This window comes from Astyanax mexicanus, chromosome 4 (genome assembly GCF_023375975.1).
Source record: "Astyanax mexicanus isolate ESR-SI-001 chromosome 4, AstMex3_surface, whole genome shotgun sequence".
Lineage (NCBI taxonomy): Eukaryota > Metazoa > Chordata > Actinopteri > Characiformes > Acestrorhamphidae > Astyanax > Astyanax mexicanus.
Genome location: NC_064411.1, coordinates 45,756,335 through 46,044,692, shown reverse-complemented (window position 1 = coordinate 46,044,692; position 288,358 = coordinate 45,756,335). Strand labels below are relative to the sequence as shown.

Here is a 288,358-nt window from a genome sequence, read left to right as displayed (position 1 = left end):
CCAGATTCTGTTGGGTACTTGTTTCAGATGGTTTAAGATGGTCTTTGAAGGTCAAGACGGTTGATAACTGGTTATTTGGTTGAAAAGCTGGTCAATCAGTTTGGTCATTGCCTACTGGTTGTTGAGCTTGGTTAGGTTAATCATGGTTGTAGACAGAACCATGCAACACGGCAAGCAAACCAATCAATTGCCTAGGGTTCAAGCTGGCCTGTGGCCCCCAGACAACGACTGGTTATGAATTGAATGCAACATCAAACTGTGTGATCACGCTTTAAATTCTGTGATGGTCAATGCAGGAAAGTACAACCACACTGTTATCAGAACAGTTGTCAGCCAGATTAACGAGCAATTACTCTTGTTTTGCTAGGCTGAACAAACTTCATAGAATATTAGCCAAATAATTTTTTAATCGCTGAGAAAACGATTGAATAAAGTGAAAGAGTTTCATTTTATCTCCAGGTTAAATGTGCCAAACAAGTTGCTCTAGGTATATATAGTATATTAAGTATGTGACCTTGGTTAAGGAAAGCTAAAGATGTTGTTGCTGGTCAGCTTTTAGCCTAGCTCCTGCTAATTTCCCCAAATTTGTTTTTTTTTCTGTCTTACTGATCAAAACATAAACCACTACTTTCCCATCTGATGTGAGTTTAGCTTTAGTTTGGTAGTCTAGCAGTTGAGAAACAATGAAGTGAAGAGATGGTAAACTTTAGCATCACTTCATGTTAGCATTTTTTTAAATGCTGGGAGTAAGTATTTCTGGTTGTGTGCTGAGTTGTGGTCTGGTTGTGTGCTAGTTCATGTGAAGCAAGCAACCAGCAAACTGTATTCCCACAACAAGTTTGAAGGTGATGAACTGCTCTCCAGTATCAACAACACTGTTTAGCATTTTCTTTGGAAGAAGGAACAACAGTGTTTGAGATTCACAGCTTATACAGCTTATATACAGAACATGAACTAAAGGATAAATACGATTTTTGTAGTTATGTAAATCTAATCTAATCTTTCATCAATATTATATGCACCATTCGGCTGAATAAGAATGATAGGTGTTATATGATGGAGATGATAAGAACTATAAATAACAGCAATTTACACCTTGACTTCTACTGTTAGTAGCACTGTAACCTAGCCACACTTTTGCAAGCCACACCTCACACATATTTCCGCACACACACTATTCCTGAGACGAATGATAATTTCAAGCAGCTGTCGAGGCTTCAGTCCTAGTCATCCTCTCCTCAACACATGTTCCATCTACAGGGACTTTTCATCAAAGGCAGCAGAAGCCTTTCTGCTCCTCACTTTAAACATACCGTCTTCATCATTCTCAGACAACAGCAGCAAGCGACGCTCATCCTGCTATCAATTACAGCTGAAACCCGGGGGAAAATGTGATTATAAACATGATAGAACACTAACCGATTCTTCTAAAACATCACAGACGATTAGAGAAGGATAATTTCTTAGTAAACACTGAGGGTATGAAAACTGGTTGTAGATTTGTGTAAGGAATGAAGATGATTCTACTGTATCTGGTCTGAAACAACAGAAGGTCTACTGTGGTAGAATTCCCTGCTGTTTATGGGGCTGCCTCGCCATGGACCAGTCAAAGTGTTCTGGCTAAACGAGTGGAGGGAATGGGAGGCTTTTGAATAAGATTTGCTGGGCAACTTTGGTGACTCGTATCATTCACCATTCTTACCTTCCTGCATTCAATTTGCCAGGTCCATTGGGTCTCTTTGTCTTATGTATCACATGGATTACCTATGGAAGCGATGGCACTAGAATACACTGTGTGATTAAGACCAGTTGGAAAGGGGCCACCTGCCATGAAGAAGAAGGTTGCTTGGTCTATTGGTTCCTCTTTTTTTAATATTTTTTTTCTAATTTTCTCCCATTTCTTCTGCCCAATTAAACTAGGCCAATTGTCTCACCCATTCAGCTGCTAGTCAGCTGTATATCTGCCACAATATAATTCCACAACACAAGGTGGTTGAAGACTAGCACATGCCTCCTCCGACAGATGTGAACTCAGCCACCACCTCTTTATGCGGAGCAAGTGCGCAGGGACTCTGGTTCTGATACATCAGCTCACAGACGCCTTGTGCTGATCGACATCACCTTTGGAGTGATGAGGGAAGAGGACCATCTACCCACCCAGTGAGAGCAAGGCCAATTGTGCACTCTCAGGGCTTCAGCAGCTGATGGCAAGCTGCATGACCAGGATTCAAACCAGCGAGCTCCCGATCATAGTGGCAGCACTTTGCCCGATGGACCATTCAGAGCCCGTATTGGCCTCATTTAGTAGAATAATGCTTCCTGCTGACACTTGTTTGGGAATGGTTTGAGAAACATAAGTGTATGAATATGGGTTAGATAAGCCATTGACTGTGTATATAATATAGAGCTGTCAGCCATAACATAAGCACCACAGGTGAAGTGAAAAACACTGACTGTCTTCGTCCACAGAGACATCCAGAGTTTTCGAACATGATGTATTGATAAAGGAAAAATGGACAAGCTGAAAGATCTATGCCACTTTGACTAGGACCAAACTCTAAAACATCAGGCAGGTCTTGTAGGGTTTTTTCTGGTATGCAGTGGTCAGTATTATACCCAAATTTCACCCAAATCTCAGATATGCTTACAGATTACAGGACTGCAGTGATCTGCTGCTACAACAGGACGCTTTTAGAGGTACCACAAAGGGTAGCTACTCTATATAAGCTAAGTACTGCTGTAAACATGCACTTTCACACACATTTACTGTGCCAAAAACTGACAGGAATTCCACGTTTCATGCAGTGATTGGTTGGAACACATGGTCATTGTTGGTCTCACTGGATGTTGGAGCTAAATTAAAAAAAAGTGAAAAAATAACAGATTGTTATTGGATCAGATGAGCATATGTTGTGGTAATTAAAATGCCTGTATGCATGTGCTTTTAAACCACTGATCAACTTTTTAGGGTTTTTTTTTTGGCAGGTCTTTTCTCTCCGTCTGTCTCTCCTCTCCAGTGGACAGGGTGTGGAACTGTCGACATGGTTGCTTGGCCCCGTTCGCCACCTTGGACAGATGTTCAGGGTGTGCCGTGTCATGTTTTGAAAAACACAGTGCTCTGCCAGGGAGACTAATTAGAGTAAAAGTCAGGTGGGGGGGCTGGCTGGCTGCAGTAATGCAGATGAGATGGACATCTAATGAATTCAAGACTGACCTATAATTTTATATCATTTTGTTGATGGAGGGTTTGTTTATTGGCTTGTAAAAAGCATGTTATGTGTCCTGTAGGAAAATGTTTTTAAGATGCCGTCTACAGAATTAGTGTAGAGTCAGCGGAAATGGTTTTAAAGTGCTGTTTCTTTAAAAAGGGCATCACAATGTACAGGGGTTGGACAATGAAATTGAAACGTCTGGTTTTAGACCACAATAATTTATTGTCCTGAAGGACAGTTTTGGTGGAAACAGGAGAGTTGAGGTGCACATTGAATTCTGCGTCCACAGTTAATCCTGTTGGATGTAGTTCGTCCTTCTTGGTGGTATACTGACATTACCCTGGATACCGTGGCTCTTGATGCATCACAAAGACTTGCTGTCTTGGTCACAGATGCTCCAGCAAGACGTGCACCAACAATTTGTCCTCTTTTGAACTCTGGTATGTCATCCATAATGTTGTGTGCATTGCAATATTTTGAGCAAAACTGTGCTCTTCCCTGCTAATTGAACCTTCACACTCTGCTCTTACTGGTGCAATATTGTGCAATTAATAAAGATTGGCCACCAGGCTGCTCCAATTTAGCCATTAAACCTCCCACACTAAAATCACAGATGTTTCAGTTTCATTGTTCAACCCCTGTATTTGTCAATCAAAACCACAAAACCAGCCTCTCTAAGAAGCTGGTGCTGCTTCTGATTTTTAAGCATATGATGTGGCACTGCTCAAAAACTTCTAAAAAGGCGTCAAAATGACGAGTCTTGCTCTTGCCTGTATTCCCGTCTCAGCCCTGATCCTCTGTGTGCAGGGTGGAGGTTTTATCCTCTTTGTTAATGCCCAGAAAGATGCCCGTCATGCCAGAGAAGCTCCACTGAATTATTCTGCTAATGCTCTCCTGCTCTGTGTGGTTCAGGAAGACAGCCAGTTCCTCCACATCAGCACTTTTTGTCCTGTTCCAGACTGCAGAAGGTTCACAGACAGTGCATCGAGCCACACTTAACTCAGGCTAAAGACTCACACTGCCCTCATTACACCTTTAAGGAACACGGATGTGTGTGTATGTTTTTTTTTCACCCTCTCTCTCTCTTTCCCTCTCTCTCTCTCTTCCTCTCTCTCTCTGTTTTTCCCTCTCTCTCTCTCTTCCTCTCCGGTGCCTCATCGACTCCTCGGCTTTGCTGGCGACAAAATGCAAATCCTGACATTCAGGACTTGGCCTTAATTCTGCTCAGCTCTGCTGCTGATGATACAGGGGGGTGATGTATAGGCCCCAACCCCATCCATTTACCCAGCCAGCCAGCCAGACAGCCAGCCCACCTCTCCGCCTCTTCCGTACTGCGCATCCGTTACTCACCACATTTATTTATTTATTTATTTATTTCAAAAAGAAGTAGCAGGAGAAAGTTTTGCATATCAACGCGAACGAGCACGGGGGAGGTGAAGACTGCGAATGAGTGATTTATGGAACTAGGCCAAGAGGACAACAAGAAAACAGAAGCAGAAAGAAAAACTCTCGATCTCTGGGGGGAGGAAGTGGGGGAAAAAAAGGGGAGGAAACGAGGGGCGGTGATGTTTAGGTCGGGAGGAAAAGCTGGAAAAGCGGTCCGGTAAATTAGGTCTCGCCTTTATCCGGCGATACACAGTGAAATCTCTCATTTATCAAAGCTGTCCAAGATGGAAATATTGGCCTAGTTAGTCACATACATGCATGTGCATGAGTAATACTGCCCCGAGCATCACGGTGAAGAGCAGTAATTAAACTATTGAGAGAAAGAAAGGGAGAGAGAGACAGGAAGAGAGGGAGGGATGGATGGAGAAAGAAAGTGCAAGAACAAAAAGATATATAGTCAGAAAGAGAGAATTAGAGAAAGAGTGACAGAAAGAGAATACGTGAGCAAGGGGGAAAAAAAACTAAGAGTGTTAAGAAAGGAAAACAGGAGAAAAAGAAAGAAAAAAGTTAGAGATACCAGTGTTCTCAAGTCTCACGCTTTGAGCGTGTGACACACGCACCTCAGCGAGTTCATACGCTCACACATGGTATTTCTCATGCTTGCAAATCCATTGGCTGTATATTATAATGTACTCTCGTTGAGCCAATCAGAATATAGATTGCTCTGTTGTTAGGCAGACCTAGTCAAAGGGGTTGGAGTTTCAGCCAGGGTGTCAGGCGCGAAGAACTGTCCGATTCGAAAGTTCTGAAACACACGTCGGTGAACAACTTAAGGAGAACAGCGGCAACACCCAAACAAACCCCCCCCACCCTGGAGATACATAGAGCAAAAAATGAGACAAATAAATGAAGAGAGAAGAAAAAGAACTGGGGCAAGAAAGAAAGAAAGGAAAATAGAGGGAGATTATGGGAGTTACAGATATATGGAGAAACAGAGATGCAGTGAAAACAAATAGAGAGAACAAGGATAAAAAAAGAAAAAAGAATGAGCAAGAGGTGGAGAAAAAGAGATGTAGGAACCTAAAGACAAAAAGGAAAGAGAAACAGAGGGAGTTACAGAAAAATAGAATAAAAGAGACAAAGGGATATAGTGAGAGAGAGAATTTGAGTAAGCGAGAAAAAGGGTAAGAGTAATGAGTATAAGAGTTAGGGAGAGTAAATGAGATAAAGAGAGTGGAATGAAGAGAAAGTGAGAAAAGAATAAGAGAGAGGAACAGAGAGAATGACCTAGCAGTAGAGAGAGAGAGAGAGAGTGTAAGATAAAGCAATTGTGATGAGTGAGTCAGTGAGAGAGAAAGAAATGAGCGAGAGACACTGAGAGTAAAAGAGAGAGAGAGAGAGAGAAAGAGAGAGAGATGGATGAACACACTGCAGTGTACATATGTTATATGTGTGTGTGTGTATTTATAGGTCTGTGTGTGCATACGTGTGTGTGTGTCCGTGTCCACAGACCACACACCGGAGGAGAGTGTCCTTGGGATGACCTTTCCTCAGCTCCCAGACACAGACACCTCATCACTGATGCAGCACACTCAGTGTCTGCAGAAAGCCAGAGGAGTGTGTGTGTGTGTGTGTGTGTGTGAGAGAGAGAGAGAGAGAGAGAGAGAGAGAGAGAGAGAGAGAGAGGGAGAGTGAGTGACAGAGTCTCTGGGCAGGGGATAGGGCACGTATTGTTTTACTCCCATGTGTAACTGTGCTAGTCATCTCTTTGCACCAGTTTGGCACTGCCTGTGCGAGTGTGTGTGTGTGTGTGTGTGTGAGGGGAGGGGGCTGAACACACCAGGGAAGCTGCTCATGCTCTGAGAGAGGCTCATCCTGAATACAAAAGCTGTGTTTTATAGGTCATCTGCTTACTTGGGATAAACACAATCTTCAATCTGCGAAAAACGGCACCCATTCAGCACCATCCGCACCTATTCACCTGCTCTATTACCGGAACAGCCCCGGCATTTTTCATCTAATCTCTGTTTGCCGCGTCTGTATCATACTGTTAATCACCAAAGACAAGTTATTTAAAAATAGCATGTCTATCAGAGTTGTTAATAAAGTAAAAAAAGTCAAATCAGTAAAATCTAGAAATCTAACCTGCAGTGTAAGTGTCTGAAGCCTCCTGTGCTGACTGTCGGGTTGCAGGGACAATTTTAGCCAGATGCTGCCGCTCACAATCATTACCACTCACAGCACTGTCCACTGTGGGTGGTAATATAATGTATTGCCAGTACACATGTGACACTGTGGGTTGAGGAAGGTTAAATACCCACACTCCACCTACTACCAGGCTTCATAGAGCGAGTAGGAGAAAAGAGTGAAAGATGGAGAAAATTCAAAAAACGGAAATTAGAAAAAAAGAAAGAAAGAAAGGGAAAGATGGGTATTATGCAAGTAACACATACAGCTCTGGAAAAAAATAAGAAATCACTTCAGTTTCTGAATCAGTTTCTCTGATTTTGCTATTTATAGGATTATGTTTGAAAAAAATAAACATTGTCGTTTTTTTCTATAAATTACAGACAACATTTCTCCCAAATTCCAAATAAAATTATTGTCATTTAGAGCATTTATTTTCGGAAAATGAGAAATGGCTGAAATAACAACAAAAAAAGATGCAGAGCTTTCAGACCTCAAATAATGCAAAGAAAGTTTTAAGAGTTCAGAAATCGATATTTGGTGATATTTGGTGGTTTTTAATCAGGTTTTAATGCATCTTGGCATGTTGTCCTCCACCAGTCTTACACACTGCTTTTGGATAACTTTATGCCACGCCTGGTGCTAAATTTCAAGCAGTTCAACTTGGTTTGATGGCTTGTGACCATCCGTCTTCCTTTTGATTATATTCCAGAGGTTTTTAATTTGGTAAAATCAAAGAAACTCATCATTTTTAAGAGGTCTCAATTTTTTTTTCCAGAGCTGTATATATGCTTCCAGTTTTGAACAACAGTTACAAGATAACACCTCACAACTTAAACAGTTGGGAGTGTTGCTATTTTACTGCTTTTCCATTACTTTTAGCATGTGAGTGTGTTTTAACTGGTATTTTAAGTGTCCTAAAAATACCAGAATAAAATGTACTCAAAATTTCAAATTTAATATTAAACATGTTTTGTTTGGACATATTTTGTCCAACTGTTGACAATCATCCTGAGGAAAGTGACCTAAAACTGTCCAAATTACCCAAACTCTTACTGTTAAAATGTTATATTTTTAATAGAAAGTTCATGCATTTAAGCATAAGACAATAAATATAATTTACTCAGGTCATCCAAAACATCTAACAGGAACTGACTGTTATTTTCTAAAAACAATTTATTTATTCAATGTGATTTAATCAGCTCGATACAAAGGAAACAAAAAACATGCAAAAAGAGTCAAAGCAAGAACAACTCCTGGTCGAATGCTCTCGATTTTTATTGCACAACAAGTAGTCATTTTGTAAGGAACGCTTTGACAACATTGCTACTGACGGAGCAGGTTATTGAAAAAGACAAGTAATGCTTAGTACCAGGAGCTTTAGCACGTCACCGCCATAGACATCACTCCAGATCAGCCGAGGCCCGAGCGTCCACTCCGTAGATATATCAGTCATCAGCGCTCATGTAACAGCCCACATTATTCCACTTTACAAGCTGCAGCTGACCTTGCTGTAGGGCTGCCATCGCTTTGACTTGCTTTCATCTAAAAGATCAATGCTAATGGGGGAGAGGAGAAGTAAGTGAGATGCTTATTGGAAATGCTGGAGAGAAGGAGAGGAAATGAGGGGGTGGAGTTCACTGCTGCGCTGCAACAAAAAAGGTCGTCACATCATTTACAAGAAAGATGCAACGGAACTAAATAAAAAAATGGATTTAAATTGAAAATGGCTGCAGAAATCTTGCGGTACAAAAACTACAAAAAAATGGTGGACCTGATGCAATCACATCAACAATGATCAGAATCATGAAGGAATTTTCCAACATGTTGTGGAATCCATGCAATGAAGAATTAATTATCAGAGCAAAAGAAGGCCTAACGCTGCATTCACATTGGCAGGTGACATGTTACCCGTGTCACCCCATGTTTGTCTCTTGTGGGTGTGTTTGCCACTGTTCATGCTGTGGTGAGTGGGCGTCTAATGGCGTGGCCGATTAGCATGCTAGCAAGCTACTTATCAAGCTATCCACAACTTTCTCCACGCTTTATTTTTCTCCAAGTTGCCTCTGTATTTGTGAAAAAATGCATAAAAAACAGCAGCTATAAGCCTCTCTGGCATCTTCAGAACCACACTGCTGGGATATGAACTAAGTAAGGTAGGAACAAAAAGTTCACAGAGCAGAAGCTGCAGAAATGAATTGTCGCCTGTCACTTTGTCACCTGCCAGTGTAAATGCAGGGTAAATCAGGATTAGTGTTATCTTTCTATTAAATTGATTAATTAGTGTATATTGTCGCTGTCCATTGGAAAACAAGTATCGTCAAAACAGCTATTTTACTGGAGAGAGGTAAAACCATTCTTAACATTCAGTGGAATGTAAAAAAAAAAAACAGATCTGAAATATACAGGTTGAAACATTAGAAATGGATATATATATATATATATATATATATATATATATATATATATATATATATATATATATATATATATAAAGTATGTATATATATATATATATATATATATATATATATATATACATTTATATACATTTATCAAGTATTTTTAATTAGGTGTAAGGGACAGTTTGTGATTTCGTATTAAGTAGAAAACTAAAAATTGACATTATTATTATTATTATTACTTACTTTTTAGAATTTTTTAGACTGTATAGCAATTATATAATCTATATAATGCTAATGTTGTGGAGAAAAAAAAACACTGAACTTTCTAATTGCCAGTCAGTAAGCCAATAGAAAAGCATGCTTGTTTCAAAACAATCCAGCCTATCAATACTGGAATCATTCCACCCTGCCAATGTTTATAACCCTAACCAGCACTACCAGCACCACACATGACTCATTCAGAAGAGACCACAGTAACGCAACAATCCCTGCAATAATTACATCACCCTGCCTCTCATTCGAAACCTAACCCCATACAAATAGTGCTTTGATTAGGTTGTTCCATATTGAGCCAGGGGGAAGCAGGGGGCAAGGGAAGGAAGTGGCTGTGGATTGGAACGAGGCCGCTGTAGCCCAGTGCACTTCAATCAACCTCCACAAGAGAGGGATGACTAATATCTGCACAATGCGGCGCGTGAAGGAGTGCTGAGTGAGAGTGAGTCTGCATGCATGCAAACACTTACACACACACACACACACACACGCACACACACACTCTCTCTCTCTGACACACATACCTACATACAGCTGATCATGACTCTGCTTAGAATATCAGGATTACTGCAGCAAAGCCATCGCTCTTCCTTTCCCAGCCACTGCAGCAGCAGACAGACTGACTGACAAGACCAACAGCAGCTTTAGATAAGGGCTGTCACGATTCTGGAATTTTGGCTTTATATCAATTCTGATATTTGTGGCATCATAACGCCTTTACGCCAACAGCTCCTGTGATCTGATCTATTCAACAGTCGCTTCTCCACAGGCTTTTGAAGTTCATGCCAGCTGGAGTGCACACTGTTATAGAAGCTTAAAAAGGCAAAAGGGGCACATCAAATACTAGAAGAGTGGAAAGGGGTGGCACTACTGTCTAAGTGCTGGCCTCATCATCTGGAGTTTTGACCCTAGTTTGTTCCCCGGTGGTGCCACAGACATTTGAGACTCTCTCTGGGTGGATAGGGTGTCCCCTCCTTGCTCTTATCACATGATTTCAATGAGTGCATGTGTCTGATGTATTCAGGGATGTTTCAAGGCATTTACTAGAATTGACTGCTAGGCAGGTAGCTAACAGAAATATTACCCATACATTTTGTTGCTAGCCTACCTGCTACTAAATTACACCATTTGCAAAAAACATGTAGGCATAATTTATCCAATGTAAATTATCACTTAAAGCTGTCTTGTTTTTTTCTGGCTTTTTGAAAGATAACTCCATCGCTTCATGGTTGCTAAAGTTTTATATTTTGCCAGCTGCAGAAATCACAAACCTAGCTGGCTACTGTCAGCAACTAGTGGGAGGAGCCACTTTGAATTTGGATTCTGATAACAGTGTTGCTGTATTTTCTTTCATTGGCTATCACAGAATTTTAAAGGGGCAATCACACAGTTTGTTGCTGCAATTCATAACCTGTTGTTGTCTGGAGCCACAGGCTAGTTCGGGGCCCCAGTCAATTAATTGGTTTTCTTGCCTTGTTGCAACAAGACTGGATGTAACAGAACTGGTTATATTCACATTACCAAGTGATTTAAGTGATGTCAAATTTGAGATTTTCTCTTTTTTGAGTAACTTTCGCAGATACGTATCAGATTCACGGAAATGCAACATAAATTTGAATGGATCTCTTCCTGTATGCATGTGATTAATGATGTTGGTGATGGATGCCAAAGTCCTTATGTGGAAGTCATTAGGAACAAGGTTAATTTGGCTATATAGAAAATGCAATGTTAGCCTAAGCTTTAATGGTGTTTAATGGACCTTTTCATGTTTCGCCTTCAAATTTAGCATTCGGTATTAGCATTAAACTAAACTAAATTATCGGAATGACGAAGCTCCATCCAGTACCTTTGGGAAGAATCTGGGAGATGGGAATAATTGAGGTGGAGTGGTGATCATCCAACATCCTGACCTTATTAAATCTTTGGTTGATGAATGCAATCAAATCCTCACAGTAATGCTGCAAAACATCTAGTAGAAAGCCGAAACAAAAGCAGGATAAACGCCTTAATAATACCCATGATTTTTATTAAATAACCATTACACAGGTGTCCCAAAACTTTTGTCCCTACAGTGTATTTAGTCTCACGTTTCCATTTTAAAATGTTATGCTATGGAGGTTCTAAGGCTCAAAGCTATGCAGATTTGCAGCCAAAACTAATTTTGCCACTGTGAACACATTTAAGTACGTCTGGCTACACTAGTCTGGACATTTTCCACCTAAAAAACCCAAACCCCTCAAAAACCTCACTAAACCTCTGCTAAATTCTCTCAGAAGGCCTCGCTAGCATTCACTTAGCCTCGTCGAGGTCTTAGCTGGGCTTGAATCAGCAAAAATAGACACAAATCCAAAGTCATTTCATGCACCGCAGCTGAAGAAGCGCTTAATCTGACATGTTTTAAATCAGCGCTTGTCTGACTGGGCAGACTCACTGCCGTTGGTTCTGGTTCTTCACTTTGACCAGCAGTGAACACAGAGTAGTTCCTGCAGCTGCAACAAAAAGAGAGAAAATAGAGTTTAATAGGAAAGACAGCTATGTTTTACTCAGTTATGCTGGCGGAATGTATGTATTTGCGCTAGAGACATTAATGTGCTCTTTTAAGGATGTGTTGTACTAAAACAGTTGTACTAGTATTTAGTGCTATAAGGCAGGATGAATCCATATAAATATTCAGCACTATACTACTGTTAGTTTTGAGTTAGTCTGCAATGTAATTGACTGAGAGTCATTTTACAAGTACCGATATTGCATGATAATGGCACTCTGACTAAATATATATATTTTAATTTTAGTCCTTGAGTCATTGAGTGCGCATATCTTCAGTATTAACAATTCTTTCAAATTTTTAAGAACAACAATGCACAGCATGGTGTGTCTGGCGACTGCCACTATGATTGAGAAATCGCTGGTTCGAATCCTGTTTATGTAGCTTGCCATCAGCTACCGAAGCCCTGAGAGAGCACAATTGGCCTTGCTCTCTCTGGGTGGGTAGATGGCGCTTTCTCTCCACATCACTCCAAAAGGTGATGTCGATCAGCACAATGCGTCTGTGAGCTGATGTATCGGAAACCGAATTGCTGTGCTTTCCTCCGAGCGTTAGCGCCGTGATGCTATTTGGTAATGCTGCATCAGCAGCAGTTTAAAAAGAGGCGGTGACTGAGTCTTGTGCTAGTCTTCACCCTCCTGGTGTTGGGGCATCACTAGTAATAAGGGGAGTCCTAATAAGTGTGTTGGGTATTTGGCCATGTATATTGGGAGAAAATGGGATAAAAAAAAAACATACAAAAAATAAATAAATAAATGGTGATAATGTATCTGTGGTGCGACTGCAATAATACATTCAAGTTTTATGCTACAATGTGAGATATTGGCACTGTTGTACTATTCTTTATAACTCTAAACTCTAAAGCCTGCAGACTCACGCCCCATGACCACAGTGCCCCAGAGCTAATCTCACATTATAGCACTCTCCCTCATGTATTACTGCCTAATTAAAACACACAACAGAATGTACCATCCTCTGTAACATTACCATTCTCATATCTAGGAAGAGCTCACCATCTGCATTTTAAAGAGAAGCGCCACAAAAACGAGCAGAGATCTAACAAGGCTTTGCTGCCACTCAGGGGCTTTTGGAACAAACAAAAGGCCAATTAGCCCTTTGCTAATGCATTTCAGTGTTGTCAACATTTCAAGGGAATTCTGCGCTAATTGCAAATCTCCAATAGCGGACGACTTGATGCACTGCAGTGAGAAAGTGAAGCATTAAAATGTGTACATATCATTTAAATAGATAATAAACACACAAAGAAGTTTGTTTCTATTCATGGTTATCCTCAAAAAAGGTCAGAAGAGTCAAAATCACAACTTTTTATGTGGAAAAAAACATAATTGACTTGACACACCAAGAGACAATAAAAGCTTCATTCAATAAAGCACATCAAATGATGGAATGAGTTGAGGACTGGTGATGTTTAGATGTTTAGACGCACAGCACTTGCGAGAAACTGTGGGATAGTGTTGGTGGGAAATGTGAAGAGTAGTCTGTGATCAGCAATGAAGAATGTGAGAAATTTTGAAGAAAATATGAACAAATGTAAGAATGCTGTGATCAAGCAGTCATTAGGACCAGAGAAGGACCTACAAAATACTGATATACTATACATATACAGGGTTTGGACAATGAAACTGAAACACCTGTTATTTTAGTGTGCAGAGTGTGAAGGTTCAATTAGCAGGGTAAGAGCACAGTTTTGCTCAAAATATTGCAATGCACACAACATTATGGGTGACATACCAGAGTTCAAAAGAGGACAAATTGTTGGTGCACGTCTTGCTGGAGCATCTGTGACCAAGACAGCAAGTCTTTGTGATGTATCAAGAGCCACGGTATCCAGGGTAAGGTCAGCATACCACCAAGAAGGACAAACCACATCCAACAGGATTAACTGTGGACGCTGTAAGAGGAAGCTGTCTGAAAGGGATGTTCGGGTGCTAACCCGGATTGTATCCAAAAAACATAAAACCCTGTCTGTCCAAATCACGACAGAATTCAATGTGCACCTCAACATTTCTGTTTCCACCAGAACTCTCCGTCACCACAATAAATTACTGTGGTCTAAAACCAGGTGTTTCAGTTTCATTGTCAAACCCCTGTATAAACTCATTTAGGCATCATCCACATGTATCTTGATATTTGATAAAATATAACCATTTCACTTTGTTATGGCCTCAAATTTACACAAATACTCTGTTCTCGTTATTTTTTGTGTGAGCAAAACGCAGCTTTCTGAAAAAATTTGACATCAAGATGTTACCTTGCTCCTAATATTCTGTTTTTTTTTTTTTTCTTGGCAGAAGATGTGCTTTAGTTTTGCATTGTATTAGGTCTCCTTTAGCCGTTATGCTGTTTCTTAATAAACTCCTAAAAGACTCAATATAGTCAAATGTGGTGTTTTTACAATTTCTCTTTTATTGTATGTGCTCAGCTGATGTCTAGCCTTTTACAGAGGTGGGTTCAATTGCGAAAAAGCGCCAAGCCGTCTGGCGTGATGTCTACGGACCGCAACAGCAGCTCCACCGCGAACCGGCGTTCAGGTGGAGCCAGGCATTTTGGCAGGTGCTCCCCAATGTGCATCCCAGCAAGTCGACTCAACCCCGTCGCACCACAGGCACAGACAGCGCATGCTGTGTCGAGGGTTCAGGACAGACATGAATGTGCAAGTCGTCATCTCCCCACGTGGGGAAGATTATGCTGGATTATTCATTTTTCATTTGCTAACAACTATTCAGCAGCTATATTGTACATATATTGCAAGGTAAAAAACGAAAAGAGAGAAAGAACACATAGTTTGCAGTTATTCTTTTACAGAGCCACGTACCACTGAAATAGACTATGTGGAAACTAGGTATACTAGGCACTAGGTATGTACATTACATTGTGCATTGGGGCACACTGTAAATACGAAAAAAAAAATAAATAAAAAATAAGGAAAAATACACTTTTTTTAGAACTGAAACAATAAGTACCCTGATTTACTAAGAGACATTTTATACCAAGGCATTTGTACTGTTTACATCCTGTACGGTGACAACAGGACCTTTCGGATGATGGTACTTCCCAGTAAATCGTTCATCTGTGAGTTCGGCCAAGCTGACTTGGCCTTTAGTGCTGCCCAAAAGAGTTTTTTTTTTTTTTTTTTTACATTGTATTTTTATATTATATATTTATTTTTTTTGTCAGGGACTTCACATGAGCTGAATATGAAGCTTACAGTAGTAAAACACAGAGGGCACTACTATTACTAAAGTGTCGGCTTAAAGGAATACAACACCCAAAACTAGCACTAATTGTAATGCTAATGCTAAGGCTAATAGCATTACGCCAATGAAATTCTTCAAGCAGAATACAATTGGTAGTTTAACAGCAGCATTCATTTGTTATTAGCCACGTTATGCTGGATTTTCAGTGGTGGAACTTTAATTGTGGTGAAACTTCTATCAGAACCAATAAGACAATATTAAACCGTATCAGTGCAAGATATATATTTCAGTGGTCAAACAACTGAGAAGACGATAAATCAAATGGATGGTCTTTGGGAATAAAGCTGCTTATTTGCAGGTAAACAGTTACAGTAGCTTAACTTTAAAGTTAGCTTAGCTGTTAGCGCACTTGCCAGCTAATCAGAGGTGAGTAGCTACTAGTTATATTTACTTAATTACAAGTAAAATGTTATCTATGATTTGAATGTCCTACATTTATTTTTTAGGAATCAATTTATGTCAGATATTTGGCAACACTTCAGTTTGTCTTACTTGTTTAAATTTAAATGAATATATAATAATATTGAAAATTACATGACTTTTATATCTGCTACAAATGGAAATCATTTGGATGGAAGTCATTTAATCTACATTTTAGTCATTAACATTCATTTATTAAGTAAATAATTGTATGTTATATGTATTCACTTTTTAAGTCTTTTGTGTTATAGTTTATTGTGTTACACTGGTAACTAAAGTAAGTAAAAGTAACTTTTCTGTTAAAAAAAATAGAAATAGGAAGCACAGGAACTAAAAACTGTAGTTTATATGATATTTTTGGCCAAAATTTCTGTTAAAATGCCTAGTGTGAATGGGATATGGGCATTTATCATGTTTGCCACTTTTATTTATTATTTTAATTAAAATGAAAAAAAAAAAAGACAAATTACATGACTTTTATTTCTGCTGTGGATGAAAGTCTATTTTGAAGTAATTTATTCTAGATTTACTCATTCATTTTTTGTTTTATATAATAGTCAATTTATTCTTTTGTTAGACTATAATAATAATTATCTGTAGTTTATTTCAGACCAAACTGAAAAAAAAACAATAACAGAAGCTAAATGCTAATAGAAGCTAGCTGCAGTAAGAAGCTCAACAGTAATTGTATAGATAAGATACTCTGTTAGATAAAAAAGATTCAGGACAGGATATCATCTTACTTTACTTTACAGTTTAAAGGAAAAATACTTTTATGTCACTGAAGTAAGAATCCTAAGGCTAAATATGAGTTTAGGCTAATCTACCCACCTCTGCAGCTAATTTACAGCTAGCCAAACTAGCTGTTTATGCTAGCTAACAGCTGTTTACATTCTGTTAGCCTAGCCTGCTGTATCATAATCTGCACAGTTAAGTGATGAATTTTCTCTTCTCCTGGCTTAAAGAAGATGATTAAAAGATTAAACAATAGGCTAAATAATAGCTAAAGTACATATATACTTATATTTAGCCAAAATTTAGCTACATATTGTGGCTACAAGCTAGTAGATAATCTTAATAGCTTGCTAACTTAATAGTAAGCCATTTCTGAAAAAAAAAAACAGCTAGCTAACTCAATTAGACCATCAATATAACCAAACTTGACCACACTGGTTGACCATAATGACTAAATTTGAACAAAATAAAACAAAATATTCTCTTTATAATGATAAAGGACTGTTTTTTGGGTGGTTTTATCTGGATAAGCATATTTTTTACACTTTCAACTACTTAATAAAAACAGCTTACCCTATCCAAACCCAGCTAGCAGTAAAACTGGTCCTTAGCTGGATTTTCCAGCTGAGGCTTGTTATTATTTTGATACAATATTAATATTTAAGCTTTAGATGCCAGTTTGGGGTGTCGGATTCCTTTAAGCCTGGTTTAGGAGAGTTTATATACCATTCACATACCTTCCACACAATCCTCTCAAGTCATTCCAGTAGAGCCAAAATAGCAGCTTAAATAGGGCTTTAACTCCATCATATGTGCATGGCTACAAAAATAAAAGAGTTTCCAATCATTTGCAGTAGAACTCCAGTGACACACACAGCAGGTATTCATTCATTTGGTTCATCTCACTCACAATACAGCTGTCAGCAGGCTGTGGATCCACTGTAGACACTCCGGAGGAAGATAACACAGTTCCCAAAAGCAGTCTTGCACTGTGATTTGCTAACTTGTGGCAAAAGGAATTAGAAGTGCAACAGAACGGAAAGCTGCAGCGTCCAGGCGAAAAGAACAGTACAGAGTGTATCATTCCTGTGTAATTAAAGACAAGCGATAGACCGACAAAAATCAGCAATCGAGTTACACGGAGCCCAGCTGGACGGTCACCCTATCTCACGCCACTCTTCCTTTGATTCATTTGATCAAATGATCACATTACTGCTGGCAAATGGCATCGTCAGCTCAGGAGGAGCAGAGATGGGCTTTTTAGTTGGTTGTAGAGATGATAATTGTGCCATGTGACGCTAAAGCTATATAACTAGGTGCAAGACAGCAAAATCTTTCGATATGACAAACACGATTAGAACAGTCAAAAAAATATATATATTAAAAAATAAATAATAAAATAAATAATGCTGCGTTCCATTTGAGCTTAGATTGCTGGAATTACCTAGTTCCAAGTAGGATATTTTAACTGGAACATTCCTACAGTTCAGATTTGATTCCCTGCTTGCAAAGTTCAGAATCCAAGATGGCTGCCTTACACATTAACAGCAGTAAATGGACCAGTATTGCACAGTTTTATCACTATCATTTGTGTCCCATTAAATCAGCTGTTTCCATGCTGTGTGGATGTGCAAAATATGGCATATTGCGTTGTTATCAACTGCTTCGCTAGCAGTGCTAACCAGTGAAAATGCTAACAAGCCCCAGCTTTCGACATCCAAGATAAATGGAACACATCATATTCATGATAAAAATATATACTAGAGAGGGACTGATAATAAAATATCAGCACTGTTGTTGAGCAGAAACAGCTTACAGGGATTTACAGTGCTGATTCACCTCACTCACTACCGAGCTGCCTTAATATTATCATATTTATAGTTTCATAAAATTTCATATTCAAATCATCATAAAACCCATTAAAGGTCAACTTCATGCAGCCGTAAGGAATGTGACGACTCACTCGCCCTCAAGGGGGCGCTCACAGGAGTATCGTATCCATATCATGTGCTTAGATTGATTATTAATTGGTGTCGTCATGCAGTTTCCAATCTAAAACCTAGCCTCCAGCAAAAAGGGGGAGTGGTGGAAGTAACACCGGACATTAAAAAAATAAACGTATTTTCAAAGTATTTATCTAATTAGCATAATCGAGAGTTGTTCACCACAATAAACACTCAGCAAAATACACACGCGTTCCGTTTTGCATGAATTAATATGCATCCTATTTACATGGCAGTAATTGATATTCATTTTGCTGTCATAAAACGCCAATTTAGGCTTACATTTTCAAACTAAGTACACACCTATTGCCGTCTGAGATCAGTTTTTTTTCTTCTTCTTCTTTTTCTCGTGGATCAAGTCCTTCCCTTAGCTAACGATGCTACTCAGACTCACACATGTTAATTTACATTATCATATTTACAGCTGTCAATCCAAGTTCAAGTGAAGTAAAAAAGAAAAGAAAAGAAATAAATTGCAGCAGTTAACTATGAAAAAAGCAACTACGTACTGTAAGGTTAAGGTGAATCTTCTATATAAATCCATGGCGACATATCCGTCCATATCCGTCACAACCTCGTCACAAAATGCTCTTACGTCTACAAGTTAAACCGCTCTCGGTTCGGGGATGTTTCAGTTAAAGTGCAGAACATTGTAAATACTGGTTAAATTGCACAAATAATGGGTCAACTTCAAGTCAGCAAGTCAGTATAATAGAGTGTAACAATTTTTCAAAAACTTTCAAAATAAAATACAAATATTTGATATACCTTTTCAGGAAATGATGCTGGAATAAAGAAAATATGTTTGTTGACCTAGAACATATATATATATATATATATATATATATATCTTAATCTGACCTCTGCAATCAAATATAATGGGCAGTTTTCAAAACTTTCAAAACTTTTACAAATTTAAATACCAGTAGTGACAGCCTTGCAAAAAAAAACAACTAATAAACCTATTTTACTGGGTTATGTGAAGGTCAATTAAAAAAAACTTAATTAATTCAGTTTAAATCACTTTACAGATTTGTTCCCCCTTTTCGTTTGCACCTTGCTACGCACCTAATGAAACAAAACATGAATTCAATACTCCTGAATAAAGTGTACACAACACAAAATCTGAGACAATAAGCAGGATATAGCATATTGCAGTATAATATTGCATGTAATGATCAACGTGGATCAAAAAATAGAAAATAGCACAAGTTGAGTCTTGTTTCAGACATATTTTCTTTTGGTTCTTCTTTCTTTGTTGCTACCAGTGACTGACGAAGAGTCATTGGTCTTCATTAGTGCAGCTTCGGGGGGGCTGCAGAGTATTGCCTTTAGCCATTGTGAACAGATCCATCAAAAATGCCCAGCGAAACAACACTTTACAAAAAAAAAAAGAAACAGAAAAAAATATAGGTGTTTCACTACAGTGGCTTTGCGCTCTCTTGAGAAAACAGATCAATGAATAAATAACAGGCCTCCATGCTCCTGCTCTCCCACACAACAGACACACACAAACCATGTATATGGCTTCTAAACTCGGAATCAAGGCAGTTAAATAAATGGCGATTCTGTTTGACTTGTTTTTCTCAGTTGACACAGACACAACCAAACTTTGTGTTCAAGCTCAACTTTGGTTTTTGAGTAGATACAATGAAGATATTTACTGTCTCTTTTCTGTTTTTTTTTCTCGTTTATCCTATTTACATATTGATGTAAGATCGACCAGCGGTCTATAATACTATTTTTCATTGATATTTTACAAGAATATGGACAGTTAATTAGTTTGCTACAATTATAGCTTATACAGAAAAAAGGACACTCAAAACACTTTTGCAAAGCATAAAATTTCATCATTGTCATCTGATGCAAGTCCCTGATTTTTCTTTTTTTTTTTTTTTTTGAAACTTAAGTCCCAGCTCAGGCCAGATTGCATTGTATGGACTCTACAGAGTATGCAACAGTAACACACAACAGAATTTCCTCCTCAACCCTCTTCGTAACAAAGAAAGCAAGGGGACATTAGTAGCTGAATGCGAAAGTGACTAACTACACGAGCGGCGCCGGCTAGAAACATCCCACCCGCTTCAATCTAGTTACAGTAGCAATGTTATATCTAGCAGTAATAAGTTTAGGTCTGATTACTTCCCCTTTGGTCCCTGTCGTCAATTCCACTCCCCCTCTAGCAGAGGTTCTCGCTAGAGTACGGGAAAACCTCACTTACAGAACTCAGGGGAACAGAATTCATTGTGACTCACAATCGTGCTGTCATTACAACGTGAATTGCCAGTGTTCAGGTCAGAGGTTTGAAGACAGCCGGGATCTAGCAGAGTCTGTTTCGGGGAGGCTAACTATTGAATCTTTCTTGTGCACTATTGGGTCGAGATGACCCTGTCCTACAATTCCTGCTCCACTGACCACTGGAGGGGTACCCGCAGGGGGCAGAGTGGACGGGAATACAGGTCCTGCTGCTGGTGTCTGGTGGGACAGTGCCACTCTTTGAGGCACGGCACTCCTAACTCCAGAAGGCCCAGGAATGGCAGGGTGAGGGACTTGTGGTGGTCCGATGGATGTGGAGGATACATGGGTTGATGGTGGTGGACTAGGGCCCACAGTTGTCAGGCCATCCTGGGGAAGGGAAGGCTGGGATGCAGACAAAGCCCGGGCGTCCTGGCTCAGGCTGCCCCCCTGCTGCAAGGAGTGAGCACTCTTTTGCGGGGATGCTCTTGTGGGACTGGGCACGTGCTGCTGGATGAGGGACAGCTGAGATCCTGTGCGGCCTCCCATGGGACTACAGCCGTACTGGAATGTCCGTCCACCCATTGCTGCTAACGGGCTCTGCACGGGCGGGCTAGAAGTAGCTGCAGAAGCGTAGGCACCCCCTGGAGTCGGGCCAGGCGTCTGTACCTGCATGGGGGAGATGGACACAGGGCTGGAAAGGTTTTGGATAACCTGGAAGCGACGCACCATTCGAGGCGACTGCAGCATGCCCTGCCCCACCAAAGGGCTGGCCATCTGGGGGCAGAAGCTCATGGCCACTGCTTGCTGGAGAGTGGCAATGGCAGAGGCACCCTGGGATTGGCCCGGAGGGGCAAAGATACCTCCAGGGATGGAAGGTGTCATGGACATTGCTCGTGGACGTTGGAAGTCCACCAGCTTTACCATCTCGCGGTCGTACTTGACGATCTCCTGGATCATCTCGTTCTCCTGGTTGTTGAAGACACCCGAGTTGAGGTCGTGCTGTACTTTGTGCATCAGGATGGAGTTCTTCTTACCTGTTGAGGAAGGAATAAGTCAGCAAGGAAGGCTGGCACAGCATTTTCATTCGCACTCTATTTAATAAGGTCTCCTGGAAAACCAATGATCTGCACTTTTTTTTCCAATTTCCAGGCACTAACAGACCTAATTTGTACATTTTCTTCACTGTACTATTTTAAAACGCTTAGCGCTCTTACCCAAGCGGTCAAGCCTGTCGATGGCAACAGTCTCGAAGGCTCTCCTCATCATGGGGTACTCCTCTAGCACCTCGTTGAAGTGGTCCACCGAGAGCGAGTACAGGCGGCAGTATGTCTCCGCCTGAACGCTCGCTGTTCTGCGACCTCGTGTCAACAAACAGATTTCTGCCGGAGGGAGAAACACACAACACACAGCCACAGCAACACACACACACACAAACACACACACACTGCAACTTTATTTGCATCTGCTATTTTACATAACACTATAAACTTTCCCATTTAAACTGAGGGCATTTTCAGATGCTCTCAAAGTCCTTAAGCATTCTAAAACTGGGAATAAACACATCAGGAGCTTAGCAATGAAACGGAGGCGGTTTTAAAAGCATGAAAGATGAGCAGACAGTCCAGCCAGAGCTGACAGTTAAATAGGCTGCACTAAATCAAACTCAGATGCTTTAGAAGCCATAGACGGCATTGTGCAGTCGAGGATTATGATCTTGGTAACCATTTATGAAGTATAAATTCATTTAGGGTGAAATTCGTCTGTAAGAAACAATGGTTCTTGTTTGGTGGCTTGATTTTCGAGGTATGTTCACTGGCTTAGATTGAACATTTAACAAGATTACTGCATTCTGCATTGTTTTTTTCCCTGAAAAAATTTGAATACAGTCAAAAACGAGCTTGAAGGATTGTAATGAGCTTCAATGTCTACGTTTGAGCTGGGCTTGTTGAAACTAGCACTGGCTGGGCTTAGCATTACACAGTGTGTGAGACTGAGGTGATTTTCCTAAAAGTTTCTTAATAGTTCTGTAATTTGCTGAATAGTTTTCTTTATTATTTACTAGCCGTGTTTAAATACTGCTGAGCTGAATCCCCCCCCCCCCCCCCCTCCTCCTGACAGAGGTTCAGTAATGTTAGCACTGTTAGCCTCTTTGCAGTGATAAAGCGTGCTGCTTATCTCCTCCCTGAGTGACAGGAATGTTCCAGAACAGGCTGTCTGCATTACACACGCTGGTCACCGCATAAGCAGCCACCTCCATCAGTCAGAGCCGACTCCAAGTCTGTGCTCTGAATCAGTTCTGGATCAGCAGACGCAAACTCTAATATCCTCCTTCCGGGAGGCCGCGGCTAATTATAGACCACCCCGTCATTCCAAACCACTCACTGTTTGGTCTCATTCATCAAGTCAAGAGGCGATATATATCACGGCATTTCAGTCAGAAACGAAGGCTCAGATGAATGCCCCACCATGAACACACAGCCACAGATCCATCAACAGCAACGCACACAACAGTTACTACTGACTTTATCTCAGAACACTGGTATTTTCTTCACTTTTTTGGCTTATTTGTGTATCGTTCTATATTTTGTTAGTATACTTAAGTTAATTTCCCAACATTTTAACCTATTTCATCAAAAATATGAAATACTTGTCTTAGATGTTGGCTTCTTATTTAAGATTGTGAGCTATTTTCTGTAGATTCTGAGATTTTTTCAAAATAGTCCCTTATTTTCTCGAAAGGGATTTTTTTTTTAAAACATTGATTTCTTTTTTTATGATTTATTATTATTATTAATATTAAGAACTCTCATGTCTCATAATTCTGAAATATTTTGTAGTAATAATGATTTTAAGAAAATCTTATATTAATAATAAATAAATATATATATATATTTCAGTTCATTCAATTCATTTTTTGACTTATTTTCTCAAAAATTCTGATTTCTCACATTTTATTGTAATATTGAATTTTCTCCAGATAACTTATTCCTCTGAACTATTTTGTAGAATGAATGCATTTTTTAACTATAATAATTTCCCAACATGTAAGATTTTAGGCTATTTTCTTCTCTTTTTTTTTCTTTTAGAATTTTTTTTTTCTCAAAATACTTATTTTATAGATAAAATAACTTTTGTTATTTTTAAATACAACTATGCAACATTACTGACATATTTTCCTTAAGATTGTGTCTTATTTTCTTATGTATTGTGACTATTTTTTAAATAATCATGACAACAGAAAGAATATATATTTTTAGTAAGCAACTTTTATCTGTTAACTCTTCAGAAAACAATGTCAGATAGTGCTAGAGGCTTGTGGATTGTAGTTATATTTTATTGGTCTCTTCCTTTATATTTCAATACTACAGAATGTTCAGATATTCAAATGGAATAAAAAATACATTTTCCATTATCTAAGGTTTTTAAAATCACAACAGCTAAATACGCAGTCCCACAGTCACGCACGCACGCATCCACGAACAGCTTAACCTGCATCAGGTTTCTGTCCTATTGTTATTTTGCATAGCCCCTGAGACCGCCGCCATGTGCTGTAAGGGAAGAGAATCGCTGCTACTGATATTTCTCCCATGATCCTGTTCAATATCTGTCGGGCTGGACCCCCCCCCAGGGGAGGCCTTTCTACCTCCCTTTTAACTCCAGCTACAGACGGCATCTGCTCACTCGCGACCTTTCCAAGGTCACGCTCTCGCTCCCGCCTGCCCGCTGCGGCTGCGGAGCGCTGAGTCATGAGGATTTTAAAGGCACAGAGGGATCGTCTTGCACTCCTCAGCAACGCTGAGCACGCTCACCACTCACAACTTCCACCAGTCAGAGCTGTCTCCAGATCTCTCAGCAGACTCGCAGCCTTTCAACCTGTGTTACATTTCAAAGCCTGGCACCATTTTGGGAAAAACTGAGGGCCTTTCCAGCCTCTCCATGTATCCTATTCCTCTTCAGCTTCGAGATTTAATACACCATCCATCACACCTACCAGTTAAACCAGTATCCTTATAGTGTAACCTTATAGTTAAAGGGGAATTCCACTATAAATAAATGCGTAATCAATCTTTTGGAGTGGTTTGGTGAGAACTGCTCTGTTTTTAGAGAAAAACACCATCTCACCTTGAGGCTAGGGATACACCTAAATGAAAATCTGCTACTAAAACCAAACACAATGAAACATTTGATAAAATTCTGAGTATTGAACATGGTATTTATTTAATTTGCCATATTGTTCACCATTTTATAAATAAAAAGAAATTATAGCCAAAATGTGGTTTTAAAAAATCATTTTAAACCCATAATTTAAAAATGTCTCATGTAGCTGTAAGGCTAGTTTAGCTAGCTAGCACTAAATTATAGGTTACAATCATTATAGGTTATGCTGCTCAATTATTTAATCATTTGAAAAATATATATTTAATGCTTAACATTTTATTATCACAGGGGATATACCAGCAGCAGTGCTATTGTAATCATATATTTACGTTCTAGTCAAACATGTAATTAGCATTAGCTTGGTTAACTTGCTCTCCCCGGTAAGGGCAAGTTTAGTTCTAAATATACCTAATTAGTGCTATTCTAATCACAAATGTATTTAAACAAGAAAATGTTGGTTATAATTGTACCTCAGTAGTGTTATTCTACCCACAAATGTACTTAAACAGGGCATTTTAGTTCAAATATATACCTCAGTAGTGCTATTTCTTATCACAAATGGATTAAACAGGGCATTTTTTGTCATAATTGTACCTGAGCAGTGCTATCCAAGTCACATGTGAGTCCCAAGTTGAGATAGAACATATAGGCTCTATGTTTTATTAAAAAATGACACAATAAAACAGGACGCAAATGAACATTGTACATGCATCTCAGCTAAGAGTAGCTAGCTAGCCAGCTAATTTGCTTCCTCAGGCTGGAAATTGACTTCAGATAAAGTGAATATATAGGAATAGAAAGCGTACTCCGTATTTTGGAGTTTCCCCAGAGTGTGGGCTCACAGTCAGATTAGATGCGGAGTTTACGGCAAGACAGTGAATATCACCACAGCCCACAGAATGTCATACAAAAATAAAAACACATAGACTCATTCTGGGAATTTCCATAACCACTTGGCTTTTACCACTATGACCTGATTTCCCGAATGTCAGAGGTCCCTAAAAAACCCTGTGCTTTTGGCACCCGTTGACGGCACTCGATTACAGCATGTCACCGGTGCTCTCATGCAATCTCTCTTTCAGCCTGAGCCTGAGGGTCTGTGGGTGGGCTCCAGCTGAAACAGGCTGGATATTTTGCCATTTACTGTACAATAAACTCATCACTGCTTTCCAAATAACAAGGCTATAATTATCAAGCGAACATGTCAGCGGAGCCCGGATCGTCTCGGCGAAATCATGCTTGACGCTATCAAATTTGACAGGGGGGCTGGAGACGAATTACCGGGCTCTTTAACATCTCCAGAAAGCTATGGGAGGATCTGCGAGGACATGCACTTAAATATCAAACTCAATTTAACTCCGCTCTAATTCCATCTCGTGGATACGAGAGGAAAAGACCAACAAGGTCACGCAAAGCAAAGCACCTTAAATCGTGTTCCCAACGTCGTGGGGGTTTAATTAGAATTTGGGCACTTTAATTAAAGGTTGTGACAGTTTAATTTGAGCCTGATTTAGGCAGTTATGAAAACAGGTTAATTTTCTCAGGCGATAAGAGACCATACCTCCGAAATAAGAGCCGTCCGAAAGCTTCATCCCTAAGGTTCCTTTGGTGAGGACGTTGACCACGCCGTGCTGGATGAAGTACATCTTCTTGCCGATGGTGCCCTCGCGGATGATGTAATCTCTGGGCTGAAAGACCTCAAAGCGGAGCTTAGTCAGCATGGCTGTCACAAAGTTGGGCTCGGCGTTGGCGAACAGAGGCATGGAGGCCACCAGCTTCCGGCAATTGAAGTTCACGATTTCCTGAAAGAGGGAGAAGATAGATGATGATGTTATTTCATTTTGAGTATGGGCTCAAGCAAATAAAATGCAAACATACTTTATGTAGCAGAATGACTGTGTTATACTGTATTATACCAAATATAAATGTTATATGAATGTTAGGGACATGTTCTAAAATATAATGCATGGTAAAAGTTTGCCTGTTTTTTAATATTTATCTGTAATTTCAATAATGTTTAATTTTTACTGTTTTTTTTTTCTTTTAAAAAAAGGTAGTGTCTTAGATGTTGGCTTCTTACTTAAAGCTCACCTTCCGCGAAAATCCGATTTTTCTTGTTTTTTGTGGAATACAGTAGGTCTCTCCAAGTTGAATGTGTACACCTGCACATTAAACTGTTTTGCAGCCGCCATTGTCTGCAGGAGCTAAGCAAAGAAATCCCCCCTCCCCCCCTCCGAAAAACTATTTTTTTAACATTTAATAATTACATTATACCTAATTTCTATGGATTTTTTTTTTTTAAATATTGACATTTTTTAGTTATTTTGTTAATGATAATAATGTCCTGTCTCATAATACTGACATATTTTGTTAAATTAATGATTTTATTTTAGGATTTTGAGAAAATCTACTTTTGTAGAAATAATAAATACATTTTAAATCATTTTTTTTCTTATATACTCAAAATTCTGATTTCTCAACACTAGCATATTTTCTGCAAATTTGAACATTTTATTGTAATAATGAATTTTCTCCAGATTATTTTGCACAATTTAAGTTGGAAAACATACTGTAGCCTTTTGTAGCCTTTTTTGGGCACAAAATATGCAATAAACCAAGGCTGCTATTCAAGTTTAGGCAAATTTCCAAAGCATCTATAGAAAAAAAATGACAGTTTATTAGTGTCCGCATCAACTACAAATTCCTAAAGATTTTTCTAGCATATAAGCACAAGTGTGTAGGCTCTGTGTTTGTTAACAGTGTGTTTTTACATGTCACACATCCAAAAAAGCCTGGTGTCATGGTGTAATGGTGGCTGGTCGCTGTCTCTGGTGCTGAACAGGAGGGACTTCTAGTTGAGCATCCAAGATACAGACAGGCATTAACCCAGCATAATCATAGCAGGGCTCACCAGAACTCAACTTAATCCACTCAATTCTTAATTCTCCAACTTCAGCAGGCAAACAATGCTTAAATATTAAGAGTAAAATAAAAAAAAGATATAAAAAATAAGAATCAACAAAGTATTGCCAAACATAATATCATGAAACATGTAATATATTTATATAATATAAATATTACATTAATACATCAATATGACTTTGACTTGATTAGAAAAGTAATTTGATATTATTATTAAATTAAAATTGGTCAGTATAATGCTACTTAAATGTTAAAGTAACATTTATTCTCACATATATTAAATAAAACAATTGTTTTAATATAAATTAATTATTATTAATTATTATTTTTATTAATTTAAATACATCTGGTTACAATGTAATACATAATAGTATGTAGCCCCTAATTGGTCTTTATTAATCCATCAATCAATCAATAAATCAATCAATCAATCAGTTAGTCAGTCTAGCTACTCAATTTAATGACTACAAATAAATACAAAAGAGTAAAATAAGCTAAAATCTTAAAAAGAAAACAAAAACAAACATAATCAATTTATATTAAAATACATTCAGATTTTACTAATAACAAAATAAAATAAAAATGTAAAATCAGTCAAGACAACCTAAGATAAAAAAAATTAAGCTAAAACAAACTATTAAATATTTAAAATAAATAAAAAATAAAATACAACAAAAAATGTAAATAAAAACAGTACTAATAAAAGTACAGGAGTTTAGAAGAGGATGAATGAAGGCGCAGCAGCAGCACAGAGTCAGGCATGTGCTCTGTCTTCACATGGATCTCTTCGTACAGCGCAACACATTTGGTTGTCAGCATCCCTTTATTGTTTTGGAAAGTGAGAAGACAGCGGGGGCAACTGTAGGGGCCTCTGGGGGCTGTTTTCCCGTGGATGTTTACACACACAGACATCTATACTAACTCCACCACCCCCACCACACACACACACACATGCTGTCTCACCTCTCTGAGCGGCTCATTCAGCTCCTCCAGGATGCTCTCCTCATCAAACATCTTGCCCTGGTAGCGATGCTCATAGTAATCATGGATTTTTTGTCGGAAGTCTGCCGGAAGTTTGTGAAAGGACATGTACTGCTCCACTTGTTTATACTGAGGGAGAAAAACACACAGAGCAGGAGTGTGAGGCAGGCTTTAAAACCTTACTTTCACACACACACACAATCAATCGATAAATCAATCAATCAATCAAATAACCATTATTAATAAACAATTATTTACACTAAGAATATGTATCGAGGGTAAAAGTAGCCAATAATTATACAAAAAAGTGATGAAAATTTAAAATTAAATATATATATGCAGGGAAATAAAACAAGACCTTTAAATTCATAAAATCATAATCAGAAAAATAATATATAGAAATTAGGCAATAGTAAAAAAAATAATGTTTTAATATTAAGGGTAAAATAAATTAAAAAAAGATAAAAAAAAAATAAAAAGTAAGTACCAGTACCAGTAATAAAAATGTAAGATAATAAATCAGCAAATTATCATTGATAAAAAAGAAAGCTAATAAATGACAGATTTGTATACATTACTGTAAGAATTTGATTGCATCCAGCAACGACAGCAGCATTACTGAGGCCAACATGTTAAATAATAATCAACCCACATTATTCCCAACTCTTTAACTCATCCCAAAGCACATCCAACCAACTTGTTGGTTGTTTCACCCATTAAGGTTATATTTATCTTTGTTTAAAACCTTCTCAGTTGATGTACTAAGCTTGATCAAATTTTGCTCAGCTGTTAAATATGGTGGTGGTAGCATCATGCCTTTGGGCTGTTTTGCTCTTTAGATTGTGTAGGTAGAATAGTATAGAAGAAGGAATGCCTCAGAAATCTTGATCAAAGTCAGGTGTTCCAACAAGACAATGACCTCAAACATGTAACAAAGGTGCTGCAGAATGGATTAAGTTGGCTTTTAGAATTGGCTTCCTGGCTTCTCAATGTTCTGACCTTAACCCTATTAAAAATATGGGGCTGTGCTTAAAAGTCAGGGACTGAATGTTACTGGTGATTTGCCAAGATCAAGTCATTAAATTAAGTACACCTATTCAAATATCTAATCAAAATTCTTCCTAAGCTTGCTGAAAAGGTTCTGGTTAAAGTAACAGTTTGTAAGGTTTTGAATAGAATGGTTAGTTACACTGAGAAAAGTGTGAAAAGTGCTTTTTAAAACGTGCATTGTGGTTTTGTCTCCATTCAGAGCTCAGCCAACTCTCCTTAGTGCAATGTTTCAGTATTTCTATGGTTTAACAATGCATGAGTGAGCAGACTAAGACCAAATCTGGCAATCTAATACCCTCATGTTCGCAGTTGATCTTGTACCAGCACCATTAACAGCACCACCAACAAATTACCAGCATTTTTGGGGAAGCCTTCCACTTTTCAACTGCTTTCGAAAAAAAAAAAAAAGCACTGATGTTTGATTACTTTGATATTTACACATACATTACATGCATTGCTCTGGACCTTCTGGATTTTTCAACTTGGTTCAAACCAAATATCCAAAATAGCAGGTGTGAATGGTGCTGCAAAACCAAAGCTAATTAGTCCAAAAGTACACAATGAATCTGAATAACTAAACATCAAACATTGATCAAACTTTGGTCTGAACTTTTACCAGTCTTATAAAACCCAATCCACAGCTTTTCTACTATGATTTCACAACTAGTATTCAGGTAAACACCTGTGTGGACAACTGTGTAGTTTCTCTTTAAGGTAGCTAAGTTTATTATTTATAAGATGTGTTCACAAACTCTTAAACATACAGCTCTGGAAAAAAGAGACCACTTAAAAATGATTGGTTTCTTTAATTTTACCAATTTGAAAACCTCTGGAATATAATCAGGAGGAAGACGGATGATCAAAAGCCATTGAACCAAACTGAACTGCTTGATTTTTTGCACCAGGAGTGGCATAAAGTTATCAGTGTGTAAGACTGGTGGAGGAGAACATGCCAAGATACATAAAAAAAACTGTGAAATTTATAATATTGATTTTTGAACTCTTCAAACTTTATGTATATGAACTTGTTTTCTCTGCATTATCTGATGTCTGAAAGCTCTGCATCTTTTTTTTTTTTTATTTCAGCCATTTCTCATTTTTTGCATATAAATGCTCTAAATGACTATTTTTATTTGGAATTTGGCAGAAATGTTGTTTGTAGTTTATAGAATAAAACATCAATTTTCATTTTCCTCAAACATATACCTATAAATAGCAAAATCAGAGAAACTGATTCAGAAACTGAAGTAGTCTCTTAATTTTTTTCTAAAGCTGTATGGTGCATTCTGAGGATTGTGGTTAATATTCAACCTGTATATTAGCCATTGCCTGTTTTGTTGAACCCAGACCAGCAAAAACAGAAAAAAAAGTTGTGCCAAGAAATGATGACTGTACCATGCATGTGGCCTTGTTTTGTGGAGAGAAATCATTCATGTGGAGATAAACATAAAGTACATCTGCACTGTAGTGAACATCTTTCCTCATCTCTCCTGTGGCCATCATCCCAGTTTGTAGCTCCACCTGTAGCCCTGGATCTGATTTACTATTTACTATTTACAGTGTGTGTCGGATTACAATGTCATTTTTATTGGTACATATTACACAGTGTGTAACACAACATGCCAGCCGTCTCTTCATGGGGTTGTAGAGGTTCCTAATGGTGTCCTTTGATAATCCACCCCATGCAGCTTGAATATGCTGTAGATTTTGCTGTCGGAGTGTAGTGTACGAATGAAATCCCACACATTTTACTGATGGGACAGGCCATGATATAGTATCTGTGTTGTCTTCAAGGCAAGCTCTTGAGATGGCAGCAGTATATATTCAGAAAAAAATGGGCCACTGGTTGCAGGACCTTATTAACATAGGGTTGAGCTGTCAAAATGCCTGTAATAAAGACCAAAGGTCACTAGACATTGTACAGAATTGCCTCCCACACCATAACACCAGGCCTTCTGGTGTCTCATAAAACCCACAAATATTTAAACTTTTTTTCCTTTCTTTTTTACTGATGTACAGTACAGGCCAAAAGTTTAGAGACACCTTCTCATTCGATGCATTTTCTTCATTTTTATGACTATTTACATTGTAGATTCTCACTGAAGGCATCAAAACTATGAATGAACACATGTGGAGTTTTATGTACTTAATAAAAAATGACCTGGCCTCCACAGTCACCGGACCTGAACCCAATCCAGATGGTTTGAGGTGAGCTGGAGCACAGAGTGAAGAAGGCAAAGGGGCAACAAGTGCTAATAAACACCTCTGGGAACTCCTTCCTTCAAGACTGTTGGACAACCAATTCAGTTGACCACCTCTTGAAGCTCATTGAGAGAATGATGCCAAGAGTGTGCAAAGCAGTAATCAGAGCAAAGGGTGGCTATTTTGAAGAAACTACAATATATATATATATATATATATATATATATATTGTTATTTTACCATTTTTGTTAAAGACATACAGTAACTCCAATCCACATGTGTTCATTCATAGTTTTGATGCTTTCAGAGAGAATCTACAATGTAAATAGTCATGAAAATAAAGAAAACGCATTGAAAAAGAGAGGGTGTGTCCAAACCTTTGGACTGTACTGTATGTTAAACACTAATTGTTCCCCTTAAAAAAAAGAAGCTAACGGTATGTGTCCACTATCACTTTTCTTCAACGCATTTAGCAAGATTTTAAGATTTTAAATCAACCTCACTGTGATCTATAGCTCTATAAATCCATATTCCTCCATTTTTAGCTTCTCGTCTGTGGTAAAAATTGCCTGTTCTGTGTGTGTGAGGCTGAGCCTGAGGTTCTGAGGTTCCCTGATTGGCTGGATGCCGGAGGGCGGGGCTGTGGTCAATGAAAAGCAATCCAGCATGCACCGCGGCATGCAGCGGCTCCCTCCATTGAAATGAATAGGATGCGTCGAGGTTTAAGTGCTAGTGGACATGTACCGCAAGACTTGTGAGTTCTAACCCCATAGTTGCACTGCTTTGCCATCAGCAGCCAAAGTCTGAGAGAGCACAGTTGACCATGCTCTCTCATGGTGGATGTATGGATGCACTTTCTTTCCTCGTCACTCCCACTGTGGTGCACCTGGCTGGCAAAGGCATCTGTTAGTTGCCTGGTGATGCTGCTTTCTATAAACAGTTAGAAAAGAGGAGTTGGCTGATTTCACATGTATACGATATCTGAGGAGACATGTGCTTATTCTGACGCTACTAGTGTTTTGTAGTGTCAAAAGCATTGCAAGTGATAAGGGGACTTGTACATGCAGACATCCCAAGTTGCAAAAGTTGATTTCAGGGAGGTCTGTCGCCTGTGTGCACGTTTGTTTGCAGTGCACTCTTGGGGCACTCGTTCTGAATTCCAGGAGATTATATGTGACTCGCGGGCATCAGGGAGCCACTACCGAAATGCGGGAGACTCCCGCAGCTTCAGGGAGACTTGGTTTGTCTCTACATGATACGACAACTTTAAGCCCAACCCTGACCTTAACCTCAAAAACCTCGAAAGTTTTAAAACACATAACAAAACTTTAGTTTAAAGTATGTTACCCCCAATTTTTCTCTCGCATTCAACAAAGTCAGCACCTGTTCCACCTGAGGATGTATGAACACACACACACACAAACAGCAGATGCAGCACTGCTGGCCTTATATGGTATCATTAACTAATGAGGCAACCATCCCTCAGACGGGGCTATTTGTAGGGACAGAAGGAGAACAGCCATGTTCTAACGATCTATGTTAAAAAACCTGTGAGAAAGGAGGTCACGTCGAGCTCCGGTATTCCTGAGGGATTAGATTAACTTTGGAGCAACACGTCCCCCTCCTGTGAACTAAAGTAGCTGACCTGAGCGTTTGTGCTGTACCTGTGCAGAGTTTGCAGCTTTTGCTGAAAGAGTAATAACTGCTACACAAAGGCCACGCCAACCTCTGGCACCACTGAGGAGGTGAAGCATTAACCTTAAAGCAACATGTACGCGTCCTGTGAACAATTACTGCTACCTCCCGCCGTCTGCTGACATAAAGGACTGTGAAGGATCTGTTCGGGCTTTAGAGTTACCTGTGAAAAGAGGAATGAGCCCAATATAAAAGCAATGAAACCTCAAGGGGCCTTTGCTTTACACTACATCTGCTAGGAACTAGTGCTAGTGACATAGTGACTTTCGCCATTTCCTATAGATGATAAAGAAGGCTGCACTGAGCTGTAGGAAATGTGGGTGTTGTCCACTGTGGGTAGTAATGCCTACTATATACTATGACATATTTCCAATACAAATGGATAGGATGGGATACTGCAGATTGAGGAATTTTAAAAGTCCACACAACTTTGAAATCTTCAGAAATGTCCCAGTCATCTGGCACTTGCTCTAACTCCAGTAATTCAATTTAGTGTTCAGTCTTGCTTACAAGATAACACCTCATAACTTACACAGGTATTGTCATTCCCAAGCTGATGTAACACTTCATGATCAATGTTTCTTCTAAGATCAAGCAAGCTAAAAATAAAAGCAATTGCCCTAGACGCCATAAAAGACCCACCTTTGGTGCTGATGCTGGTTTTGGATCCTTGCCTTAAGGATTGACCTGCATTCAGCAACAAGACCATTAATGTGGTCAGGTGTGAGGTGCCGCTGATGTTGGACAATTATTTCTGGATCATAATTGCCAAACATTCCAAAGAAACTGAACAGTTACCCCTGATCCAAAGCCCAATTCTGGGAAGCTTTCTACCAGCTGATGGTCAGCCTACGGCAGGGGTTGGCAATAGGTGGCCAGCGGGCCTGAAACATCTGGCCCGTGAGATTGTTTGAACTATAATGAATGTTAGTGGAAAAAACACAAAATAAAATGCTTCTCCGGCCAGCGTTTGTTTATATCCCTCCCCTATGTCTCTGTCGCGCGAGGCGTGACTTTAGTTTCCGCCTGTTCTTGGGCTCCTGATCTCCTTATGAGGGCGTTTTTTTTTCTGGCTGTGTCCCAATTCACTAGCCAGGGCAGTGGTAGTGTATTGGACCGCGACCCAGATGACACGGGTTAGAGCCCTCGTGAGGAGCAGTGTGTTTATTTTTTATAATTTTTTCCTTTTTTCTTGCGTTTACCTGCTTTAAGATCAACTGTTCTGCAATTGGGTTCAACAACCATCTGGGCTGGAGAGCTACTAGTCTGTAACACTTTATCCCATTACACTTCATTTTTTTTGTGGGCTGCCACGTAATTGTGGACTCCACCCAAATCCACAGCATTTCCATGATGATTATACAACTAGTGTTCTGGTAAACACCCGTGTGGACACCAGTAGGTTCTCTTTAAGGCAGCTAAATTCATTGAATATAAAAAGTGTCCACAAACTCTCAAAGATGTGGTGCATCTGTAGATTGTGGCTAATATTCAACCTGTACACTTCAGTTGTGTTGAACCCAAAAAAAGTTTTGTCAAGAAATGATGACTGTAGCATGTGGCCTTGTTTCCTGGAGCTCACATGAAAGTGGAATCATTTATGTGGAGATAAAAATAAAGTACATCTGCACTGTAGTGAACATCTTTCCTCATCTCTCCTGTGGCCATCCTCCCAGTTTATAGCTCCACCTGTAGATTTACTATTTACAGTGTGTTGGATTTCATTTTATTTGTAACACATGTAAAATTGAAAGATGTCAGACGTCTCTTCATGGGGTTGTAGAGGTTCCTAATGGTGTCCTGTTATAATTATATAATATAACTTGAATATTCTCACACATTTCCTGCAGATATTGCTGAAGGAGTGGAGTGTTGATAGCATGTATTAATGACATCCCACACATTTTCAATTGGGAATGGGTCTATTGATTTGACTGTTTCTAATATAGTAGACAGTGAGTGGAAGCACAAGGTAGGTGTTTCTAATAAAGTGGCCAGTAAGAGAAAGCACAAGGTTGGTGTTTCTAATAAAGTGGCCAGTGAGAGGAAGCACAAGGTAGGGGTTTCTAATAAAGTGGCCAGTGAGAGGAAGCTGTAGGGTGAAAATCCATGATGTACATACAGAAGTGAAAAAATAACTATATCAGATATGTCCTATGAAGGTGTTTCTAAGAAGTTGGTCAGGGAGAGAAAGAACAAACTGTTGTGTTTCTGATAAAGTGGCAAATTAGTGGAAGAAAAACAAAGTGGCCTGTTCCCTGAGCTGAAACATTTCACAGCTCCATCTGTACAAGTCGTCTCTGGTTTAAATATGAATCTAAAATGGCTTAACTACAGCACCATTAAGCTGCTCTCCTTTTTTAACAAGACACGCTGATTGATGAGTATTGCTCTGGAAAAAGAAAGCAGGGCAGTGATGGCTCAATAGCTCCCTGAGCCCATTGATGGCTAGGTAAAGGTAAATGTGTTTAGTGGCTGACTCAAGGGGAAGAGAGTGCAGAAGAAGACAGGAGAGAGAGCAGGAGACGGACGGACGGATAGAGAGAGAGAGAGAAAGATTGACCCTTCTTCATTAAGGCCACTTGGCTGGACTGATAGTCCTCAGTGTGACGTCAAAGAACCAGCCCAGCCTGCTCGATCTCCCCCTCAATTCATACAGCACTGAATCCAAGCGGAAAAGAATAAGCAACTGAACCATTTACAGACAGGCGTGAGCAGGACAATATGTCATTTTCTGCAACGCTTCCATTTCCGTATGGATTAGCGGCTTAGCAACTCATTCCAGGGTTTCAGCGGTGCACTCGCAATGAGCTGAGGGGAAGCTTTAGGGGGAAGTTTATTACTCTTCTCCTATCGGTTGGACTACAGATAGCAGCAGACCTCGGTGCTAATGTGATCATTTTCAACAAGCTTTGGACAAATTAAACAACAATAGAGTGCACTTATGTCCTTTGCATATTAAAAGCATACTTCCCAAAAAGCAGAGGATTAGCTAAAACTGTTTGTCTAGAAGAGTAGAACTGGTTGATGTTATTCAAACCAACTGCAGGTGAACATATCCAAGACCAAGGAGATGGTGGTGGACTTCTGTAGCCTTGCAGCCGGTCTCCATCGAGGGGGTTGCTGTGGAGACAGTAAAGACCTACAAGTACCTTGGTCTGCAGCTGGACGACAAACTGTACTAGTCAACAAATACAGACACCCTGTACAGGAAGGGACAGAGCCGGCTCTATTTCCTGAGGAGACTGCGGTCTCCTCAGGAAATATCTGTAAGAAGCTTCTGCAGATGTTCTACCAGTCAATCGTGGCCAGCATTCTCTTCTACGCTGTGGTGTGCTGGGGAGGCAACATGAAGAGAAGAGATGCATCATGGTTGGACAAGCTGGTCAGGAGGGCCGGGGCAGTGGTTGGAGTGGAGCTGGACTCTCTGGTTACAAAAGCTGAGAGAAGGACAATGATAGTCACAAACTTCACACCACCGTCATGAAGCAGAGGAGTGTGTTCAGTGGCAGACTGCTGTCACAGAGCTGCACAACAGACAGACTCAGAAGATCCTTCATTCCGAGAGCCATCAGACTCTTTAACTGCTCCTATCGGGGACGAGATGCTGCTGCTGACTGAGTTTAACCCAGTCACACCACATGGACATTATTCAACCACCTAATTATTTACACTAACACTTCCCCAACCTCACTTACATTCAAGTACACTTTACTCATGATTGAGTATTCACATATTCACATTCACTTTTTAGAACTAAACTAAAAAACAAACTAAACTAAACTAAACTTTAGAACTATTTGTTATAGATGCGTATTTCTATCTATCTATCTATCTATCTATCTATCTATCTATCTATCTATCTATCTATCTATCTATCTATCTATCTATCTATCTATCTAAATACAGTACAGGGGTATCTGAATCCCTGGAGAGTTGTAAAATTGTTCAGTTAGGTCATTATCAGCAACTGGAAAATATGCAATGTGTACAGTAATGTGTGTGTCTGCTGGGAAACAACAATATGGATGGTCACACAGTATCAGAATATGTGATTCATTGACTGGGATTTGTTGGGCTAAACCTACAAAAACAGACATACTGTCACTTTGGCTGAGGCCCGCAGGAATATCCATGCCGCAAAGTTGAGTCACTTTGGCAGCAACCTAAGAACACATCTGAGCCACACATGCACATGCACGAAGTACATTCCTTGGAACAAAATGTAAAAAAAATTGCCTCATCAGTGGGCCTGAGAAGTGAGCTGAACCACGATGTCCAGTACATCAAAGCTCTAATAGTTTTCCAGGCCTGCTGCCAAACCACACTATGTCAAGGCTTAGATATTTCCACATGCAAACAGCCCATATCACGGCTCAAATGTTTTCTGACGCTTGCTGGCAAAGCTTTAAATCGTAGCTCAGTTGTTTCTGCAAGTTTCTGTGGAAGTGAATCCTTATTATGGCTGGATGTCAATGGAGTGACTCTTCATTGTGGCTAAATGTTTTCCCAAGCTTACCACCAAAGTGATTCCTCATTGTGGCTTGGATGTATCATGGGCTTCTGCCAAAGTGACTCTACATCATGGCTTGGATGTTTCCAAAAGCCACTGTTGAAGTAATGCAACATTGTGTCTCGGATGTTTCCACAGACCCACTGCCTTAGAAACTTCACATAATGGCTTGGATGTGTCCATGAGCCAATGCTGAAGCAACTCAAAATTGTGGCTTTATTAGCTTTCCCAGGCCAACTTTCAATTCAAGACTACTTAATGGCTTGGATGGTTCCACAGGCTTCTACGGAAGTGACTCTATGACTCTTCTTCATTGATGAATGTATTGTAAGGCCTGACACTAGAGCGACTCTACATTGTGTCTCAGATGTTTCCACAGGCCCACTGCCTTAGAAACTCCATTAAGTGGCTTGGATGTTCCATGAGCCAATGGTGGAGCAATTCAAAATTGTGGCTTGGATGTTTTCCCAGGTCAAAATCCAATGCAAGATTATTTAATGGCATGGATGGTTCCACAGGCTTCTGTGGAAGCGACTCTTCAACTCTTCATCATTGATGAATGTATTGTAAGGCCTGACACCAGAGCAACTCTTCATTTTGTCTCGGATGTTTCCACAGGCCCACTGCCTTAGAAACTCCACATAGTGGCTTGGATATTTTATGAGCCAATGCTGAAGCAACTCAAAATTGTGGCATGGATGTTGTCCCAGGTCAACATCCATTGCAAGACTACTTAATGGCTTGGATGGTTCCACCGGTTTCTATGGAAGTGACTCTATGACTCTTCCTCATTGATGAATGTATTGCAAGGCCTGACACAAGAGCAACTCTTCATTATGCCTTGGATGTTTCCACAGGCCCACTGCCTTAGAAACTCCGCATAATGTCTTGGATGTTCCATGAGCCAATGCTGAAGCAACTCAAAATTGTGGCATAGATGTTTTCCCAGGTCAACATCCATTGCAAGACTACTTAATGGCTTGGCTGTTTCCACAGGTTTCTATGGAAGTGACTCTTCAACTCTTCATCATTGATGAATGTATTGCAAGGCCTGACACTAGATCGACTCTACATTGTGTCTCGGATGTTCTTCCAAGCACACCACCGAAGTGACTCTTCATTGCGACTTTGTTGATTTCCCAGGCCCATTGTTGAATCGACTCTACATCGCAACTTGGACCAAGATTTAAAACAACTTAAAACAACTTAAACAACTCTATGTTTGGGCTTAGATGCTTTCCTAGTCCCATCGCCAATACAACTGTACATTGTGGCTTGGGTGTTTTCTTTTAGGCTTGCTTCCAAGGCAACTCTACAACTCGACTCAAATATTTTCCAAGGCCCCCCAGTCAGAGTGACTTTGACATGGCTCAGAGGTTGTGCTAGACCTGACACCATAGTGACTCATCCTCAACTTGATTGGTTTGCCAAGTCTGCCTATTGAGGTCACTCTACATCCATTGTAGCTACATCTGACGTTCCCCAGAATAGTAATATCTCTACATCAAGACTTGGATCCCTCCAATGCTGGAGACTGGAGTGACGGTCTGTAGACTGTATATTGTGTCTACTTTCCTTCAAGCTCATACAACCTCTATCTAGGCCATGTGACTTGGTAAATTTGAGATATTTCTAGGTGTCTAGCAATTAGGTAAGTAAATGGAATTTGAATAGTCGATATTAACATGCAGTTTATTTAAGTGAGCTAAAAGTGTAAATATTTTGTTACTTCTAGTGTGTAAAAAAATCATCTTACCTCCTAGTGTGTATGTGTGGGTGTGTGTTTGTCTGTGCTTTGTGTGGGTGTGTGTTTGTATAGTGTTGGGTGATTTATAGGTGTGCCAGAGGCCAGGCTGTCAGCAGGATTATAGTGAGATGTGTGGTGGCAGTTAAGCTCAGGGACAGTGGCTGCTGCTCCATGTCAGCCCCCGTCTGTCTGATTTACAGCACAGCTGCACATAAACACAGCACTCAACAGGCAGGAATACAAGCGTCAAAGCACACATTGCTTCAGCAAAAAATAAATATCTCCACAAATCCCCACAAACATCCACTTTGGGGGGTGAAGATTGATACGGGCATGGTTGAAGCCCACCATAGATGCATAGTAACAGTAGAATTCAGTAGAAGTTAGTCACCTACTGGCCTTTCATCATTGGTCTGTTTCTGACCACAGTAGTGCCCTTGACTGGATATTTCTGGATGGTGGATGGACTCTTAACCTAACAGTGACACACATACAAGCCCCAGCAACACCACTCTGCCTGATACACTTATATCACTATTACACACACACACACACACTACTGTGTCAGTGCCATGTCAGTGTCACTGACACTGTTATATCGGGAAGAAAATATCAAGTCAACAGTAGTCGTGTGTAGAGGAATGCAGTATAGAGGGAGTTGATAAATTGACCTATCTATGATGAAGACACAAACGCATTCAAGCAACCAATGTGAGGAGGGCTGACCTTTACTGACTGCTGGCAAAAATCCCATCTTTCTCTAGTGTGTTGTGTGTATATACTATACACACCAATATAGGACACTATATGTCCTTAAATACTTCATAGATACAGCTCTGGAAAACAAAATTATGAATTCCTTTGATTTTACCAAATTGAAAACCTCTGGAATATAATCAAGATGAAGATGGATGCTCACAAACCATCAAACCATCAAACCAAACTGAACTGAATTTTTGCACTAGGAGTGGCATAAAACTATCCAAAAGCAGTGTGTAAGACTGGTGGAGGAGAACATGCCAAGATGCATGAAAACTGTGATTAAAAACCAGGGTTATTACACCAAATATTGATTTCTGAACTCTTAAAACTTTATAAAATATGAACTTGTTTTCTTTGCATTATTTGAAGTCTGAAAGCTCTGCATCTTTTTTGTTATTTCAGCCTTTTGTCATTTTCTGCAATTAAATGCTCTAAATGACAATATTTTTATTTGGAATTTGGGAGAAATGTTGTCTGTAGTTTATAGAATAAAACAACAATGTTCATTTTACTCAAACATATATCTATAAATAGTAAAATCAGAGAAACTGATTCAGCACCTGAAGTGGTCTCTTAATTTTTTTCCAGAGCTGTTTCTCATATATATATATTGCAAAAAATGCACAATTTATACCAAACAATGACTAATATATTTTAAGCAATATTGCAGAGTTTCCTTGAGCATTTGGATTTTTCAGCAGCAGCATCAGGCCCACACTCCCTTCTCTTTCTTAAACCCTAGTAGGGTTGCATATGGGAGTGCTGCTGTGCACAGAGCTGGCCAGCAGTGAGGGAGAGAGCCAGCAAGGAAAGGCGACAAACAGCAGGTTAAAGTTCATTTTATGTCCTGCACACAAAACATTGAATGAAATAAAGCCTGTACAGGGCTAGGCTAGTAAGACAAGCCAACCTAATATTATTTGTAAGTCGCTTTAGCATCCACTAAATATAATGTAATGTAATGTAATCATGGGGCGCCGGGTGGTCCAGCGGTCTAAAGCGCTGCCACTATGAGCTCATGCAGCTTTGCCATCAAGCTTTGCCATCACGCTCAGAGGGAGCAAAATTGGCCTTGCTCCCTCCAGGTGGGTAGATGGCGCTCTCTCCCCACATCACTAAAGGGTGATGTCCGCAGCACAGGGCGTCTGTGAGCTGATTTATAGGAACCAAGTCACTGTGCTTTCCTCCAAGCACGCTGGCAATGCTGCATTAGCAGCAGCTCGAAAAGAAGTCCTAATGAGTGGGTTGGGTAATTGGCCGTGCAAAATTGGGGAGAAAATGAGAAAAATTTGAAATAAAATTATATATATATATATATATATATATATATATATATATATATATATATATATATATAAAAATGTAATGTAATCATTAATTGTAAATGTCAAGCATGACCTCCGCCTCACGGCAGCAACAGCATATATGAAGATGCTGCTAATCTAAAGCTAACGCCTTAAACCTCTGAGACCGTAGCACAACCGCAGCCTCAGCCGCAGCTCAGGGCATAGAGTTTTTAGCCTCGAGTGACTGCTGCTCTTTCTCCACACTGCACAAAAACGGCAAGCCACAAATAGAGAGCGTGTAAAATGGGCCTAGGAAATGTACAGCCCCTCGTGGTGACGGATCATTGTACGCTGAGAGAGGGGTAGAGGATGAGCAATGGGACTGATCTATAGAGAAGGCCATGTGGGTATTACTAACGCCCCCAGCGTGACCTTCACTGCTGCCTCCAGCTCTGTCAATGGGCTGAGAGAGAGAGAGAAAGAAAGGAAGACATAAAGAGTGAGAAATAGAGAGAGTGTGAGAGATGATCAAAAAACGAAAAAAGAGATGGAGGAAAGAGTAGAGAGAGAGAGAAAGAATGAAGAAGAAGAAGAAGAGAGGTTGTGGAGGCCAAACGTCTCGGAGTGAATAATTGAGAGGAGGAAGCATCCCTGCAGCTCTGAGCATAACACTCTTCCTCAGGGGCCACATTATGCTCTTCTCCTTCCCCTTGAGCACCAGGCTAATGCTAATGGCCCTGCTGACGTGACATTGCATGTGTATTACAGCCAGGGCTGGAAGGGGCGATGAGCCTGGAAATCTTATCAATGCACCATTGAATGAGTCATTTTTCGAACCCTGAAGAAGTAAATCAAGTAAACTTTTGATCCGGTTTGGTTTACTAGCTCGGCTAGTGGGCCAGCGGTGCATGTTGGGATAGAAAGACCCTCCTCTCTGCACCCTCAGTTCTCCACAGCATTGTGCTATAAATTAATATTGTTTCAAAAGTTTTATGTGTGCTTATTGTTCGAAAAGCAAGACGAAAAAAATATATATAGCATTTACGCTATAACCAATACTCAATGTTCCATATTCAGTATTCACTATGGAAAAAAACTCTAATTCATTGAATTCAGGTGTTTCATTCTGTCACAGTTCCTTCCTGTCTGTATTGTACCAGCTGTAACGTTTGGTGGAGGAGGGATAATGATAAGATACAGTTTTGCTCACTTTCATGGCAAGTGAAAAAAATGAAGAAAAATGTGCATTTAAGCTATTTAATGTATTCAATAGTGAAAAATCTCCAAAATGAATAAAAATCTGCAAAAAAAACTGTATTTGGCCAATCAGAACCTCATATCAATACTAGAAAATGTAGTAGATAGGCTTCCCTGGACAGTAGAGACAATTACTCCAACAAAATCAGAAAAAAAAACTCTTTTAAATACCCTTAATTTCAGAAGAAACACTGAATATTGCCCCAATACCTTTGTCCATATAGGCATTTAATTCTTACTCTGTGTCAATAGTATCCCAGCCAATCACACATTGTCATGATCTTCCAAAAACTGCGATATTTAGGTGAAAATAATGCTGGTAGATTTTAATATGACACAATATTTAGCAATATAATCATAATACCTGTATTTTGTCTCTATCTTTCTGCCCTACAGTGTGTATGTGTGTGTGTCCAAGCAAAACAAATGCACATCAAACGTACGAAATGCTACATTCAGAGAAAGCTGGTCTTGCTGAGTTTGTAGAAGAGCTTATATAGCTGCAGGTCATTTGAAATTTGAACAGTGAAAATGCTAATGTCCACATTAGTCTATCCTTCACTGCCCTCAGGTAACAAAGCAGGCTGAGGAAATGTAAAAAAAAACAAGAGAAATAATATTGAATGACTCCATTTTGTTCTTTTTCAGTCTGTTTCTCTCTCTCTCTCTCTCTCTCTCTGTGCAGTTCGCTAGTTGTGTGAGATTGAGTATCCCCAGTGAATCTGTTAGGGACACAACACAGCAGGCTAAAACTTCCCTCTGTAAACACTCACACACACATTTGTTTGCTTTATACAGTGCCAGGCTGTGCTGTAATTTGTTTTTCCCTCTTATTTTGGCTTTTCTTCTTTATGGAAAACTCACCCCCACTGCCTTTTCCAACATGGCCTGTTGACAAGCAAATCATTCCTAGTCTAATAAGGCCTAAATATTCTCCAGTTCCAGAGAAAACAGAGTGTATTTAATAGAGAGTATATTAGTAGCAACAGAGAGCTTCATAACAAAAAGTCTGTGGCCAGTAAGTATGTGTTGACTTAAATGACAAGGCTCCAACCATCATTTTTCAGCAGGATAATGCTTGTCCACACACAGCAAGAGTTTCCTAGGAATGTCTCCAACAGATCGCAAGACTTTCTTGGTCTACCGGGTCACCATGTTTAAAGGTAGACAGAGCTGAAGCTGGGCTGCAGCAGAGCCGACAGTGTCTCGTCAGTTAAACAGCTTACAGCTCTGTTTACCAAGCTAGTTAACATTAGCTATCTTGTGTAAGTAACTAAAGGTTTACATCGAAACTCCAGTGGATTCGGTGTTTTACAAAGACCATAAATATACCGGCCAAGCCACACTGAGAGTCTGATGTTAAGTGAAGTTTAGGGGGTTAACTTTACCTAGCACTCTATATCTATATCTATATATATGCTATATCTTTATAACTAAGGCTGCATCTCTGAAAACATTTTGTCCTTTGAGTTTTAGAGCTGTAAAATTGACTGTGGGGGAGGCAGGTAGCATTCTCTGCTGCAGTGCTCTTAGCCAATCATAGGTGATATGTTTTCATTTATGAATATTTAGAACCCACTGATCCAGTGAATTAAAGCAGGCTTATACAGAAACACTGGAGCACTTTTTCACAAATGGCATTCATTCATACTAGAGGCCACAACTATACATTTTAAAATGAATGAAAAACGATGGAATGATACCTTTAACACATTAATAATTAATGCTACATATGAAACTGCTATTCAACCTCCATTGTCTGCAGTAGTATTTATTTTATATTTTTTCTTCTTTATGGATGCCTAACCCTACCCCCTCCCCAGCACTGCCTGTAGACAAGCAAATCATTCCTATTCTAATAAGACCGGAATACACTCTAGTTACAGAGAAAACAGGTGTGTAGGGTGTAGAGCAGTGATGGAAGTCTCACGCTATATTGAAAACGCTCTTTTGGGAAATAAGCATTCAGAACACTTGTGATTGGGAAAAGATTAAGTAATACAACATGAGATGGCAGTATGCTATCAAGAGAATAGTGTGCTGTCAGAAGAAATAGGGCCAGTGAAATAATGTAATGAAATATGTCCTGACTTAAATCAGTTTCTTCATATGAAGGACTTCCAGAAAATAAAATATTTTAGCTGGTGGAAACAGTTATTTCATATTTGTAACCCTATACAATTTATTTCTGGTGGTTAAAAGTGCAGGACAGTCTACTAAGATGTGTTTAATAGTTAATAGAGGAGTATCACAGAATTGGCAGGCTGGAGCACGTGCACCAACCAGGAGGTGGCGCTGGGTAAGAGCAGCATGTCCAATTTGGCTCCTAGTAATGATTGTCTGATCTTGTCTATTAAGGAAGTCCATATTGCATTTAATATTAATGATAAGGGATATTTCATACAGTTTATTTTGTGAATTACTGGACCATTCATCTTGGCATTTTTCTTCTACAGTGAACTTAGACTAGATTGTGGGCATCCGTAATAGGAACATAGTTTCAAGTGAGTTCCTGGTACAATCCGGGTTAGCACCTGAACATTCCTTTCAGACAGCTTCCTCTTACAGCGTCCACAGTTAATCCTGTTGGATGTGGTTGGTCCCTTTTGGTGGTATGCTGACATTACCCTGGATACCGTGGCGTCTGATACATCACAAAGACTTGCTGTCTTGATCACAGATACACCAGCAAGATGCACCTCTTTTGAACTGCTTTGTGCATTGCAATATTTTGAGCAAAACTGTGCTCTTACCCTTACTGTTACGCTGAGGTGTGATGGAGGAGGAGGACGTAAGTGCAAAGATAATCTTTTATTAAATAAACAAAACAAACATAGAAAAGAAAACAGATTACATACACTAAGACTAAGACTGGGGTAAAGACTGGGATACAAACACTAAGATACACGGCTAGGCTACTAAGGCTAAACACTATAAACAGGATACATGGTTAGAGATACTGACTAGGATGCACAGACTAGAAAACACAAAAGACTCGACACAGCACGTACAAACAGAGGGGCTTATATACAGGAGGAACACCTGGGCAGGGCTGATGAGGGGGCAGGGCTACAGATAAGACACAGGTGAGAACACTGATGGTTAGGGCAGGGCTAAGACGGTGACAGATACACAACAGAAACACGTGGCTGTGAACATATGACAGGAAAACAGAGGGGAGGAGCACTAGGGAACAAATGAGGGAGAAACATAACACAGACATGGGCTAATATGTAACATAACCCCCCTTCAACGGCGCCACTGCCAGGGGCGCCGAGAGAGAGAGGGAACAGAGGAAGGGAACAGACGGGACTAACGACCGAACAGGGGCTGAGACTGGACATGAGACTGGACACGAAACGGGGACAGGACCTGGAACGGAGACGGGACAGGGGACTGGACAGGGAATGGAAACTGGACAGGAGACGTAGACCGGGCAGGGAACTGAGACTGGGACTGGACAGGGGGTTCAGACTGAACAAACGACTGGACTGGGGACTGAGACTGGACAGGGAACAGAACACAGGGCTGAGACTGGACACGGGGCTGAGACTGGACAGGGGGCTGAGACTGGACAGGGGGCTGAGACTGGACAGGGGGCTGAGACTGGACAGGGACTGGACAAAACTGGACAGGGGAACTGGAACCATAACAGAGACGGGGACAGAAACAAATACAGTGACTGGGACGGGAACAGAAACACCACCGGGGACAGGAATGGGAACAAACACAGACACTGGGACCAGGACAGGGAGAGACACGGGAACAAACATTGGTGGGTGCCCAGGACCAACAAAAGTCCGTGGGGACAGCCTGGGCACAGCACTGGGGGCAAAGTCAGGAGGCCTCGGAGCAGGCCGGGAATCACGGGGCTTGGGACCAAACATTGATCTGGGAGTAGGCTTGGGGGTGTACAGAGTTCTGGGAGCGGGTACCGGGTCAGGAGCAGTGGGTACCACATGGGTGGCAGGCACTGCTGGTGCTGGAGCTGAGGCTGTAGCAGCGGGAGCTGCTGGTGCTTGAGCTGAGGCTGTAGCAGCGGGAGCTGCTGGTGCTGGAGCTGAGGCTGTAGCAGCGGGAGCTGCTGGTGCTGGAGCTGAGGCTGTAGCAGCGGGAGCTGCTGGTGCTGGAGCTGAAGCTGTAGCAGCGGGAGCTGCTGGTGCTGAGGCTGTAGCAGCGGGTGCTGCTGGTGCTGGAGCTGAGGCTGTAGCAGCGGGTGCTGCTGGTGCTTGAGCTGAGGCTGTAGCAGCGGGTGCTGCTGGTGCTTGAGCTGAGGCTGTAGCAGCGGGTGCTGCTGGTGCTTGAGCTGAGGCTGTAGCAGCGGGTGCTGCTGGTGCTTGAGCTGAGGCTGTAGCAGCGGGTGCTGCTGGTGCTTGAGCTGAGGCTGTAGCAGCGGGTGCTGCTGGTGCTTGAGCTGACGCTGTAGCAGCGGGTGCTGCTGGTGCTTGAGCTGAGGCTGTAGCAGCGGGTGCTGCTGGTGCTTGAGCTGAGGCTGGAGCAGCGGAAGCTGCTGGTGCTTGAGCTGAGGCTGGAGCAGCGGAAGCTGCTGGTGCTTGAGCTGGAGCTGAGGCTGGAGCAGCGGAAGCTGCTGGTGCTTGAGCTGGAGCTGAGGCTGGAGCAGCGGGTGCTGCTGGTGCTTGAGCTGAGGCTGAGGCTATAGCAGCGGGTGCTGCTGGTGCTTGAGCTGAGGCTGAGGCTATAGCAGCGGGTGTAGCTTGAGCAGGCGCGGCGGGTGCAGCTTGAGCAGGCGCGGCGGGTGCAGCTTGAGCATGCGCGGCGGGTGCAGCTTGAGCATGCGCGGCAGGTGCAGCTTGAGCATGCGCGGCGGGTGCAGCTTGAGCAGGCGCGGCGGGTGCAGCTTGAGCAGGCGCGGCGGCGGGTGCAGCTTGAGCAGGCGCGGCGGGTGCAGCTTGAGCAGGCGCGGCGGGTGCAGCTTGAGCAGGCGCGGCGGGTGCAGCTTGAGCAGGCGCGGCGGGTGCAGCTTGAGCAGGCGCGGCGGGTCTAGGAGCTCGTGACCTGGGAGTAGGCACAGGAGCAGAGGCTGGACCCCCAGGCACAAGAACTGGGGTAACAGCGGGCACAGAGTCAGAGGCGGCCGGGGCCGCGGGAACTGGGTCAGAGGCGGCCGGAACCGCGGGAACTGGGTCAGAGGCGGTCGGGGCCGCGGGAACTGGGTCAGAGACGGCCGAGGCCGCGGGAACTGGGTCAGAGGCGGCCGGGGCCGCGGGAACTGGGTCAGAGGCGGCCGGAGCCGCGGGCACAGAGTCAGAGGCGGCCGGAGCCGCGGGCACAGAGTCAGAGACGGCCGGAGCCGCGGGCACAGAGTCAGAGGCGGCAGGAGCCGCGGGCAGCGCTGGTACAGAGGCGGCGGGAGCCGCGGGCAGCGCTGGTACAGAGGCGGCGGGAGCCGCGGGCAGCGCTGGTACAGAGGCGGCGGGAGCCGCGGGCAGCGCTGATACAGAGGCGGTGGGTCCTGCTGCGGTGGAGGCGGCTGCCACCGCGGGCTTGGAAGCGGCTGGCTCAGCTGCCGAAGACGCCGATTCAGCGGGAGCTGAGAGTGCGGCTGCCGCCAAGATCCGGACAGATTCAGCAGTGGGCGTGGTTGTAAACACCGGACCGGAGCTTGCTTCCGGAGCCGGAGTCGAAGATCTGGAAGCCAGCCGGGCTGGTGAGCTGGAAGCCAGTCGGGCTAGAGAGCTGGAAGCCTGCCGAGCTGGAGTGCTGAAAGTCGGCCGGGCTGGAGAGCTGGAAGCCGGCCGCGCTGGAGTGCTGGAAGTTGGCCGCGCTGGAGAGCTGGAAGCCGGCCGCGCTGGAGAGCTGGAAGTCGGCCGGGCTGGAGAGTGCGGTGAAGCTAACATGCTAGTTAGCTTAGCTGGAGCTGGGCCGACACTCTCCACCCCGCGGAGAGGCGCCGGGAGCGGTTCATCCCCCCGAATTAGCTCCGCGAGGAACCGGAGATACTCCAGGTCCGCCTTCCTCGTGGCATTCCACTTTGCTACGTCCATTTAGGTCGAGTCTTATGTTACGCTGAGGTGTGATGGAGGAGGAGGACGTAAGTGCAAAGATAATCTTTTATTAAATAAACAAAACAAACATAGAAAAGAAAACAGATTACATACACTAAGACTAAGACTGGGGTAAAGACTGGGATACAAACACTAAGATACAAGGCTAGGCTACTAAGGCTAAACACTATAAACAGGATACATGGTTAGAGATACTGACTAGGATGCACAGACTAGAAAACACAAAAGACTCGACACAGCACGTACAAACAGAGGGGCTTATATACAGGAGGAACACCTGGGCAGGGCTGATGAGGGGGCAGGGCTACAGATAAGACACAGGTGAGAACACTGATGGTTAGGGCAGGGCTAAGACGGTGACAGATACACAACAGAAACACGTGGCTGTGAACATATGACAGGAAAACAGAGGGGAGGAGCACTAGGGAACAAATGAGGGAGAAACATAACACAGACATGGGCTAATATGTAACACTTACTGTGCTAATTGAACCTTCACACTCTGCTCTTACTGGTGCAATGTGCAATTAATAAAGATTGGCCACCAGGCTGCTCCAATTTAGCCATGAAACCTCACACACTAAAATGAGTTTCAGGGGTTTCAGTTTCATTGCCCAACCCCTGTAGATGTAGAATGTAGAATTCTTGGCTGTAGAGTTCTCTGTCTGCGGCTAGTGGTTTGTGGATAACTTGGTGGTCCGTGTTTAAAGGTTCCAGAGCTTGGATGCAGGACTTTGAGTCATGACTTACGTATATCATCAATACATTTACACATAAGTTTAATCCATTCCAACAACTATATTAAGATTCTTCACTTATTTTTATATTATATATTATTTTTATTTTCTTGCCATCCTCTTTAAATATGCCAAAGATTCCCTTTTTCCTGAGCAGTTTTAAATGCACTATATGGCGTCACAAGGGCGCCACATTGATCCCTATTTAAAGATTTTCTAATCCCGCAGCAAAAACAAAACACTTCAGTTAGGCGGTCAGCCATCAGCTAAGTGGAAAATGTGGAATGCAGTGTGAGTCCGCAACACAGTTAAGCCTTTAGCGTGGAATAACTCAAGCCTGTGCTGTGTGTGTGCATATAAACAACTGTGTGAATGTCTTAGTCTGGCTAAAAGCACTTACTGTGTGGACTTAAAGGTGTTTATTTTTCTGAAAAAGACAATTACAGTGGCCTTATTAGTATTTATACCCCTTGAACTTTTCCATATTTTGTCACATTACAACTACAAACATAATATATTTCATTGGAATTTAATGTGAAAGACCAACACAAAGTGTTATACAACTGTCAAGTGGAAAGACAATGCTGCATGATTCAAAACATTTTTTACAAATAAAAAACTAAAAAAAGTGCAGTGTGCAATAGTATTCAGCCCCCCCTGAGTCAATACTTTGTGGAACCACCTTTTGCTGCAATCACAGCTGCAAGTCTTTTAGGTTATGTCTCCACCAGCTTTACACATCTAGTGACTAATATTTTTGCACATTCTACTTTGCAAAACAGCTCAAGCTCAGTCAGATTAGATCAGTGGTTCTCAAACTTGTTCTATAATTCCCCATCTCAGAGGAAAGGGAAATTTCACTCCCCACCTGTCCCATTACAGACCTGAAATTGAACCCCAGTCTCCCACGTGGTGGCTCACTGGCAGGCTCACCGTTATCCACTGCACCACACCAACCACCAGAATTTTGCAGCAATCTGTACTGTGTGGCTTTTTTTTGGTCATTGTGTGTACAAAAAATTTAACTAGGCGATATGACCAAAACACTGATTTAAAAACATCAAAAACACACTACTGCAACAAAATGAAAATTTTGAAAATGAAATTTTTCTATTGCATTTGATATGATGTGGCACACCCCTATTGAGATATTAAAAAATACAATAATTATATTACAGGATTAAAGTAAAATAAATGATACTGGACAAATGTAATCTGCCTCTAGTAGTAATATATATATATAATGGGAAATGAGAACAGTGTAATTTTTTCTTTTGCTAAAAACAGCAACAAAGTAGTACCCTGATGTGATAATTAAAATGTGAGTGATGTGGCACTATATTTCAGGGTATAATATCGTTCCCAATATTCAAAAATGTTGGGGATTATATTGCGTATGATAGGATATGGCACACCCCTAATGAAAAATGCCTTATTTACCTCAGTTACTGCTTAATAATGCAGCGTAATTTAATCAGCAGTCAGATATGTATTAGCTACTGTCCAGTTAAGACTTAATAAGGGCTTAACAAATCAATTAATAATAGATTTCTTTTTTTCTGTTATATAGGCTTTTTCTTGTATGTATCTGTATCTATTCTGCTATACTGTGTGTAATACAGTATCACAAGCTAAACTCAATTAAAGCCCAGGTACACATTCCTATGGCAATACCTCAAGCATTTTACTTCACAGGTGTGTGTGTGTGTGTGTGTGTGTGTGTGTGTGTGTGTGTGTGTGTGCATGTGTGTGTGCATGTGTGTGTGCTCATGTTAGCCACATGCTAACCCTCCTGTTGCTCTGTTGCAGTGGCCTCCTGCTGGAAGAGGAGCTCATCTAATTTGAGGCCCCTCAGAGCTCGGTGTGGGGGGATGTTTAATTCATCCTTCCGAGTCTGGAAGAAATCAGTTCATTATAATCCTGAGCACAGCTTTAGCTGCAGGCGGACAGGCTGAGCCCAAATCGGCCTGCCCCGGAGCTGTGCTCTGCACTAGCACACGCCCATACTTTTTTAAAAAGTTCAAAAAGTTAAAGCTGTCAATATCACGAGGAACTTCTAAGCCCAGGTGCTAATTTAATGCTGTCTTTAGAAGGGAACAGGTAAGCTAACTGCTACCTAGAAGAATTATCTGACTGAACTTTGAACTGACACTGAAGCTAAGAGGCTAATTGAGCAAATTACAGTCATTGTCGCAAGTTGCACCCAGAAGGAAGTGTTGGACTGCAGTGCTATTTAGAAGGATGATAAAGGTTAACAGGAGCAATAAATGATAGAAATAGACAGATATTGAGTTACGCATGTTTGTAACGCATGTGTAATAAAACATGCCAGATGTCTCAACATGAAATTGTAGATTACTAAACTTTTGATCCCAAATGGCGTCCTGTAATACATCCCATGCAGCTAGCTACAGTTCCTGCAGATTATGTTGTAGGTGTGGAGTGTTCATAGCATGTCCAATATCATCCCACACATTTCTCAATCAGGAAAAGGTCTAGCGAAATAAGAGACCACTTAAAAAGTATGAGTTTCTTTGATCTTACCAAATAAAAAAATAGCTCTGGAATATAATCAAGTGGAAGATGGATGATCACAAGCCATCAAACCAAGCTGAACTGCTTGAATTATTGCACCAGGAGTTATAAGTGTATAAGGATACCCAAAAGCAGTGTGTAAGATTGGTGGAGGAGAACATGCCGAAATGCATGAAAACTGTGATTAAAAAACAGGGTTATTCCACCAAATGTTGATTTCTGAACTCTTTGAATAATGTCCTGTAATGGTCTTTGGTTTAAAGCTTTAGCTGGTCTATCTCTTTACAATTCAACACTCATCAGTGAAGTAACATCAGGAATAGTAAGTATTTTACAACAGTCTCTCATTATGTAAATAGCTGTCATATCTAGGGTCACTGTGGTGGGTACTGTACTAAATAATGCAGTAATGCTCTGTGCTAATGAGGGAACTATGGTTCACCATTTAGAAGCAGCTAAAAGAAGTTGAGGGTAACACCTTCTTCATAGTGTGTGAAATCCGGAGGAAAAATTATTGTAGCATCACTAGGAGGCCGAGAAACATGACTGGACCATAAACCTACTGAGCAACTGTATTTCAACCAGTAGACAGTAGGTCTCTCCTAAAATGGTGGCTAAACCAGTGGAGACTTTTATCCACCATCCACCACAAACTCAGGAGTGTGAATAACGATTCACCAGTAGAACCACTTCAAAAAAATTAAGCCCACACATAACCTCAAACAAATCAACATGAAACCCAAAAGTAACCCCACCTAAAGAAAAATGGTATTTACCAAGCATGCTGGGAGTTATTCTGTGAATTCCTAAGCCCTTCCACACACAGTGCCACCATAATATTATTTTTCTACCATAAAAAGAAACCCTGTCTGTGCTTCCAACTACAATTTCAAGGCAAATGGACAAGATGACCAAACACATCACAGAAACTGGTGTTATCTTGAGGACATTTCCCTACTCATCTGAGGGACTTCATCACTTCAGATTAGTGGTGATGAGCTTCCTGGCATTTAAGGCTCTGTGGCTGATTCACACCCCGAATATCATGGAACTCATTAAAGTAACCACGCAGGAAAGTATGGAGGTGTGAAGTTGGGTAGTGTGAAACTGCTGGAGGTGGGGAGGGGTATTATGACCACTGAAAGGTACTGATAGGTGATGAAACCTTGGTTTAGATATGTGACTAAAATCTGTGCTGATAAACTGAACTTTATGATACACAGAAGTCAGAAGTTTTTTTTCTTTAACCTCAATCATAAGAAAACACAACCTCAGGGCCTATACCAAAACCAATAGACCCTACATGTTTATCTTATATATACAGCTCTGGAAAAAAATAAGAGACCACTTTAAAATGATGAGTGTCTTTAATTTGAACAAATTGAAAACCTCTGGAATATAATCAAGAGAAACATGGATGATCACAAGCCATCAAACCAAGCTGAACTGCTTGAATTTTTGCACCAGGAGTGGCATAAAGTTATCCAAAAGCAGTGTGTTAAACTGGTGGAGAAGAACATGATGCCAAGATGCATGTAAACTTTCATTAAAAACCAGGGTTGTTTCACTAAATATTGATTTCTGAACTCTTAAAACTTTATGCATATATGCAATAATGCATATTTGCATTATTTAAGGTCTGAAAGCTCTGCATCTTTTTTGTTATTCCAGCCCTTTCTCATTTTCTGCAAATAAATGCTCTAAATGACAATATTCTTATTTGGAATTTGGGAGAAATGTTGTCTGTAGTTTTTAGAATGAAACAACAATGTTCATTTTACTCAAACATATATCTATAAATAGCAAAATCAGAGAACTGAAGTGGTATGTTAATTTTTTTTCCAGAGCTGTATGGAACTTCTGCAACTGTAAGTCCTTCACATTGTATTGTATTATTTGTTTTAACACTAGCTTTTTAAAGACCCATCTATTAAAAGATTATTTGTTTTTTATTGTAATTTTACCCCATTTTTAAGGCCAACGGATTATCCAATCCACGGTTAATTTTCCTATAAGCTCCACCAATGCTCCCCACAATAGAAGGGTGTAGACCAGCAAATGCTTCCTCTGACACATGTGAAGTCATCTACCACCTCATGGAGGAAAGCACCAGATCCCCAGCACCAATACAAACAGCCAAGAGACACCACTGGGAATAATTTGTGAGGGGAATTGCCATCTACCCGCTAAAAGAGAGCAAGGCCCATCGTGTGCGCTCTCTCTCTCTGACTCCGGCTGCTGATGTTGAGCATCATTATCCAGGATTTAAACCAGCGACCCTCCTCAGATCACAGTTACAGTCCTTCAGACTTGCCATAGATTTTCAGTCCCCTAAATATTTTTTATTCTTCCACATTCTTTCACAAAGTGGGTCCTCTAGGCATTACAATAAAAATAAGCCTTTTTTTTGACATTTTTATTAATAGAAATACTGTATATAGTTTAGGGTTGTGAACTCACCGGAGGTTACGCTTTTATAGTTTTGTCACAACAGCTAGAAGAGGCAATCTAGGTCATGCTCCAGCAACACTCTAATAGGCCTCTTGAGGACCACTACTAGAATGCGGGGCCGCATCCCCCGGGTTTTATTCCTCCATGCTGTTTAAAGTAGCCGGTTATGGCCGGATACGTGCTGCGCATTTTTCCCTGAAGCTCCGAGGCCAGTCTGTTCCTGGGAGCTGAGCTGATCCACCTTTAGTGCACATAAGTCATTCAAGTATTGACAATGTTGATTAAATATTGAAACGATTAAGAGCACGGCTCACTACAAGCAACCAAATAAAGGCCCACAGCCAGTGCGCAGGGACCTGTGGGATCAATAGGCTATAGGATGCTGTGTATTTTTAGCTGTGTGTGTGTAGACTGGAGTAATGGCAAGGGGCCATATTAGACAAATGGCTAGAAATGGAGGAAAAGAGGTGATAAGCGATAAGAGGAGATGTGGCACATGGAAGACAAATGACTGCTGGGGGTTAGCAATGGGGAGAGAGAGAGAGAGAGGGAGAGCAAGAGAGAAAAAACTAGAGAGACAGAGAGAAACAGCCAAATAGAGAGAGAGAGAGAGAGAGAGAGAGAGAGAGAGAGAGAAAGAGAGAGTCATTCTTCATGTCTGGCTCCTCAGGCTGTACTGTACTGGACTGCAGCTGCTTCTGAAAAAGCCCACTGGACCCACACATGGAGCTTACAGAGTGGAACACTTACTGCTCCAAGCAGCCAGAAGTAGTCCGCTCCAATATTTTCAGTCTGAGCAACTTGTGCGCTCACGCAACAATTTATTCCTTAATTTTTATCCAGAATTATCTGATTTCTTCTGACTACATATGTCATGATGATTCAAATTTACCAGCAAGTATTTGGCAATACCTGAGCAACCACCTGAGATGCCCCTAGGGTACTGGGGAAAATGCCTAGTAACAAAATAACAAGCATTCAACAACATTCTGTAACCACTGAGCAACACTATAGAAACCATTCGGGATACCAGAGCAACCACTCTGCAATATTACTATATCAACCTCTAAACAACAGCTACCAACAATACCACAGCAACAACCTAAGTAATTACCCAGAACACCATAGCAGGAACATTAAAGCCACATTAAAGGAACCACCTACAATACCAATGCAACAGCCTAGCATCACTGTCACATACACTTAGCAACCACTTGCTGATACCAGAGCATATACCCTAGATACACAGCCTCCCCTAACAACAGCATAGACACCATCAGGGTTACTGTACAGTAACTGCTTTGCAACCACTATACAACACAACAAAAAAAAACACTTAAAATCTATTTGTTAATGGGCACCAAGTGGTCTAGCAGGCTAAGCGCTGCCACTATGATCAGGAGATCAGCGGTTCGAATCCTGTTCATGTAGCTTGCCATCAGCTACTGGAGCCCTGTGAGAGCACAATTGGCCTTGCTCTCTCTGGGAGGGTAGATGGGTAGATCTTCTACCACACACATTTCCTCCGAGTGCACAGTGATACTACTAGGCAATGCTGCATCAGAAGCAGTTCGAAAAGAGGTGGAGTCTGATTTAAATGTATCGGAGTAGGCATGTGCTAGTCTAGAGGAGTGATAGAGGAGTCCTAATGAGTAGGTTAGGTAATTGGCTGTGTAAGACAAGAGTAAATGGGGGAAAAAACTAGAAGTAAAATTATAACAAAATGCAGTATGTCACTCTGAAAAAACGGTTCATAATTAATTTCTGTATCATGTCTTATTTTAAATGGTTTAGTTCAGTATAGTTGAAAAAAAACTGTATTTCTACATGCTGTAATAATTAAATAATAGAACACTGATAGATCACTGGGCAATAATGTATAAATGTATTTTGTTGAACAGAACAATGCATCGTCTTCATTTATTTTAAACATTTAGCAGATTTCTCTGCTGAGCACCTGCGGGAGGTCAGCATCTCTTCAAGGTTTATTCAGCATAAACCACTGCAGCTCCAGCTGAACATCGGCCTCACCGAGAGAGAGCCGGAGACACTGGATCGGAATTAGATTACGAAATGAAAAGGATCATCAAAGTGAAATTTCAATTTTATCAGTATTGATCGAAGCAGAACCTCAGTAAAGCACATTAGTTACTGTGAAGAGTGACTCAAGGGTCACAAAATAAAATAACAGAAACAAAACGGTAAATGGATTTCGACGAGAAGTTACTACAAGCTGCTGCCCTGTCCGGCCTGCGCTTCTAAAAATAAAGGTGTTACAAAGGGTCCTCTGAGTTATGCAGCATCTTAAAGTTTAAGAGTGTGCTGTAAAACCTACTAACCAATAAAATACCATACCATAAAGGAGTGGTTGGAGTGAAATAAAATTTTAGGCCTCTTTAAGGCCTCTAGCCTGGATACAATATGAAATATGATTGGGCATGGACATCCATATGGCATCCTCCAGCACATTTACCCACAGATGTTGCAGCTGGGTCTGTAGATCCTGCACACTTTTAGGTTGCTGAAGCTGTCGTCCCAATCTGGTCCTATAAATGCTGGATTGGCAATAAATCTGGTGACCATGCAGCCAAAGGAGGTGTTGCAATTTGGTGGAGAACTCCGGGTTTTGATAAATAGCACACCTCCATTCTTCCACAGCATTCCGAGATCCAGAAATCTTAACAGATTGTCCAAACACCCTTTAGACTGGGTGACATGGGGCATAATTTGCCCAGAGAAATAGTTTTTTCCACAGTTATTCAGGCTCATTATTCATGGCGTGGATTGCCTAGTGTGAGTATACCCTTAGTCTAAAGATGCACCGCCTCACAAATCAAGTTTTTAATCTCAACACCACTGCAAATAAAGGTGATGGACAGCTGGTTGATGGAGAGATGGCCTCGAAGACAGCCAACTGGTTGAAACAACCATCCAGCTTCTCTTAGTCTAATGATACACCCCTCACAACTCTGTCAGCAGGGTAAACAGTCTTCATGTGCTTTGTAGAGGCATGTCTAGCAGTCAACGAGCTCTCACCAGGAAGTATAATACTTACGAATAGCCTGTAAGAGCCTTTTATAGGGCAGTAAGAAAAGCAATATTATGCCCTTTTGTGTTTTTAGTTAGACCACACCTGTCATCATTAACGTATCTGCCAACATATGAGACAAGACTACATGTCAATAAGTATATATCACTTGTTTTTATATTTATTTAATTGTTTTAAAAAAAAAATTTACTATTATTTTCATTCTCTATGAAGGCTTTATGAAATTATAATGAACCAAGGTTTCGATTAACAACATTAAAATTTAATCTAATATTTTGGTTTTCTTGTAAGAAAAGGATATAAAAGTTACAATCATGACAGTTTGCTTGGCCAAATCTTCAGGAAAGAGGAAGTGAAGCAGATGAAGATTTTCTCTCTCTCTCTCCAGTCTACTCTAATAGATCTGACTCGCCCTCACTCTTTTACGATCCAATCTGTTCCTCCGTCTTTCGTATTTACTACAGACATCCAACACGGGTTTATAGAGGCTATAAAACATCCCAGCACACACATGCCCACACACAAACACACTCACACACTCGCACACTCGTCCAGACGCATCCAGACAACAAGTTTACGTCATTTCATGAGAGATTTTTTAGATACACAGATCAGTTCTATTTTCACTGTGCAGTTGCAGAATGATGTCATTGTGAGATATACGATGTTTGTACAGCTGCTTTAGTCTCCTTCCGGTCTAAAAACCCTTACAGTGAAGAACCATTAGCCTACTGTTACTAAGGAAATTCTCTGAGTTTCCCTTAAAACTGGATTAGTGCATTATAAAAGTGCCAATGCAGAAACGTTGTTTATTTGAAAGCGTAATTTTTGCATTCAAAGACAAGAGAATTGGATGGTGAGGTCTAGTGAGATACTGGATGATCACCATTAAAAATTGGATTTTATTGGATGGAGCACCCACCATCATTCCTTAAAACACAGTTCCACTGCTTCACAGCTCAATGCTGGAGACTTGGGGGGCTTTAAAATTCCCTTTAGCCCACTACTGGTATAAGACAGGGTGCCAAAAGATTCATATTAATCTGCTTATAGGCAACACCTCTCTACAGGGACTAGTTAAGATGTGTGTATGCACAAATAATTGGAACATAGAGAGTAAATACAGTTACTGTTGCTTCCAAAGTTTAGGCCTCTAGCAACTCACTCAATTTGTACACCCACCCACCCACCCACCCACCCACCCACCCACACACACACACACACACACACACAGCCACACACTGCAGTAGGTCAAACACCTGAAGGAATCACACACAGTAGACATAATCGTTTAGTGCAGCATATGTGGAGGGACGGGGTGGTGGGGTGGTACAAGTGGTGCTGTGTACGAGTGTGTGTCACACTCTGTCTCCAGGCACTGTGTGTGTATGTGTGTGTGTGTGTGGGTGCATTCTCAACCTTGCCTTTACACACACACACACACACTAACACAATGCAGTATAAAATGACTTTCTCTATATAAGGCAGCTTAAGGACACTGCAGAGCGGTTCCCCCATATGAATGATAAGTTCCCATAAGGCACTGCAGCAGTGTCCAGTGGTGTTAGCAGTGAAAGGGGCTGATTAGAGGGACTAAGGATACACTCTGAGGGAGATCTGATGACTCTGTGAGCTCAGAACTTTCCGATTCCCAGAGTGAACCCTTAACAGTGTGCAGTGTAAAGCGTTATGGATTAAGGGTTTTTACACTTTCAGCTCTTTCAACAGATTTTATTGACTTTTCGTCTGCGACTTGTCAGCCAGAAACAATAAAAACATATATTTTTCTAATATATTTTCCTTTATTCTATTTGCTTCTGTGGTTTTATGTACCTAAAGCAGTTGAAATAACAGTAATTTCCTGGTGTTTTAGTCAGTGATGGATCTAGCATTTTTATGGGTGAGGGACCATCAAGGTGCTGCAAAAGTACTATTTTACCAGTCACACCATGTTTAAAGTCTTTGGCTTTGAGAATCTCTCGTTTGCTTCTACATGTGTATAATCTTCTATTTAATACTTTTGTGTAAAACTATATGCATAAAATAATCCCCTTTCCAAATTTGCATGCATTTTACTGTACATAGACAAATACTCTCAAATGCACAGAACATTTTTAATTTTACATTTTTTAATATATATATTTTTTTTTTCAGCCTTTTTAATTTTTCACAAATAGTGCTAAACATTAGTGTCCTACAATAGCTTTAAATACACTGGACATTCCTTTTTGGCTCATTTGCACCAGTAGTGTTTGGGCACAAAATTGCATCCACCTACAATCAGAATCAGAATTGCCTTTATTGGCACATGGTGACAAGTACCAGCGAAATTAGCCATCAACCCATCCATACAGGACAGAAAGACAGGGTAAGCTGCAGCGTGCGAACGAGCTGCCATCCCTATAATCACGATAACCTGTCTCTGGTAAAGGACAGATCAGTGACAGGACAGGGACACTTCAGGGGGGGTGAGCAAATTTCAGCTGGGGCCAAAGCCTCTCTGGACACACCCCTAGAACTGTCAGTGGTTTTACACTATTTGAGACATCAAAAAGATGCAAAGCTTGGGGTATTGATTCGGTGCAGGACATGCAGAGTTTTAATTAATTGCTACATTGCTATTTTTCGCTCTTTGTGGAGTCTATTTTCTCTGACATTATCACTGTCCCTAAACAGTATCACTGTAAGAGTTTTGCATTTTGACAGCAATAAATTAAATTAAGGCCATATTGAGACCACAGAAAGCTACAGCGGACCTAATGTGGCTAAGTTACTTCGGCTTGCATTATTATCCTAGTCCTGTACAGCTTAAATCGTTCAGCTGTTTAACAGACAGTTTGTGAGGAGGATACTGAGTAAACTGATAGTGAGCATGATAAGTGATGCTGTACGTTGTATCTCATTTAATTGATGTGAGTAGAGGGTAAAAACTCTTAATTAGTCTTAAACTGAGCATTAATTGGCTCTCCCTGATGACACACTACGCTATTGAGATTTATTTATCTGCTAATTGGGGGATAGATCGGTATGCGGAGTGTTGTTCTGTATTGGTATGAAACACACTCAGTTTATTATATCACATATAACCTAATTTGCTGTCTCTGCTGACTTCAACCTCTATGGGTTACAGGAAATTCAACATCCCCTCCAACACATTTAACATTGCTAAATGTCCTATAAGACGTTTTTTCCTTATATTAAATTGCTAAAAGAGAATAAAAGCCAGCAGGACAATGTAAAATGAAATAATGCTGATGGTCCCCTGTCCTCATTTATTCACTGTTAGCCACGTTAGCAGTTTTGTGCTGGAGGCTCCTTTCAGAGAGCAGTGCTCCCTCTCAGCAGATGAATGCTCGTCTTTGGGTGTCGCAGCACCGTGAAAAAGATTGGGTTGCAGCTCTAAAAGCTGAAAGGAAATGCCTGGTGCAGGATGTTTCCAGCAAAGGTGTGTGTGTGTGTGTATGGGGGGGGTGTCTTGTGGTTGGGGGGTGATCTGCACTCCTGTAATAGTCACCTTCAGCAGACTAAAGCACTGAGAGAGAGAGAATTCCCCAAAAACCAGCTCCAGAAATACAGTCTACGGTACAGGCAAGCAGGCCACCACTCCACCCCCACATCCCCTATAGCACTCGCTACCTCTCTCTAACTCTCTCTCTCTTCCTCTATCTCTCTCTCTCTCCCTCTATCTGCTCATTACACTGCTCTCAAGGACACAGCCATAGTTTACACACACACACACGCACACACACACACACACACACACACACGGACGCACAGCCTACGTCACCTTCAAAAAGGACGTTGGCAGGACACTGATTTGCTGCCTCATCAATTTCAGCCAGACTGTCCAGTGAGACAGTGTAATTTCACATGGCCACACACACACACACACACACACACACATATTTCATGAGAACAACCCCAAGAGTATTTTAGCACACACCCAAACACACAAGGCCGTTCTGTGCGTCCTCCACTACGCATGAAGCCACACCCTCTTCACATGATTGAGCAGCATTCCCGATATTCCCAAGAACAGGAACGTCTCAGCACATCTTTCCATCTCTCTGCTGCCTGGTAACAGGACTGTGATTGGACAAGCCTGGTCAGCGTGGTCACTTTGCTGAAGGTTATAGACACTGTTATGGTTAATAACACTAATAGGACCCTACATCCAAAGCCAGTCCCACTTCAGATTATTGTCTTGTGTATTTGTATTTCCTGCTTAGCAACAGGACAATGATTGGACAAGCTTATTAGGTAGCATTCCAAATATTCCACATATTCTTTCTGTATGGTAACAGAGCAGTGATTGTCCGAGCTTGGTTACATTGCCAGAGATTGTAGACACTATTAGGGTTAATAATGCCAATAGTACACTACACCTAAACCCACTGTCACTTCATATTATTGAGTAGCATTCCCAATATTCCCAACAAATACAGCCCCTTCAGCTTTTTCACCATTTTTACCTATTTGAACAGGATTGTCTAAGCTTGGACAAATTTGTCACTTTGTCAGAGGTTATCGATACTATATCTAAAGCCAGTCCCACTTCAGATTATTGAGCAGCATTCCAAATATTTCCAAAGACTGGAATTGCTTGTGTATTTCCATCGTTCTGCTCGGTAACAGGACAATGATTGGACGAGCTTTGCCAGAGATTATAGACACTATAATGCCTAATAACTCTCTCACTTTACATTATTAGGTAGCATTCCAGATAATTCTAAAATAGGACTAAAATTTCTCATTGTTTCTTTCCATCTTTCTCTATGGTAACAGGGTAGTGATGTCTGAACTTGGTTAGCTTGGTCATTTTGCCAGAGATTGTAGACACTATTAGGTTTAATAACGCCATTAGTACACTACACTTAAACCCACTGTCACTTCCCATTATTGAGTAGTATTCCCAATATTCCCAACAAATACAGTCCCTTCAGGTTTTTCACCTTTTTTCACCAATGGTAACAGGATTCCAAGCTTGGTCAAATCGGTCACAACAGTATATCTAAAGCCAGTCCCACTTCAGATTATTGAGCAGCAGTATTCCAAATATTTCAATGACTGGAATTGCTTGTGTATTTCCATCTTTCTGCTTGGTAACAGGACAATGAATGGACGAGCTTTGCCAGAGATTATAGACACTATCAGGCTTAATAACCCTTGCACTTCACATTACTAGGTAGCATTCCAGATTTTCCTAAAATAGGAATAAAATTTTGAATTGTTTCTTTCCATCTTTCTCTATGGTAACAGGGCAGTGATGTCTGAGTTTGGTCAGCTTGGTCACTTTGGCAGAGATTGTAGACACTATTTTGGTGTTAATAATGCCAAAAGAACACTACACCTAAACCCACTGTCACTTCCCATTATTGAGTAGTATTCCCAATATTCCCAACAAATAGAGTCCCTTTAGCTTTTTCACCATTTTTACCTATTTTAAAAGGATTGTCCAAGCCTGGACAAATTGATCACTTTGTCAGAGGTTATAGATACTATATCAGTGAAGCTGGCCCCTCATATTATTAGAAATGAAATAAAAATATGTCCATTGGTTAGTGCTGCGTTTGTGCTGGTTTGTGCAGCAAAAATTAACGTTTGTGCTGTTATCGTTTTTGAGATATTAAACATTTAATTTTCTGACCTGTTATGTAACCCAGCCCCTCATTTGTGGCCAAATCGCACGAAAGTGGTCTCATTGGTTAGTGCTACGTTTGTGCTGGTTTGTGCAGCAAAAATTAACATGTGTGCTGTTATCGTTATTGAAATATTAAACATTATATTTATTACCTGTTATGTAACCCAGCCCCTCATTTGTGGCCAAATCGCACCAAAGTGGTCTCATTGGTTAGTGCTGTGTTTGTGCTGGTTTGTGCAGCAAAAATTAACGTTTGTGCTGTTATCGTCATTGAAATATTAAACATTATATTTACTGTTAACCTTATTGAGATATTAAACATTTAATTTCTGACCTGTTATGTAACCCAGCCCCTCATCTGTGGCCAAATCGCACCAAAGTGGTCTCATTGGTTAGTGCTACGTTTGTGCTGGTTTGTGCAGCAAAAATTAGTGTTTGTGCTGGTATCATTATTGAGATATTAAACATTATATTTACTGTTATTGACATATTAAGCATTTAATTTCTGACCTGTTATGCAACATAGCCCCTTATTTGTGGCTAAATCGCACCAAAGTGGTCTCATTGGTTAGTGCTACGTTTGTGCAGGTTTGTGCAGCAAAAATTAACGTTTGTGCTGGTATCATTATTGAGATATTAAACATTATATTTACTGTTATCATTACTGAGATATTAAACTATTTAATTTATTACCTTTTATGGTAAGGCCAGATTTCATCAAAGTGGTGTTGTTTTTCTAGTGCTGTGTTTGTACTGGTTTGTGCTATTAGAATAAATATTTAATGGGTGGCATTATCCAGCCCCCCAATACAGCCCAAATCACAGTGGTCTCATTCAGCAGTGCTGTAAAAATAAATATTTCAGGTATTTTGATTATTCAGCTACAGGAAAAACAATATTTATTTACACATCTAATAAAGCACAGATGAATGTCTTCAGGTGACATGACTGTTCATGGTAAAAACTTATTTACCATGGTAAAAATTGCTCCTGCACTTATGAAAGCATATATTTAACAGACTGCCATGTTAATGCCTTTTAACCGGGCTGAGTGCCTTTTTGTGAGCACTAACCACACTGATAAATGAGGGGGGCTGGGTGATGTGTGTAAATAAATATTGGGTAATGCCACCAATTAAATATTATTTTATCTAATAACTCTCATAACTAAACTTGCACAAACATTTATTCTAATAGCACAAACCAGCACAAACACAGCACTAGAAAAACAACACCACTTTGATGAAATCTGGCTTTAGATGAGGGGCTGTGTTACATAAAAGGTAATAAATTAAATAGTTTAATATCTCAGTAATGATAACAGTAAATATAATGTTTAATATCTCAATAACAATAACAGCACAAACCAGCACAAACGTAGCACTAACCAATGAGACCACTTTGGTGCAATTTAGCCACAAATAAGGGGCTGTGTTACATAACAAGTAATACATTTAACGTTTAATATCTCAATAACAGTAAATATAATGTTTAATATCTCAATAACTATAACAGCACAAACGCTATTTTTTGCTGCAAAAACCTGCACAAACGTAGCACTAACCAATGAGACCACTTTGGTGGAATTTGGCCACAGATGAGGGGCTGTGTTACATAACAGGTAAGACCTATTATGTTAAATATTTCAATAACGATAACAGTAAATATAATGTTTAATATCTCAATAATGATACCAGCACAAACGTTAATTTTAATGGAAATATTTTTATTTCATTTCTGATTATATGAGGGGCCAGCTTCACACCTATTCAATATTTTTTTCCTAATAAATTAAAAACGAAAACAGCACAAACACTAAATTTTGCTGCACAAACCAGCACAAACGTAGCACTAACCAATGAGACCACTTTGGTGCGATTTAGCCACAAATAAGGGGCTGTGTTGCATAACAGGTCAGAAATTAAATGCTTAATATGTCAATAACAGTAAATATAATGTTTAATATCTCAATAATGATACCAGCACAAACACTAATTTTTGCTGCACAAACCAGCACAAACGTAGCACTAACCAATGAGACCACTTTGGTGCGATTTGGCCACAGATGAGGGGCTGGGTTACATAACAGGTCAGAAATTAAATGTTTAATATCTCAATAAGGTTAACAGTAAATATAATGTTTAATATTTCAATGATGATAACAGCACAAACGTTAATTTTTGCTGCACAAACCAGCACAAACACAGCACTAACCAATGAGACCACTTTGGTGCGATTTGGCCACAGATGAGGGGCTGGGTTACATAACAGGTCAGAAATTAAATGTTTAATATCTCAATAAGGTTAACAGTAAATATAATGTTTAATATTTCAATGACGATAACAGCACAAACGTTAATTTTTGCTGCACAAACCAGCACAAACACAGCACTAACCAATGAGACCACTTTGGTGCGATTTGGCCACAAATGAGGGGCTGGGTTACATAACAGGTAATAAATATAATTTTTTATATTTTAATAATGATAACAGCACAAACGTTAATTTTTGCTGCACAAACCAGCACAAACGTAGCACTAACCAATGAGACCACTTTCGTGCGATTTGGCCACAAATGAGGGGCTGGGTTACATAACAGGTCAGAAAATTAAATGTTTAATATCTCAAAAACGATAACAGCACAAACGTTAATTTTTGCTGCACAAACCAGCACAAACGCAGCACTAACCAATGGACATATTTTTATTTCATTTCTAATAATATGAGGGGCCAGCTTCACTGAGGTAGCCAGTCCCACTTCAGATTATTGAGCAGCATTCCAAATATTTCCAAAGACTAGAATTGCTTTTGTATTTCCATCTTTCTGCTTGGTAACAGGACAATGATTGGAAGAGCTTTTCCAAAGATTATAGACACTATTAGGCCTAATAACCCTTGCACTTCACATTATTAGGTAGCAACCCAGATATTTCAAAGGCCTGAAATGTCTCAGTGTTTCTTTCTATATTAATCTATGGTAACAGGGCAGTGATTGACCGAGCTTGGTCACTTTGCCAGAGATTGTAACACCAAAAGTACACTACACCTAAACCCACTGTCACTTCATATTATTGAGTAGCATTCCCAATATTCCCAACAAAGTAAGTCCCTTCAGTTTTTTCACCTATGGTAACAGGATTGTCCAAGCTTGGTCAAATCGGTCACTTTGTCAGAGGTTACAGATACTACATCTAAAGCCAGTCCTACTTTAGATTATTGAGCAGCATTCCAAATATTTCTAAAGCCTGGAATTGCTTGTGTATTTCCATCTTTCTGCTTGGTAAGAGGACAATGATTGGATGAGCTTTACCAAAGATTGAACACACTATTAGGCCTAACAGGGCAGTGATAGTCCAAGGTTGGTCAGCTAAGTCACTTTGCAAGAGATTGTAGAGACTATTTTGGTGTTAATAACGCCAATACTGCACTACACCTAAACCCACTGTCACTTCATATTATTAAGTAGCATTCCTAATATTCCCAACAAATAGAGTCCCTTCAGATTTTTCACGTTTTTTCACCTATGTTAACAGGATTGGCCAAACCTTCTCAAATTGGTCACTTTGTCAGAGGTTATAAACACTATATCGAAAGCCAGTCCTACTTTATATTATTGAGCAACATTCCAAATATTTCCAAAGACTGAAATTGTTTGTGTATTTCCATCTTTCTGCTTGGTAACAGGACAATGATTGAAAAAGCTTTGCCAGAGATTATAGACACTATTAGGCCTAATAACTCTCCCACTTTATTAAGTAGCATTCCAGATATTCCTGAAATGGGACTAAATGTCTCAGTGTTTCTTCCCATCTTTTTCTATGGTAACAGGGCAGTGACTGTCCGAGCTTGGTCACGTTGCCAGAGATTGTAACACCAAAAGTACACTACACCTAAACCCACTGTCACTTCATATTACTGAGTAGTATTCCCAATATTCCCAACAAATAGAGTCGATTCAGCTTTTTCAACTTTTTTTTTTACCTTTTTTCTACTTATGGTAACAGGATTGTCAGAGCTTGGTCAAATTGGTCGCTTTGTCAGAGGTTATAGACACTATTAGGGTTAATAACACAGCAGTACAGCAATTGAAGCTAATTCAGTTCTAGCAATCGTAATAACGGGGTTGATGCTGCCAAATTGACCACTGTGGCAACTGGACAGCTAGGCGCTGAAAAGAAAACTGGCAGCTGGCCTTTAGCAATAAGTAATCAGCACTGACAGCACATTAAAAACAGTTTTTTGGATATGTTATAGTAAATCAGCAGATTTTTAATGGTGCAGGAACAGTGTATAACTGTGACTGAAGTAGTTTGGCAGTCTCTCAGTTTCCCGGGGCACATAATTTCACATTTTGGGTACTAAAAGAGCAGATGTTTATTCTGGTCCCCAGTCAGCAAGACACCTGGTTAACTATAGGTCATGTTTCAGATACAGCTGTACATTTAATCACTAACTCAAATGCACTCCATTATGAACGTGAAGTAAAAGAGAGAGCTCTTCGTAAGTAATGTCTTTGAAATTGCTCTAATCACAGGCTGCATTTTTGGCCTTCAGTTTGGAACAGCCTAGATTTTAAAGCTATAGTCTTGGATTTGAACACAGCACATGTCAAGATCAGGTCTAATGGTAAAGTCAATTACACTCAGAATACTGAAGAAACCTGACATTAATATTAAGTCCACAACTGTTATGTTAACTGAATGTTAACATGTTGTGTTCAATAAAACCATGCAAACATAAAACATAATATAATGTTTTGTGTGGTATTACTTTAAGCAGACTGTGTTTGTCTATTGTTGTGACTTAGATGAAGATCGGAACACATCTAATGACCAATTTATGCAAAAATCCAAGTAATCCCAATGGGTTAACATACTTTTTCTTGCAACTGTAATTAGATACAAACATTATAATACTACTGCGTTATCTAGTGTTGATGTGCTATGCAGCCATCTTGGATTTTAAACTCGGGGGTAAGGCTGTCCTGACTTTCCAGGTAGGAAATTTGATTTGTAGGAGTGTTCCAGTTGAGATTTGTACTTGAATCTCAGATATTTTTGCATACATTCTCCATAAGGCATTCATAGTGCTAACTGCTGTTAAAGTAGAAGCTTTCAATAAGTAATCAGCACTGACAGCACATTAAAAACAGTTTTTTGGATATGTTATAGTAAATCAGCAGATTTTTAATGGTGCAGGAACAGTGTATAACTGTGACTGAAGTAGTTTGGCAGTCTCTCAGTTTCCCGGGGCACATAATTGTTAGCTACATTAGCCTTGTAGCAGCAGGGCTTTAAACACTTTAGGCACCAAACAGGCCTCGGATGACTGACTACACTTGGTCAGAGGGGGAAATTGACATGATTCTTTTCATGTTGGGTTTCTGTAGTAGCCTCTGAACCGGAGCTTTCACTGTTAGAAAGCTGTGGTGTGTGTGTTGTGGCAGATATGAATGATTATGTCTCGACAGAATGTTTAGTTTAATCTTTGCCTCTGCAGTAACCGGACAGATTGAAGTGTCAGTCTAAAGTCTATTAATGTTGCTGGGAGTGAAAGCAAGAGATAGAGCGACATGGGCAGATAGCAGATAGAGAGAGAGAGCGATATTAGTCTTACGGGGATTGCACACTAGGCTGGGCGGTGTTAGAAGGGGCTGAGATATCTCCAGTGTCCTCTCAAGGACTGCTATTCCCCGACTACAGCAACAACAATCAGCTCCAGCCCATTGTCCTCAATTCACCCAGCGGCTACAGTGCAGCGCGAGCTTCAATGGAAAACTGACATTGAATTAATTGACTGAAAATGAAGCGCTGCTGATATGAGGCAGGAAATTTCATAAAGCGTAATGAATGTACCGAGCTCCAGACAGTCTGATAGTGTGCCGATTGAACAGCTATGTTATTTGAAAGTACGAGGAGTCTCTGTAAGGTGCTATCGAATATGATTTCAGGAGTGTTTTTATTGATTACCTTTGTAAACTGTGCAAAAACATACAATTGTGGCTCGTATGCTTGTTTACCCGTAGCAGATATTGCAGGAGCACTGTACTATTTTGGGAAAACATGAATGATTCTGCTAAACTATAAATAGAATCTATTATTTATAACCACGGGTTTGTTTGTGTTTACTGGGACTACACTCAAGTTGTCACATATACACACACACACACGTTGCGTTGGCACTGAAAGCTAAGTAATTACACCTGTTCTTTGTTTGATTGTAATTAGAGTCTGTGTAAAAATGGTAGATGAGATTTGTAGCTCTTGAGAAACCCTTCATCCAGGACTGTAATGGGTTTGCTGCTTTACTAAAGCATGGGGAAATCAAAAGCAAGGCCAATCCAAAAGCATGGGCTCTGCAAGCAGAAGTTGTAGATCTTTATACAGCAATACAGAACACTATTCTATGGGTATTCCTTGGTCCTATAAGTGCTTAAAGGGGAACTCTGGTGTAAAATGGACTTTTTGTTGTAGTAAAAACATGATAAAAAGTACTTACCTTTGATAATTAGCACACTTTCATTTTTCCAGAGCGTTCTGAGCTCCAGAAATTTTAACAGTTTGTCCAAACACCATCAAACATCAGACTGGGTGACAAGGGGCATAATTTGCCCCGATACATTGATTTTTCTACCGCTATCCAGACTCAACGTAGCTCCACACCTCCTTGCTAGAATCTACGTAGACTGCATAGTGTAGCAGCCGGCGTCAGGAGTAATGGTGGCGCTCTGAGCTGAAGCTCGGGTTATGGGATGTAAACAGTGTTTTTAATAAGAAGCTTCGTGTGCACTTTTTAGGTTATTAATGCCTTGTTGTAAATGTCAGGGCTCTCCGGATTATATCAAGGAGGTGTGAAGCTACTTTGAGCTGGATGACAGTGAATCTCAGAACGCTGTGGGAGAACTTTTATCATGTTTTACTACACCAAAAGTCCATTTTCTTTGCACCGGATTTCTCCTTTAAGTGGCGATCAATCTCAAAACCAGGCAGGCCGAGGAAGTGTTGCAATTCGGCAGTAATATTCCTTGGGGAACCTTTGCTGCTCCTGCTAAAAAAGACATGCTAAAAACTAGTGGTGACAAACTGTTGAATTCGATGTCTCCTCAGATCATCACACCAGCAGTTGGTAAATTTTGTTGCTCCACAGCAAAAGCAGGCTTGTTTTGTTCACCTCTATAGTCAAAGCTGACCAACAATTGATCCCAAAAAGAACCTGGAGTCATCGCCAAAGACAATAAGGTTCTAGTCTTTAGGGTCTAGGTTTTTCGTTCACGACACCACTGCGGTTGGTTGACTGACGGTCAGCCTAGATGTTGAAAAATTAACCAAAACGAATATTCTGCCCCTTTTCAGTCCACTGACCATCTCTCACCAAGAGGTACACTATCCAAAAGTCACTCTTTATATAGGATCTCCAAAACAGCAACTTTACAGTAGAGAGAAAAAAACGTTCTAAACCTTCTAAACGTTCAATGAAAGTCAATGTAAAAACTTTAGTTTTGTAGTTTTGAAGAAATTCTATTGGTCCATTTATCAAGAAATTTTAACACAGTTAGAGTATTGGTTTGTTGAAAAATTGTAGTGATCTAAAATCGACAAAAATAGAGATACTTGCTTTTCATTGGACATCGACAATATAATTCTCTTACCTTCTCCTGGTACTGGCGTCGTGAAGAGTCCAGTGATTGGATGAGGGCAGTGGCGTGGCCGATGAAGACCGCATAGCAGGTGGCTCCCACGATCATGCTGAGCATGGTCAACCAAATATCGGACAGACTCTCTGGGGCCTGCCGACCGTAACCTATACACAGCATGTGACTCATGGCCTTAAACACAGCAAACGAGTACAGCTCACTCCAAGTGTCATTCTGCAGAGATAGAGAGAGAGAGATGGTAAATGCAAAGGGATTTTAAATGTTCATACTTCAGAGAAATATGGAAGTGAGGCTAAAGGCTAAACGCTATTTACATTTTAGTTTTTTAGCTAGGAAGAGGCTCAGAGAAGGCTCAACCATTTGAAACATTGCTGCTTCCTTCAGTCAGCCTCAAGCTTTACCCCTTTTAAAAGAACGTCAGGTTTGTTTTTAAGTCTGAGGCAAAATAACAGGATGGTAAATAAGCCTGTAAACCGTATCTGAGCATTTTACACCCCAAAAAAAGTATATATGTAGTATTAGTGGTGTAACATACACATCACACCACAGTCTGGGACATATGTGAACTCTGGTTAATTTGAAGGTTTATCCATAACAGTGTGGAATACAGTTTTAAAGGAACTATTATTTTTCACAGTAATAATCACCGCAAAATGAAACAGTGTCAAAATAAAAGTCACTAATACAAACAAACAGGATGTGTAAAAATAAACGGCACTAATACAAACAAATAGTCTCTTTTAAAGTAAAAGTTTCTAATACAAACAAACTGTCCGTGTCAAAGAGAAATCGTTAATTCAACTGAACAAACAGGCTGTGTCAAAATAAAAGAAAACCAATTAACAAACAGGCAATATTCTTCTTTATGTAAATTTTTTATATGTTATTTTCCAACTTTTTGTAATTCTATTTTCAGATTCTTGCTCATTTATTTGAGTTAATTTGTATTGTTTTTGACACCGGAGGGGATTGTACCTTAATTTCGTTATACTCTATTCTATTCTATATTAAAATTAAAATCACTAAACAAAAATGAACTGTCAAAATAAAAGTCACTAATATAAATGAATAAAAGGTAACACGATTTACTTTAAAACTGAAAGCTTTTCTTTGTTGATGATCCAAAAAATGATGTGATCCAAACTCTAATTCAATCTAATCTGTGAGTTTTAAAATCTGTTATACCTCTGATATTTTTACATCAAATTTTTATAAATTATTAATAGTGAAGGACACTGTTGTTGATGCATAGACCTTTATAATGATTGTTTCATGTAAAAGCACAACATGCTTGAGATTGAATAATATCAAAATATTAAAATGTACAGCTATGAAACATGTTAACAATTTTTTAATTCTCCAACATTTCCAGCAGCATTCACTACCATATGCATAGTTTTAATTTGAAATGTACTGTAACTAGTCAGGTAATAGTAATATTTATAGCATTAGCCTGCTACTCACTTTACTGGTTATATATTTACATTTAATTTCAGCCTATATTAAAGTCTTACATTCTTACATTACATTCTTACATACTACTTTCCCTGTGTTGGTTTTAGGATCAGTCTGTAGAGTAATGCTGGTCAGTCAGTTTGTGCTGATGGCCCGCAGTGGAGAGCCTGTCTCCCGCTGTCCCGCTCAAACAAGACACCATTAAATCTGCCCTTTTTAAAATGCATCTGTGGCCGACACGCACTGACACCCGGATAATTCCCGAGGCAAGATTAATTACAGACGCGGCCGTCCCGCACTGCCCAGAACTCCGCCTGAGGAGACAGAGCAGCGCCCACTGTCCTCATCCAGACCCTCTCATCATTAGACCCTCAGACCGACAGTCAGACTGAGCTCTGTGTGCGTTCAGCAAATCCTGCCAAGCTGCAGAACCGTCGTCACTGTGAGGAGGGGCTGATTATGAAGGTTTTGCAAAGAGACTTCCGAAAGCTTCCCGAATCTTGTGGATGAGGTAACGGGGAGCCCGGTGATTGTGGGAAAGCTTGGAAGGCTGGTGGAGGTCAGGAGGAGATGGATGGATGGACGCAGGGCTGGAGATATGAAAACAGTGGAGTGAACAGAGCTGAATAATAGATGCAGTGTGAGCACTTAAACTCCAAAATAGAAGTAGCAGAGAGTCCTGGTGGGAACCGCTCACACTGAACACACACACCCTGACACACACATACACACTGAACACACACACACGCGACACACACACACACACGCGACACACACACACTTTTATTTTCCAAATATAAGTGAGATAATACAGATAGGCCCATTCCCTTACAGGGGGCAGGTATCAGGGCAGAGTGTGTGTGTGTGTGTGTGTGTGTGTGTGTGTGTGTGTGTGTGTGTGTGTGTGTGTGTGTCACTGACCACAGCACTAATGTACATCAGGCAAACAACACTCACAGGTCAGGAGGAGATAAAGAAAGGGAGAGAGAGAGGAAGAGAGTGTGTGAGAGAGAGGAAGATGAAGACTGAGAAAGAGAGAGAGAGAGAGAGAGTGAGAGAGAGAGATTAACCTTAATTAACCTCCCCACAGCTCTTTCTCTCTTTCTCCCTCCTCCACTCCTCCACCTCCCTATCTTTCTCCATCCTCTTCCTCTCTCACTCATTTTCTCTTTCTTTCTCAACCCACTCTCACTCCCTACTCTTTCTGTCTCTATCATCTTCTCCATCTCTTTTCCCTCCCCCTCTCTTCCTTACACACTCTTGTTCTCCCTCTCTCTCACTTTCTTACAATCTATTCATTTCCTCCTTTTCTCTTCCTCTCCTTTTCACCCCACCTGCTTTGCTCATACACAATTACACAGTTTCTCCCTCCCCGTCTCTCCTGCTCTCTCTCTTTCTTTACCCTCTCTCTCACTCCATCTTCTCTTTGTCTCTACACTTCCCTCTCTCCCTTTCTCTCTCTCCCATCTCAGTCTCTCTTTCCAGCTCTCTTTCTCTAACCTCTTTTTTCATCTTTCTCTTCCTTCTCTCCTCCAGCCTCCAAGCCACTCTCCCTATCCATCCTTATCTCCAATTCTCCCCTCTCTCTTTCTCTAACCTCTCACAGACTCCTTTTCATATATCTTCCTTTCTATCTATTCTCTCCAATTCTTTCTTAACATTCTCTTACTTCTTCTTTGGTTTCTGTCCTCCAGTCTACATTTCACTCTATTCATCTCTTTTTCTGTTCCTGTTATGCGTCTCTTATCCCCTTCTCCTTCTCCTCCTTCTTCTCCTCTCTCTCTCTCTCTCTCTCTCTCTCTGTTCTCTGTACACTTCCCTTCTTCCTTTTCTCTTCCTCTCACCTTTCAGTCTCTCTTCCCCTTTTCTCTTTCTCTAACCTCTCTAACTCTTCTGTCCCTATATCTTTCATTCTCTTTATTCTATTATCTCCTCCAGTCTACACTTCAGTTCTCTTCATCCCTACACTTCACTTCTATTCATCCCTTTCTCTTCTGTCTTCCTCTCCCTTTATCTCTCTATCTCTGTTCCTGTACCCCCTCTCTCATCCCCTTCTCCTTCTCTCTCTCTCTCTCTCTCTCTCTCAGTCTCTCTCTCTTTCTCTCTCTCTCTCTCTGGTTGTATGCAGAGTGTTCTCAGAGCCTGACTGAGCTGAACACTCCTGCGTGCCCAGCGGCCGATAAGCTGCACAAACATCAGCCCAGCAGCCGGACCGCTGTCCGCTCCAATCTGGCCTGTTTACTGCGCCTTATCTGGAGCGTCCAGAGCTCCGCCTCCATTCAGCAGCACCGGACACTCTGTAATATACAGCTTTAATCTGCAGGAGGACAAGCGCTGGGCCTCTCCAAAAACAGCTTCATTTCAGCAGCACACACTGTATCACCTCCTTCTGCAGTAATGACACGGACACCGAGCGCTGTGTGTGTACACACACTCCCCGTCTCAGCCTGTGTGGGACGAGTTTAAATAAAGAACAAACGTAAGTGTGAATTATTAGGATTTTACAGGCGGTAAGGAGCTCGAGGCATGACCGTGTGCTTATTTTTACCTTAAAAAAGGGCCTGTTTATAGAACATGCACTAAATGTCCAAATATTTATGGAAACCCCTCTGTCTGAGGTGAACTTCATTAGAAACTGCACCTTTTTTCTATCGTTACTGAACATCAACAAATCAATCAAACAGACCCAATCAGTCTTTTTTCTGTTTGCCTAAAATCTGCACACAGATTGGCTAACAGCGAAAAAACCATCTACTCCTGTTTTCGTCCAGTATCCAACCAATGATCACTTTTAATTTTGAATAGTGCAACGTTAAGTTTAATGAGCTCTTTTTCACAAGGCTCACAGGAGTTCTACTCTCTGGTCATGTGAATCATCGTAAATTTGTATGCAGGACTTCCTGAAAGAAGAAACATTTAGCAGAATGTAAATTCTGCCACATTTTGATAACAGAGACCTCAGGGACAACAACGAATTTTTCTAGACATAAAAAAGGAAAGATAAGCACAAACTAGCGAGATAACTAATGTTAGCAGCAAACTAGCTAACATAATAATGTTATCGAGGAGAGCACTGACCTGAACTAAAGCTAGCGACGAGCTAGCTACACTTAACGATAAGCTAGCTAAACTTAGCGACAAGCTAGCTAAACTTAACGATAAGCTAGCTAAACTTAAGGAGCTAAAATACTAATGTTACCAGGGAGAGAGAACTAGCTAGCTAACTTAAGCTGCCAGCTAGCTAATCTTAGCGGCGAGCTGTTTGTGGGCAAAGTGTGATTTGCGACACATTTTATAATGAAAATGAATTGAATTTGATTCAGTTGACTTCAAGTGGTGACTTCTGATTAGTTATTAGAAGAGACACCTATGAAACTATTGGCAGCACACCTATTGCCATCATCCATCCAAGAGTCTGCAATGCTTCAAAATCTTTAGACAGCATTCCCTAAAAAGTGGAGACAGTTACTCCAACAAAAGCAGGACAAATACTTTAACAAACTTATTTAATACTTTTAATTTCAGAAGAACCAGTGATTTATCAGGTGTCCGAATACTTTTGTTCACATATGGCATAAGCAAATTACGCAGGAAAAAACTAAAAAATAGTGCATTTATAATACAGAGCAGAGCGAATACAGGCACAATAACAAAGTTAGCATAATCAAACAAATAAAGCACTAAATGTTTAAATGTGAGCCTCATCAAGCGATAGGTCAGCAAATAATGCAATTTACACACTTCCATTGTTATTCTAAATGCAGTCAGTTAAGAAGTCAATGTTGCTAATGAGTAATACCAGCTTTTCTTGTTAGCTACAATAGTCTTGTAGAAATTAAACAGTGTTAAACATACAAAATGTAGCTGTTTTGAAGATTCTTTTTTTTGTTCTTGTGTTTTTCCTCTTGGTTTGGTGGTTAAACATAGCGCCTCATTAGATAACAGTGTGAATGCATAATTTAGTACAATACACCACAATGACCCTAAACATGACTGCTGTTTTCATAATGAGATCTTGCTTATCTTTACTTATCTTTTTTATGTTATTTCACTGCTGAGAGTCTAGAAACTGCAGTTTTTACAACCCACAACCATCTGCTCACATCCCTTTAGTTTAGCCATATCTCTGATTCCTATATCCACTTGTCAAAATGGGAGTCTGACCTTTTGCCACAAAGCTGAAGAACCTGGACTTGAGCTCAGAGTTCTCTGAGGTTTACCCCCGTTTATTATAATTTGCTATTTGCATGGTTTACTGCTTATTTATAGTTGGTAAAAAAAAAAACTTATATAAACTACAGTATAAATGACATTTAGACTGCTGCTGGCTGTTCTACTGTAACAAGCGACAGATCAAGCGAGGCCAGATGCTGGAAAGTGCTGGAGAACTTGTTTAATTAAGGCCTGTCCAGGGACAGAGTAACATTCCACAATCAAACACCAACTGCAAGACCGAAAACTGGACAAACTGTGCAGAAAATCAATATAAAGAGGAGTGCAGAAATTAAATGAAAAGTAAGAGACTTCACAAACTTCACAAAAAGTGTTTGTCCTACTATATCAATGTTGGATTTGGTGCTGATTTTAAAAAGTGAATCAACGTTGATATGGTAACGGTATTTCAAGGCTGCCCAGGGGCTGGACAATGAAACTGAAACACCTGTCACACCACATCCAACAGGATTAACTGTGGACGCTGTAAGAGGAAGCTGTCTGAAAGGGATGTTCAGGTGCTAACCCGGATTGTATCCAAAAAACATAAAACCACGGCTGCCCAAATCACGGGAGAATTCAATGTGCACCACCAAAACTGCCCGTTGCCACAATAAATTATTGTGATCTTAAACCAGGTGTTTCAGTTTCATTGTCCAACCCCTGTACGTTCAACCTTTAATAAACCATAGCTCACTAAAAGTAGAAAATCCTATGGTTTACAGAGTGTTAACAGTAAACTTACATCACTGTATTAAAGCTACAGAAGATAAAGAATGTTACCCACCACCACTACCAATCTGATTAAACATCTGATCTCAAAAACACTAAAACAAATAAAACATAAACATACCAAAAGGTATGGTGAAGAATTGGTGCCAAATTAAAAAGCAATTACTGCAAATGGAAGTAAAACACTTTTCCATCCCTCCATCCAAAAGGTTTTTGAAATTGTATGCTGATGAAATGTAAAATGCTAGTTTTAGGCAGAAGTTTGAGGACATTGTTTTGATTCAACGTTTAAATTGTAACATTTGCACAACCATTTAACACCAAATGTTGTTTTAACGCTGAAGCAATGTTAAAACAACATTTAGTGTTAAATGATTGTGCAAATGTTAAAATTTAAACAGACATTACTTCAGTCATATTTCAACCACATTCAACGTTGAACACTCTGAACTCTGTACAAAGTTTCTCAATGTTCTTTCTTCAGTAAGTCTGATTTTAGTATTAAATGTGACATGCCCAGTGTGATATGATTACTTGTAAGCCAGCCAGCTAACGTAAGTGTGGTGTAGATGTGCTGGACTAAAGTATTTGCACTTGGTCATAGTCAGCATGTCACATTTTTTAAATTTAGTATGGACTCGAATCCAAATACCATTTAAAACATTACAGTTGCAGCATTACACTTTAATCTTACTGGTTATTTATTACTGTTAATCTTACCAGTTTGTTAGTGCTCCTTTAGGTTACCCTGTAAACTCAATGAAGGCAGTATGAGACTCTTGACCTGTTAGAGTGTCTGGCTCTGCTTCTGGTCTCTACTGTGCAATTATTCTGTTCGCAAATTTGTTTAACAACAAAGTTGAACATTTTCTTTCTCTTTCTTTTATTTTATTTCTAAAGACCAAAAGGGAATTGAACCATGGTGTCCATGCTTTTCTACTTTCATCAGTTTTTCTAGTCATCGGATTGAATTTTTGAAGAATTAATATGTAAGATACTATAACACTCAAAATAAAAAAAGACTAGACTAAGAATAAAGAAGTGCCTTGTAAATGAAAAACACAAATTTTCAAAATCTGTCAAGCACGGAGCTGTTTAATAATAATAAATTTATTAAATGCTGTAATTAATAACCCATAACCCAGTAGTTTTATGCACTCTGAATGTTGGCAGTGTGGTGCCACAACACATTTGCAGTTTGTGTAATCGTTAAACACTGTGTTTTTTTTAACGAGCCTCGATTGCTAACGTTTATGAGTTTACATTATTAATGCAGGAGGCCCCACATGCATATCCCACAGGACAGTGCAGTGTTTTTTTTAAGCTTTTATTGCACATGGCAAAAGTCATGGGACACGATGCATAACTATATCCTCTTGTTAATGTTTTTTTTTTTAATGATAGATGCTTTTATTTGTCTTCTATTGTTCTATTGTTAATATGTGGACCAGAGTCATGTTAAACACCTTGGGCCATGCTGCACCGAAAAGAGCTTTAAGAGGATCTACTATCGAAAAATTGTTGATGTGCATAAAGCTCATAAAGCTGAACAGGGTTACAAAGTGATTTTAAAGACATTAGAAAGGAATCTGTCTACAGTACAATATAATACAGTACAGCAATGAATGTACAAATGGAGACAATTTGGGATCGTGGCTACTCAAGAAGTGGCCACCCAATAAAAATGATTCCAAGAGTTCTTTTCAATTTACTTTTTCCACTAAGACTTGGAGTGTTAAATGAGTGTGTTCAATAAAGACCTGCAGGATCGTCAGTATATTTGTGGGTGAAGACCAGATCACATTTCATAATGAATTTATGAAGTAAAATTTCAAAGAGTTCATATACAGCTCTGAAAAAAATTAAGAGATCACTTAAAAATGATGAGTTCTTTGATTTTACCAAGTTAAAAACCTCTAAAATATAATCAAGAGGAAGATGGATGATCACAAGCCATCAAACTAAGTAGAACTGCTTGAATTTTTGCACCAGGAGTGGTGTAAAGTTTTCCAAAAGCAGTGTGTAAGACTGGTGAAGGAGAAAATGCCAAGATGCATGAAAACTGTGATTAAAAACCAGGGTTGTTCCCCCAAATATTGATTTCTGAACTCTTTCTTAAAACCTTATGAATATGAACTTGTTCTCTTTGCATTATTTGAGGTCTGAAAGCTCTGTGACTTTTTGTTATTTCAGCATTTTAAATAAATGCTCTAAATGACAAGATTCAATGTTCATTTTACTCAAACATATATCTATAAATAGCAAAATCAAAGAAACCAAAGAATAGTATCGCCAAAATATAATTCTTGCAAAAAATACACTAAAATATATTTATATTTTTTATGGGCAACAGACCTCCAGTGAAACATTACCTAAGCAGTGCGTCTGTGGCTGAGGTTCAAACTGTGTAAGTGAGCTGATTACTCAGCTCAGTGGTAAAGCGTACACTGTTTCTCAGGCTATAGCTGGCCTATTGGGCCCATGTTAGCAGCATTTAGTTTGCCTCCCAGGGGACGTATCGTATGCATATGGCAGCAGACAGCTCAGCACGTATAGCTCCTCTCTGGGGTTCTCCCTCAGGAACAGGAGGAAACCCTCGCTTGCATAATAATGCATTTGCTCATCCGAGCCTTCATATGCCCTCGACGCACAGACGCATTCCTCCCTTCAGTCAACACTGCCTGGTATTCATTAGCTCCTGCTATTCCTTCTGAGATTCGGCTAATAGGGTATATGGAAATGAGAAGAATGGATGGATGGAAGACAGAGTAGAGAAGAGTAGAAAAGAGGGAGAGAGGTAAGTAAAAGTGGGAATCAAGCATAACATTTTCAGCACATTTTTTGACGTAATATTAGTTTAGTTATGTTGTTTGGTGGGTTATGTTTGTGCGTGTGTTTGGTATGATTGTGTTGGTTCTACTGGTACAGCATTGTACACTCCACTGGTGTTGGGTTGGATGTGGGATAAGGGTCTCCACCAGTGGGCCGCCATTTTACAATAGATTCAATGCTCGTTTTTTTTTGTTCTTAATTAACTTTACTCAGTGGGACTATGTTCTGGTCATGTTAATTCTCCCCCAATGACACTATAGTATATAGCAGGGGTTGGGCCAGATATATATACCTACGTTTACCTACGTTGAGATAAACTGTTCTGTAATTGGGTTCAACAACCCTCTGGGCTGGAGAGCTACTAGTCTGTAGCACTACATCCCATTACCTATCCACAGTCCCCCCAAACAGTAATTGACTTGGAAAATATCTGATCCATGGCCACACTTAATTGCCGACTCTTGGTATATAGCATTAAACACTGTATCTGTCAAGCATGGTGGAGGAAGTGTTATGATCATAGCTATGTATGAGTTTGAATGAAACTGGGTTCTTTGCACATATGGAAGCTATTCCTACTGATACAAACAGTAAAAGTGCTTCACAGCTTTATAGACCTGCTGAAAAATCCAATTCAAGAACCCTTATTGACTGCATACAGGGGTTAGACAATAAAACTAAAACACCTGGTTTTAGAACACAATAATTTATTGTCCTGACGGAGAGTTCTGGTGGAAACAGGAGAGTTGAGGTGCACATTGAATTCTGCCGTGATTTGGGCGGCCATGGTTTTATGTTTTTTGGATACAATCCGGGTTAGCACCCGATCATCCCTTTCAGACAGCTTCCTCTTACAGCGTCCACAGTTAATCCTGCTGGATGTGGTTGGTCCTTCTTGGTGCTATGCTGACATTACCCTGGATACCATGGCTCTTGATACATCACAAAGACTTGCTGTCTTGGTCCCAGATGCTCCAGCAAGACGTGCACCAACAATTTGTCCTCTTTTGAACTCTGGTATGTCACCCATAATGTTGTGTGCATTGCAATATTTTGAGCAAAACTGTGCTCTTACCCTGATAATTGAACCTTCAAACTCTGCTCTTACTGGTGCAATGTGCAATTAATGAAGATTTGCTAACCAGGCTGCTCCAGTTTAGCTATGAAACCGCCCACACTAAAATGACAGGTGTTTCAGTTTCATTGTCCAACTCCTGTATATCTAGAGCATTAAACTAGTAATACAAAATGTTTAAAAACATTAAAATGGTTGTAATTCCTACACATATTCTCTCATATTAAAGCTGAAGATCTGTATTTTAATTTTAACTTCTTGATTTACTCCAATATACTGTGGTCCATAGCAAAACTAATATTTATTGACGTCTTATTTTTTATGAACCCGACTCTACACGGCAGGGGTCAGCAATCCTATCAGCAGAGAGCCGGTGTGACTGCAGGGCTTCATTCCAATCAAGCAGAAGCACAGCTGATTTCACTTGTTTAATCAGCTGGTGGTCAAACACTTAATTAATTTGGCTATGTAAGCTACTGCTAAAGCTGCAGCCACATGTATCTAGGTATTTTTTTAAATGACTTTTTATCTTAAATTAAACAACGGTACAAACAAAAATGCAGTGTGTTTAAAAGTGTTTTAAAATGTGGAAGATTTAAATGGAGAATGTATATGGAGAAAACTGAGCTGTCTGAATATGCTGATGTCACGATGTGTGCACGTATGTATCTGACTGAATCCCAAATACCTCCATATATAATAAAATAATCATAAATCCTTAAAAGTACTTCAGCACTAGGTTTCAGATTTTGAAATATTTTTAAAATATTAAAAAATGTATAACACATAATGCACGCATCCACACCAGACTTCTCTGACTCCATTGATCACATGACCCTACGGCGTTCCCGCTCTCCAAGTTACTAATTGGCTCCACCTGTCCTCCCTAGTATATATATATATATAACCCCCAGTTTGCTCAGTTCTTCGCTGAGTACTGAATCTAGTTTTCCTAGCTCATCTATGATGCATTTCATTGTTTTGCCTCCTTCTTTACTGAGCCTTGATTACCTCTTGCCTTCTATCTATCTATCTATCTATCTATCTATCTATCTATCTTTCTATCTTTCTATCTATCTATCTATCTATCTATCTATCTTTCTATCTATCTATCTATCTATCTATCTATCTATCTATCTATCTTTCTATCTATCTATCTATCTATCTATCTATCTATCTATCTATCTATCTATCTATCTATCTATCTATCTATCCATGTATCCATCCATCCATCCATCCATATTCTTTATTTAGCCATGCAAGTCATTAAGAAGCCTGGCCACTTGAAGCATACAAAGACATGTTATAATACATAATGATAACTATAAGATATTACAATATTCTACAGGAGTAGAACTCACGAGCCGTTATGTAATTACACAGTAATTATAGCATGGCTCAGTGTGTGTTTATAAGCAGGCAGCTTTGAAAGTCATACTGCAAAGTCACAATGCTTGCTAGGACTTTTTTTCTATTGATGTATTATAACATATAATAAACACTGATTATGAAGCATTTTGATCATAATTTATAAAGCAAAATATATATTACATATAATCATGCATTTTCATAAATATTATTAGCCATGTTTTTATCTCTGTGTGGACAGAAATATATAAAAAAGGGATTGGCGATTTACGTTTTTTAAAATATCTAGATAATTGTGGACGTTGCCTAAGTTTGCGAAAAACCCTGCAGCTACACTGGCCTTTTGCACTTAAGGTTAGCGACCCCCTACTATATACAGACCACTGTGTATTTATGGTTGTGTTATATTTGGTCTGTCCTTGGACATGTGAAAGATTTACTGATAGATTTATGTACTAAGCAATCTAACAAATGGAAGGAAACACAAGGAAACACTAAAAACACCCGAACAATGAACTAAAAATTGAATTGTGTTGGTTTGATATTGATTCTCCATATGGAACTATTCCATTACTTTGATGCGTTTTAATGAATTGTGTTAATAAAAAATGATAAGGCGCCTGTGCTGTATGTGCCTGCCTATGCTGTTATTGTGTTTAGCATGTTTCTGCAGGTGCACTACCATGATTGGAGCACCATATAAAAGGGTCTGAAACGGTCTGACCTGGAAGAAAGATGTTTAGGGCTCCTCCTTTTTCATGACCTGGAAAAGCATCCTGCTCTGGCCAACCTGGCACCCTCAGTTCTTTCTGTTTTTACTTGTGTTACAATTTCTAACTTGTCTATGGGGGACAAGCAGGGGTTGAGTGCCATTTTTTGATTATCTTTGCTTATGGTCTGCTACCAGGGAGTTAGGTTAGTTTTGTGTATTTTGGTTTCTTTAATTTCAGGTTTAGTGCCGCTCCTGTCACTCCTGATGTTCTTGGGTGTGATTCGGGGCAAAAAAGACTACAATACCTAGAATGCTATGGACTACAAACGCAGTGACTTTACGGATCATATGCCACAATGCCGTGTTATGTCACCTGAGTTGTGAATCGATTCACCTGTGCTTCGGCCTACTTAAAGACTCTGTTTTCCATTGCTCCTCACTATGTATTATCCTCTGTGCATACAAAGTGTTATTTTGTGTATTAGTCTCCTGATTGTCTGTGTTTTTGACCCTGTTGTGTTTTTTTTTTACCCTGATTTTTGGATTTCCCCTTGGACTGTGTTGTTTCCTGGTTTGAACCTTGCTCTGGACCCATATTTAGTTTTGGATTACCCTCTGATAGTGTTGTTTGCCTGGTGTTTGACCCTGTATTGCTGGTATGTGCGTTTTGAGCCTTTGGTTTATGTTTACTTTGTATATATTTGTAAATAGTGTAAATATAACCCATTTAGCAGCACATCTGCATTGTCTCTGTCTTGCCTGGCCCTTCTGACACGTTAGTTGTTTTAATAGTAGTTAGTTTTGTATGTTATTTTGGCCTTTGTTCACCACTAAAGCTACATTTTTGTATCATTCTGTAAATAAAATGATTCTGATTCATGCAATCACACATAGTCGAATGTTTATTCCGTTAAAGGGTCTGGGGAGGGAGCCCACGGTCATTTTCTGTTATAGCCTGACTCTAGACCGGGTCGTAACAGCGCATAATGAAATATATTTTAATAGTCTAGGCCACAATACCACAAAAAAGAAGACAATGCAGTATCATAAAGCAGGATTATTTATGAGAAAATCCTATAGAATGATCCCAAATCCCATTATAATCAACAATTAGCATTTATACACCAACAGAACAAAGAATGTCAATGAACGAACAGCAAGCCAAAAAGTCATCTCAGGACATACTGTACACAATACACACACACACACACACAGCCTTTGAACAGTGCCTGTATGCCACTAAAGCATTTCTACTGATTTACTTACGGCAAACACAGCTGAGCATGAGGGCATTTAATGCTAAAGCACACACAGTTAATCCTGTATGTATGCCTGTGGGTGTGTGCTCATATGCTTGAATGTATGTACAGCCCCTTCCAAACGCATTGGAACAGTGAGGCCAATCCATTTATTTCTGTAGACTGTAAATATTTGAGTTTGGGATTAAAATGTGAATATAAAGCACACCATCAGCATTTTAGCTTTTATTTTCAGGTATTTACTAATTTATCTGGATCTGATACACAGTTCAGAAAATATCACCTTTTGTCTGAATCCACACATTTTTCTTGTTAGCAAAAGTACTATAACATGTGTGTTTTGTTGCAGAGGTGTATCTTGATACACAGATTATTCAAACAGCAAATAGTGCTCAATGTCTGAACACTAAGTTTCAGATTTGGAATTTGCCTGTGCAGACTGTTCATTTATACTTAAAGGAGTAACCAACATGAGTGTGGTGTACTATGTAGCAGATATCCAACACGTAGACCAAGAAAAACTACAGCAGTTTATGTAAAAAAAAGAAAACTGTTAAAGACATCAACAACAATTTTCTGGGGCAGGAGTAAAGGTATTACAATCTACTGTTTGACAGAAGAAAGTCATCACTGGTGTATTAAGTAACAGATGTCAAACAGGCAAACCAAGGAAAACTGCAGCAGTTAATGACAGACATATTGTGAGTGCTGTAAAGAAAAATCCTAAAACAATTATTAGTAACATCAACAACAACCTCCCGGGGCACTAGTAAATTTATCACAATCTACTGTTTGCTCTAGACTTCATGAACAAAAGTACAGAGGCCTCACCAGAAGGTGCAAACTACTATTAGAGAAGAAGGAAAGGAAGACCAAGCTGGAATTCGCCAAGAAGTACAGAGACAAGCCAATGGACTGATTATGGATTAATAAGACATAGATTGACCTCCACCTCAATTTAATAGAAAAGCTAATTAAAGTTTGGAGAAAGAATTGAAGGTATCAACTTTGGCCCAAAGAAGATGGTGGGGTTTCTGAATGGTGTTGACACATGGTGTCTTAAAATTGCATGTGGATGCAGGGTGAACAGTTTTCTAAGATTTAAAAAAAGAGTTTTCTGGAAGTTTTGCTGAGTAAATTCAGTGATATCCAGTATAGAATCATGCCTGTTTTGAATGCATTACCACTTGAGGGCCCAAAGATCACAGCATCCAATATTGACAGTTTGGTTGTTTGACTGGTTGTTGCTCTGTCTCATCTTTTTGGAAAGGGGTTATATATTTAATCATGTTTTATAGGGAGTTCTGGTTGGTCTGGTCAGTCTGGTTGAGACTGGAGATTGATCAATCTACTCTAGTGTTTTTTAGCAAAATTAGCCATTTATATCTCCTGTCCTAAACTAAAGAAGAAACCTCTATTCGATTCACTGAGGTCAGTCATAAATCATGTTCATTTTATTTTAAGCCAAACTGTTCCTTTAAGGCTGTAATAGGAAATAGAGGACATTACAAAAAAAAAAAAAAAAAAAAACGATAGAAGACGAATAGGTTTTTTGACATTTTTACTGCCCAACTTGATGGTCAGTCTAAATACATCAATCATCAATTGGCTGAAGCCTGTCTCTCCTCTCTCCTCTCTTTCTCGCTCGCTCTCTCTCTATCTCTCTCTCTCTCTCTCTGAACTCGTCCTCTGATGTTTTTCTTTCTCTCTCTCTCTGATCTCAGGAGGGTTCATGACCCCAAGAGAGACCGCAGTGTTAGCCAGCCTGATTCCACAAAGAACCCTCTGAAATTATAACTAGGAAGGGTGATTTAATCGGATTTCTTGAAAAGTAAAGTCGTAGGGAAAGTGTATCCCAGCTAATCCTGCTCTGATCCCTAAACCCAACTGTGTTTAATGTTTTGAATGGGCTGCAGCGCAGAACTCACGTTCTGAAACTGGGCTCTGTTAAGATCCTGATCTTGTCTAGAGAGTGAGAATACAAACTGCAAATACCTTCAGTTCGTTCTTTTCACTGATAGTTTGGGGGAAAAAGGTACTCAACAACTGTGCAATGACTTGGCAACCTAATCTAACCTAACTCATGTAATGTGAACCCTCAAATGTTTCCTAAAAACATAGTGTGAGATTTTACAAGCTTTACAGAAGGTAGACAGAAATGCTTTTTAGCCAAATATTACACTTATTACACAAGATTTAATAAATACTTTATCAAATCAAGTCGAATTTAAAAAACTCCCTCAAAGCTGGAGGAGGTAGAAACCTTGGTAGGAACCAAGGCTCACATACAAGGGGGGCACCATCCTACCACTGGTCAGACAGCTTTTAAATGAGTATTAAAAATTTGCCAAAACAAATAAAACAGTGAATTGATGCGGTATTCAAAATCTATGCAATGCTAAGGCTGAACCAGTTTATAAAATACTGGGATAAATGGATCTAAACCTTCCCTATGGGCAAAACTAGCACTGTGTAGGCCTCTTACTATAATAATGTTTTGTGGACGATATATTGTCCCACAAATTATTGCGATAAACAGCATTTTTGTAATTTAAAGAAAATGCCACTGAGATAATTATACACTTTTTAAAAACAGCAAATATAAAATGAATCATTTATTATAATTAGTTAAGGAGTTATATATATAATATACTTATAGTTATACTTTTTTAAAATTTCCATAGCATTTTACATTAGTTTATATATTAATGCCCCTATTTCTTTTATTTTTGAGAAAATCTTAATGAATAGTAACAATTATTATTATTATTATTTTTATTATTATTATTGCTGTTGCAGAAAGATGCACGTTTTAAATCAGATAGATTGGGGTATGTGTGATTGATTGTGTGTGTGTGTGCACCCGTGTGTGCACTGTCCTACCCCTCTAAACAGGTTCTTTTATGAAGGATGAACAAAAAGACCAGCTGCTCTGGCACGTCTGTGGTCTAACACACAAACCCCCGCACACACACACACACACATAGAAATGTGTGTGCGTGCACCCTTTTATCTCTGCTGTCATCACCCTGCCTCGTTTCACCAAACGCCATAGTGTGTTGCACCACACACACACACACACTTCCTCTCTTCATCACTCCACTAATCATAGCCATAAATATCAGAGAGGAAAAACAGAGAAGACTAAATGAAAAGAATGAGAGACAGAAGAAGGAATCTTCACTCATATATATATAAACATTGTCTCTGTAAAACGAGTCTTTAAGTGATTCAAAGATAGGGGTGGGCAATATTATATCGTATACAAAATATCGTGACACAGAAATATCATGATATTAAAAATCCATATCGTGATAATAAGACTGTTCTGTCTTAAAAGAAGTCTATTATTTACTGTGAAGCTTTAGGTTTATTTATTGTATAATTATTTTAGTTTGCAGTTTATATGCATGCACTAAATATTCTGCAATATTTTTTGCTGCATTATATTATTTTATGCTATATTATATATTTTGCCACATTATGATTACACTGTTATACTCTTATACTATATTCCTGAAATGAATGACTTATTTTAGTTTTCTTATATCGCCAAGTATATCGTTATCGCAAAAATACCCTGAAATATCGTGATATTATTTTAGAGCCATATCGCCCACCCCTATTCAAAGGTGAATAATTTCCACATGAATACTATATATTACATTAGCAAAACTGACCCAGGATCTTAAATTTAGGATTCAAACACTACAAAGAAATTAAAAAGTAGAGATTTGATAAAAGTTTGATTCATCCTAATATGAAACAACTGTAATTTAAGTTTAGGTTAAGTAGATGTTAAATAATGTTGAGTTTTCATTTTGGAACCACCAATGGCCCCACTGTATCTTACTCCATGCGCAAGGTGCGTTGTGATGCTCATTGCTATCTTACACCCCGCCAAAAGCCTATTTTCATGCTTTCAGCTGCATCATTTAACCTCCTAGGACCTGGCTTCCACATGGGTGGACATCACATTTTGGGTTGTCTAGACCACAGCACTAAATTCTGCTCTACAAGGGCCTGGTGTCCTCTTATGAGGCCATTACACACTCACCTACTGGTGGCCAAAGAGTTTAACATGTTTCGATTTTGTTCAGAAATTTAAATGAACAGTAAATACAGTAAATGTGTATGTTTTACTTTGTTATGTCTTCATGTTGAAGCAGAACTTCAAATGAGCCATATTCCTCGAAGGGGCACAAGTGTTGTTTCTACTTTTGCTTTTCACTCAGGTTCAGGCGTTCATATGTGGACATGACTTTTCTCAGAAAGTACATCAGGTAAAAAGATAATTCGTTTTTACACTAATCAGATGCCAATTAGCCCAAATAGCAAAGAGAAATAAAAAATGCATGTCATGCAAAGTTTCGGGTTTTAGGAGGTTAAATAGCAACAGTGCTTGTTAATATATCTATGCTGATGGGCGTGGTGGTCTGGAAAATAAGTGCAAGGGTTTCGCAGGAATGTCTGGGCACCTGATTGCTTATAACCAGATTTATCACTAATCAAGCATTTATAGCACCAGCAGTTTGGATGCAGCTTTGGCAACCTAGATGAGGGCAGGACCTACAGGCCCAGCTGCAACATCTGTGGGTAAATGTGTTGCTGAATGCCATATGAAACCTCTATGCTGGGTATCAATGCACCTTGAGGTGACCCAACATGGTACTAGGGCCTCCTTTCTGCTGTATTTTGTTTGCCAATAAATGAATCCCTTCACTCCAATATTGTAATGACTGTACAGTTGCACATATAAAGTTTCTAAGCAAGATTTATTTAAAGGTCTCATTCCATCGTTTTAAACAGACTAGTTGTGGTGTCTAATATATATGAATGCCAGGTGAGCAGTTTTTGTGGAAAAAAAAGTGCTCAGATGTTTCTATTAAGCCCTGCTTTACTGGTTTCTGGTCTTATTTACTGGTTTTTGAAGAAGGACAGGATTTGGCTCCCCCCTCCCCCCGCGGACCCTCCCTCTCCTACTCCCCATGGTCACACGAAACCCCCACCCCCGCCTCCTCCGTCCTACGCAGGCTTCAGCGCTGTCTGTGGGCAGTCCTGAGCCAAGGTGGGCGAGGCCATGAACTCATGGGTTGACGTAGATGTCTAAGCCTTTCCTGATCAACTCGTATTTCTGAGGATTTTCTTTTAATAGCTACTGCAGACAACGGAGGCTGAGGAAGAGGTTCCTATGCAGTAGGGGTGGGCGATATGACCTTAAAACAATATCACGATATGCCATGGTATTTTTTGTGATATCGATACTCTTGGCGATATGGCAAAACACCGAATTAAAAAAAAAATATTTCAAGAATACACTACTGCAACAAAATGAAAATTAAATCGTACTATTGCATATGATATGGTATGTCACACCCCTAAGTGAGATAGTAAGAAATACAAGAATGTTATTAGATATGTAACTGAAGTCAATGATCCAGAATGTCATGATGCTAAAAAGAATCCAAACAAAATATACTGGACAGATATAACCGGTCTATAGTAGATATATAATAGGAAATGAGAACAGCTAAAAAAAAAAAGTAGTACCCTGATGTGATAATTAGGGGTGGGTGATATGGCACGATATTTCAGGGTATAATATTGTTCACAATATGGTACGATATGGCACACCTCTACTTTGCAGCATACATATATAACTCAGAGAGACCTGAAAAATTTCCTCTTTAGTCTTTAGTTGCAAATGATACTGCATCTTCCATCCGGTAAGGTAACTGCATTATACAGCAGTTATCAGTTATGCTAATTGAAAGGTATGTCACATGAGCAAATTACATTATACAAACGATGTAAGGCATAGAGGGCCACATGCAATTCCAGCAATTACCCCCAATGAGCCATCATCCATGCTTCTGGAAGCATTAAGTTGTGTATCCATGCCACGGCAGCTGAATAAATCTAATTTAATTCAATTCAATTATGCCACTCCTGTGTTGTGGCTCTGCTGGTGAACTGATCTGTCTATTTAGCATTAGCATAGCGGGGAGTGTTATTGTGCTGTATTAACACATGCTGGGCCAGATTGCCTATGCTACCCTTGTCCCAGCCTACTTCAGCCCATTGTTACTGAGTCCCGCTCACGCTGTGTGGCAGAATTCAATGAAGAAGATTCATAATATGCTCTGCAAAAAAAAAGGCTATGGACTATTTTAGCTCTCCTCAGCTCTCCACAGGCAACCAGACAAAAGGGAAGTAAAAGATAAAGAGAAGACTTTGTAAGCGTTCGAGCTCTAGAACTTGCTGACTTCTGCGTAACTCTTTAAAAACAATGATGCAGTCATAACTCAAATATAGACGTTGCCCCAAAGATTACACAGCCAGGTAGATGCCAAGTAAAGGAAGCTTATTTCCTACTGAAATCTGCAAATGATCAAACACATGCAGCCTTAGTCATTTTGTTATTTGTTGATTTGTTATCTGGTGTTGTTGTTTTCCCTTTTGAGTCTTTGGATCCAAGCTAAGTTTTCATTGGTCCTCAGGGGACTAAACCCAGCTGTTTTGTCATCAAGCCAACAGACAGTACCAGTCAAAAGTTTAGTCACATCTATTCATTTCATTTTTTTTCCCCTACATTGTAAAGTAATACTAAAGTCATCCAGACTCTGAAGGAACACATAAGGAATCATGATGTAACTTAAAAGTGTTAAACAAACCAAACAAAATACTCTGTGAAGCTGCATTTAGGTGCTCTTATCTGGGCTTAAGCTGTTAACTTGTGGTTTCTGAGGCTGGTAACTCTTGCTCTTCCTTTCCTGTGGCGATCCTGATGAGAGCCAGTTTCATCGCTTCAGCGTTTTTGATGGTCTTTTTGATGGTGACTGCACTTAATTTTTTTTTTCAGATTCATAAATATTCTGAAAGTATTTTTTTCTTTACTTAGTCGAGTAGTTCTTGCTATAATATGTATTAGAACATTACTCAAATAGGGCTATTCGCTGTATTCACCAAGTCTACCTCTTCACAACTTTACAACTGATGCTCTCAAACACATAACAAAGCAAAAAAATCAAGTAATTAACTCTTGACAAGTTTAGCACAGCTGTTTACTGAAAGACTGAATTCCAGGTGACTCTACCTCATAAAGCTGACTGAGAAGATCAAAGCCAAGATGTGTAAAGCTGCCATCTAAGGAAGAGGTGCTACTTTGAAGAATTTATAATACAGTTTTGATGACTTTAGTATTAATATACAATGCAGAACATTTGAAAATAATGAAAATGTGTGTTTTAACTTTTCACTGGTACTGTATACATTGACATGTGTGTTTTCCATGGCTTTTGCCAAATAGAAAGCACCGGTCATGATCATTTCCACCCACTGCACTGTCCATTGTAGTTGATAATGCCTTCTAAGATGTATTCCCAGTCATTGTCATGAATATATTGGTCATCATTCAGTCTCACTCTCAAGATGAAACCTGATAACACCTTCCCAAGTCGTCCCCTCAGTTACACTACACACTGCAATCCCATGACATGGCGTGTTAGTGTAAGCACAGCTTTAGCCCTGATCTGTGGTCTCTGCAGACCCTGGATGAGGTACGTAGCTCCTAGCATATGCTACTACAGGCTTGGTAAACAGAAAAGGTGACCACAGTAAGGAAAACAATGTTGAGTGCTGTGGGGAAAATGACAAGAAAATTACAGGCTTCAGTTATTTGCTTCAGATATCTGAGGCTAGTGCTGTATAAGGTAGGACTCTATTGTATTGGTTAAGAATCTATTGTACCTGACAGATCTGGAACCAGGCCAAAGAGAAAAAGACACAGAGTACCTTAAATATACTAGTACATGTCAAAAATGAGAATATTGGGAAATGAAAGCTGCACCTCCATAAAAAGTGTCTCCAATCATCACTGAACATCAGAAAATGTTGCATTTCATTTGGAAATCAAGGGACCAGAGTCTGGAGGAAGAGTGGAGAGACACACAGTTCAAGCTGCTTGAGGTTTAGTGTGAAGTTTCCACCAATCAGTGATGTTTGGAGAGACATGTCATCTGCTGCTGTTGGTCCACTGTGTTCTATCATGTTTAAAGTCAGTGCAGCGTTTTCCCACAAAATCTTACAGCACTTCATGCTTTTCTCTGATCACAACTTTTATGGAGATTTGGTGGATTTCATTTTCCAGCAGGACTACCAGCAGGACATTTTCCAGCAGCACATGGCCCACACTGCCAAAAGTACCAATTGGTCTTCCAATTGGCTAAGTAAGCCCTAATCATCAACAATTAAAGAAGTAGATGCTTAAAATAGACCACTCTGTGTTTAATACATCTATATGATATATGAGTTTCACATTTTGATCTGAATTACTGAAATAAAGTAACTTTTTAAATGATATTCTATTTTTTGAGATGCACTAGTACAAATATTCCATTCAGTTTTGTGTTTTAAAGCTCTAACCACTGAGACAACACTGCCCAACTAATAGCAGCTGGTGAGAAGCAGGTGATGGACAGTGGAGACACTGCAGTAATATCTGTGGGACACAGTAACCAGGGTAATTCAGGAACGTACCACCATCTTGTTGAGGGAAACCCAGCAGTCGGAGGGGAAATCCTGCAGCATGGGCACCAGGAACTGCAGGCAGCCGTCCCAGTGGCACAGCAGCAGCATCATGGCGATCAGGTTGAAGATCCGCATCACAGCACTCGCCAGGTCGTAGGTCATATGAAAAATCTATGAGGACAGAGAACACAGAGCTCAGTCAATAGAACCACAGAGGGAAGCCTGAAACAACACCAGGTCCCCCGTGACACAAATACACTCCTGAAGCGTGGAGGGTTTTCTGCTGGGATATGAATTTGTAAATGAATAAAGAAGAGTTTGTTCACAACACCATCAAATACATTAACAAATTTTATTAAGATGTATCTAGGTCTGTATGTGTCTATTTATCATATTTGTATTTTTATTTATTGACTTTTGCATGTGTTGAGCTGTAATGTGTCCATTTTATGCTTTGGCAGGACAATAAAGCTTTATTCTATTATTTTCTATTCTATGAAAAGATTTACAAATGATATGATAAAAGTAGGAATGCTGAGGTAAATATATGATGAAAATAGCACTGCTAAGATAAATGTATGATAAAAATAGAAATACTGAGGTAAATTTATGGTGAAAATAGCAATGCTGAGGTAAATTTACGGTGAAAATAGCAATGCTAAGGTAAATAAATGATGGAAATAGGAATCCTGAGGTAAATCTATGGTTAAAAAAAAAAGCAATTCTAAGGTAAATTTATGGTGAAACTTGCAATGCTAAGGTAAATATGTGATGGAAATAACAATGCTGACTTAGCTAGCTAAAATAGCCTGGCTGAAGTAAATCAATGATTAAAATAGCACTATTAAGATACACTTAAAACATTTATTTTATTAACTCTGCACTGCTGAGTTATATTCATGATTAGAAAAGCACTGCTGAGGTTGCTAGTTAGCTAGCTAGCTAGTTAAATGTGTGAATAAAAATGCATTCTTTAAATAAATGTATGATTACAATACTAGTATTTTTAAGGTAAATGTTTTGTGCTTTGCTGGTTAGTCTGCCGGGATGTTAAAAATGTTGGTGTTCGAAAAATATTTCAAAATTGTAGTTTTGTAATTGCTTTTTTTTAAAGGTGCAAGACAAAAATGGAATTCAGAATATATATCATTTATTTAATGGTTATTAAATGGCAAATGTATTTTTTATTTAATTCACCCTTGCTAAATATCATATCATACATTTACGATAAAATATCTTTCAGATTCCTACACTTTCTCCACAAAAGTAGGAATAAAATGCTTCAACGTTGTTTAGATCAGCACCGTTTCCTCTTCAGAAAGCTTTTCTCTCTCTGCTGTTTCTCCACTGTATGAACAACAGAGCTCTCATGAGTTCAAGCAGTGGAAACAGGACCGTTCTGCAGCAGACGAACGGCTAATCAAGCCTCAGGCAAGTCTAGTGAAGTGTACCCAGAGGACCCTGAGCTGCTCTCTCTCTCATGGCTGTGCTTTCCATGACAAAGCATTTTCCTCTCCTGTGCTTTACAATGCACATACTGAACCAAACCAGCAGCCGAGCCCAGAAAACACAGCGAGTATCAGACGTCAGCGAGCTGACGCAGGTCTGCAGGAGGAAACTTCACTCCATGACTCTTTAAAACACCAGATAACAACAACAGTAGACCTGTGCTAAAAAATATTTGTTTTTGGACGATAAATTGAATTTAATATAATGATATAGCTCAATAAACAATATTATTGTAACTTTATGACACTAAAATAATGATAATATGATTACATAATAAAATAATAATAGATTACATAATAATAGGTTAATAGGTTAATAGGTTAATAGGAATAATAGGTTATTTTTATTATTAATATTAATTATTGCGACAAACATAAATAAAAGAAAAATTGTCTAATCATTTTACATAATAGAACTGAATATTGTATTGGGTAGGATTATTTTTTAATCGTTTTTTATAAAGGTCTGTTATTTAATATTTAGTGCAGTTTTCTCAGAACACAAAGAGTCCCAGGGTGGATGTACTTTATTTGTTTTAGCTATTTAGGATATTAAAATATTTTTATATTGGAAGCCCAATGTCTGCTCTTAATAATATAAAGTTAGTTTAACTGTAAAATGGTGTAATAGTATTATTATGCTAGTATGTTATTAGTGTGGCACATTGTATTAAAGTACCTTTGGGAGCCCGGAAGCAGGAAAAAGCATTTTCTATAGTGGCTCTTTAAAATGACAATTTTATCATTTATCGCAATAATTTCTGGGACAATATATCGTCCTGAAAATGTTGTTATCGTGACAGGCGTAGTATTGGGACATCTGGTCGTTCATAGTCTTTTCTGACATCAAGGGTATTGAAAAAAAAAAGAGTTTATCCTGCTTCTGTTGCAGCAACTGTCTCTACTGGGAAGATACGTCTTTGTACCTGATTTTGGAGCATTGCTGTGAGGATTTGATTGCATTATTCAGTGACAAATATATTAGCAAGGTGAGGATGCAGAATATCCCTAACTCACCAACTCATTCCATCCCATATCATTCCAGAGAACATGCTGTCCCACAATGAATCAAAGAATCACCACTGTTTAGAGGTTTAGCTTCAGTAACAGCTTCTGAGAAGGTTCTACACCCAAATTCAGAATATAGCTGTAAGGATTTGATTGCATTCTGGATCACAAACACCACTCCAGCTCATCTCAAATGCTATGAAGCTCCATCCCTCCGGAATCACAGCTCCACTGCACCACAGCTTATCGCCAGAGGGCTAGTTGGCGTTGTCGTTGGGTGGCATTATGTTTATGCGCAGATGCTCCAGAACGTCCTGTTCTACTGGCAGTGCTTCACTATGGAGATTATACAACCAGGGCACAATTGAACACCTGTGGCAGCAACCGGTGCACCTTCAGGGAGGTGATTTCACTGCTTATACTGAATGTCTGGATATTTTTCAATATACAGCTCTGGAAAAAAAATAAGAGAGCACTTAAAAATTATGAGTTTCATTGATTTTACCAAATAACAAAACTCTGAAATATAATTAAGAGGAAGATGGATGATCCCAAGCCATCAAACCAAGCTGAACTGCATGAATTTCTGCACCAGGAGTAAAGGCATAAAGTTATCCAAAAGCAGTGTGTAAGACTGGTGGAGGAGAACATGCCAAGATGCATGAAAACTGTGATTAAAAACCAGGGTTATATATGAAATTGCTTTCTTTGCATTATTTGAGGTCTAAAAGCTCTGCATCTTTTTTGTTATTTCAGCTATTTCTCATTTTCTGCAAAAAAAATGCTCTAAATTACATTTTTTCCAAAGCTGTGTAGCAGAAATACACGTGTAAATCTCTGGTCAAATGTTTTTGCTTTAATGAAAAATAACATTTTGTTTGCTGAAATTAACACATTTACATTTTTTTTAAATTGGCAGGTAATGTATATATTTACATTTCTTTCCTAAAGGAGACCCCAGCTAGCAATCATGTTTAGCAGCGTTTTTCTGAACGTTACAGCTAACGTGCTTAGAATGTTTAATCTGGCATTTTTTCTGAATGTTCGTAAAACTATTTTTATTTATTGTGATGCTGGAGCTTTTTAAACACCTCTTTGTCGCTGCCAGACAGAGAGTAGTCCACCAGCAGCGTACTGTGAGCACCGATGAAGCACTAGAAAATGGCCAACACAAACCGTGCAGCAACAGATTCATCTTTAGGATAGAGCAGCTAGGCTGGTCTAATAGTCTAAGAGTGGTCAGTCAGTGACACAGTGTTTAATAACTCCAGCAGCACTGCTGTATCTGATCCACTCACATGTACCAGAACAACATACACTCTACTACTAACACCCCACCACCAGGTCAGTCAGATTCTCAGTAGTGCTGAGAATAACCCACCACCCAAACAATAATATCTGCTCTGTCCCTGCTGTCTCTGCACTCTGTGTGTGTGGTGATCACTGAAGAACAGGGTGAAAGGAGCGTCATAAAGTTGAATGCCGAGAAACAGATACAGGACTAAAGTATTTAATTATTTAACCCTTGTATGGTGTTTATATATTTTTGTACTTGTTTACTTTGTTACTTGTATTTAATTCAGCAACATTAGGCAATTTTACATTAAAATGTTTTACACATGCTTGCTTCACCTAAATTTCAAGCAATATAAACAGCTTACATGGATAATATTTGCCCTTTACCTTTTTTATGTTACATTTCTTTTAAAAAATTGTTACTCTTTTTTTATTAGTTTTTTAATAAAATGTAAAAGAAAATGAATTTAACTCAAGATATGAGTAGAAAATTTGTTTAGTTTCAAATTTACAAATGAAGCAATGCTTATTAGCCCTTGGCCAAACATACTGTATGTAATATAAATGTGTGTGTTGGGGGGGTACAGTTTGTATTTATCGAAAATGTGTTTTGATATATGTTTTTCACAAAAAATGAGCCAATGCCAATGAGTTTGAGTTAGAAAAAATATTTTTTTTGTATCATTTGATGAAAAATGAAAACGGGTCCCACAGACCCGAACACCACACAAGGGTTAAAGAAAGCATTAATGTTTGCTTTTTTTTACACTTACACTTTTTACACCTACTAATTTATTCATAGGGTGCAACACGACCTTTTCAAAACACAAAGATCATAAAAAAAAATAGGGATTAATTTATTCTGAACTCAGATTCGTTCAAAGCCACTTTCTGACAGTCGTGTAAAGAGAGAGCTTTATAAATCAAATAGAATTATTCACAGAAGTGCCTTTAAGTTTCTCCTGCTATTGGATTCCTGACTGTAGCTCAGGCAAGCGCAGGTTGATTAGCTTTGATTAATCGGACTTCCACACACCGAGCGCCCATCAGACACAGGACATTTGTTTCCGCCTGTTAAGCCCCATCAATCAGCGAGAGGCGTTCTACATCTCCTCGCACATCAGTGAGAGGAATGCGCGAGCAGCTCCAGCGCAGTAAGTCAGCAAAGCTCTCCATAAACACACGTTCATCCAAACAAACGTCGTGTTTGCAAACTGTTTCTCGGAGGGTGGCTCAATTACTGGAATTAATGTAAGCAGTGCAGTCGGGAGCTGATGAATCTACAGCGAAGGTAATCAGGCTTCAGTTTCGCCTCTGACTCAGAATGTACTACACTATACACAAACTAATACATAACAGATGGGCCAGGTTAAATACGAACATAAAAAAAAAAAAAAAAACTTTATAGGCCCACTATCGCAAAAACAATTTTAAAAAGCAGTCGCCTACACAATATGAACCCTAATATACAATAGAACCCTGAATGAACCATATAAACTCTGAATATACCCTATAAACCCGCCTATAAAGCACATCTCCAGTCTATAAACTTTTACTGCACGATATCAACATTGAACCCTTTAGGTATGTTTCAATGCACTATGCTCAAACTACAAACTGCACCCTGGTTCACATGAGACATTTACATTTTGTTAAATCTCTAGGTTAAAGTAAACAAATCCATTACAGGAAACTGTAATCAAAATCAAAATAATGTCAATTTTGTTGTTTTTCCAACCATTTACTGGTAGTGCTCCTGTGAAAAAAAACACACCCAAACCCACACAAGCCATCGATCACATACAAAAAGAAGAATTGATAAAACAGTTCTGGTAGATAATGATGCACTTTTGAAACCTATAAAAAACAGTCCTACTTTAAAATAAGTGTCTCTAATAACAGTGTAGTTAAGGTACGTGTCCACTGGAACTTACGCCTTGACGCATCCTATTTATTTCAATAAAGAGACCCGCCGCATGCCGCAATGCATGCTGGGTTGCGTTTCAATGAATCAAATGAATCTGGCTGCCACACTGCATCCAGCCAATCAAGAAAGAGCAGGCAGCTACTTGACAAAACTACAGCTCTGGAAAAAAATAAGAGACCACTTAAAAATGATGAGTTTCATTGATTTTACCTAATTAAAAACCTCTGAAATATAGTCAACAGAAAAATGGATGATAACAAGCCACCAAACCAAGATTAACTGCTTGAATTTTTGCACCAGGAGTGGCGTAAATTTATCCAAAAGCAGTGTGTAAGTCCAGTGGAAACTGTGATTAAAAAACAGGGTTATTCCACGAAATATTGATTTCTGAACTCTTAAAACTTTATGAATATGAACTTGAGGTCTGAAATTTTTTTGTTTTGTTATTTCAGCCATTTCTCATTTTCTGCAAATAAATGACATACATTTATAGGAAAAAACAGCAATATTAAACACAAAAAAACAGACCAGCATTAATGGAAAAATTAATGGAAATTAATGGAATAAGGTTCGGCTAAGGACAGTGAATGGTTAAAGGTGCAATACATAGTTTTTCTTTAAAATATCAATAATTTACTATTTACTATAAATCATAGTGGTGATACTTAGTGTTGTGATGATACAGGACAGTTGGTTAGCTGTAATAACCTATTCTTTTATTACCATCAATAGGTTCTCCATTACATCGTACTTATTTATTTATATGATACCGTAAATAAAGTAATCTGACCTGTAAGGGAATACTACATATTGCACCTTTAAACTAAAGGTATTCCACTGAAAATGCAAAAAAAGTTCAAAAAAGGCTAGAGGGGTATAGGGCATCTTAGCACTGAGCTGGGGAAAAGTTGAACCATGTTCTCTAAAATGGTGGCGCTCCATTCAATACTTTTGAGATGAGCTGGGGAGATCCTGACATCAACATCATGACCTCACTAATGATGCTCTTGTTGCTGAATGCAATCAAATCCACACAGCAGTTCAGCCTTCGCTTAAATGCCATCATTAAACAAGTGTCCATGCAAATTTGTACACATGCAGTGTAATTACAGCAGGCCTCAGATTGGTAACACTGCTTCAATTAGCTTGCACACATATGACATAAATTACATCACCTTATTTACAGAGTACGTGATCATGGTTAATGCTAGGCTAATGCTAACTCAGTAGTGGTAATGTAATATGAGCATCACTGCAGCAGGAAATGAAACTGGCCTTTGGTCTGCAGCTTCTGACCACTTCAGGGAAGCTATCCCTGAGGACCAGCTGATGGAGCCTGACCTTCAGCCCATGCAGGCTCTTCAGATCAGCATTTCTGGGATTAATCACAGCAGAGGGTGTGAGTCCTGGTGCTGGAGCACTACTCTCCTGCATGTGGTGATTTCCTGCTCTAACATGCCCAGTGCACCTCAGGGGGGGCTTGTTAATTAGCTGGCTCAGGTGGGTTGTGAGCAGGGGAAACTCTAAAATAAGCCGGGCAGAACTTCTACTCCAGAGCCCCGGACAGAACTGAAAAGAGTTTTTCATCAGTCAATAATTCCATCAGACAGACTTAAAGTTACAGGGGAGATGATTCAGCAGTTTCAGAAGATGATGTTGTGTTTCGATTAAAAAGTATATGTAAGATAAACAGATATATTATAGGAAAGTTTGGGCACTTGTGGCCAAACAACATACAGTATATGGACAAAATTATTGAGACACCTGCTCATTCACTTTCTTCCAAAACCAAGGGATTAGCTGAGATGTTAATCCTAGAAAATCTTTAATGCAATCAAACAATTAAAATATCAATGTGCAAAAAAATGTGAGAACTTCCAGATGTAGTTTGACCAGACTAAATTGTAGTTTGTAGGGATGCACCACAATTTTTTTCCACTTTAGCTAGGCCAATTGTCCTACCCACTCAGCTGCTACTCAGATGTATATCCCCCATCACCACCTCTTTTCAAACTGCTGCTGATGCAGTGTTGCCAAGTAGCATCACAGTCACGCACTTGGAGGAAAGCGCAGCGACTCGGTTCTGATACATCAGCTCACAGATGCCTTGTGCTGATCGACATCACCCTTTAGAGTGATGAGGGGAAAAAGAGCCATCTACCCACCCAGAGAGAATAAGGCCAATTGTGCTCCTTCAGGGCTCTGGCAGCTGATGGCAAGCTGCATGACCAGGATTCAAACCAGCGATCTCCCGATAATAGTGGCAGCACTTTAGCCCACTGGACCACCCAAGAGCCCTGAGAAATTTTAAAGGACCATTATAGATTATATTATCTGTAGTAACTCGTAACATGATCAGAATGTATCATAAGATACAAGGGCATTCAAAAAATTAATTTCATTGAAAAGTTACTTAATTTCAGTAATTCAATTGAAAATGTGAAACTCATATATTATATAAACATATTACACACAGAGTGATCTATTTTAAGCTTTTTTTTTTACTTTTTTTGTTGTTGATAAGGATTATTGTTTACAAATAATGAAAACCCACGGGTACTTTTGGCAGTGTGGGCAGTGTAAAAAGTCCTGCTGGAAAATGAAATCTGCATCTTCATAATAGTTGTCAGTAGAGGGAAGCATGAAGTGCTGTAAGATTTGCATTGAATTTAGACTTGATAGAACACAGTGGACCAACACCAGCAGATGACATCACTGGTTGTACAAACTTCACACTAGACCTCAAGCAGTTTGGACTGTGTGTCTCTCCACTCTTCCTCCAGACTCTGGTCTTTGATTTGCAGTTAAAATGCAGAATTTAATGATGGTCAATAATGGTTTAGAGAGCCATGTCATCTGCTGGTGTTGGTCCACTGTGTAATGAAACATTTGTCTGAAGGCTGAATACTGACTAGCAAATCCATTTGATGCATTAATTAAACAGCCTACATTTATTTTGTCTTGCTTAACAAAGAAAAAACTATTCCAAAACTACACTAAACTTTCGTTTAACTTCCCAGTAGACAAAGAACAATATTGTTCAGCAAATATTATTCAGTCTTTTCACTTTTTTGACGTTTTGGCCAAATATTTTCATTTGCTGACTATTTGGTGCATTCCAAGTAATTAGAAGCTGCCTGCTGAAAACAATCTATAAGCTTTCAATATTCTATATAGACTTTTCAAGAAATTTAAGCAATTGTGGATGCAGGAGAGGAATATACAAAGATTAACTATTTTTTTTAGCTTGTAGAGTCTGGAGAGTGGAAGGTTATTGAACAATGGAAGTTCAGTTAAATTGTGGAGGGCAAATGGACATCTGGAAGAGCAAGAAAAGTCTTGGAGAGAACTATTCAAATGCTGGTAAGACATGCAAATCAAAACCCTATATGACTGCAAAGAACCTGCATGATAATTTACTTAAGAGGGTGGTGCACTGTTCAACTGTGCAGCACTGGTCAATTCAACTTCCAACTGAGAAACATTTCCTTAGCTTTTGCATTCTGGAGAACTTCCATTTATCTCTTACAATTTCTAAAAAAACTCCCTTATGCAGGCCTGTGTGGAATTTTAATGTCTGGAATCACGTCATACTGTGATTGGTTAGAAAGAACATTTGCACATTTCAGCATTTTGCTAACTTTTTCTGTAGTTTGTATAATATTTTTATATTTTAAAGTATAGTTCTTTACTTATGCAAATAATTAACAGATACTACTTTTTTTCTGCACCGTTAACTACTACTAATTTTATTCAGTTTTTTTTCTTCTCTTCCTCTGTTTGTCACTCTTTATGCAATTATTGCCTGCATCCATGTCTTGCTGTAACTGTTGCCTCCCGGCCGGATCCTGCCCTGTCTTGGTGAGCCCACTAAGGGCCTGGATGTCTAATCAGAGTCTCTCTGAGGAGTGTGAGTGAGTCAGAGCCGGGCGGCCGCAGGGAAAAGACGGAGAGGATGGCCCTGGATGGCAGGATGCAGGATTATAAGGTTAAAGCAATTACAGCAGAGTACAGCACTGCCGCTGCGCTCTGAATGTGTAATCACTAACGCCCCAAATGACTCCAGCTCGTAATTTACCAATTTACCGGAGGCCATGCAGAGAAAAGTGTTTTCAGTAGCACGGACAGCTCAAAACTCCTAAATTACAGCCGCTGCCAAAAGTGTGTTTGCATGTGATGAAGGTGAAAAATAAAACTGTAAGTGATAGAGGTAAAAAAAAAAAAAGTGGATGCTAATGTTGTATTACTTTTGTCCGGTATTGGTTTCAAGGCCTCTGCCTCGTTTTGGTCACCCACACTCTGCCAATTCCCCAGTTCTATTTCCACACCCCAAGTTGTCAGGTATGTAACGTCTTTGAAAATACATAGACTAATGTGGATGCTAGTGTTGTAGTACTTTTGTCCGGTCTTGGTGTCGAGACTGATCTTAAAACTATAAATAAGTGGTCTCTGCTTCAATTCTAACAATTCTAACATTAAAAACATTATTTTTAATGGATTCTTCATGAAAGACTGGTAAATTATGTAAATGATTGTTGAAACTTAAATTAAATATTGGACCTTTAGAATATTGTACTTTTAAAAGTGTACAATTATATTATTAACCTTTAGATGTGTAAGTGGGTCTAAAATTACCTGGTGAGGTGGTTTTCTTGCAATATCTGTAAAATTAAAAGTTATTGTGATTTCATATTCCAAGTATTCCTCAAAAAACATCATGCCACTTCAGTGGGTCTAAAAATGCCGCAAGTAGGTCTAAAAAGACCTATATTCATTTCCTATAGAATTGCTTCAGTACCATTAATTCTTATCTATTGTGACTATGAGAAAAAAAAAATATATATATATATATATATATATATATATATATATATTGTGGCCCAAACAAATTTAGGACACTATAAGTGTCACCCCTTAAGATCTTTTTACACAGATCAAACAAAGTATTATCTGTATTATCTTTTTTTTTTACCACAGACGTGTGTGTGGTTCTTTGTCTTGGTCACCCACACAATGCCAATTTCCCAGTTCTAATTCCACACCTCAGATTGCCAAGTATGGAATGTCATAGCGGGCAATCACAACATGCGGCAGCCTTAGCATCTTTCTAAAAAGCTCTGTGACCACAGACAGAGTAAAACATTAAAACAGTACACTGACACACTGACCAGTAAATAAGTTGGGTTTTAAAATGAGTGGGTTAGTGAGGCTCTTGGGTCCATTTTGAGAGCAAATTCATTAAAAAGCTGAAAATAAGGGACTTTCCAACATGTGTTTCACCACAATATATAAACACATATCTTCTGATAATATGAACATATACATGTAGCAAAAACATAAACCCTTCAGAATTTGATTCGTACTTTCAGGTGTGAAAATTCCCTTAGTGGTTCAATATACTGATACAGCATGTTAACAATTCCAGTCCACCATCTAAGTAATAGGATTAAACTATAAGCAGCTCTAGATAAAAGCATTAGGCACATAACACATGTATTTATTTAAGATTAAAGACACTCTACTGCCAGTACACTGCAGCACAACAGAATTCAGCCTCTACATTTAACTCATACACTGGAGTGAACACACACATACTTGCACTGAGACACTATGAGGACACTGAAAACAAACCAACATTATTGACCATGGGGTCAAATGAAGACTTCCTCAAGAGCATCTCATTCATGGAGGCTCATACTGAGGACTAAACTAGCAACCTTGTGATTCCATGCCTTCCTGTTTAACCTTTAGGCAGTAAAATACAGTAAACGCCAGTAAAGCCAAGGTTAATAAATTAGATTTTTGTTGTTTTATTGCCTTTACATCTGTGTGTTTACAAGATAAGACATAAAACCATGTTTATGATACTTGTGTTGGAAGTACAAATGGAATGCAGCCTCCATATTTAACCCACACACAGTGATTTACAGTGAGCATATTGCTTTGGCCCCAGGGAACAGTGAGGGTTAAGGGCTTAGTTCAGGAGTCCAATGGGCTCCAATGAAATGTCCCCACAAGTTTGAATTCCTGCTCAGAAAGTTGTAAGAGATTCACCTACTCTGAGTTCAGAATCCAAGATGCTGCTTCGTACTGAAAGCAGTAGAATTTCACAGTTTAATCGCACTTCTATTAAACTACTTCTACTACTTGGTGTCATAAAATCAGTCATACACACATTACTGTCCAATGTCTAATCTCTGGGCTAACAATTATAACATATAAAAATATATTTTTTGCTGGATTCTTCATAACACATTGTTAAATGATGTAAATAATTGTTAAAGCAGTTGTAATCCTAAGTGGGTCTAAAATGACCCTGTGAGGTGGTTTTCTTTCAATATCTTTAAAATTAAAAAGCAAGTATAATTTCTAATTTCAAGTATTCCTCAAAAAACATCACGTCACTTCAGATTTTGACTTAGCATTTATAAAACAGTTATTGTATTACTTCTGCAAGTTTCCACAAGTGGGTCTAAAAAGACCTGCATTCATTTCCTATAGAATTTCATCAGAACCATTGATTCTTATCCACTGTGACTGACAGAAATAAATACATACTGGACCACACAGACTAAATATGACACAATCAGTTTCACACCACAAGACGATTATTTTACAGAGATCAAATGTATGTATTGTATTTATTATCTTTCATACCACAGAAATGTGTGTGTGTGTGTTTCATTCATGAGTACTGTGAGAGAGTATGTCTACCATCAACAAACTGACAGTATCTATCTAAGCTAGCTAACTTTACTGTGTGTGCGTATGTACATGTGTGCATTAATTTATAAAGTTACACACTGATGTTTGCTTGTCATTTAAACACTGTCTTGCTTACAATTAATAGTATATAGTGCCTTTTTTGTCTTTTAATGCACCTAAAGGCGCTTTCAATTACATTCTACACACAATCACTTACACTCATCAACACACTTCATTTTTTTAACTTCCTTGAAGGAAACCCATGCAGACAAGGGGAAGAACATGGAAACTCCATTCAGATAGGGACTTGAACCCAGGACCCCAGCTCTGAAAGTCAAACGTGCTAACCACTAAGCCACCAGGTCACCCAACATCCCTTTATGTTTCCTTTATACTAAGTATTATGGCTGCTAAATATACAGTTAAAATAAAATGCACACACCCACACACACATTTCTGCTGTAGAAAAACAGATAATAAAGATAATACCTACATGTAATCTGTGGGAAATAATCTTCTTAAGGGGTAACACTTATGCTATAGACTGTGTGGTCCTCAAAATATACATTCCTGACAGTCACCGGTGGTAAGAATCAATGGTTCCTGTAAAATTCTATAGGAAATGAATGCGGGTTAACTGAATCGCTGCTATCTCAGGTGTGACATAATCCCCAGCTCCAGCATCCCACTTCTGAGGTAAATGACATGCAGCATTAGTCTTTCTAAGCTCATAATAACTCTTAAGGGTTCACTGTAGGCAAATGACCAATTACCGCATCATTATCATTAGCAGTCACTCATTATTGTATTAATGGAGCTCACCTGATCCGGCCTTAGCTTCTAAATTGATCCAAACATGTTGACTTCAGTGCTTTAGTGTGCCTGGGGATTAGAATAACGCTGAGGGGACATTAACTGCAGCGCTAGCAGCTAAGCACGGGGAGTCTCGGCTGCCAGCCGAAACAAGCTGCTAACTGCGCCGCTACACAGTCGGGACACTGTACTGGGCAATCAGCCTAGATTTACGTTCTGAAAACCGGCCACGGGGAGGGGAGTTCAAATCTCAGAGCAGCAGTACGGACGAGGGTCCCTAAAGCACAAGCCCCTTTAATCGCTCTCCGATAAGCTCTAAAAATCTTGCATTGTGCAAATTTGTATTAAACCTTAATTAAGGGAAATGACTGAGGGATTACTAAAGCTAAGTTAATTAGAAAAGCCCTACGTCTCTTATAAAGATAAGAAAAACACTGAAAATGAAGTGGTAATACCTCTCCGCCCCTCTCTACCTTCTGAAGTCTTTTCTGACCTCTGCCTCTGCGAACGCTGGCCTGTTTCCGCTCGTCTTGCCAGGCCGTGACATGAGGGCCATCAGCAGCTCTGTGATCAATTAGGCCTCGGTAAACTGTCCATCTGCTCGCTGTTGTCTGAGGGGACGGCCTGATCACAGTCCTGTCCGGAGCTCTGCAGCGGCCCTAGACCGGATGGTCACTTCACTACTGATGAACCGTAACACACAGAGACTAGGAATTCAACAGAACCTCAGAAAAAAACAGAACTTCTGCAAAAATATCATAGTATCAAAGTATGATGGTATTTCACAATTACAAGCATCAACCCTCCTATTAACTTTAGGGTCAATTTGACCCCATTCGTTGTTTTGTCTTTGAAATAAAATGTGATTAAAATGAAATAAAAAATGTTATGCTTTAAATTTAACTTTTCCAAAATATTCCAGAAGCTGCTCTGATTCTCGCTCTTCCAGAATTCTGTTCTACAAGGTCTCCAGGATTAGTTTAGAACGGGGCAGAGAAGCTTTCTCCTATGTCGCACCATGATATTGGAATAACCTTTAAAACAAAATACAACTTTGGTTTCCTTGAGACAGTTTTGAAACTTTGGTAAAGAATTCTGTGGTTAAAACATGCAATCGCTACTTCTAAATGCATTCTCTGTCTAGTTTTGTTTTTTCATGTTGCTTTGTGTTTATTCTAATTGTTTGTATGTAAACACAGTGTTTATATATATTTATAGCTTTGGAAAAAAAAACTAAGAAACCAGGAGTGGCATAAAGTTATCCAAAAGCAGTGTGTAAGACTGGTGGAGGAGAACATGCCAAGATGCATGAAAACCGTGATTAAAAACCAGGGTTATTCCACCAAATATTGATTTCTGAACTCTTAAAACTTTATGAATATGAACTTGTTTTCTTTGCATTATTTCAGGTCTGAAAGCTCTGTATCTTTTTTCTTATTTCAGACATTTCTCATTTTCTGCAAATAAATGCTTTAAATGACTTTAAATTATTTTTATTTGGAATTTGGGAGAAATGTTGTCTGTAGTTTATAGAATAAAACAACACCGTTCATTTTACTCAAACATAAACCGATAAATAGTAAAATCAGAGAAACTCTTCAGAAACTGAAGAGGCCAAGTTCATCACACTTGCTGTCCACTGTTTGCTTTGATATGTAGTTACATCATGTCTGTAGGTTATTCTGACCCTGTGTTATCAAGCACACAATAGCAGGTTAGCCACAATGCTAACAGCCAGCCTCTGCAGGGTTGGAGCATGTTAAGCACAATGCAAACTTTTCTGCCGAGCTGGTTCACTAGCTGTTAGTAGATAATCATGAATTTTTATACCAAAATATATATCATGAATCCACTTACTGCAGCAACCCTAACACACACACACACACACACAGTCAGCACATGAGCTGTCCTCAGATCCTCAGCAGTGGAAAACCTCTCCTGACTTGCATTTATATTCACACAGACACTCACATATCCCCTCCAGTGCCTCCTGCAGTGCACAGCTTCCCAAACCTCATCCCCCAGTATCCGACACTCCGAGCTCTTCAGCTGAAGAAGCTGTTGCTGAGGAGCTGATTACATGGATCAGGTGTGTGTTGGGAGCTGGAGCAATAAATATGCAGGGCAAGGGGTTCTTCAGAAGACCAGGGTTAGAAAACACGACCAGTCTCTCTGTTCTCCTTCCACTGAAATATACAAGTTTATGTTTCCATAATATAGCTACAGTATAAAGGTTCTCCCTACAGCTTTCCTGTAATATTCACAATCCTACAATATAACTTCAGTATAAAATGCATATTGCCCATAACATAAATGTGACTTAAAATTCCCATTGCCTTTAATATTACAGGTGAAACTACTGAAATAAAAAACTATATAGAAGTTTACTTGTTTATATTAGAATTAAAATAGAAACGTTTACTTCAAATCTAAACATGCACTTGTCTAATTGAGCCTAGTTGATTTTTTTATATAATCACAATAATAATAATAATAATAATAATAATAATAATAATAATTTACTTTATGTTAAAATCACTTCCATTGAAAAACCTGATTTTTTTTTAGAAAATGTCAATTAAGATGTTATATATTTTAGATACACTGAAAAAAATATGACTGATGCCATATGGCAACAGTATGCTACAACAGTGCTTAGGATGCACCCAGTGGGAGTAAAACGAATATCCTGCTGATATATATTAATCACTTCAGCTATTGACATGCTTTTATTAATTGTGAAAACATGCAGTAGTGCATTTTAGTGCACTGGTTTAATCCAATTTTAATCCAAAATATTGTTTATGTAGATTCTAGTTCTCTTCATTCTCTGTGTTGTGTTGTGTTGTGTTGTAAAATAGACCCAAAACTATTATTTACGATTGATTTTAAAGTTAAAAATTTTAGATTTCTATGAGTTATCAGTTCCAAACAAGAAAAACTTTAACCTTATTAGGTTTATTTAAAGAGTTAAAAGGCCACAATATATCGTAACTTTGGCTCAGTCAAAAATAAGGCTCTAATTATGTTCTATTTACATTTTAGAATATTTTAGAGCATCACATTCCAGTATGTTCTGTTTTTATTCAGAATGACAGAAGCAATTCTACAGGAGTATTGATGAGAATACGCAGTGAGTTCCTCCGCAGTGTGCGTTTGGAGTGCTGTGGTTGGTGGAATCGCTACAGCACGCGCTGTCTCCTGTGGCTAAACCACAATTACTCATGCAGAATAACAGACTCTGACTGACGCCTGTTCACTGTTCACTCCCAGCGGACTGAGCTCCCAAAACCTCATCTAAATCTCACTGAAGAACCAGGATTAGTCTGAACAATAATAAACACCAAAAATAAGCTACGCTCCAAACCAAAGGTTGAGGACAAGTGAAGATACCAGACATGTCCTTTTTTTACTTTTAGTGAATTTAGTGGATTCTTTAGCCTGTTGTCATAAATGTAGCTTAACTTTATTACAGTATTATTATTCTGTATACCATTTAAAAGTATTAACTAGGCTCTGAGTGGTGATCCGAGGATCGCTGGTTTGAATCACAGATCATGCTGCATGCCATCAGCAGCCGGAGTCTGAGAGAGCACAATTGCCCATGCTCTCTCTGGTTGGGAAGAAGGCGCTCTCTCTCCCCACATCACCCCAAAAGTGATGCTGGTTAGCACAGGCATCTGTGAGCTGATGTATCAGTGCTGAGTCGCTGCTCTTTCCTCTGAGTGCACTGTGATGCTACCTGGTGATGCTGCATCAGCAACAGTTCAAAAAGAGGCGAATTTTCACATATATTGAAAAAGGCATGTGCTACTGTTCACTGTTTTAGTTTTGGGGTCGTTACTAGTCATCGGGGGAGTCCTAGTGAGTGGGTTAGGTAATTGTACTACTAAATTCTAAAGAAAATATTATAAAATTATAAAAAAATATAAAAAAGCAATATTCAATGAACAATAGACTAAAATAACACAATCTGAATCATTTTCACTGACCTCAGTATGACCCAATATTTTGTAGAAACACCTACAGTACCTTGTTCTTCCACTCACTAGCCACTTTATTAGAAACATCCACTACATTTATGTTTTTCTTAGCAAAAATAGTCTATTAACAGGAATTAGCCCATTGAGTTTCCAGAACAGCTCAACATGAAACAACAAGCTTGATGTAACTTTCTCATGCTCACCTCTAGGAACTAGCTAAGGATGAAGCAAAGCACTGGAGCAGATCAACCTAATGGATGAACCTATTGGTGCCATGCCTAGTGTCAGGCGAGGCCTAGAGGGGCAGCTGTGGTGCAGTGGAACTGTGTTCTGTGGAATGATGGTGCTCCAACATTTTTGTCTATTTTGTCCATATGACAAATTTTTTGTCCAAAAGATGGCGGCGCGCAGTAGTGCAGCGGCTTCTCACGCTCCTAGCGAACACCCTATTTTGAGCTGTTTTTACGTCGGTTCTGAACCCAACTTTACGCGCCCCACGCGTGTGAGTTACAGCAGAACCGAACTTCTGAGGATTAAGGACAGTTTGGTCAGTAAAACAGCAACTATGGACAATAATATTCGAGCTACGCTGTGCGAGATGCAGCTCCTCCGCGCTCCGGCGTGGGGGAGCGGATCGCTGCAGACAAAGGGCAAGAGGAGGAGGCGGTGCGAGCAGCGTCAGAAGAGAGGAAAACGCGCTGGGGTGCTAGCCAGGCTAAAGGCTAATGCTAACCGACCCCCGATTCCGTTGCTTTTCCTCTCTAACGTCCGCTCTTTGGATAACAAGCTGGACCTGCTGCGGCTGAGGATGAATGTTTGCTTTATGACAACATCAGCTCGCTTCAGAACAAGCATCCGGACGCATTCTACGTGGTAGCGGGGGATTTTAACCACGTAGAACTGAAAAACACGCTGCCGAGGTTTTACCAACACATGAACATTCCAACGCGAGGTAATAACACGCTGGACCGTGTTTACTCCTCTGTGAAAGACGCTTACAAAGCCTTCCCCCGCCCCCACCTCGGGCTATCGGACCACATCTCCATCATGCTGGTCCCCGCATACCACCCCCCACTGCGACGCTCAAAACCCACACAGAAAACCATCACGGTGTGGCCCAGTGACGGCGCCGCTGTGCTGCAGGACTGCTTCGGCTGCACAGACTGGCAGGTCTTCAGGGAGGCTGCTGAGTGTGAGGGGGAGCTGGATCTGGAGGAATACACATCTGCTGTTCTCGGGTACATCAGCAAGTGTGTGGAGGATGTCACTACTACCAAGACTGTGACTTGCTACCCGAACCAGAAGCCCTGGCTGAACGCAGAGGTGCGTTCCCTGCTGAAAGCCAGGGATGCTGCCTTCAGATCTGGAGACTCGGATGAACTCAGGAGGGCTAGAAGAGAGCTGACTGCTGGAGTTAAGAGGGCAAAAGCTGCATATGCTCAGAAAATCCAGGGACACTTTTCCTCCCAGGATCCACAGAGCATGTGGAGGGGCATCAAGTGCATCACGGACTACAAATCTAACGTTGCACAAAGCTCCAAAGACCCATCCCTGCCTGAGGCTCTCAACACGTTCTACGCCCGCTTTGAGAACCCTGACACACCCCCCAGCACCAGACTCCCACACTCACCAGGAGAGGAGCCCCTCAGCGTGACACCAGCAGAAGTAAGGAGGACGCTGAGGAGGATTAACCCCCGGAAAGCTGCCGGCCTGGACAACATCCCCGGACAGGTGCTAAAAGACTGCGCAGACCAGCTCTCGGACGTCCTGGCCGACATTTTCAACGCATCCCTCATCCAGGCAGCTGTCCCCACTTGCCTGAAGACCGCCACCATCATCCCGGTCCCCAAGAGCTCCACAGTGACAGGTCTGAATGACTACCGGCCAGTAGCCCTCACTCCGATAGTCACAAAGTGCTTTGAAAGACTGGTTCAGACCCACATCAAAGCCACCATCAACATCACTGTGGATCCACACCAGTACGCATACAGGAAGAACCGATCCACAGAGGATGCCATTTCCTCCGTGGTCCACACTGCCCTCACCCACCTGGAGCAGAAGGATTCCTACGTTCGGATGCTCTTTGTGGACTTCACATCTGCTTTCAACACCATGATTCCTCAGACACTGATAACCAAACTCTCCTCACTTGGACTGAGCTCTTCCCTGTGCAACTGGGTCCTAGACTTCCTGACCAACAGGCCGCAGTCTGTGAGGATTCACAACATCTCCTCCCCCTCCATAATCCTCAGCACTGGCTCCCCTCAGGGCTGTGTGCTGAGCCCCCTCCTGTTCACACTGCTCACATATGACTGCTCACCTCTCCATCCAGGCTGTCATATTGTGAAGTTTGCGGACGACACGGCAGTGGTTGGATGCATCACAAACAGAGATGAGTCCAGCTACAGGCAGGAGGTGGAACACCTGGAGGATTGGTGCAGAGAAAACAACCTCTGCATCAATGTAAAAAAGACAAAGGAGATGATTGTGGACTTCAGAAGGGGCAAGCATGCCCACCTCCCCCTGCACATCGGAGGATCTGCGGTGGAAGTGGTTGACAGCTACAGGTACTTGGGTGTGCACCTGACCAGCAACCTCACCTGGAGCAACAACACTTCCACTCTGGTCAGGAAGGCACATCAGCGGCTCTACTTCCTCAGGAGGCTGAGACGAGCTGGACTCGGGAGCGCAGTCCTCACCTCCTTCTACAGATGTGTGGTGGAGAGCGTCGTGTGCTCCAGCATCAATGTGTGGAATGGAAGCTGCTCTGCTGCAGACAGGAAAGCACTGCAGAGGGTGGTGAAGGCTGCACAGAGGATTGTTGGAGTTAGCTTCCCCAGCACCACAGACATTTACACCTCCAGGTGCAGGAAAAGGGCCACCTGCATCAGGAAGGATCCCACCCATCCAGCACACGCACTTTTTGTCCCACTCCCCTCAGGCCGGAGGCTGCGGAGCATTAAGTGCAAAACAACAAGACTCAGAAACAGCTTCATTCCGGAAGCTGTAAGACTCTTAAACTCCACTTAACAAACACATACTGCACTGACACCAAGGACAAATTACTGTTTACTGTTTACCAACACGGTCACTTTACTTGCACTGAGACACTTTATCTCCACTGCTCTTATTCACATTATCATGCTGCTATAGCACACTTGCACTCTGGACTTCATGTTGCTGAACCTTTCTACTCTCTATTTATTTTTTTTATTCTTTGGGATATTTATCTATCTATTTTGTATATTTTTTTATCTATATATCTATTAATAACAGCTCTTTGGGTGTAAAACTGGATCGTGAGATCACAATTTCGTTCCACCTCATGTACCACATGTGATGCGAATGACAATAAAATCTCCTTGAATCCTTGAATCTCCTTGAATCCTTGAATGGTGTAAGCTATTTATTAGGGCTGCAACTAATGACTATTTTGGTAGTCGACTAATCTGGCAATTATTAATATATATTTTTTTCGATTAGTCGATTAGTTAACAATTATTTATGCCATGTTCTCCATCTCTAAAAACAATAAAAACAGCTGAATATGAGATCTAAAAGGCATTTAAATGTCTGGATGTTGTTTAAACGTGGAAAGTTCTGATATTTAGTAAGTAAATATATAATCTGTTGTGTTTGGGCACTTTTGGAGACACAAAGTGAGTCATTTACCCATCTCACATTGCACTTCTGTCCCCAGCACTTTATGTAATGCAGGACTCTTACAAATTAACGATTAGTCGCGAATGAAATTTGTAGTTGACAAATTTAAATAATCGACATTGTCGATTATATCGACTAATCGTTGCAGCCCTATTATTTATCATGTTATGTAAAGTTCTACTTTTTGTATTTTCCTCTCTGATTGTATGCATCATGCAAAAACATTTTTATAAACATCAGGAAACTCCTCATAACAATATAGAAACTCACAAATGTAGAGGGTAAGATAGCTTTCTTCTTTCTAGGTTACCTAACTAGTTGGGAAAGAACAAATACACAGTCTTTATCAACAAGACACGTTATCAGAAAAATGTTTTCCTAGTCTTTACACTGTAATACTGAACCAGGCCTTTAGAAGGTGAGCAGAAATGTTGTACAACAGATGTAACAATAGTTATTTTCTTTTTTTGACCAAAGTCTCCCGGTAAAGGTCAGTTCACACTCACTCAATAACAGGAGATATGATCAGATAAAGAGAATGCTTTCTGAGTGGCAGTTTTATCTGATCTGATTTAAAACAACTGAGCCTTTCCAACAAATATATATCTCAGCTATTTCTCCCATTGTCTTTGCTATAGTGATTTCTTTAATTATAACAAAAATATAGAATTATAACAAAAACATAGATGTTATGTTTATTATTTAATAATTATACAGTATTTTCTTTGCAACTGTTGCCGCTGGAAAAAATGGATTGTGTATTTTTTACAAAAACTAATCTGTTTAACTGGAATACACAAATTATCAAATTAAGTTTTTGAATAAAAAAAAACTAACAAAAATATTTTCTGTTATGTTATAAAAATGTTCAGATTTTTTTTTTATATTGGAATTGATATTTTTATGTTAAAGTGACAATCCATGATTTGAGGAGGTTGGGGATTTAGAGACTAGTGAGAGAATGTAATTGCACAGAGAATGCAGAAGAGTACTTTTAATGCAGGTTCATGTAACTCAATCATTGTATGAAATTCTGTTATTAAGTATATTGCTTTGTTAGGAATTTCTGAAATTCTGTCAAATTTGAGAGAGCAATCAACCTCGCACAAACCTACCAGACCACTCTTGTAGTATTTTAGAATATTCTGTACTCTTTCAACCCAGAAATACTAATGCTTGCAATAAAAAAAAAGAGTCCTGCTTTAAATACATTAAATGTTTTATACTTTTAGTCTCTTTTATAATTCGAATAATTATTAATATATAATTCGGCTGGACATTAACACCTGTAGGGTGTAGCTTGTAGTTTATATATTAAACAGATGTATTTTAGAGAGAGGAAAGAAATGAGCTATTTCCTCAAATATCTGTGTGGCTTCAGAGCTAGGAGGTATTGTACGAGAATCACAAAAGGCAGCACTGTCTGAGAGACTGTCCGTATAATTGAAGTCTCAAGGCAAGCAGTGAGGTCATTTCATCAGTCTTGTCCATGATCAGGAACACCATGATGAAAAGGCCTGATTGAAAGGATGGAAACCAATTAACCGAAAGCCTTCACACTCGTGAACGCTCAGTTCCCTAGAGATCCTTTCAATGAATAAATCATTTCCAATAATCATTTTTGTCGAGGAGATTTGTAAATCTTAAGACGTTTCAAGAACCTCGAAAGAAAACAATCTATTCTGACTAAAGATTTTCCAACAACCTATATACTGAAGCAAGGGACAATTAATGTCATTGGGCTGGTATTGTGTCACCTGACTTTTGCCTTGTCTCATGCTTTAGAGCAGGGGTCGACAATAGGCGGCCCGGGGGCCAGATGTGTCCCGCAAGCGTGAAACATCTGGCCTGTGAGGTTGTATGAAATATAAAGAACAATAATAAAAAAAAATATGTAATAAAATGCTTCTCTGGTGAGCTTTTGTTTACATACCACCCCTTTTTCTCTGTCACGCTTAGCATGACTTTAGTTTCCGCCTGTTCTCGTTTTTCAGCCCGTTCTTGGGTTCCCCATCTCCTTATAAAGGCGTTTTTCTTCCCGGCTGTATTCTTATTTACTAGCTTCCGCATCGATAGTGTATTGAACCACGACCCTGATGACACTGGTTCGATCCCGCATGAGGAGCGGTGTGTTTATTTATTTATTTTTTACGTTCTTCCTGGGTGTACCTGTTTCATTTTCCAAAAACAGATTTTTTATGTGGCTTGGAAAACTAATTGTCGACCCCTGCTTCAGAGGCTAAAGAACACTTGGGAACCTGTAAGTTATGTATGTGGGGTCTCCTGCATTGAATGTAGATGTGATTTCTGTTAGAGTAACTTGTATATTCACACGGTCACAATTATTACCAGCCACTGCACTGCCCTGTTCACTGTGGGTGGTAATGCTAGCATTCTATGATGTATTTTCAGTACACACGCAACACTATGGACTGAGTAATGAGCACACTGGCCAGTGTTTAACCTCACTCACAAGATATCACCTCACAACTTATCTCACATTCCCAGGCTGAGGCAACACTTCATGATCAGTTTACATGGTAAAGGAATAGTGTCTTTAAAAGTGTAGATTTTTTGGATTTTTGTAATTAATGTTATTTTATGCTTACAGATCTCGTACTTTAAAACATTCTTCTCCCAAAGTGAGTTCGTCTGGTGTAAAATTGACTTTGGGTGTAGTAAAACATGATAAAAAGTACTTACCTTTGTTAAAAAACCTACCAGCGACCTCCTACAGCTTCCTGAGATACAGTAATTTTGTGTTTTTTGCCCAGCTCTCTGTACAACGGCCATATCAGAGCAAATTTTGCCACAAAAAAAATACACCATTATCCAGACTCAAAGTACACGCTCATTGGTAGAATCCGGAGAGCCCTGCCATTTAAATCGAGGCATTAATAACTTAAAAATTGCACAAGAAGCTTATTAAAAACCACTTTGTATATCCCGTAGCGTTAGCTTCAGCTCAGAGCGCCGCCATCTCTGTACTGATACTGACAGACATATATACATAGACTCCGCATTGTAGCAGCCACCGCCAGGACGCAGGCTATACTGAGTCTATGTTATGGTATGAAGCTAGCACTATAGGATGTAAACAGTGTTTTTTAAGCAGTTTTAAGTTATAAATGCCTCGATTTAAACGTCAGGACTCTCCAGAGGTGTGTAGCTATTTTGAGCCTGGATAAAAAGCAATTTATCAGGGCGAAATATGCCCCAATACAGCAGTTGTACAAAATGATGGGCAAAAAGCACAAAATGACTATCTCAGGAAGCAATAGGAGAGCGAAGGTGGGTGTGTTGCAGTAAAAAGATCTTAACCTTTACACCACTAGGTGGCACTCATTTGTTTTGTTTCTCATTTATTTTATGAATGTTGGATCCAATTAATTCATGTATTGTTTAATATTTTAAATTTGGTCAGAACTTAAAAAGATTTGTACACAAAACATCACATATTTGAGTTAAATTATTTTTTTTACAAGTTTACATTTATTTTACCCAAGATACCTCTGTGTACGTCACTTCCTCTTCCTCTGTTATCCTCTGCATGGAGAAATGGATATCTCCTTGCTATTTTTTTATATCTTTATCCATCTAACATTCAAGAGATGGACCTCTGTCTTAGACCACAAGCAGGCAAAAGTGGTAAATTGAATATTCTTTTCATTTTCATTTTTTATCCTCATTTGTTAGTTATCTAAATATGTTATGTGAGCGGACTATGAAACTGATAGACTCTGTTATTCACTCTTTTACTTTTAGTTCTACGGTGTTGATGTTGGTGTTGTACACTTACTGCATAAAACATCTGTGAGAAAGGAACCTTAGCCTTCGCGTTGTGACTAAGGGCGGCATAGTGGGCTATTCAACAAAGATAAGTACTTTTTATCATGTTTTACTATACCCAACGTCAATCTTACACCAGAGTTCTCCTTTAAGATGGGCCCATAAAGACATTTGATTTGGCCCACCAACTAGGGATGACCAAATAATTAACACACCCTTTTGCTAATATAGGCAATCGATACAGACAAAGGATGGGTTCTCCTACCTCCTCCCATTGGTGGATGTAACGGATGAGCCTGGAGAGCCTCAGCAGCCTCAACAAACTGAGGATCTTGGTGAATCGTACGATCCGCAGAGCCCGCGCCGTCTTATACACCTCCGAGTCTATTCCCTTTTCCACGATCAGGAAGATGTAATCCACTGGGATGGACGAGACAAAATCCACTATGAACCAGGTCTTCAAATACTTCTTCTTGATAGTCTTGGGGTCCAGGATGATGTCCGAGCTCTCCTCAATGATGATGCCTGTGCGGAAGTTGAGCACCAGGTCCATGAGGAAGAAAGTGTCCGAGACCACGTTGAAGATGATCCAAGGCGTGGTGGTCTCATCTTTGAAGAACGTGATGCCCACTGGGATGATGATCAAGTTGCCCACCATGAAGAGCAGCATTGTGAAATCCCAGTAGAACCTGGAAGACAGGAGACAATTTTACAGTCAGTACAATGAGAGCTGCTATAAATGTTTCTACATCGTTTCCCATTATTATATTTTTTCAACTCCATTGAGCATATAAGCTCTTTGTATCTGTTTCTCTGCATATTTTATTATTATCCTAATTTTACCCTGTTCTTTAATGGTAAGTACCCCACAGGAGAGCGAGACCACCACAGTGCAGTTATTGTTTGGGTGGTGAGTCATTATTCTCAGCACTGCAGTGAAACTGGCTGACACGGAGGTGGTGTATAAGGTGTTAGCGTGTGTTGTGGTGGTAATATGAGGGAGTGGATCAAATACAGCAGTGCTGCTGGAGTTATTAAACACCTCATTGAACCTGCTGGATTGAGAATAGTCCACCAACAGTGTCCTTTAGGCAATGATGATGGACTAGAGGATGACCAACACTTTAAACTGTGCAGCAACAGATTCAGCTTCTGTCTCTGGCTTTACTGTATCTACAACAAGGTGGAGCATCTAGATAGCAGTGTCTGAGTGTTTAAAAACTCCAGCAGCACTGCTGTGTCTGGTCCACTTATATTGTACCAGAACAACATGCACTAACACACCATTACCATATCAGTCAGTGTCACTGCAGTGCTAAGAGTGACACACCACCCAAACAATAACTGCACTCTAGTGGTCCTGACCATTGAAGAACAGGGATAGAAAGGAGGATAATTAGGTATGCAGAGAAACAGATAGAGGACAACAGTCTGTAATTCTAGAAGTACAAAAAGCTAAAAACTGGATAATAATTGAAGAAACAAGGATATGTTCATAATGATATGCTTTTTCTTTTTGTAAAAGAAAGTATAATTTTTCAATAGTTTTTCATTTTCAGCTGAAAAATTTGTTTGCTGTGGGCACTGAGTGGTCCAGCGGTCTAATGTGCTGCCGCTATGAATGGGAGGTCGCCGATTCGAATCCTGTTTATGTAGCTCTGCCGTCAGAGGGAGCAAAATTGGCCTTCAGGTGGGTAGATGGTGCTCTCGATGGACACACATGGGGGTGGGACACTAGGATAGCCAAATTGGGAGGGAATCGGAAATCTGAAAAAATGAAAATAAATAAAATTGGTTGCCAAATATTCAGTGCATTCCTTAAAAAGTCCCAGTTTTGATTAGCTACATTGATTTCCAATCAGCTTTCCAATTTCTTTTAGCTAATAACTTTTCAGTGAGGTTCTCTTTTATCAATTACAAGATAACACCTCACAACTTAAACAGGTGTTCCCATTACATGGCCATTATATTTGCCAACGTAATTATTTGTCAGTGCAACATTACATGCAATTATGCAATAAATCAACTGTCTCCAAATAACAATGTCTAATATACTGATGAAGATGACAAAGATGACGACCAAAATGCAAATGAACTCACTGATCAGTGGCATTCACTGTCAAAACAGACTCATCAGGCCATAAACTGAAATCCTGTCCAAAAATAGCGCTGGGCACCCGAGGTCAGCTCTTACAGGAACAGCTCTTTTCATTCAACTGTGCATGAAATCAGACTCACTGAGTCATATGGCATATTTATTAAAACTCAACGATCCCGAGGCTTTCAGGGTCAAGTTCTACTTAACACGGCCATCTACACTGAACCTGTTGGTCTGTACGCGTAAAGTGAAGGTTTTAGAGTCGAGTGTGGGATGAAATGTGTCCTATTCCTGCCTTTAGCAGATGTTTCTGACAAAAATATTGGGACACATGCTTATTCAATGCTTCTTCTAAAATCCAGGATATTAAAAAACAAGATTTTGTCCTGCTTTTAAGTTGGAGTAACTGTCTCTTCTGTCCAGGAAATACTTTATACTAGATTTGGGATTGGTGCTGTGAGGATTTGATTGCATTCAGTGAGGCCAGGATGCTGGATGCTTGTGTTGGACACAGCACTTACAATCATTCCAGAGAACACAACTTAATTAAATGCATTAATTATCTGGCATTTGGCATTAGGGTACAGGTTCTCTGCTCTGGTTTATTTGTTCCAGAGAGCCCTATTCTATTGGCAGTGCTTCTCTTCTGGCTGTTGGCAAGCTGTGTGTGCTTTTTCATCTCAACATAAAGTAGCTGAATAAACACATTCATTAAAAGAGATGCATACTCAACTACTAATTTGGGCATGTATTGTAAGTGTTCCTAATAAAGCGGCTGCTGAGTGAATAATCTAAGAAGGTGTTTCCAAGTTGCCAGTGATATAATAATACTGCCATGCTGCCATTGGGCATTGGGTAATTAGACTTTACCCAATGGCAGCATGGCATATATAATGTAAACAATAATGGCCCTAAGGTAGATTTGTGCAGAATTCCATTAAGACGTACAAGATTGGTGAAGGCAGCACAGCAAAAACATCTCCACAACATCTGGAGAACATCCACCACTAAATAAATGAGAGTTGTATCATGTATCATCTGGACTGCAATTGGAAAAACAGGAGGAAACATGTGCCTAAAGTGTAATTACAGTGCACGGCAGTGGACAAAAAGCTATTTTATTAAACACTAGATGACGAAACTCAGAGATGTGCATCCGGACGGGACTAAAATTTCAGCAAAAAACAGTAGGTAATTCAGTCTGTACTTTTCTCATGATCCCCTGAGATAGGGAAAATGCATTGTGCCTACTGGGACACCTCGTAAAGTTTGAGACAGCCTAATTTAATAGATTAGCGATTAATCCTAATGTACAAATGTGGAGTGTTCAGTTGTAGGTCCTATCAAACAATTGATGTCAACAGTTGTAGTATTGTTGTTTAGAAAGTGAATAAATTAATTGTGGGTTTATATACAGAGTCTAACAGGTTCTAACAAGTCCTGAACACAAACAAATTGCACATGTTCAGAGGTCATCTGGTGTACCACCTTAGGATCCCTCGTGTACCACCAGGGGTACATATACTACAGCTCGAGCACCTGAACAGGTCAGAGCATTACCCTAACTGCCCCTTTAGGCGGGAGAGGAAGAGGAGAGGAAGAGGAGGAAGGCTCCGTTTCCGCGCGCGGGGAAAACTCAAGGTCACAGCCGCGCGCACTGCTGACTCATAACTCGAGGCTGACGAGGCTCGTGACCGCGTTTTTTCCCTCCTGCGCGTGTTGCGTCCGTTCAGATCATCTAAACGCATCATAATCGCGTCTAACCGGCAGCTCGGCTACCTGACCCATGATGTTTAGCGGAGATAACGAATAACGAGCGCGCGCCTCCGCGTCGCCGCAGTGCTACACCGCCGTACGGGCAACCGGTTAACGGAAGGAAACGTCACGGACGCTGACATATGACCGCGCTACGGGAACGGCTGGTACATTTCCATCAGCTGCGTTTAACTTGTGCTGCGGTGACGCACGCGGTAGCAACGTGGCTAGGTAGCAGAACAGCAAAGAAGCCCCTCCCAGCAGCACCCCAAACACCCCCCACCCACATATCCACATATCCACACATCTATCTAAACATACAGCTCTGAAAAAAAATTAAGAGACCACTTCAGTTTCTGGATCAGTTTCTCTGATTTTGCTATTTATAGGTATATGTTTGAATAAAATGAACATTGTTTTATTCTATAAACTACGAACAACATTTCTCCCAAATTGCACATAGACATATTATCATTTAGAGCATTTATTTGCAGAAAATGAGAAATGGCTGAAATAACAAAAAAGAAGCAGAGCTTTTAAGTTCATATTCATAAAGTTTAAAGAGTTCACAAATCAATATTTGGTGGAATAACCCTGGTTTTTAATCACAGATTTCATGCATCTTGGCATGTTCTCCTCCAGCAGTCTTAAACACTGCTTTTGGATAACTTTATGCCTTTTCTCCTGGTGCAAAAATTTAAGCCCTTCAGCTTTGTTTGATGGCTTGTGATCATCCATCTTCCTCTTGATTATATTCTAGAGGTTTTCAATTTGGTAAAGTCAAAGAAACTCATCATTTTTAAGTGGTCACTTTTTTTTCCAGAGCTGTATGCCATATCTCATATAGGAGAGCTTCTCAAACTGTGGTAGATGCACCATCTAATGATGGTCCACCGGATGACCTTACGTTCTTAATCCATAAGACCCTGTATATAATACGCTCACCCTTCAGTTATTTCCTCTCAATACAGTTTTTTTTAAATCAGTTTCATAGGTCCTACAGTTGAACCCTGAGGAACGCCACAATTGCCAATAGTTTATTGGTTTAAACTATTAGGAATAATTCGCTGAAAAAAATAATTAGCACCTTTCAGGTCTTTACTCTCAAAACTACAATATTAATAGATTTTTAACAACAGTTGTCCTTGAACTGAACCCCGAGGAACTGTTATCTATGTCTCAAACTTTCCGAGAAGTCTAAGTAGGCACACTGCACTGACTAGAATTAATAATCAATAATTTGCCAATCGCAAATGAAGTGAGCAAGGCCTGCACATTATTAGCCCAAGTAGGCGGTACATTTTTTTGTTTGTTTGTTTGATCATGTGTTTTGTATGCAGTCTAAAACGTTAAAGATCTAATGTGATATCAGTTACAGCACCTCCAACACATCTCTAGAATCCAAAGCATTCTAAAGTAAAGTCTTGACCAGTTACCACCATTTAATTGAGAAGCTGCTTTAGGAATTCTATAAAAGAACATTTTATAACTAAAGCTATGTTTGGTTTCAGCACCATGGACAGTGTCTATGCGTCTATGCCTACAAAAATGCTTAAATGAAGTAAAGTTCTTTAACTGAGCTAACAATGGTTCTACACAGTACTGAAAGGAGGATGTGTTGACTGGATGTGTAAATAATCTGTGTTAATGGTTCTGTATTAAACCACTACTTTTGCTAAAGAACCCTTGATGCTTGGTGAGTTTAGACCAACAAGAACATCTCAGAGAACACCTCACCACTTAACTAATAAGAGTTGCATCATTAGGGATTTAATGAACATGACTGATGTTGGTGCACAACAAGAGCATCTGGGCACCATGCCATGGAACAATAAGAACTGTGTGTACCAACAGGGAGTTTAAAGATGCACCAAAGCAACGGAATGCAACCGCCCTGGACAGACAGCTTGTTATCAACAAAGGACAGAGCACAATCCCAACGTGGGCTGGGTTGGTTTCAGGTGGGCTTGAATACGTGTTGTTATTTTGACCCACTGGGCTTCCCAAATGGGCCTCATCATTACAGTCTACCTTAATCCCACATGGGGCCCATGATCAGTGACATCCATAATGTGGGGCCCCAACATTCTGGCTCCCACTCCCTCCTCACCTGAAGTCGCTGTACGGGTGAATAATCCAGTTCCCCGCGCTCTTCACGCGCTCCTGCTCCCTCTCCACCGCTTTCTGGCTGCCGTACATGCGCAGGGAGAACTTGTTGACCCCCGGCTGCAGCATGCTCCCAAACTGCCTCTGCATGAAGCTGGCCTGGCTGCCCCGCGCCTCGCCATCCTCGGTCCCGGCAGCCGGCGCCGCCTGCACCCCGTCCTCAGACTTGAGGAAGGTGACGGAGCTGCGCGGCTGCTGCCCGCCGTGCGCCGCCGAGGACGCCTTGCGACTGGGCGCGTTGGAGAAGGACACGCGCGGATCCCGCTTGTCCTGGTGGTCTCGGTCTCCGGCGGGCGTGCCGGGTCCGTCCGCGCTGGCGGTGGAGTTGCAGGCGGCGCGCCTGGGTCCACCGTCCTGTCTGGACATGATGGAGCGGAGGCTGCTGGTGCCGGAGTCCCGCCGGCATTCGCCGTTCTTGTTGCACTTGGTGCCGCCGGACGGCGCCGGTGCTTCGTTTGTTGGCACTTCAGGCGTCACGGATGAAGTTGGTGTTGTTGTCATTCTTCCTCCTCCTCCTCCGCCGTCGTCTGCTTCGTTTCGTCCCGGAGCATCACCGGCCCGCGCCGGCTGCTCCTTCCTCTCCGCAGCGCTAAAGTTTTTCATCCGGATGCTTCCTCCTCCTCCGCCGCCGCCGCCTCCGCGCTTAAGCCTCGCGGGCTGAAGCTTGGCCTCTCCCTCCCCGTCCTCCGCCTCCTCCGTGGCGGCGTGGTTGGAGGCGCGCGTGCCGGAGTCGTCCACGCGGCTCTGCGCGCGGCTGGAGGCTGCGCTTTTCTTCTGCATGACGACTTCAGAGCTAGAGGAGGAGGAGGAGGAGAGCTCAGCGCGCTCCATACAGGAGAGGAGGGGGGATAGTACCTACAGACAGAGAGAGAGAGAGAGAGAGAGAGAGAAGGGAGAGAGAGAGACAAGGGAGAGAGAGAGATACAGATAGAAACAGAGACAAAGGAGAGAGAGGGACAGAGAGAGAGCGAGAAAGACAGAGAGAGAGAGAGAGAGAGAGAGAGAGAGAGAGAGAGAGAGAGAGAAAGACAGAGAGATACACAGAGAAACAAAAACAAGGGAGAGAGAGAGAGAGAGAGAGAGTAGGAAGAGAAAAAGAGAGAGATGAGAAAGAGACAAGGGTGTTGGAGAGAAAGAGAAGGAAATAAAGAAGAGAGATGGAAAAGAAAAGAAGATACAGAGGGGGAGAGAGGAGAGAAAAATAAAAAGGAGACAAGGAAGAGAAGGGGAATAAGATAAGAGATGAGAAACAAGAGATAGAAGAACAAAAAAGAAAGGGGAGAGCAAACAAGAGAAGAGAGAGAGAAGAAAGAGAGGCAAAGAAAAATACATGAAAAAGAGTAGAAAGAGAAACAAGAGAGAGCGTGAGAAAAACAAATGGAAAGAAAAAAATTATGGGAGATATGGTGAGTTAATGAAAGATAGACAGAGAGAAAGGTTTGATAAAGAAAAAGCGAGAAAGAAAAATAATAAATCATGTATCCATATTTTTTGCAAACTAACCATATTTTCTTTCTAACTTCCTCCAAACTCTTGAACTTGCAGTGGTTTCTCTGCCACTATAAATGAAATGCATGAAGAGCTTTTTTATCTTTACTGTGATTTTTTGCGCCTCTGACGCAGGGTTGGACTATCAGGGCTGCAGGTGACTGTACATTTTAAACTAATCAGCAGAAGTAAAGAAATCGCAGAGCCATCATGTCGTCATTGTGGTAGAGGGTAAACTCAATGACAATTTCCTCACAGTATCGGCACCCTACAGCCTGGCGCCCCCATGCGGCTGAGAAGCTGAGCTGCAGCCACAGACTTTGAAGCACTGAGGCACCTGTGTGGTCAGTCACTGCATGCCTCAGACCTGTTGAGTTCATCTGATGATAATGATGTGGAAAATCTCATTACGTTTGACTTAGCAGAAAAACGCACACATTGGTCTTGGTGGGAAGGTGTTTGAGCATAACCTGATTAAGGTTAATTACTTCACTTGATTTCTAAAACCTTTGTATCCTTTGATTTTTGATGTTTTTGGGTGAGACCTTATCCACAGGTTCTGGGTTATCTTCTGAACCCAACTAGTTTGGACCTAGATGGTGTCATATTTGCTTAATACCTCAAGTGCCTATCCAACAGGATATTCTATTCTACCTAGTGCATTGTTCCATACGTATACACTATTGAATCTGGCTTGAGTCGCTTGTCTTTTTGCACAAACAATTCTAGCCAGAAGTCACCAATCATGATCATTACCAACCACTGCACTGTCCACTGTAAGTGGTAATCTCTTCTACAACAAATGCCAGACCTCGACAATTCACATCCCTTTACCATGCGCATGCTGGCTTGTATTCAGACTTACTTACAAGAAAACACCTCACAACTTCTACAGGTAAGGCCAACCCCAAGCTGTCCCTTGATGTAACACTTCATAATCATTTTATAAACTGCTATCCCATGACCTTTAAACAGACAAATGGTCCAGAGTTGAGGCAAGTGTCAAGGAAAATGAAATAAACCATCAATAGGCTAGTAAAAATAGCCTATTAGAGGGAAATAGTGGTATGAGTAAAGGTTGGTTTACTTCACAATAAAAACCAATGGTAGCACTCAAGAACAAAAAATGTCTTCCCAGGTCTGAAACTAAACTTGATTATGGACAATGAAATAAAGGGCATGGGCTCATGATCCTAAGCAATAATACTTCATCTGTCAAGCATGGTGGTGGTAGTACTATAGCACTGGTATGCCTGGCTGCCAATGGAATTGGGTCATTGGAGTTTATTGATGATGTGACTGCTGTCCAATGCTGATGTAGCATTGTAAATATCAACGTTGTCTACAGTATATACTGTAACTCAGGATGCAAGCACTGGTTGATTGCTCTGCAGATATCTCAATCTGATTGCAGAGTCTACAATATAAAATTTCCCACCAACCAACTCTTTCTGGTATATCCCACTGGAAAAAAAGATGAACGGTTCCTGTTTAAGCCTTAGTGTAGTACCAAAATCAACTTCATTACAAGAGAATACTCAGCCCAAAACTTGAATTCACCATACTCAGACTTGACTTCAGGACATTTCTGTCTGCCTAACTCAACATCTTCTCCCCCAGCACTTCCCAAAAAGCTTCTGTTTCATCACCAGGGGGTCAGGCACAACTCGAGAGAGAGAGAGATAGCTGCCGTTTGTCAATGACACTGAAAGGTTGTCCGAGCTCAGTGGTCTAGAACACTGTGTCCATGTGCTGAGGAGACTGCTCGCCTTCTGCTGCCTAAAAGGTTTCAGCATGCTGCCCCGGCATCCGCTCCTTACCTTACTGGAGACACAGTCAGGCTGCATATCACTGTATCCCTCTCTCTCTCTCTCCCTCTCCCTCGCTCTCTCTCTCTGCAGTGTCAGACCACCAGTACGGACTTCCTGGTATGACACACAGGAGTATGATGCTTTGGGCTTAATTTGCATAAAAGGCAGAGATCCAAGAAAAAGGCAAGATTCTATAATTGATCCTGGAGAGGAGCCAGATGCACAAGATCTCAAGGAAGATAAAGAAAGCCGAGTGATAAGAAGGAAAAGGGGATGCTCTTCAGATGTAATCTGATAAAGAGAAATCTTAATTTCCTAGACATTGAAGAGCAAGCTTATTCAGAGGAGATGCTCTGTGGAACTCTGTGGAAAAAACACCAGTACTGTGCCTATTGACTGTAATAGATGTCAAACACATTCTGTATGTGATGAGAACCATTGTCTACATTGCTTACCTGACAATTATCATGAGTTGAGCAAGGTAACTTACAGTATGTAGGCTCATATGTTATGTGAAGGATCTTTAAATGTTAAAAAGGGGAATGCACCTCTGACTTACAAAAATGCAGCACTGCAAAAATTCTATCGAAATGTTCTTGAGTTTTTTGCACGTTGATACACTTTTTAGGCACTCTTTAAACAAAGGATCCTTAAAGCCCCATGGAACCTCAATTGCAGTTTTCTTTCTTTCTAATTGGGTTCATGTGGCTGCTCTGTCCCCAGTATAAATGTAAAATGGGCAGGTCTAAAAGTGGATCAGGCTGACTTCAGCAGAATCCTGACCAATGACAAGGCTCATAACATAGCTCAGCCCTCTCTTCGAGTCTGAGCAACTGGAACCGCTTACCATCACTCTTAGTAATGCCAAGCTCAGACTACACAACATTTTTGTCCCTCACAATGTTCACCATGTCAGATTAAGCAGTTATCTTTGTTTCGGGGAACTTGCTTCACTACACGTTAGTCACCGGCCAGTCATCGTCCACATCCTCGCGTGAGTTCGTAGGTCATCGTGGGGGAGAAGCATAGACTCTGACAATCATGGCTACAGATGCTCTTTGCGTGAAGGTGAAGGTGCTCAGAAAAACACAAAAAGAAGAGGAAGAAGCGACTGTAGGCTGTTCCTGGATGACCCAAAGAAGACATCACAGGCTTTGTGTAACTTACTCCAGACAGAACTTGAGGTATGGTAAAGATGTAGCTACTTAGGTTTCAGGGCCTGTAAACAGAATATCTCATGGATTAAGTCGATTATTAGATGATTAGATGATGTTCCGCTTTCTTTTCGCCATGTTTACATCTGTGCGCCACAGAACGCTCAGCTTCAGGGTGCAAGTCGCGGAGCATGTCAAACTAGACGATAAAATACAAAAAAATTCTAACATGCTAGTCTTTTCGTTGTACGCTCTTTGACTATATCATGCTACACGGACCTTTGTTGCTTGCGACACTGAAATTTGGATCCGACACAGGCAATTTGTCGGCTCCGACAAAATCGGGTTAAAATCGTGCTAAATTTGTGTCGTTTGATCCGGGCATAAGCCAACTAGCAAGCTTATTGGATTCGATTTTTAAATCTGTTGAAATGACTGTTTGCACTGTTATTTGTGGAAGTGATCGGATCAGATTTGTGTGTAAGGACATCAATTCTATCTGAATGGGGTGATGTGGAAAAGAGGTTGACATCAGTTTTTTTGTAACTTTGTGACTAACACAAAAGACACCCATCCCCACCCAGATCCAACATTTGAGCATCCATACTGAGACGTATCTGTACAAATCCAGTTGTAATAGCAATTGCAATTTTAAAACACCTCCAAATGTTAAGTCTGGACATAGCCTAAAAGACCTGCTAAACCTGGCCATTAACAGGGAGATAAATGAGGTGTGTTTGGCCAGTAAAACACAAAACTGAGCAGGAATCTGGCCCTCTAGGAAAAGAGTTGCTCTAAAAATCTTTTTAGTCAAGAACAGTTTGTGCTGTTCTCTCTGCTCTGACTGACTGGCTACACCTGGCAATTGATCAGAATCTGGTCCTCAAGAACCAGAATTGGCAACTTTTGCTCATAAGAACCTTTCTGGGTACATTTAAAGAGTTGTATTGCTTAAAAGCAGAGGTGGGCAATGGGAACCAGAGTCTAGCACAATTTGCTGATTTCCCAGCCCTAAAGATCACACAAAACTGGCAGTTGGCAGGAATCCACCCCTGCTCCAAAGAATGATTTCAGGTACATTTATAGAGGTTCTTTTGTGGCATGGCTCTAAAACAGGGGTGGCAACAGAAGCCAGAGTCCAGCACAGGTTGCTAATTTTCAGCTCTTTCAGAGTTTTGGCAAACCTGGCAAGTAGCAGATGAATTCCAGGACTGAATTTGCCAATAGCTGCTCTGTAGTGGTTTCCTCTATTGCAGTGTTCTTCAATCTTCGTCCTGGAACCCCCTGCCCAGCACATTGTAGAGGATTGCATGCTTTAACACATCCATTGCGGCTCTAAATGGGCTTGTTAACTGATTAATGAGTTAAATCAGGCATGTTGGAAACAGGAAAGCCATAGATTTACAGGCCAGGGGGCAGCAAAGGACCTGGACTGAAGAACTCTGAACTATGGTGTTGCAACTGCAACCAGCACCCAAATCTGTGCAGAAACCTCTTCCTCCAGAACCAGATTTGCTTGCCCACTGATGCCTCAGGTAAGGTCCTGTAAGGTCCTGTAAAGGTGTGGCCCTAAACTAAGAATCGTCCTCTATGGTGTCAGAATAAAATAGGGGGGGGGGGGGGGGCAACTCAAAAGCAGGGGTGGCAACAGGGGCCAGCGTCCAGCACAGTTTATCAATCTCCTGGTTCTTACAGACGTACTAATTCAGGCAATTAACTTTGCGGCGTTAAAGGAGAAACCATAGCATAACCTAATCTCAGGACTTTTACCTTTACCATAAGATGGCGGCCCCTGGAGATGTAGGTTACATTGTGGGTTGTAAACTGTTTTTTAATAAACTTCTTATGCACTTTTAAAGTTATTAATGCCTTGTTTAAAATATCAGGACACTCTAGATTCTACTAATGAAGTGTGGAGCTACAGCCTGGAAAACAGTGAAAAAAAAAATTATCTGCAGGGGCAAATATGCCCCATATCATTCATTCTAAAGCATGTTTGAAGGAACTGCAAAAAATTACTGGATCTCGGAAAACTGCGGACTGAGGTGGGCTATTTATCAAAGGTTAGTACTCTTTATCATGTTTTACTACACCAAAAGTCAATTTTACACTGGAGTTAACGTTGCCCACCCCTGCTCTAAAGAATCCTTAAGTATCTTTATAAACTCCAAGAGGTTATTTCACAGGTAACATAAGGTAAACATGGGGTTTTCCCAAGAGAAATGTCCTTTGACTCTTCTCTGAATAGACAGGGCTTGAGGTTTTGGAGTTGAGAGTTGAGGCTTTTTTAATACACTCTTAAAAATAAAGGGTTGATTTCTCAGACGTGGATTAGGCATAGTCCTAGAATAGGCTTTCCTTTCAATGGGGAATCTCCATTCAAAATGGTGTGTAGTCAAAGACTACAGGCTTAATCCCTGTCTGAGAAACTACCCCAAAGGTGTTAAACAGCTTATTTCAATGAAGGTGAAAGACTGTTGATGGTTCTTATAAAACGTATTGATGAAATGAAGAGATTCCTAGTAAGTAAAAGGTTGCACATCTAAGGCAAGGACTATAAGGAGCTCTTGATTTTAAGACTTAAGGAATGTCCTGCAGCTCTCCTCCTAGTGGACAGGGCATGACATGCGGCTTATCTGGCTTTGCAAAACACCAGCCAGTTCATAACCTGCTGAGGACGAAGAACCATTCAGCTTGAAGGTTTGTGACACTATTTTCTGACACTACAAACATGTAGTGGAATAACTGCAGGAATAATCTACTGTAGCTGTTCACAGGAAGTTGTATTTGGATTAGAAGCCTCCTCCCAAGCAGCAAAAAAATAAAAAGGTTTATAGAGTCCTCCAAGAGGTTCTCTTATGACCCAGGAGGTTTCATCTTCCGGCAGTATCAACACTTTCTCAATCCACAATTTTTTATAAAAGACTCCAAGTGCATGCTGTGGTTTAGCCTAACGAATAACATAGCATTGGTTAAAAACAGCGGTTAAGATAAGGGAGCTAAATATGGTTACTGATTAGCGGCACCTATTGGAAACCTGATAGACTACTGTTTCAGCTCACTGTTTCAACACCCACAACCCCACACACCAAGAGCAGATAAGAACATGCCTGCCTAAATAGAGAAGAGCTGAGAGAATTATCTTAACACATGTGGAGCCACAAGTGGAGACAAGATGTTCAAAATGTCCAAGAAGTACAACTATAATATAAGCAACTAATTGGCTGTCAAGCATTTTCTCCTATAAATACAATGTCTGCCTTCACATAAATATAAATTTGAGTGACATCTCATTCTAAATCCATAGGGTTTAATATGATGTCAGCACACCATTGGCAGCTGTAACTCTTCTATGAAGTTTTTCTACAGGGTTTAAGAGTGTGTTAATCAGGGTTCTTTCACCATTTCAAAAGTCCAATTTAATACTTTTTAAGACCATTTTAAGAGCTCAATGAATATAATTTAAGACCCAATAATGTAGACATTCTTTGGTAACCTTAGTTCTTTCCAACTCATTTTAGCTAGCTTGCTGCTAATGTTAGTTCTCTCACAGTAACATTAGCTACCTTGCCCCTAATGTTAGCTAGCTGTCCTCTAACATTAATTCTCTCTCCAGTAACGTAAGCTAGCTCTTCACTAACCTTAGTTCTCTCGCTGGTAATGTTAGCTAACTTGCCGCTAATGTTAATATGTGTTTTCCCACCCGCATTAAACAGTCTGAAAATGTAATACCTACAGCAAATTTACAATAAATTTAAGACAATTTAAGACCTTAATAACCCAGATTTTAATTTAAGACATTTTAAAACTTTTTAAGGACCAGCGGGAACCCTGTTTATGGGGATTTTTGACCATGTTTACAGAGGTCAGACACAGAGTTTAAATGAAAAGGCTTGGCTCACTGTCATCACCCCAATTCATCCCATCAAGTTGTGGTTAAATCAAGTTCTTCCATACCAAACTCAAGCATCAACGTCATCTTAAAAGGACCTTGCTTAGTGCCAGTAAAACAGCAACTATGCAGTATGCAAATATCAGAGCTCTGCTACAGCAATTATCACTTGAACTTCATGTTGCTACTTCCCTATTCCTTATAATTTGTTTATTTGTATATCCATTTTATCATTGTATTTTTACTCTATTTTATTTATTCTTTATGTTTATCTAGTTTAAATTGCTCTTCGGGTGTAAACTGAACCGTGGGAATACAATGTCATCCCACCTCATGTACCACACGTGATGTGAAATGACAATAAAATCTCCTCAAATCCTTGAACTGCAATCAGAAAAGCACCATTCTCCTGGCAACCGCCAAACTCCAGAGAACATGTCTTCACTGCTCTAGAGTTCAGTGATGGTGGACTTTACCCCATGCCTTTGAATCGTTGCTTTGCTTTAAGTGATTCACGGATTGGATAAAGCTGCTTGGCCAAGGAAAACCACTCTATTAAGTTCTAAACGCACTGTTCTAGAGCTACATGACGTTTGAAGGTTTTAGCGATGAACTCGGTGCGTTGATCTGTGATACTATGAACACAAAAAATGGCCTTTCCCAATATATTTCATAATCAGAAGCAATCAATACATTCTTCTTTCACTTTATTATGATTTACAAAAACAAATCCTTTAACTTAGAATAAGTTAAAAAAAAAAGAGGTTTATGGAACTGAGAGTCACTGAATGTGCTGGGGAGGATGGTAAATGGCTAAAACCAAAAGTTCAAATAAAAAATAAATTACTGTAACTGTGACTCCTATTTAAGAAAGAGGGAAAATACCGTATATTTCACCAGGCCATGTGGGTCTGAACTGAACTAAAAATGTTGAATAAGATGTTTACTATAAAAAACTGCAAAAAATAAAAATAAAACAGCTTGCCCTGCCACAAAATTCCACTCTTGTTGTGGCATCAACCTTCTAATTGATCTCATTGATCTAATTGTAAGGAAAAAACAGAATCATGTGCAAATAAATACTTTATACAGAGAGGAAAGCAACACTCAGCTTTGTTTCCCTGTTGTGAGATGTTCATATCATGTGGCTTTTTCTGATCTAGTTCTTGTTTTCTTCTTTTTTTTCTTCTTAATAAATATAACTATATACGTTTTCACATACAGAACATCTTTAAGCCACCGATATATGGATAAAAAATTAATCCAGCTAATATTTAAAAAAACAAATGTAAGAAAAACACTTCTAACTGAATGTGTGTCCCATTTTTCCGATGTACAAGAGTCTCCATTAAAATGCCATTTAAATCCAGTCGGTTATTGGCTGGCTATTGGCTGGTGTGCATGTGTGTCAACTGTGTGAGAAAAAGGAAGAAAGAAAGCAAGAGCGAGAGCAGGAGAAAGCATGTGCGAGAGAAAGTGCAAAATCCTTGACCTGTAAGTGTTTAATTAACATTCAGCACTTCTAACTTTCTCAAGAAAGAAAGAAAGATCAAATTGGAGAGAAAAATCTAAACTTCTAACTTTCTCAAGCTTGAGAGCTCCAAAAGCATTTTTGTGAACATCTAACATTTTGTACTTTCTCCTGAATGAGATAAAAAAAAAAAGAGCGAGAGTGAAAAGAGCAAGAGAGAAAGTGAGATAAAGCTTGAGAAGGAGAGAAAGTGCAAGCGACTCTTGCTATGGGCATTTTTGTGAACATCTAAGACTTCTTACTTTGTCCTGAGCGAGAGCAAGGTAGCGAGCGAGAAAGAGAGGGACAAAAAAGAAATAAGAAAGCACAAGAGATTCTAACTCTGGAACTCTAGCTCTGTTAACGTTCAGAATTTATAACTTTCTCCAGAGCGAGAGCCAAAAAGAAAGCAAAAGAAAGAGAGCAAGCGCGAGAGACTATAGCTCTGGAGGAGCTCTGTTAACGTTCAGAGTTTATACTTTCTCCAGAGTAAGAGCAAGAAAGAGAGATGAAACAAATGAGAGAAAGAAAGGATGAGAGAAAGCATGTGAGACTCTAGCTCTGGAAGAATTCTGTCAGAACATCAGAGCTTCTAAATTTCTCCATCTTAATTTTTTTTTTTTTTAAATCCACACTTTTTTCTTTTTCACTTAAAATCACCACCACATTTGGGCAGTTTCTGCCCACCACTGCTTAAAAAAGAAAAAATTAAAAACAACACAAACCATGAGGAATGATCATTCTCCAGTTCAATGATAAAAAAGCAAAGTATTGGTGAAAGTATGCAATTGAAAGTGGTTTGTGTTTTTTTTTTTGTTTGTTTGTTTTGTTTCTTCCTCCTCTGGTTGGTTATCAAAGTATCCTTTGGCGGGGCGCTCATCCCAGTGAGTCAGAGGATGATCATGAAGATAATGATGGGGCGGCTCTGGCTTGCCACCAGAGGGCGCTGGTGTGGTGCTGGCCTTAAAGGGTGCACTCTGGACGACCGTAGGCTTCAGCTCGGACCCCCGCCGTGTTTCTATTCCAGTTACTGTAGAACTGAGTCCGAGCTGGCTCTCTAGAACGTTCTAGAAGACTCCCCAGCTTTACTAGGTTCTGAATGATGCTGTTTGGCCACGCTAGCACTGTCAGACTGAGATGAAGGTAATGTGTTTGAGGGGTTGCGTGTGTATCTGATTGTGTGTGTGTATTCATATATTTATATATAGGTAGGTAGGTGGTTGTGTGTATGTGTTGTGTGTTCGGGACTGAGGGATTTGTGTTTTTATGAGTTGTTGGCAGCATTCTCGTTGCTGGGGGAATTGGAGGAGGAAGACGATGATGAGGAAGGAGAGAAGTTCATTCCTGATAAGCCTGGAGGATCTGTGGCTGTGTTCTGCCCGCTCAGGCTCTTCCGGCATACTGGACAGGTGTCATGCTGAAGAAACACAGGAAAAAAGACATAGTCAATTGACAAGATGCATTAACATAATTAACTGTGCTGATAAAATGTAAGCATCTGGAGGATGATTACATGCTTCCAATTTGACAGATAAACATTTCCACATTTGAATATTTCTATACACATCTTTAAAAAAAATAAAATAAAAGCACATGTTAAAAAAAAATCTACTTTAAATCAACTAATCATCTACGGAAGCTCCTGGGCTCCCCCTACAATTGGAAAGTGTAATTTACATTTAGAGCCACTACGAAATGACACACATTTCTGGACAAGCTGAATTTTATCAGGCTTTGTTCACATTACAGGCTGAAGTCTCAGACGCAAATCTGATTTTTTGCTCAATGCGGCTAAGATCTGATTTTTTCATGGTTTTGTAAACTTATCTTATATAAACTTTGTAAATATATCTCTGATACATGGACATCCTACAAAAATGTGAACAGTCAAATTGGAATTCATGTGTCTTTTTGCTTTTACGCATGCGCTACATGCTTCTCTTTCGTACCCACACATCTCTTGGTGCATCTGTGCAGCTATAGCTGCAAAAACAGCAAAAGCAAACGGCCTGGCCTTTTTTTATCCTCCTCTACCTAAGCATGTCTTCAGAGCAGCTGTTTGCTCTAAACTCCAGCAAAAGATGCTCCACATATGAGCTGCTAACGCATCCATTTACCATTATAAAGCTACGAGTCGTCTCTCAAACATCACGTTTTTTGTTGTTGGTGAAGAAGGTGACGTTTATACATGCACCAATGTGCGCATGTGAGGCGGCGTTTCAGGGACAAATTCATTTACATTACACACAGATACAGATCACTTACATTTGTGAATGTGAACCGTCAAGATAACCAAATCCGATCTGAGCAAAAAATTGGATTTGAGAAATGTGGCTTGTAATGCAATTGTAGCCTTAGAGCATCACAGGATTTTACATAAACATAGTTATATGTTCAAAGTTCTGCTGGCTTTAACCAATTTTACCAATCTAGCAATAACACTAGCAGGGACACTAATCTCCCTAATAAAAGTCAGTGGAGCATCAGAGTGCTTTTAAAGCTGATATTTTAACTTACAAAGGCTTTTTTCTGTTGCTTTGGGGCTGTAAAGCTAGTCTACTGTATGCCAGACACTTTGGGCAGATTCCTCAAGAGACAGCGATGCCTTTCGACATCTTGCCATTAATGTTTATCAGAACCAGTGCCAGACTACAACTCAATAGTAGGTGACCTGACTTTTTGGAGCAAAAGAAGTCAGTCTAAAGTCTTTAAGATTAACAAGCAAATTCTGTTTAATATTTATAGCCAAGGCAGCATATTCTCTTACATATTTTAGCTTGAAACATAGGGTTTATGAAATGTTAAACAGCTCAAATATACTGATTCTGATTCATTAAATAGTTCAAGTTTTGTTATTTTATGTTATTTACTCCATCAAATCCATACAAGATCAACGTAAAATGAACTTGAACTGCTTGTTTGTTAGTTTATCTATTAGCTTACAAATCGTAACAGGTTCTTCACTACCCTCTAGTGGAGTACAGAATTCAGTATTTTGCTTGGTGATACAGCTCTGGAACAAATGTAGAGACCACTTCAGTTTCTGAATCAGTTTCTCTAATTTTGCAATTTATAGGTATATGTTTGAGTAAAATGAACATTGTTCTTTTATACTATAAACTCCAGACAACATTTCTCCTAAATTCCAAATAGAAATAGTAATTTATGTAATTTATTTGCAGAAAATGAGAAACACAAGCAAGTTCATATTCATAAAGTTTTTTAAGAGTTCAGAAATCAATACTTGGTAGAATAACTCTGTTTTTTAATCACAGTTTTCATGCATCTTGGCATGTTCTCCTCCACCAGTCTTGCACACTGCTTTTGGGTAAATTTATGCCACTCCTGCTGCAAGTAGTTCAGTTTGGTTTGACTATGATTATATTATATTCCAGAGGTTTATAATATGGTAAAATTAAAGAAATTCATTATTGTTAAGTGGTCTCTTATTTTTTTTCCAGAGCTGTATAACTTCAAATCAATATCACAATTAATAAAAAATCATATTAGATTACATTTAACGAAGGATTCTTTTAACTGAATGATGGCCCCAGCACTAAGAGTTGCACAGTTGACTCAGTGTTTGAGTTCTTCTTGTTGCAGACGGAGTAAATAAAAGAAACACCATCAAGCTCATGCTGCAAGTTGTCAATCAGCTGTAGTGAGAGACGCTGTGATGCCACTGGTTAGCCCCTGCATTAACATTAAAGCTAAGGTGCTAGACTAGTACTGTCTGTATGTATGTATGTGCATCAGCTAACTAATAATGTTGTAGAACAGTGGAATATATGATGAGGTAGATGATGCCCAATAATCCTAATTACTAAACTCCTACTAGTTTTTGTTTTTCATCAAAAGTAACTGATTTAGCTTTAGTAATAGAAAATATATAAAGAAAATATATAAAGAAGGCTTATTCAGCACCCCTAAAGCTATAATTCTAGAATCACCTCCATCAAAGGAATACAACACAACCCAAAAACCCTGTGTTGCATGATTCAAATAAAAATGCACTCTAGACAAGAGCACTGCATGAGCCAGATGCTGGAAATGTAAATTTTTAATAGCAAAGTGACAAGCAGATGGTCACAGCGTTACCTGTTCCAGCCAGGGCACTATACAATCATTGTGAAAGAGGTGATTGCATGGAAGTTGCCTAACGCTCTCCCCCGCGCTGTAATCTTCTTTGCACACAGGACATTCTAAACCAGCACCTGGATGCACACAGGAAAAGGAAAAGAAAGAGGAAAGAAAAAAAGTGAAATTAATTGCTAGGCCTAATCTGTGTCTGTAAATCTGGCCCTTGGTGTTTGTTGCAGTCAGAGATGATAACGGTTGATTTAATCCAGCAGTCGGCATCAACAGATCAAAACACAAGCTAATTAGCCAAGTCATGTGGCATGACTAAGCTAATTGAAAAGCCCATAGCAAAGAAAAGATTCAATGGCTCTCAAATGGCAGCCTGGCCCCTAGGTAGTGCACTACGTAAATTGTAAAAGTAAGAAAAAAAAAAAACATCCAAAAATAATAATAAATGATATGTTAAATAAATGTAGACAAAACACTGTCTAGTATAATATTAACACCACAACACAAAGCCTCAAAATTATATAATGAATTTGGATACATGGCTGTTGTTAAAAAAGAAGGCATAAGTGGAATTAAACTTCACACAAAATGTACAGATGAAAATACCTGGGGTTAGTTTTCCAGCCAAAACGTATAGTAACAAATTAGTAATAAAATGCTGCATCTGTATTTTTTGGTGTATTATTTTTTTCTCCTACTTCCACTTTTACTTCACTACATATTTTTAATTAGTTTATTCATTTTACCCTGATACATTTTTTATGTGCTGATCTTATAAGAAGACCACACTGCTACTGCCCTTCACTCAGAGCTTTCCACTTCTTTCTGTAAAAACTATGGAACACAATACTGTACTTTTACTTTCAGTACTTCAGTACCACATTTTACAACAAATTATTAGCAATACAAATTTTTTTTTAATATTTTAGTATTTCTACTTTAGTGTGGAGCTTAAAGAACACTTCAACTTCTACTCAAGTCACTTTTTTAATAGAGCATGTACTTTTACTCAAGTCTGAGTCTCTAAAACTTTACAGATGACTATATTTCCCTTTCAATGGAAAATCTCCTATTATAAATTCTGTGTACTTCAGGACGAAGACTTTTGAGTTTCTGGTCCTAATAATCAGATATTTTTTTAATTATCAAGCAGGTACATGTTCTCTTATAAAGCAAGATATCTTATGAATACAGAGATTTACCTTTGAATTACCACTGTGTGAATAGTACTTTACACATAAACTTGCGTTACCATATGCCTGGTTTATACCTGCTAATATTTGCCACTGTCCACATTACCTTTTGTTCACATACTCACAGTTCTTGTGCCAACACCTCTTATTTGACATATTTGTCCAACTCATTCATTTTTTTCCCTCCACATTATTAGTTAAATGTAAATTAACTATTTTTTTTTCTTATCACACGTACTAGTGCATCTCAAAAAAAGTGAAAAGTTGAAAAGTTTACTTTATTTCAGTAATTCAGTTTACTGTGAAAAATATTATATAGATGTATTACACAAAGAGTGATCTATTTTAAGAGTTTATTTCTTTTATTGTTGAGGATTATGGCTTACAGACAATAAAAAAAAGGTTTCCATTTGTTCCCGGAAAATATTACAGCAGTTCATGCCTCCCTCTGCTGACAAGATGCAGAATTTCCAGCAGGACTTGGCACACTGCCAAAAAGTTGAGTTTTCATTGGCTGTAAGTCATAATCATCAATAATAAAATAAATAAACGCTTAAAATAGATCACTCTGTGTGTAGTACATCTATATAAAATAGATTTAAAAATAAGAGTTTCACATTTTAAACTGTATAACTGAAAGTAACTTTATGATACTTAATTTTTTTGAGATGCACTAGTACTTGCCAAGGGAATCATTTACTGTATTACCAACTGCCTTCCTATTGTGTCTAAATAAATGCTGTGCAACTGTGGCCTCCATGTCCACTTATTAATTCAGAATTACATCACTTTGGCTGCATTTCCTATGGCGTGTCTGAAGTAGGTATGAACCAGCCTTTAATGATTTACACACATATTGAACACTTAGGTCTGGCAAACGCAATGTAAATGTGCTCTTGAAGCCTGCTATGGTAACTGGCCAAACCAGCTTGCATTGTGTTCACAGTTCACATAGCGTTACACCACTGCAGCCAATCACCACGCTGGCTAAGCTTTCATTTTGGTGAAGAACAGAAGACCACCATCCAGACATAAAAAACAGTCCAGAAAACAATTACACCAATTAGCTATTCATTTAGATAATGTTAACCATGGGGTTCAGCACAAGGCAATAGCCATAAATAGAGTCTTTTGGTGTGTAACTCACCCACGTGCTCCTCTGTGATCTGAACTGTTGGGAGGCTTTTAATTTTCTCTCTGTCTGCAGGAGGTGGACCCGTATTTTCAAACTGATTTAATAACTGCAAGAAAAAGAAAGACAAAGAGTGAGCAAGAAATATGTTCACTAGTCAACATTCTGTATTATAGGATTACGAATAAACTTGTATCAAATGTATTTATAGCGGTTTTAAAAGTGACATCGCAAAGCAGCTATACTGAAATGTGATCGCATTTAACATACAACACAAAACCCCCAGTGAGCAACAGAGGCAAGAAAAAAGAAAACTCCCTCAGAGGCAAAAACTCCCAAAGGAAGAGAAAGAAACATGTATAATCAAGTCTAAAATATCAGCGTTAAATTCAGAGCTAAAGTTCATCAAAACTTAAATGTAACAAAAAACACTAATAAAAATGCCTTAAAATGTTTTTTGGGGGGGATGAATCCTTAAATTGACTGACATTTCTCAAATAATTTGAAGCACTTTTATTCTTAAGTAAATAAGCCAATGCATATCTTTATAAAGGTTACATACCTGTGTTATAATGGCATCTAATCCATTGGCACCCCATGCATAGTCCATTGGATTTGAATGTAGCATTCCCCTATAAATAAGTCAGATTACATTCAATCAAATTAGTATACTAGTTTTATAATTTTAAAGAAGGTTCTGTATGTAACGTTATTTAGGTTTTAAAAAGAATTGAACCCCACAGGGACATACCATGGTCCCATGCCCATGTTTGGCATTGCTGTTGGAGCGATGATTCCGTTTACTAACTGCTGAATTATTCTATTAAACACAAAACATTTGACATTTTAGACAGGATTTGATGCAACGCAGGCAATACAAAGGATCGGACTGAAGCAGGTTCTCCATAAACATGTATTTAATACTTACAATTAGGGGTGTGCCATATCGTATCGCACGCAATAATATCGCCAACATTTTTGAATATCGTGAACGATATTATACCCTGAAATAACGTGCCATAACACTCACCCCAAATTATTACAACAGGGTACTACTTTTTTGCTGTTTTTCAGCGAAAGAAAAAAATCACACATTTCTCATTTCCTATTAAATATCTACTAGAGACTCCAGTATCATTAATTTTACTTTAATCATGGATATATGGAGATATTTGGAATGCATTATTATTATTTGTATCATGACATTCTGGATCAATGACTTCTGTTACAAATCTAATAAAATTCTTTTATTTTTTTTTATATCTCAGTTAGAGTTGTGCCATATCATATTGTATACAATAATAAAATGTAAGTTTTGTTTTGTTGCAGTAGTGCATTTTTTTGTCATGAAATATCGTGATATTATTTTAGGGCCATATCGCCCACCCCTACTTACAATGATCCAAATATGTTCTCCACAATGACTACACCTAAAATGATTATAATTTAACATTATGGTGAACACAGTGCTTCCTATAATAAGACATCTCATGAGTCTCGTTAAACCTGACTTCTTCCAGACCTGGTCATTTTTCTGTGTGTCTATTCAAAGCAACATATTTATTATTTTATGTCTTTTCCAGCACAACTTGAGCATTTACTATGTCTTAGCAGAACAGTGAGTCCCCAATGAAAGCAAACATTCAGCAGCATGGTAAATAGTGCTGGCTTAGCATTTGATGCTGTCTGTCTGGTTCTAAATCCTGTTGCATGATGCACACAAACGTTTGGGGGCACACATCAAAAATTATGTTATTCTTTCAATCTTTTTACTATAAAACTTTTCAAACTGTAATAAATTGGAAAAAAAAGAATTGGATATTGGCTGCAAATGGTCCAGTGGACTAAGACACTGTCACTGTGATCTGAGGATCAGGGGTTCAAAACCTGGTTCATGCTGCTTGCATCAGCAGGCAGAGTCTGAGCGCACAAATTGCCATGCTCTCTCTGGCTGGGTAGATGTCACTCTTTTCCCCCTACATGACTCCTAGTGTAATAGCTGTTGTATTGGAGCTGGAATGGTGGCCAGAAAAAGGCTTGTCACATGTATCGGAGGAGGCATGTGCTACTCTTTAACATCACGGTGTTGGGGGCATGACTAGTGACAGGAGTCATCACGAGGTTAATGGCCTTGTGACCTTCACTGGCTTGATGGAAACATATTATCACCTGGTTTTATATCACAATTTTAAGACTGGTTCAGTTTCTTTGGTCAACTACTGTTCCTTGTAAAAATTCTTCTACTACTCTAGGATAGGGCTGGGCGATATGGAAAAAAATCTTATCACAATATAGTTGTTCATATCAGCCGATATCGATATGTATCACGATATAAATCAAATCACTTTGTTACACTTAAAGGTTGCTTTTTACTCAGTGACAGGATAAGGGAGTTATGGCCAAAATCACCTAGCAGGCTCAGAGCCCTGTGGACAGACAGCTTTTAAATTAATTTTAAAAAGTCATTATTACATCCACACAGGTCCGGAACCCCCCCACATGTTTGGCCCTTAAAACAAGTACAAGGGGACAAATATATAAACTAAAAAATTTCAGACCCTTTACATTATTTGTCTGTTTAAATTAAATTGTAATAGCACTTGGATTTTTTATAAAATTATATTTATCAAGGGATTATTCCCCTCCCTGAATCCAGGCAAGAAGGGGAAGGGGGTGAGTGGTACTTGGCTGAGCATGCAGTTCAGCGCGCTGCCTGATCGCGTGCTGCGCCTGTTCACAGCGCTACTTAAACGGGAAATAGAAAAAAAAGTTTATCGAATCCTATCGTCCGGCTTATCACATTCATCGCGATATATAATTTCCTCGATAACTATCGATATTGTTTTATCGCCCAGCACTACTCTAGGATTTCAAATGATGTTTAAACAAGAAAACTGCAAAAGCTATGAAAGTTCATTTCGAAATTTAAATGTGCATAGGATACTTTTCCTGCTATAGAAGCCATCCTCCTTCATCTTTATTTATATTTATTTATGTACTTATGTCACAAATTGCATAAGATTTAACCTGGTATATTTCTTAGACAATTAATAAAACTTTGAACAAAAGCCAACTCTACTGTTGACCTATTGTCTACCATGTTAAAACTGCAGAGAAATCTGCACCTGTCCAGAACAAAGGATCCTCTTCCTGTATTTACTTTCTTGCTCCCAATAAAAATTAGCAAAAAAATTCTCATATCGTTTTTGGTACCTTTATACTTCCCACCTTTTTACCTTAACAACCAAACTCTTCAGGAAGTTAACTGATTCATTCAAGTGCAAAAAAACTATAGCCCAAAACTCACATCCCCAAAGGTGCCCAAATGTTTGCACAAGTAAACATTTTTTTACACAAGTACAAAAAAATACTAATCTTGCCTACATGTTAAAAATACTTTTCATCTTTATATTTTTATTTTTCGGAGATACTCACCAATTAATCCACACACAGCATCAGAAATTTCAAACACAGGTGTCCAAACTATTGCATGCCACTGTATTCTTTGACCTTACTGTGGTTATTTCTTTTATTTTCTTTACTATATGTAGTTGAGTTTTAGTCACAATCCCAACATGAATACCAATTTTCCTTAATTAAATTATATATGCAGTATATACATATGAAAAAATTAAATATTTAAATATTTGATTGTAATGAAATCAAATCAGGAAAAAGTAACTTTAGGTCATTTCTATTGAACCATTCTCACAAGGCAAATGCCACTTTCGTCTTCAAGTGATGTTTATAAAAAAAAAAAAAAAAAAAAAAAAAAAAAAGATAAAGAAAGGAAGAAAGAAAAGTTTTAGAAATGACAGCACTGAAGTGTTTTGGCCAGTAAAGTGAATCTTAATCAGTCTGTGTCCTCACCCCTCTAAAGTTGGCACCCCTTCATGCCGCGTCCCTTGTCTCCGGGGGACGTGGCGTCCCCGTGGCTGTCTGGCTCCGTAGCGCTGGCGGGAGGCCATCTCTCGCTCCCTGCGGTTCTCTGCATCACGGTTATCCTCCGTGGGCAACCCTCCTCGCAGGTCAAAGCCCTCACCGAAGATTCCCAGAGCAAACTGTCCGTAGCCATGGGGGAAGGTAAAAAGAGTCTGGTCCACATTCTGAAAAAGCAGAAAAGAGACTGGTGATTAGAGAGCACGTGTATTGCTTTTTTTAACATACATTTTCCCTGCAAAACAACTAAAGATCAGATTAACAGAAAATCAGATTTACAGAAACACACTGTAGCTACAGACTACAAGGCTTACGTAGCTAACAAGCAAAACATAAACGTAAAGCCCACTAATTAGTAGCAATAATTCACCTCAAACGGGGGACGGTTCTGATCACTGGTGGAGGGCGTAGATGTGGACCCATTCTCTGCACTGTAGGCAAAAACAACTATGTCAGTGCTAATACAACTCAGGAGATGATACAACTTTTACCCTTCTCTTATGCTGAAAAGCATTCAAAGGAGAAAAGGGGGGGAAATATCTAATATTTTCACAATAAAAAAAAGAACTGCAATAAACAATTTTTTTTTTCATTTTAACACCAAATGGTGTGATAATTTAATAGCATTGTAATGCAATTAGAATCTTTTAAAGAGTAAACTAAACAAACATTCAGACATTAGAATTAATGTATAATATTGTAACCTTAATATATAAATCATATACAAAAAGGCACAATTTTTAAAAACAGTCATAAGTCATATTGGCTGCTTTACATTAACATTAGGCTGTCCTAACTTATTTTTTGTGAAAAGTCTACATCCAAAACACTGTACTAACTCAATTACAAATACAGGCCAATAAAAACAACTCTTGGTTAAAAAAAAGTATTTCTTGTAAATGCAGACATTTTGAGATTCAAACAGGGCTGTGCAGTATATAATTACCTACATATCTACTACAATTACATTTATTTAACTCCAGTTCTAAAAACATGTTAGTGCATTACTAACATCATGAGTATGTCTTTATTGTAAAATATCACATTTTTAAAATGATAAATTATATAGTTGCAGACGCAGCTGATCAGTCAAGACATATCAGACACATCTTTAGTTTAAATATATAGTTCAGAATGGGAGATTTTTGGCTAACACTGCTAAAAACACTGGGAATAGACTCTTACCATTCTCGTCTCTGTAAATAAACCACTTAAACATCTCTTAAACCTAATACTAAATGTTTCCTTAGACAGAGAATTAATGTTGTTTACAACAGTGTATGACTAACTTCAGTCTATAAACAGAAATTTGTGTTTGGTTACAGTCCAGGTCCTGTGTTTGTTAACAATGTTACCCTAGAATTTCCCAACTGCATCTGGGCTCATTGAAAGTCATGTCATTTGAGATGTTTCTTGCCAAACTCTTTTTCTGCAGTGAAAATCTGGTAAATCTGTGTTCTAATATTTCAGTGAAACAGGTCCAGCTCCTGAGAGACAATGTAGCACCAGCTTGGTTTGTCAGAACAGTCAGTAGCAACCTAAATTACAGTACAGTGCGTGCTGCAGTGGAACTTAATGTACAGGTTTGCTTGTTTATTATTTATTGATCCTATAACTCTTTCAGAGTCAGAATAATTACAGCTGTCCAAATAAACAGTGTTGCATCTTCAAAGGTTTTACTGGCCCTGATAACAGGCCACGATAAAGCAATGCTCAATTGTGTAGAGATTTGTACAACAGCTGGGCCTAAAGTTTGAATATCAGCTGAACCATGTGCATCCTGTTAGGAAAATGGTAGGCTTCTCTTCTTTTTAGAGGCCTGGCAAACTCTATAAACTGCTTTTTTAAAAAGGAGGACATACCTTCTTTCCTCTGGCAACTCTTCAATAAAGCCAGACTCACACCTTGGGCAGGTGTAATCCTGAAAAAGGGGGGAAAAATACAAGCTTGATAACTTAACAAATGAGCAAATTAGCAAATTCTGTCACACAAAAATACTGAATTCTTGTTTCAGATTCATGGATAGAAAATACATGACGACATATGTGTATATTGCACCAAAACATGGAGATTGCAGTATGCATCTAGTGCTATCTGACACCAGACAGTGTTTATGGCGTAAAGACAACATTAATTATTGGAAGCCTAAACGTGGATGGTGAGGACTAAATATGGGAGTCAGATGGATGGGACATTCCATTTACCGGTACTAAGTTGTAAGGGCATTTAACATTTCTTAATGTTAATTCTCAATCCGCACAGTCCCTAATGTATCAGGTATACTTCATAGAAAAAGAAGTTACCACCCACAGTGGACAGTGCAGTGGGTGGTAATGACTAGAAAAGCCAATGCAAACAGACACACAATGTATATCCCACAATTAGTGTAGTGTTCTTTAGCCTATATAAACCAGAGGATGTGCCAAAAATGAACAGAGACAATATAAGGTGCTGTCCAATCACATGATGAGACACATCAGTGTATATATTCTTAATAATAAGATAAACGTGATGGACTGCTTGACCTTTACAATACTGTTAAGTGTCCCTTTATAAAAAGACCATAATAAAGCTATCAGAATCCCATGTAAAACCCCACAGACTGGCTATTTCACAGCTGGTCTACTCTACTACAACTGTTCTGCTCTATATGGATGGGGCTAACAGAGTTTGAGTTTGTCCCATAAAAATAAGGGGTAAAAATTGCACAATAGCACTTTCACAATCCAATCCAGCATTTATTTATTTCTTTATTTTTTTATTTCACCAGGCTAGTCATTAAGAACACGTTCTTATTTACAATAACGGCCTGGTTATCAGCTGTTATCAGCTATTAGTCCAATATCAAGTAATACACATTGCTTGAGATACCATCTCTAAAAAATACAGTAAAACGTGAATATTTTCTTAATATATTTCAATTTTAGACTTTAACATCAGTTTAATCTGTTTAAATACTATTAACTCCTCCCCTCCTTTAACTTCATCATATGCAATTATCAACAGATTAATGATGTTATGATAAAACCAACTTACTGCATTTTACACACTGCAGTGCTACAAGCTATTCTTTGTTTACAAGTTGCCATTTATAACAAAATCACATTGAATTTATCCTTTTTTGGCCTGACACTGATAACCAGTATCTTATTGCTATTTAGGTACAGTTGTGGTCAAAAGTTTACATACACTTGTAAAAAAACATAATGTTATGGCTGTCTTGAGTTTTCAATAAGTTCTACAACTCTTATTTTTCTGTGATAGAGTGATCGGAACACATACATGTTTGTCACAAAAAACAGTCATAAAATTTGGTTCTTTCATAAATTTATTATGGGTCTGCTGAAAATGTCACCAAATCTGCTGGGTCAAAAATATACATACAGCAACAAAATTTGTCAATTTTGGTGATGTAGCGAGTTGTGTCAATCAAATTAGCTTCATGTCATGGCCTCTTCACTTCTTGTAAGTGATTCTGATTGACTACAGCTGTTGACTTCTCATGAGCCCATTTAAATAGGGCTCATTTGACCCAGTGATTAGACTCAGCTACAAAAGCTACAATGGGAAAGTCAAAGGAACTCAGTGTGGATCTGAAAAAGCGAATTATTGACTTGAACAAGTCAGGGAAGTCACTTGGAGCCATTTCAAAGCAGCTACAGGTCCCAAGAGCAACTGTGCAGACAATTATACGCAAGTATAAAGTGCATGGAACAGTTGTGTCACTGCCACGATCAGGAAGAAAACGCAAGCTATCACATGCTGCCGAGAGGAGATTGGTCAGGATGGTCAAGAGTCAACCAAGAATCACCAAGAAGCAGGTCTGCAAGGATTTGGAAGCTGATGGAACACAGGTGTCAGTCTCCACAGTCAAGCGTGTTTTACATCGCCATGGACTGAGAGGCTGCCGTGCAAGAAAGAAGCCCTTGCTCCAGAAAAGGCACCTTAAGACTCGGCTGAAGTTTGCTGCTGATCACATGGACAAAGATAAAACCTTCTGGAGGAAAGTTCTCTGGTCAGACGAAACAAAAATTGAGCTGTTTGGCCACAACACCCAGCAATATGTTTGGAGGAGAAAAGGTGAGGCCTTTAATCCCAGGAACACCATGCCTACTGTCAAGCATGGTGGTGGTAGTATTATGCTCTGGGGATGTTTTGCTGCCAGTGGAACTGGTTCTTTGCAGAAAGTAAATGGGATAATGAAGAAGGAGGATTACCTCCAAATTCTGCAGGAAAACTTAAAACCATCAGCCCGAAGGTTGGGTCTTGGGCGCAGTTGGGTGTTCCAACAAGACAATGACCCAAAACACACATCAAAAGTGGTAAAGGAATGGCTAAACCAGGCTAGAATTAAGGTTTTAGAATGGCCTTCCCAAAGTCCTGACTTAAACCCCATTGAGAACATGTGGACAGTGCTAAAGAAACGGGTTCATGCAAGAAAACCATCACATTTAGCTGAACTGCACCAATTCTGTCAAGAAGAGTGGTCAAACATTCGACCTGAAGCTTGCCAGGAGCTTGTGGATGGCTACCAAAAGCGCCTAGTTGCCGTGAAAATGGCCAAGGGACATGTAACCAAATACTAATGTTGCTGTATGTATATTTTTGACCCAGCAGATTTGGTGACATTTTCAGCAGACCCATAATAAATTTATGAAAGAACCAAATTTTATGACTGTTTTTTGTGACAAACATGTATGTGTTCCGATCACTCTATCACAGAAAAATAAGAGTTGTAGAACTTATTGAAAACTCAAGACAGCCATAACATTATGTTTTTTTACAAGTGTATGTAAACTTTTGACCACAACTGTATATTATTCAAGACATGTGATGTTTCTCAGATGTTTCTATTATTTTGGTTTACTGTGGGTTGGTATATTAATCCTGGGTATAAGCTAACTGAATGGCAAAGTAACTAATTAAACCGTAAAGCACTTTTGTAGATTGCTCTGGATAAGAGTGTCTGCTAAATGCCTTTAATGTAAACGTAATGTAAATGTTGTTATCCATATCACCTTGGTACAGCAAACCCACAGCACAGCCCACCATGGTATGGAAGCATCAGTACCTGCAGCGGCTCTATAGGGCTTTGACAGCAGCCCACATGCTATGTCTACATGGTGTGAGTTCATTCTAGAGTCTGTGTACAATGAGAGGCAAAAAAGCATCTGAAAAGGATGCTAAAGGGAAGCACCAAAAGAACCTTTGTTACACCATTCATCATGCTTTATACAAGGAGGAAAAAAAACTGTGTAACAGACGTACTCCCTAACAAATATGATCATCATGAACCTGTCAGGCACTCTGTGCTTAGCACCACTTGCCTCTTGGATCATTAATATTACAAAGACACGGTCTTGCTGACACTGCTAGCGGTAAATGTTATGAGAGCTGAAGCTCTACAGTCAAAGGTGAACTTTCCGGCTCACAGTTATGATGGCAGTTGCTACTTAGCCCAAGCTTCAAAGGCTCAGAGATCATCAGAGAAGTCTACCTATGAAGAAAATTATTTATTGTCAAGAATGACAGCCAGGGGTGGAGAGAAACAAACTTAATTTACTGAAGGATTCCAAATTTGGCCTATTTTCAAATTTACTTTTTACATTATGCAAAATATATTCAAGTAAAGGGCGCTCCTTTTGGTTTACATCTGCATGAAATGTAACATACATAAACAAAAGAAGAACAAAGCAAGCACACCAAATAAGCTACAGTGTACAAGTTGTTTTGGTACTTGTTTTGATGCCTATCCAAATGCAAGCTTATGGTTCACCCTCAGTGCAACAGCATCAATGTCTATAGTCACGATAGAATGCATATGGAATACATAGGTAGAACACAGTATATTTAGAACCATAATAAACCATGGCACTGTTACTTCCTAAACTTAAGTAAATTTGAATGAGGACTTCTACTTGTACTGGAGTAATATTTTACTGTTACTTGGCAGTTGAGGCAATGGACCATGAACATAGTGTTAGGCTGTGCTTCTGGATTCTTGTCGAGCCAGTATCAGATTGTGGTGGTTTTGCTATTGTTGTTAGTTGAGTGAGTAGTAGATCCTGGCTGAGCCCTATGCATAACCCCAGCTGTTAGGTGCAGGATTTGTCAATTTCCTGTATTATATTACTTACCTTGGGTAAGTCTACAGTAACCCATGTACATGGTTTGGCAAGTCAGTAAAATAGCTAATGGTTGAGTTAAGATATATTTACAAGACTTTATAGTCGATCCAAGATCAGACCTTATGTACATTACTGGAGTAATCTTTCACTGGGATCTCTACTTTAATTCATTTAGCTAGTTACATAGTTTGGGTACTCTGTCCACCACAGTTGCTGACACTGACATACCTAAATATTATCAAGAGAGTTCAAGCACTACAGCCAAAGGTGACAACTTGCAAACTTTCTGGCTCACAGTTAGCTAAGACTATGATGGCAGCTGCCACTGAACCCATGCCCCAGAGGCTTAGAGCCCATTAAAGCAGTTCACATAGCTCTGGCACATGTCTACTACCAACATAGCTAATGGTCTTTTTAGGTATGTTTACAGTAATTTATAATGCCAACAAGTAGAAGAGACCTAATTTATAATACTGGAGTAATTCTTGACTTAATATCTAAACGTTTTGAAAGAAAGAGAAAGTCAACTAGGAACAGGAGCCGTACCCATAGGAAGCAGAGAAGAACCACTGCTAAAAGAACCGGTGTCTAATCAACTAATCGGAAAAAATTAGACAAATTAATTGACTAACAAAATAATCATTAGTTACAGCCTTTAATACAATAACCGTGCTATGTAGGTTGGTCACATAGCCAACCTATTTTAAACAAGGTTTAAGGTTAATACAGCAACATTGTTTAAAAGTGAAAATGACAGTTAACCTCATGCCTGGCTGATAGTTTAATAGCTGGCTAGCCAAGTAAATGTAACCAAACACAAGCAGGACTCTCTGTACTCTTATGTTATGCTAACTATTTCTAGCTAATTGTTTTAATTTACAATCCAGACATTCGACCAACCACAGCATACTGTATATAAACTCAGATGTTTCTATCGTTTTGAAGCGAAGAGAAAGCCAGCGCTAAGAGGGGCATGGCAGAAATAACCGTTGACTAATCGGGAAAAAATCGATAGATTTGTTGTTAGCCTTAAATACAGTAACCTAGCAACGTAGACCAATAATTTTTTAAGGTGTAACGTTAATATAGTGAAATAAGGTATCTAGGTTAGTTAGGATAGTTACCAACTGCCGGCCTAAATACAGTTATAACTAGACATTCAGCCAACCACAGCATAGTGTAACGTTATGTAAGCTCAGATGTTTCTATCGTTTTGATGCGAAGAGACAGCCAGCTAGGAATAGCATGGCAGAAATAACCGTTGACTAATTCAGAAATAATCGTCCGATTAGTCGACTACCAAAATAATCATTAGTTGCAGCCTTAAATACAGTAACCTAACAACGTAGACCAATCATATCTTAAGGTTTAACGTTAAAATAATGACATTAGTTATCTAGCTAGGTTAACTACTGCAAGGTCTCAAACAACTGACGTTAGTGAACCAAGCTAATTAAAGGACTGAAAATGACAGTTAAACACACGCCTACCTGGTAGGTAGCTTAATAGCTAGCTCAGTTATCATAAGCAAACACTGGACTCTCTGTTATCACATAACGTGATTTATAACAAATTAATTGTTTCAATTTACAAACTAGGCATTCAACCAGCCACAGCATACTGCATATAAGCTCAGTTTCACTCCACATGCCAAGAGCTGGCACTGTCTGCCAAGGCAACACCAAGCAGGCTTAGCTTGACATCTAGCGTTAGCTAGCCGCTAACTAAAAGTAGCCTAAAATAGACGCAAATTCAGTTGGTTAGCTTTGAAGCTAACTCAATACAGCACCACATATACAGCCAGGCTGCGTTTTAATTGGCTAATAGTCCTTCAAAAGACGCCAAAAACAGCTAACAAGCTAACAAACAAGCTAAAAGCATCAAAACCTAAAACACAGCCCACTAGCATCCAGTTAGCCACCCCAGCCACTCCAGCTACTATACACTAGACAGCTTGATAGCTAACCAAAGCTAGTAAGCTAGCGAGCTAATTAGAAAGCTAACGTTAGCTAACCGCCCACTAAACGCCAAAGCTACTCCTAACGACGAAGCTAGTATGCTAATGCTAACTAGCCAGCTAGCAGCTAAGCTAGCCTAGCTAACCCAGCTAACGCTAGCTAGCTGTTCAGCAGCTGCTGAAGACCGAACCCCCCGACTCTCACTCAGAAAGCCCCGTTTTCGTGACAAACCCCCGCGACCCCGCAGCCCAATCCCCCCGGCTCACACCCGCAACATACCGGCAGCCGGGGGCTGATCTCCTCTGAACATCGGTGACAGAAAAACCGGCAGGTCCGTAGGGGAGCTTCCGCCATCTTCTGATTCACTGCGGGACTCAAAGCGAGACACGGCGGCCGAACGGCGCTCAGGCAGGGACATAAAGAGGCAGGACGGAGCGAGCAGCGCGAAGCAGGGAGGGGAGGGGGGAGGGGGAGAGGGGGAGTGAGGGAGAGAAAGAGAGAGAGTGACATAGAAAGAGAGAGAGAGAGAGAAATAGAGATATTTATAATACAGAGATATTCATATAGTTTATATAGCTTCAATATAATCTACACAAATATCCCACCTGAACTGTTTATGTATGATTTTTACTGATCAGTTGTTGTTTTTGATTTTTGATTTTTTTAAATTAATGCTTTGGCAGCACCGTAATTTACTATGGTCATGCCAATAAAGCTTCTTTGAATTGAAAAAAAGAGAGAAAGAGAGAGATGAAAAGAGAGAAAGAGAGTGAGAGGGAGAGATTCTGTTGGGGTCCAAGGCCAAAATTTACAGTAGGCCCCAAAACTAGCGTTTGTTGCCATTGAATATCTAAACATTTTTACTAGTCATAACACCACAACTTTTTTTTGTGACAAAGTAGTTCGACTGGTTGATTAGTTACTCCACAACTAGTATTGTTTACTGGTCGACTAGTTAACACAACAATTATACATTTTTACTAGTCGGCTAGTTATTAAAAAAATAGCCAACTAGTTTACTAGTAACTCCACATATAGTCATTTTGACTAGTTACTCAACAAAATAGTCAACTGGTCCAACCTGGTCATAACTTCTATTACAACTCCTGAAGCAGAACAAAAACAAATGTTAGCTCTTTTTGTTAGTGCCATTTAATATTGACTGTCAGCTGCAACAAATGATTTTTTATTTTTAATCTGCAGCTAATTATGGGCTTTAAATTAAAGTCGTTTGTAGCAGAAACATAATTATTGTCCTTGAGAAAAGATAATGAATTGATGTATATGATGTTCTAATAGTAATAGTAAAGAATAGATTATCATTATTCAGTTGTTTAGCATTAGGAAAAATTGATATTATCTGTTCCTCTCAACATTGTCCTTTTTTTTTTCACTCCCTGAACGATATCTTCTTATAATTTTTAATGCACACCACTCGCAACAAGAGTAAGTGAAGTCCTGCTCATACAGAGGTCAGGTCTCTTCTACTGTCAGTGCAAACTTTGCATATTGTCACTACTGTAGCTTAAAGTTTGTCGACAGCAGTTGTGTGCAATACTGCACATCTTGGAAGCATCAGTAGTATTTGTCATATACCAAGTAAATACAGAGTCAGTATTGCATATACCAATACAATTCCAATACATTTAACTAAATAAAAACAGTTTATATACTGTCATGTAATGGGGAGCACTGAAGTAATTTGCATGCTGTGTGGACTTAGGGGTGGAAGCTCTTATGCAGCCACTGAAGCTTATCTCTCAAAGAAACGTGCCAGGCATTTGTGTTATCACCCAAATATAGAATGCAAACTCCAGCTGCTCCAGGAGCACCAACGTCCTATTTTGTTGGCACAAGTCTTATAACGGAAACAGAACATGTGTACAATACATATATAATAATTATAATTGTAATTTCCACTGTGGATGCAAATGTAAAATTTTAAGGGGTTAATATTACTGAATGAATCAATGAAAATCAAATGTTCCATCAAATGTTAACTGTTTACACAGTTACACTACCCATATTTTCATTGTGATTTAATTTACATTGTAAACCTATCCCAATTTTTATTTATATTACAACTTTTGTAGTTGAAAATCATGCTACGCCTTTATCTAAATATATCGCTACTGTTAAACCTATAGATAATGCCATCAAATTCAACACCAGTTTTATCTAATGTGTATATAATTAGGTCTGATTTACAAGGACTAATAATTCTGTACCAGGATTCCATGGGCAGATAAGAAACTCCCATACTGTACTGCAGATGGTGCTGTAGTATCTAAAATGTGAAGATAATCGAGAGAAACATTCATTACTTCTGGAACTTTCGCAAAATCTACAAGTCTGTAGTAGGAGTGTGCATGTTCAAATACAGCTCCCATCTATTTTTATATTTTAAACCGACTGTAACACCTGCACTGAGTTTAGATACCATACATATTTCAAATATACTTGCTAAAATAGAAAAAAAAACATGATAAAATCATACAAATACTTTTTAAAAAGATTACATCTTTTACAGTAAAAAAATGAAATGTTGTAATATTCCTACGACACCAGACCTCAAAAAATATTCCTAACGTTTAAGAGTTCAGAAATCAATATTTGGGGGAATAACCCTGGTTTTAATCACAGTTTTCATGCATCTTGGCATGTTCTCCTCCACCAGTCTTACACACTGCTTTTGGATAACTTTACACTTTATACTCCTGGTGCAAAGATTTTGAGCAGTTCAGCTTGATTTGATGGCTTGATCATCCATCTTACTCTTGATTATATTCCTGAGGTTTTCAATTTGGTGAAATCAAAGAAACTCATAATTTTTAGGTGGTCTCTTATTTTGTTTTCAGAGCTCTATATTCCTGAGATGGTGTGTCTGTGGCCTGAGCTCTTGGCTGGTTGTCACTTTGCCTTTAATCATGGCAACATTCAGAAGTTTGACAGAAAGAAAAGGAGAACACAGAAGGCGTAGCCTGAATAAACTGACTCTTTTCCCTTTTCGTTCAGTTCTGTGTACTCTGCTATAAAACACCTGCAACTCAGAAAGTCTCTCCTCTAAGTACTTTTTTTTTTACACAGGACCGAATGAAATTAGTAAGCTTTGTTATTAATAATGCAAGACATTATTGCTGTAAAATTAATAACATACCAGTGTAAACAGACAAGAGAATATTGATCTTATGGTTCAATGACATAACAGGACAAATTACTTTATAATTTAACTTTATTTCCAACAATTCAGCAAATAATCCAGCAAACCTAAATACAATTAACATTAATGGAGAGTGCATGTCAAAGAAATATATTGTCGCTGTCTTCATTTTTGCAATTTAAATTCGTTTTTTTTGTAATTTGATATTGTTAAAAAATTTAATGAATTAACTGATGAACCTAAATAATTTCATTGAAAAATAAAAAGGTTTAATTGATCTATGAAGTTGGAGTTTATACGATTTTTTTTTTTTGCATGACAGCGACGATATACTCTCAAAATTACTGCATACAGCATTTATACAAATGTAGTGTGCCCGTTTTTTAGCCAAGAAATGACACAAAATACATACAAAATTACAATAAAACAGACAATGAAACACACAAACAGAAATCCTACAATGCTTTAATGCATACATAATGCATACGTAAACAATTTTTTTAAAAGAGTGTTTTTTCTGAAGCTAATGCAAAATAGCTGCGCAGCTTCAGTGGTTCAGTGTTGCTAGGTATTTGCTATAGCATCAGCGGTGGTTGCTACGGTGTTGCCAGGTGGTATCTATCGTGCTGCAAGGTGTTGTACTGTATGTTGGTAAGTGCTTTTTAGTCTGCAAGTTTGATGTAAAGGATACATATATATTCAGTATGTATTCAGTACAAAAGTAGAAATATAAATAGAAACAGACTGTTTTTTGTCATGGATTTGAACTGACATTAGCATAATGTCAAATTTAATATAGTTGTTGCCAACCTGCCAGATTTCGATTAGCTACATCATAGGCTGGCACACTAGCTAAACTACAAAAATGAATGATATGTAGCAACTAGGGGTGGGACAATATATCAATATTGCAATGTATTCTATTGCTTTTAATGTATTATATCATATTGATATGTGGTGTCAGATATGGATATTTCTATTAAAACATAGGCCCTCTTAACTTCCAACTTCCTAAGACACAACCCCCCAATCTGACCTAGTAAAGTTACTGCTTTATTACTCCATATGGTGGCACCAACCAATTGTGCTCTCTCAGGGCTCTTGTAGCTGATGGCAAGCTACATGAACAGGATTCGAAGCAGCGATCTCCTGATCATAGTGGCAGCACTTAGCCCGCTGGACCACTCGGAGCCTGCGATTTCCACCCTTTTAACCCTTGGTTTATTCTTTAGTTGTTAATCCTAATGCAGAAACAGTTGTGAATTATTTGATACCTTGTTCTTTTGTTTTGGAGTCCCACAGGGTTCGATTATGGGGCCTATAAAACTGTTGTTAATTAGGATAGAAATATCATTATGAGCATGATCAGGCATAGGCTTACATAAAGAGTCAAAACAAAGTTTTCTTCAGTTTCTGGTTAGATTGAATTGGAAATTTGACAATATTTGATAAACCTTATCAAACTGTAGCAAACAACCTGCTGCTACAACCTAATATCAGTAAGTCAATGTGTAGTATTGAGTAGTATTTTTACTCGCCAAACAGAGAGTAGCAAAATCTGATCCTGTATAAAATAATGCTGCTTTTACCTCATCAGAGCAGTTTGTAAATCAACACCCACGATATAATTAAAGGGTTAAAACAACAAAATACTACAGCAAAAGCCCAGAGAGAAGAAGGCCAGCCCACATTGTGAAGACTGTAAAGACTGTTTCTGGGCTTTCAGAAGAGACAGTTCATGCATTTGACAGTTTTACTGCCATAGTCCACACACTCAGGCCCAATGCACTCGCAGCAGGCGTTGTGGAACCAGCGGTACTTTGAAGCCCCCATCGACTCACAGTACTGCTTGCACTGCCGTATGGACAAGCAGTCGTCGAAGTAGACCACCGTGCACAGGTTATCTGTAGATGAAGGGGAAAAAAGAGCAGATGCTGTAAGCATGATGTTCTCATCAAACGTGATACTAATTCAATATTACCCGGGTCAATTGACCTGTTTTAAAGTTTGAAGATCTAAAAAAAATAGTTAAAAGTAGTTTTTTCAGTATGAAACGTCTAATTAGTGTAATTAATCAACATATAATATAAAAAAGGTTCATCTCACATATTTGCAACAACCACAAAATTACAATGTTATGTTTCAATGTTATGTAAAACTATTGTTATATATGTTGGTCTTTCAAAAGTAATAAAGTAGTGAAACATTAAAAAGTTTGAAAATGAAAAAATGAAAGTTTTTTTATGAAAAATGAGTGAATGATCCTAATTGAAACCATTACCTGTTAGAGGTAAGGAACTCCACTGCACAAAATATTGATAGAATAAATAGAAATAAAGTTAGACCTGGCAACATCATTGCTGTTCTTGACAAATTAACATAACAGGAGGGTTAAATGATAGAGGTCTTAAAAAAACAAATGTACTTGTTTTTAAGTACTGAAATACTCCATACAGTCCATATACGCAGACTAAGCTGCAATAAAACAGGACATTTTACATTTATAATTTCTAGGGAAGCAGCAAAATGAACAAAATGAAACATTTGGCAGAAAGCCAAAAAACAAACACAAGTTTTTGCTGATTTTTTTTTTCTTTTGTAACTTTTTAAACTATTGCATAATTTAAATAGTCTACATATATATTTGTCATGCTTTTTAAAGAAAAAGCAATTGCAAAACTAGAATTAAAAAATATTTAATTGAGCTAATTCCGACAGAAATACAGTAAAGCACAATACAGTTCTGCAAAACACTATACATTTTGCAGCGGCAGTGAAAAGTCATGAAATTGCAAATACAAGACTCTGCATAGGCATTTAACTTGAAACGAGACACACAGAGAGAGAAAGGTGGAATAATCTGGCTAACGGGTTCCATCATATATATACACCAATGATGGTGTCACACCTTAGCCTCTGTCTGTCTTGTGTTTTTCCTCTTTTGGTTCTCTGTGCTTCTGCCCTCTGTTTTTCTGTCTTGTTCTTCCAGCCATGTGCTTTTTTAAGTACATGATATTGTTTTGTTATCGCCCTATCTCCGTCCTAGCCATTAGTGTTGTCACCTTGTGTCTTGTTTGTAACCCCGCCGCCTCATTTACCGGTTCCAGGTGTTCCTCACCCTCCTCGTGTATTTAAGCATGCTACTTAAATTTGTGTGCTACTTTGCTGTGTATGTGTCAAGTTTGGTTTTGATTCTTGTTCTAGTATTATTGTTTTCTTAGTTTTGTTTGACTTTGCTTTTGTTTAACTTGTTTCATTATATTAAATTTAATTTATCTGCATTTACATCCATCCTCTCATCCTTCTTGTGTGACTGGTGACTCAGAACGCAATGTCTGGACATCACAAGCACAAGCACGAAGCATCTTACAGCAAGTCTCTGGGCAAACAAGCTAATTCTGAGACTAGGAGAGCTCCACTAATGGTACTATACAAGCTCTGTACAGCTCATGTCTTTCAGCTGTAAAATAGGCAGTTTATAAAGAGGTAGTAAACTTTGTGTAAAAAGTGATTAACACAAAAGGGAAATGAACTCAAACAAAGAGTTCTTCAGCTCTCCCTGCTGGCTCCCTCCCACACTCCTTGTTGAGTTTCAAATGTTCACTGCATCCCAACAGTGCATTAATGATAAAATAAATCTATCCAGGATATGGGCTCTTTTAAAATTTTGCAAATATATATATATATAAATATGTATATATATATATTTTTTATATATACTTGTACCTTTGTCATAGTTGCCATGGATGCTGCTGCCAGGCAATGTGACGTTCTGGTGCTGTTCTTCCAGCGTCTCCAGGAAGGACACCAGGTTCTCGTGATGGGAAAGCTCGTCAGCCACAGGGAAAGACACTACCATCATGTTGATGGGGGTGTCGCCCTCGGTGAGCGCTCTGAAGAGTGACGGGATTGGTCGGTGGAGTTCTTCAACCGTGCTTTTAGAAGTAGGCGGGGTGTCGCTGTAGTTCCTGGGGTTGCACATGCCTACATCAGACAGGAAGAGATGAAGTAGTACCTGAATTATTAATCTCACCGTCTATATTTAGCACATTACGAAAAAAAATCCCCTTAGAATGCGCAGTTCTAGTCAAAAGTTTAGGAAACATTTATCCTTTTCAAGAAGTCGGTCCCTGTCAGTTCCCTGCAATAATTTAACACCTTAAGTCAGTTATAGTGTTTTAGTATTAGGAATGCTTCTCTACAGAGATAAGATGAGCTGCGTCTGCATAGGTTTTTTTATTTATTTAAAGTTGACAGTGCTTTGAAAAAATATTTGGACCCAATTGTGTCTTATTATTACAGATTTATTACAATTAATTTTATATCTTTAAACAATATGTAATATGAAGCCAAATAAACATCCTCAACCACAAGCCTGCACCCCCAATTTTCTCCCTGAATTAGTCCTTTCCCATTCCCACCCACTAGATAGGACGCCCCATATCACATGATGCTGATAGTGCTGGGAGGGTCAGGGCTAGCATTCGCTTCTCCCAAATCAGATAATGTTAAATACGCTTATAGCACAGCACTAACTGCCATTTACTCTTGTTACATCAGCAGACAGACGCCAGCACTGACAAGTAGCCAACTGTGGCACCACCTGATGATAGGAGTTCACAATTTATCATTTATTTTTATAAATGCAACAAAACGAAAATGTTTGGTCAAAATAAAACATTTGGCCAAAGGTTGACTGAACTTTTTTAACTACTAGTGCTACTCTAAATGTAACTTTATCTCAGAGCTTCTGTCCTAATCATATATTTACCTCAGTAGTGCTACTCTTAGCATAATCATATATTTACATGGCTACTCCAATCATAAAATTTACCTCAGAACTGCTGTTCTAATCATATATTTACTGTATATCTGTAGTGCTGCTCTTATTGTAAATTTACCTCAGAGCTGCTGTCCTATTCATACATTTCCCTAAATAGTGCTAGTCTAATTGTAAATATACCTCAGAACTAATACTCTAATCATACATTTACCTAAGTGGTGCTAGTCTAATTGTAAATTTACCTCAGAACTGCTATTCTAATCATACATTTTCCTAGGTAATGCTACTCAAATCGCATGTAAGTAAAATTTACAGGGAGAAAGGCAGCCAGTCTTTTGGTAAACAAACAAATGCTAAAGCAAATTTTTTTGACATTTTTTTTTGCAAGATTTTGCCATAGCAATATATAATCAACAGCTTTCTAAACTTTTCTAGCTAAAGCTAAGTTAGTTTAGCTAAATTATTATCCTAGTCCTGTTCAGCTGGAAAACAGCTAGTTTGTGAAGAAGCAGTAAACAGATACCATGGGTGATTAGCGATGCTGAACGCTTTATTTAATTGAATTTATTTGAGTAGAGCGCAAAAATGATCCTGCTGTTTGATGGCTCTCCCTCACATTGCAGTGCTCTTACACACAATGTGGCTGTGAGCCAGGCAGGAGAGACTGGAGCTTGTGCTTGCTGCTGTTGAAAACAATCCTAACATTAGAGGAAATGCTACAATATGACTTAAACTAAATTAGCCATTGTTCAGTATGAATTATTCATTATTTTAACTCGTTTGGCTACACTTCTGAAAGTGCTTCTTATAGTTCTATTTTATAAAAAAATATTTTGTATGCCAAATATTTAGTGCAATCCAAATTATTTTAGTTAATTATGGAGCACAGCGAACTAGAAACTGGCACGATAGAGAAAATGTAGAAGCAAATTCTGACTCAAAGCATTGCATTCACTGTAGGTTTATTTCAGGTCCCATGAAAGGCATTCGTAAGTGTTGTGCAGCCTGATAAATGCTCACTTCAGTACAATATATTCACAAGGCTTTACACAACATAAAGCTACATATTACTTTAATAAAAACACAGAGTTCATCTCAGGCCTCACAGGTTAAAGGAACTGGCACTTCTCTTCAAACTATTACTCAACAGCAGAATAGAAGCATCTGGTTCCTCTCAGCTCTCACCCTCTAACCTGTCAGGAGAGAATGAGCTGGCACTGCGGCCCAATCCGAAGCAGCCCCACTGCTCACTGTACCACTATGCCAGCAAACTGCCCATGTAGAATAGCAGAACAGATTCTATTCTATTTATTTTTCCATACTGGCTTTATTTTGTGGGTCTTTTAAATGTAGGAGGACACAACTAGAACACCTACTGTTTGTGAACACTGTGTAAAACTGGGTCAAAACAACAAAGTTTACTGAGGAGCTTCACTGTAGCTGAATGCCCCGTGAACAAAAACCTTATGAAGAGCTTGGATACAGATATTCCACAGAGGAATGTGGGAACAGATCATGTCTATATTGTGAGTTCTTTGTTATTAATGTTCATATACACTGCCTTTAGCTTTGACTACAGCAGGCATTCACTGTGACATTGTTTCGATAAGCTTCTGCAAAGTCATAAGATTTATTTCAATCCAGTGTTGCATTAATTTTTCACCAAGATCTTGCAGCAGCATTGATGATGATAAAGTCTGACCGCTGCACAAAGCCTCTCTTCTCCATCCAGCACATCCCAAAGATTCTCAATGAGGTTAAGGTCTGGACTCTGTGGTGAACTCTCTCAATCCATGTGTGTAAATGATGATCTCATGCTCCCTGAATCACTCTTTCACAATTCCAGCACCATGTATCCTGACATTGTCATCTTGGAATATGCCCGTGTCATCAGGGAAGAAAAAATCTATTGATGGAGTAACCTGGTCTATATTCAGTATATTCAGGTAGTCAGCTGACCTCATTCTTTCAGCACATACTGTTGCTGAACCTAAACCTGCAGACAAACTGCAGCAGCAACCCCACATCATTTACTTACTTTAATCCAGTTGGAGACTTTTTTAGGTCAGGCAGTGTATGTAAGATTGTTCATTATGATTATTACTATTATTATTATTATGGACTCACCCACACAGTCGCAGCACTCCTCCCACAGTGTGCCCAAACACAGCATACACTCCTTACAGCAGGAACAGTTTCCCTCTGAAGGTCGGCACTGGCACAGGCCCTACACACACACACACACACACACACACACACACACACAGGGATGAATTTATGCAGCAACATACACAAAATGGAAAGGTTGAGAGCATTTTAAAGGCCAGTGAGCGACGCATGCACTTCAGCACATAAACACAGCCCTCCACACAAACCATCCATCCCTACAAAACGCCGGCTGTGTCACTGTGAATTACACGCTTACAGGAAAGACAAACATCAGCAGCTCCACAAGCTGCTATAGAGGAATAAAAGAGTCCAGAGGGAGGCTGGAGAAACCCGGGGAGAGTCTGCTGCAGAAAAAACACACAGATGTGGAAATATCAGTGTAACTCTAGCCTGTTTATACAAAGGTCAAATATGAAGGAAATAAAAGAAAAAAACTGTCCCACAGCTGAAAAAAAAACAAATCACCCAGTAAGAGACGTGAACAGAACCTAGGACACAGAGAACAGAGTGAGTAAGGGAGTGGCAAGCAAAAAGAAAAATAAACAGAAAGAAAGAGCGAGTGAGACAGACAGACTGAGAAAAATAAAAAAGAGTTAAAAAGAGTTAAAAAAAAAGTATGAGAGAATAGTATTGATAGAAAAGTGACTAAGTAAGAGAGAAGTTTGAGAGAGTGAGTGAATGTGTCAGCAAGACAGAGATAGAAAAGCGTGAGAAAGAAAAGAATAAGTGACTGAGAGAAAAAGATAAGAGGAAAGAGTGAGAGAAAGAGACAAGTGAGTAATAGAGACAAAAACAGTGAGAAACAGCGAGAAGAGTGAGTAAGAGTAAGTAAGTGAGGCAGAAAAGAGTGAGAAAGACATGAGAGTAAGTGAGTAAGTTAGCAAGACAGAGATAGAAAAAAATGAGAAAGAAAAGAATGAATGTCTGAGTGAGAAAAAGATAACAAGAGAAGAGTGAGTGAGAGTGAGTGAGAGAGAAGAGTGAGAAAGCAAGGAGAGTGAGTAAGAGAGTGTGAAAAGAGAGAGAGAAAAGAGTGAGAAAGAGAGGAGAGTGAGTGAGGGAGTAAGTGAGAACAGAAAAGAGTGAGAAAGAGAGGAGAGTGAGTGAGGGAGTAAGTGAGAGACAGAAAAGAGTAAGAAAAGCAAGGAGAGTGAGTGAGAGACAAAAAAAAGTGAGAAAAGCAAGGAGAGTGATTGAGAGAGAAAATAGTGAGAAAGAGAGGAGAGTGAGTGAGGGAGTAAGTGAGAGACAGAAAAGAGTGAGAAAAGCAAGGAGAGTGAGTGAGAGAGAAAATAGTGACAAAGAGAGGAGAGTGAGTGAGGGAGTAAGTGAGAGACAGAAAAGAGTGAGAAAAGCAAGGAGAGTGATTGAGAGAGAAAATAGTGAGAAAGAGAGGAGAGTGAGTGAGGGAGTAAGTGAGAGACAGAAAAGAGTGAGAAAAGCAAGGAGAGTGAGTGAGAGACAGAAAAGAGAGGAGAGTGAGTAAGAGACAAAAGTGTGAGAAAGAGAGGAGAGTTAGTGAGGGAGTGAGAGACAGAAAAGAGTGAGAAAGTGAGAAGAGTAGATGAGTTAAAGTGAATGAGAGAAAGGAGTGAAAAAGAGAGAGAGGAGGGACTGAGTGACAGAGTGAGAGAGAGACAGGTAGAGAGATAGAGACAGAGAGAGAGATTGTGTGTGTTCTGTGCTTCAGTAGTTGAGGGCAGGAGGAAAGCAGCTTCCAGATGAAGTGAATGAGCGCAGGTCTTTGAAGATTCTCAGTAAATGATGTTTTGCTAATGTTAGCCTGTTTGTGATTTTGAACATTCTTTCAGTCCCTTCAGATCTGAGGGCCTCTGTCTGCCATTCCAGCTTCATTAGCACCAGTGTCTCGTCTGCAGGGGGGACATGCACGAGAAACCAGGACTAAAAACCAAGTTCTATTTGGGAACTTACATTAGACAGGTTTGAGTAGGGAGGTCTTGGGATGAGCACAATTTAACACTGTTGTGATGATTTGGGAAGCCATAGCATGTGACCATCAGTCACCCCTAGTAGTGATAGGAGGGACACTAGCAGCTCAGGTCACTCACGACAGAGCTTCCAACTAGCATTTTTTTCAGCAGGATAATGCTCGCCCACACACAGCAAGGGTTATAACAGGACTGTCTCTGCCAGACTGCAACACTTCCTTGGCCTGACTGGTTGCCAGAATTATCACCAATCAAGCATTTATGTGACCAAAATACCTAATAGCAATTCACACTCACTGTTATTTAGACTGAAGTAAAAACAGTATGTGACTGAACAAAGGAAAATGAGAGTCAGCTACCATTTAAGACCATTAAAGCCAACAAGTTTACATTCAGTTCATCCAAAAACTGCAGGCATGCTTTTAGAGACTAATCCTTCACCCCTCCAGTAGAGGAGGCCACTAGATTTGTAGGGTGACTTTGTGATCATTAATGTGGGCTCTGACTTAAGCATGCTGGGCCTGGAGTTGTGTATGGCCTTTAAAAAGACACACAGCATGTCTACAATATTAATATTTGGGTACACACCTTCTAATTAATGCATTCAGATACTCTATTGGTACTCTTAACTGTGAAAGAAACAATGAGTGAGCATGTGTCCCTATACCCACCCTTAGCACACCCTCAAATCACACATTGCAACCAACACTGTGAAGGTAAAAGTACTCCAGTCCGATTGTAGTTATGCCAGTGCTAAAGAAATGCTATTGGTTAACCTAAATAATTTGCAGGGGAATGCTAACTGCCAATTATGTGACATCTGCTAACATTGCTAACAAGGCTAGCATTGCTCCTCCATGATGAGGGGATTCAAATTGAGCAAAAAAAAAAAAAACTGTGCTGACAAAAAAAAAAAAACTAACAACAGTTAACATTTGGAAGTAACTTTACAAATAAAATACAATGATTATATATGAACACTATAAACAACTATACATCTATACATGTGTATATTGTGATAAATTTTGTGACTGCCTTACACAGTATAACAGTAGTAGATAAATATTTTATTACTTTTATTACTGCAGAGAAATATAGAAAACACTGCTCCAGGTAACCGAAAAAAACTCTAACACAGGTAGTGACTGATAAACTCATTGGTACTCAAAGAACCAACAGACACCAAACAAAAACAACTAATCTCATAGTAGGTCATTTTAATTTCTTTTCAAAACAAACTTTAAATGTTTATAGATATAGAATGTTGCTATCGTGTCATAACTGACAAAGAAAGCAACCATTACACTCCTTAAAATCAGTAGTTTGAGCTCACTCTGGGCAACCAACACTGATTCACCAAGAAAAAGATTCAGAATACTCTTAAAGTCAATAACATTTGTACTGAAACAGGCATAATTGTCAGTAGTGCAGTTATTTTTTAGAAAAAAAAGTCCAAAAAGTCTACACAGCAAGTCCACACACCATCCCTGCTCAGCCTAATATATTCATTCTAAAAACTGGGGTGTCTAGTTGCTTTTTGCGTGAGTTCTTCTGTCTATGTCACACTTCTTTTTCTACTTACATCACACGTACAGCCTCTAAAAGAGGATCTGGCTCAGTTTTACTGAACACGAGCAGCTGGTGGAGCAATGGAGACTTCAGAAGAGGAACCTCAGGCCTTAGTAGCTCATTCACTCATAGTGAAGTTTCTGACTAAAGACTTAGCATGCTCTCTCTCTCTCTCTCTCTCTCTAACTAAACATAACTTGGAATCGGATTCATCCGCTCTGAAAAGAGACCACATCACACCTGCCCAGTTTCAAATAATTCCTAAATGGGCCCTAAATCCCACACAGATCAGAATAACTTGACTGGTGACTTTTTGTACTCATTTTGAAATTCTAAGCAAGATTGAATAAAATAATTATTCATAAAATAAGTAAAATAATCTTACTCTTACACTAACTAAGTAAGACAAAAATTCTTATTAGAGAAAAAATAAGATTTATTGCCTTAAAATAAGATAATTTTACTTGCTAAGATTTAGATTTTTGCAGTGTGTTGAGTTTTTGCAAACGAACAAAGAAAGGAGCTAGCTTTCCTCACATGTCCACACTTTTTTACTGTTGGCATTGAGTGTGTGTGTGTGTGTGTGTGTGTGTGTGTGTGTGTGTGTGTGTGTGTGTGTGTGTGTGTGTGTGTGTGTGTGTGTGTGTGTGTGTTCATGTTATGTAGAGGCAGGCTTTCTTCTCCTGCCATGCAAGAAGATTAAAGAGAGAGTGAGGAACACTGCTTTGATACTGATGACATGTGGGGAGGAAGGGAGGGTGGGGAGAAAGAGAAAAAGAGAGAGAGAAAGAGAGAGAGAGAGTGAGACCGGTGCAAGGTAATGAAGGGGGGAGGTAGAGAGCATTCCATAAAGAGGTAGGTCACAGCTTTTAGTTGGGGGGAGTGTAGGAGAGGGAGAAGAAAAGCAAACACCTGGAGCCCAGAACACTACAGCTCTATTTCACAATATGCTCTCTCTCTCTCTCTCTCTCTCTCTTTCCCTCTCTTTCCTTCTCTCTCTCCATTTTGTTAAGCTCTCCACATGCTAACCATAAACACAACATGCCGACAGAGATCTGACGCACACTGTCATTACAGACACACATATATTCACTCACACGCCCAAATACGAATGTGCGGATGCCCACACACACGCAGACACACACACACACACACACACACACACTGAATATCCTTTGATAACAGCTTAGACTCTCACATGTGGTTTGCAGTGGAGAACACTGCTTCATGTCAGGAGCATCAGAGACACACAAAAAAAGGTATTAAGTCTCAGATTTCATCACAATTAAACATGTCAGTACCTCACCTTTAGCTCATAGCTACTATGAGCTGTTCTGGGGTGGATCAAGCCTTACAGAACATTTGTCTGTTCTCTCTGAAAATTCTAGCCAGATGCTGCAGGTCACGATAATTACCACCTACTGCAGACGATCACTGTTGGGTGATCACCACGCCACCTATTCCCTAAATCCCTAACTCGTGCCAAAATATAATATAACTACCCAAGACTGTTACATCACAGTTTCAGAGATTTTAAATCAGCCCATTTTACAATGTGGGTAAGTTTTTTGGTATATTTATTAGTTTAAAATCAATAAACATCAAATCTTAAGGAAAGTCTTTTGTAAAATATTAGGTAAAACTTTGAAGATAATAAGTTAAAAGTACCATGTAGGAGATTTTGTCACAGCCAAGTCATTTTTTCAGTATATTCATTTATTATTTTTAATATCAATCAACATCAAATCTTCAGAACAATCTTTTGGAAAATATTAAGTAAAACTTGAAAGAGTATAAGTTAAAAGTACCACGTAGAAAATTTTACTACAGCCAAGTGTGCACTAGCAGCACAAATGAAGTGTGCACTAGCAGCACAAATGAAGTGTGCACTAGCAGCACAAATGAAGTGTGCACTAGCAGCACAAATGAAGTGTGCACTAGCAGCACAAATGAAGTGTGCACTAGCAGCACAAATGAAGTGTGCACTAGGAGGGAGTGAACACTAGCAGAGCAGCAGGCCTGAGAAAGTGGTTTCCCCTGAGAGGACTCGCGCTGCCGTGCCCCACAAACCATTCATCTGTGACTCTTTAAATGAACACCACCCAACCCACACACACACACACACAGGGGCTGAGCATATCCAGCTGGAAACACACACACACACACACACACACACACACACACACACACACACAGCAATAAGAGAAAACAGCCGTCCCAGTGGAGTTGCTCTCTTTCTCTGTCTCTTGTTCTCCCTCTGGCTTTCTTCGCTCAGGCAAATCCTTCTCTAAACTCCTGGATCTCTCTGAATCTCGGTCCCCAGCCAATTAGCCCCCCAGACTGACTGGACCTGCGAGACCACCAGGAGCCACCAAATCCCCTTTCACCTTCCCTATCTTCCCTCCCCCTCCCCAAACCTCTCTCTCTTTCTCTCCTGAGTTCTCTGTAAAAACAACATGAGGGTAGTTAATAGCAGGAGCTGGACACGGGTGGTGGGGGCAGTTGCAGTGCTGAAGTTTTGCAATGTTTAGCTCTTAAATATCCTTACTATCAGTGCACCAATCATGAGTTGTAGTTGTGTTTTAAGGATCTGTAAGGATCTGCAAACATTTTTGGACAAAATATTGTTTTTTTATTTTTTTTTACAAAAGAATCAAACAACCACATTCATCATGTTTGAGCTGGACATACAGATGAAACCTCTGCCTTTAACCCATCCATACACACACACACACACACACACACACACACACACACACACACACTAGTTAACACATACACAGTGATATTGTGACCACATGTGCCTAGATGGGTGGGCAGCCACTGTGTGGGAGCCAGAAACCTATGAGGGATAAGCAGAGATGTATAGTACTAAGATACTTATGTGCTGTATCTGTATCTACTAGAGTATTATTTCTCCTACTTCCACTTTTAAAATAAAAAAAATAAATAAATTGAATTTTACTACTTGTTAAAAATGTTGAATACTTATTAATAGTACTTCTTAAGTGTGGTACTTCTACTTGAGTCACTTTTTTGATAGGGCACTTTTATTTTTACTCAAGTTTATTAGACTTAGATAACAGAGATTAGAGATAACAGAGATCTGGCACATTGATAACATTTTTGAATATCGTAAATAATATTATACCCTGAAATATGGTGCCATATCACTCACCCCTAATTATCACATCAGGTTCACACTGTTCTCATTTCTCATTATATATCTACTAGAGACAGATTATTTCTGTCCAGTATCATTTATTTTACTTTAATCCAGAATATATGGAGGTATATGGAGTGCATTATTAGTGTCATGACATTCTGGATCATTGACTTCTGTTACAAATCTGATACATTTTTTTATTTTTAATAGCTCAGTTAGAGGTGTGCCATATCATATCATATGCAATAATGAAATGTAATTTTCATTATTTTGCAGTAGTGTATTCTAGAAATATTTTTTAATTCAGTGTTTTGTCATATCGCCAAGAGTATTGTGAAAATACCATGAAATATTGGGATATTGTTTTAAGGCCATATCGCCCACCACTACTATGATGAATGGACCAATGGAAATGCTCCAAAGTACTCCAAATATTTTTTACATCTACCAACATTTAAATTAGTTTTTTCTTCTTCTCTTGTAAAGTATCCATTTTAAAAATACAATATGATAAGTAATTATGTATTAAAGTATGTTTACAATAGATATATACTATATAGACAAAAGTATATGGGCCCTGCTTCCAAATTGTAAGGCATTAAGGACAAGTTTAATCTGCTTTTGCTGGAGTAACTGTCTCTACTTCCAAAAATGTTCACTAGCTTTTTAGCATTGCTGTGAGGATTTGATTGCATTCAGTGAAAAGTGTTTGTGAAGTCAGTATGTTGGATGTTCCCAAACCACCTCAACCCCAACTCATCCAAGAAATGGATGGTGCTAGGGGCTTTATAGCCATCTAGCCCAAGCAATGTGAATAAAAACACTGTCATTAGCTTTGCATACTGTTCAACACACTTGGAGGGGAACACTAATGCTTCTTTTGTTTCATGCAGGGGAAATAGGGGAAAGTGAGAGCCATTCTTCTCATGCAGAGAGAGAAAGAGCATGAAATAAAAGTCCTGGATTATCAGTACTATAATCAAACTGGAGCCAGCAAACCTCTGAGGGAATAAGAGAGGGGGAGATTACAATCAGGACTGATAGTCGCTCAGCCACAGCAACCACAGCACGGCTCTTTTACTCAGGAGATACTGTCAGTGCACACAGCCTGCAGAAACAGAAACTCACTGCATGATCCTCTCACATAAACCAGTAAAAGAACCACTCTCTGTACCAGTATGTGCCTGCTGGTCTACAGGTGCAGTCATAATTGCGAATACACAGGGAGTTGTTGGAATGCTAGGTTTCATTTATTGTAGATGGTTGGTATGGTATTCTAAGTGGACCTATATAGAGAATAGGGAAAGACGGTTGATAAGGTATTCTATGTGGAGCTATGTGGAGAAGGGGAAAGATGGCTGGTATGGTGTTCCTAGTGTACCCATACTGCCGGTGGTTGGTATGGTACTCTAAGTGGACCTTTATTGAAAAGGGGAAATATGGCTCGTATAGTATTCTTAGTGTACCTATATTGTCGATGGTTGGTATGGTACTCTAAGTGCACCAATATGGAGAAGGGGAAATATGGTCACTATGATATTCTACGTGGACCTATATGGAGAAGAGGAAAGATGGTTGGCATGGTATTCTAAGTGAACCTATATGGAGAAGAGGAAAGAGGGTTGGCATGGTATTCTAAGTGCACCTATATGGAGCAGGGAAAGGATGGTTGGTATGGTATTCTAAGTGAACCTATATGGAGCAGGGAAAAGATGGTTGGTATGGTATTCTAAGTGAACCTATATGGAGCAGGGGAAAGATGGTTGGTATTCTAAATGGACCTATATGGAGAAGGGGAAAGATGGTTGTTATGATATTCTAAGTGCACCTATATGGAGCAGGGGAAAGATGGTTGGTATGGTATTCTGAATGGACCTATATGGAGTAGGGTAAAACATGGCTGGTATGGTCTTCTAAGTGCACCAATATGGAGAAGGGGAAAGATGGTTGGTATGGTATTCTACGTGCATCAATATGGGGAAGGGGAAAAATGGTCACTATGATATTCTACGTGGACCTATATGGAGAAGAGGAATGATGGTTGGTATGGTATTCTAAATGGACCTATATGGAGTAGGGTAAAAGGTGGTTGGTATGGTATTCTAAGTGCACCTATATGGAGCAGTGGAAAGATGGTTGGTATGGTATTCTAAGTGCACCCATATGGAGCAGGGGAAAGATGGTTGGTATGGTATTCTAAGTGCACATATATGGAGCAGGGGCAAGATGGTTGTTATGGTATTCTAAGTTCAACTATAGGTAGAGGGGGAAAGAAGGCTAGTATAGTATTCTTAGTGTATCTATATTGTCAGTAGTTGATATGGCATTCTAAGTGTCTGTATTTTGTAGGTGGTTGGTATGGTATTCTAAGTGCATCTATATGGAGAAGGGGAAAGATGGTTGGTATGATATTCTATGTGGACCTATATGGAGAAGGCGAGGAGGGTTGATATGGTAGTCTAAGTGCACCTATATTGTAGGTGGTTGGTATGGTATTCTAAGTGTACCTATATTGTAGGTGGTTGGTATGGTATGCAAAGTGTACCTATATTGTAGGTGGTTGGTATGGTATTCTAAGTGTACCTATATTGTAGGTGGTTGGTATGGTATGCAAAGTGTACCTATATGGTTGGACAAAGATGATCATTATGGTTCTTTTGAATGCACCTGTGTGGTAGGGGCTACTGTAGATGGTTGGTATGGTATACTAAGTGTACCTATATGGTTGTTGGTGGTCAGTATGGTATTCTAAGCTTTGAATCTACATCAGTCTTATCTTCTCCCCTAACTTAAACCCTGCTAATCCTGAAGCTCTGTAACTCACCTGTAGGAGACACTTGCTGACGTCGCTGGCGCAGAGGGCTTTGTTGCAGGCAGAGGAAACGCTGATAAGGGACAGGAGGAAGAGGAGGGAGGCACAGGCTGAGATGAGGAAGAACACAGCCCTCATCCTCATCACTCCAGCACCTACAACACCAGGAAACAAATGACTGATATGAACTTTGGAGTGTTTTTGAAATTCAAATCACTTTTGATAGACGTCTGCTCTGCCCCCACTTCCCCAGACATGAAGCAGGTTGCCAGGTTGAGGATACTGAACGTATTAGCTGCTGACAGGAGTCAGTACGGTATAGAATAAAACAGTTCATGTTAGCTTGTTGTTCCATGATGGCATTTGCTAGTACTAGTCTGGATCACTTTGCCTTATCTTAAATATTTGCTGCCTTGATAACCCAGTATACAGTACAGATCTATTTAACTGTAAAATTAAGTAACATTAAAATTGTATAAGATGATGGTATAGATGGTATTTAGTTGTACAATTGTAAAAATGTAATTTTCTAAAACATTTTTTGTTCCCTAAACAATTGTTTGCTATTTTTGCATTTTTCCCCATATAGCAGAATAAATATATATTGAGCCTGACATCTCCACCTGACAATAGAAAACATGGAATTTAAGTTTGAAAAAAGTGTCACTTGCTGTTGTTGTCCTTTAAGAGACATATGCAGTGTCATTTCCTCACTGATTATGTTAAAAGGAACTGAATATTCATTTTATAGAAGGTTAATTGGATGGTATAATGGGGTTAAAAAAAACTCAGGTGTGTGTTATTGTAATTTCATTAAAAATGAATAAAAAAAAATTTCTTAGAAAAGTACAGTACCAGTCAAAAGTTTGGACACATCTCTTCATAACATTCAATGTGTTTTCTTTCTTGTTATGTTTTTTTTACATTGTAAATTTAATATTGAAGACTGTATAACAAACTAGAATATGTCTTATACTTTTTTTAGATTCTTCTAAGAAGAGCATTTATCTTTAAGGACAGACCTGCACACTCTTGGTATCTTAATCTCAGTGTCTTTATGAGGGAGAGTTACCTGGATTAGTTTTCTCAGCATCTTAAATGAGTTTCTGGAGGTGCTGAACAATAGTTGCTGCTTTTCCTTCATGCTGTGGGGTCAGGAGATTGTGGAGGACAAACACTTTTTTTTTACTGTTTACTGTTTACGTAATTTCATATGTGTCCCTTAATTGTTTTCATGTCTTTAATATTATTCTACAGTGTAGAAAATAAAATAAATAAAGAAATAAAGAAAAACATTGAACGAGAAGATGGGTCCAAACTTTTGGCTAGTACTGTATATATGTTTAGTTAAAACAGACAAACATATGGTTACATTGGACAACACATTTCAACACATTGTAGTTTAATGTGTTTAAATGTTATGAAATGTCCATCAATTTAAGTTATTTAAGTTAAATAAAGGTCACCTGAGAGAATCACAAAGTTTCTGATGTTCAGACTGGAGTGTATGAAGAGCAGTATCGCTGCAGTGTTGAGTACAGTGGAGCATTACTGAAGTCTTAGAGTTCAGAGTGTGGAAAGTTCAAAATTCCCTAAATCCAAAAACTATTAAAAACAAAAGAACTCTTACCGCGAGTATCCGGACCAGCACTTTCTCTCCCCGCTCTTTCTCTCGGTCTCGGTTCTGCTCTTTGTCCGGGCCGGTGTTGGGTAGGAGCTCTCCGGGAGTTCGGCCAGAAGAGGCACTCCCTGCACTGCGAGCAGCGCGCGAGACAGCTTCTTCTTAAAGACGCCGAGCCTCTGCGGCCGCGTCCCAATATGCGCGTTCGTTCACTTAAGTATCCTAGTGCACTAGGGCACAGACTGAACTCCGCAGTAAATCTGCTTCCTGGGCCAGATTACCTCCTACAAAGTTAACAGCTTCTTTTCTTGCCTTCATAATAAGAGTAAATTTTAATTTTACAAAAGCGAAAATATACTGTTCAACAAGCAGGTTCACAATGACCAAACTGGTTAACAAGCACCCACTGTATAAGAGTAGGCTGGTTAAAACAGTCGGTGGGAAATTTTATATATGATATAAATAATAAATCCAATTTAATATAACATGAATATAATAGAATAAACAAATGTAATATTGTTATGTACTCAGCAGCCTCCCTGTCTCCTGCCCGCCCAAGCATCATTCCACAAGCATAAACGACCGTTTGCCCACTCAAACTTCCGTCTGCCTGACCACCCAAACACTCTCCCACCTGCCAAAACACCCACCTGTCCAAACACCAGCCTGCCTGACTAAACACACTACACCTACCTGGCCACCTCCAGGTGTCCTCTTGGAGATCTCCAAGTGTCTTTCTGGTGAGTTCAAGCAGCATCCTTTTGGGCATCTCCAAGAATTTCTTTAGACATCTCCAAGTGTCCTTTTGAGCATCTCCAAGCGTCCTTTTGGACATCTCCAAGTGTCATTTTGAGTATCTTCAAATGTACTTTTGGGCATCTCCAAGTGTCCTTTTGAGTATCTCCAAGTGTCCTTTTGGGCATCTCCAAGTGTCCTTTTGAGTATCTCCAAGTGTCCTTTTGAGTATCTCCAAGTGTACTTTTGGGCATCTCCAAGTGTCCTTTTGAGTATCTCCAAGTGTCCTTTTGGGCATCTCCAAGTGTCATTTTGAGTATCTTCAAATGTACTTTTGGGCATCTCCAAGTGTCCTTTTGAGTATCTCCAAGTGTCCTTTTGGGCATCTCCAAGTGTCCTTTTGGGCATCTCCAAGTGTACTTTTGGGCATCTCCAAGTGTACTTTTGGGCATCTCCAAGTGTACTTTTGGGCATCTCCAAGTGTCCTTTTGCTCATATTCCAATTTTGTTTTGGGCATCTCCAAGTGTCCGTTTGGGCATCTTCAAGTATTTCTTTGGACATCTCCAAGTGTCATTTTGGGCATCTCCAAGTGTACTTTTGGGCATCTCCAAGTGTCCGTTTGGGCATCTCCAAGTGTCCGTTTGGGCATCTCCAAGTGTCCGTTTGGGCATCTTCAAGTATTTCTTTGGACATCTCCAAGTGTCCTCTTGGGCATCTCCAAGTGTCCTCTTGGGCATCTCCAAGTGTCCTCTTGGGCATCTCCAAGTGTCCTTTTGGGTACTCCAGGTGTCCTTTTGGGTACTCCAGGTGTCCCTTTGAGCACCTCCAAGTGTTCCTTTTGGGCATCTCCAAGTGTCCTTTTGGGCATCTCCAGGTGTCCATTTGGCCGTCTCCATGTGTCCTTTTGGGCATCTCAAAGTGTCCTTTTGGGCATCTCCAGGTGTCTTTTTGGTGATTCCAACAATCTTTTCATCTCCAAGTGTCCTCTTGGGCATCTCCAAGCATCCGTTTGGGCATCTCCAAGTGTCATTTTGGACACGTCCAAGTGTCCTTTTGAGCATCTTCAGATGTCTTTTTGGTGATTTCAACAATCTTTTCATCTCCAAATGCACTTTTGGTATCTCAAAGTGCTCCAATATTCTCAATATTCTCTTCATTTTGGTTTATCTAAATATCATTTTGGGCATTTTCAAATGCTGCAACAAAATGATAGTTTTAAAGCATTGCACTAATGGTATGGATTGTTAATGTTGTCAGCACGTCACCTCAACCTTGTGCACCTTTAAAATAAGTAAAACGTTTTTAGAACGTTTTTTTTTATTTTACTTAAATTTGAATCCGTCCAGTTTTCATAACGGATGTATAGTATTCCTTTGTACCCTAATAACAGATTATTAGATTTAATGTGTTTCATTTTATTTATTTTATGTGAACTTGGCTGTTCTCTTGTATAGTGACAGGGTCCAGATACAATAATCAGAATAACATATTGTATTTAAATTCCCCTTACATTAAATTGTATTTGGGCACGTGGCTGCATTATTTCTGGTCTTAATATCTGTTGCGCATGTCTTTGGTGTGTGATTCTAGGCCTTTTTATCCATGGCCTCATTTTATAAGCTCTCCTAAAACACACATGAATACATCAGTTTAAATAATACATTTTACTGTAACCTTTTGTTTATTTTTAAATGGTTTGGTTCACATTAAAGGCACCAGATTCCTAAATCCTAGATAAAAAAAAATCAAGGATTAAAAGTTAAAATCTCATAATATTTGATCTTCAGTGTACAGCAAATACTGAAGCCCTGCTCTTGCTGTTATATATTGGATGTGGTCCAGCATTAGAAAAACACTATTGTATATAGATTTAAACAATAAAAGCCTGAATATTGTCACAAACACATTACTTACTTTCTTCCTGCTCCAGAGCAATGCTTTCTGCTTTTACTGATCAGGTCTTGTCTGTGGTAAAGATAAATGTGCCGGCTGTTTAAGAATGTGCCGGTTGGTGTGCCAGCTGCTTTAGGATGTGCCGGTTGGTGTGCCAGCTGATTTAGGATGTGCCGGTTGGCGTTCCATCTGCTTTAGGATGTGCCGGTTGGCGTGCCGGCTGCTTTAGGATGTGCTGGTTGGTGTGCCGGCTGCTTTAGGATGTGCCGGTTGGCGTTCCGTCTGCTTTAGGATGTGCCGGTTGGCGTTCCGTCTGCTTTAGGATGTGCCGGTTGGCGTTCCGTCTGCTTTAGGATGTGCCGGTTGGCGTGCCGGCTGCTTTAGGATGTGCTGGTTGGTGTGCCGGCTGCTTTAGGATGTGCCGGTTGGCGTTCCGTCTGCTTTAGGATGTGCCGGTTGGTGTGCCGGCTGCTTTAGGATGTGCCGGTTGGTATGCTGTCTGCTTTAGGATGTGCCGGTTGGTATGCTGTCTGCTTTAGGATGTGCCGGTTGGTGTGCCGGCTGCTTTAGGATGTGCCGGTTGGCGTGCCGGCTGCTTTAGGATGTGCCGGTTGGCGTGCCGGCTGCTTTAGGATGTGCCGGTTGGCGTGCCGGCTGCTTTAGGATGTGCCGGTTGGCGTGCCGGCTGCTTTAGGATGTGCCGGTTGGCGTGCCGGCTGCTTTAGGATGTGCTGGTTGGTGTGCCGGCTGCTTTAGGATGTGCTGGTTGGTGTGCCGGCTGCTTTAGGATGTGCCGGTTGGTATGCTGTCTGCTTTAGGATGTGCCGGTTGGTGTGCCGTCTGCTTTAGGATGTGCCGGTTGGCGTGCCGGCTGCTTTAGGATGTGCCGGTTGGCGTGCCGGCTGCTTTAGGATGTGCTGGTTGGTGTGCCGGCTGCTTTAGGATGTGCTGGTTGGTGTGCCGGCTGCTTTAGGATGTGCTGGTTGGTGTGCCGGCTGCTTTAGGATGTGCCGGTTGGCGTGCCGGCTGCTTTAGGATGTGCTGGTTGGTGTGCCGGCTGCTTTAGGATGTGCCGGTTGGTATGCTGTCTGCTTTAGGATGTGCCGGTTGGTGTGCTGTCTGCTTTAGGATGTGCCGGTTGGCGTGCCGGCTGCTTTAGGATGTGCCGGTTGGCGTGCCGGCTGCTTTAGGATGTGCTGGTTGGTGTGCCGGCTGCTTTAGGATGTGCTGGTTGGCGTGCCGGCTGCTTTAGGATGTGCTGGTTGGTGTGCCGGCTGCTTTAGGATGTGCCGGTTGGTATGCTGTCTGCTTTAGGATGTGCCGGTTGGTGTGCTGTCTGCTTTAGGATGTGCCGGTTGGCGTGCCGGCTGCTTTAGGATGTGCCGGTTGGTGTGCCGGCTGCTTTAGGATGTGCCGGTTGGCGTTCCGTCTGCTTTAGGATGTGCCGGTTGGCGTTCCGTCTGCTTTAGGATGTGCCGGTTGGCGTTCCGTCTGCTTTAGGATGTGCCGGTTGGCGTTCCGTCTGCTTTAGGATGTGCCGGTTGGCGTTCCGTCTGCTTTAGGATGTGCCGGTTGGTATGCTGTCTGCTTTAGGATGTGCCGGTTGGTGTGCTGTCTGCTTTAGGATGTGCCGGTTGGCGTGCCGGCTGCTTTAGGATGTGCCGGTTGGCGTGCCGGCTGGTGTGCTGACAGCTTTAGGATGTGCCGGCTGCCTTACTATGTGCCAGTTGTTGTACCAGGCACTTTAGAATATGCTGGTTTGTGTCTCTACAGCTTTAGAATTTGGTGGTTTTTTTTGGCATGCTGTTGACATGTGTCGGCTGCTTTAGGATGTGCCGGTTGGTGTGCCAGCTGCTTTAGGATGTGCCGGTTGGTGTGCTGTCTGCTTTAGGATGTGCCGGTTGGCGTTCCGTCTGCTTTAGGATGTGCCGGTTGGCGTGCCGGCTGCTTTAGGATGTGCTGGTTGGTGTGCCGGCTGCTTTAGGATGTGCCGGTTGGTATGCTGTCTGCTTTAGGATGTGCTGGTTGGTGTGCCGGCTGCTTTAGGATGTGCCGGTTGGCGTGCCGGCTGGTGTGCTGACAGCTTTAGGATGTGCCGGCTGCCTTACTATGTGCCAGTTGTTGTACCAGGCACTTTAGAATATGCTGGTTTGTGTCTCTACAGCTTTAGAATTTGGTGTTTTTTTTGGCATGCTGTTGACATGTGTCGGCTGCTTTAGGACGTGCCGGTTGGTGTACAGGCCACTTTAGGTTGTGGCAGTTGGTGTGCCAGCTGCTCCAAGATGCAACAGTCACTGAGGAATATAAACCCTATTGCAGTATATTACGCTAGGAGTACATTTATGGCATGGAGCACTTTACTGAAGAAAGAAAGAAAAAAACAAACACACAACAATGCCAGCATTATGGATTTCACAACCAATAAAATTTATTCAATTATATATTACAATTATGTACATTATCATGTAACAAGTAAATATTAAAATAGACATATTTTTAGAACCATCGTTCAAAAGGCATTATGTTGTAAAAAATAGGTTTCGTTTTGCTGTGATCTCACATTAAACTGTAAAAGTAAGTTGTCTTTTTCTATTGAGAAGACACAACAATCTGGTTTTCTCGTAATGTGCGCAAGACACAACGGACAACATGTAGGAAGTGAGTGTTACTAAGAGACGACAAAAGGCAGGGAAGAAAGCAGAACCACTTACATAAACCTCACCACAGAACAGCTTTTCAGAAAAGAAGTACAAACCTGCAACGCATGCACAGCATTAAAATCACAAGTCAAAAAACACCTGCTGTGATGAATCTAGAAGGAAACGAGTAGAAGTAGAAGAAACGTAACAAAAAACAAAAACGGGAACATAATTCAAAAACACATGCTTAAAGAGTTAAGCAAACATCAACAACAGGGGACGCTCCAATATAAAACCAATAAAACTTTGGTCCATTAAACATTTGACAAAACAAAAAGTTTACAATCAAAATATCTATTATTTTAATTATGCTTCCTTTCTGTTCTTTTCTCTTTTTACAAGTTAAAAACAATAATTACATGACTATTTACAAATGCACAATCAGTATGTATAAAATAAGTTAAAAAATGAAGAGCACAATCTATACATCATGAACACTCACTGTAGAAACAAGTTGGATTGAGACCTCTTTTCCTATTGGAGGAGAAGAAGAAGGAAAACGTTCTTCTAATGTCCTCCTTTTGTTTTTGTTTTTTTTCCCCTCCTTCCATCTTTCTTTTTTTTTCCTCTCTTGTCTTTCTCACTACTACTACCACCACTCCTCTTCCTTCTTCCTCTGGTCATTAAGGGTGGCTACTGCCCTCTGCTGGCTGGATCTGCGTGGTGCAGGCCCTATTTGCCCTTTGGGTCTACATTTCCTGCAATGAAGACCTTCGGGGTTAAGTGCATTTAAGATTAGACCTGAACCCAGCAACTGTAAAGAGTTACAGATTTACAAACAGGACCTTTTTTGGACAGGATTCCTTATCTTAGAAGTGCATCTCGACCAGGTGACTGTGGTCAAACAAGCACTGGTCCACAGAAAAGCAATTGGACCATCAGGGACACTACAAACGGGCCTTGAACCCGGTGCGGTACAGCAGCGCAGCATGTACACGCTTATATTGATTTTTTTGGCAGAGACACTCTTGCCGACAGCAACTTACAAAAACAAAAAAACATACTGCAGATTGACGGATCTACAGACAGATGATTGTTCTTCCTATGTGTGTCATCCCTATTATTATTTATTTTTGTATAAGTGCTCAGAAGAGTCTGCTGTGAGGTGCGAGGCTGACCTCTACACCAGACTCAAACATGGCACACACCCTAACACACAAACACACACTCACTTACACACAGCCACACAGCAGTTCGGCCAAAACAAGTGCTTTGTGTTCCCCTGCTCCTCTCTAGTCCTGACCACAGAATTAATGGCTATGACTCGAAAACTAAGCCGTCCCAGTCTCTGTATCTTCTCCTTCTGAAACCGGGTCACTGCTGTTATATAGGGGTCAGGTCAAAGTCGTCGTTGACCTCTACGAGAGGGATGTAGAACTCTGGAATTTCGAAGATGCTGGTCGATTTGTAGGTGGCTGGATCCAGCTCCTGGAGCTTCAGCTGCCACTCCAATCGCTGTACCGCATTTAGAGCTGCCGCCTCGTGCTGCTGCCTCATCAATAAACACGTCTAGAAGAGAGACAGAGTGATAGCAGAGGAAAAGGACAAGAGCAGAGATGGTAAGAACAAAACACAAGATTCCCTCCTACACCTTTACACACCAAAAGTATTTTAAAACAAGGTTTTGGCTCATCGGTTTATGCTACAAAACATAACATAACACAAAAAGCTTCAATAGAATATTACTACATTTGTTTTACCTTTAACTTGTCAAACTTGTCATCAACATCCTGTAGCCATGACATGAACTGCCTTGCGTTGAAGCGATCCCTCACTGAGGTCTTCCCGTCCTCTCCCTGCCATGCAATACAATAAACACACAAGAAACAATGAAACAAACCTGATACAATTTAATAAATGTATCATCAATGGATTTAGCACAGTGAGATTGACAATGAATATCTGTTTTCCATTTTATAGAAAAGAACAGTTAGCACAAAAATACAAAAATACTTTTCAACTTCTTACATAAGTTACATAATAACAATGCATTTTCTATCAGACAAGTACACACAAAGTAAGTTACCTGTACATCCTGGGGCATGTTGTATACTTCTGCATCCAACAAGACCGTACAGGCACTGAAAGGGAGGGTCTGATTGGCTAATGTTCTCGCAGCACGATAATGGACACGCAAGACCTCCTGCTCGTTGGATACAATCAGCTTCTCCTGTTAAGTGGTGAGAAAGATGGTTTATTATTTAATTCTACCTGCATGAACAAGCTTGTTGGCTCCTTTTTTATAGGAAGGGCTGCTGTAAAGCCAGAGCCATGTGGCCCCTGCTATAATTATATCACGCCTCCAGGACTGATCACTGAACACTGATATCACTAAATCTTTATTATAATACCTGCTCAGTTGCACAGCATTGTGTCACATGTATAGGACAAATACAAATTTGAACTTTACTTTAGAAGGTGTATAGACTTTATTTAGATACTAAATTAAAAAAGGAAATATGCATAGGATAGCCACATACCCTCTCAATGCTGTGCTGCAAGCGTAGCTTCATCCGCACAACCTCTTGCTGTTTGAACATCTCTTTAAGAGGCTCAGGCAATGAGGGTGGTGGAGTTATCTAAGAGACAAAGCAATGAATTAACAAATTAATAACAATGATTAAGGACATCCTCACATCAAAAAATTACTAACCAAAAGTTTTAGGACATTTTCACAAGTACAAAACGTTTGCTCTGGTCGTAATTCCTATAGTTGTGTTGGTTTTCACACATGAAAAAATAAATAGCACACCAAAGTGTATCACAAGAAACCATGTGAGAACATTACTTTTTTGCTTTGGTTTGCCTTGACTGGGGCAGAAGCCAGAAAGTAAAGACAGGAAGAGTTGTGGACAAGATTCAACAGCAGAGCTTTAGCATGCATTTTTTCATAGCTGTAAATAGTAATTATCTGGCAACATACCAGTTTAAACTGGCTACAAAATCTGTTTAGCCCAAACCTGACAAGTATACCTCAGATTTTAGGTCTGATAATGGTCAGATTGTGTTTTTTCCACAAAGACCCAATCTAATTTCACCCCTTGCTCCTACCATTTAGCCTAGGGTAGAGTGTTTCAAAACGTGTTCTCCTTTCAAGAGGAAGAGTGATACTTGAAAACAAAAAGTAGGGGTACAAATGAGAAATGAGACTGGGCCAAACAAACCACTCCAGAGTTAATTGGTTACTAACCAAAGCCACATCAAGAACACCTGACCAAATGAAACAAACCAGGTACAAAAAGACAGGTGTAAAATATGCCCTAATTGTAGTATATCATGTCTGTAAAACCTTGTCAGTCTATAAGTAGAACTCACCGTTGGAATACAGAGCTTGCTCAGAGGGTTCCCATCAAGCAGGTAAGAGCCATTGAAGGTGACGTATTCATCGTAGTACTGCGGTGCTTGTGGAATGACGCTACACAGCACCTTCCTCTTCTCCTCAATCTTCTTGCGGATGTGCAGGAACTCGTAGTACGGGTTTGCCCTTTCCGTCTGGTACGGCTGGATTTCTTCAAGCTTTAGCGAGTCCACAATCGCTGCTAAAGACTGCTGGGTCTTCTCCTTGATCTGCTGGGCTGAAAGGTTGGCTTGAGCCGAAGGAGAAACTCTGGGCATCTTTCGTTTCCTAGGATGAGTCACTTGCATGTCAGCTTCATCCTCCAGAAGTCGTACTTTAGCCCTGGCCCCAGATGGATCGCTGTCTCGGTCTGCTATGGACAACGGCGAAGAGCTTCCAGAAGCTGACCCGCTCGGTGGTTCTGCCTGAGGATCACGCTGAACACCGCTACAGCTCTGACTGTGATCTCCTGGATCTGATGGAGGGTCTAGCTTTAACGGTTTCTCCTCAACGGCTGCAGGCTGCTCTGGCATCTCTACATCTGTATCTTGCTTAGCTTCTGGAAGAGATTGCGACTGGGACTGGGACAGAGACTGATCCTCAGTGGATGTTACATTTTCTACCTTTGTTTCGGTGACTACACTGTCTGAACTGCCCTCAGACACTTCCATTGGCTCTTCAACTGCTTGCTCTGGACTAGCACAGTGTGTGGACACATTTGTAGACAAAGGTACAGGTAAATTATGTTCATTTTTTTCCAACTGGGCATCAGCTGTGACTGTAGGTTCACTGGAAAGCCTTGATTTACAATCTTCTTGTGAATTCGAATCAGCTCTTTCGATAACCTCTTGGGAATCTTTGGCTGTTACACTGGCTGTGCCTAGTAGTGTTTTAGCAGACTCCTCAGAGTTGATTCTAGAGGAATTACTGAATGGAGCTGGGCTGCTTGTATCGGAATCTACTCTGGTAACTCCAGAAACATTCTCTACACTTCGCTCCTCAGGTTTGTTTTCAGGACCCAACGACAGGCTCTTTTCTTTTTGCTCTGATTTCAAATCTGTTTCAGTTCTTACTGAATGGTCAGTAGTGGGCTCTAAGGCAGCTTCCCATTGCAGGCTACTCGAATGCATAGTTGTCTTAGTGTTGAAGCAATTCTGTGGCTGTGCGGACACGGGTGCCGTAACTTGGGGCGTGGGGGCTGTCGAGGCATCTTTGTTTGAGACTTCAGTATCTTTGCTCTTGTCTGTTTCAGAATTGTCAAGTTGACTCTGTCCACTTTCCTCTGGCAAAGCATCTGTGGTGTTAGGTTTGCTTAACTCTGTAACTGTAGTGAGCAACAAACTAGTGGCTTGTGGTTGGTTTGTCTGCTGAACTGCGAGGTCCTTTGGATCTTGAGACTGAGATACACATTCAGGCTGACTGCTTAAAGTGTTACCTTCACCCTCAACACTGGCAGAACTTGCATCTTCAGGTACAGCACTAAGGATAGGTGTTGTTGAGTTTTGACTGCTCTGGCTCTCCTTAATATGCGCTGAACTGTCCTCCACTGGGTGGCCTTTACCATGCTCATCAGCTGAAAGTGGAAAGACAGCTAGTTTTTGCGATTCCTCAACTGGTCGGTCTGCTTCAACTGCAGCAGATTTAGCATCCTCATCAAGAATAGCTCTCAAATAAGGGGACGCATGTCTACTTGACAGTAGTGTTCGACTGCTGAGAGCTGGGTCAGGAAGACTGTTGGTATCTTTATCGTGAACAACCGGCGATCTGGAGGACTGAAGTACGAGGGAAGACTGCAAGAAAGGCGGCTGGGAATCGGACGCATCTAGATTGAGGTCGGAATCGTATTCAGTAGGCCTGGGCGTAAGCATGGTTGCCTGGCAGGAATCCTCAGAGCTGGCGACTGAGATCATGGACACAGATCTCGACATAATTCCAGATCTTTCAGTATCTGGTCTTGGAGATCGACTTAGGCTGTTTTCAACTAGTGTACCACTCTTTCCAAAACTTGAAAGACTCTTGGCGTCTAGTGAGAGCGTTCTTCCGCTGGTGGCATCTTTTAGGGTCTTCTCTCGACCGTAACCCTCAGGGGTCTCTGAGCTCTTGGAGCGCAACAGTTCCTTGTTTGTACACAGATCATTGGACGAAGAGGGTGTTTTAATTTTATCTTTGCTTTTCTGTTTCCCAGAGTCAGTCCCTGGTCGCTGTTTCAGTCGTTCTCGCTCCTTCTGCTTGATCTTTTCCAAGTGCTTCTTGTGCCACTGTTCAATCTCCTGGTCCTTGAGGCTAAGCATGCGTTCAAAGCTGGTCTGCATGAGGTCGTCGTTTACCAACCTCTTTTCTTTGGGTCGGGACTCCTTTTGCACAGTTGAGGCTTTGGATTTGAACCGATCAGACTCAGAATCAGTAGCCTTCGATTTACTAAGTTTGTTATCTCTGTTCTGCTGTGATCTGTCCTTATCCTTGTCTTTGTCCTTGTCTCTGTCCTTTTCTTTGTGACGGTCACGGTCGCGGTCCCGATCCCGGTGTCTATCCCGATCCCGGTCAGAGTCTCGCTCCCGGTCCCGCCTGTCCCGGTCTTTCTCAGGGGTTTTCATAACTTCCTCTTTTAACCTTGATGTTATTGTTTTATTGCTCTCAGATGCGTTGCTCTTTTTCTCTTCTAAAAGGAGCTTGAGATTAGAACTCGACGTGGATGACTGACTGCCTTCTTTTGATTTATCCTTTTTTCTCTTTTCAGAATCTCTATCTTTTTCTTTTACCCGATCAATTTTACTATGATCACAAATTTTCTCAGGAGCTTTTCCTTTCTTTTCAGAGTTTGCTTTGTCTTTCTCTTTGTCTCTGTGCTCACTAGAAGAATGGTCTTTCTCTGGCCGATCTTTGTCACTTCTTCTCTCAAGTTTATCCTTGGACTTTTTATCCTTGGTCTCCTCATGCTTCTTTATAACAGGCACAACTTTAAGTTTTTCACTCTCTTTGTGGCTCTTGTCACCAGGTGAATGGGAAGTATTTGTTAATTTTTCCCTTTCTTTCCATCGATCCGTGGAGTTGTGAAGGTCAGATTTTTCTGGAATGTGCTCAGATTTTATTTTCTTTTCTTTATCTGGGTGTTTTTTGTCAGATTTTTCAGGTTCTTTGTCCTTTGCCGGCGGCCGTTTTTCACTTTTCTCTTTAACACACTTCTCACTGCTTTCCACTTGATTTTGATCGACTAAGGCTCCACCAATAGGCTTGTCCTCTGCCTCTTCCTTTACGGCAGCACTGGGAAGGGAGTCTTCAGATTTCCGCACAAAGTTGAGACCTTCTCCTCGATCATCATCTTTGCCCCTTTCTTCTTTGCAGGTCACCTCTTTTTTCTCTTTTTTAATGACCTTGTCTTTATCTCGTTCCTCTTTTGGTTTTCTCTCTTTACTGCTGTTGCTGCATGAATGCTTGTCTTTTGCCATGTTCTTTTCTTCTTTAAACGGTGACGATTCAAGGGACTTCTGAGGTGAGCAGCTGCCAGGGGTCTCGCACTTCTCTTCTTCATTTTCGTCACTTTTGAAGAAGTTTTCTTTCCAAAATTCCCGATCAAACTCAAGGTTTCTGTGCCCATCTTTCCGTACTTCTTTCTGCCGGTGACGATTTCTATCTGCCTCATATTCCTTCCGGTACTTGTCCTTCTCCTTATGTTTCAGCTTATGCTTCTTCACAACCTTGCCGTCTTTGTCAACTTTTCTGAAGGCACCTTCAGAGCCGTCCGTATTGTTGCTTAGACTGGCATCTTTGAAAGGACTGGAGCTTCCGTCGTCTCCGTCCAAGTTGAGTTCCTTATGGTGATGTTTGCTTTTCTCCTTGTGCTTGCAGCCCTTACTACTGGAACTTTCTGTGCAATAGTCAGAATCTGTGTAGTGGTTGTATTTGACTCCATCGGATATGGGGCAGGACCCATCTACAATGGAGACGCAGGTTTTTGCATTTTCCTGTTTTAATGGAGTCGTCTGCTTGTCAGTTTGGCTATGATTCAGCTTTGGGGACTTTACTGCAGACAAGTGAAAGAGGTGAACTGAAGAATCATCCTTTGGGCTGAAGGACATTTTAAACGAGTCCTCCTCTCGAACGCTCTTGTCAGAGTTGTCGGATACCGTTGCTGAAGAAAAGAGAATAGATTTACTGTTCTCTTTTCCATCCTCTCGAACCTCCTGGTTCTCCTTGTTCTTGCTCTGGCTCTTGTTCTTCTTCTTATTCAATTTGCCCTTGTCTTTCTGCTCTGCTGATGTGAGGGTCGAGCTTTCTTTTTTTGTCCTACTCTCTGTTTTGTGAGTGTCATTACCAACCGATCTGGTCGGTGAGCATTTCCTCTCCGACAACGTCTCAGTTTCATCACCTGAACTGTCTGAGCTGCAGTAGAGTACTCTGGACGATTTTGACTTTTTCGACTTGCAAGATGCAGTTGTCTGTTCACTCTTGTTGGACTGTTTAGGTGTGTAATGATTTTGTTCCTTCTCCTCTTTTTCCCTTTGCCGCAGTTCTCGCCTCAGGATATGCCTGTCGTTTATGGCCTTGCTCAGGTCTTCCTCCTCATCCTCGTCTTTGAACTCATATTCATCCACGCCCGAAACAGAAGACGAGGCCTTCGCTGTGGTTGACTTGCCCTCAGAGTCCTTTTCAGTATCAGAGTACTCCATATTTTCATCTACACTGGAAGGGTTCACAGATGGAGGATCCTCAGAGTCTGCAACATGTAACAGAACAAAGGAAAAAAATCAGTGATCAAATACACTGCTTCTAAGTTTAAAGTCTAAAGATGATGGAGGACAACGATGCAATGCACCACTACATGAGCATCTGCAGGTAAGGCTTAGCCCCTCATGCTAACAACCTTATTTACAACACAAACTACTGTAAAAGCAAAGCTGGGTATTTTATCACTAATCTCAATCTTAACTGAATCAAAAATAAAAAAAATTGGCATTAAATTTGTGTAGCGAGCGTTCAGCATAAGAGATCTCTTTTTACCTGAAGAGCTGTCCTCTGGGTCAGATAGTGCAACCTCCCCCTTCAGTAACTGCTCCACCTCCTGAGAATCTGCAACATCCACCGGCCGCTCGCCTCTCTTGTTCGCCTGAAAAGCATTTCCTCCATGCCGCAACAGTAACTTCACAATCTGAAAAGAATAGAGACAATTGGAAAGCTGGTAAGGACTTAGTAAGCTAAAAATTACAGATGCACTAAATTTTTTTGGGCCGAAAACAAAACAAACAGAATTAAATATTTTATCAGAGGCTGAACACAGGCAGGTTTTCATTCATTTTGACATTTTCTTTACGTTTATTTATCTCAGCAGTGCTATTCCAGTCATAAATGTACCTCAGAATTGCTATTATAATCATACATGTAGCTCTGCAGTGCTTCTTGCTGCAGTTTAAAAAAATATCATATTGTTTGTTAAAGGAAAAAATGACATAGTACTTGAGATAACTTAAAATAAGGGTCACTACTTGAATGAACACAAAGTCTGTTTTTAATTTTCCACAGAATATTTTCAGTTGTCAAATATTCTGTGCATGTCTACTAAAAATAGCAAGAGGTCACTGTGTATGCAAAAACTGATTTTAATAATTTGTAAATCTTGTAATTCTGTCTAATAGAAGTGTTTCACTTTGTGACCCAGGAGTGCAGAGCCATTTAAACCTGGTCTGGAGTCCACAGCGTTCATGAACCATCTAAAGGAGGGTGAAGAAAAATGGGTCTCGGGTGACAGATTTTCTCAGAACCTTACATTTTCCTGCATGCTTTTCCCCTTTATATTGCACCGAGTTTCCTAACCCTTGCTCTGGTAACCCAAAAGCCTAGACCTGGGCACTGCATGCTTGTCATTTCAGCCATTCTGCACATGAGGAAGTTATTATTTGCCTGGATAAGTTGAGTAGACTAGATAAGCGTGGGGTCTTGAGGACCAAAAACTGTATAGCAAAAAAACTCACATCTTTGTGTCCACTGCTGGAGGCATCATGAAGAGGCGTGTCATCGTCCAATCCCTGTGTGTTCACTTCTGCTCCAGCGCCAATCAGGACTTTTGCTACGTCATAATAACCAAGGTTGCAGGCTTCATGTAGAGGCGTCCAACCTACAAAAACAAAGCCAACCATTTATAAGAACCATGGCAAACTGCAGTGTAGTTTTTGCACAATTGTTACAAACACATTTCACATAAACAGACTTACCTGCAAAATCTTTTACATTTACGTCTGCCCCGAGCTCAATGAGCTCCTTGACCTGCTTGACGTCGCCTCTGATGGCAGCCATGTGTAGAGGAGTTTCTCCTCGCTCGTTTCTCTTGTTCACCTTGTCTTTCTGTCTGGATGTGGAGCTGCTGGGGATCTTTTTCTGCACTGGTGGAGTCTGGGATGGGTGGCTTGGTGTGGAATCTAAGAGAACAACAAAGGGCTTTAAAGTTATGTTTAATGTTTTTAATTAATTTAATAGCAATAGACATTTTCTTAAAATTTTGCTGGTAAAGTGAAGTTAGAGTGTCACTGCAGCCACTGCAGAACACACGTTACATTTCTATTTTAAGACTAGACTAAGGGAACTTGGAAGGGCAAAGAAAAAGGGTAGCAGTGGTCAGGTGGCATCTTTAAGATGTTTGGGGATTTGCAAAAGGGAAGTACGGGAAGTTATAAAAAAAAAAAAAAAAAACGTAGAGTGGAAAATACCTAAAGATTCAAACATAAAAAGAAAAAAGAAAAAAATCAATATGCAGCATAAACTGTCAATAAAAGCAGAAGTCACATTAAAACAGGGCACATATTAACAAGGCTGGAGACTTAATTACTGTTATAACGTTAATATAAATTTTGATAGAAAATGTTTCAATAATGGTGATTTTGATGGTGAACTATCAAAAATGAGCTCAGAAATCACATCACCCAGAACCCACCTGACACCACACTGATCCAGCACCTACATGCATCATAACTGAGGACTAGAGAACCTCACAGACAGAGTATACTATAACATACTATATCATATAACTTTTATATACACTATAAGGGATAAAATCCAGCTGGAAAACAAAAATGAGAATGTTGTGCTGGTATGAGAGGATGAGACACAGCAGTGCTGCTGGAGTTTTTAAACACCTCATGTCACCACTGTTTTAAGAGTAGTCCACAAACACTGTCCTTCTCCCACTGATGAAGGACTAGAGGATGACTGACCAACACAAACTGTACAGAAACAGAAGAGTTTCAGTCTTTGAATTTACATCAGTATGGTGAAGCAGCTAGGTAGGTAGTGTCTAATAGAGTGTATACTGAATCGACATAGTGTTTAAAAACTGCAGCAGCACTGCTGGGTCTGATCCACTCCTGCCACCTTCCATGTCAGTCACTGCCACTGCAAAAAAATCATGTATCATGATATGATTTTTTTTATATCACGATAACTATATATATATATCATGATATACCACATTTAAGTATTTTTTTCAGTTATTCTTCGAAAAATATGACAAAATATTGTCATTGTTTACTTTTTCCAACTTTATTTCAAAGTGACATCAAACCCAACTTTCACAAATTTGGTGCAGCAATATATATGTATATTACTATGTATAGTACACTGCCAGGCCAAAAAAAAAAAAGTCAACACCAAAAAGATCACACAAGACAATATTTAGTTGAGCTTCCTTTAGCTTTTTGACTGAGGCACACATTCACTGTGGTATTGTTTCGTTAAGCTTCTGCAATGTCACAAGATTTATTTTAATCCAGTGTTGCATTAATTTTTCACCAAGATCTTGCAGCAGCATTGATGATGGTAGAGTCTGACCGCTGCACAAAGTTTTCTACAGCACATACCAAAGATTCTCAATGAGGTTAAGGTCTGGACTCTGTGGTGAACAATCCATGTGTGTAAATGATGATCTCATGCTCCCTGAATCACTCTTTCACAAATTCCAGCCCCATGAATCCTGACAATATCATCTTGGAATATGACCGTGTCATCAGGGAAGAACAAATCCATTGATGGAATAACCTGGTCTATATTCAGTATATTCAGGTCGTCAGCTGACCTCATTCTTTCAGCACATATTGTTGCTGAACCTAAACCTGCAGACCAACTGCAGCATCAACCCCACATCATTTACTTAAATCCAGATGTCAATGATTTTTGACCAGGTAGTAAATAATGCATCTTAACAAATATACAAATTATAATTTCGTTATAAAATCTTCTTTTTATCTTCTCTTTATATGGCAAAAAAATAACTTAGACTCAACTACTAAAATGTTTGGTCTTGACTTGGACACAATGTGTCTCAGATCTTGGTCTTGACTACAACTCTGCAATAGAAATCTTTTTGGCAACAACAGTGCATGATTATAATCACTGCACAGGCACATGCTTTTATACTGTTTATATCAATATCAGAATAACATTGGATCGATCAAAATCAGGAAATATAACACAATACAAAACACTAAATGTAATATCAGACAGCAGTATGCTCTCACCTGGGCTGTTGTCTCTTGCAGTCATCTGCATCAGAAGTGCCATCTGCTTGCGCTCAGACAGCGGGTAGCCGAACAAAATGTTCACAGGGGTGGACTTCTTACCCCCCGACTCCTTCTTTACCTTCTTTTTATCTGGACCATCTTTATCTGCATAGGGATAAGAAGATCACCAAAGATTTGATATGAGTATTGTTGTCCTTTTTTATTGCGGCACAATAGTATAGAATGACTAGAATGCAAAATTTATCAATGTATCTTCATTATAATATCCAGAAAGCAAGACAACTAGCAGCAAAAAATGAACAAAACAAACAAAAAAAATATGCTATGAGCCAGTCAAGATGCATGCATTGTCTGTTAGCTATTCCTGTCCCCCTAGGGGGGTTGTGTGTACTATTTAAAAGGCATGCGTATAAACTGGATGCAGCATATGTGCACATGTCTGGCAACCGTGAGCTACTGTGAGCTACATTATCTTTTGAGTAAAAAACAATATTATGGGAAAAATACAAGTGTTGCACCAATACCAGTACTGCATCAGTATTGGCATCGATACCGGCGCTTACACAGCACCGGTATCGGCAATAGAGAGCACCGATACCAAAACACCAATCAAGTAGTGCTGCAACTTATGAACATTTTAGTAGTCGATTAACCTGTCAATAATTTTTTCACTTATTCTTTAGTGGTCTGGGCAGACAGTCTACAGCACCCAGTACAGCAGCACAGTAGAGCATTAACTACTTAACATCAATTAGTCATCAATGTAATTTTGAGTTGATTAATGATTGCAGCCCTACTATTAAGTAGTTATGTGAGAGTTGGGATCGGTACTCTGTATCAGCAGATTCTTAAAAATCTGGCTTCTGTAGCTTATCTAAAGGGAAAGTAGTGTACCCCATATTCAGTAAAGGAAAAGTATCATCCCCCCAGTGAAGCTAACAGCTAGTGGAAAGAAAAGTCATGCGACAGGGGTTAGTATATTCATAGAAATTTCTCTCAACCAGCATTGTAATACACAAATAAAAACAGAATAACGTGAGATATATGCAGCTACGTCTAAGTCAGAGAGCGTGTTGGAGTTCATCTGAGGCTGACACACATATACTGTGCCCATGCTTGCTGTGTAAGCAGACTGTAAACTGGCATGAGGTTCCCCGCCGATGGTTTTGTTGCCCTTTCTGCGACACAGCAGGGCTACAGAGCGGCGGGTTCAGCAGAGGCAGTTACCTGCGTATATCCTGCAGGGAGGAAGTAATCTCTCTCCCCACATATCGCTCGACTGGCCGGGGTCAGAGTCATCTACAGTGCAGAAGCAGAGAGGCAAGGAGGAGGAGGAAGAGGAGGATAGGTGGAAAAAGGGGAAAGGGAACGGGAGAGGAGAGCATTGCGTTATACTCACTCACTCCCCCCCTTGCTCAAATAATAAGCAGAAAATACACTGGGCTTAGGCACAGCATAGGACGCAGAGGGCGCCATCCCTGAAATAAAATGTGGCAAGTCTGTATGGACCTAATCCTTTTTATCCCAAGGATTATTTTGGCTCCCTCTTCACTCCATACAGTACGAGAGATCCTAGGCAAGATCTATTTTTTCTTTTTTAAGGGTTAACAATAATAATAATAATAATAATAATAAAAAACATGGCTTTTAAAATATACAAAATACAAAAAGTTCCCATAAAAAAATATTTTTTTTTCACAGTCATTAGCTCCATTACCCTCATCTACTACCTTGCACATACTTCAGAACAATGGTACAACAGCCTTACAGTCTGCTATAAAGTAAATAAAGTATAATTTTAAAATATAATAATAAAGTGGCTCTTCTCCTTTGCTTTTCACATAAGAATCATATTTCCCTGCCCTTCACATGAACGTGGAGACGTAAGCTAAACTGTTATATAACTGTGGGGAAAAAAAAGAAATAAATAACACTGGTACAGCCTTTTCATCAAATAAGTTCCAAAGCTGTCCACAAGGAGTGCTGTTGAGGCACACAGATTCTGCTGGAATTGTCTGTTAACTGGAATACTGAACTGACCTGTGTCTGAGTCCCGTTCCTCATTCCGGGGCGGGCTGACAGTGAAGGATAGCTTGCGTTTCATGGAAGACTTGGGCTTCCCCTCCTTACCCACAAGCTCACTCCGATCCAGCTTCGGAGTTTTGGTGAACGGGGAGATTTTATCCTTACTCTGCAGGAAAGGAGAAAAAAAAAACCTTACTATTACTTACTCTTACTATTTAACCATATTATACACCTAATGCTGTTAAAGCTCTGATTTTTTTCTAAAGACAGTTAAAAGATAAAGCCAAGATTAAAATATTTCATACAATAGTTATAATTCAAATAAAATAATGCAGATGCATCACCTTCTTCCCAGCTGTCTTTTCCACCATGGCTCCATCTCGGTCGGTCCCCGGCTTGGCCATGGTGCAGCTTCTGACTAGCTGTGGCAGCTACGGCTCAACGGGTTCATCATGGGCCTGATAAAAAAAAAAAGAAAAGAAAAAAAGTTTAATTCATATTCAACACAGAACAGGCCCACATGACACACATTCATTCATTTAGCAGATTACTAACTTCAAGTATAGAGGATGTAAGTGTCAAAACTCTCCTTGTTGTGCACGCATCCTAAGAAAACTCAATTAGGTGTAGCATCTCTTAAATTTGCTTATAATATTATCTGAAAGTTTTGGTGGACGTATTGGCCAAAGTGATGTTTAATAGACCTCAAACTTAGAGGAGTGATGGCAGTCACATCTATTCAAACCGTTGCTAGAGCAGCATCACTGGACAGCTGAACACACTTAAAGGAGAACACTAACGGACAGTTTTATTATATCAGTTACGAGACACTTGTGCTGACCAGCACTGTGCTGAGTGATTTGGGGAGAGGGAGAGCAACTTATGTTAAAATATTGTAAGGCTAAAACAGAGATAACACTGCTTTGTTTTGCTATGCTATCAACACTGATATTACTGCCTTATTTGAAAAGGAAGTACACATACAGAAATGTGAATTAGTTTATTCTAGTGTGTTGCGGAGTAGAGCTGCAGCACTATCCAGATACTATAGTATCAAAATGCATGGCTATCATAGCATTGATTTTTTCTAATTACCAGTATTTGTAAGGGGTAAAAAGCAAGCGAACAAAGATGTACACCTCCTTTCACTTAGGCTGCCCCAGTCTCAACAACTGGCACCACACTCTCAACACACAGTGGTGAAAAGGCAGAAAGAACCTAACTCCCTAAATGAACACAGGGTTCACGAACACTGTCAACAACTATCAGCGAGTAATCAACCTGAGAAAAATAGTTTGCTTCATTGCGAACACACTCCAAGCCTGCTTAGGCAGGCTTTTAGCATTTCAAGAGATGCCGAATGCTCTTAGCGGCTGTTAGCATTGTGGCAAACCTGCTACTCTAGCCTCCATAGCACAGGGTCAGAATAGCCTACATACACGATACAGATATCATAGCAAACAACAAGACTTATTCTATCTAACAATAACTGTGCCCAAGAAATCCAGCTTAAAAAAAAGACGAAATCCCAGTTTAAATTGCCATCCACTGCCATCGTTGTCAAGGTGGGGGCAATTGTTGTTAAGGCTGCCTTACCTAAATACTGCATGATCGTTTCTGTGACTGCAATCATACCACGATAATCTCAAAACCATATGTTCAAATTATGAACTTTATTAAATTATACTTTTTGTTAAGCAGTGTAACCAGAGACATAATGCTAACTTTCCAAGAATAAGGTTAACATATGCCTTAATATGGGAACTCTGGAGATACGACAAACACAACTGCCAATATATTTATTTTCACTGCTATATTCACTGAAGAGAAATAGAAATAATTATGAAACATTTCTGAAGGGTTGCAAAGGCATTCAAATAAAATTATAATAGCCAAAATTCGTCCTGCTCAATTGGAATAAATAAATTTAACATCAAATATCTGTTAACCAAATGTTGGTCAATCTATACATCTGTCCAATGCCCATTTTTTTAAGCAATTATGTGAAGTTTATCATCATTTTGCCTCTAAGTTTGTGAACGAATAACAGTGGCTTCTGCTGACAAAACATGACTAAATCATAAAGTTTTTAAGTTAAATTGTAGTATAGTGTAATAGTATAATAACAGTGTAATTTACAATAACATTATTAAAAATGTATGGACAAACCCCTAATGATTTTGTCGTTCTTACTGTTGCTTACTCTGTGAAGAGGCCATTAAAGTGAACGTTTAAACTTTAACAATAACATAATATATAAAACATTTATTGATATTTAAAAAGTAACATGTAAGTGCACTTGTATGCTATTGTATTAATATCATATCAGGACCGTAAAATCTTAAATCTAAAAAAATCTATAATTTATCACAATTGGTTACTGTCAGTGGCCTACCTGTATATCTAAAAGGAGTTGTTGTTTTTTCATTTACTCAGTCATTTAAATAAAGGTCTGATACTATAACACATCGTATTTAATCAGTATCTTCTTATCTCAACAACCAACATCTTATCTCAAAAAAAAAAAAAAAAAAAAAAAAAAAAAAACTCACAAAAATGAGACAACTGCCTGTAATTAAAGACAGAGTTAAAGTAAAGTGAGTCAGAAAACAGCGTCTATGTAATGTGGAACAGAGAGGATGGGTAGGCTGACGTAAATCAGCTGAGATGTGGCCACACGCACACCTAAATATCGAGCACACAACATCCCTACAGATGTTTAGTTAAAGCACGCAGCCTTTGAAGATAAAATGAATGTGAGAAATATTTCCACGAAATTTAATACCCAACTACGCAAAGAAGGTTGAACGCTGAGTCACTCTCTCACACTGGAGACTGGGAGGAGGTGGGGGAAACAACATCACTAAGTCACCCAGTAGCCAATACCTCCGCGTGGGACAAACTTTTACAACTCACAGGTCACAGGATTTCCTGTTTGAAGAGAACCAGCCTTCACATTATATATCTGGGTCTATACAAACACAAAACACACTCGGAGGCTAAAATGCTAAAGACAACGGTCTGAGAATTCCCCAGAAAGCTACTTAAAGACAGCAGGGGTTTAACAATCAACCATACTTATTCAGCCCAGTTTTTTATATATCATTCCTGCTATTTTTTTTACATCATTAAATAAATGAAATAGCCTAAAATGTGCATTAGTGAATTGTTCGTCATAAAATGTAGCTACTATGCCACATGCGAGTAAAATTTGCACTAGGGTTGTGCCATATTGCATAGTACACAATAATATTCCAACATTTGAGAGTATCGTGAATTATATTATACCCTAAAATATTGTGCCATATCACCCACCCCTAATTATCACATCTGGGTACTACCTTTTTTTTTGCTGTTTTTGGCAATAAATATTTTTTACACTGTTCTCATTTGCAGTTATATAGCTACATAAGACACATAATATCTGTCTTTTGAAATTTAGAAATTTAGTGTTGTGTCATATCGCCAAGACTATCCTCATCACAAAAATACCATGAAATATTGTGATATTATTTTAGCGTCTTATCGCCCACCCCTAATTTGCACAGTGATTACCTAATTTCAGTAAACAAACAAAAGCTATGGGTAAGTTAGCTAGCTAGTTAGCACAGCTAATGTTACCATCCTGGCCCTGTAGAGCTTGTTTCTTTGGTGAAAAACAGACAATTTGTTAAGTCCATTTTTATGCTCTATTATGTAAAAGAATGAAAACAAAGCTCTCAGCATCACTTAGTATGAGGTATTAGTATGAGGTTAAAACCTACCTCACACTAAACTTGATAAGTGATGCTGAGAGCTTCGTTTTCGTTCTTTTACATAATAGAGCATAAAAATGGACTTAAACCTGCCATTTACTTTCTGCCTGCCAACACTGCTGAAAAAAATCCTAACATTAGAGATAGGCCTGGACAAGATTTCGATATCGGTATTTATCGCGATAAGAAATGTTTCAATAACGGTGATATCATTGTTGCGCTATATCGATAAGTATTATTTACACAATCAGCCTGCGTATCCAGGCTACGTCAGTGCGCAATGACGTAATCATGGGTCGGCTGAGCACCGCTCTGCATTGCATCTAAAATGTCCCGCGATGAAGCAAAACCAACCCTAACCAAGGGGATCTCGGCCGCGCTCCGCTCCGCACCTAAAATCTTCCGCAATGAAACGAAACCAACCGAAACCGACCTTAACCGAGCGGATCTCAGCCGCGCTCCGCTCCGCACCTACAATGTCCCGCGATGAAACGAAACCAACCGAAACCGAGCGGATCTCAGCCATGCTCCGCACCTAGAATCTCCCGCGATAAAGCAAAACCAACCTTAACCGAGCGGATCTCGGCCGCGCTCCGCACCTAGAATGTCTCGCAATAAAAAACGAAACCGGCCTTAACCGAGCGGATCTCGGCTGCGCTCCGCTCCGCACCTAGAATCTCCCGCGATGAAGCGAAACCGACCTTAACCGAGTGGATCTGGGCCGCGCTCCGCACCTAGAATCTCCCGCGATAATTCTCGGCTGCGCTCCGGTCCGGTCTGTTCCACCACTTCAAGCAGTTTCACTACACACAATATCTGAGACACTTTTGTAATTTATGTTGTATCCAAGTTATTTATAGTTGGTAGGTTTGTTTATTTGACGGGGAGATCATGTTCCCTTTATATATATGAAGGTTTCTTGCATTCTTTATCCTGGTTGAAGCACTTTTGTTTTGATCTGTTAAATATGTTTACAAAAGAATAAGAAGCTCTGCCTCTTTTGTAATGTAAAGTTATTTATATTGGTGATATGTATATAGGTTATAGGTTTGTGTTTGACAGAGATGTCATGTTTTTATTTTGCTACATGCCAATAAAAGTGAGCATTAATTTAATTTGAACAATTTTTATTTCTAAAGTTTGTGAGAGGAGGCTTTAAAAACATAAATTAAAATTTCAAACAGTAGTGTACATATTTCCATTGCAGTTTTTCTGAGGCCTTCAAAGTATTTATATCGATACCGAAATTATATCGTATCGACCGAAATTAAGGAAAATATCGTGATATAAATTTTGGCCATATCGTCCAGCACTAATTAGAGACAACATTGCAATAGAAATAAATTAGTCAGTCGTTGCTCAGTATAAATGATTTACTTTTCACTTTCAGTTGCCAGATCAGTCAGTGCATCCCTTGTAGCAGTAAAAGTTTTATATCATGAAAGAGTAAATATATCACACAAGCCATTTAAAGGGTCCAAAAATGAATCAAACCACTGGCTACGTGTTCTGGTTGTTAGCTGAGACACATTCAAAGTTAAGCAGGTGTCACACTGAGCTTCTGTCCATTATCATGAGCAAAAATTCTGTTTAATTCTATAGGATTTAACGCAAAAAGCAAATTTGAATTCAAATTTTCCAGACTTCAATTTTTGTGGAATAATTCACTCAACAATTGTGAATACAACCAACGATGTACATGTTCTGGCTGTGAAGACCAGCTCTGAAGACCCTAAACTTAGGAAATGCTAAAGTTAGCCACATCTAAACATAATCATTTCTCACCAAGCAGCTCTAAATAAACCACTGAAACAGAGAGAAACTAAACAGAGTCAGTGAGGAGACAGTGGCCCTGTCCATGTGTATCTGGACATTATTTTCCACCCTTCCCTTTTGTAATTGTACAAAATACCAAAAAATGCTTTCACAAATACGCTTACTCTATGTGTAGTGACAGTAACTCACAAAGAGAACCATCAAAACACAAAGAAGAAGTAAGAAACACAAATATTTAATTCCAAATTAGATTGAGACTCTGCTTACATGATACAACGAGGCTGGATGTAGAGTAAGGCAGAGTGAGGTAGAGATCCACAGTGAATAAACACACCAAACTATTTCTTAAACTGGGAAAAGTAATTTTCCGAAGGGTCCCAATTTAAGGGCACTACAAGAATCTACAAGCACATTTATGGTTTATAGTGATGGCGATGGTGATGTGTATGGTAGATCTCCAAAATTAATGGCACATAGAAAATACAAAAAACTATCAGTGATGACTGATTTATAAGAGCCTTTTAACGTAAAAGTTTCTAACGTTTTGGACGGTCACTGTTGCCTGTAACCACAAACCCAAATGTTACAGGCAGGACTGCTCATAACTTGATGACGGATCTACCTCCACTATATAAACAAACAAGGCTAGATGAGATTAGATGTAATCAAGACAAAAACACTGAAACAGAAACAAATACATAAAGTCATTTCTGCTCACGTAAGAAATAGAAACTGGATCTGTAACACAACATGCAGAAAAGCTTAAGAGGCTCAGCACTCTGGAGAGTAAATGACTGAAATAAGAATCAAGAAGACTTAAAACAGAAACAGAAAGCAGCACACATACACATACACAGACCTGGCACTGGAATGGAAACACAAATAGGCAGCTCTAGACGCAGCGCTGTGACCCCGGTCGGCTGTCTCTGCTGGGACAGGAGCTGCAGAACCACTGGCTGCTCCATATACTTTCCCACCGCTTAGAGCCAACAGTAACAGCCATCTAAATCCACATCTTTTCGCTCCATTCCAATTTCCAGCAACACAACCACTAGTGTGAGCAGCAGTGTGACCTCAAGCCCTGCTTCAAAAAATGACCCTTTTCTTGAAATACAATTTTCCGTTTCTGAAAACAGAATTTTACAGAGTGAAAACAGATATATGCTAAACCTTTCTCAAGCGATGCTACGTTTCATGTCAATATATGCATTACCTTTGTATTCAGGTTTTTCCATTTATTCCCAATATGTGAAAAGCTTTTAAGCAGTTACTTTGAGCTACTTAACAAATACTAATGTATTATATTTATTATTGTGTTTATGTTTATTTATTTATATATAGTGGCAAGGCATTGTATAGGTATGTTATGTTTTTTTTGCATAAAAGTAATAAGATCATCAAAGTCACGGGTATTGACAAAAATAAAAATGCCTAAACAAATTGAGCTTATTGGAGTTAGACTGTATAAAATACACTTAAACTGTGAGTCTGGCTATTGATGGCAAGCAACATGATCCTGGATTCAAACCAGCCATCCTTAAATCATAGTGGCAGTGCCCCAATTCAGTTACATTTTAAAAGATACTGTATACTATGTTAATCCAATACACTTTCTGTAGAATTCAGTAAAATTGTTGCAACATGAAACAAACAGAACAATATAAACACAGAGACTGGTCCACATCTCTCTAAGACAGAAAATAAATCTACAGTTAACCAAAGAGAACGAGACAAATCTGGCTCATGCTGATGACTATGTAGGACGTGACTACAATTACAGTAGTATCTGGGACTGACATTTCCTCAAATTACTCTACAAGAGCAGCTCATTGTATACTTTACAGGAACACACTCGCTAAACTGGGGTCACATAAAAAAATTGGACGACCATGCAGAAAAGCTGAGGGTATTTCTGATATGCTGGAAAAAAAAAGTCTGGAAAGCAAAATTAAAAGTACCTAGTGTGTGCACAGGTGGAGTACACAGGAACAAATATCATGAGTTGTAATATTAAGCTACTTACGTATACTAAGCTATTAATGCATATTATTTTAAAGAAAATGCATTGCTTGAAGAATCGTGATGAGGTATTTCTGTCTGATATTTGATTCAATAAAATCTTGGTAACGTTTTTTTAAGAAAAGGTGCATATATAGGGAAATCAGTATACTTAGTATACTTACAATATACTTAGTATAAATAGAGTTGTTCCAATAATAATAATAATAATAATTAAAAATATATATATTAAAAAACCTTAAGGGACAACTTTTTTTTACTGCATTCCCAAAGTATCAATTTGGGACATCCCGAAGGTCCACGTAAAACCTTTCCTTTATTTCTTAAAAATAACAGGCTGTTTGTCAGATGTTACCTCTAAGTCAGATGTCAAAAAGATTATTGGCAGGCAGAGTCTTACACTATACACAGAAATGTTTTGGGATGCCCCCTTAATGAATGCGTTTAGCTTCCTCACAAATTCGCACCCTCTGCTCACTGAGATGAGCACACCCACAGCTTTTCTAGTCCCTGTAGAAAAGCATTGGCAAGATAGTCTGACTCTTTGGAGCAGAAAACATGAACCTATTGGCACTGTGCATCCTACCAGGCGTGGGCTAGAGGGATATAAAGCCACCCTGTACTGACCTGCCACTGACCTGTAGAGCAGTGGAACTGTGTTCTCTGGAATTATGGTGGGTGCTTAGTGCTGTTTGTTCAGTATACCGGATAGAAAATTTAACCGGTATGTATTTTTCACATAACACCATACCATTAGAGGCGATGCAGAGCACTGTGTAGAACACCACCACAGAAGAAGCACACAGCTTGCTAGATAATCCTAGGCAGTTAGTATAACAAGCTACCATACTGCAGTGACTGGAGAATAGACAATAATATGGACTGCAAATGTTCCTCGTGTCCCAGACGAGCCCAGAATCGGTCCTGAGTGCAGACTCATTTATTTAGCAGATAAAACTATGGCCCTAATTAAATGTATTAATACTATAGCTATTATTTGCTAACTGTAGAGAGAAGGGAACTAACAGTACAGTAAGTCACAAACCTAAATAAAAGCCCACTAATGCAAAAAATAATAATAATAATAAAAAAAAAAATGAGATTAAATAAAATAAAAGTATGTGATATACAGTGAAACTGCCAGAATCTTGAAAATACAGTGATATGCATTTTTGGTCATAGCACCCAGCACTAAGGGTGCTCCATCCAATACCTTTGGGATGAGGTGGGGTGCTAATCTTAACACACCAAATCAGTAATAATTTTAATGCAATCAAATATATACAGCAGTGCTCCAAAAATCTTCCCAGGACAGATATATATATAGACTGAATGGACTGGGCACTGAATGGTATGTTTACCAATCTAGAAACACAGTCAGTAGTTTCATGTGAACAGACATTTTAGAGAAACCTCAAAAATTGGTCACAGCAGTGCTGATATGAACCAGATGTCCAAAGCGTTTATTGCCTCTAAAAGCTTTGGGACAGAAAGAGTTTCATAAAGTGTGACAAAGAGATCACTGATATACATACATTAAAACTTGTGGTTACACTTAGCTAATGTACGCTACAGAAATGCAACAGAAAGGACCTGTTACTCTGCATACTTTGTCTGCCTCTGTGTATCATCAATGCTTCAATGGTCAGAACCTAACAGGACCACCAAAGATCAGGTATTACGTGGGTGGTGGGCCATTTTCAGCACTGCGCTGCGTTTGTGTTTAACATGCTGGTACACAGGGATCAGACACAGCAGTGCTGCTGGTGTTTTAAACACCTAATTGTAATAAATGTCAGTCATTGACAAATTATTTATTATTGTATAATGAATAACGTATACTGAAATATTCTAAATGTGTTAAAACATAACTCTTTCATGTGATATATATATATATTTCATTTTCATGTGAATAATAAAATATATAATGAAAATAATTTGTATTATTTATTATGTTGTTGTGAATTTATTGCAGTTTAATGACATGCTTTAGTAGCCTATACTGCACAACTGTGAATATGACTGTATTTGAGCAGGGAGGGAGGAAGGAAGAGTGTGTGATGTCATCAGATCAGGCAGCATGCCTTTTCCGTGTTGCAGAGTAAATTATTTAGGCACATACACATACACATACACACACACACACACGCATGTGAAAAACACTTGATGAAAACAGAAGACCACGCACTGCAGTCACTGTGGATCACTGAGCAAGAGATAAAGGCATACAGTGGGCGTGGGTCGACTGCTGGACAGAGTCAACAAAGTTGCTGGTGGTGAGAGTCACTACACTGTTGATGAAAACTCCAGGAACCAGCCATAACTGTAATGTTATATAACAGTGACTGAGCACAGAAGGAAGCAGGAACCAGACAGCTCTACTACAAGCGTGCAGGCAGGCTGCTGCTTTACGCACAACCCGACAGAAACTAGTGATTAAGTTAGAGTTAACATTTATGTGATAGTAAACACCTAACAGTTAAAACTGTTAAAACAACAAAAATGTGGCAACAAAAATCCAAGATATATTAATGTTATGATGGGATAGAATTTCTACTGCAGTGTCAATCTACCTGAACATGGAAAAACAATGCTAACAGCCCAGGTGAATTAAATAGCTTAATGAAACTTTAATATTACAAAAAGTATGGCAAGCAGCCTCCAAGTATTAAAAACAAACAACTTTGTGCGATAAAATTCACTTAATCTGTTGGCACAGCATGAAAACAGTGGTAACCAGGCTGTATATTAAACGGGTAACAACCTGTTGATTAGGAACCAGTTCAGTGGTCACCTTGTTCTAAATGCCAAATCCCATTTCACCCCTTGGCAATACCACTTAGCCTTACCCCTTTGTTTTGGACTATGGGGTTAGGGGGAAGTGTTAGGGTTACCTAGTATTTTTCTTGTTAACAATTACGACAACCACTAAATATGATACTAGTTTAATGTTTAGGTTTGATGTTTTATGGCTATTTTCTTTATAACAAACATATAAAAAAAAGCTAGCTAACTTTCCTATTCCACCTTAAATGATGCAACAGAGGGTAGAGGCTGCAGCATTTAGGATGGAACGGAAAAACAAAAAAGATAAATAAAAATTACCTAATAAAAGCTAATTTCATCTCCTCATCACAGATGAATTAAGGAATGGACACAATTAATCAATTGCTGCATCACCTGCCCCCTTTCTGAAGACATACAATGCCCTAAAGTTAACTAGTTAACCAGCAGATAGGTTGCCGAAATTTAGCATTATGGATACAGTATATATACATATCTGTATCAGGCGCATGAAGGGTTGTCTCAATTCCTATAGGTGGAGGATTTCACCCCTTCTCCTTGTATATCAAGGGATACACTCCAAAACAAGAGGTAGGGGTATAAAACAGAAATGGGAAGAAATCCAGAAAAGGAACACAGTAACCTGATCCAGTGACTGCAGTGGAGGCCAGAGCGAGAGAGAGAGCGCGAGAGAAAGACAGGAATAGACCAAACTAAAATCAGCAAACACGGAGAGAGCAGCATGAACACTGTTTGTAGCTAATGAAGAGATTTATTTTTTTACATGACAAAACTTCAATCAGTCATAATACAAATACTACTATCACAGTTATTAATGCTGCAATTCACACATTTTTAATCACCACTACCCTCGAGTAGCACTGTTTGAAAAGAGGGGAAAAAAACATCACCACAAACATACACGATGAGTAGGGGTGTGTTAAAAAAATCGATTATTCGATTTAAATCGATCCTCATTTGAATGATCCGATATCGATTTATATAAACCCGAGATCGATCTTTATAACTAGCCCCTTTTCCCCGTGTATGCGTAGCTTTAACGTCTCGCGTAGATCTCGCGAGACCATCCTTTTTTTCCGAGCAGCGCGCTCTGGCTGGGGTGATCAGTTAAGCATGGCTGAAGCAGGAGTGCAGGCGCCCAAGAACCTGAAGGCAGACGTGTGGTTGCATTTTGGATTCAGAAGCTATGGCGGTAGGGAAGAGCTGGATAAAAGCAAAGCTGTGTGTAAACTGTGCAACAAGGAGCTGAAATATTGTGGAAATACCACAAATCTGAGAAATCATCTAACGCGACACCATCCTGATACTCAGAAAACGGCAGAACCCACACAAACTCCACTAGAGAAAGCATTTGCGATGAAACTACCTTCAAGTTCTCCTCGTGCTAAAAAAATATCTGAAGCTCTGGTAACATTTATATGTAAGGATATACAGTTCATAAGTGAGTGTTCATAATATAAACTAATATTTTAATAATGAAATTTGAGTGTTCCTTGTATAATTACATTTCATATTCAAACTACAATTTTTATGGTAACTGAAATTTCCCTAAATTAATCGATGTTGAATCGAGAATCGAATCGAATCGAAAATCGATTTGAAAATCGAATCGAGACCTTGTGAATCGGAATCGAATCGAACTGGGAAATCAGTGATGATACCCACCCCTAACGATGAGACAATATTTTTTATATTGTTATGTTTTGAGTATGTCGCGTTCCAATTAGCTCAGACAGTTCGCCTTTCTCTTTCTCTCAAAGTTTGTCAATATGATACATAGCTGACTGATGTTCATCTACAGCTAAATGTTAATAAGTGTCTGTATAAAATTTGTAACATGTAATTTGTTATTACCTTGTGGGATTCAAAAATATTGAGGGTGGATCATATATTTACTTACAGCTAAAGAACAGTTTACACCCTGTTTACACCTGGTTACTTAATGCTCAGGATTATATTTGGCCAAACCACATAAATATACTAGTGTAAATGCACCCATGACACGTTAAGAACAAATACAAATCTTACAACCACTCAGGCCATCTCTAGAGTTGGTCTAAGACACATTATAACAGTGATAAATTAATTATCTCCAAATAAAGACACGCTTTGCTGTAATTTACCATGTTATTGCTGCTCTTATGATGTGTTAATAGTGAAAACTTCACAATCACAATAATAACACAAATAAATTTTACTGTACAGCACTAAAATTGTATCAATCTTTATTAAGAAATATTGCTTGACATTTTTTATTTGGCCATACCCTTTATTCCTATTCTATTTATTAGGGGAAAAAAGAATTATATTTGAGCTTCTAAAAATGTACAGCAACTGTCTTGTGCATTTACCCCTCAGTAAATGTCTCTTTTACAAACGCTTGGATTCCTCCACAATCAATGAGAAGCCAGTCTGACGGCTGACTGCCATGACAACAACAAGGTCTTGCAGTCATTGGCTCCGGCTCAGCCCAACACCCCTGAACGAGCAAGCGCACACACAGACAATGTAAATCCGTTCCCTGCCCCCAAAGTGCCTGAATAAATCATAGCACTCTAGAAAAGGATAAAAACAAAGCAACAACAGACACTCTGCAGCACACGTGGTCAGTCATTCTGATCAACAGCAGAATCCCTGCAGTCTCCACAACACGTGCTGCACACATATTAAAAAAAGGGGGATTGGAAGCAAGGCATGCAAAACTATTTTTGCAGAGACCCATCAGTTTATTTTAAACTTAGTTGTGTTTCATCTGAAAGACCAGCCTTTCAATGCACTACAATGAAAAAAAAAAGTCTGTTGGATTTAAATGAAGAAGAAGAAGTGATAGAGAAAGATCAGCGCAAGAGAAGCAGCCATAACAACCTAAAGAAAAAAAAAATCATGTTTTTTCTGTGCATTATTCAGTCAAATGCTTTAAACTACTTATGTGTTTTTTTTAAATCAGATTTCAACACTCATGTATAATCTTTCTGAAACAGTATTTTGACCTTTTTAAGTATTCTGTTCAAGTATATTGGTCTTTTTCCATTTAAACAGATATGAGGATGGCCTATAAGGACTAGGCTATGTATATTAATGGGTGCCAGGAGCCAATCAAAAAGTGTGAGATTTACTTAAGTTAAGAGATTAACAAGATTGCACATCCCAAATAAAAAGCCCCAGAAAAGCACTATCAAGCCACAAACCTACAGTAGTTAATTAAATTAGTTTTGGGCATACCAATTCCAGACCATACCTTGTGTGCGAAAGTTTAAATGCAAATTAATTAGATGGAGAATAGTGAAAAGATATAGAAGAAATATATCAGACTGAAAATACACTATGCCTTTAATATCTGGTGCAAAATATAATTGACCTGTGTCACACCTGCATTTTTTCTTTTCTTTATGTAAAACCAACAGCCACTCAGAAGCATTTTGTTCAGTGCACAAGCCAACTCTGGCATGGAAAGGGTTATTGGACAAACGAGGGAGTTGAACTTCCTGGTCGGAGCGCAGCTGAGAGTGCTTTAAGAAGCCTACGGTCTGCAGCTCAGAATGTAGGTTAATGACCACAGATACCCACGCTAGGATAGAACAATGCACCATTTACTGCAGATTACACAGAAGAGAAAAGGGGGGGTGATGAAGTGATAGGGAAAGAGTAAGACAGAAAGAGGGAGCGAGAGAATAACAGAGAGCGAGTGAAAGAAAGAAAGAAAATGAATGAATGGGTGGGTGCACGAGAGAAAGAGAGAGACGAGGGGGGAGGGGGATGGTAGAGGATTAGGGCAAAGGCCGGTAGATGAGTGTGGGTCTTACTGTAGAGGCACAATCATAATCAGCCTCTTACTAGTTCTCCTCGGCCTGATTAGAAGATGGACTGTGCTGACGAAGATTAACGGGACCGTTTACTGTCCTCTGCCTTCGGCTGGGTGATATGGTACAAATATAGTATCACAAAAGCTAAAGGAATTTTTTCATAGTATGTAATGGTTTTCATCATATTGACATATCCAGACAAATGCATTAATAATCACATATTGTTACATGCTTATAAAATATATGTGCCTGCAAAAGGGGGAGAGATGAGGGGGAGGAGGGAACAAACAAGACTACAGTTAACAATAACACTCCTAAACTACTGCAGTTTCACTAATACCATTAAATCCAATGATTTACAGCATAGAGAAACACTTATAAGAATGAAATTACGGAGCATAATTCACATTTGTGTACAATCCTGAAATATTACTCCTCGACATGATTCTTTCACTTTCAATGATGTGTATTTGAGATTGTCTTGCTTAAAGTGCAAATTGCACTCATCTACTGTAGGCAGTAGTAATATGAGCCTTATAGCAATAAATACCAATTCTTACAAAATGCTTGAATAAGATAAGTAATTAAATAGGGCATTGAGGGGTTTGTGCCCTTTAATAGGCTGGATTTTGACACTCGCAATGTTGACACTGCTGCACATTGGTGTGTATAGCAATGCGGTCTAGAATGGCTGTGTAGTGTGTGACAAATCTCAGGTGGCAATGCAGAGCAATGTTATATTGCCAGTGGTACGCACACAGGGTAACAAATATTCTTGGCTAGGTTAAACAGAGCCAAAGGTACAGAGACAGATATTTTGGGCAAAATAACAAAAGCCACATTGCTATATAAAAACTGGCCACAATTCACTGAAAGCACTGTAAACATAGGCCCCTAAATAATGTGATTCAAAGGGTTTCTGTTATTACAGAACCACAAACTGACCAGCGACTGGTAGATACCAGTTTACCTTTCTCAGGGTAAACAGTGTTCCTATCGTACCATATTCAATATCATGTAAATATTTGAATGCCATTATTGCAAAAATATCCAGAAATATCATGATATTATTTTAGGGTCATGTGGATCATCAGTGAACATTTTTTTGCTGTTTAATGTTTTTTTTTTTTATTCCATATTAAATATCTACTATATCTGTGCAGTATCATTTATTTTTCCTTAATTCTGGATACATGGTATGAAGTGAATTCTTAGTATCATTACATGTTGGATCACTGACTTTGACTGATATACTCTGGAGAAAACCTTAATTAAGTGTGCCATATTATAATGCAATAATATCGCCAAATAAAAATGTATATTAATATTTTGTTGCAGTACTGAGTTCTTGAAATTATTATTCTTTTTAATCAATGTTTTATCATCTCACCAAGAATACCCTAAAACATCATATTATTTTAGGGCCATATCGCCTACCCCTATTTTAAGGCTAATTATATATGAATAAATAAATAAACAAACAAAATAAATATAGTATTTGCAACCTTTTCTTCTATGATTTATAGACTTACTGTACAATAAAAATAGCATTTAGTGCAGAACCTTTTCATTTTAGAAGTTTTTATTTTACAAGATTCGTTCTCAACACAAAGCACTTTGCCCAAAATTTGTCCACAGTTAGCAACTGTTTCTTACTTTATCGTTTATTTTCTTGCAGTAGTATTTTCTCAAAATTAATACTGCCATTATGCCAAGTATAATAATAATAAAAAAATACATATTTTTAGCCACTCTGACAAACCCTAGGTCTAATAAAAATCAAATCACACATTCTTATAGCTTACTGTGAAATTCACATTTACAGCGGTCAGCTACTGAAAACAACAAGTAATGCAGGTCATGAACAGTTCACGAGTGGATCTGTCTCTCAGCGTGTAGCACATGGCAGCGTACAGCAACCGTTACAACCAGGGATCTTTGTTAAAAAAAAAAACAGAAAAAAAAATTCCCAGACAACAGCCTGCTAAGTACATTGTGCAATCAGCAGACTCCACCCTCTCCACACACAAACATACACGTGTGTGTGTGTGTGTGTGTGTGTGTGTGTGTATGCATGCACAGAGTGCTGGTTTACATACTTCACTGTTTAACTGCTCTCTCACAAACACACACGCATACTTTAAGCTTTTATAAAGACTTTCATTTTCACATCCTCTCTGAAACCAGTTTGCCAGAGAGGACAGTAGACAGGCAAACATCTACACTGCTGCAAGATCACTGTACAGTTTACAATGCTGCTGTCACCAGCATCACGTTTCATGTCAAAACAAAGTTTTCCACTATAATCATCTCAGCATAGAGAAATAAGACTATTTCAAATAATCAGTATGAGACGCACTGTTGATCAAGACCAGGCTTAATTCTAAGAACCAGCAGCTGCTGTCTGAAAATACAGGGTTTATACATGTATATGATAACAGGACTTATAGGCATTATATAATAACCATTACTGTTTCAGTAATATTTCAGTTCAAACAATACTGTGATAATCATATATATATATATATATATATATATATATATATATATATATATATATATATTAGGGGTGTCACGATTCTCTAAATCCTCGATTCGATTTCATTTTCGATTTGAGGGTCACGATTCGATTCGATTCTCGATTTTCTTGTTTTTTTTTTCTTGTTATTATTTTATGCCTCATAAAATTTAAATAATATATTTATTATTATTATTATTATTATTATAAATATTATAAATATTATTATTATTATTTATTAAGATATATATGGTAATGCCATCTAGTGACTTTTTTTGGTAGCAACAGTGTGCACTATTAAAACAAGCAGTTTATCAGAGCTGTGTGTGGATGGCTGGTGAAACTGCTCATTACATGAAGCTGCAGTTCTTCATCCAACCACTAGCAGCAGCAGCACAAGCCCCGCTCTCTTCACTCAGTCACTACTTCAGTACAGCCCAGCCACGGGCTACAGAGCTCAGCCAGTCCGTTTTTACTGTTTCTGTAAACAAATAAAGGTTTTAACCCCACTAACCGGATAATACAGCTCACTACAGTTCATCTTTCAGCCCAAGCAGCTAACAGCAGCAGGTTAGAACAGCCGACACGGAGGCACTGCTCGGATTACATTATAAACAGGTCAGTTAGCGCGCTGCTAACCTCAGGATGTTTATAACTACGGAGTTTAGTGGACACACCACGGCCGCCAGGTAAGTCTTTTAAAGGCTACTGAAGACTATTAAAGGCTATTAGAGTGTAACCCCTGGCTCCCAGGGGTTACAAGAGGTTATTGAAAGCATTATTGGGGGGCAGAAATCAGTACAGGCTGGTTAGATAAGTGATGTGGGTATTGTCTTATAAATATTTACACATAACTTATATCTCTCCTGAAAAGCTTTTATTTTAGTCAGAAACACGCTTGTGTTTACTTTATCTGAGAGAAAGATGTTTTTTTAATTCAATGGAAAGCAACAGGTGTAGTCAATTATAAGTTTAAGATTTTTAATCCACCTCACTGTGATCTATAGTCAGTGTTCTCAAGTCACACTGACACACGCATTTCAGCGAGTTCACACGCTCTCACCTGCGCGCACCCACCCCTCCGTTAGATACAGATACAAAACCTGCGCGCTATTTGCGTAGCGCGCGCGGGAGGGATCGTCGATCCTCTTTTTGACTTCGATACTCGAGATCGTGACCTCATTTCGATTCGATTTCGATAAAATATCGAGATCGTGACACCCCTAATATATATATATATATATATATATATATATATATATATATATATATATTTAAGAACTTTTCAGGTCAATGAAATGATTACAACATTATATGCCATATCATTAGCTGTATCAGCAAACATTGTTAAAATGACAATTTTATAATTTAGCGCAATACTATCGCACATAATATACTTATTGTTGGACAGATGTTTAGCACTCTAGCTAGGGTTAGAGTCATGTCACCTACTCTAGCTGGTGTTGGCTAGATGTTAAGAGCTTTTAGCTGAAGTTAGATCAATGTTAACCACTCTAGATGAAATTAGATCAATGTTACTATGATCACTGCTGTAGCTGAGGTTAGCTAGATGTTAAAGGTGTAACTGAGGTAGGCTAAGTGTTATGTAGTCTAGCTGACATCAGTCAGGCGTTAACTACTCTACCTGACATTAGATCAATGTTAAACATTCTAGCTGAGGTTAGACTTGTGTGACCTACTCTAGCTAATGGGCGGCACGGTGGCGCAGTGGGTAGCACTTCCGCCTCACAGCAAGACGGCCTGGGTTCAATTCCCGGCTGGGGCGACCCGGGTCTTTCTGTGTGGAGTTTGCACGTTCTCCCCGTGTCTGCGTGGGTTTCCTCCGGGTTCTCCGGTTTCCTCCCACAGGCCAAAGACGGCACGTTCAGGCTAATTGGAACTTGGTTGAAATTGCCCCTTAGGTGTGAGTGTGTGAGTGAATGTGTCTGTGTGTCTGTCTGTGTCTGTCTGCCCTGCGATGGATTGGCGGCCTGTCCAGGGTGTATCCTGCCTTCCGCCCGATGCCGGCTGGGATAGGCTCCAGCACCCCCCCGCGACCCTTAATGGATGAAGCGGTTGATAATGACTTGACTTGACTTGACTCTAGCTAATGTAATCTAGACGTTCACTGCTGTAGCTGAGGTTAGCTAGATGTTAAAGGTGTAACTGAGGTAGGCTAAGTGTTATGTAGTCTAGCTGACATCAGTCAGGGGTTAACTACTCTACCTGACATTAGATCAATGTTAAACATTCTAGCTGAGGTTAGACTTGTGTGACCTACACTAGCTAATGTAATCTAGACGTTCACTGCTGTAGCTGAGGTTAGCTAGATGTTAAAGGTGTAACTGAGGTAGGCTAAATGTTATGTAATGTAGTTGAAGCCAGTCATACCTTAACTACTGGTTGACATTAGGCAGGCATGATCTATCTTAACTGACGTTAACTAGATGTTAGGGGTGTCACGATCTCGATATTTTATCGAAATCGAATCGAAATGAGGTCACGATCTCGAGTATCGAAGTCAAAAAGAGGATCGACGATCCCTCCCGCGCGCTACGCAAATGGCGCGGCACCAACACAGCGCATCCTATTCATTTAAATAGAGATAGCCACTGCATGAGCGCAGTCGGCGGGAGTGTGATCACTGTTTTTATCTGTCCAACGGGGGAGGGGGGAGGGGGGGCGGGGGTTGGGCGCGCAGGTTTTGTATCTGTATCTGACGGAGGGGTGGGTGCGCGCAGGTGAGAGCGTGTGAACTCGCTGAAATGCGTGTGTCAGTGTGACTTGAGAACACTGACTATAGATCACAGTGAGGTGGATTAAAAATCTTAAACTTATAATTGACTACACCTGTTGCTTTCCATTGAATTAAAAAAACACCTTTCTCTCAGATAAAGTAAACACAAGCGTGTTTCTGACTAAAATAAAAGCTTTTCAGGAGAGATATAAGTTATGTGTAAATATTTATAAGACAATACCCACATCACTTATCTAACCAGCCTGTACTGATTTCTGCCCCCCAATAATGCTTTCAATAACCTCTTGTAACCCCTGGGAGCCAGGGGTTACACTCTAATAGCCTTTAATAGTCTTCAGTAGCCTTTAAAAGACTTACCTGGCGGCCGTGGTGTGTCCACTAAACTCCGTAGTTATAAACATCCTGAGGTTAGCAGCGCGCTAACTGACCTGTTTATAATGTAATCCGAGCAGTGCCTCCGTGTCGGCTGTTCTAACCTGCTGCTGTTAGCTGCTTGGGCTGAAAGATGAACTGTAGTGAGCTGTATTATCCGGTTAGTGGGGTTAAAACCTTTATTTGTTTACAGAAACAGTAAAAACGGACTGGCTGAGCTCTGTAGCCCGTGGCTGGGCTGTACTGAAGTAGTGACTGAGTGAAGAGAGCGGGGCTTGTGCTGCTGCTGCTAGTGGTTGGATGAAGAACTGCAGCTTCATGTAATGAGCAGTTTCACCAGCCATCCACACACAGCTCTGATAAACTGCTTGTTTTAATAGTGCACACTGTTGCTACCAAAAAAAGTCACTAGATGGCATTACCATATATATCTTAATAAATAATAATAATAATAATATTTATAATATTTATAATATTTATAATAATAATAATAATAAATATATTATTTAAATTTTATGAGGCATAAAATAATAACAAGAAAAAAAAACAAGAAAATCGAGAATCGAATCGAATCGTGACCCTCAAATCGAAAATGAAATCGAATCGAGGATTTAGAGAATCGTGACACCCCTACTAGATGTTGTTAACTTCAGCTGACGTTGGCCAGATGTCAGTTACTCAAGGACTAGCTTTTACTGTACAAAGACGGTAAAACATTTTTTTATTGACGAAACAATTTCTCAGCAATACTCAGAAAAAATATAAATATATTTAACAAATATACATCTGCTTTCACTACTTACAGAAAAGCCTGTGTTTACAACAGTTCTTACCAATATTCTAAAAAAATCAACATTTGTAAACATTTAAAAGGCAGACCTCTTGTAACAGGCTTAAGACAGGCTGTCAGACTCCAGTGAATCAGAAAATGGACAACAACAAACTCTGCAGTGCTGAAGAGTTCAATTACTGGAGCATAACTCTCCTCACCTAAACCAATTGCAAGCACTAAAATATATTTAAAACAAGCCATTATACAACAGCAGTCATGTCACAACCACCCCCCCCACAAGATTACTACTACTCATTACAGCTAGTTTAACACATTTCCAGTTTTATTACAGAGACTGCCTTCCAGCTACATCACGTACTAGCATTAAAATCATAAAGAACAGGCTATATGTATGATATGTAGTTTTTTAGAAACAAGAGAAAGATATCTTCATTCCAATCACTGAAATGCCCTCATGAATCAGTTATGTTTTTATTTGGTTCTATATGAAATAACTGTTCAGATTTTAATAAACCATGCTAGGTGCACATGTGCAAACATCACTGTGTAACAGCCTTGGGCCATATGGGGAAAATGGTATGTAAACTATTCAGCTGTCAGTAAGTGTTTATTTCTTACAAAAACAACAAGGTCAGACTAAACACAAATATCACTTCATCCTCATGTAGGGCTGGCTTTAATTACAATGGCAATACACAAAATATCATAACACTTATTTCTGGCAACGGATCCATTAAACTGGGCAGACACAAAAAGTTACCATTTAAAAAATATCAAAGACTAGATTAAATGATTAACATTGAATATATCTCACACACATCACTTACCGGTCCAATCCACCCAATCCACCAATAACTAATGATGATGCATCACAAAACAGGGACTGAGTCAATATATCGTAATATACATAATACTGTAAGCAAGACAATATATTATGATTTTTAATGAAATTTCTGAAAAAAAAAAAACCTATCAAATTTATAAAATCTGAAGAAAATAAAACCTTTTATGCAATCACAACAGTGCTATGTAACAACAGAGTAAAACACTGCTATCTAGTGGGTGGGGGTTAAAAACAACACTAAAGGGAACACAGACATCAATCTTTATATGTAATATCAAAATATCACTTATATACTGATGCATTTACACCTTTACACCAATCAGTTTTCCACTTTACTATTTCCATAACACTGCACAAGAAAGCTCAGTAGTTCCAGTTACAATACTATTCAGAGTTGATTTAAAATCAACCCTGCATTACAGTAAATCAGCTGTGCTGCTGGTGGAACTGAACAAACCCATATAGGGCCTGGAGTTCACCTGTGCTTTTCTAACAGCATTCTTGTAAAACAGAATAGTTACAGTGTGCAAGTAGCTAGACTTTAGTGCCATAAAAAAGTGCCATATTGGTAATATCTCAGTAATGCCTTTTGTATTAACGTACCAAATATTCTCCAGAGGAATAGCGTAACAAACTGTGCCCTGCAATCCAATGAAGGCCAAGCTGCTCACAGCACTGCTAGAAAGGCAAATCAATACCTGCTTGTTGTTTGACTGCAAAAGATCTTAAGGAAGGTTTAGCAGACACCACATGCAGTGGTGCACTATTCTACTGTGCAGTGACACCTGCACAAATACAGCATTTATGAATGAGCAGTCACTTGAAGAAACATTTCCTGTGTCAGCATAAAAAAACATCTACCCTCAGCATCAGCTGCTTTGACAGGAACATCTAAAATCAACCCTGATTGCACTTTGTTAAGAAAACTTTGTCCACAAAGAGCAATGGCATGTTAATGTGATGCTAACAGGTAGCCAAGGCAGAGATGTAGGGCTGCCACGATTAGTCGACTAGTCACGATTATGTCGACTATTAAAATAGTCGACGACTAATTTAATAGTCGATTAGTCGTTTTTTTTTTTCTTTGTTTTTCTCTCCAAACTGCTGCGACTGCCTTTCTGTCCTGGACGCACATGCGCAGTAGTGGAAACCGGGGTAGGTAGTGGACGACATCTCAGGACATTATACAGACAGGCTCTGGTTTCATGGCTACCCCGCTACAGAACTCAAAAGTGTGGGATCACCAAGAAAATAAAAGTGAAACGCGTGCAATGCAATATCTGCAATGAAGAACTTGCCTTCCTCGGCAGCACAACCGCGATGCACGAGCACCTGAAAAGGAGGCATGTTGTGGCTGATTAAATGACGAAGAAGCTAAATTGCTATTTAGCTGCTAAAATTAGCGTAAACAGAGCGTTAACTTAGTACTTAACTTACTCATCTTGATAGCTTTAAAACAGAGGTCACTAATAGGTGGACCGCGATCCGGATCCGGACCCAGACGTTGTCACAAATGCCGTCCCAAACCGATAAACTACAGAGAAGGATTTCATTCTGACAGTGGCTTCTGTTTTCAGTGCTTTTCGGTGCAGTAAACTCACAGATCAGTCATGTGTGGTGTAAAATCACCAAACGCTCTCCTCTGCCAATCAGATCTGTGCAGATCGCTGCCCTGTGTACGGTAATGTACACAATATCTGGACAGAGAGGCATTTTTTATTAATATACTTTTTTTTCATAATAGTTCAAACAACCTCACGGTTGAGATGTTTCATAAATGCCAGTGCCTTATCCTTATTTTACACAGTTGTTTACACTTTATGCTAAACAGTAAAATAATTGTCTGTTACAACAAGCTGCATATTTCATTAAAGGTTTAATGAACTATGATTTTAATTGTTTTTATTTTTAGTTAGCATATAGCTGAAATCTAATGTTGGTTGTATAATAGCAGCTGCATTATATTGTGATAAACTGTGTTTTATATTCAATTAACGTATGATCCGATTAGTCGACTAATCATAAAAAATAATCGGTGATTAGTCGACTATAAAAATAATCGTTTGTGGCAGCCCTACAGAGATGCTACAGAGAAGCAACGATGCTAACAGACATAATAGTAGTGCTGACCTCGTCCAGGTTAGAGCAGGTTAGCGATGAAGCTGTTTTTTCCAAACTGGATTGGTTGCAGATGATTATAGGTCAAGGGTAGGGGCGGGCGATATGGCCCTAAAATAATATCGTGATATTTCATGGTATTTTCACAATAATAATAATAATAATACTCTTGGCAATATGACAAATCACTGAATTACAAAAATGATTTCAAGAATAGACTACTGCAACAAAAAATATATATTTTTAGCACATCCCTAACTAATTTTTTTAAAAATACAAGAATTTTATCAGATTTGTAACAGCAGTCAATGATCCAGAATGTCATGATACTAATAATTTCCGTATATACAGGATTAAAGTACAATAAATTGACATATAATCTGTCTCTAGTATATATATATTTATACTGGGACATGAGAACATTGTGAATTTGTCTTTTGCTAAAAACTGGATAAAGTAGTACCCCGATGTGCTATTTATGGGTGGGTGATATGGCATGATATTTCAGGGTATAATATTATTCAACGTTATTCAAAAAAGTTAGCAATATTATTGCATACAATACAATATGGCACAAGGAACACTCAAGGGCACCTTAGGGCACATAGGGTACATCTTCCTGATTGCTATTATATGTGCAACATGTCTGTAGGTTACACGGCACCTGTATTACAATATCCAAAGTTATATAAAGTTGCCCACAGTGCAAGAATCAGGCTCAGTGAATTGATCAGTTCCACAGATAGGCCTAATCGTCTATTCCATCCAGCTAATTATTTTATTATCAGGGCCAATATTCTATTGTTGCGTTCCTACAATAGATTAAGAGGCACTAGCTGAAGGCTTTCCAAAAATCTTTCCGAACTAGAAGACATCTGCAAGATAGAATGTGCAAAATTCCCCTAAACCTTACAGAACTTTTTGCTACGAAAAGCATTTACAGGCAGTGATTTTTGGCAAAGAAGGTGTTCCTAAGTACTGACCAGAAAGGGTACTGAAACTTTCTGTGCATTAGGTTATCTAATATTGCCTTAGCTCTTCATTCACAACAACATATTTTGAGCAGAGGTGCCCAAACTTTTGCATGCCATTGTATATTACTATATGTAATTACAGAATATAATTACTAAGCTGGCAAACAAAAATAGCACTATATGATATTTTGCATAAACCAGTATAAAAATACACAAGCTCCCACAGCAAGACCGACTTTCAGTTTCACAAGAATTAGTAATATAAAATGCTTTCAATACAACAAAAATATACATCATTTTCTGAATGATGTACACTTATAATGAATATGCAATTCACTTAAACAGTACTTAGTCAAATCAAGAGGCCAAAAAGCTTTTTTGATCATTCTAGAAATCTATAGATTTTACAGAAATAAACTACATAGTTTATGTTGTTCATCCTCCAGTCTTTAATTAGTGCCCACAGGACACTGCTGGTTAGATACTTCTGATTGGTGCACTATTCTCTGTCCAGCAGTGACAGTGCGGTGTTTAAAAACTTCAGCAGCACTTCACTGTATTTTTCAATACTGCTCAGCATAATCTAATAGTCCCATACATATTGTTACCATGTCTGTTGATAATTAGCTTTGTTGTGTCTATTAAATCATTACTGCATACATATTCATATAAATATTAAGAAGCAACAGCTTCCTTCAAAGTACATGTACAGTATGATCCCCTTAAAAAAATCTATAAATAATAAATAAAAAGAAGCATTTACTACAATGCCACCACTGATCACCACTCCCACAAAATAGAAGTACGATAAATAAATATATTCCATTCTTTCTGTCTTCCTTCCTTTATTTTCCTTTAAAGCAACAGTACCCAAGAGTTTTTCTATTTAATTAAAAGCATTAGTACTAATGAGTGGGAGGTGACAAAATATTCTAATTAATGGTTAGTGTCCTGGCATTACCCTCCCTGCAACGTCTACTACAACAATCCTAAAAGCAGAGTGGTCTGGTAGGTTTGTTGGATGTAATTGCTTTCTATATTTTGACAGCATTTCATAAATGAACAGTATAATTAAAAATAAAGTTTTTGTAGCAATTAATTTACATTCTACCACATATTCTGTGCAATTATATTATGTCTTTCCAAAGAGGTCTCTAAATCTCCAAACACCTCAAACTTGCAAAGTGTCTCTTTAAATACTATTAAGACCTTTTAAATACAGATATGAACAGATATAGAGCAAAAAAACTTTTTTCTGTATTCTATTATGTTCTCTAAAAGCTTACAGATATGAGCAACATTACACCACTGCCTTTTTATTCTTTTCTAAACTAAGTACATTATTACAGCCTTCTCCAGCACAGCCATGTTTGGCCAAACCATCTTCAAGTGGATATACTTCTTAACTCTCATGCAAACATAAAGGAAGCACAGAAATATGTGTTAGTACTGACAAGTACAATATTTACAACACATAGGCTTGTCCTGTATGTAGGGGTGGGCCATATGGGTCAAAAATAATATCACAATATTATCACATATTACTCTTGGTGATATTTCAAGAATACACTACTGCAACAAACAAAAATTACTACATACAATATGATATGGCACACGCCTAACTGAGATATTAAAAAAATACAAGAACATTTTATCAGATTTGTAAGTCAATGATCCAGAACGTCATGATACTAATAATGCACTTCATATAATTGCATATATCCAGGATTAAAGTAAAATAAATTATGCTGGACAGATATAATCTATCTCTAGTAGATCTATAATGGGAAATGAGAAACGTGTTAATATTTTTGCTAAACATAGCAAAAAAGTAGTACTCTGATGTGATAATTAGGGGTGGGCGATATGGCACGATGTTTCAGTGTCTAATATCGTTTAAAATATTAAAAAATGTTGGCAATACTATTGTGTACTATACGATATGGCACACCCCTACTTGTAGGTGTATTCCACTTAGCGTTAAAACAGAAACCATCATCTCACATTAGAAGTTTTATTGAGTGGTTAATTTTGCACACATTACTTATTTATGGTTTCATATAAGTGGTACAAGTGTCAATTCTTTAAAGGGTTTTATCTGTCTCATCTACACTTGACTTGTATAAATCACTTAAAAATAAAGCCTTCAGCATTCAACTTGTCATGCTTATCATCAGTATACTTTTGATGATAGTTTACTCAGTTTCCTACATCTTTACACACTGGCTGTTTTCCAGATGAAAGATACAAGCTGTATAGGGCAAGGATAGTAAAGCTAGCAGGGTTAACTTACTCACCAATGGTCTGGTTTTGAATGTAAGCTAGTTTACTCTATCTTTCTTTCATCTCTTCTCTCCATTTCTACATTTCCCTCTTGTTGAATGCATAGACATAGAAACTGTAGGCTGGCCATCAGAGTTCACATTCTGTATCCATTGTTTCAAATTTAAAGCCCTCTGCGATTTAATGAATTCATGACATTTCATAAAATTCTGAAGAAGTGGCAGTGACAACTTTTACTGTGAAATATTGTGGTAAAAAACACTGTATACTGTAAGAAGCATAAACACGGGTCCCATCACCAGATTAAGCCTAGCCTTTGGACAAATAACATAAAATAAATAACAAAAAGCAGTTGAGTAGCTTGAGTTCAAGTCTTTCAGATTTTCATCATAACAGGACATGCCTACACTCCACACTAGTAAGCTTAGTACATACTTTATTACATAATCGTTAAGTATTTCACCTGATTACTCACCCATATTTAGGCTACATTTTGAGTCCAGACTTCCAGAAGAACAAAGACTAAGAAAACCCCCAGTAAGGTTCAGTCTGTACCATTAAACATTTTCCATAGTTGTAACGACCACAGTCATAGAAACCTCACCACATCAGCTGGCTACAGTGCGAGTACGGGCCTACACATCCTCCTGTCATCTTAGAAACAGGCTTAAAGCCTGACCTTTCAGGGATGACGAGAGAAACTCTACATATTTTGGGGTTTTCCCCCCCACACAAGACAGTGTATTTTTATAACAGGACATTCAAATCTCTTGCTTGTGACGTCATATGAGGGACACATGGGAGAGACTAGTGGTCTAACTTTTAAAACAAATAGTTAATTTATCTTTATTTCTTTTAAAGTGGCGATTCATCAAACTGAGTATCAAATCGCTGTGGTTATAAGGGTTCACTGCTGACGACATAACTTCACCTCCACCAAACCAGCTTTCTTTTTTTATGTAAAGCTGCAAAGACTGAGAACTGGATGTGAACTGATAACTACCATATATGAACAGAATTCATTTTCCACAAATTGAAGCTATACAAGGTGCTTCGATTTACAATAATTACAATAATTACAATAAAAGACTGGGATCTGGGATCTGTTCTGTTCTGTTCCTACAAATCTTACAAAGCTGATCTAAGATAACCATAATGGTTTTATCAAAATTATTGTCTGATTCTCAACCAGTATAAAAGGTATCAATATTGATACTAAAACAAAAATGAGCAGTATTACAGCAAATAAATTAATTTTAAGAGGCTATAATTCCAATAATAAATAATATTGAGCCCATTACATCACATGAGTAGGACTGCTGAGGTAAATGTGTGATAAAAATAACACTGCAGACATAAATTTGTGCTTGGAATAACACTGCAGACATACATTTATGATTAGCACTTTGAATTTAAGGTAAATGTACTGTGCTTTGTTAGTTTGTCTGCAAAATAAAAAAATAAAGTGTAGTGCTCAATAATTTTAAATCATTATTTTATTGCTTTTTCTTTGAAAAGACTATTTATACAATAGTGAAAATGTGACAAAAAGAATAAACATTTAGTTTGATTATTGCTTTGGACATTTTTTTATGTTAGTGCACCAGTGGGCAATATATCATGAACGTTGATATTATTGAGACATATTTTTATAAGATAAAAAAATAAAAAAATAAATAACGACCACATTTGTAATATATCACACTTGTTCGATATTTTTCCAGAAAAGAACATGGACAAATAACTCAGGCAGAAACAATTTAATTTCAAGAATGACTCAACAAAGTACAGTCTAGTGCAAATTACGTCTTTGAAATATCACAATTAAAAGAGCGGCCTGAAGACCTCATTTCACCATCTTAAACAAAATAATCCAGGGCAGTTTACTGACTCAGTGAAACACCAAAATAGTACAACTGTTGGTTTATTAGATATTATATAGACAGTAAATATACAGCATGCTGTATTTTGGTGCTACAAACAATAATATATATATATCACTTTAAATTTTGTTAAGGGTTATCATATAATACAATACCAAAACAGTGTGAATTATTTGTCAATGTTTGCCAATACCATGGTTTTCTTAAACAAACCTGTTTCAATTCAATGTGGTACATTCTGCTTTCCTGACTGATATGACAGAAGTCATTTAGTTATTATGAATAAAATGAATAAAAATTAAATGTGTTATGTTTATTATTTCAGCCACGTGAATTACATGTCTAAAACTTCTGACCCACTAACACACTATAAAATAAATCTAACCAGACCAAAACAGAAATGTTCAGTTACAGCAATTGTAAGCATAATATTAGGCCTGTTTCATATCCAAAATGTGCTAAATTGTTTCTGCACCTTCACATTTCAGAAGCTCTTCTCATGTTGTGAAAATAAAAGGGAGCGAGAGGAAATATGGCAAAAAAATGGCATCCAGAGCGAATATGAAGCAGAGCAAGAGGTCTATCACGGGAATGGTTCTGAGCACAAAGGGCAATGTCTAATGGGTAAGAGGTTGAGTCAGTGTGCTCTTACGCATGCCTGTTTCTCTCTCTCTCTCGCTCACTCTATCTCCCCACCATGCTAACAGCCCAGCTCACATGACGAGCACCATGGAAATGCTTATCTTCGCCGCCCAACGACGCAGACCTACGGTAGATGAATTCATATGAATGCTGCCAAGTGTGCATTAGCTGCGTGCAGGAATAAAAAGCACATTTGGTGCATGCATGCAGACGTGCAGTGAGAGTGACGAACTCTGTGCAGCTGTAATTTGACAGTGTTGTAAATCCTGTCAAGTCATACAGGTAACTGCAAATAGAGCAATATCAGTCATACAGTAAAGACAAGCCTAACTGAACAGGAAAGCTCTGCAAAATAACAGCCAGAACACAAAACGCTCTTTGTACCGACACATTTCTGTAGTGTTTAGTTCTGAAATAAAAAACTACCAATTCAGGCATCAAACTACAGTAACTACAGTTAACTACAGTACTCTTGTCTGGATGATATATTTCAACAAATTAACTGCGACAAATCAATTATTGCAATTTTAAAACCATTTTATGCCACTGACATAATGATAAAATAATGGTACAATATAATTATACCCTTTTAAAGAACAATTCATTTTTATTTCCTAAAATGAATAAAATCTAAAATAAATAAAACCACAGTTTTAAACGTTAACATAGCGGTTTTAATTAATGTTACTGGGCTCTCCTTGCCCAGTAACATTAAAAAAAGGACAAAACCTAAGCAAAAAATTAGTCATGCAAGTTATGCTTTATATTGGACTATAAATCAATAACGTATTTATCATAACAGGTCTAGTACCATCACTGAGTTTACTAAAATTGTGTGGACTTGATTTAATGCCATTTTTCATTCGTTTCAAAATGTTTTATATACAAATCACAATATGTTTACTATGACTAGTTGTCCTCTATGATGGTAATAATAAACCATATTTTGAAGCTCATTAAAATATGCAGCTATTCATTATATCATAATAGATCATATACATTATAATCTATATGATAGCAAGTACTGTGTGGACAACAAGGGTTAGCTATATGAATATTTATCATTATTATCATCATCATCATCATCATTATCATCATCATCATGATGATAAAGTATGCCAAGATGTACTTTTCTATGCATATGTAGGCACTGTCAGTACAAGTAGTAATATTTTATTCAATTTAGTGCTGCTGAATTTCAATAAGTACAGTGAAGACCTATGATGACGTCTGATCCAGAAAACAATTTAAATTGTGGAATAGATCTTTACACAAAAAAATCTGAATGGTTACAAAAAAATTACAAATAAGAATGAAAATGACTGAGTAGAAAAGGGGGCTTGTGAAAAAATAAGCAGATTCCATAGGGTCCTAGTATAGAAAATATGTGAAAATGAACAAGGCATTTATAGTTTTTATACTAATTTGTGGCACAAAAAAAATTATTTACTTTTCCAGTAACATGCTGCAGCTCCTAGTCAGAGTTGTACTGGATTGACCAAACTCCCCGTCATTTATCTAATGTAAACACACCATACGGACAACGAGCAATTTAACTGCAATCCAGCACTAAAAAAAAAACAAGCTGCATGCAAGTCTTAAGCTGAAACCTCTTGAAAACAGCCCGCCGTAACTGCACAAGTTCTCAGACGAGGCCTTGTGCATGTGGCTAAATGCCTGAAAAGAGGGTCAATGGAAAAACAACAGGAACCGCAAGCTCTTGTTGGCCAGTGGCCCAGTGGAAAAGTAGGATCTTTGGATAATCCCTAATATGTCATTTTGCAAGTGTACGAGCACGAGACTATAGTGGGCATAGGATCCTATTTATGTTCTGTACTAAAGAAGTGAAAGTCAAATATTCTTTTCTAAACACAAAAAATATCCAAGTAGAAACAGTGAGATAGTAATAGCGATGGCATAACTGATAAATGATACTCATAATTCAGAAACATAACACCGTCAATACAATCCTGTGAAAAAGCAAAGTTCCTTACATGGGCAATACCTTTTTATTTACTTGGTAGACCTCTAATACTAGAATGAAAACAAATAATATTCAAAATCAGAAAAGAGGCAGTTTTGCTTTATTGTGGTAACTGAAACACATCCAAAGCACTCCTCATAAGAGTCTAGAATATTTATAGTACATCGACAGCTGGTTTGGTAAATAAGTGCTTAATGATGTTAAAATCAGGTGAGCTGGTGATGGAACAAACTTATCCACTGGGGAACTGGCTGAGAGAATTGAGGAGAAATCTAGAACGAAGCTGTTTCTTCAAAACAGCTCACAAGATATCAGCTACGTTCTTTAAAATTAGAAGTTTTTGACACCTTTTCATGCACCATTTTGTTTATCAGGATCTGCTCTAGGGCTGTTAGAGTGTAATATCACTATTAAAGACATTGAAAGACAATACACAATATTTAGTATTTCTATATGTAAATAAAATGCACCAGTAGCAGCAGATCTGAATACTGTCTTTTACAGAAATTTGTACTTGAAATGTGATGGGCTCCATCCCATTAAACAGGACTAAAGGTATTACTAATCTTTGTAATGAAAATGTGCAGGATATTGTTTATTTACACACTGATGCTATGCACAAAAACTCATGAAAGCATAGGGTGAATCATGACAAGCAAAAATTACATTTCTGGAGTAAATGTTTAAAAAAAAAAAAAAAAAAAAAAAAAAACAGTTTCCTGGGGTCATTTCCTCTTTTACGGGGGGTCCGCTGTGATTTTATTCCAGTCCGAAACGACCATGTATGTGTTTTTCTCAGACGTCCTCTAAAAAATTGCAGGCTGAATTACCTACTGATTTTCTCTGAACTCCGTGGTCCTCCGGTAATTTTAGTCCCGACTGAGTTTCGTCACCTCACTTTCAATAAAATAGCTATTTGTCCACTGCCGTGCACTGCAATTACACTTTGTGTGCTCGTTTCCATGGAGATCCACGTTAACACAACAGCGAGTGGAAATGGAGGAGGTACTGAACTCACTGGTCCTACTGTTTTTTCAATTGCAATCCAGATGCAAGAATTTTAAACACTGAGTAGAAGTGTGAAATATTTTTTTCACAGACGTCCCACTGAGAAACTGATCCCATCTGAACAGGGCTTAAGATAACAATATCACGATACAGTGATTCTACAATGCTTGATATATACAAGACAATTGTCTACGATACTTAATGACATCTGTGCTACAAAAGAGGATAAAACATGCCTAAATAAGTAAATACCAGTAATTAAACAGTAACTTTAGCAAGTCAAATTAAGGGGCGAGACCTAGGAAGTTTAGAGCACCCGTGTTTCAATGGAGAAAAAAATCTATATTTGAAGCTACACATCAATACGATACTTCCCAAAACAACATGCTAATAAGGATATCTTAATTTTCTTGAAAGCAGTCTATTTGGCATTTAATTTGAAATTGTATTATACTGTATTTACTTTTAATTGTTTGCATATCATATGCATGTTTTGTTGTAGATTTTTGTTCATTTTTGTTGATTTATTACATAGTATTAATGTAACTTGATAAGTTGGTGCAGTAGTGCGGTCTTGAAATAAATGTTTTAAAATGTTATGTTTTGTCATATTGCCAATGATATTGTCATTGCTGAAATATTGTGATATTATTTTAAAGCCATATGGTGACATTACATATCCTGCAATATAACTATTGAGCATGTGCAATTTAACATTGTGAGGAAGACATATTCTGTTTACATCAGTCCCTGTTACTAGGTTACTAGAGGAGAATTAAGATCTTTTATCGAAGCATCATATTTTTCGCATCATACTGACAATAAACTTTAGGCATATCATGGACATTGCACTTTATTGTATTAAAGTGCTTAAAAGAACACTGACCCAACATTATGTTTCAATACAAAGAGCATAAACATTCATGTTTTCATTGAATGATGCAGCAAAAACTGAAAGAAAAAAACACTGCTATTCAAATACTCACATTTGAATTTTCTACTGATGCATTTTGCTTGTCAGAACATGTTTGTGATAAATATTTAATATTAAGAAAATGCCTTTATATATATTGTGATGTAAGTTTTACCATATGCCGCAGCTCTATTCATTACTCCAAATTCTTTGTACCTCCAAAATAGAACCTTACAGTGTAAGGGAAAAAGTACAAATATTAAAGTAAAAATATTAAATATTTTATTCCAATCAGTTTGGAGAATTATGTTGTGCTAAAAGGTGAAAATGGAGAATGCCAAAAATTGAGATATTAGGTTACTGTGTGAGAATGGGCTCTTGTTTTATTTATCTTAAATTATTAACTCCTGTTGATTGATATTAATACCTAATACCTGCTACATTACTTTTCCTATGTATATATATATTTTAAATAAATAAAAGAGCACAAAATCAGATATGTTATTATAGCTTGTGTTCATGTGTTCTGCTGGTAGTGCAAGTCTGATAAGTGTCAATTCAACTGAAGCCCTAGTAAACAATGTAGTAGTGAGTTATGTCATTAAAAAAGGCAGTTAATGTGGGTATGATGGCACAGTCACAGAGACAGGGTGCTCGCTTTCACTAAAGCAGCTGAAGATGCCTTGATCTCGTCTTTTGACAAAAGGCTTGTGCATGAAGGACAGACCAGCATCGGTCAACAGTGAGGAAAGCTTTGTGGTAGCAGGCTAGCTTACACACACCCCCTAAAACACTGAGCTGGAGGGCCAGTGTCTGGCTCGGTTTTGCTCATGCAAAGCTACATAGGTGTACCCGCATGGCGCAGATACAATCATGGGGAAAAAACGAAGATAAATATTCATATTAGTTTATAAAAAGGGGTTTAAAATGGAGTTATATAAGCTTCTCTCACCATATGTTTTCAAGATGCACAATATTTCCCTCAATATTGTGAAATATAAACAAAATGCACCAGTAATGGCAGATTTAGTAACAACTATCCTAATACTATCTCATTCTTTAGACAGTAAACTGTGCTAGACTCTATCCAACTAAAGAGGGCTAGCTTATTTTGATAGTTGTAATACAAAATGCAGTTGCTCAGTGTTTTTAAGCACCTATGATTATGATGTTTATAACTATGATGCCAATATTGGATGGAATAAAGACAACTGTCAAAAACTGTGATTTATACAGCAATTTCAGTTTTTACATAATGTAGCTGAACTAATAATACTAAACATACTCTAGACTTGCAGGGTTAGTGTAACAGTTTTTTCTATTTCTTTATTTTCTCAATTTCTGCCTTTCTTTAACAGAATTTCACAAAAAAAATAGGTGTGGGCAATATGGCCCTAAAATAATATTACAATATTTCTCTTGATGATATGACAAAATACTGAATTACAAAAAAATATATTTCAGGAATACACTACTGCATCAACATTAAAATTGAATTTTATTATTGCATATATTATCTCCATATAGTAAAATACTTGATACTGGACAGATATAATGTCTCTAATATATATATATATATATATATAATGGAAAATGAGAAGAGTGTGAATTGTCTTTTGTTAAAAACAGTAAAACAAAAGAAAAAAAAGTAATACTCAGATGTGATAATTAGGGGTAGGTGATATATAATAATATTTATAATATTTAAGGATATAATATCTTTATTCGATAATATCTATATTAAAAAATGTTGGCTATATTATTATGTACAATACGATATAGCAAATCCTTGTCTCAAGCTGCTGATTTTCCTTTTATTTTTTACATCTTGTAGTAAAAATAGATTGGATTATAACATAATGTATATTAATAGCTTAAAAAAATCAAAAAGAATCAGAAAATACAAATGTTCTAATTTTTCTAGTTCTGATTTTTAGTAATAAACTAAAAAATAATTAAAGAATTGATTAAAACCCATTTATATATATATATATATATATATGTTCAGTTTCCATGTTGAATTGACGAAATGAAATAATGAAGTTTAACACAGTAAATTCTATTGTGGAATTGAGCCTCAAACGTTCAAAATAATTCAGTACACTGACCCTACTCATGCCGTTTGCAGAGTGGAACGTGAACGGTTTGGCTGGGTAAAATAAAACACACAAATACCAAAAAACACACAAAACACAGGGGCTCTTGTGGGTGTTGCAGACTGCGCCACCCCTCCACGCACAGACAATAGCCCACAGTGGCAGTGGAGATAGCTGGAGTCGCCCCTTCAGCGCTTCCCTCCTTCCCTTGCTTGGTAACGCAGCGTTAGGTTAACGTTTCGTGCTAACGCTGGCTAGCTAACCCAGCTAGCCTGCCTGCTCGCTGAGCCTCTGCGTGCAGCTCCTGGGCTAACTGTGGAACCAAAACGTGAAAAGTGAGACTACACAACAACCTGCTGAGAGCTCCAGTCCCGCAGCTCACCGTATTTCCCGCACTGAGCCTGAATTCACTGAATTCTCCCTCCATAGCTGAACTTAGCCACCTAGCTATCCAGCCAGCTAACCTGCTAGCTACGTTACGGTTAACGTTAAAAAAGGGGGGAAAGCCAAAAAACAAGCAATTTAACCTCTCTTTTCTACTCACCGGGTAGAAGCGTTCTCTGCGGTGGCCTTCCGAGTCTAAAACTCGCACCGTTCCCCAAAAGCGCGTCGTTTTTTATTTAAATAAACGTTTCAGAAACGAGTGTGACGTTTGTCTCCAGCTTACGGCTGGGTTTGAAAACATCCCCAGTCCGTCCCTCCGCCGTCTCTAAGAAAAGCCCAGCGAAAACACGAGAGCGCCGCGCTGATTGGTCCAGACTGAGACACGTGACCGCGCCACAGCTTAAAAGGTTTTTTTTCGAGGATTAAAACATACACACATACATATATAGTATAGAGATAGTCGTATTGCATCAGTTTAATTACATCAATACTTATATCCATTCAGACATATATATATATATATATTTAAAGTTTACTGCCACTAAGAGATAATATAAATAATATAAACAAAAGTATTATACAAATTATATTATATTCTAAAATGTATATAGTAAAGCAAAAGCCAAATAAAATGCTGTTAGTTAAGATCTAACCACGAGTGCAGCTTAGTGAACATGATGTAGAATGAACGTGCAATGTGCAGACATGGAACAATAATGTGCATAAATGAAACATTAGTAGAAAAGTAGACTTAAACAGTGGATATTAAATGCAATGTAAGTAAGCAGATGTCTAAAGTAATATTCAATATATACACAGAGAAATATAAAAAAAATGCATATATATACATGTGGAGTGAATGCAGGGAATAATACGAACCTGCAGGTACGATACAACCAAATCAAAGTGCATTAAAGCAGCAGTCCGTCCTGGCATCAATGTTCTATCTTCTACTTGAATTCCTCCAAAGCCACATATATTCATTCTAAAAACAGAGGTGTCTGTTAGGTTCAGGGACCTTTTCTGGCTTTAACAACTTTAGCTGGTTACCTGAGTTACCTGGTGCATGCTAATAGTGCTGATACAAGAGCTACTGCGAACACTGATGAAGCAGAACAATAAACTCAAGTTTTTAGCAGCTTAGTTTTACAATGTTTAAATCAAAGAAATGCAGAGTTAGAACTGAAAAAAGCTGGCGAGATAAAAGAGAGAACAATAGAGATCACAATAAGATCAGCAGAAACATCCTATTAAAAGCGGCTGCATCACAGTGCATGTTTTAAAAGTAAATTTTAGCATTCTCTGTGCAATTCTATCACGTTAAATAAATGTTATGTGCTTCTCATTTTGAGAGAACATTAGTTTCTTTTAAAATACAACAATTTGAGATAATAAATTTGCATTAGTGAATATGAAATTGTACCAGGTTTTAAAAGGGGTAGGACTGAGTCTGTATATATAAATTGTGGTAGGTACCTTTGTGAGTAGGTGCAGTAGGTGCTATATATGTGTGTATAATAAAAACAGCCTGAGAGCGCGCTCCGCTCTGGGAAAGAGGGGGGAGGTGACGCGCTCGAGCACTTGACGTCATCTTTTCCGTTCGCCGCGCTGCAGCTGCTGGGAGGAAGGTTCTCGAAAATGTCGGCCGGGCGAGCGGAGCTGGGGTTCCTGAAGTAAATATGGGCTTCTCTCTAATTCTCTCGGTGTAGTTTTAATGCTACAGGTCTGTCGGGTCTCTAGGCTGTCGGTAGGTGCGGTATTTGGAGTTATTTAGTGCTGCTGGGGCGCTGTGTCGCGCTCGGGCTTGTTATGGCGCAGTGCTATTTTTTTGGCATTATGTAGAAAGAGCCTTGCGCATGCGCAGTGGCCGCCATTATGTTGCAGAACAGGCGAGCAGGCTCAAAGGGGGGAGCCGTAGCTAGAGAATCGATTCCGATTCAGTTCAGACGAACCGAGTCTTTACAAGTATTACTATTAAGGAATCAAATGAGTGCTTTTAGATATTTTAGTATTTTTTAAAGTTAACTGTGTGTTCGATTTGAATAATCTGTACATACATCGTTTATATTTTTTCTGTATATTTATCTTTATTTAATCAGTTTTTGCATAATAATAATAAACCAACTAATTTGTTACTAATAATAATGATTTAATGTGTATTTTAGCCATAGTTTATATGCTAAATGTTGACTGACACCCAGCCCACAATTATTGGCATTTATATGTACAATTTAAATTAGCACGAAATAAATAAAAAGCAATAAAAAAGTCAGATTTGAGAAATTTAATACTAATACTAATACAGTAATACTAATGACTTTAATTTGTCACTAATAATATTAATAATCCTTTAATGTATATTCTAGCCATAGTTTATATGCAAAAGTTAACATTAAATAAAAAACTTTTTTTAAATAGTTGGGATTACTCTCAAGTTTTTAAATGTGTTGCATTTAAGTCATCTGTACATTATCTATATATTATTTTTATTTAATCAGTTTTGCATAATAGCAATTAAACTAATGTATCACTATTAATAATGCCTAATGTATATTTTAGCTATAGTTTATATGCAGAATTTTGAATAAGTGACTGCAAGCCCGCAAATTATTGACATTAATATTTACAAACTAAATTAACATGGAATAAATAAAAAGCTATTTAGATTTAAAATTGTTGGGCTTGCTCTATTAACAGTTATACAGGGATATCAACTGCAATATCTGTTCAAATAACTGTAGTATATGTTTGTCATTTAAGTAATTAAAAACATGGCAGTTTATTTTGTTTGTTTAAAATTTTTAGGATATGCCAACTGTAATTAAATATTGACAATAACACAAAAATGTATTAAATTAAAGAAATAAAAAAATAATTGTTTTAAGCCATGTGCAACTGACTCTGTTCTCGTTTATTATTTTAAGCGTTAACATTATTTAAAAATGGTTTACTGATAAGAGTTGCCAGATAAGTTAAATCTTTACATACTAGAAATGTACCCACAGTTCTAAATTGGCCTACACAGTAAATCTGTAGTTTATAGAGAAGAAATGCTGCTAAACACATACACATGTAAATTTGAAAAGCAAAGTTTGGTAGGTAATTATTTCAGATTATGAGAATAATAATACTATGTTTGCTATACACTATGAGCTTGTTGAAGTTGTGAAACACTACAATTCTTTAAAAAAATTGATTCAGTAGAGTGACTCAGTGTGACTGAGTTGTATAAGGGAACCGATTCAAAAGATTTGCTCCTTCAGTAGTCAGACGCCTCTACAAGGGTAAAAATTGTGCTTGCTGTTGTGAAGAGGAGAGAGAAGGGAGGAAAGAGGGGGGATGGGCAGCGGCTAGACGAGGCAGCCAGTGGAGGGTTCAATGAAATGTGGCAGCTTGTACAAGCAGTATGGTGTGTACTATAATGGAAGGAGCCGTGTAGTGAATTATATGGTGGGTGGCATGTCTGTACAGCTAAATGTGGTGGTTTGCTGTGTTTAAATATCAGCGTAGGCACCTAATTTGCCGCAGCGAAGGCGATAGGTGTGAAAATGAGGCACATTTAGATAAGCACGAGTAGCATGAGTAGTGAAGTATACCGTCAATGATCTAAAAACCTCAATCATCATCATACCAAAGCCACGTTAGCAAAACATTGTGTTTATATGATTTTCAGCTGAGCTGTTATCTCTCCTCCGTGCGGCTGCACGAACCACTTTCAACAGTGTGTCAGTTGCTTTTGAGGAGTTTTTCTAGCTAATTCTGTCCAGACTGCTGCCATTCATTTCTTCTGCTTCTTCTGATAACACTATTACTGCCTCGCTGTCTGTGTTTTAAAGAGCAGCCAGCTTGTGCGGTGCAGTGAAAATAACAACACTGATCTCTGGGGTACAATTAACATTTTATTTACACTCACAAATGACTGATATTTGAAAGAGCTCAAGTTAAGTTAGATGAGGGCCCATGATGCAGTTGGTCTCTCTGAGACGATTACAAGTCAGCCCTGACTCCAACACCAGGCCCAGGAGGAGGTTCAGTCAGAGAGGTCAGACCTCCAGCAGGTTCACACGAGAAACGGCCATTCCTACATAGAGAAATATATTAAACAAAATAAACAACAACCTGCTCAGAACAAAAAATATTTATTATATAAATAATCATCATAAAATCATTAAATTAATTCTTAAATTAAACAGTATCTGCAGTATCATCATATCACCACAGCTAGAGATGCAGATGCATAGTATCTTTCTAACATCAGTATAAAAATAATAATAGAAAAAAATATTTAAAAATGTTTAATATTTTTAGGATACACCAACTGTAAATGAATTATTGGGAAAACCTTAAATCACACTTGACATTTTTTATAAACAAAAATGTGTTCTATATAATCTACACAATTATGTTTAAAATGTATGCATGTGTAAATATTTTGTTGTAAGCCACGTGTTCTTGAATAAAAAAAACTTGATAAGAGTTGAGAGATGAGTGAAATCGTTCCGTTCTCGAAATGTAGCTGCAATTCCAGAATGAATCATAAATTAGCCGACACAGTAAATCTGCACTTTACATAGAACAAATGTTTCTAAACACATACAATGTTGTACATTTTGGAAATGTTGTTTGGTAACTATTTAATTTTGATGCATGTGAAGATGCACAGCATCTTTCAAGAATCAGCATTATAATAGTATAATAGATCATTTAATTTATGTGAATATAAATAAAAATCACTTTTATTTATTGGCACGTACTGTAAAACAAAACAAAAATATTTTACAAATACAAATCACACAGGCAGTATGTTACATGAAGTGTGTAAATAAAATTAGAAATAATCTTCAGTGTTAGAATACTTAAATAATTGTGTGCCAATATTTGTAATCCATCTGGCAACCCGAGATTTGTCACAAAGCAAGTTCAACTTGGGTTCCTGATTAAGTTGCAGCTTAAAACACAACCTCTTTCAAACAGGTGTAGTAAATCTCCAATCAAAAATCAACAATTATTTATCTCAGAAAACAGTCAGCTTGCCCGGTTGCTATTGTGGCTAAATTGTGTGCTAAATTATCTATGGTTTGTTTGATCAGTAGAAATGTCAAATCATTGTTTTTGCATAATTAGTGATTATATATTTAGTGTATCAGTGGCATAAAATATACTTAAAATGACAGTAATATTGTGTATTGCAATTATTTGAAAATATCATTATAGGTCCATGTACATCAAAGCACAGCCATGCTGAATTCAGAAATACAGCACTATGATAAAGCTATTTTCTTCTAGTTTCCCTATTGGTGTAAAGACAATACATGAAGCTCAAATGGAAACGGACGACGATCAGGACATTTCTTTAAGAAATTCTTTACAGGAACTTGTAAAGCCCTGTCTGTTGTTACTGAAGTGTTTTATTAGCCTAGTTCCTCTTAACCTGCTTAAACTAGCTGTTAGATACTAGTCAAAAATAATAATTATTAAATTAACTGGATAGAAATCATTAGATCATTTGATTTACTAATAAAAGTATTTATGTTAATCAAGAAAAAATAAGCATTAGGTTAATAAAGAAAAAAAAAAGCATCAGGTGCAGCCCTATTGTTTCTCTTATTGGTTATGCTGGTTTCGATAACAGTATATGCACAGTTTTATCATAAATTACATCTTTATCGAGAGTAAACTATGGCAAATCTAAAAAATGAGCCAAGAATTCAATAGATGTGTCAGGAATCCAAAGACTGGAGAAGGAAGAACATTCAGTATCACAGTCCTTTACAAGAAGATCAACAGTAAAAACCACTAATCACTTGTACTTGTTGAACCTCACATACAGCATGTTAAGAAAACCAAAGCTTCATTAGTTTAAACTCTACCTCTGTCCCCAGCATTCAAAATGGAAATTATTACACAGAGCAAAAGTACAACTTGTTATAGTTATTACTCAGCTCCAACAAGCATTCCACACCAGGGAAACACCTTCTTACCTGGGTCCAGGTGGTGGGACTCTCCCTGCCTTCAGTTCATCAAGGATCTGCTCGATGTCCGAGGGTTTCAGGTCCTCCTGCAGCACGTATATAAAGGGAAAGAAGACACTTGTAGTACTGATTGATATAGACACTCTTGTTTTCATATGTTGTTATTTACACTGCACGTGAGATATAGCTCTTAGGAAACTTATACACAAGAGGGGTGACTAATGAGAGCTTTGAAATATTATGTTTAGAAACAAGACCCTCTAGTTACTTGGAATAGCAATTTGTGAAGGTAAATTCCCACTGGTCACTGTTTGTGAAAGTGTGACAACCAATGCGAGGGCGTAGGAGATATGATTTGCTGACCAGATTTCAGTTTTAGTTAGTTTTATCCTAAAAGCAGCTGCAGCTCATTCAGAGCACAATTAGGACCAGAATGTGCTAGTTAACTTTGCAACCAAATAATCAATAAAACTTTTTTAGGAGTAGCTGTTTAAAATATTCATGCACTTAAAAATGTTGCAATTTTATGTTTTGCGATTCTGTATGGATTTAAGTATTTTTCAGTATTTGTGCCTACATTAAATTAAACCCAATACCAAAAATGACAAAAACTTTGCTTTAGGTGAATGAAAGTTTATCAAACTCTCAAAGTTTGCAGTAAAATTTGTAATATGAAAACCAATATGATTCTGATATCACAGTGCACCCCAAAGGATAATCTGGTTCTTCTACCCCTCTGAAAGTACAGAGAAATACTAGATAAATCAGGCTTTTTTTCCACTGCAAAGGCTTTTTAAAAGGTTACTAAGGCCGCACTGTACTATTCTGTGCTGATGCAGACCCAGACGAACAGTTAAGGCTTCTTTTTTAATTTGTTGTGTTGCTAAATCGGGACCAGGAAGTGCACAGCATCACACAATAATTATGAGACAGTTGCTGTTGTCAGATGTTGGTTGAACTTTTGTTAATAGAGCTTAGGTTCTCTTCCCGAAACCGATCCATCCCAAAGCCTGACCTGAACTTACCCCTCCCAACACCATCCTCAGGCTTAAGAAAATGGTCTGTGACGTAGGCGTCTGTTTTTAATTGCTATTTTGTAAAGCTATGGCATGATAATCACAATATAGCAGAGTAACAAATCAAACTGTGTTTAAAAAAAAAGGTACTGTTATCTCGCAGCTCTGGGGCTCACACGTGAGCCCTGTTCTTAATAAACGTTTTTCTTCAATAATAAGACTATGCTTCTTCAGTGTTGCAATGTTAATGAACATCATTCTAAACAGATTTCACTCAATCAAACTGCCCGAAAAGTTTTAAAAAGCTCAGTTTTAGCACAGTTACTAAAAAAATGTGGGGTTTAAATCGGGCTCAGGCTCATAATGACAGTTTATGGAGCGGTCAGGCAGAACGTGCACAGGCTCGCGTCAGGTCAGATCTAAGCTCTAGTACAGACTACACTTTGCAGATATTAAACAAAGGAGACAAAAAAAGATCCAGAATGTCTTCCACAGGCACAAAGATATGGCATCTGGCACTTTCTTTACAGTGATCATCAGTGAATCCCTTTGTCATTGGTTCTGTGGCTCTAAGCAGGGTTAGCTAACCATGCTGAGAAAACTAGTTACAGCTGAACCGTATCTATTTGGAAAAAGCCACCTGAATGGTTAAGTGCTTTAAGCTGTTTGAATCTGACATGAAGAATAGGTCAACATGAGGTGTTAAGTCACACATACAAAACTTATATTCTCTTAAGGTTCTTAAAAAGCAGCAGCATTTAGCAACATGGCTAATAGCTGCAATGCACATAGACTATGGTTTAGAATAGGGCAAGAAAAAGTATTGTATAAGTATAAGTATTTAATTGAATATTAAAGAAAACAGTAAAACTATAAGATCATCCCACTGCCTGTAAACTAAATACTACTAAAAAAACTGTAAGCCACTTTTAGATAGCAAGGTAGCAAACATCAACTCCCACCAACACCCCAGAACCCAGAGTTGATGATTAACTGTCAGAGTGGAACCTGCTAGCCCATTTCAGCTGCCGAGTCCCAGCAGGTGACTGACTTTCCATTTAACCATGTGAGGTCACATTAGCATACATCATTAACCAAGTAGTTATGATCACTTCTGTGCAGCACAAGCGGGGTTTACCCCACTACTCAAATCATTGTTAGTCAATACTTCATAAAGATTATCAGATAAAACTGCTTCCAGCTGATTCAGCCCACGCTGAGATGTTTATCAATTACCTCTCATCCACGTAACTCCTTTAAACAGAGAAATAAAGTCTCACGCTCCCTCGATAATTAAAGAATAATTAATCATCTCAACAGAGCACAGCGCAACACATAATTGCTGCAGTGATTAGTCAGCATTAATAGCATTTGATAATTATCATCAATTATTTAAGAAAGGTACACTGTTCTTATAGCTGAATGACCTTTTAGGACATGCTGTTCTCTTAAAACAGACACAATGCTATAAATGGCTTAATCGGTGCTTAAATATGCTACATATCAAATTTGATTTGAGGGGGTTGACCCGAAAACTTCTTATCTTAAAGTCTGAATAGTACATGAATGTATAACTTGCATACTTGATATTACAGTGATATTACATATTTAATACAGCAATGACTTCAAATTTCAACATGACCTTCAATTCAAACATCAGATTACATTACTAAAATTATTCACCATCTTCTCCAGCTTAACTGACTGCTGGAATTGTTAACAGGCTTCTGATTATGACCACGTGTAGTACAGAATCCTAGCATTTTGGCAATGGACTTGGATGAATACTGTGCATTTGAATTACTCTACTATGCATTTGGCTCCTCATTGTTACAGTTAAATGCTGAAAGGTCAAATGTCAGATGCATAATGCTTAAAACTAGCCACTAAATGTGAACACAGCCTAATTAATGTCTTTCCCAGTTTCTAAAGGGTAAAAAAACGCTTTTCCTTACGATTTTTAACTAGCCAGTGTTAAAGATATAATAGTAATTACATTAGTGCATTAGTCTGTGTAAAGAAGGGCTGTACGATTAATTGTATTTGTATTATTATATTATTGTATTATTATATGGATTATATTGAGTTTTCACAAACCAACAAAACACAACCAAAAATGACTAGATTTAATAACATGTAAGATGTAAAGTATCATGTCTCTTATTTTATTTTATTTTCCAGCCACACTTTAACAATCCAAAAAGTGTTTCGCGCAAGTCTATTTAAATTAAACAGAAATGAAAAAAAAAAATAATAATAATAGTACACTCCTTTGGAACGGTGTCGAAGTCTGAAGTCTGCAGTCTCCTTCAGTACAGTATTCTAAGCTTTATAGGAAAGGCTTTTGCTTAAGAAAATGTCTATGGTCTGGCTAGAGCTGTCGTGATTTTTGTGTATAGCATTGGTTTTCTTACATTTCTGCCCAGTGCTTTCAAGAATTAGATTCTTACATTATTTTATTAAATAAGCTCTCACATTATGTTATTAACTTTCCCAAGTTTAGGGGGCTAAAGATGCTGAATAGTTTTAATGTGTTTAGAAAATTATTTAGTAAAGTTATTTATTAAAAAAAAATCATGGAAGTTCAAAAACAATAGAAGGCTTTGTTAGAATTTATTAGGCAGAATTAATCTGGTATTTTTTTTATATACAGCACTGTCATGTTCTGGGTTTTACAATTTTAGAATTGTTAGGCAAAGTTTGTTATTAATAAATTAATATATTAATAAATATGTTAATAAATTAATAAAATAGTATTCATGTTTATAATAAATTGTTTAAACTGATTAAGTTTGGGGATAAAGTATAGGGTACTACCATGATACATATAGTACAGTAATGTGAAATCCTTGTATCTTTTGTATCTTTGTATTTTGTTGTTTTATTTCCTTTTTAACATTATTTTAATTTCAAAGTTTTTTTGATTTTATGATAAATGTACCAACTCCTCCAAATGCTCCAAAACGGCTTTTTAGGTTTTTAGGTTTTAATGGTATGTGGTTAGCAAGCTATGTTTATAAATGCACTGTTTCAATAAAGTGATACATTTAATAATACATTAAAGAGGACATTATGTCCTACTTGCTCAGTTGCTGTGTAAATACATCTTTCATTTCTAATAAAGTGTAATTTTATAAAACTACATGTGAGTTTGTCTTATTTGCTCTGTTGGGAAAAATACAGAGCCCTGGACAACAAGAACAAACCAACTCTATTCAATATGCACAGACAGAGGAATAGCCTCCCCTAGAGGCGACAATAAACCCAGCCTGCTTCCAGCACTGAGGTTCATCAAGGTCTCAACAGCTGTACTTACATAATAGTTGTCGTTGATTTGGACCATCGGGGCATTTACACAAGCTCCGAGACACTCAACCTCTGCTAGCGTGAACAACTTGTCTGGTGTCGTCTCGCCGACTTTGATACCTGAGTGGAGGAAGAGAAAGTGAAAGGGTTCTGCTCAAACAACTGAGACGCAGAAACTAATCCTGCTTTTTATTAAATGTATGTGTATCAGTTGACATATTGATACAATATGACGAAGAGTATATTGAATAAAAAAGTATTACATTTAAGGTGGATCTCGTTATTGAACATTAACCAAGTATATGTTTTAAGGATGGCAGCAAATTAAAGCCTAATATATTATTTCAGTGGAGTCTGATCAAAAATTGGATTAGAAAAAGAAACACATGAAAAAAATGAACACTAATGTTCTTTTTAAAATGAATGTATATAAAAAAATAAAAAAAAGTTAAAATTAATTATTATTCTTGAAGAGACTTCTTAATATTGATTTTTTTTTTACTAATCTCTTAAAAAATATATATATTTTCTTAAACATATTTTATAAATCCTGAAGCTAAGACTGCAACAATTCCAAATGTAAGCCTTTAATTATCAGTTCAACCCTGCTGTTACTTTACATGTCAAAGTGATCAGTTTTAAAGTAAAGCTCTGATCTGAGGTAATGCTTTTTTACTGCTCTCCATTTCTATGACCTCAGTTTTCTGCATACTTGGGAATCAGTGCTTCAGTATCGCTTGATAAACATGGAGTTTGCCTTTACAACGCAGCTCTCTGTTGGAGTGCAAAGGCACTGTTTACTTACCCAGTTTGTTCTGGATGGCCTGCATGATGCTGTCAGAGTCGCACAGCATGCACGGCGTTGTGGTGCACACCTGGATGTGGTACTTCCCAACAGGCTGGCGGTTAAACATGGTGTAGAACGTGGCCACCTCGTACACTCTCATTGGAGCGATCTCTAAGATTTCTGCTACCTGAAGAAACAGATAACACAGTTACAGAGTTAAAGCATCTGGAAATGCAAATACACAATATTGCAATGTATCAAATTGTATCTGTTTCATATGGCCAGATTCTTGCCAAAACTAACAGCTAACAAAGGTAGTGACTGATTAACTTAAATGAAAATGAAAGCACATTAAAAAACCAGTGAACACAAACAATTTACTATTCCCACATCAGCAGTGTTAAGTTTAGAATGTTACTAGCAATATTGTACGCAATAATATCACAAAACAATTGACGTGACCTCCATACATACAATATTTTTAAAAGCAGTCATTTTTATATTTGTTCTTTGTTTGCATTTTATATACATGCACTAAATATACTGCACTTTTGTGGTACATTTTTCTTGTTGTATTTTATTTTGATTTGATACAAAATCAGGGTATTGGTAAGTTACTGTTTATGAAAAAGTTAATGTATTGTGTTGAAGTAATGTTGATATGATATTCTTGAAATTAATAAAGATATTTAAATGTTTTCTCATACTGCCAATGATTTTTTTTATTGCAAAAAACCCTGAAATAATAATGATATATTTTTAGGGGCCATGTCACCCACCCCTAGCAGGTAGCACCCCATACCAGGGTAATAAGCTAACACCATCAGGCCCCTCAGACTGAGCACTTTGATGCCCACTTTGGCCAGCTGCTGCCACTATACAAAGAAAATTTGTGCACAATGTGAGGACTATGATTAGATGAAAATCTCTCTGTGTTTTTGTTTATGGTTGGGTACAAAAGGCACATCCAAACAGTAAAAAAAAAATAATAATAATAATTTCAATGGTGTTTCTTTAAACTTGACTTCTATTTAAATAAACTCATTGAAAGAGAGTTACAGACACAGGGTACAATAATGTAAAAATATTCTACATGTATAAAATGTATAAATCTTTTTTCTTTTCTCAAATAAAATACATTTTCAACCCTTAAACATGTAAACCAGAAGTATGTTCTACATAAAAACCGTTAAAGCAATTCCGTACATTTGGACCTCAAAACAGTGCCCTATCTTTAATCATGTTTAGCACTGAACACAAAATGTGATGACAAATTATGTCAGTTATTTTTATTATCAGGTTAATTACATTACAATAAACTCATGCCTGTTCACTTTTGTTCTTACTTTATTCATAGCTGAGATAGGGAGCCAGCCATGCTGCCTCTGTGCCAAGTCCAGCACTGGGATGGTGGCAGCCTGCTTGTGACCCTGGGGATAGTTATTTATAATGGCTTCCACTCTCTATTAAGAAATAAGCACAGAAACAGCTTAGGAAAAATGCAGACATAACACAGTACACAGAGAACAACATGAGTATAATTCAAGGCCAAAAACTCGTAACAGTAATCAGAGTACTCTAGTTAATTTAATCAGTTACTATACATTTATTCACTCTAACTAGGGTTTAGTTATAATAACCAAACAGTTTTATAATAAGTTAATTTAACCATTAATGATCGTTTGATTGATTGTGCACATGATGCAATTTTCAGTTTATATTAATATTTTGTGTTTCAATTCAAATCAGTTTAGTTTGGCACAATTTTTGTTTTTGCAAAATTCCATTTAAAATACTGATTCAACAAAAGTACAAACAACACGTACTGAAGATGCACACAGGTGCTTAATTTACAACACCGACAGTGCAGTTGCCTTTAAAAGATGAAATTTTTCCATTCAATTCATTTCAAAAGTGTATTAATTTCTAGTGATTAGAACAATGTGCACATTTTAAGGCTTTAAACACACACTTATTGTGTGCATGCTTTCACGTTTGGACATGGAAAAAAAATATTCTGGGAGAAGGCATGGAAAACATTAAAAACAAATTCACTTACCTTGAGATTTTCAGGAGTGAACTCAAATGGAGTTTCTGGGTTGTTGTCTGTTGTATCTCTGTGCTGATAAAGAAAAAAAAACAAAAAAACAATTAAAACACATTTTCTATCTGTATGTGCGTAAACACACAGAGGTAAAAGATTTACTTCCAGAATGTTGCCTGTAGTTTAAATAAAAAAGGCCATGTACATATATTGCATGATAATTTGATAACATAATAATTGTGACAGGCATATATATATATATATATATACATATAGGGGTCTAGGACTAGGTGTGCACAATCTTGGAAGAAACTGGTATTGTGATATTTTGCTGCTTTGCAATATATATTGCATTACTGAATTTGCAACTGATTTTAATAGCTGTCAAGGATCCAACATGCAATGACATTGAGAAATAAATGAGCAGATTAAAAAAATGCTTCTGGTATTTTTTTTTAAATAAGAAATAAAATTGTGAAAATTTTTCAGCAGAAGCCTGAGTTGCGTTTAGTGACATTGCACATCCTTCGATGTGACTGCTCTGATAATGATACTAAAATGGAATATTGTGCAGCCCTATATAGGGTCACACAGACCTGGTGCTGGAAAACAACCACTCTGGAGATCTCAGATCCAACACACCTAGCCATTATATTAAGATGGAGCTAAACTCTGTAGGATGCTAAAACACCAGGGCCACAACTCCAGGACCACCCTCTGCTTTAAGCAGTATTAGAAAAAGGCTATAAGACGAAAATAACCAAAAAAAAAATCTTACCACAAATAGCCCTGCTCCTCCAGCACGGGCTGCAGACTGGTGCAGGCTCCGGACCTGCCGTCCCTGAAATGATCAAAGACAGACCACATTAATACAGGGACTGTGTATTGTAATGTATACACTGCCATATTCAGCAAACATAATGAGGCCATGTCCATTTATTGCTTACACATCTTTACTCAAATTAAATGGTCACATGATTTCATATAGATATATGCTGGTGTACATCTGACAAACCAATAATTGATTAAGCCATCATGTAGCATTTTAGAGCATTGGAAATCAGCAAATAGTGGTGGTCTCCAACTCTCATTGCCTACACTTATGTACATACCTGTACATGGACCCTTAGGAATAAAATAGGCAGAGAATGTAAGCACAAAGTAGGTGTTTCTATTAAAGATGCCTTTTGTAAGTACATGGTAGGTGCTTCAAATAACTTGAGGATCAGAGAATCAATTCCAGGCCTGGAGGGTCAAATGACTCCACAGTATTGTGTTTTTCCTACTTGAGCACACTTAATTCAACTCACCTGTTAATTGCCAGATTTAGTATTAGAGCAAACAGTGCTGGTTTTCAGCTCCCATTGCCCACACTTGCTGTACATAAACCCCATGAATAAAATTCCCAGAGGACAGAAGCACAAAGTAGGTGTTTCTAACAAAGTTGCAAATAAAGTATATGGAATTTGTTTCAGGAAAGTCTGGAATATGCAACTGACATCTTTCTTTTAATATAAACCACAGAAGGGCAATTTTGGTTAATTCCAGACCTGGGGTTGTGCAATTCCTTCTTAAACTCACCTATTAATTGCCAGATTTAGCAGGTCTTTTAGTTTTTCTAGTCTTTTAACTGCCCAGAAAGTGGAAACACAAGGTGGGTTTTGCTAATAAAGTGGCCATTTGGGAGGACATGGTAAGTGCTTTACATAACTTGTGAAAAAGATCATATATAACTGACAATTGACAAAGGGCAATTCCAGGCCAGGAGTTGTGCTTCTCCCTCTTAACCACACCTGATTCAACTCTTCTCCTAATTGCCAGAGTTGGCCTTTCAGAGAAGGGAATTGAGCAAAAAAGCTCTGGCCCCCAGAAATAAAATGCTCAGACAGTGCAAACACTGCGGTTGAGCACAATTTAATAATGTCTATTACTGTCTATAACTGAAAGTACATTGAAGGGGGTTTATATCATTTATGGAATATAAACCCAATAGGCAAGTTTTTTTTCTGTAGAAAAGCAATTCCAGGCCTGGAGGGTCAGGTTCCCGTACAACTTTACCTTCTTTAACACACCTGATTCAGCTCTCATTTTGGAGCAGGGAAATCAACAAACAGTGCAGGTCTCCCTGCAACTAACTGCCCACACTTGCTGTACATGGACCCCAGAAATAAAATGCCCAGAGGATGAAGCACAAAGTAGAAGTTTCTAATACAGTGGCCAATAATTGCTATATGTGCAAAGTTGCTTAAAAACGTCTGGAACATACAATTAGAATGTGACACTTATTTTACTGTTGACCAGAGAAAAGCAACTCCAGGCCTGAAGTTGTGCTTCTCCTTCTTAAGCACACCTGATTCACCTCTCCCATTAATTAACAGATTTAGCAGGCCTTTTAGAACAGAGAATCAGCTAAAAGTGGGCTATGGCCCCAGATATAAAATGTCCAGAAAGTGGAAACACAAGGTAGGCTTCTCTAATAAAATGGCCTATAACTGAAAGGACATTGAAGAGATTTTATATAATTTATGAGATCTAAACCTAATAGGTTGTAGATTGAAGAAGGGCAATTCCAGGCCTGGAAGGTAAGATTTCTGTACATTTTACCTTCTTAAGCACACCTGATTCAACTCTTCTGCTAATTGCTAGAAGTAGTAATCATTTTAGAGCAGGATCTAAAATGCTGATCTCTATGCAACTATTGCCTTGCTGTGTACATGGACCCCATAAATAATGGAAGTGTATAAAAAAAGAAAGCACAAAGTAGGATTTTCCAATAAAGTGACCAATAAATGCAAGTATGTAAAACATACAACTGGAAAATATAACTGGAATGACATTTATTTTACTGTAGACCAGAAAAAGCAGTTCCAGGGCTGAAGTTGCTTCTCCTTCTTAAGCACACCTGATTCAACTCTTCTGGTAATTAACAGATCTCTCTGTTTATCAGACCTTTTAGAGCAGGAAATGAGCAAAAAGTGGATTATGGCCCCCAGAAATAAAATGCAAAAAGATAGGAGTTAGTATATAAAATTGTTTTATATATTTTTTGGTTTTATATTATTTTTTTAACTGATCGGCAAGCTTTCTTCTGTTGTAACTGCTGTACAGTACTGCTGTACAGTAACTTGTGCAACTTGTTTCGCAACTTAATACACTATCAATTCTCACACAACTGACGTTACACACATATTGTGACATAATTCATCATTTGTAAGTAGTTTACAGGCCTACAATTAGCAGCTCTATAACACAACACAGGCGTGTAAACATAAGTAGCCAGGTTAGTTAGGTCAGCTGTAAGTTAGCTGTCTCTCCCCGCTAGCTAAGCTAAGCTAAGCTAAGCTAGGTTAACGTACAGCGGTTCTGTGGCTGTTAGCTAGCGTTAGGCTAGCTTGCCCTTGCAGGGTGTCATCAACACAAACCCGCTACACTCCGAGCCGAGTCATTTACCGGCACATTAAAAGAGCTCTAAACCCCGACACTAATATAACATACCGCCTGCGACACCGCCGCCCGAAGAGCTGCAGAAAGAAACATGTTTATCAGTGTTTCTGTCCGTCCGGTCACTCTACACTCTCACAATGGCGGCCATCAACATCAGAGCGACGGAGGATCGATTCAGCGGGTCTGATTACGCACTCAGCGCGAGAGGGCCCGCAGCCAGTACAGCTAATCTAATACAGATCACAATACCTTTCTCTAGATTTCTAATACCCAGCTACTAAAGCTGTATCATAAACAAATAATAATAACATATCTTCCTCATTTAATAGATAATTATTTATTAATTCATGGGAACGTTTTATTAAATATATATATATATATATATATATATATATATATATATATATATATATATATATATATATATATATATATATATATATATATATATATATATATATAGCTCTGGAAAAAATAGACCACTTCAGTTTCTGAATGACTTTCCTTATTTTGCTATTTATAGGTATATGTTTGAGTAAAATGAACACTTGTATTATTCTATAAACTACGAACAGCATTTCTTCCAAATTCCTAATAAAATTATTGTCATTTATAGCATTTGTTTGCAGAAAATGAGAAATGGCTGAAATAACAAAAAAGAGCTTTCATACCCTAAATAACGCAAAGAAAACTTGTTCATAATTATTAAGTTTTAAGATTTCAGAAATCAATATTTGGTGGAATATTACCCTGGTTTTTAATCACAATCATGCATCTTGGCATGTTCCACTCCACCAGTCTTACACACTGCTTTTTGACAACTTTATGCCTGCACTCCTGGTGCCGACTTTTAAGCAGTTCAGCTTAGTTTGATGGCTTGTGATCATCAATCTTCATCTTGATTATATTCTAGAGGTTTTCAATTTGGTAAAAACAAAGAAACTTATTAGTGGTCTCATTTTCCCCCCAGTAACGTTATATGAGTTGTATATGTAGCTGTATATGTGGCTTTGCAGGAATGGTAGCGGAGCACACTGGCGCCATTTTTTAAATAATAATTTGCCCTATTCCCACTGAATTCTCAACTTAAAAGAAAAAAAGGACTGCTGCTTTGAAAAAACGTTATTTTTTTAAGTTTTACTGTACCCCCGCATGTTGTATACACTTTATTATCATGTTGTGGGTTGTTGTGTGTTTGGTATTTCAACAACAATACCTGCAATGCTTTGTGCTGGAGATGATAGGGCTGTTTTTCCTGGAAATGATGTGGGACAGTGTCCAGTGCAGAGTGGGAAGGCCAGTTTCTCTGTGTTGTTTTTTTAGCCTGTGAAAAACAGCGCCTGCGCTCAGTGGCCAACTCCGCTCTCCCCTCTGTAATGGGATCAGCAGGAGAGCGGCCGCTCAGCCAATGAGAAAGTGGGAGTGCCGAACGGAGCGCTCTGATTGGCTGCATGTACACTGAGCAGACTGAGGGAATAAATGGAATGAGGATTAGGGGGCGGGGCTTCCTCAGACTGCCACAATAAACTGCTTGATAGGCGAAGCGCGGGGCAGCTTTCTACTGCCAATGCCTTTGAGAGTTCAAGCAGTGAGGAACTTGGGAGTTGATCACTGGATCGCTTTATAAAGCCTATCAGACAGAGTCATGGTTGTCCCAGGGCAGCAGAACACAGAGGAGAAGATCTTCCACCCTCCAGAAGATCTCAGGGTGGATGCTCACGTGCCTGACCTGGAGTCTTACCTTGCTCTGTATAAAAAGTCCATTGAGGAGCCTGAAGGTAAATAAGCTGATGATGAGAAGCTTAACTAGGTCAGATGAATGGTACTTCTAATGTAATGCTGCATGCTGCTGCACTTAAAACCCAGTTCTAGATAAGTATAAAGATAAGGTGAGCTGTTTACCAGTATTCTGGTGTTTTGTGTTTTGGAAACCTGTTATCTATCATAAGCTCTCCAACAAATCTGTCTGTTAATCCACAGAGTTCTGGAGGGATGTAGCTCAGGAGTTCTACTGGAAGGAGCCTCCCTCAGGCCAAATGCTGCAATACAACTTTGATGCCACCAAGGGGAAGGTGTATGTCAAGTTCATGGAAGGAGCCAAGACCAATATGTGCTACAATGTGCTGGACCGCAACGTCCTGGACCGCAACCTGGGGAGCAGGGTGGCTTTCCACTGGTGAGCTTTTTATTTTTACAGGCTTTGCACAGCTAACAGTGATGGTTGCATGATGAACCCACTTATTTCAGAGTGAACTGGTCCCACTCATTCATTCCAGCCAAGCAGAAGCTGAAGTCAGTAGTTCTTTAAAGATTGGCCAGTGGATTAAATGTAAAAGTGGAAGATTGAAAACCTACTGCCACTCCAGCACAATGTGTACAGATTTGACACTAGGGGTGGAAATTACAGGGCATCTCATGTTGCAATATTATTAAGATATGTTGCCCACAGTAGAAATGATATCACAATACTCTGATTCTGTGATACCTGATATATCAAAAGACAATTTTTTTATGATACTTTATGGCATCTGTTTTATTGAAGAGGATAAAGTACTCCTAAATTAGCAAATACCAGAAATTATGGATTTGTTCATGTCAATTGCACAGAATTTGACCAACCAATATTCTTTACTGCAGAAGTATATGATTAAGTTAAGCTAAAGTTTAAATGTTCCAACAAAACTATTGATATTTGATGCCATGTATAGTAAACGAAAACAATACAATATAACTCAATATCAATATTTTATCCTACCCCTGTTTGACACCCCTGCCATAACATGATGACACAATCAGTTCACAAAATATTTTATTTTTCCTGACTTGTTTTGTTGTATTTGAGAAGTAAATAATTAAAATCAGTGCAAGTGATGAATTAACAGCAGTGAAGTTAGACTGAACTTCCTCAGGTGTATATTTAACTGCCATTTATGGTAATGTAAGACTGATGGTGTTCCTCTATGTTTGGTCCATGCAGATTTTATGGAGATTCTCAAGTAGTTTTATAATTGGATTGGGCTACATGACAGTATTTTTCTACGTTGTAATAAATTTTATCGTGGTTAAGGTGATAGTGCTTAAACAATAGTGTTTAAAAACACTAACCAACGGCATGTTTTAATACAGAGAGTGTAATTAATAGTGTTTAACTAGATGAAGTGCAGTACATTTTGAAGTAAAATCAATGTACAATTTATGGGAGAGTATTTGGGAAATCATTAATAGTCTGCTGATGGTGATGCACTTTGTATGTTAAAGCATTGCAAAATAACCTGTTCAGGTCAAATATCTTTAAAATAGCATGATATAATATTTTTGTACCATATTGCTTAACAACATTTCCCAACATAGCATATAGCTGTTAACCAATAGCATGCATTACCTTTTTCTTAGCAAGAAAACAAGAAACAAAGAACACAAAACCAAACAACTAAAAACACAGAACAAAAGCCAATGTGCAGAGACAGAACACTTGTATTGCAAAATGTGTCAAATTGACTGTCTGAAGTACCTGACCATAACCATATGCTACAGGTCCTGCACATTAGAGATTAGTGGTTTAATATCTGCAATAACTGGTAAAATGTGTATCAAAACAAACAGCCTAAACAGCCCACATGCATTATAGAGCATCTCAAAGCCGAAGCCAAAAACTGACTCTAGATCTGAATGGAATGCAGAACCGCTTTCAACTGACCTACTTGTTATTTGAGCTAGTTGAAGTGTAGCCAGAGAGAACCTCCCCAGTGAGTACAAGGACATGTGAAGGTGTATCAAGAAGAAACAACAAGTTGTCGCCTCAGGCACAGTCTGCTACCTTATTTTCTAAAGAGTAACTACAAATTATATAACAAAACCCTATTTGGAAAAAAGTGTTGGACACCTGCACTTGGATAGTTTATCATCATATTAAAGCATATTAAAAAGAGTTTATCCTGCTTTTGTTGGAATAACTGTCTTTATTATCCATGGAAGGTTTTTCTTACAACAGGAGGAGTTCTCTTCCAGAGAACACAGTTCCTCTGCTCCAATTCTTCAATTCAATGCCTTTATTCCTCTCTAGCCAAATATGTTCTTGCTAATTTGCTCCAGAGAGTCCCATTCTGTTGGCAATACTCTATAGGGAAGAGGCAAGCTGTGTGTGTGTATGTGCTTTTTCACATCTGTGTCAGCAATGGGTGCATATTAAACTAGTTGAATGCTTTTATTAGAAGGGGTTCCACAAACATTTGAACAAAGTAAATATGTCATACGCATGATTTTTGCAAAATTGCATCCTTTTGTTGCTGTGATTGGTCGTTTTGGGAGCCTCTTTCTATTAAATGCTGTGTTGGGTTGAAAGGTTGAAAATGATGGAGGTCTAACTAGCAATACTTAATGTATTTTAATGCATATTCTAAAGCAGTCAAATACAATTGCTATTACATGCTATTGTTGAGTAAACCATACAGCAGGCACTGTTTGGTCAGTTTTTTCCCCAGCATTATAACCAGCATGCATACTGATATATTCTACAGATCATTCTAGCTACAATAGCAGTTAATATCACAACTAAAATGATTTATTAGTAGTATTATGTACTAATATATTGTGTCCCATGACTTTTGCCATGTCCAGTAGAAGCTAAAGAACATAATATTTGACCTGTCGGATATGTGTGAGGCCTTCTGCATTGAACGTGAATGTGATTTCTGCTGTAGTCACTTGTCTGTTCATATGGACAATTCTAGCCAGACACTGCCAGTCACAATCATTAACACTCACTCTGACCTAGAGTCTGCTAACAGTACTATGCTAGTCGTATATCTTTCAGCCTGATCTTTCAGATTTGAAAGTTGATTTAAACTGATACTGAGCATAATATATGAGGCTGAATGTTTTTTATGTTGCAATTATGCAAGTAGAAACAAAAATGAACTTAAACCTGCTGTTTGTCAGGTTCTTGCTGGCTCTCACTCTCCCCCTCACTCCCTGTTCTGTTTACAGCACTGCTCTGAGCACTGCTGGGTGCTGGAAAGGGTGGTTATGGTGGAGTATGGGCCTGCCGATGCCATTACTACTACATTATAATTATTGCAGTGGCATTAAGTGGTCTTATAATTGCAATACAATATCACATATCAATTTCGGGGACTATATATTGACTATATATAAAGGCGAACTAGTTTACTGATTGATATGCCTATGTACACCCTGTTTAAAAGTAGTTGTTAAATTATAATTCAAGACTTGTGACATAAACAAAGTGTAAATAAGGTGCATAATCAATCATAACCTGAAAAATCTTGAATATGCAAACATCTCCTTGCATTATCGCTAATCAAAACCCGCCTGATTGCAATACAAGTCAATGATTTAACGGTATGTCCCAGTGAATGGGAACATATAATCAGTCTGGGCTCTTTCAGTAATCCAGTCTAGACAAACTGTATCTGGCTCAGTGGATAAGGTGATCTTGGCCAACAGTCCAGTCCGGCCTATCCTGTTACTGGAAGCCGGAGCTCCACAGAATGCTAATAACGCATGGGAGTGTGTTAGAAGGTAGTTAAACATTAATTAATAGCTGCTGCTGAGCACATGGGCACCGCCTGGCCCGTAGTGCCTGGCTCAGCTTGAAGCTGCATGGACAAAGCGTGGTCCATGGAGGCTAAAAATACATAGCGTTCCAGGAAGAAAGCTATGTTAAGTCTTGTGGCTCAGCTGTCTTGCGTTATGATGCAACGCTCCAACAATCATACCTGCAAGGTCACTTTACTTGAATATGGGCGGCCTTGTCATCGGGCGCACTGTTATTGGAACAAACAGGTGCAACAGACCGAAGAAGCAAAGCCAAGAATTCACGTGTATGCGAGCATGTGCCAAGATGATATGGCGCTTTCACCATGCAACATATTACTGTTACTGTAATGATAATCATAGACAGTGTGTTGTGCCTATGTCTGTTATGCCATGTCCAGCATGCCTTGTGCAGATTGTTCTCGAAGCCAATGTAAACAGTGGAGCTCTGAGCAGGCTGCGTGCCATATTGTAATTTGGCAATTAGGCCGTTCTTTTAGTTTATGCAATAAACACATATTTTTATCCAAACACACTGCTGACACTCTGCCAAATATAACACGGACAGGGGTGCCAGGGGACACGCTGTCTTCCCCTGAACAGTGGAGAAGACAAGCTTTTAAACCAACATAAGAACATAAGGTTTAAGAACAGGCCCAGGAAGGACATAAGATGCATAGCTTTCAAAAATGTTGTCCCAACAATCAGAAGCCATGACCACCTTTATCCCTCTGAAGCTACTGATTCTACCAGTTCAGAAACAATTGTGTCTTTTCTCCCACAGGGTTCTATTCTAGGCCCTATTAAACGTATGATGTTGACTTATTATGGCAGTTATGTAGTTTGTATGTGAATAAAAGTCAGCTAATTAGTCAGATGGGTCTAGATTCCTAAAACTACAAATTTACTATGTGTACCGTGATCTCTTTCTCACCATATGTGCAATATGTTTAACAAGCAATATTTCTCACCTTTTCATCTATTATTTATTTGCTAATTATTCACTGTTAGTCCTTGTGCAATAATACTGGTCACATCCTTCCATAGTCATATCTCCTCTGACCTTATCTTAGCTGTACTAGATGTATATATTTTTTAGTATTTTTACATTTTTAAATATTTTCTGTAATCTTTTGTATATATATATATATATAGATTTATTATTATTTGTTTATATATTTTCCTGACCTGTTTCCATTGTGGGATTATTAAAGGATTATCTTATCACTCTAAAAAGGCAAGTAGTCTATGTTAGCAAACAATCAGCAAAAAATCAGCAGCCATAGCCAACTTTATCCCTCTGAATCTACTGATTCTACCAATGCAGAAACTATTATGCCTTTTTCCCCACTGGGTTCTATTCTAGGGCCTCTAAACTTATGATATTGTCTTATTATGACAGTTATGTAGTTTGTATGTATGTGAATAAAAGTCAATTATTTAGTCAAATGGATTAAGTGGCTGCCTATCACTCTAAAAATTAAAGTACTTATATCACAAAGCAGAAGAAGGCTCAGAAAATGTTGTAAAGCACTTTTTTGTAGCTGTTTAGCCAGTTTGTAATATAGTATTTAGTTAAAACAGTAAACTGGAATGTTGAATGTCAATTTTAGGGCTAGAAGCAAGTTTAGGGCTAGAAGTCCAAGAAGATGGGTTAAAAGATAATTATAAAAGATAGTTGGATTACATGGAATAACTGGATTTCAAGTGGACAAGGGCTTTGAGTTGATGTGTAAATGTATTTTAAGTCCCTATCATTACAGTACAGTACAGTACTCCAATCTCACACAAGTTCCATCTAGGCCCAAAGTGCAGTGTAAAACTCAAATGGTACCCATGTTTAACCCCTCCTGTTTCCATCACTATCATCTATGTGGGGCCAATATGGAACCTATGAACACAATTTTCTGGTCCCCAAAAAGCCCAGCATGGACATGCTAGCTGTGATTAAACACCCATTTTACTACAAAAGATCTTCAGGAAGAATTAGCAGAATATAAAGTGGCGGTGCACTGTTCTAGTGTGCAGCAATATCTTCACAAACATAATCTTCATGAAAGAGTTATCAGAAGAAAAGACTAGGTCTAAGGCCTAGCAATAAATACAGTTCAAAATGTGACCATATGGATCATTATCTGTGCATTCAAATAATGTTATGATTTTGTGCTTTTTCCTTACAATATGAGAACTGGCAAATTTGTGATGTATATACAATACATAGCTGACTTTATTTAATAATGACATCATGGAACTGTCTCTCTGTGTAGGGAGGGGAACTCACCTGATCACCACATGACCATCACCTACAGCCAGCTTCTAAAGCAGGTGTGCAGATGTGCCAATGCCCTGAAGCAGATGGGTAAGACTCCTTCTCTGAACGTTTTTCTCTTAAATTGATAATAGACTCATGGATGCATTTCATGCCCCTGGGCTCCATTTATGGGGAAAAGTGTAATCCCTGAAGCACATGCTTTACACATGCATTTCTGGACAAGCTGAGTGATAGAGAATCAGTGAATCAGTGAAATTACCATGTAGACTGAGGCAGTAGAGTGATATTACACAAATTCCACAGTGTTATACAGCTTTCACACGTATTTTTCTGCCTGTAATATGACCAAAGTTATATAGTGCAGTTACAACATGTTGAGTCATGAGTAGAAACATCAGCTATTCTCCCTATTATACAACAATGGAGCATCACTTTGATCTTAAAGCTTCTATTTAAAGATAAAATGCTATATAACTTTATTTAGGGGTTTTCTTTACTAAAATTGTGTGATTAAATACTGTAAATACTGTTCTTACAGGTATATGACTTTACATGTCTTCAGAAATTTCAGTTTTAACAATGGATCTCATTTCGTTTCAGGTGTAAAGAAAGGAGACAGAGTGGCCATTTACCTGCCTATGATCCCAGAGCTTGTGTACTCAATGCTAGCCTGCGCCAGAATAGGAGCCGTGCATTCAATTGTGGTGAGCATGCACCAGAATCCCTCCTATCTGCAGCAGCACCTGCAAAGTCAAAGGCATCACACACCACAGCTTCAGCTGCATGTTTTTTTTTTCTTGCAGCATAGAAGCACAGTTCTCACAGCATTTTGTATTATGGTATCAGTTATAGTGTATACTAACTAAAACTAGTTTCACTAAAGTAAGTAAAATTTAAAGCACATCATTATGAGTGTAGCAAAGCATATTACATCACTTACACAGTCTGAAGAGTTTTTATTAGTGTGTAAACCTTAAAGGTAAAAGCTAAAATCTTTGTGAAATACCATAGGTCTCTCTGACTTTTATATGCATGCTCCACAAGCCTCCCTTGTCTGCAGTACCTAGTAAAAGAAAATCCTCAGAAATACAAGTTGATCAAAGAGATGTTAGGTGTTTACATCAACCAGTAAGTTCATGGCCACGCCCACCCCGGCTCAGGACCGCCCACAGGCAGAGCTGAACCCGGGCTGCAGCAGAAGGAGCTAGACTCTATAAACTTACTGGTTGATTTATACACCTAACATCTCTTATCAACTCATATTTCTGAGGATTTTCTTTTACTAGCTACTGCAGACAAGGGAGGCTTGTGATTTAAAAAGACCAACGGGCTGGATGTGGCCCGCGGGCCATAGTTAGAGCTAAGGAGGAGCTTACAGCTCTATTTACACTGGTTACAGCTTCTGTTTTATTTAAAAGGCTAGCTAGCATTAGCTATCTTGTGTAAGAAACTGTAAGGTTTAATTGGATCTCCGGTTGATTCTGCGTTTTACAGAGACCTTAAATATTCACTATGGGAGCACGGTTTCACAAGGCAGCTCAACTTGACAGAACACCGGTTAAATCGGTCAAAATCATATTAAATCAAACTGAATGACAATTTACATATTAGCTTTAATTTATTTCTGTTAAGTTCCGTAAAAACTCTTTACATTGGTTAAAACAAAATGTTTTATCTGAATATGATGTTAGACTACACTACCCACCTCTGGTTCAAGGTCAATAGACACCTTCAAGTTCAGCCAACATGCACAGACTTCACTGCTCTCGATTGGTATCTGCCTGTTGTCTAGTCTGTATTCTAACAGAGCTTACCCTTACAAAGCAAAAAAGGTAGAGCCAGAGGAGCATTGGGGTTCATATATAGTTCAGTATTCAGCTGGGTATTGAGGATATGGCAGAAATTAGACCCTGTCTGCTTCTGCCAGGAGTGGTTTTGCCTTTATGTACCTACTCCGACCATCTAAAGGGCAGCTGAAGTTAAAAATACCACTTGAGTTGTTTCAAGGTGAGTTCTGATGGACTACATGGCTCTATTTTTGGGCTGCCTGAGTGCGAGAGGCCTCATTCCTAATAAGCTATTGTTCTATATTCTCCAGCTTAAAAACATGTTTTGTAAAAACATGGTTTGCATTAATCATTTACTGTGAAAAACTGTGAAAAGTCTCTAGTAAAAGCTGTGACTCTTTAAGACTGTGTATGTCACGTAGCAGGGCATTCCAGGTCACATACTTGGTCGCAGAGATGAAGAGGTCTGCCAGTATCCTTCTGCCTTTTTATAGCACAACTGTGCTTAGTCACTTTATGCCAGTTCAGGCACATTGTTATTTTAGGGAGGACAAGTTCAGCAGCTAGACTGAGATATAATTAAGCACACAGAGCAAGAGAAGCAGGAAAAATATAAGAGAAACTCTGATATATACTAGTGCATCTCAAAAAAGATGGCTTTGGACCAACACCAGCAGATGAAATGACTCTCTAAACAAACCATCACTGATTATGGAAACTTCACACTAGACCTCAAGCAGTTTGGACTGTGAGTCTCTCCACTCTTCCTCCAGACTCTGGTCACCTGATTTCCAAATAAAATCAAAATTTACTGATGGTTTGTTTGGAGAGCCATGTTATTTGCTGGTGTTGATCCACTTTGTTATATCAAGTCTAAAATCAGTGCAGTGTTTTCCCGGAAAATCTCACAGCACTTCATGATTACTCTGCTGACAGATTTTATGGAGATGCAAATTTCATTTTCCAGCAGGACTTGGCACACTGCCCACACTGCCAAAAGTACCAATTGGTCTTTTATATTATTCAAATTATCTGATTTTGGGGGTTTTATTGGCTGTAACCCATAATTATTAACAATAAAAGAAATAAACACTTAAAATAGATCCCTCTGTGTGTAATAAATACATCAATATCATACATGACTTTTACATTTTGAACTGGATTACTGAAATAAAGTCACTGATTTTTGAGATGCACTAATATTGTTGCTGTTGTCAGATTCTGGACATACTAGTGCTGCATTTTATTTGAATTTAGATGATAGCATTTTAACTGAAAGTTGAACTAAGAAAGTTGAGAGAGCCTCAACAACTCCAAGTTCAGAATTTAAGAGTGCTCCTTACACATCAGCAGTAGTAGAAACAGTAATATTGTATCATTTGTTTTAGCAACAAAACTACACTAGCTACCTTACATTGCTAACAAATTTGTTAGCAAGCAATGTAAGGCTGCATCTCACTTTCTAAACTAAACATAGTAGTTAGCTAACTCTAGATGGCACTGAAGTCTTAGCTAATGAACTGTGTCTGAATTAAGCTGATTTTCTTTACCCTTATTCTTGAAAGTTTTCTTTAAATTTACAGTTTTAAGTTTGTACTGGATCTAGCTTACGTGACTAACCTATCTAGCTAACTATCTCGCTAGATAACTGGTAATTGCAGCTTACAGACTCCCAGCTAGCTAGCATTGCCCAGTCATGAGTAAATCAGCACACGCTTATCTTAATCTTTATTGAGTTCTAGTTCCACGTAGGAAATTTGACTGGAACTTCTGTACACCTACAGCATTCAATATGGCTGCACCACACATAAACAGTAGGAAAAGCCGTGGTAATACACAATATGTCAAAAAAACAGTTTGTTCGTTCTATTTGTGTCTTGTCGTGAAGGCATTAGGGGCGGTTGCCCCCCCTGCCCCATCACTTGAGTGCTGCAGTGCACTGTATTACTGTCCACTACTGACATTTGTTAGAGGTAAAAAATACAGGAAAGGGTATTTTTATGTAGAACACTGCTATGCAAAATTAACATTTAATTTGTGTAAACTTGACAGATTATTATTGTAATTTAGCAGTGATTTCAATCACTGTAAATTAATTTACATTTTTTTTCAGTAGAGTTATTTACTTATCGTCTGTAATTTTAACAGGAAAACTCTGGTAACCACAGCTGCCAGCGTTTTCCTGTAAAAACTACAGTTTTTTTTTACAGTGTACATTTGAGCTAAAAAAACTCAGAAGTATGAATTTTATAGTAATGGCTAATTTATTACTATGAGAATGCTCACTAATGCAAATTCTAACTACTGTTTTAATGGTTTTGTATCAAACTTTCTCATCTTTTCTTTCAGTTTGCAGGGTTCTCTTCAGAGTCTCTGGCTGAGAGGATCATGGATGCTCAGTGTACTGTCTTGGTGACTGCAGGTAACATACACACATGAATACACACACACACACACACACACACACACACATAAATGTAAGGAAGCTTACATCCTCATCCTGGTTTCCCATAATGATAAGCTGCAGATGACTGCAGATTACAGCAGGACAGCCAGAGATAAACTGCAATAAATTATATGAGGTTGTCGTTGTGTGTGTCCATAAGTATTTTATGTGTGCCCACATCTCAGATGGTGTGTACAGAGGCGATAAACTGATCAAATTGAAGCAGATTTCTGATGAAGCCCTGGACCACTGTCGAGAGAAGTAAGCCACTCTTTTTTTTTTTTTTAATCTTCAGTGCAGTTCAGTGCAACATGTTATCACCATTTTATTCATGTTTATTAGTATATAATTTCTATCTGTTTTCAAAAGTGATTTTTTAATGTTTTTGGAATGTAGACGATGAAAAAATGGATACATTTGGAAACTGCATATCAATTTCATATTGTCCATTGTCCAAATGGTAAAGCATGGGCAGCCACCTCAGTATCTAGGGCACAATTTCAGATTGGGGGTATGTGCCTTGCTCCAGGGCACCTCAACTATGAATGCTGAACAAGGGGAAAGTGTTGTGTAGGCCTGTCATGATAAATGTTTTTTTTTTTTTGATGATATATTGTCTCAGAAATAATTGCGATAAACAATATTATTGCAATTTTAAGATCATTTTATTCCATTTATATAATGCAGTTACATAATTTCAAAGATAATAGGACACTGAAATTGGAATAATATCTTAAATACATAAAATAAAACCACAAACAAAGTCAAAACAAAGTTTAAACAACTGTCAACCTTCCGGACCAAAGCTTAGCTCTCTATACTTTCGGCCACGCCCACCCAAAGCTAGAATAAACTTTGTATTATCAATGTTGACATACGTGGACATATGATATACATATATCACAGTTGTATCTCCAGACTGGCCTGTGTTTGCAGGAACCTGTCCTGAGAAGCCCCTGTCCAGTCCGTCCATTAGCCCTCCACCTTGGCACTGGCTGGCCTTATCCAGCTTTATCAGCTCCATTCAGCCACTTAGCTTCTCATCTGCCAATGCTAGGTTGCCGAGCAACAGCACAGCTTGGAAACTGTCGTCATGGCGATGCGTAAAATGGTACATAGTGCACAGAAGAAGGCAAACAGAAAAGTGTGTGTTTAAACCCGAGACGCTGGCTTTACTGCAGGAGACCGGGACTGCACCTGATCCATACGCACAGACGCACACACACACACACACACACATATAGCTCTTATCATTAGGTGTCGATACTGTGAGGAAGATAAGAGGTTGCGTTTCACATTTATTTGGTGCAGTTTTGCCTCATGTTTCTATTCTAAACTACACAAAGAAGATCAGTGACCTGAATGTATGACCTGGATCAATAAAACTCAATAAACTGACCTGGAACCAGCACAATTATTATTAGTATTACTAGGTCATGTTAGTAATGGTATATCCTGTCATATACTGATAATAATACTTTGGAAAATAAACAAATAAAATAAATGTGCCATAAATTATGTTCATCACAAAATTATTTAAGTAAAAAGTATTTGTGTATTAAATGTGTGTTTTCTGTAGAGAATGTGTATTTACTTACATAAATAAAATAACATAAAAAAAATCACAAATTAACCCGATTTGACCAAGGTGCATATCTGGCTGTACTCTATAGTGTGTAAAGCACTCCTTATGTCTCCAGATAGATTTTACCCAAATTTGTGTTAAAACTAAAGAATAAGGGAAGATGTTTAGGAGTGGTATATGCCAACCCCAACGCTCCCAGTGCTGAAACTCAATACCTTACCTCATTTCTCTCTCTCTCTTTCTTTCTCTCTTTCTCTCGCTCTCTCTTTCCCAGAAATTCATTGACAGTGCGGAAGTGTCTGGTAGTAAAGCACCATGCTTTCAGGATACATAGCAATGATACCTGCAATAAGCTACAGGTTGGTCTAATATTTATTCCTCTTCATCTTTGTAGAATATTGCAAAATTGAGCAGCTCATATCTGCCTTTGGCTTTATCCACACACAGGAAATATCAGATAAGTTTCAACCCTCTAAATCCATACCCTCAAAATAGGTTTTAGGCAGTAGAGTGGTATATCACAGTACTGAAAGTAGTGTTATTATAGTTTTGTGTACTATAAAGAATAACATTAACAATGTAACGAATATTATATATACATTTTTGGACACACCTTCCCTTTTAAATGCGTTTTCTTTATTTTCATGACTATTGTAGATTGTCACTGAAGGCATCAAAACTATGAATGAACACATGTTGAGTTTTATGTACTTAACAAAAAAGGTGAAATAACTGAAAACATGTTTTATATTCTAGTTTCTTCAAAATAGCCCCCCTTTGCTCTGATTACTGCTTTGCACACTCTTGGCATCATTCTCTCAATGAACTTCAAGAGGTGGTCACCTGAAATGTTTTTCTAACAGTCTTGAAGGAAGCAGAAGGTTTCCAGAGGTGTTTATTAGCACTTGTTGCCTCTTTGCCTTCTTCACTCTGTGCTCCAGCTCTCCTCAAACCATCTGGATTGGGTTCAGGTCCGGTGACTGTGGAGGTCAGGTCATTTTTTGTTAAGTACATAAAACTCCACATGTGTTCATTCATAGTTTTGATGCCTTCAGTGAGAATCTACAATGTAAATAGTCATGATCAAATAAAGAAAATGCATTGAATGAGAAGGTGTGTGCAAACCTTTGGCCTGTACTGTATGCATGCTTGTGTGTGTTACAGACACCGTGGAATGCGGAGTGTGATGTGTGGTGGGATGAAGCAGTAGAGGGTGTGTCAGATGAGTGTGATCCTGAGTGGATGGAAGCTGAAGACCCGCTCTTTATTCTCTACACCAGCGGCTCCACTGGCAAACCCAAGGTTTGAGCTGTCACCACTTTACATATGAACTAAAAAAAAAATCAGAAAGAAAGGGATTTTATTTATTTATGACTACAAGTAGACATTTCTCAAATATTGTGAAGAGCCAATCACTTGTAATCATAGGCTTCCACATAAGTATAAAGAAAGTAAAGAAACGAATAGCAACAGGAAACACTGAAAACATGTTGAAACCTGAACAAGTTGAATCATCTGCACAAGTTGGCAATAATTGTGAAAACTTGTGAAAACTTATATGGATGCCATATATGGATGATGTAAAATACAGGAAGATATTACAGGCAATCATGAGGGATGAAAAGTGACAAACAGCTCAATATGGCTGTATGTTAATGCTCATTCGCCTACCTTGAGGGACTATAAAAACTTTGGTGGCTGTTGGGACAGAAACTCTATGGCTTGGGTGTGTGCAAAAATGAATAGGAGTGAATGGGGGAATGAGTTGGTGAGCGCAGGTTAGTAGGACTGTTTATTAGAACTTGGGGAGCTGCCTCTAAGGAATACACACAGTTTAGTAGCTGTCAGACAAAGGGAAGCTTGGGATTTCATAGAGGTGTGGGTCAAAACAACACTGGATTTGTTATTGTGGACATGTACTGAGACTGTATATCCAAAATGAGGTGTATTGGTTGAGCAGAAGTACAGTAGATGGGCAGCAAATCATCGTCAAACATCAACTTCGTGAATGATTTTCTTATATTTAACAAAAATATGATACCTTTACCATATTCTCTGTTTGCATTCTGGACCTAGTAATTCCCAGGACATTTCTAAAGGATTAAGTTCTATGCTTTAAATGGATGAGCTCCATTCATTTACAGATACACAAATAGGATATGTATGAAAAGGAACATTATATGTTTAGATTCTATTTTTTAGCTGATTTTCTGATTGTTGGTCCCTTTATTGTCCTCTGTGTGCTCACAGGGAGTACTGCACACTATTGCAGGCTACCTGCTCTACACATCCCTCACATTCAAATATGTATTTGATCATCACCGTGACGACGTCTACTGGTGCACCGCAGACATTGGCTGGATCACAGGCCACTCCTACATCACATACGGCCCTTTAGCCAATGGGGCTACCAGTGTGCTAGTGAGTACTCTGAGCACTTTTCCCAGTCTAATGAATTCAGCAGTATAAAGTATGCACAGAGTTATTTTTTTCTATTTTAAGCTATATATAATATATTTTTTATATTTTATAGATAGCATGTCATGCAGGTTTCAGAACCACACTAATTATACATACGTTACATTATTTATTTTTAGAACCCACATGCAGCTTTCACAGTGCTAATGAATAAAACTAAGGGGTAAAACTTCCGTTAGCCAGCTAGTTAGCTACTTGTTAGCAAAATTAGCCTCATTAGTACCATGGTAAATCAAAAAAATACACCAGAGAGGGGGGCTTCGGGTGGTCCAGCGGGCTATGCGCTGCCACTATGATCAGGAGATCTCTGTTTCGAATCCCGTTAATGTAGCTTGCCATCAGCTACCGGAGACCTGTGAGAGCACAATTGGCCTTGCTCTCTTTGGGTGGGTACAAGGTCTCTGTTAGCTGATGAATCGGAACCGAGTTGCTTTGCTGTGATGCTGGTCGGCAATGCTGCATCAGCAGCAGTTTGAAAAGAGGTGGTGGCTGACTTCACATTTATCGGAGGAGGCATGTGCTAGTTTTACCGTCTTGGTGTTGGTGATAGGGACAGTCCAAATGAGTGAGTTAGATAATTGGTCGTGTAAACTGGGGAAAAAAAGGATAAAAATTATAAATAATATTATATATAAAAAAAGAATACACAGAGAACTACATACACAACACATTCTCACATGCTTGTGTGATATTGGCCATGGCCTCTCTTGGCTTTGATTGATCTTGGCTTTTTTTCATGGAATTATCAGTTTAATACACTTTAAACACTTGAACTAAGACCAGTGTTTTATGTACGTATGTGTGTGAGACAGTTTGAAGGCATTCCAGTCCACCCTCATGTGGGCAGGTTCTGGGAGATCATAGAGAAGTACAGAGTGTCAAAATTCTACACAGCACCTACTGCCATCAGACTGCTCATGAAGTACGGCAGAGAGCCTTTAAGCAAGTAAGTGAGCTACAGTGTGACAGTTTCAGTTTTTAATCTCACAACTACAATATTTGAATTATTACAATCAATTTAATTAGCCCAAGTAATTCACAAAAAAATCTGCATTAGCATTTAATGGACAATAAAAAATTAGAGTTAATGGAAGACTCTAGTTCTTTAACTTAAAAATGTAGAAATGTTGGTTGTCTAAATTTTACTGGAGTAATTATTATTTTTCATATGACTTTTTACTTCTACTTTTTACATTTTCACACAATTAACTGAACTTTCTACTCCTTACATTTTAAAAATAGCCTCGTTACTCCTATTTCATTTCAGCTTGTTTTATTTCCGGCTTCTCATCTTTCAATAAAACCTCATCCGGATAAATCTCTCCATCCAGATACAGTGAATCTGATTGTGATTGGATGTAGAGAAGTATAAATGCACACCATTCCGACACCCTCTTGGTTTATATAATCCAGCACACCTGCACACGTCAAAAAGAATATAGCAGACGTATGTAGCCTAGTATGAAAATGATCCGTGCAGAGACTCCCAAATTGATCAACATTAACTTTAAAAAATATATAACATTATAGTCATTATGACTTTTAGAAAAATGTGTTTTTGGGGAGGGGGGCTAGTGCACTATAGGCTCCTGTGTTTCAGCCCATTCTTTTGTCGTAAATGGCATTTTTTCCCCTTACATTACTTTTACTTTTAAATTTTTACTTTTAAGTAGTTTTGAAACCAGTACTTTTACACTTTTACTTACAAAGTAAAAAGCTTGACTTTTTATTTTAACTTCTACAATGAATATCAATACTTTTTACACCTTTGCTTCTGTTTTAGCAGTTCACAGATGTCTCTGTAGGCAATTGGTTATGAACCTCAAGGGAAAAAAGATGACCTGGTTTAATATTGGGGGTCATACTTAAGTGGTACAGTTTTATAAAAGAGATAATATATCTCTTACAAAAATCTAACCATTTAAAGCACTTTATTCTGTGTTGCTTCATGTTCTTTTGAAAAAAAAAATCCAGTTAATTTAGAAGCAATTCTATGATTTTACTCCATTCTAATTACGTACTTACACAATTGTACAAAGGTTCAGCTGCTGCATTCAGATGGTGTAGAAATTGAAAAATGAAGAATAAAGATTATGAATGCAGCGATATGTAGAAAAAGAAGAAGAAAAGACTAAATAAACTATACTGACTGCAGTCTTAGCCTTCAGAGAATCCACAGAAAACTGCCCACATCTCTTTTTAGAGCTTAAATAAATGGCCTTGAAACCTACAGCGAGTGAAAGTGATGGAAAGTGACTGGAATGTGTTCTGAGATTGTGAGCGATTCTTTAGATTTATTCAGTGATTGCGTTTTGAATTGAACTGTATGTAATAAAAAAAATAATTTAACAGAACCTTTGCCAGCCCTAAATCACTCAGTACGTGCTGCAGTAGTGTGCGTCGTTTATGTAAAAGCTTTCTTTTTCAGGAATGACAGTGATTTCTGTTGGGCTATTGTATTCAGGGCGCTTACAATTAGCATAGTTGTGTGAGCTCGCTTCACTGATCCAGGGTCTGTCAGAGAGCTGAGGGATAAGTCAAGCTGCTGTAAGTCTATCAGTGAACCGAATGGCCTGACAGGGTTCACAGGGTTCGTTCAGGAGCTGCTCTCCACTACTGTTTGCTCTTACCACTGTTGTACTGTGCCCTCTACTGGAGAATACATTTAATTTGATTCAATTTTATTTCTATAGCGCTTTTTAAAACAAAAGTTGTCACAAAGCAGATTTACAGAGAAAAACAGGTCCTATTTTAAGCAGCACTACAGAGATTAAGCCAATTATTATTATTATATATATATATATATATAATGAGAACACATTAGAGAAGAAAAGAGAAGAAATTGGTAGAGGGAAAAAGAAAAAAACATAAAAACAAAATATACTCTGAAGTCTCCAGTCCTAATTCCTTAATCCCTCTTCACTTAATAAATAGAATATACAGCTCTGGGAAACAAAATAAGAGACCACTTAAAAGTGATAAGTTTCTTTGATTTTACCCAATTGAAAACCTGAACTGCTTGAATTGTTGCACCAGGAGTAAAGGCATAAAGTTATCCAAAAGCAGTGTGTAAGACTGGTGGAGGAGAACATGCCAAGATGCATAAAAACTGTGATTAAAAACCAGGGTTATTCCACCAAATATTGATTTCTGACCTTTTAAAACTTTATGAATATGCATTATTTTTTCCAGAGCTGTATATAAATATGACCAAGATTATATAGCACATACATTTGTCCACAGAAAAGGCAAAAGGTAAAAAATAGACAAATATAAATCACAGCATATTATTATACATTAAAATAGTTTTTAAACTGTGTAGTTTAGACTATCTGACTAATCCACTAATAATCTATATTGTCTATATTAGATAAAACAGGATGCCAATAACTATGAAATTTACTACTATAGCCTGCCAAAGTGTATTTTTTTTCCAAAAGAAAGCAAATATTGGACAAAACCAAAACATGTGTGCATATGTTATTATTATTTGTTTCTCATCCGTCACACACCTCTTTCTCAGGTACGATCTGTCCAGTCTACGAGTGCTGGGAACTGTGGGAGAGCCTATTAACCCAGAGGCCTGGCTGTGGTACCATGATGCTGTGGGGCAAGGCAGATGCCCTGTTGTAGACACATTCTGGCAGACTGAAACGGTGAGTGAAATTCATATAATGGTTTCAAGGCACAATTTTAGGATCATAGCCAATGCAGTCATTTCTGGATAATTTGCTTTTGTGTTTGCATGTGATCTGAATCAGTGTTTACAGTTCCATTAACTACCTGTAATATAGCATCAGTTAATCTCTACTATAAGAAAGCATATCATCGTTGTCTATTAAAAAACATGTAGGGAGATAAGACCTTCTTACCTTTCAGTGGACATCTGTAAGAATCTAAAAGAGTTTTTCCAGGTAAATTTGGAGAATTTCCAACTAAATTTCGACAAAAAATGAAAATACTAGTTTTTCATTGGACGATATGTAAATATGTATTAAAATAAATATAAGGTGGACTAAAATGGGCCAGATAAATCTGTAGCATTATATCTCTTTAAATGTTTACAGCCAATAACACTAATGGAATTTGCGTTGTTGCTACAGCACAACTTTATATATAATAATAAAAATAACTAGAAAAGGTAAAGTTCGTGAACGAACTTTAAGTTGGCTTGGAAAAGAACGCTAATAACGTTAAAAAGTTAAAATGGTTGCTAAGCTTTTTCCGTCTGAAGAGTGTGAAGAGTCATTGATATGCTGTTAACTTTTGGCTAAACGCTAAATGCTAAAAACGCTGAAATCTAAAAACATTTGGTTAAACGCTGAAATCTAAAAACGTTTGATTAAACGCTGAAATCTAAAAACGTTTGGTTAAACGCTGAAAACTAAAAACGTTTAGTTAAACGCTGAAATCTAAAAACGTTTGATTAAACGCTGAAATCTAAAAACGTTTGGTTAAACGCTGAAATCTAAAAACGTTTGATTAAACACTGAAATCTAAAAACGCTTGTTTAAATGCTGAAATCGTAAAACTTTTGGTTAAACTTTTGGTTGCTAATGTGTTGCTAGGCAGTTGCTATCATTTCTGAAAAGGTTGCTAAGCTGTTGCTAGGCAGTTGTTAATGTTTTCCAGGTGGTTGCTAAGCTATTGCTAACTGGTTGCTAGGCAATTGCTAACATATACCAGGTAGTTGCTAAGGTGTTGCTAGGTGGTTGCTAGGGTGTTGCTAGGTTGTTGCTAAGGTGTTGCTATGGTATCTGGGGTGGTTGCTAAGATGTTGCTACGTGGTTGCTAGGGTGTTGCTATGGTATCCGGGGTGGTTGCTAAGGTGTCGCTAGGTGGTTGCTAGGGTGTTGCTAGGTGGTTGCTAAGGTGTTGCTATGGTATCTGGGGTGGTTGCTAAGGTGTTTCTAAGTGGTTGCTAGGTGGTTGCTAACGTTTTCCTAGTGGTTGCTAAGGTGTTGCTAAGTGGTTGCTAGGCAGTTGCTATCGTTTCTAAAGTGGTTGCTAAGTGGTTGCTAGGCAGTTGCTAACGTTTACCTAGTGGTTGCTAAGATGTTGCTAAGTGGTTGCTAGGCAGTTGCTATCATTTCTAAAGTGGTTGCTAATTAGTTGCTAGGCAGTTGCTAATGTTTTCCTAGTGGTTGCTAAGGTGTTGCTAAGTGGTTGCTAGGCAGTTACTATCATTTCTTAAGTGGTTGCTAAGTGGTTGCTAGGCAGTTGCTATCGTTTCTAAAGTGGTTGCTAAGCTGTTGCTAGGCAGTTGCTAACGTTTTCCTAGTGGTTGCTAAGGTGTTGCTAAGTGGTTGCTAGGCAGTTGCTATCGTTTCTAAAGTGGTTGTTAAGTGGTTGCTAGGCAGTTGCTAACGTTTTCCTAGTGGTTGTTTAGGCGTTGCTAAGTGGTTGCTAGGCAGTTGCTATCGTTTCTAAAGTGGTTGCTAAGTGGTTGCTAGGCAGTTGCTAACGTTTTCCATGTGATTGCTAAGTGGTTGCTAGGCAGTTGCTATCATTTCTAAAGTGGTTGCTAAGTGGTTGCTAGGCAGTTGCTATCAGTTCTAAAGTGGTTGCTAAGTGGTTGCTAGGCAGTTGCTAACGTTTTCCAGGTGGTTGCTAAGGTGTTGCTAAGTGGTTGCTAGGCAGTTGCTAGGCAGTTGCTATCGTTTCTAAAGTGGTTGCTAAGTGGTTGCTAGGCAGTTGCTAACGTTTTCCATGTGGTTGCTAAGTGGTTGCTAGGCAGTTGCTATCATTTCTAAAGTGGTTGCTAAGTGGTTGCTAGGCAGTTGCTAACGTTTTCCTAGTGGTTGTTAAGGTGTTGCTAAGTGGTTGCTAGGCAGTTGCTATCGTTTCTAAAGTGGTTGCTACGTGGTTGCTAGGCAGTTGCTAACGTTTTCCATGTGGTTGCTAAGTGGTTGCTAGGCAGTTGCTATCATTTCTAAAGTGGTTGCTAAGTGGTTGCTAGGCAGTTGCTATCATTTCTAAAGTGGTTGCTAAGTGTTTGCTTGGCAGTTGCTAACGTTTTCCAGGTGGTTGCTAAGGTGTTGCTAAGTGGTTGCTAGGCAGTTGCTAACGTTTTCCAGGTGGTTGCTAAACAGTTAATAGATGGTTGCTAAACCCTGGCTGGGGTGCCGGGGTGTCCAAACTTTTGACTGATAGCTGCTCCATACAGCAGCTCCTCCATACACTCACAGTACTGGAGGAGCAGGGGAGAGAAGGGGTTCCGTGCGCAGAGCTGCTCGTGTGCGAGTTAGAACTCTGGGCCCCCCATTCATTTCAATGGGAAAATTTCGTACGACATTTGTACGAAAACCGTACGACGTATCGTCGAAACGTTAAAAATTTTGGAAAGAAAGCGGTAAGTTCTAAAGACCGTCCGATTTTTGTCTTTGTATGTCAAAAATTGTTACCTACACAGACGTTCAAAGTTGTCCCCTATTCATTTCCTATGGGAAAAAAAAGCGCACGTTTACGAAGTTTTTACGAAAACCGTACGATGTATCGCTTAAAAAAGCACAAGCAACCTATTCGGGTATAGGTCCTACGATACTGCAAAATTTCGTGGTTCTACGTCAAAAGCCCTAGGAGGAGTAGTCGATTAAATTTTGAGCGCGGAATAATAATAATAACTAGAAAAGGTAAAGTTCGTGAACGAACTTTAAGTTGGCTTGGAAAAGAACACTAATAACGTTAAAAAGTTAAAATGGTTGCTAAGCTTTTTCCGTCTGAAGAGTGTGAAGAGTCATTGATATGCTGTTAACTTTTGGCTAAACGCTAAATGCCGAAAACGCTGAAATCTAAAAACGTTAGGTTAAACGCTGAAATCTAAAAACATTTGGTTAAACGCTGAAATCTAAAAACATTTGGTTAAACGCTGAAATCTAAAAATGTTTGATTAAACGCTGAAATCTAAAAACGTTTGGTTAAACGATGAAATCTAAAAACATTTGGTTAAACGCTGAAATCTAAAAATGTTTGATTAAACGCTGAAATCTAAAAAACGCTTGTTTAAATGCTGAAATTGTAAAACTTTTGGTTAAACTTTTGATTGCTAATGTGTTGCTAGGCGGTTGCTATCATTTCTGAAAAGGTTGCTAAGCTGTTGCTAGGCAATTGCTAATGTTTTCCAGGTGGTTGCTAAGCTGTTGCTAATTGGTTGCTAGGCAATTGCTAACATATAACAGATGGTTGCTAAGGTGTTGCTAGGTGGTTGCTAGGGTGTTGCTAGGTTGTTGCTGTCATTTCTAAAGTAGTTGCTAAGTGGTTGCTAGGCAGTTGCTATCGTTTTCCTAGTGGTTGTTAAGGTGTTGCTAAGTGGTTGCTAGGCAGTTGCTATCATTTCTAAAGTGGTTGCTAAGTGGTTGCTAGGCAGTTGCTATCGTTTTCCTAGTGGTTGTTAAGGTGTTGCTAAGTGGTTGCTAGGCAGTTGCTATCATTTCTAAAGTGGTTGCTAGGCAGTTGCTATCGTTTTCCTAGTGGTTGTTAAGGTGTTGCTAAGTGGTTGCTAGGCAGTTGCTATCATTTCTAAAGTGGTTGCTAGGCAGTTGCTAACGTTTACCCAATGGTTGTTAAGGTGTTGCTAAGTGGTTATTAGGCAGTTGCTTTCATTTCTAAAGTGGTTGCTAAGTGGTTGCTAGGCAGTTGCTAACGTTTTCCAGGTGGTTGCTAAGTGGTTGCTAGGCAGTTGCTAACGTTTTCCAGGTGGTTGCTAGGCAGTTGCTAAGTGGTTGATAGGCAGTTGCTAACGTTTTCCAAGTGGTTGCTAGGCAGTTGCTAAGTGGTTGCTAGGCAGTTGCTAACATTTTCCAGGTGGTTGCTAAGTGGTTGCTAGGTAGTTGCTAACATATTCCAGGTGGTTGCTAGGCAGCTGCTAAGTGGTTGCTAGGCAGTTGCTAACGTTTTCCAGGTGGTTGCTAAGTGGTTGCTAGGCAGTTGCTAACGTTTTCCAGGTGGTTGCTAGGCAGTTGCTAAGTTGTTGCTAGGCAGTTGCTAACGTTTTCCAGGTGGTTGCTAAGTGGTTGCTAGGCAGTTGCTAACGTATTCCAGGTGGTTGCTAGGCAGTTGCTAAGTGGTTGCTAGGCAGTTGCTAACGTTTTCCAGGTGGTTGCTCAGTGATTGCTAGGCAGTTGCTAACGTTTTCCAGGTGGTTGCTAAGTGGTTGCTAGGCAGTTGCTAACGTATTCCAGGTGGTTGCTAGGCAGTTGCTAAGTGGTTGCTAGGCAGTTGCTAACGTTTTCCAAGTGGTTGCTAGGCAGTTGCTAAGTGGTTGCTAGGCAGTTGCTAACGTTTTCCAGGTGGTTGCTAAGTGGTTGCTAGGCAGTTGCTAACGTTTTCCAGGTGGTTGCTAGGCAGTTGCTAAGTGGTTGCTAGGCAGTTGCTAACGTTTTCCAGGTGGTTGCTAAGTGGTTGCTAGGCAGTTGCTAACATTTTCCAGGTGGTTGCTAGGCAGTTGCTAAGTTGTTGCTAAGCAGTTGCTAACGTTTTCCAGGTGGTTGCTAAGTGGTTGCTAGGCAGTTGCTAACGTATTCCAGGTGGTTGCTAGGCAGTTGCTAAGTGGTTGCTAGGCAGTTGCTAACGTTTTCCAGGTGGTTGCTCAGTGGTTGCTAGGCAGTTGCTAACGTTTTCCAGGTGGTTGCTAAGGTGTTGCTAAGTGGTTGCTAGGCAGTTGCTAACGTTTTCCAGGTGGTTGCTAAGGTGGTTGCTAAGCAGTTATTAGGTGGTTGCTAAGCCCTGGCTGGGGTGCTGGGGTGTCCAAACTTTTGACTGATAGCTGCTCCATACAGCAGCTCCTCCATACACTCACAGTACTGGAGGAGCAGGGGAGAGAAGGGGTTCCGTGCGCAGAGCTGCTCGTGTGTGAGATGGAACTCTGGGCCCCCCATTCATTTCTATGGGAAAACTTCGTACGACATTTGTACGAAAACCGTACGACGTATCGTCGAAACGTTAAATTTTTCGGAAAGAACGCGGTAAGTTCTATAGACCGTCCGATTTTTGTCTTTGTATGTCAAAAATTGTTACCTACACAGTCGTTCAAAGTTGTCCCCCATTCATTTCCTATGGGAAAAAAATGCGTACGTTTACGAAGTTTTTACGAAAACCGTACGATGTATCGCTTAAAAAAGCACAAGCAACCTATTCGGGTATAGGTCCTACGATACTGCAAAATTTCGTGGTTCTACGTCAAAAGGCCTAGGAGGAGATAGTGATTAAATTTTGCGAATAGAATAATAATAATAATAACTAGAAAAGGTAAAGTTCGTGAACGAACTTTAAGTTGGCTTGGAAAAGAACGCTAATAACGTTAAAAAGTTAAAATGGTTGCTAAGCTTTTTCTGTCTGAAGAGTGTGAAGAGTCATTGATATGCTGTTAACGCTAAATGCTAAAAACGCTGACATCTAAAAACATTTGGTTAAACGCTGAAATCTAAAAATGTTTGACTAAACGCTGAAATCTAAAAACGTTTGGTTAAACGATGAAATCTAAAAACATTTGGTTAAACGCTGAAATCTAAAAACGTTTGATTAAACGCTGACATCTAAAAACGTTTGGTTAAACGCTGAAATCTAAAAACATTTGGTTAAACGCTGACATCTAAAAACGTTTGGTTAAACGCTGAAATCTAAAAACGCTTGTTTAAATGCTGAAATCGTAAAACTTTTGGTTAAACTTTTGATTGCTAATGTGTTGCTAGGCGGTTGCTATCATTTCTGAAAAGGTTGCTAAGCTGTTGCTAGGCAATTGCTAATGTTTTCCAGGTGGTTGCTAAGGTGTTGCTAGGTGGTTGCTAGGGTGTTGCTAGGTTGTTGCTATCATTTCTAAAGTGGTTGCTAAGTGGTTGCTAGGCAGTTGCTATCGTTTTCCTAGTGGTTGTTAAGGTGTTGCTAAGTGGTTGCTAGGCAGTTGCTATCATTTCTAAAGTGGTTGCTAAGTGGTTGCTAGGCAGTTGCTATCGTTTTCCTAGTGGTTGTTAAGGTGTTGCTAAGTGGTTGCTAGGCAGTTGCTATCATTTCTAAAGTGGTTGCTAGGCAGTTGCTAACGTTTTCCCAATGGTTGTTAAGGTGTTGCTAAGTGGTTGCTAGGCAGTTGCTTTCGTTTCTAAAGTGGTTGCTAAGTGGTTGCTAGGCAGTTGCTAACGTTTTCCAGGTGGTTGCTAAGTGGTTGCTAGGCAGTTGCTAACGTTTTCCAGGTGGTTGCTAGGCAGTTGCTAAGTGGTTGCTAGGCAGTTGCTAACGTTTTCCAAGTGGTTGCTAGGCAGTTGCTAAGTGGTTGCTAGGCAGTTGCTATCATTTCTAAAGTGGTTGCTAGGCAGTTGCTAACGTTTTCCCAATGGTTGTTAAGGTGTTGCTAAGTGGTTGCTAGGCAGTTGCTTTCGTTTCTAAAGTGGTTGCTAAGTGGTTGCTAGGCAGTTGCTAACGTTTTCCAGGTGGTTGCTAAGTGGTTGCTAGGCAGTTGCTAACGTTTTCCAGGTGGTTGCTAGGCAGTTGCTAAGTGGTTGCTAGGCAGTTGCTAACGTTTTCCAAGTGGTTGCTAGGCAGTTGCTAAGTGGTTGCTAGGCAGTTGCTAACGTTTTCCAGGTGGTTGCTAAGTGGTTGCTAGGCAGTTGCTAACGTTTTCCAGGTGGTTGCTAGGCAGTTGCTAAGTTGTTGCTAGGCAGTTGCTAACGTTTTCCAGGTGGTTGCTAAGTGGTTGCTAGGCAGTTGCTAACGTATTCCAGGTGGTTGCTAGGCAGTTGCTAAGTGGTTGCTAGGCAGTTGCTAACGTTTTCCAGGTGGTTGCTCAGTGGTTGCTAGGCAGTTGCTAACGTTTTCCAGGTGGTTGCTAAGTGGTTGCTAGGCAGTTGCTAACGTATTCCAGGTGGTTGCTAGGCAGTTGCTAAGTGGTTGCTAGGCAGTTGCTAACGTTTTCCAAGTGGTTGCTAGGCAGTTGCTAAGTGGTTGCTAGGCAGTTGCTAACGTTTTCCAGGTGGTTGCTAAGTGGTTGCTAGGCAGTTGCTAACGTTTTCCAGGTGGTTGCTAGGCAGTTGCTAAGCGGTTGCTAGGCAGTTGCTAACGTTTTCCAAGTGGTTGCTAGGCAGTTGCTAAGTGGTTGCTAGGCAGTTGCTAACGTTTTCCAGGTGGTTGCTAAGTGGTTGCTAGGCAGTTGCTAACATTTTCCAGGTGGTTGCTAGGCAGTTGCTAAGTTGTTGCTAGGCAGTTGCTAACGTTTTCCAGGTGGTTGCTAAGTGGTTGCTAGGCAGTTGCTAACGTATTCCAGGTGGTTGCTAGGCAGTTGCTAAGTGGTTGCTAGGCAGTTGCTAACGTTTTCCAGGTGGTTGCTCAGTGGTTGCTAGGCAGTTGCTAACGTTTTCCAGGTGGTTGCTAAGGTGTTGCTAAGGTGTTGCTAGGCAGTTGCTAACGTTTTCCAGGTGGTTGCTAAGGTGGTTGCTAAGCAGTTATTAGGTGGTTGCTAAGCCCTGGCTGGGGTGCCGGGGTGTCCAAACTTTTGACTGATAGCTGCTCCATACAGCAGCTCCTCCATACACTCACAGTACTGGAGGAGCAGGGGAGAGAAGGGGTTCCGTGCGCAGAGCTGCTCGTGTGTGAGATGGAACTCTGGGCCCCCCATTCATTTCTATGGGAAAACTTCGTACGACATTTGTACGAAAACCGTACGACGTATCGTCAAAACGTTAAAATTTTCGGAAAGAATGCGGTAAGTTCTATAGACCGTCCGATTTTTGTCTTTGTATGTCAAAAATTGTTACCTACACAGTCGTTCAAAGTTGTCCCCCATTCATTTCCTATGGGAAAAAAAAGCGTACGTTTACGAAGTTTTTACGAAAACCGTACGATGTATCGCTTAAAAAAGCACAAGCAACCTATTCGGGTATAGGTCCTACGATACTGCAAAATTTCGTGGTTCTACGTCAAAAGCCCTAGGAGGAGATAGTGATTAAATTTTGAGCGCGGAATAATAATAATAATAATAATAATAAGATTACGAAGAACAGTAAGTTGGCTTTTCCAAGCCAACTTAACTAGAAAAGGCAAAGTTCGTGAACGAACTTTAAGTTGGCTTGGAAAAGTACGCTAATAACGTTGAAAAGTTAAAATGGTTGCTAAGTGGTTGCTAGGCAGTTATGATCATTTCTAAAGTGGTTGCTAAGCGTTTGCTAGGCAGTTGCTAACGTTTTCCAGGTGGTTGCTTAGGTGTTGCTAAGCAGTTGCTAGGCAGTTGCTAATGTATTCCACATGGTTGCTAAGTGGTTGCTAGGTGGTTGCTAAGCAGTTGCTAACGTTTTCCAAGTGGTGGCTAAAGTGTAGCTAACTGGTTCCTAGGCAGTTGCTATCATTTCTAAAGTGGTTGCTAAGCAGTTGCTAGGCAGTTGCTAACATATTCCACATGGTTGCTAAGTGGTTGCTAGGCAGCTGCTAACGTTTTCCTAGTGGTTGCTAAGGTGTTGCTAAGTGGTTGCTAGGCAGTTGCTATCATTACTAAAGTGGTTGCTAAGTGGTTGCTAGGCAGTTGCTAATGTTTTCCTACTGGTTACTAAGGTGTTGCTAACTGATTGCTAGGCAGTTGCTATCGTCTCTAAAGTGGTTGCTAAGTGGTTGCTAGGCCGTTGCTATCATTTCTAAAGTGGTTGCTAAGCAGTTGCTAGGCAGTTGCTAATATATTCCACATGGTTGCTAAGTGGTTGCTAGGCAGTTGCTATCGTTTCTAAACTGGTTGCTAAGTGGTTGCTAGGCCGTTGCTATCGTTTCTAAAGTGGTTGCTAAGCAGTTGCTAGGCAGTTGCTAACATATTCCACATGGTTGATTAGTGGTTGCTAGGCAGTTGTTAACATTTTCCAGGTGGTTGCTAAGATGTTGTTAAGTGGTTGCTAGGCAGTTGCTATAATTTCTAAAGTGGTTGCTAGGCAGTTGCTAACGTTTTCCTAGTGGTTGCTAAGGTGTTGCTAAGTGGTTGCTAGGCAGTTGGTATCATTACTAAAGTGGTTGCTAAGTGGTTGCTAGGCAGTTGCTAATGTTTTCCTAGTGGTTGCTAAGGTGTTGCTAAGTGATTGCTAGGCAGTTGCTATCGTCTCTAAAGTGGTTGCTAAGCAGTTGCTAGGCAGTTGCTAACATATTCCACATGGTTGCTAAGTGGTTGCTAGGCAGTTGCTATCGTTTCTAAAGTGGTTGCTAAGCAGTTGCTAGGCAGTTGCTAACATATTCCACATGGTTGCTAAGTGGTTGCTAGGCAGTTGCTATCGTTTCTAAACTGGTTGCTAAGTGGTTGCTAGGCCGTTGCTATCGTTTCTAAAGTGGTTGCTAAGCAGTTGCTAGGCAGTTGTTAACATATTCCAAATGGTTGCTAAATGGTTGCTAGGCAGTTGTTAACATTTTCCAGGTGGTTGCTAAGATGATGTTAAGTGGTTGCTAGGCAGTTGCTATAATTTCTAAAGTGGTTGCTAGGCAATTGCTAACGTTTTCCTAGTGGTTGCTAAGGTGTTGCTAGGTGGTTGCTAGGTGGTTGCTAAGGTGTTGCTAGGTGGTTGCTAAGGTGTTGCTATGGTATCTGAGGTGGTTGCTAAGGTGTTGCTAGGTGGTTGCTAGGTGGTTGCTAAGTGGTTGTTAGGTGATTGCTAAGGTATTGCTAGGTGGTTGCTAAGGTGTTGCTATGGTAACTGGGGTGGTTGCTAAGGTGTTGCTAGGTGGTTGCTAGGTGGTTGCTAAGGTGTTGCTAGGTGGTTGCTAAGGTGTTGCTATGGTATCTGGGGTGGTTGCTAAGGTGTTGCTAGGTGGTTGCTAGGCAGTTGCTATCATTTCTAAAGTGGTTGCTAAGTGGTTGCTAGGCAGTTGCTAACGTTTTCCTAATGGTTGCTATGGTGTTGGTAAGTGGTTGCTAGACAGTTGCTATCTTTCTAAAGTGGTTGCTAAGTGGTTGCTAGGCAGTTGCTAATGTTTTCCAGGTGGTTGCTAAGGTGTTGCTAAGTGGTTGCTAGGCAGTTGCTAACGTTTTCCAGGTGGTTGCTAAGGTGTTGCTAAGTGGTTGCTAGGCAGTTGCTATCGTTTCTAAAGTGGTTGCTAAGTGGTTGCTAGGCAGTTGCTAACGTTTTCCATGTGGTTGCTAAGTGGTTGCTAGGCAGTTGCTATCATTTCTAAAGTGGTTGCTAAGTGGTTGCTAGGCAGTTGCTAACGTTTTCCTAGTGGTTGTTAAGGTGTTGCTAAGTGGTTGCTAGGCAGTTGCTATCATTTCTAAAGTGGTTGCTAGGCAGTTGCTAACGTTTTCCATGTGGTTGCTAAGTGGTTGCCAGGCAGTTGCTATAATTTCTAAAGTGGTTGCTAAGTGGTTGCTAGGCAGTTGCTAACGTTTTCCAAGTGGTTGCTAGGCAGTTGCTAAGTGGTTGCTAGGCAGTTGCTAACATTTTCCAGGTGGTTGCTAAGTGGTTGCTAGGTAGTTGCTAACATATTCCAGGTGGTTGCTAGGCAGCTGCTAAGTGGTTGCTAGGCAGTTGCTAACGTTTTCCAGGTGGTTGCTAAGTGGTTGCTAGGCAGTTGCTAACGTTTTCCAGGTGGTTGCTAGGCAGTTGCTAAGTGTTTGCTTGGCAGTTGCTAACGTTTTCCAAGTAGTTGCTAGGCAGTTGCTAAGTGGTTGCTAGGCAGTTGCTAACGTTTTCCAGGTGGTTGCTAAGTGGTTGCTAGGCAGTTGCTAACGTTTTTCAGGTGGTTGCTAAGGTGGTTGCTAAGCAGTTAATAGGTGGTTGCTAAGCCTTGGCTGGGGTGCCGGGGTGTCCAAACTTTTGACTGATAGCTGCTCCATACAGCAGCTCCTCCATACACTCACAGTACTAGAGGAGCAGGGGAGAGAAGGGGTTCCGTGCGCAGAGCTGCTCGTGTGCGAGATGGAACTCTGGGCCCCCCATTCATTTCTATGGGAAAACTTCGTACGACAATTGTACGAAAACCGTACGTCGCATCATTTCGTAAAGCATATTTTCGGAAAGAACGCGGTAAGTTATATAGACCAGCTGAATTACGTCTTCGTATCTCAAAAATTGTGACGTTCACGGCCGTTCAAAATTCTCCCCCATTCATTCCTATGGGAAAAAAAAGCGTACGTTTACGAAGTTTTTACGAAAACCGTACGACATATCGCTTCAAAAAGCACAAGCAACCTAATCGGGCATAGGTCCTACGATCCTGTAAAGTTTCGAGTTTCTACGTTAAAAGCCCTAGGAGGAGATAGTGATTAAATTTTGCGAAGAGAATAATAATAATAACTAGAAAAGGTAAAGTTCGTGAACGAACTTTAAGTTGGCTTGGAAAAGAACGCTAATAACGTTAAAAAGTTAAAATGGTTGCTAAGCTTTTTCCGTCTGAAGAGTGTGAAGAGTCATTGATATGCTGTTAACTTTTGGCTAAACGCTAAATGCTAAAAACGCTGAAATCTAAAAACATTTGGTTAAACGCTGAAATCTAAAAACATTTGGTTAAACGCTGAAATCTAAAAACGTTTGATTAAACGCTGAAATCTAAAAACGTTTCGTTAAACGCTGAAATCTAAAAACGTTTAGTTAAACGTTGAAATCTAAAAACGTTTGATTAAACGCTGAAATCTAAAAACGTTTGGTTAAACGCTGAAATCTAAAAACGTTTGATTAAACACTGAAATCTAAAAACGCTTATTTAAATGCTGAAATTGTAAAACTTTTGGTTGTACTTTTGATTGCTAATGTGTTGCTAGGCAGTTGCTATCATTTCTGAAAAGGTTGCTAAGCTGTTGCTAGGCAGTTGCTAATGTTTTCCAGGTGGTTGCTAAGCTATTGCTAACTGGTTGCTAGGCAGTTGCTAACATATACCAGGTAGTTGCTAAGGTGTTGCTAGGTGGTTGCTAGGGTGTTGCTAGGTTGTTGCTAAGGTGTTGCTATGGTATCTGGGGTGGTTGCTAAGATGTTGCTACGTGGTTGCTAGGGTGTTGCTAGGTGGTTGCTAAGGTGTTGCTATGGTATCTGGGGTGGTTGCTAAGGTGTTTCTAGGTGGTTGCTAGGTGGTTGCTAAGGTGTTGCTATGGTATCCGGGGTGGTTGCTAAGATGTTGCTAGGTGGTTGTTAAGGTGTTGCTATGGTATCCGGGGTGGTTGCTAAGATGTTGCTAGGTGGTTGCTAAGGTGTTGCTATGGTATCCGGGGTGGTTGCTAAGGTGTTGCTATGCGGTTGCTAAGGTGTTGCTATGGTATCCGGGGTGGTTGCTAAGGTGTTGCTAGGTGGTTGCTAGGTGGTTGCTAAGGTGTTGCTAGGTGGTTGCTAAGGTGTTGCTATGGTATCTAGGGTGGTTGCTAAGGTGTTGCTAGGTGGTTGCTAAGTGGTTGCTAGGTGGTTGCTAAGGTATTGCTAGGTGGTTGCTAAGGTGTTGCTATGGTAACCGGGGTGGTTGCTAAGGTGTTGCTAGGTGGTTGCTAGGTGGTTGCTAAGGTGTTGCTAGGTGGTTGCTAAGCAGTTGCTATCATTTCTAAAGTGGTTGCTAAGTGGTTGCTAGGCAGTTGCTAACGTTTTCCTAATGGTTGCTAAGGTGTTGGTAAGTGGTTGCTAGGCTGTTGCTATCATTTCTAAAGTGGTTGCTAGGCAGTTGCTATCGTTTCTAAGGTGGTTGCTAAGTGGTTGCTAACGTTTTCCTAGTGGTTGTTAAGGTGTTGCTAAGTGGTTGCTAGGCAGTTGCTAACATTTTCCAGGTGTTTGCTAAGTGGTTGCTAACTGGTTGCTAGGCAGTTGCTATAATTTCTAAAGTGGTTGCTAAGTTGTTGCTAAGTGGTTGCTAGGCAGTTGCTAACATTTTCCAGGTGGTTGCTAAGGTGTTGCTAAGTGGTTGCTAGGCAGTTGCTAACGTTTTCCAGGTGGTTGCTAAGGTGTTGCTAAGTGGTTGCTAGGCAGTTGCTAACGTTTTCCAGGTGGTTGCTAAGCAGTTAATAGGTGGTTGCTAAAACCTGGCTGGGGTGCCGGGGTGTCCAAACTTTTGACTGATAGCTGCTCCATACAGCAGCTCCTCCATACACTCACAGTACTGGAGGAGCAGGGGAGAGAAGGGGTTCCGTGCGCAGAGCTGCTCGTGTGTGAGATGGAACTCTGGGCCCCCCATTCATTTCTATGGGAAAACTTCGTACGACAATTGTACGAAAACCGTACGTCGTATCACTTCGCAACCTCCTATTAATTTAAAGATCTCGATAAGATCTATAAGCTCGCCGAATTTGGTGTTCGTATCTCAAAAATTGTGGCGGATACGGACGTTTAAAATTTGGCCCCATTCATTCCTATGGGAAAAAAATGCGTACGTTTACGAAGTTTTTACGAAAACCGTACGATGTATCGCTTAAAAAAGCACAAGCAACCTATTCGGGTATAGGTCCTACGATACTGCAAAATTTCGTGGTTCTACGTCAAAAGCCCTAGGAGGAGATAGTGATTAAATTTTGCGAATAGAATAATAATAATAATAATAAGTAGAATAAGATTACGAAGAACAATAAGTTGGCTTTTCCAAGCCAACTTAATAATAATAAGTAGAATAAGAAGATTACGAAGAACAATAAGTTGGCTTTTCCAAGCCAACTTAATAAGAAGATTACGAAGAACAATAAGTTGGCTTTTCCAAGCCAACTTAAAAATTCTAAATAAAAAAGGCCAATTTACTGTAACTCTTATTTAATTCCAAAACAATTATACTTTTTCACATTTTCCAAACAAATGAGTATTTAAGTATAATTGGATCTCATACTAAGCTTATTTGATGGTCTTTGAAGTCTTTTAAAAAATGTTTGCTGACTCTGTGTACATAAAAAAAAGAAATATATCTGCTTATTAAAATTCTTTATGTATAAAGTTACAACTTACTTTTTATGTTTCTGAATGGAATGCATTTAGAAGTGTATTTTTTAAATTTATAATAAAAATAACAAACATCCTGTGTTTTGTATGTAGGGAGGTCATGTTCTGACTCCTCTGCCCGCTGCTACGCCTCTAAAGCCAGGCTCTGCTGTAAGTCTGTTCAACCAATTGTTATTGTTCTGTGATCTGATCACAGAGAAATTAATACCACTGATGTTGCTAATTTCTTTTTTTTCAGACTTTGCCTTTTTTTGGAGTGCTGCCCATCATCCTAAACGAGCACGGGGAGGAGCTGGAGGGAGAGGCAGAGGGCTACCTGGTGAGAAACACAGAGCTACACTGTCAGTGAGAATAATCATCCTTTTTCACAGATCTGTGAGCAGCTTTGCTATTCTATAAAAAAAGAACAGATTAAAAACGTAGATAAGAACTGAGTAACATAATATAAAATGATGATAAATTATTTACCTTGCATCTGGAGTTACATAGGGCCAATTTCCTTAGCTTGTAGACTAGTATCCCATTCACTCACTAATCACTCAATAAAAGACACTGGTAACCTCCTTCACATAACCGCTGGGTTGTTTTGGCAGTTTATGATCCGATCAGCAACATTTAACCCAAACATGAAGACCTGACGCCTTACAGACAGACTGCTGTAGCTGTTTAGATTAAATTGTATGTTATTTTACATTATAAATGTAACACTAGACTGCAGTTTCTGCAGAAACTGCGAGTGAGATTGCAGTGCTGATTCATGGCTTTTTGCTATGGTATCTCTGCTGGTTGCTAAGCGGTTGCTAGGTGGTTGCTAAGGTGCTGCTAGGTGGTTGCTAAGGTGTTGCTATGTTATCCGTGGTGGTTGGTATGGTGTTGCTAGGTGGTTTTTTAGGTGTTCCTATGATGTCCATGGTGGTTGTTATGATGTTGCTTGGTGGTTGCTAAGGTGTTGCTATGTTATCCCTGGTGGTTTCTAAGGTGTTGCTATGATGTCCATGGTGGTTGCTAGGTGGTTGCTAAGGTGTTGCTAGGTGGCTGCCACGATGTTGCTATGGTATCCGTGTTGATTGGTAAGATTTTGCTAAGCGGTTGCTATGGTGTTGCTAAGGTGTCCATGGTGTTGCTAAGTGATTGCTAGGTGGTTGCTAAGGTGTTGCTAAGTTGTTGCTAGCTGATGCGCTAAGGTGTTGCTAGGTGGTTGCAAAGGTGTTGCTAAGCGATTGCAAGATGGTTGCTAAGGTGTTGCTATGCTGTTGCAAAGTGGTTGCTAAGGTGTTTTTAGGTGGTTGCAAGGTAGTGTCTTTGCATAAATGATATAAAAATGTGTTTGCACGGTGCATGTTTACATTAAACATTAACTAAAAAGCATTGTCAAAAAGTCTCAATATGGCTGATTTTTTTAATGGATTGCAGGTTTTCCAGAAGCCCTGGCCAGGCATTATGCGGGGTGTGTATGGAAATCAGGAGCGTTTTGAGAACACCTACTTCAAAAAGTTTCCAGGATTTTATGTGACGGGAGACGGTACGTGATTAAACATCCTACACAAGTATCAATACAATACAATTATACATTTTAATATAAACACAAAAAAGTATCAATAAAATACAATGATGCATATCAATATCACTGCAATAAAATAATGCAATATTAATACTGAAATCTTTTAGTATGTAGCAGAAATTTAGCACTGCAGCAGGAATGTGTTGTATGTTTGTGCTCATGTGGTTTGTTCTCTGTGTCCTCAGGGTGCAGGAGGGATAAGGATGGCTACTACTGGATCACAGGCAGGATAGATGACATGCTCAATGTCTCTGGTAGGACTAGAAGAAGTTTATACCAATGCTGCCCCCTAGTGGCTCCAACTGCAATGTCTTACGTTCATTTTATATACCATAATTACTACCACAGTATGAAGTGTATACATAAATACACACATGCATGCAGTCTGCATTACACACAAAAGCATATGCACAGACACAGAGACTGATATATTCAACATTTACACAATCCTGCATCCAATAATCTGGTGCTTTAACTTTTTATTGCTATATAAATAATTTTACAATTTTATACAGTCCAGGTAAATTACTTTAAACCGTTTATAGAGTGGCCTAAGACTTCTGCACTGTACTGTGAATATATGTAAAAAATATATAAATATGGTTTAATAATATGCTGTTCTCAGGTCACCTATTGAGCACATCAGAAGTGGAGGCAGCACTATCAGAGCACTCGGCTGTCGCTGAGGCCGCGGTGGTCAGCCGCCCACACACCATAAAGGGGGAGTGTCTGTACTGCTTTGTCACTCTGAAAGACTGCAGAGAGTTTAACCACACACTGTTGGAGGAGCTGAAGAGGAAAGGTCAGGGTTACTCAGGATAGAAGCTTGAGATTTCAATTCCTCCGGATTTAATGCTCATATTAACATGAATTTAGTGTATTTTTTTAACTTATATGTATTGTTTGTCAGTGAGGGAGAAGATTGGCCCAATAGCCACTCCAGACTTCATCCAGAACGCTCCAGCCCTCCCCAAAACCCGCTCAGGTATGAACTCTTCTTCTTTGATTTTACCAAATAAAAAAAAAATTAAACTCTGGAATATACAGGTGCTGGTCAACGAATTAGAATAATTTGAAATAGTGCAATCATGAAATTCTTTGAATGCATTTTTTGTGCAGAAAGCAAATCAGCAAATCACCTGTCCTACTCGTTAGACTAATCACAGAACTCGTTACCTGGAAAAAAATTTGCTCAGCTGAGCTTTCCAAAAGGCCCATTTAGGCCATTTAACTGTGACACTGTTGTTTTATTGAATTAGAATAATGGAGAAACCGTTTCATTGAATTAGAATAAATGCTCGAATTTTTGTTTTCTGTGAAGAGTGTTCACTGTGCAGTATAAAGTCAGGGTTGAGTAAAATTTCTAAGTTGTAAAATCAATCATGGGTAAGCAGCGCGACCTCTCAACCGGAATAGTGGCTCAAATTCAAGCCCTTCGCCAACAAGGCTTGACCCAAACTAAAATTGCTGAGCAGCTCGGCATCAGCCAGTCTTCCGTCTGCAAAGCTCTCAAGAAAAACTGCAGCAAGCGCACCAACTGTTCCGGCGTCCGAAAAACTTCTGCTCGCGACAACAAGCAGCTGAGAAAGATCGCAGTCAGCAACCGGTTCAAGTCCACTTCCGAGCTCACCGACTTGTGGAACAAGCAGACCGGCGCTGACGTCTCCAGATCAACCACTTACCGTCGTCTGCGCGAACTCGGCTTCAAATCTCGCGTTCCAGCAGTAAAACCGATGCTGAACAAGAAACAAATGGAGAAACGGCTAAAGTGGGCCAAAGAACACGGCGAGTGGACTGCTGAAGACTGGCAGAAAGTGGTCTTCAGTGACGAATCACGCTTCTGCATCTCCTTCGGTGACCAAGGTCCTCGTGTCTGGCGTCGTGATGGCGAAACCTACAACCACGAGTGCGTGAAAAGATCCGTCAAGTTTCCCCAGAGCGTTATGGTCTGGGGATGCATGTCCGCTCGAGGTGTAGGGAAACTCTGCTTCCTCAAGAAGACTGTCAATGCTGCCGTATATCAAGATGTTCTGGAAACGTTCCTGATTCCGACTGTTGAGGAACAGTTCGGCGAAGAAGACTTCATATTTCAACAGGATCTTGCACCGGCTCATGCGGCAAAGTCGACCAAAGATTGGTTCACTAAAAAACAGCTTGAAGTTTTGGCATGGCCGGCCAACTCGCCTGACCTCAATGTCATTGAAAACCTTTGGGCCATCGTCAAGCGGAAAATTCGCGACAGAAAGCCTACTACGCTGGACCAACTGAAGCAGAACATCGCCACTGCCTGGGAAGCTGTGAGTGCGGAAACTTGCGACAAGCTGGTCAAATCGATGCCGCGGAGACTTCAGGCAGTCATACAAGCCAAGGGGGCAGCCACAAAATACTGAGAAAGTGATGATTGTAATTATAATAAAAATTATTCTAATTCAATGAAACGGTTTCTCCATTATTCTAATTCAATAAAACAACAGTGTCACAGTTAAATGGCCTAAATGGGCCTTTTGGAAAGCTCAGCTGAGCAATTTTTTTTCCAGGTAACGAGTTCTGTGATTAGTCTAACGAGTAGGACAGGTGAGGTGAACACCTGATTTGCTTTCTGCACAAAAAATGCATTCAAAGAATTTCATGATTGCACTATTTCAAATTATTCTAATTCGTTGACCAGCACCTGTAATCAAGAGGAAGATGGATGATCACAAGCCATCAAACCAAGCTGAACTGCTTGAATTTTTTCACCAGGAGTAAAGGCATAAAGTTATCCAAAAGCAGTGTGTAAGACTGGTGGAGGAGAACATGCCAAGCTGCATGAAAACTGTGAATAAAAACCAGGGTTATTTCACCAAATATTGATTTTAATTTTAATTTTTTTAACTTTTAAAACTTTATGAATATGAACTTTTTTTTCCTGAGATATAGATTGTGCTTCCTCCCATCTGACATCTTTAGTGGAAACACCTACCTTGTGCACCTGGTCCCTGGTCATTTTATTAGAAACACCTACCTTGTGCTTCCAGTCCCTGTCCACTTAATGAGGAACACCTACCTTGTACTTCCGTTCACTGGCCATTTTATTGAAAACACCTACCTCATATGCACACTTGTTGGTCACTTTATTAGAAACCACTACATTGTATTTACACTCACTGGCCATTTTATTAGAAACACCTACCTTGTACTCCTACTCCCTGGTTACTTTATTCTTCGACTGTGTTCTTTAAATCGCTAGCTAAATTTCTGTACCTTTAGAGCAGGACTGGAGTCATACTCTCCTGGTATTGGCTTGTATATTTTTAAACCCCGCCTCCTCTCCCCTGCAGGTAAGATAATGAGACGTGTCCTGAGGCAGATCGCCCGTAACGAGAAGGACCTGGGGGACCTGTCCACTCTGGCTGACCCCAAGGTCGTGGAGGTGCTCTTGAGCCAAAGATGTGAGGCAGCAGCATGAGCGCATCCCCCCGTCTGCTGCTCTTTAAACCCCCTCTTCACTTTTGAGACAAGGACAACAGACTGGTGTAGATTGTGACCCCTGTGATAAAATCACAGCTTTAATGATGCACAACGTACTTCCTATCCCAATACTGTAGGGTCACGACCCACAGTGAGCTTCCCAATGTCAGTTATATTCACAGTCTGGCAGTTCTGGCATTCTAATTAATATAATGTGAGTAATGAATTTTGGTTGAACCAGATTTCAGTATGTCATTTCTATTCATGTGAGGTATGACTGCACTCAGGTTTGTGGCAAATTCTGTATGATCGTACACTCATCAACAAAAAAGTGACGCACCAAGTAGAAGTTGAAGAAATTGATTGTAAAATTATAGGCCCTATGCTCATTGTTATCTTACACCCTGCAAACAGCCTATTTTCATGCCTTCTGCCTGCGTCATTTAAATAGCAACGATGTGGTGGTCTCAAAATGTGGTGTGTTCAGGTAAATTTCAAGCATATAACTCCCTTGACAACGAAAAACTCAGTGCGCCATTGACTGAATATAACCTAGACAACAGTCAACAGTCAGACGTTTATTGCTTATTTGTGAATGGCAGTGCTAGCAAAATCAGAGCACATCTGGCTCTTAAACAGAATGGCAAGTGGCACCGTGATTGGTTAATTTTATGTTACAGCCAAAACACATCCATGATAAATTAAGAGAATTAGTACATGCCTTTTTGTGTGTTTCGAGCTGCGAAAAGCATACTTTTCCCACCGTTACAATAGTAAAGAGACAATGACGCGCCCTAAATCAAGCTCTGTGCAGTTTACGGCTCGCCTATAGATCGCTAAAGTAGGGGCCTCTATATGTGTGAATGTAATTATAATACTTATGTGTAAATGATTTCACTATTAAAGTGAAAGGGTAGTCTGTATAATTGACAAGAGACGCTAGTATTCAGTTGGGCCTCCACTAGCTTGGATAGAAGATGAGATACGTTTGGGTGTGGAGGCATACAGGTTCTGTTTGGCATCCTGTGGCACATTTGCCCACAGATATTGAAGCTGGGCCTGTAGATCCTGCTCACTCATGGGTTGTCAAAGCTGGCATCCCAGTTGATCATATTAATTCTCAACTATCTAACAAGGCAGGCAAACAAGTGTTGCAATCTGCTGGAAACATTATTGGGAAACTCTTGCAGCGTGTGGGCGAGCATTATCCTGCTGAAAAATGCCAATTGGATGCCCTGCCATAAAAAGCAACACACATGTCGCACCAAGAGGTACATTATCCACACAATATAAGATAAGATTTGCAGGGTGTTTTGTTGTTGAGTGTACTTTCAAGTGAAATGGAAACTGATGCAGTGCAGATTTGGGGGCCAACAAACAAACAGTTAAAGTTTTATGCAGTAGTGACATAGAGATTGTTTGGTTTATTGTTTATGTAAAGGAGTGTTACTCAAGAATCAAGAACCTCTAGAGGTTAGAAAAAGTTCAACACAACTACACTGGAACATTTTTATTCCCTGTTCAAACACATTATATTCCTAGGTGCCTCTATAATCTATTTTTCCAGAAAGTATTACAGTCTGATTTTGCTGCCTATGAACTTTAAATATTCTTCTTGGTTTAGCTGTGGCATTTTGTTTTTAGCTTTTTACAATGATAGGAAATTATGCCCACTATAACATTTATCTCCTGGACAGAGATATTCTAATCCAACAAACATTTAAAATTCAGCACTTAATAAGTACCAGTAGCTGCTGTGAGAATTATTAAGTGTATCACTGTCTGTTCTTTCCAGTGAGCTCTCATAAGTTTATCAGTCACTACCTGTGTTAGTGTGCAATTTGTGGGGGACTAGTATTACGCATAATTTTCCTGAAAGAAACTCAAAGCTTTCCCTTCTAAGCTCTAAAACTAATAAATATTCATCTATTTTGTTCATTATGTAAACAGTAAGGAATGAAATATTTATTTTACAGATTTACAGCACATACAATCCTGTCCAGAAGGGATGCTGCTAGTTTTGTGGTCAGCTTGGTTTCCCCCTGGCCTGAAATAATTTTCTCCATTTTGGAAAAGCACTTCCAAAGTTAACTCTTGTTTTAGCACTTATATTTTCATATAGATTTGGGGCAACACAATGATTAGTATTATTTTATTAGTTTCTATATATTTCACAGTTTTGAATTTTTCAGAAAAGGGAAAGACATTGGACATTGATTAATGCTTCTTTAATGCTATCCAGTTACTGATCATATCACACAAGCTGCATATGCCAACATTTTAACATACACTGTTTATTTTAAGATTCTGAGTCATCTGACTCTTTGCTTAAAGTGGCATTCACTGTTTGACTTTAGCCTGTTTTTTTTCTTGTGTATAATAAAGATTTTGTCAAATGTATTGAACTTTCATAATAAAGCTTGAACTTTAGATCATTTATTAACACAGGTGTTTTGATTTTTGTTGATTAAAACAGATTAAGAAATATATTTTATCAGGTAATGACCCAATTCTTGTTCATATGAACTGCTCTTATCATCAGTAGTATTGTCTCCAACACTTGGAGGATGAAAACTAGCAGCAAGCCTCCTCTGATACATGTAAAGCCAGACCCCACATCTTTTTCAGCTGTGTGGTCCGTGCATTCAGAGGAAAGCACAGCAACCAAGCTGTGATACATCAGCTAACAGATGCCTGTGCTGACAATGATAACTGGCTCTGATGTAAGAGTATAATGAGACAGTTGCAGATTTTAAAATGTTGCATGTCCCAACACCCTGGTAGCCGAGTATAATATGGGAATCAGCCTGAACTGCTCATGCCAACTTTCCGGTTGCCGAGTATACTAGGACAGTTGGTTGGTGCCAACACCTTAGTTGCTGAGTATAAACCACATTTGGCACAATTCCATGGCTAATGCTGGCTCTAAGCCAAGCCCAGGTCAATTCCTAATGCACTCTGGGATAAGTTTGATGTGCATCAAATTGTGATGGCTCGACGACTACGTTAGAACATCTCCAAGACATTAGACTTTAGGTCTTCTAGGGTGCTCCCAGTATACAGTGGTCATAACCTACTGAAATGCACTTAAACCTTACCCCCCCTCTCTCTCTTTCTATCTCTCTTTCTCTCTCTCTCTTTCTCAATCACTCATTCAATCTGAGTATTAAAAGCAGACATTAGTGCCCAGGTCACCCCAAAGCCCAGTCTTATTTGGCTAAATGTTCATTTTTTTCTGAAGCTTTTATATAGTCTACAGTGTTCCTTCAGTGTTAAACTGCTATTTGCATGCTCTAGCAAAACAGATGCAGTGTGAAGCTGATCTTCTCGATGTTCCCTCATAAAAATGAGTGAGGAGCTATATTAAATTATATTTTATAACTATTACATTTTTCTGGAGGGCGGCACGGTGGCGCAGTGGGTAGCACTTCCGCCTCACAGCAAGACGGCCTGGGTTTAATTCCCGGCTGGGGCGACCCGGGTCTTTCTGTGTGGAGTTTGCACGTTCTCCCCGTGTCTGCGTGGGTTTCCTCCGGGTTCTCCGGTTTCCTCCCACAGGCCAAAGACGGCACGTTCAGGCTAATTGGAACTTGGTTGAAATTGCCCCTTAGGTGTGAGTGTGTGAGTGAATGTGTCTGTGTGTCTGTCTGTGTCTGTCTGCCCTGCGATGGATTGGCGGCCTGTCCAGGGTGTATCCTGCCTTCCGCCCGATGCTGGCTGGGATAGGCTCCAGCACCCCCCCGCGACCCTTAATGGATGAAGCGGTTGATAATGACTTGACTTGACTTGACTTGACATTTTTCTGGATTTTTTGTTCAGTACATCAGCTCTGTGATCTGTTATGTTATTACATTGAAAGCTACAGTACATTGTTCAGAGTTATATATTATTATGTAATGTGGCTTTTGCGGTACTCTGGTGGGTTTATTAATTATGCGCAGTTATCAAATAGATCTATAGATTTGTGATTATAGGAGTTCAACCAAGGAAAAACACAGTCCAGATACACTGTTGGATTATTACCTCATCTAAATCCCTATCTAGATTAGTTTCTCAGGGGGTCCTGGGGTAAGTTTCTCTTTTATGGGGGTCCTCTGTGAATTTTTTCTCATCTGGAAAGACCATGTGTGTGT

General features: G+C 39.1%; 6 protein-coding genes across 8 annotated transcripts; 1 reads left to right on the top strand and 5 right to left on the bottom strand.

Moving 5' to 3' along the window:
* Positions 1–19,582: 19,582 nt before the first annotated feature.
* Positions 19,583–125,238, bottom strand: LOC103039547 (potassium/sodium hyperpolarization-activated cyclic nucleotide-gated channel 2). Its single transcript, XM_022678964.2, has 8 exons — positions 124,178–125,238; positions 118,480–118,903; positions 93,532–93,693; positions 71,343–71,561; positions 28,726–28,872; positions 26,402–26,642; positions 21,897–22,061; positions 19,583–21,716 (listed from the first exon to the last, which is right to left on the bottom strand). Exons 1-8 carry the CDS (start codon positions 125,062–125,064, stop codon positions 20,740–20,742), a joined length of 3,222 nt encoding a protein of 1,073 aa, XP_022534685.2. The 5' UTR covers positions 125,065–125,238; the 3' UTR covers positions 19,583–20,739.
* An 8,030-nt stretch (positions 125,239–133,268) lies between these two features.
* On the bottom strand, positions 133,269–152,960 carry rnf126 (ring finger protein 126). Of its 2 annotated transcripts, none has more exons than XM_007258427.4 (9): positions 152,807–152,960; positions 146,304–146,362; positions 144,812–144,872; positions 144,373–144,608; positions 141,254–141,322; positions 141,065–141,134; positions 140,518–140,611; positions 138,187–138,302; positions 133,269–135,505 (listed from the first exon to the last, which is right to left on the bottom strand). In XM_007258427.4, exons 1-9 carry the CDS (start codon positions 152,879–152,881, stop codon positions 135,353–135,355), a joined length of 933 nt encoding a protein of 310 aa, XP_007258489.1. In that variant the 5' UTR covers positions 152,882–152,960; the 3' UTR covers positions 133,269–135,352. The 2 variants fall into 2 exon arrangements, with proteins under 2 accessions (XP_007258489.1, XP_049334781.1); XM_049478824.1 differs by lacking the exon at positions 152,807–152,960 and adding an exon at positions 149,460–149,600.
* Positions 152,961–155,741: 2,781 nt separating this feature from the next.
* twsg1a (twisted gastrulation BMP signaling modulator 1a) lies at positions 155,742–173,923 on the bottom strand. Its single transcript, XM_022678966.2, has 5 exons — positions 173,766–173,923; positions 172,148–172,290; positions 162,598–162,697; positions 159,414–159,671; positions 155,742–157,591 (listed from the first exon to the last, which is right to left on the bottom strand). Exons 2-5 carry the CDS (start codon positions 172,277–172,279, stop codon positions 157,410–157,412), a joined length of 672 nt encoding a protein of 223 aa, XP_022534687.1. The 5' UTR covers positions 172,280–172,290; positions 173,766–173,923; the 3' UTR covers positions 155,742–157,409.
* A 4,865-nt stretch (positions 173,924–178,788) lies between these two features.
* On the bottom strand, positions 178,789–228,998 carry ankrd12 (ankyrin repeat domain 12). 2 transcript variants are annotated; one of them, XM_007258425.4, is made up of 13 exons: positions 228,839–228,998; positions 193,295–193,408; positions 192,966–193,116; positions 192,153–192,224; positions 190,923–191,069; positions 188,628–188,831; positions 188,388–188,530; positions 187,420–187,567; positions 182,400–187,135; positions 181,565–181,663; positions 181,111–181,254; positions 180,785–180,880; positions 178,789–180,593 (listed from the first exon to the last, which is right to left on the bottom strand). In XM_007258425.4, the coding sequence occupies exons 2-13, from the start codon at positions 193,352–193,354 to the stop codon at positions 180,408–180,410; spliced, it is 6,186 nt and encodes a 2,061-aa protein (XP_007258487.3). In that variant the 5' UTR covers positions 193,355–193,408; positions 228,839–228,998; the 3' UTR covers positions 178,789–180,407. The 2 variants fall into 2 exon arrangements, with proteins under 2 accessions (XP_007258487.3, XP_007258488.3); XM_007258426.4 differs by lacking the exon at positions 192,153–192,224.
* A 3,566-nt stretch (positions 228,999–232,564) lies between these two features.
* ndufv2 (NADH:ubiquinone oxidoreductase core subunit V2) lies at positions 232,565–245,445 on the bottom strand. Its single transcript, XM_022678969.2, has 8 exons — positions 245,299–245,445; positions 242,582–242,644; positions 241,819–241,881; positions 241,106–241,222; positions 239,778–239,946; positions 238,983–239,092; positions 234,660–234,736; positions 232,565–232,759 (listed from the first exon to the last, which is right to left on the bottom strand). The coding sequence occupies exons 1-8, from the start codon at positions 245,338–245,340 to the stop codon at positions 232,666–232,668; spliced, it is 735 nt and encodes a 244-aa protein (XP_022534690.1). The 5' UTR covers positions 245,341–245,445; the 3' UTR covers positions 232,565–232,665.
* A 1,332-nt stretch (positions 245,446–246,777) lies between these two features.
* On the top strand, positions 246,778–286,668 carry acss2l (acyl-CoA synthetase short chain family member 2 like). Its single transcript, XM_022678970.2, has 18 exons — positions 246,778–247,025; positions 247,228–247,423; positions 253,071–253,162; positions 253,676–253,779; positions 257,212–257,284; positions 257,494–257,569; positions 259,168–259,252; positions 260,058–260,195; positions 261,144–261,314; positions 262,184–262,317; positions 264,895–265,027; positions 279,308–279,364; positions 279,453–279,533; positions 280,628–280,736; positions 280,961–281,029; positions 281,401–281,577; positions 281,686–281,760; positions 284,096–286,668. Exons 1-18 carry the CDS (start codon positions 246,893–246,895, stop codon positions 284,221–284,223), a joined length of 2,031 nt encoding a protein of 676 aa, XP_022534691.2. The 5' UTR covers positions 246,778–246,892; the 3' UTR covers positions 284,224–286,668.
* Positions 286,669–288,358: the final 1,690 nt, after the last annotated feature.

What these genes read in the sequence shown, in the direction of transcription:
- LOC103039547 (XM_022678964.2), bottom strand. Translation starts at nt 125,064, where the DNA reads ATGGAGCGCGCTGAGCTCTCCTCCTCCTCCTCCTCTAGCTCTGAAGTC. An exon ending in TTTCCCTCAACAAGATGGTG is followed by an intron (nt 71,562 to 93,531) that starts GTACGTTCCTGA and finishes CTATCTCTGCAG; the next exon opens with AATGACACTTGGAGTGAGCT. An exon ending in GGACGGCTCTTATTTCGGAG is followed by an intron (nt 22,062 to 26,401) that starts GTATGGTCTCTT and finishes TCCCTCCGGCAG; the next exon opens with AAATCTGTTTGTTGACACGA.
- rnf126 (XM_049478824.1), bottom strand. Translation starts at nt 149,576, where the DNA reads ATGAACTCACACCATGTAGACATAGCATGTGGGCTGCTGTCAAAGCCC. An exon ending in AGAACCGTCCCCCGTTTGAG is followed by an intron (nt 144,609 to 144,811) that starts GTGAATTATTGC and finishes CTGCTTTTTCAG; the next exon opens with AATGTGGACCAGACTCTTTT. An exon ending in GATCACAGAGGAGCACGTGG is followed by an intron (nt 138,303 to 140,517) that starts GTGAGTTACACA and finishes GTGTGCATCCAG; the next exon opens with GTGCTGGTTTAGAATGTCCT.
- twsg1a (XM_022678966.2), bottom strand. Translation starts at nt 172,279, where the DNA reads ATGAGGATGAGGGCTGTGTTCTTCCTCATCTCAGCCTGTGCCTCCCTC. An exon ending in TCAGCAAGTGTCTCCTACAG is followed by an intron (nt 162,698 to 172,147) that starts GTGAGTTACAGA and finishes GTGTGTGTGTAG; the next exon opens with GGCCTGTGCCAGTGCCGACC. An exon ending in CCATGGCAACTATGACAAAG is followed by an intron (nt 157,592 to 159,413) that starts GTACAAGTATAT and finishes CTTCATCTACAG; the next exon opens with ATAACCTGTGCACGGTGGTC.
- ankrd12 (XM_007258425.4), bottom strand. Translation starts at nt 193,354, where the DNA reads ATGGCCAAGCCGGGGACCGACCGAGATGGAGCCATGGTGGAAAAGACA. An exon ending in AAATGTAAAAGATTTTGCAG is followed by an intron (nt 188,531 to 188,627) that starts GTAAGTCTGTTT and finishes TTGTTTTTGTAG; the next exon opens with GTTGGACGCCTCTACATGAA. An exon ending in CCAGCAGTGGACACAAAGAT is followed by an intron (nt 187,568 to 188,387) that starts GTGAGTTTTTTT and finishes TATTCTTTTCAG; the next exon opens with ATTGTGAAGTTACTGTTGCG.
- ndufv2 (XM_022678969.2), bottom strand. Translation starts at nt 245,340, where the DNA reads ATGTTTCTTTCTGCAGCTCTTCGGGCGGCGGTGTCGCAGGCG. An exon ending in GGGCGGCGGTGTCGCAGGCG is followed by an intron (nt 242,645 to 245,298) that starts GTATGTTATATT and finishes TGATCATTTCAG; the next exon opens with GGACGGCAGGTCCGGAGCCT. An exon ending in GAGGAGCAGGGCTATTTGTG is followed by an intron (nt 241,882 to 242,581) that starts GTAAGATTTTTT and finishes TTTCTTTATCAG; the next exon opens with CACAGAGATACAACAGACAA.
- acss2l (XM_022678970.2), top strand. Translation starts at nt 246,893, where the DNA reads ATGGTTGTCCCAGGGCAGCAGAACACAGAGGAGAAGATCTTCCACCCT. An exon ending in CAATGCCCTGAAGCAGATGG is followed by an intron (nt 253,163 to 253,675) that starts GTAAGACTCCTT and finishes ATTTCGTTTCAG; the next exon opens with GTGTAAAGAAAGGAGACAGA. An exon ending in ATACCTGCAATAAGCTACAG is followed by an intron (nt 259,253 to 260,057) that starts GTTGGTCTAATA and finishes TGTGTGTTACAG; the next exon opens with ACACCGTGGAATGCGGAGTG.